The sequence below is a fragment of the Petromyzon marinus genome, chromosome 30 (genome assembly GCF_048934315.1).
Source record: "Petromyzon marinus isolate PM22_M1 ecotype Great Lakes invasive population chromosome 30, UKy_Petmar_22M1.pri1.0, whole genome shotgun sequence".
Classification (NCBI taxonomy): domain Eukaryota; kingdom Metazoa; phylum Chordata; class Hyperoartia; order Petromyzontiformes; family Petromyzontidae; genus Petromyzon; species Petromyzon marinus.
In genome coordinates, this window is record NC_133696.1 from 13,245,475 (window position 1) to 13,483,036 (window position 237,562).

At 51.5% G+C, this 237,562-nt stretch overlaps 6 protein-coding genes and 1 long non-coding RNA gene across 27 annotated transcripts; 3 read left to right on the forward strand and 4 right to left on the reverse strand.

Annotated features, from left to right (window-relative positions):
- The first annotated feature begins 7,731 nt into the window (after positions 1 to 7,731).
- LOC116947631 (uncharacterized) lies at positions 7,732 to 91,916 on the forward strand. Its single transcript, XM_032963601.2, has 4 exons — positions 7,732 to 8,798; positions 87,843 to 88,020; positions 88,878 to 89,011; positions 89,821 to 91,916. The coding sequence occupies exons 1-4, from the start codon at positions 8,765 to 8,767 to the stop codon at positions 90,168 to 90,170; spliced, it is 696 nt and encodes a 231-aa protein (XP_032819492.1). The 5' UTR covers positions 7,732 to 8,764; the 3' UTR covers positions 90,171 to 91,916.
- A 184-nt stretch (positions 91,917 to 92,100) lies between these two features.
- Positions 92,101 to 107,096, forward strand: THG1L (tRNA-histidine guanylyltransferase 1 like). Of its 3 annotated transcripts, none has more exons than XM_032963605.2 (6): positions 92,101 to 92,384; positions 97,565 to 97,741; positions 99,024 to 99,193; positions 99,628 to 99,716; positions 99,889 to 99,996; positions 106,482 to 107,096. In XM_032963605.2, the coding sequence occupies exons 1-6, from the start codon at positions 92,152 to 92,154 to the stop codon at positions 106,989 to 106,991; spliced, it is 1,287 nt and encodes a 428-aa protein (XP_032819496.1). In that variant the 5' UTR covers positions 92,101 to 92,151; the 3' UTR covers positions 106,992 to 107,096. The 3 variants fall into 3 exon arrangements, with proteins under 3 accessions (XP_032819496.1, XP_032819497.1, XP_075926894.1); XM_032963606.2 differs by having other exon boundaries at positions 106,485 to 107,096; XM_076070779.1 differs by lacking the exon at positions 92,101 to 92,384 and adding an exon at positions 92,741 to 92,760.
- Positions 107,097 to 107,650: 554 nt separating this feature from the next.
- On the reverse strand, positions 107,651 to 141,551 carry LOC116947632 (cytochrome P450 4B1-like). Of its 7 annotated transcripts, XM_032963604.2 has the most exons (14): positions 141,336 to 141,550; positions 139,360 to 139,469; positions 138,510 to 138,675; positions 134,428 to 134,572; positions 133,640 to 133,684; positions 132,168 to 132,295; positions 129,453 to 129,577; positions 128,392 to 128,543; positions 127,674 to 127,780; positions 127,082 to 127,272; positions 126,730 to 126,863; positions 111,081 to 111,145; positions 110,654 to 110,736; positions 107,651 to 108,830 (listed from the first exon to the last, which is right to left on the reverse strand). In XM_032963604.2, exons 3-14 carry the CDS (start codon positions 138,666 to 138,668, stop codon positions 108,656 to 108,658), a joined length of 1,509 nt encoding a protein of 502 aa, XP_032819495.1. In that variant the 5' UTR covers positions 138,669 to 138,675; positions 139,360 to 139,469; positions 141,336 to 141,550; the 3' UTR covers positions 107,651 to 108,655. The 7 variants fall into 7 exon arrangements, with proteins under 7 accessions (XP_032819495.1, XP_075926890.1, XP_075926889.1 ...); XM_076070775.1 differs by lacking the exon at positions 139,360 to 139,469 and having other exon boundaries at positions 141,336 to 141,551; XM_076070774.1 differs by lacking the exons at positions 139,360 to 139,469; positions 141,336 to 141,550 and adding an exon at positions 139,982 to 140,736.
- A 10,716-nt stretch (positions 141,552 to 152,267) lies between these two features.
- On the reverse strand, positions 152,268 to 172,134 carry LOC116947635 (cytochrome P450 4B1-like). 7 transcript variants are annotated; one of them, XM_076070770.1, is made up of 13 exons: positions 171,820 to 172,130; positions 171,054 to 171,150; positions 170,204 to 170,369; positions 164,693 to 164,837; positions 163,832 to 163,876; positions 162,388 to 162,515; positions 160,709 to 160,833; positions 159,278 to 159,429; positions 157,925 to 158,031; positions 157,323 to 157,513; positions 156,974 to 157,107; positions 155,952 to 156,016; positions 152,268 to 155,604 (listed from the first exon to the last, which is right to left on the reverse strand). In XM_076070770.1, the coding sequence occupies exons 3-13, from the start codon at positions 170,360 to 170,362 to the stop codon at positions 155,401 to 155,403; spliced, it is 1,455 nt and encodes a 484-aa protein (XP_075926885.1). In that variant the 5' UTR covers positions 170,363 to 170,369; positions 171,054 to 171,150; positions 171,820 to 172,130; the 3' UTR covers positions 152,268 to 155,400. The 7 variants fall into 7 exon arrangements, with proteins under 7 accessions (XP_075926885.1, XP_075926884.1, XP_075926886.1 ...); XM_076070769.1 differs by having other exon boundaries at positions 171,054 to 171,163; XM_076070771.1 differs by lacking the exon at positions 171,054 to 171,150 and having other exon boundaries at positions 171,820 to 172,134.
- An 18,798-nt stretch (positions 172,135 to 190,932) lies between these two features.
- LOC116947636 (uncharacterized) lies at positions 190,933 to 206,083 on the reverse strand. The gene is made up of 3 exons (XR_004403703.2): positions 205,797 to 206,083; positions 193,932 to 194,021; positions 190,933 to 193,263 (listed from the first exon to the last, which is right to left on the reverse strand). It is a non-coding gene; the product is annotated as an uncharacterized LOC116947636 (long non-coding RNA).
- A 2,456-nt stretch (positions 206,084 to 208,539) lies between these two features.
- On the forward strand, positions 208,540 to 221,642 carry LOC116947637 (peroxisomal membrane protein PEX14-like). 7 transcript variants are annotated; one of them, XM_032963615.2, is made up of 10 exons: positions 208,540 to 208,664; positions 209,456 to 209,497; positions 210,299 to 210,383; positions 212,348 to 212,467; positions 212,648 to 212,724; positions 213,081 to 213,171; positions 217,223 to 217,320; positions 219,247 to 219,314; positions 219,784 to 220,016; positions 220,285 to 220,784. In XM_032963615.2, exons 1-10 carry the CDS (start codon positions 208,623 to 208,625, stop codon positions 220,338 to 220,340), a joined length of 912 nt encoding a protein of 303 aa, XP_032819506.1. In that variant the 5' UTR covers positions 208,540 to 208,622; the 3' UTR covers positions 220,341 to 220,784. The 7 variants fall into 7 exon arrangements, with proteins under 7 accessions (XP_032819506.1, XP_075926895.1, XP_032819507.1 ...); XM_032963612.2 differs by lacking the exon at positions 220,285 to 220,784 and adding an exon at positions 220,802 to 221,642 and having other exon boundaries at positions 208,542 to 208,664; XM_032963614.2 differs by lacking the exon at positions 220,285 to 220,784 and adding an exon at positions 220,802 to 221,642 and having other exon boundaries at positions 208,583 to 208,640.
- A 3,181-nt stretch (positions 221,643 to 224,823) lies between these two features.
- LOC116947638 (peroxisomal membrane protein PEX14-like) lies at positions 224,824 to 236,340 on the reverse strand. The gene is made up of 7 exons (XM_032963618.2): positions 236,233 to 236,340; positions 234,136 to 234,255; positions 233,879 to 233,955; positions 233,432 to 233,522; positions 231,396 to 231,493; positions 225,596 to 225,663; positions 224,824 to 225,126 (listed from the first exon to the last, which is right to left on the reverse strand). Exons 4-7 carry the CDS (start codon positions 233,454 to 233,456, stop codon positions 224,940 to 224,942), a joined length of 378 nt encoding a protein of 125 aa, XP_032819509.1. The 5' UTR covers positions 233,457 to 233,522; positions 233,879 to 233,955; positions 234,136 to 234,255; positions 236,233 to 236,340; the 3' UTR covers positions 224,824 to 224,939.
- Positions 236,341 to 237,562: the final 1,222 nt, after the last annotated feature.

Consider the following 237,562-nt stretch of genomic DNA (forward strand, 5'->3'; position numbering starts at 1 on the left):
TACACACCACTGCAACATTGTCAAAATCAATTAAGTGTCCTTGTTGACAAGCATGTTCTGCCACTGCCGACAGTTGTGTTTGAGATAATTTAATATTCCTCTGATGTTCTTTTAGTCTTACGCTGATGTTACGTCCCGTCTGCCCAATGTAGCAGCTGCCACATGAACAATTAATCCGATATACACCTTCTGTTGATAGTTTAGGTAATGCGTCTTTAGTGCAAGATACTAGTTTTTGAATTTTGTGTACTGTACCAAATCTTACTGTAATGTTTTGCTTTTGCAAAACGCGGGCTAATTTGTCAGTTACTCCTGAGATATATGGAATTTTTATTGTTTTAACAATCTGGTCGCTTTCAGTAGTATTGCTTTGCGATCGTGATTTGGCATTCAGTGCTCTGTTAATTTGAGCATTATTGTAGCCATTCTGTCGTAGTGCGTCTTTAACGTGTTTAATCTCTCTCACTAGACTCTCACCATCTGACACTGTTTTCGCCCGATGTACGAGCGTCTTGATAAGAGAGGATTTTTGAGCTGGATGATGATGTGATTCTGCATTCAGATAGGCATCAGTGTGCGTTTGCTTTCTGTAAACGCTGTGTGTTATTTTACCGTTTAGGCCATGTCCAAGCAAAATATCTAGGAATGGGAGTGTGTTATTCACCTCCATTTCCATGGTGAACTGGATGGCCGGGTTTTGTGCATTGAGATGATTTAGAAAATCATTAAGTGTATCTTTACCATGTGGCCAGACAACCAAAGTGTCATCCACATACCTAAACCAAAAGGATGGTTTTAATGTGCTCGAGGCAAGTGCTCTTATTTCAAAGTTTTCCATGTACAAATTTGCTATAGCAGGGGATAAAGGAGAACCCATTGCTGCTCCTTCCTTTTGTTTAAAGAAATCCCCTCTCCATAAGAAGTAAGTGTTATTTAAACAATGGCCAGCAAGTTTCGGAATATCTTTTTGTAAACCGGTATTCTTTACTAGTGTATCAAGTAATTTAAGCGATTCGTCCACTGGAACCTTAGTGAATAGAGAAATCACATCAAAACTTACCAGAATATCATCAGGAGTAAGTTTAATATCTTTAATCACATTCACAAGATGTTCTGAATTTTTTATGAATGAAGATGTCTTACCGATGTAGGGCTGTATTTGTTTGGTTATATATTTTGCTAATTGATATGTGGCAGAGCCAATTGTACTGACTATGGGTCGTAATGGGATGCCGATTTTATGAATCTTTGGTAGCCCATAGAGTCTAGGTGGTTTTGAGGCCCTTGGCTTAATTAGGTATTGCTCATTTTTAGGGATTAATGAATTTGCAATTATTGCAGTGGTCTTACGTTCTAAAGTGTTAGTTGGATCTCGTTTAATTTTAATGTAGGTACTTTCCTCTAGTAAATTTCTAATTTTATTATCATAATCGGCTCGTGACATTACTACAGTAGTGCGGCCTTTATCAGCTGCTAGGATTTGGATATCCTTATTTACACGCAGCTCTCTTAAGGCTTTTGCCTCGTTAGAGCTAATATTTACTTTTGGAACTTTGCTATTCTCAATTATTTTAGCAACCTCATGTCTAGTCATCTCTGCCTCATTATGTGGAAGGAGTCTAAAATACCAAACGCAGTTAAAATAACACATCACATAAAGTCTTCTAAAGCTAACCAAATACTACACAAAGCTAGCGAATTATTATTAATAGAGAGAATACAGCACAATAGGAGTGAATTATCTTACATTTCGGAATCGCTAAAGCAGTTACACTTAGATATAAGTAATAGTGTATCTATGCATTACTGGAATATAATCGATAACATAACACAACAATCGGCTGATAATGTGTTTAAACTAACAAAAACTAACCAAATTAATAAATTTTCTAGACTACATAATAAACAAATCCCTACTGAAAACCAAAAATGTAAAAACAAAACTGTACTGAACTTGACCAACACTGTATTAACCAGTGACATGGTCTCTATCCTTTCTAAAGGCCTTAACTTTGCCATTACCCCAAGCACAATTCCAGTGGATGAGATAATTGCTGAGGTAGAATCAGCAGTTAGACTCCTTCCACATAATGAGGCAGAGATGACTAGACATGAGGTTGCTAAAATAATTGAGAATAGCAAAGTTCCAAAAGTAAATATTAGCTCTAACGAGGCAAAAGCCTTAAGAGAGCTGCGTGTAAATAAGGATATCCAAATCCTAGCAGCTGATAAAGGCCGCACTACTGTAGTAATGTCACGAGCCGATTATGATAATAAAATTAGAAATTTACTAGAGGAAAGTACCTACATTAAAATTAAACGAGATCCAACTAACACTTTAGAACGTAAGACCACTGCAATAATTGCAAATTCATTAATCCCTAAAAATGAGCAATACCTAATTAAGCCAAGGGCCTCAAAACCACCTAGACTCTATGGGCTACCAAAGATTCATAAAATCGGCATCCCATTACGACCCATAGTCAGTACAATTGGCTCTGCCACATATCAATTAGCAAAATATATAACCAAACAAATACAGCCCTACATCGGTAAGACATCTTCATTCATAAAAAAAAAATTCAGAACATCTTGTGAATGTGATTAAAGATATTAAACTTACTCCTGATGATATTCTGGTAAGTTTTGATGTGATTTCTCTATTCACTAAGGTTCCAGTGGACGAATCGCTTAAATTACTTGATACACTAGTAAAGAATACCGGTTTACAAAAAGATATTCCGAAACTTGCTGGCCATTGTTTAAATAACACTTACTTCTTATGGAGAGGGGATTTCTTTAAACAAAAGGAAGGAGCAGCAATGGGTTCTCCTTTATCCCCTGCTATAGCAAATTTGTACATGGAAAACTTTGAAATAAGAGCACTTGCCTCGAGCACATTAAAACCATCCTTTTGGTTTAGGTATGTGGATGACACTTTGGTTGTCTGGCCACATGGTAAAGATACACTTAATGATTTTCTAAATCATCTCAATGCACAAAACCCGGCCATCCAGTTCACCATGGAAATGGAGGTGAATAACACACTCCCATTCCTAGATATTTTGCTTGGACATGGCCTAAACGGTAAAATAACACACAGCGTTTACAGAAAGCAAACGCACACTGATGCCTATCTGAATGCAGAATCACATCATCATCCAGCTCAAAAATCCTCTCTTATCAAGACGCTCGTACATCGGGCGAAAACAGTGTCAGATGGTGAGAGTCTAGTGAGAGAGATTAAACACGTTAAAGACGCACTACGACAGAATGGCTACAATAATGCTCAAATTAACAGAGCACTGAATGCCAAATCACGATCGCAAAGCAATACTACTGAAAGCGACCAGATTGTTAAAACAATAAAAATTCCATATATCTCAGGAGTAACTGACAAATTAGCCCGCGTTTTGCAAAAGCAAAACATTACAGTAAGATTTGGTACAGTACACAAAATTCAAAAACTAGTATCTTGCACTAAAGACGCATTACCTAAACTATCAACAGAAGGTGTATATCGGATTAATTGTTCATGTGGCAGCTGCTACATTGGGCAGACGGGACGTAACATCAGCGTAAGACTAAAAGAACATCAGAGGAATATTAAATTATCTCAAACACAACTGTCGGCAGTGGCAGAACATGCTTGTCAACAAGGACACTTAATTGATTTTGACAATGTTGCAGTGGTGTGTAAAACTAATTATTACTGGCAAAGACTAATTAGAGAATCCATTGAAATTGAGAGGAACAAGAATAACTTTAATCGCTCTGACAGCTACCGGCTTAGTGCGGCCTGGAAGCGTATTATTAAATAATACACATTACATTTTGATTTAAAGAATTACTAATCTACAACTCATTACTAATCATAACCAATGACTGATTACTAATCGATTATATAATTACATTACCCCCCCCCTCCGCCTCTAATCACTGCACCTGATGAGTTAAGTGATGACGTCACCCTGCTGCTCTATATAAAACCGGGAGCAAGCGAGGGCTTTACCATTCTGGCGAATTGCCCGATGATGCTGGAAGTATTTACCAGCGAAACGTCGTACTCAAACTGTAAATGTGGATTAACTCTTCAACACACCGGTGGGCTGAAGTAGTGAATTATTTGTCTTTTGTCAACGTGACACTTTTTTGGTGATTGGCCGTGTCGGGTGGTGGAGGGTTACGACACATTTATAAATAAACGCGATCTAACCCAAAAAACCTTTATTATGAATAATATTGGTCGCGAAAGCCTACGTGTTAAACAGACTCATCCCCCCCAGAGATGAGCCCCACCACTGTGGTGTCATCAGCAAACTTCACAATGGTGTTGCTATGGTGGATGGGGGCACAGTCATGTGTGTAGAGGGAGTAGAGCAGGGGGCTCAGTACACAGCCCTGGGGGGAGCCAGTACTGAGGCTCAGGGCTGTGAATGTATGACGGCCCACTCTGACCCTCTGTCTGCGGCCCGAGAGGAAGCTATGTATCCACATGCAGGTGGAATGTGGAAGCCCCAGGTCGCCCAGTTTTACCACCAATTTGTGTGGGAGGATGGTGTTAAACGCAGAACTGTAATCCACGAAGAGCATCTGCACATAGCTCCCCTGCTGCTCCAGGTGTGACAGTGCAGCATGCAGTGCTGTGGCCACGGCGTCCTCCGTGGATCGGTTCGCTCTGTAGGCAAACTGGTGGGGGTCAAGGCTTCGGGGCAATGTTGCAATGATGTGACTCCGGACCAGTTTTTCAAAGCACTTCATCACCACTGGCGTCAGTGCTACTGGCCGGTAGTCGTTGAGGCTGGAAATTTGGGGTTTTTTCGGCAGGCGGAGTATCCAGAGACAGGTTGAATATCTTTGTGAAGACTCCAGCCAGCTCGTCAGCACAGTCCCTCAGCACACGTCCCGGGACGCCATCAGGTCCCGCAGCCTTCCTCGGGTTGACGGCCCGCAGCGTGCGCCTCACCTGATGCTCCTCTACTGTGAGGTTCGGTGATGCTGTCCCTGGTGGTGTCACCTCAAAGCGGGCAAAGAAGAGGTTCGACTCCTCTGCCAGAGCGGTGTCACCATCTGCAGCTCCGAGGCTGGCCCTGTAGTTGGTGAGGTGCTGAACTCCCTGCCACACCTGCCTGCTGTCGTTACTGTCCAGGCGTTCCTCAATCCTCCTCCTGTAGTCTGCTTTGGCCTCACGGATGCCTCTCTTCAGGTTAGCTCGGGCTGTACTGTAGAGAGGCTTTATCTCGGGAATTGAAGGCGATGTTCCTCTCCTTCAGCAGCTGCTGGACCTCCCAGGTCATCCAGGGCTTCTGGTTGGGGTAGACCTGAATGCGTTTGTCCACAGTGACAGTGTATATGCAGTTTTTAATGTAGCACAATACACTATCTGTGAACACCTCCAGGTCCTGATGTTCGAAGACGCCCCAGTTGGTTCTATCAAAGCAGTCCTGCAGCTGCTGGGTGGCACCCTCAGGCCAGGTGGCGACAGTTTTTGTGATGGTAGGAGCCGTTTTCTTGATGGGGGCGTATGCAGGGATCAAAAGCAGGGACAAATGGTCAGACTGGCCCAGGTGTGGTAGTGGTCTAGCCCTGGAGCCTAGTTTGATGTTGGTGTAGACCTTGTCCAGAGTCTTAGTTCCCCTAGTAGCACACTTAACATGCTGGTGGAATTTAGGGAGTGCTGCCTTTAAGTCTGCATGGTTGAAATCCCCTGCTATAATCTACACAGCGTCAGGATACTTGCTCTGCTGAATGCTAATGCTGCCATGTAAAAATCCAATAGCTGAGTTAGCATTAGCATCCGGTGGGATGTAAACAGCAGTTATCATGACCACAGTAAACTCTCTTGGTAGGTAAATGGGCCTGCATTTAACAGTCACATACAAATCTGGTAAGCAGTGGCTGTCTACAGTCACTGTGTTAGTACACCAGCTGTTATTCACGTACACACAGAGCCCCCCTCCTCTGCTCTTACCGGAGTCTACTGTTCTGTCATGGCGCTGTGCTGTATAGCCTGCTAGCTCAATAGCAGAGTCCGGGATGGATGAATGAAGCCAGGTTTCTGTGAAAAGCAGAATGCAGCTGTCCTTCACTACATTGTTCGCTGTAGTCTGTAGCCTCAGTTCATCCATTTTGTTCGCGAGGTGTCTGGCATTCGTGAGAAATAGGCTGGGTAGCGGTGGTTTGAGTGGCTGCCTCTGTAGCCTGGCTAGCGCACCGGCCCTGCAGCCTCGCTTCTGCCTTCTCTCTCTACGCCGCCTTCGCCTCATCCCCGCTGGGATGATAATCCACGGAGAGCCGGGGCTCCTCGCTAACTCCACCGGAATCTTGTGAAGACGGAGAAACTCGCTTGTAACACTCCTTTCGTAACATAGTCCGATCTTAAGGAGATCGTGCCGGCTAAAGGTGTTACTCGCCCGACAAAATGTACACAAAACAAGACAATGCGTACATAAACAACCATACAAGGCACCGACCGGGTAGACACTGAGCTGCTGAAACTGTGTGCGCCGCCATCTCTCACTGCTCTTGACCACTGGTCTCCATCCCTTCTGACAACGTGTCCTGCACAAGTCCACCTACGATATGTCCACAGTTTGGATTAGGCCTAGGCAAGGTAAAAGGTAAAAACAACAAGCCTACCATTACCCTACCTTTTACATTACCACAATACAATCACTCTACCCTTACCTTTCAGCAAGGTAAGGTAAAAGGTCAAAAGCAACAAGCCTACCTTTACCCTACCTTTTACCCTTACCCCATACAAATTACCCGATTACAGGGTAATTACTGGGGTACTACACATGAAAAAGGTTTATAACAGGTAATTGCTAGGAAGAGCGCTTTATTCATATAGAATACTCTCGATTCCACTTTTAAATGGAGGCCATGGACTGCACCACGGAGCTTTTCACAAGCAGTAAGCAAGGTATTTACCAGGTTTTTTTTCCTTTTACCTTTACCCTACCCTTTATCTTACCCCTTGGCATGTCGACTAGTTTACCCTTTTACCCGGTAAAAAACGGTAAATTACCTTACCTTGCCGAGGCTTAGTTTGGATTATGTCTTTGACCTCCGTATTGGCTCAAATCTACGTGTTCCTCAATAAACTAATTCATATTAAAAGTAAATTCATAAAACGTTTCTGGCACATTGCGTTTTGGGAATATTCCTGTAAGGAAAAGGCACTGTCCACTTAGCAATACATGGGGCAACGGAGTGGCGAGATGTTGGCTACCTCGCCTGGTATGCAGGAGGTCTTGGGTTCGATCCCAACCCTGACGCGTGTATATCGCACCTCCGATTAACACGGTTCGCTACGTACAGTGTGAAAGAAGTTCAACATCTATACTTAGAGTTTGCATGTTCTCCCCGTGGTCACATGGATTTTTCTCCAGGTTCCCAAGTTTTTTCCATCCACATTTAAAAACATGTGTTTAGAGTATTTGGCCGCTATAAATAAAACATCGAAATGAGTTTTGGCATGGTACATAAAATACAAAAAGTTAGATTTGGTACTAAAGATTAATTACCGAAGCTATCAATAAGAGGTGTGTACCGGATTAATTGCTCCTGTGGCCAGGGCTATGTTGGTCAGACGGGACGAATGATTAACATAAGACGAAAATAACAAAAAAGAAAATATTAAATACCTACAAACACAACTGTTGTCAGTTGCAGAACATGCGTGCCAACAAGAACATTCAATTGATTTTGAGAATGACGTTTTGTGTAAAACTATTACTGGTCAAGTCTAATTCGAGAATCTATTAAAATTGAGAGAATTACAAATAAATTTAACCATTCTGATAGCTACAGGCTCAGAGCCGCTTGGAAGCGTAGTATTAAGTATTGCACTTTAATTGCATGCCTTTTCAAGTTATCATTTGATAATTAACTGTGACTAACCCAACCGATAATTATCGTTTAGGTACTGCATAGTCTCAGGCTAGCACAGTCTGTTGTAATTTTCATAATCACAATCCCTACGTGTTAAATTGGCTGCTATAAATTTCCACGTGATAAGCCAACTTCGTTGAGCTATCGTTCTGAGAAGTGCGTATGTTTGAACTTCTTTCGCACAGTACGTAGCCAACTGTGCTAATCGGAGGTGCTCATCTAAGTAGAATATGGAGTACATTTTTATGAAACGTATGTAACAAAAGTTGAATTTCGTGTGGGTTTTTTTAGTGATAGGAGGAAATCGGAGAACCAGCAGGAAACCCATGCAGAACAGGGGGAGAGAACTTACACACTCCACACAGAAAGGCACCCGAGTCGAACATCTAACCCAGGCCCTTCTCGCTGTGAGGCATGAGCGTTAGCCACCGTCGCCCGTGACTCTCAAAAGGCGACTCGCGTGTAAACCATACCGAGTGACACTGACACGGTACGAGTGTGCGCTACGTGGGCTCTCTCGCTCGAGTCGGCGCGGGTTCCGCTCGGGTCGGCGCGGGTTCCAGCCGGGCCGCCCTTGCTCAGAGTGGCGGTCCGAGCGGCGAGATCCCGCAGCCTCCTCCCCTCCGCGCCGCGTCCTTCAAGGCGCGTTTCTTCTGCTTCCCACGGCACGGTGACCCCTCCTGTCACCCACTCGCGCTGCTCCCCAGCCAGCCGGCCTCTACTCCCCGGCGCCTGCCTGCTCTGCCCACCCGGCCCCAGAAGGCGACTGTGGCTCTCAACGCAGCTCGAAGACTCAAGGCTACAGAGCAGCGCGTATCATCATCATCATCGCACGCGTCTTGAGTATTTTTTTGTTAATTTCTCTAACATGTACGTGCCCACGTTCGTGTTCTTGCCACTGGGTGAGTGCGACTCTGCTCGGCGTCAGTGTTGTTATTGTTGATGGAGCCGATGGCTCCGGGTCTGTGCCCTCACCTTGGTAGGATTCACTCACTGCTCCGCTGCCCGTGTTGAGGACTCGGTCTCTAGCAAACACCGACTGTTTCGTCTCCCGCTCCCACTCACACACCTACTTATTCTTACACTCACTCAACACACTGCAGGTCACAACAACACACCCACTCACACACACCTACTTACTCTTACACTCACTCACCACACTACAGGTCACAACAACACACCCACTCACACTCACTTACTTACTCTTACACTCACTCACCACACTGCAGGTCACAACAACACACCGACTCACACACACCTACTTACTCTTACATTCATTCACTCACTCACCACACCGCAGATCACAACAACACACTCACCCACGCACACCTACTTACACTCACCCACACACACCTGCTTACTCTAGCACCCACTCACCACACCGCAGGCCATAGCGCTTCTCTTTCTGCTTCTTTCCTCCACTGTGGAATTCCCTTCCACCATCGAATTCTTTCTCAAGCTGTCATGATAATAATAACAACAATTATTTTCACCTTGCTCAATTAAAGAAACGCGTTTCACTCGTATCTATTTCAACTTTTATAATAGTTACGTCTGTGGTTGGCCACTTGATGTGTTTTAGACCGTTGGGCTTGTGATCTCTGTGTTTAACAAATGTTCAAATGGCATCGAGAGCGCTGTCAACTCGACACATTTAATAACACCGTGGCTTTACAACGAGCGTACAGAACGGACGACGTTTTGGGCATTGGCCCTTCTTCACAGCACGTAGGCGTGCGCCTGCATGACGTTTCCAAATGAGACCACACGGAACGCGTGGCGCTGTGCCGTTGGCTGTGCTTGGTGCACCACTGCAAGCGCAGCAGCAGCACCACGTATTTTATTTTAGCGAGGGCTGTTCTAAAAAATGTTGTTTAACGGGTAACCCTGGGGTGGGCGCCGCGGTGGCAAGTTGTGAACTGCCTCGCCTGGTGCACTGGAGGATCATGGGTTCGATACCGACCCCGACGAAGCCTGTATATTTGGAGTTTGCGTGTCTCTCTCCCCGTGATCGCGTGCATTTTTCTGCGGGTCCTCCGGTTTTTCCCTCCACATTTAGAATCGTGTCTTTTAGAGTATTTGGCTACGATACATTTCCACACGATGATAAGCCACTTCATTGGGATATCATTTGTGATAGCCAGGTCGCTTCTGAAAAATAGCTATATAGCTCAGTGGGCCTTACCTGGTAAAATAACAAAAATAGTTTAGTTTAAAATAACAGGAGGCAATTATTGTTAAATTCAGTAAACGAAAAACATTTTTCAAGAGCCGCAATGAATGTGAATACGAGACGGTGGTCCTTTATAAACAACGTAACGAAGCGGTCCTTAAAGAGCCGCACGTGGATCCAGAGCCTTGCGGTAATCGAATGTAAACAACGGCCACCGGTTTGCCGCACGTAGAGCATCATGATTTATAGACTGTATAATGATTTACAGACTGCATCATAATTTATAGACTGTATAATGATTTACAGACTGCATCATGATGTATAGACTGTATAATGATTTACAGACTGTATCATGATTTATAGACTGTATAATGAGTTATAGACTGTATGATTTATAGACTAAATCATGATTTATAGACTGTATCATGATTTATCGGCTGTATAATGAGTTATAGACTATATATGTCGGGCAGTGAAATTAGCATTTCACCTCTTTTAACTGAGAAACGAAAGCAGCTGCCACAGCGGTTAGCGCTGGGTAGCGGCGAGCGCGCTCCACTGAAGCAGCTCAGAAGACGCCGGTTCGACTCCCATCTCCCGGCGCGGCAGTTGGAACGAGGGGGGCAATTTTATGAAATGTTCACCTTCAGCGCCTCTGTCCACCCAGTGGCAGTACAATAATAATTGGTACTCCACAGTCGATCGGCAGGTCGCGTGTGGTGGGGTGAAGTGTGGGTACCGCCCACCTCTTCCAAGACGTCAGGCCAACGTGGAAGAGTAGTCTGAATACCATCGAGAGGTGCCCTTCCGCCAGCAGTGTTGAGAGCAAGCTCTTTCTGGGTTGCGCCTTTTACCTGTCTGTACGTTCTCGCGTACCTGTCAATCAGTGCATTCGAATCTAAAATTACACTGGAAATGAACGCCGCTTCCTGACTTTCGAAACCGGATTGTGTAAAACGGTTACCGGTTTTTCTGATTGTCGGTTAACAACCTTAATTTTAAACCATTCTGAGGGTAGGGAATGTCCGCTGGGACGCTGATTATTTTTAAACACAGTTGCTGAGCACAGGACCAGAGACCCAAAACGCCAGGCGGCCAGAAACGAACAGCACTCTCAGGTTTCGAATAGATAACAGTCAACACTTAGCTTGGGGAAAAGAGACGACGGGAGGGAATTCCCAAGTGGACGAGAGCGAGGCGAGAAGCAGAAAGAGAAGGAAGGTGACCGGCGGTGTGGTGAGTGGGTGGGCGCCAGTGTCATTGTGTGTGTTTGTAAATAGGTCGACTCAGCCTCAAATGAGTACCTGGTAAGGTGTGTAAACATCGGCACTAGGGAGACAAATACGTCCAGGCATGATACTGGCCACCCACCCCCTCGTGTGCCGTGCCGGCCTTCATAGGTGCTCGCTAACAGCACTTGCCTCAAAAGGCTGTTTAGGCTATGCGGGGGATCTTTGTGGTTTTTTGTGACTGAGTAATGGGTGACTGAGCGAGTGGTTGACTGAGTGTTGTTGTGAGCTGCAGTGTGTGCGGTGGTGGTGGTGGTGGTTGAACACAGCGTGGAGTCTGGTGAACCGTCGAGTCGTCAACATGGGTGGAGGAAGCCTCGCGAGTGAACCTCACGGGAACGGTAGCCGTGGGAACATCGATTGGTATTAATTTGTTCCTCGGTACATCGTCTGTGCTCTCTACTGTGCTGTTCCACTGTGGAAGCTCCACAACTCATTCGCCTTGTGCCTCGTGCCGGTGCGGCAGTCGGATATTGATCGCAATGGATGGGGTGGTAGTGTTGTTGTTGTGATTGTCTCAGATCGAATCTTGTGTCCACGGTGTCTGTGGAAGGACGCACCGCCCGGTGACTTTGTAACTGGATCCGAGTCGTCGTGATCTGGCCAGGTCCAGGCACCGCTGCCTCACGGTGCGACAGACCCGGGGGAGTTGAAGCAGGTTAAGAGCTCTGGGGGAGGTGAAGCAGATTGAGAGCCCTGGGGGAGATGAAGCAGATTGAGAGCCCTGGGGGAGGTGAGGCAGATTGAGATCCCTGGGGGAGGTGAGGCAGTTTGAGAGCCCTGGGGGAGGTGAAGCAGATTGAGAGCCCTAGGGGAGGTGAAGCAGGTTGAGAGCCCTGGCGGAGGTGAGGGAATTTGAGAATCCTGGGGGAGGTGAGGCAGTTTGAGAGCCCTGGGGGAGGTGTAGCAGGTTGACAGCCCTGGGGGAGGTGAAGCAGGTTGAGAGCCCTGGGGGAGATGAAGCAGGTTGAGAGCCCTGGGGGAGGTGAGGCAGATTGAGATCCCTGGGGGAGGTGAGGCAGTTTGAGAGCCCTGGGGGAGGTGAGGCAATTTGAGAGCCCTGGGGGAGGTGAAACACGTTGAGAGCCCTGGGGGAGGTGAGGGAGTTTGAGAGTCCTGGGGGAGGTGAGGCAGTTTGAGAGCCCTCGGGGAGGTGAAGCAGGTTGAGAGCCCTGGGGGAGGTGAAGCAGGTTGAGACCCTGGGGGATGTGAGGCAGGTTCAGAGTCCTGGGGGAGGTGAAGCAGGTTGAGATCCCTGGGGGAGGTGAAGCAGGTTGAGATCCCTGGGGGAGGTGAAGCGGATTGAGATCCCTGGGGGAGGTGAAGCAGGTTGAGAGCCCTGGGGGAGGTGAAGCAGGTTGAGAACCCTGGGGGAGGTGAAGCAGATTGAGAGCCTTGCGAGAGGTGAAGCAGTTTGAGAGCCCTGCGGAGCTAGAGCAGTTTGGGAGCCTTGGGGGAGGTGAGGCAGATTGAGAGCCCTGGGGAGGTGAGGCAGTTTGAGAGCCTTGGGGGAGGTGAGGCAGATTGAGAGCCCTGGGGAGGTGAAGCAGATTGAGAGCCTTGGGGGAGGTGAGGCAGATTGAGAGCCCTGGGGAGGTGAGGCAGTTTGAGAGCCTTGGGGGAGGTGAGGCAGTTTGAGAACCCTGTGGGAGGTGAAGCAGATTGAGAGCCCTGGGGAGGTGAAGCAGATTGAGAGCCTTGGGGGAGGTGAGGCAGTTTGAGAACCCTGTGGGAGGTGAAGCAGATTGAGAGCCCTGGGGGAGGTGAAGTAGATTGAAATCCCTGGAGGAGGTGAGGCAGTTTGAGAGCCCTGTGGGAGGTGAAGCAGATTGAGAGCCCTGGGGGAGGTGAAGCAGATTGAGAGCCCTGGGGGAGGTGAAGCAGATTGAGACCCCTGGGGGAGGTGAAGCAGGTTGAGAGGCGTGGGGGAGGTGACGCAGTTTCAGGGCCCTGGGGGAGGTAAGGCAGTTTGAGAGCCCTGGGGAAGGTGAATCAGATTGAGAGCCCTGGGGGAGGTGAAGTATATTGAGATCCCTAGGGGAGGTGAATCAGATTGAGAGCCCTGGAGGAGGTGAAGTAGATTGAAATCCCTGGAGGAGGTGAGGCAGTTTGAGAGCCCTGTGGGAGGTGAAGCAGATTGAGAGCCCTGGGGGAGGTGAAGCAGATTGAGAGCCCTGGGGGAGGTGAAGCAGATTGAGACCCCTGGGGGAGGTGAAGCAGGTTGAGAGGCATGGGGGAGGTGAGGCAGTATCAGGGCCCTGGGGGAGGTAAGGCAGTTTGAGAGCCCTGGGGAAGGTGAATCAGATTGAGAGCCCTGGGGGAGGTGAAGTAGATTGAGATCCCTGGGGGAGGTGAGGCAGTTTGAGAGCCCTGGGGGAGGTGAGGCAGTTTGAGAGCCCTGGGGGAGGTGAAGCACGTTGAGAGCCCTGGGGGAGGTGAGGGAGTTTGAGAGTCCTGGGGGAGATGAGGCAGTTTGAGAGCCCTGGGGGAGGTGAAGCAGGTTGGGAGCCCTGGGGGAGGTGAAGCAGGTTGAAAGCCCTGGGGGAGGTGAGGCAGGTTGAGATCGCTGGGGGAGGTGAAGCAGTTTGAGAGCCCTGGGAGAAGTGAAGCAGGTTGAGGGCCCTGGGGGAGGTGAAGCGGAATGAGATCTCTGGGGGAGGTGAAGCAGGTTGAGAGCCCTGGGGGAGGTGAAGCAGGTTGAGAGCCCTGGGGGAGGTGAAGCAGGTTGAGAACCCTGGGGGAGGTGAAGCAGATTGAGAGCCTTGGGGGAGGTGAAGCAGTTTGAGAGCCCTGCGGAGGTGAGGCAGTTTGGGAGCCTTGGGGGAGGTGAGGCAGATTGAGAGCCCTGGGGAGGTGAGGCAGTTTGAGAGCCTTGGGGGAGGTGAGGCAGATTGAGAGCCCTGGGGAGGTGAAGCATATTGAGAGCCTCGGGGGAGGTGAGGCAGTTTGAGAACCCTGTGGGAGGTGAAGCAGATTGAGAGCCCTAGGGGAGGTGAAGTATATTGAGATCCTTGGGGAAGGTGAGGCAGTTTGAGAGCCCTGTGGGAGGTGAAGCAGATTGAGAGCCCTGGGAGAGGTGAAGTATATTGAGATCCCTGGGGGAGGTGAAGCAGATTGAGAGCCCTGGGGGAGGTGAAGCAGTTTGAGAGCCCTGGGGGAGGTGAGGCAATTTGAGAGCCCTGGGGGAGGTGAAACACGTTGAGAGCCCTGGGGGAGGTGAGGGAGTTTGAGAGTCCTGGGGGAGGTGAGGCAGTTTGAGAGCCCTGGGGGAGATGAAGCAGATTGAGAGCCCTGGGGGAGGTGAGGCAGATTGAGATCCCTGGGGGAGGTGAGGCAGTTTGACAGCCCTGGGGGAGGTGAAGGAGATTGAGAGCCCTAGGGGAGGTGAAGCAGGTTGAGAGTCCTGGGAGAGTTGAGGGAATTTGAGAGTCCTGGGGGAGGTGAAGCAGTTTGAGAGCCCTGGGGGAGGTGAAGCAGGTTGAGAGCCCTGGGGGAGGTGAAGCAGGTTGAGAGCCCTGGGGGAGATGCAGCAGGTTGAGAGCCCTGGGGGAGGTGAGGCAGATTGAGATCCCTGGGGGAGGTGAGGCAGTTTGAGAGCCCTGGGGGAGGTGAGGCAATTTGAGAGCCCTGGGGGAGGTGAAGCACGTTGAGAGCCGTGGGGGAGGTGAGGGAGTTTAAGAGTCCTGGGGGAGGTGAGGCAGTTTAAGAGCCCTGGGGGAGGTGAAGCACGTTGAGAGCCGTGGGGGAGGTGAGGGAGTTTAAGAGTCCTGGGGGAGGTGAGGCAGTTTAAGAGCCCTGGGGGAGGTGAAGCAGATTGAGACCCCTGGGGGAGGTGAAGCAGGTTGAGACCCTGGGGGAGGTGAGGCAGGTTCAGAGTCCTGGGGGAGGTGAAGCAGGTTGAGAGCCCTGGGGGAGGTGAAGCAGGTTGAGATCCCTGGGGGAGGTGAAGCGGATTGAGATCCCTGGGGGAGGTGAAGCAGGTTGAGAGCCCTGGGGGAGGTGAAGCAGGTTGAGAACCCTGGGGGAGGTGAAGCAGGTTGAGAACCCTGGGGGAGGTGAAGCAGATTGAGAGCCTTGGGGGAGGTGAAGCAGTTTGAGAGCCCTGCGGAGCTGAGGCAGTTTGGGAGCCTTGGGGGAGGTGAGGCAGATTGAGAGCCCTGGGGAGGTGAGGCAGTTTGAGAGCCTTGGGGGAGGTGAGGCAGATTGAGAGCCCTGGGGAGGTGAAGCAGATTGAGAGCCTTGGGGGAGGTGAGGCAGTTTGAGAACCCTGTGGGAGGTGAAGCAGATTGAGAGCCCTAGGGGAGGTGAAGTATATTGAGATCCCTGGGGGAGGTGAGGCAGTTTGAGAGCCCTGTGGGAGGTGAAGCAGATTGAGAGCCCTGGGGGAGGTGAAGTATATTGAGATCCCTAGGGGAGGTGAAGCATATTGAGAGCCCTGTGGGAGGTGAAGCAGATTGAGAGCCCTGGGGGAGGTGATGCAGATTGAGAGCCCTGGGGGAGGTGAAGCAGATTGAGACCCCTGGGGGAGGTGAAGCAGGTTGAGAGGCGTGGGGGAGGTGAGGCAGTTTCAGGGCCCTGGGGTAGGTAAGGCAGTTTGAGAGACCTGGGGAAGGTGAATCAGATTGAGAGCCCTGGGGGAGGTGAAGTATATTGAGATCCCTAGGGGAGGTGAAGCAGATTGAGAGCCCTGGGGGAGGTGAAGTAGATTGAAATCCCTGGGGGAGATGCAGCAGGTTGAGAGCCCTGGGGGAGGTCAGGCAGATTGAGATCCCTGGGGGAGTTGAGGCAGTTTGAGAGCCCTGGGGGAGGTGAGGCAATTTGAGAGCCCTGGGGGAGGTGAAACACGTTGAGAGCCCTGGGGGAGGTGAGGGAGTTTAAGAGTCCTGGGGGAGGTGAGGCAGTTTAAGAGCCCTGGGGGAGGTGAAGCAGATTGAGAGCCCTGGGGGAGGTGAAGCAGGTTGAGACCCTGGGGGAGGTGAGGCAGGTTCAGAGTCCTGGGGGAGGTGAAGCAGGTTGAGATCCCTGGGGGAGGTGAAGCAGGTTGAGATCCCTGGGGGAGGTTAAGCGGATTGAGATCACTGGGGGAGGTGAAGCAGGTTGAGAGCCCTGGGGGAGGTGAAGCAGGTTGAGAACCCTGGGGGAGGTGAAGCAGATTGAGAGCATTGGGGGAGGTGAAGCAGTTTGAGAGCCCTGCGGAGCTGAGGCAGTTTGGGAGCCTTGCGGGAGGTGAGGCAGATTGAGAGCCCTGGGGAGGTGAGGCAGTTTGAGAGCCTTGGGGGAGGTGAGGCAGATTGAGAGCCCTGGGGAGGTGAAGCAGATTGAGAGCCTTGGGGGAGGTGAGGCAGTTTGAGAACCCTGTGGGAGGTGAAGCAGATTGAGAGCCCTAGGGGAGGTGAAGTATATTGAGATCCCTGGGGGAGGTGAGGCAGTTTGAGAGCCCTGTGGGAGGTGAAGCAGATTGAGAGCCCTGGGGGAGGTGAAGTATATTGAGATCCCTAGGGGAGGTGAAGCATATTGAGAGCCCTGTGGGAGGTGAAGCAGATTGAGAGCCCTGGGGGAGGTGAAGCAGATTGAGAGCCCTGGGGGAGGTGAAGCAGATTGAGATCCCTGGGGGAGGTGAAGCAGGTTGAGAGGCGTGGTGGAGGTGAGGCAGTTTCAGGGCGCTGGGGTAGGTAAGGCAGTTTGAGAGACCTGGGGAAGGTGAATCAGATTGAGAGCCCTGGGGGAGGTGAAGTATATTGAGATCCCTAGGGGAGGTGAAGCAGATTGAGAGCCCTGGGGGAGGTGAAGTAGATTGAAATCCCTGGAGGAGGTGAGGCAGTTTGAGAGCCCTGTGGGAGGTGAAGCAGATTGAGAGCCCTGGGGGAGGTGAAGCAGATTGAGAGCCCTGGGGGAGGTGAAGCAGATTGAGACCCCTGGGGGAGGTGAAGCAGGTTGAGAGCCCTGGGGGAGATGCAGCAGGTTGAGAGCCCTGGGGGAGGTCAGGCAGATTGAGATCCCTGGGGGAGTTGAGGCAGTTTGAGAGCCCTGGGGGAGGTGAGGCAATTTGAGAGCCCTGGGGGAGGTGAAACACGTTGAGAGCCCTGGGGGAGGTGAGGGAGTTTAAGAGTCCTGGGGGAGTTGAGGCAGTTTAAGAGCCCTGGGGGACGTGAAGCAGATTGAGAGCCCTGGGGGAGGTGAAGCAGGTTGAGACCCTGGGGGAGGTGAGGCAGTTTCAGAGTCCTGGGGGAGGTGAAGCAGGTTGAGATCCCTGGGGGAGGTGAAGCAGGTTGAGATCCCTGGGGGAGGTGAAGCGGATTGAGATCCCTGGGGGAGGTGAAGCAGGTTGAGAGCCCTGGGGGAGGTGAAGCAGGTTGAGAACCCTGGGGGAGGTGAAGCAGATTGAGAGCCTTGGGGGAGGTGAAGCAGTTTGAGAACCCTGTGGGAGGTGAAGCAGATTGAGAGCCCTAGGGGAGGTGAAGTATATTGAGATCCCTGGGGGAGGTGAGGCAGTTTGAGAGCCCTGTGGGAGGTGAAGCAGATTGAGAGCCCTGGGGGAGGTGAAGTATATTGAGATCCCTAGGGGAGGTGAAGCATATTGAGAGCCCTGTGGGAGGTGAAGCAGATTGAGAGCCCTGGGGGAGGTGAAGCAGATTGAGAGCCCTGGGGGAGGTGAAGCAGATTGAGATCCCTGGGGGAGGTGAAGCAGGTTGAGAGGCGTGGTGGAGGTGAGGCAGTTTCAGGGCGCTGGGGTAGGTAAGGCAGTTTGAGAGACCTGGGGAAGGTGAATCAGATTGAGAGCCCTGGGGGAGGTGAAGTATATTGAGATCCCTAGGGGAGGTGAAGCAGATTGAGAGCCCTGGGGGAGGTGAAGTAGATTGAAATCCCTGGAGGAGGTGAGGCAGTTTGAGAGCCCTGTGGGAGGTGAAGCAGATTGAGAGCCCTGGGGGAGGTGAAGCAGATTGAGAGCCCTGGGGGAGGTGAAGCAGATTGAGACCCCTGGGGGAGGTGAAGCAGGTTGAGAGCCCTGGGGGAGATGCAGCAGGTTGAGAGCCCTGGGGGAGGTCAGGCAGATTGAGATCCCTGGGGGAGTTGAGGCAGTTTGAGAGCCCTGGGGGAGGTGAGGCAATTTGAGAGCCCTGGGGGAGGTGAAACACGTTGAGAGCCCTGGGGGAGGTGAGGGAGTTTAAGAGTCCTGGGGGAGTTGAGGCAGTTTAAGAGCCCTGGGGGACGTGAAGCAGATTGAGAGCCCTGGGGGAGGTGAAGCAGGTTGAGACCCTGGGGGAGGTGAGGCAGTTTCAGAGTCCTGGGGGAGGTGAAGCAGGTTGAGATCCCTGGGGGAGGTGAAGCAGGTTGAGATCCCTGGGGGAGGTGAAGCGGATTGAGATCCCTGGGGGAGGTGAAGCAGGTTGAGAGCCCTGGGGGAGGTGAAGCAGGTTGAGAACCCTGGGGGAGGTGAAGCAGATTGAGAGCCTTGGGGGAGGTGAAGCAGTTTGAGAGCCCTGCGGAGCTGAGGCAGTTTGGGAGCCTTGCGGGAGGTGAGGCAGATTGAGAGCCCTGGGGAGGTGAGGCAGTTTGAGAGCCTTGGGGGAGGTGAGGCAGATTGAGAGCCCTGGGGAGGTGAAGCAGATTGAGAACCTTGGGGGAGGTGAGGCAGTTTGAGAACCCTGTGGAAGGTGAAGCAGATTGAGAGCCCTAGGGGAGGTGAAGTATATTGAGATCCCTGGGGGAGGTGAGGCAGTTTGAGAGCCCTGTGGGAGGTGAAGCAGATTGAGAGCCCTGGGGGAGGTGAAGTATATTGAGATCCCTAGGGGAGGTGAAGCATATTGAGAGCCCTGTGGGAGGTGAAGCAGATTGAGAGCCCTGGGGGAGGTGAAGCAGATTGAGAGCCCTGGGGGAGGTGAAGCAGATAGAGACCCATGGGGGAGGTGAAGCAGGTTGAGAGGCGTGGGGGAGGTGAGGCAGTTTCAGGGCCCTGGGGTAGGTAAGGCAGTTTGAGAGCCCTGGGGAAGGTGACTCAGATTGAGAGCCCTGGGGGAGGTGAAGTATATTGAGATCCCTAGGGGAGGTGAAGCAGATTGAGAGCCCTGGGGGACGTGAAGCAGATTGAGAGCCCTGGGGGAGGTGAAGCAGGTTGAGACCCTGGGGGAGGTGAGGCAGGTTCAGAGTCCTGGGGGAGGTGAAGCAGGTTGAGATCCCTGGGGGAGGTGAAGCAGGTTGAGATCCCTCGGGGAGGTGAAGCGGATTGAGATCCCTGGGGGAGGTGAAGCAGGTTGAGAGCCCTGGGGGAGGTGAAGCAGGTTGAGAACCCTGGGGGAGGTGAAGCAGATTGAGAGCCTTGGGGGAGGTGAAGCAGTTTGAGAGCCCTGCGGAGCTGAGGCAGTTTGGGAGCCTTGGGGGAGGTGAGGCAGATTGAGAGCCCTGGGGAGGTGAGGCAGTTTGAGAGCCTTGGGGGAGGTGAGGCAGATTGAGAGCCCTGGGGAGGTGAAGCAGATTGAGAGCCTTGGGGGAGGTGAGGCAGTTTGAGAACCCTGTGGGAGGTGAAGCAGATTGAGAGCCCTAGGGGAGGTGAAGTATATTGAGATCCCTGGGGGAGGTGAGGCAGTTTGAGAGCCCTGTGGGAGGTGAAGCAGATTGAGAGCCCTGGGGGAGGTGAAGTATATTGAGATCCCTAGGGGAGGTGAAGCATATTGAGAGCCCTGTGGGAGGTGAAGCAGATTGAGAGCCCTGGGGGAGGTGAAGCAGATTGAGAGCCCTGGGGGAGGTGAAGCAGATTGAGACCCCTGGGGGAGGTGAAGCAGGTTGAGAGGCGTGGGGGAGGTGAGGCAGTTTCAGGGCCCTGGGGGAGGTCAGGCAGATTGAGATCCCTGGGGGAGTTGAGGCAGTTTGAGAGCGCTGGGGGAGGTGAGGCAATTTGAGAGCCCTGGGGGAGGTGAAACACGTTGAGACCCCTGGGGGAGGTGAGGGAGTTTAAGAGTCCTGGGGGAGGTGAGGCAGTTTAAGAGCCCTGGGGGACGTGAAGCAGATTGAGAGCCCTGGGGGAGGTGAAGCAGGTTGAGACCCTGTGGGAGGTGAGGCAGGTTCAGAGTCCTGGGGGAGGTGAAGCAGGTTGAGATCCCTGGGGGAGGTGAAGCAGGTTGAGATCCCTGGGGGAGGTGAAGCGGATTGAGATCCCTGGGGGAGGTGAAGCAGGTTGAGAGCCCTGGGGCAGGTGAAGCAGGTTGAGAACCCTGGGGGAGGTGAAGCAGATTGAGAGCCTTGGGGGAGGTGAAGCAGTTTGAGAGCCCTGCGGAGCTGAGGCAGTTTGGGAGCCTTGGGGGAGGTGAGGCAGATTGAGAGCCCTGGGGAGGTGAGGCAGTTGAGAGCCTTGGGGGAGGTGAGGCAGATTGAGAGCCCTGGGGAGGTGAAGCAGATTGAGAGCCTTGGGGGAGGTGAGGCAGTTTGAGAACCCTGTGGAAGGTGAAGCAGATTGAGAGCCCTAGGGGAGGTGAAGTTTATTGAGATCCCTGGGGGAGGTGAGGCAGTTTGAGAGCCCTGTGGGAGGTGAAGCAGATTGAGAGCCCTGGGGGAGGTGAAGTATATTGAGATCCCTAGGGGAGGTGAAGCATATTGAGAGCCCTGTGGGAGGTGAAGCAGATTGAGAGCCCTGTGGGAGGTGAAGCAGATTGAGAGCCCTGGGGGAGGTGAAGCAGATAGAGACCCCTGGGGGAGGTGAAGCAGGTTGAGAGGCGTGGGGGAGGTGAGGCAGTTTCAGGGCCCTGGGGTAGGTAAGGCAGTTTGAGAGCCCTGGGGAAGGTGAATCAGATTGAGAGCCCTGGGGGAGGTGAAGTATATTGAGATCCCTAGGGGAGGTGAAGCAGATTGAGAGCCCTGGGGGACGTGAAGCAGATTGAGAGCCCTGGGGGAGGTGAAGCAGGTTGAGACCCTGGGGGAGGTGAGGCAGGTTCAGAGTCCTGGGGGAGGTGAAGCAGGTTGAGATCCCTGGGGGAGGTGAAGCAGGTTGAGATCCCTGGGGGAGGTGAAGCGGATTGAGATCCCTGGGGGAGGTGAAGCAGGTTGAGAGCCCTGGGGGAGGTGAAGCAGGTTGAGAACCCTGGGGGAGGTGAAGCAGATTGAGAGCCTTGGGGGAGGTGAAGCAGTTTGAGAGCCCTGCGGAGCTGAGGCAGTTTGGGAGCCTTGGGGGAGGTGAGGCAGATTGAGAGCGCTGGGGAGGTGAGGCAGTTTGAGAGCCTTGGGGGAGGTGAGGCAGATTGAGAGCCCTGGGGAGGTGAAGCAGATTGAGAGCCTTGGGGGAGGTGAGGCAGTTTGAGAACCCTGTGGGAGGTGAAGCAGGTTGAGAACCCTGGGGGAGGTGAAGCAGATTGAGAGCCTTGGGGGAGGTGAAGCAGTTTGAGAGCCCTGCGGAGCTGAGGCAGTTTGGGAGCCTTGGGGGAGGTGAGGCAGATTGAGAGCCCTGGGGAGGTGAGGCAGTTGAGAGCCTTGGGGGAGGTGAGGCAGATTGAGAGCCCTGGGGAGGTGAAGCAGATTGAGAGCCTTGGGGGAGGTGAGGCAGTTTGAGAACCCTGTGGAAGGTGAAGCAGATTGAGAGCCCTAGGGGAGGTGAAGTTTATTGAGATCCCTGGGGGAGGTGAGGCAGTTTGAGAGCCCTGTGGGAGGTGAAGCAGATTGAGAGCCCTGGGGGAGGTGAAGTATATTGAGATCCCTAGGGGAGGTGAAGCATATTGAGAGCCCTGTGGGAGGTGAAGCAGATTGAGAGCCCTGTGGGAGGTGAAGCAGATTGAGAGCCCTGGGGGAGGTGAAGCAGATAGAGACCCCTGGGGGAGGTGAAGCAGGTTGAGAGGCGTGGGGGAGGTGAGGCAGTTTCAGGGCCCTGGGGTAGGTAAGGCAGTTTGAGAGCCCTGGGGAAGGTGAATCAGATTGAGAGCCCTGGGGGAGGTGAAGTATATTGAGATCCCTAGGGGAGGTGAAGCAGATTGAGAGCCCTGGGGGACGTGAAGCAGATTGAGAGCCCTGGGGGAGGTGAAGCAGGTTGAGACCCTGGGGGAGGTGAGGCAGGTTCAGAGTCCTGGGGGAGGTGAAGCAGGTTGAGATCCCTGGGGGAGGTGAAGCAGGTTGAGATCCCTGGGGGAGGTGAAGCGGATTGAGATCCCTGGGGGAGGTGAAGCAGGTTGAGAGCCCTGGGGGAGGTGAAGCAGGTTGAGAACCCTGGGGGAGGTGAAGCAGATTGAGAGCCTTGGGGGAGGTGAAGCAGTTTGAGAGCCCTGCGGAGCTGAGGCAGTTTGGGAGCCTTGGGGGAGGTGAGGCAGATTGAGAGCGCTGGGGAGGTGAGGCAGTTTGAGAGCCTTGGGGGAGGTGAGGAAGATTGAGAGCCCTGGGGAGGTCAAGCAGATTGAGAGCCTTGGGGGAGGTGAGGCAGTTTGACAACCCTGTGGGAGGTGAAGCAGATTGAGAGCCCTAGGGGAGGTGAAGTATATTGAGATCCCTGGGGGAGGTGAGGCAGTTTGAGAGCCCTGTGGGAGGTGAAGCAGATTGAGAGCCCTGGGGGAGGTGAAGTATATTGAGATCCCTAGGGGAGGTGAAGCATATTGAGAGCCCTGTGGGAGGTGAAGCAGATTGAGAGCCCTGGGGGAGGTGAAGCAGATTGAGAGCCCTGGGGGAGGTGAAGCAGATTGAGACCCCTGGGGGAGGTGAAGCAGGTTGAGAGGCGTGGGGGAGGTGAGGCAGTTTCAGGGCCCTGGGGTAGGTAAGGCAGTTTGAGAGCCCTGGGGAAGGTGAATCAGATTGAGAGCCCTGGGGGAGGTGAAGTATATTGAGATCCCTAGGGGAGGTGAAGCAGATTGAGAGCCCTGGGGGAGGTGAAGTAGATTGAAATCCCTGGAGGAGGTGAGGCAGTTTGAGAGCCCTGTGGGAGGTGAAGCAGATTGAGAGCCCTGGGGGAGGTGAAGCAGATTGAGAGCCCTGGGGGAGGTGAAGCAGATTGAGACCCCTGTGGGAGGTGAAGCAGGTTGAGAGGCGTGGGGGAGGTGAGGCAATTTCAGGGCCCTGGGGGAGGTAAGGCAGTTTGAGAGCCCTGGGGAAGGTGAATCAGATTGAGAGCCCTGGGGGAGGTGAGGCAGTTTGAGAGCCCTGTGGGAGGTGAGGCAGTTTGAGAGCCCTGGGGGAGGTGAAGCACGTTGAGAGCCCTGGGGGAGGTGAGGGAGTTTGAGAGTCCTGGGGGAGGTGAGGCAGTTTGAGAGCCCTGGGGGAGGTGAAGCAGGTTGAGAGCCCTGGGGGAGGTGAAGCAGGTTGAGAGCCCTGGGGGAGGTGAGGCAGGTTGAGATCCCTGGGGGAGGTGAAGCACTTTGAGAGCCCTGGGAGAAGTGAAGCAGGTTGAGGGCCCTGGGGGAGGTGAAGCGGAATGAGATCCCTGGGGGAGGTGAAGCAGGTTGAGAGCCCTGGGGGAGGTGAAGCAGGTTGAGAGCCCTGGGGGAGGTGAAGCAGGTTGAGAACCCTGGGGGAGGTGAAGCAGATTGAGAGCCTTGGGGGAGGTGAAGCAATTTGAGAGCCCTGCGGAGGTGAGGCAGTTTGGGAGCCTTGGGGGAGGTGAGGCAGATTGAGAGCCCTGGGGAGGTGAGGCAGTTTGAGAGCCTTGGGGGAGTTGAGGCAGATTGAGAGCCCTGGGGAGGTGAAGCAGATTGAGAGCCTCGGGGGAGGTGAGGCAGTTTGAGAACCCTGTGGGAGGTGAAGCAGATTGAGAGCCCTAGGGGAGGTGAAGTATATTGAGATCCTTGGGGAAGGTGAGGCAGTTTGAGAGCCCTGTGGGAGGTGAAGCAGATTGAGAGCCCTGGGGGAGGTGAAGTATATTGAGATCCCTGGGGGAGGTGAAGCAGATTGAGAGCCCTGTGGGAGGTGAAGCAGTTTGAGAGCCCTGGGGGAGGTGAGGCAATTTGAGTGCCCTGGGGGAGGTGAAACACGTTGAGAGCCCTGGGGGAGGTGAGGGAGTTTGAGAGTCCTGGGGGAGGTGAGGCAGTTTGAGAGCCCTGGGGGAGATGAAGCAGATTGAGAGCCCTGGGGGAGGTGAGGCAGATTGAGATCCCTGGGGGAGGTGAGGCAGTTTGAGAGCCCTGGGGGAGGTGAAGCAGATTGAGAGCCCTAGGGGAGGTGAAGCAGGTTGAGAGCCCTGGGGGAGGTGAGGGAATTTGAGAGTCCTGGGGGAGGTGAGGCAGTTTGAGAGCCCTGGGGGAGGTGAAGCAGGTTGAGAGCCCTGGGGGAGGTGAAGCAGGTTGAGAGCCCTGGGGGAGATGCAGCAGGTTGAGAGCCCTGGGGGAGGTGAGGCAGATTGAGAGTCCTGGGTGAGGTGAGGCAGTTTAAGAGCCCTGGGGGAGGTGAAGCAGGTTGAGAGCCCTGGGGGAGGTGAAGCAGGTTGAGACCCTGGGGAAGATGAGGCAGGTTCAGAGTCCTGGGGGAGGTGAAGCAGGTTGAGATCCCTGGGGGAGGTGAAGCAGGTTGAGATCCCTGGGGGAGGTGAAGCGGATTGAGATCCCTGGGAGAGGTGAAGCAGGTTGAGAGCCCTGGGGGAGGTGAAGCAGGTTGAGAACCCTGGGGGAGGTGAAGCAGATTGAGAGCCTTGGGGGAGGTGAAGCAGTTTGAGAGCCCTGCGGAGCTGAGGCAGTTTGGGAGCCTTGGGGGAGGTGAGGCAGATTGAGAGCCCTGGGGAGGTGAGGCAGTTTGAGAGCCTTGGGGGAGGTGAGGCAGATTGAGAGCCCTGGGGAGGTGAAGCAGATTGAGAGCCTTGGGGGAGGTGAGGCAGTTTGAGAACCCTGTGGGAGGTGAAGCAGATTGAGATCCCTAGGGGAGGTGAAGTATATTGAGATCCCTGGGGGAGGTGAGGCAGTTTGAGAGCCCTGTGGGAGGTGAAGCAGATTGAGAGCCCTGGGGGAGGTGAAGCAGATTGAGAGCCCTGGGGGAGGTGAAGCAGATTGAGACCCCTGGGGGAGGTGAAGCAGGTTGAGAGCCCTGGGGGAGATGCAGCAGGTTGAGAGCCCTGGGGGAGGTCAGGCAGATTGAGATCCCTGGGGGAGTTGAGGCAGTTTGAGAGCGCTGGGGGAGGTGAGGCAAATTGAGAGCCCTGGGGGAGGTGAAACACGTTGAGAGACCTGGGGGAGGTGAGGGAGTTTAAGAGTCCTGGGGGAGGTGAGGCAGTTTAAGAGCCCTGGGGGACGTGAAGCAGATTGAGAGCCCTGGGGGAGGTGAAGCAGGTTGAGACCCTGGGGGAGGTGAGGCAGGTTCAGAGTCCTGGGGGAGGTGAAGCAGGTTGAGATCCCTGGGGGAGGTGAAGCAGGTTGAGATCCCTGGGGGAGGTGAAGCGGATTGAGATCCCTGGGGGAGGTGAAGCAGGTTGAGAGCCCTGGGGGAGGTGAAGCAGGTTGAGAACCCTGGGGGAGGTGAAGCAGATTGAGTGCCTTGGGGGAGGTGAAGCAGTTTGAGAGCCCTGCGGAGCTGAGGCAGTTTGGGAGCCTTGGGGGAGGTGAGGCAGATTGAGAGCCCTGGAGAGGTGAGGCAGTTTGAGAGCCTTGGTGGAGGTGAGGCAGATTGAGAGCCCTGGGGAGGTGAAGCAGATTGAGAGCCTTGGGGGAGGTGAGGCAGTTTGAGAACCCTGTGGAAGGTGAAGCAGATTGAGAGCCCTAGGGGAGGTGAAGTTTATTGAGATCCCTGGGGGAGGTGAGGCAGTTTGAGAGCCCTGTGGGAGGTGAAGCAGATTGAGAGCCCTGAGGGAGGTGAAGTATATTGAGATCCCTAGGGGAGGTGAAGCATATTGAGAGCCCTGTGGGAGGTGAAGCAGATTGAGAGCCCTGGGGGAGGTGAAGCAGATTGAGAGCCCTGGGGGAGGTGAAGCAGATAGAGACCCCTGGGGGAGGTGAAGCAGGTTGAGAGGCGTGGGGGAGGTGAGGCAGTTTCAGGGCCCTGGGGTAGATAAGGCAGTTTGAGAGCCCTGGGGAAGGTGAATCAGATTGAGAGCCCTGGGGGAGGTGAAGTATATTGAGATCCCTAGGGGAGGTGAAGCAGATTGAGAGCCCTGGGGGACGTGAAGCAGATTGAGAGCCCTGGGGGAGGTGAAGCAGGTTGAGACCCTGGGGGAGGTGAGGCAGGTTCAGAGTCCTGGGGGAGGTGAAGCAGGTTGAGATCCCTGGGGGAGGTGAAGCAGGTTGAGATCCCTGGGGGAGGTGAAGCGGATTGAGATCCCTGGGGGAGGTGAAGCAGGTTGAGAGCCCTGGGGGAGGTGAAGCAGGTTGAGAACCCTGGGGGAGGTGAAGCAGATTGAGTGCCTTGGGGGAGGTGAAGCAGTTTGAGAGCCCTGCGGAGCTGAGGCAGTTTGGGAGCCTTGGGGGAGGTGAGGCAGATTGAGAGCGCTGGGGAGGTGAGGCAGTTTGAGAGCCTTGGGGGAGGTGAGGCAGATTGAGAGCCCTGGGGAGGTGAAGCAGATTGAGAGCCTTGGGTGAGGTGAGGCAGTTTGAGAACCCTGTGGGAGGTGAAGCAGATTGAGAGCCCTAGGGGAGGTGAAGTATATTGAGATCCCTGGGGGAGGTGAGGCAGTTTGAGAGCCCTGTGGGAGGTGAAGCAGATTGAGAGCCCTGGGGGAGGTGAAGTATATTGAGATCCCTAGGTGAGGTGAAGCATATTGAGAGCCCTGTGGGAGGTGAAGCAGATTGAGAGCCCTGGGGGAGGTGAAGCAGATTGAGAGCCCTGGGGGAGGTGAAGCAGAATGAGACCCCTGGGGGAGGTGAAGCAGGTTGAGAGGCGTGGGGGAGGTGAGGCAGTTTCAGGGCCCTGGGGTAGGTAAGGCAGTTTGAGAGCCCTGGGGAAGGTGAATCAGATTGAGAGCCCTGGGGGAGGTGAAGTATATTGAGATCCCTAGGGGAGGTGAAGCAGATTGAGAGCCCTGGGGGAGGTGAAGTAGATTGAAATCCCTGGAGGAGGTGAGGCAGTTTGAGAGCCCTGTGGGAGGTGAAGCAGATTGAGAGCCCTGGGGGAGGTGAAGCAGATTGAGAGCCCTGGGGGAGGTGAAGCAGATTGAGACCCCTGTGGGAGGTGAAGCAGGTTGAGAGGCGTGGGGGAGGTGAGGCAGTTTCAGGGCCCTGGGGGAGGTAAGGCAGTTTGAGAGCCCTGGGGAAGGTGAATCAGATTGAGAGCCCTGGGGGAGGTGAGGCAGTTTGAGAGCCCTGTGGGAGGTGAGGCAGTTTGAGAGCCCTGGGGGAGGTGAAGCACGTTGAGAGCCCTGGGGGAGGTGAGGGAGTTTGAGAGTCCTGGGGGAGGTGAGGCAGTTTGAGAGCCCTGGGGGAGGTGAATCAGGTTGAGAGCCCTGGGGGAGGTGAAGCAGGTTGAGAGCCCTGGGGGAGGTGAGGCAGGTTGAGATCCCTGGGGGAGGTGAAGCAGTTTGAGAGCCCTGGGAGAAGTGAAGCAGGTTGAGGGCCCTGGGGGAGGTGAAGCGGAATGAGATCCCTGGGGGAGGTGAAGCAGGTTGAGAGCCCTGGGGGATGTGAAGCAGGTTGAGAGCCCTGGGGGAGGTGAAGCAGGTTGAGAACCCTGGGGGAGGTGAAGCAGATTGAGAGCCTTGGGGGAGGTGAAGCAATTTGAGAGCCCTGCGGAGGTGAGGCAGTTTGGGAGCCTTGGGGGAGGTGAGGCAGATTGAGAGCCCTGGGGAGGTGAAGCAGATTGAGAGCCTCGGGGGAGGTGAGGCAATTTGAGAACCCTGTGGGAGGTGAAGCAGATTGAGAGCCCTAGGGGAGGTGAAGTATATTGAGATCCTTGGGGAAGGTGAGGCAGTTTGAGAGCCCTGTGGGAGGTGAAGCAGATTGAGAGCCCTGGGGGAGGTGAAGTATATTGAGATCCCTGGGGGAGGTGAAGCAGATTGAGAGCCCTGGGGGAGGTGAAGCAGTTTGAGAGCCCTGGGGGAGGTGAGGCAATTTGAGAGCCCTGGGGGAGGTGAAACACGTTGAGAGCCCTGGGGGAGTTGAGGGAGTTTGAGAGTCCTGGGGGAGTTGAGGCAGTTTGAGAGCCCTGGGGGAGATGAAGCAGATTGAGAGCCCTGGGGGAGGTGAGGCAGATTGAGATCCCTGGGGGAGGTGAGGCAGTTTGAGAGCCCTGGGGGAGGTGAAGCAGATTGAGAGCTCTAGGGGAGGTGAAGCAGGTTGAGAGCCCTGGGGGAGGTGAGGAAATTTTAGAGTCCTGGGGGAGGTGAGGCAGTTTGAGAGCCCTGGGGGACGTGAAGCAGGTTGAGAGCCCTGGGGGAGGTGAAGCAGGTTGAGAGCCCTGGGGGAGATGCAGCAGGTTGAGAGCCCTGGGGGAGGTGAGGCAGATTGAGAGTCCTGGGTGAGGTGAGGCAGTTTAAGAGCCCTGGGGGAGGTGAAGCAGGTTGAGATCCCTGGGGGAGGTGAAGCGGATTGAGATCCCTGGGGGAGGTGAAGCAGGTTGAGAGCCCTGGGGGAGGTGAAGCAGGTTGAGAACCCTGGGGGAGGTGAAGCAGATTGAGTGCCTTGGGGGAGGTGAAGCAGTTTGAGAGCCCTGCGGAGCTGAGGCAGTTTGGGAGCCTTGGGGGAGGTGAGGCAGATTGAGAGCGCTGGGGAGGTGAGGCAGTTTGAGAGCCTTGGGGGAGGTGAGGCAGATTGAGAGCCCTGGGGAGGTGAAGCAGATTGAGAGCCTTGGGTGAGGTGAGGCAGTTTGAGAACCCTGTGGGAGGTGAAGCAGATTGAGAGCCCTAGGGGAGGTGAAGTATATTGAGATCCCTGGGGGAGGTGAGGCAGTTTGAGAGCCCTGTGGGAGGTGAAGCAGATTGAGAGCCCTGGGGGAGGTGAAGTATATTGAGATCCCTAGGTGAGGTGAAGCATATTGAGAGCCCTGTGGGAGGTGAAGCAGATTGAGAGCCCTGGGGGAGGTGAAGCAGATTGAGAGCCCTGGGGGAGGTGAAGCAGAATGAGACCCCTGGGGGAGGTGAAGCAGGTTGAGAGGCGTGGGGGAGGTGAGGCAGTTTCAGGGCCCTGGGGTAGGTAAGGCAGTTTGAGAGCCCTGGGGAAGGTGAATCAGATTGAGAGCCCTGGGGGAGGTGAAGTATATTGAGATCCCTAGGGGAGGTGAAGCAGATTGAGAGCCCTGGGGGAGGTGAAGTAGATTGAAATCCCTGGAGGAGGTGAGGCAGTTTGAGAGCCCTGTGGGAGGTGAAGCAGATTGAGAGCCCTGGGGGAGGTGAAGCAGATTGAGAGCCCTGGGGGAGGTGAAGCAGATTGAGACCCCTGTGGGAGGTGAAGCAGGTTGAGAGGCGTGGGGGAGGTGAGGCAGTTTCAGGGCCCTGGGGGAGGTAAGGCAGTTTGAGAGCCCTGGGGAAGGTGAATCAGATTGAGAGCCCTGGGGGAGGTGAGGCAGTTTGAGAGCCCTGTGGGAGGTGAGGCAGTTTGAGAGCCCTGGGGGAGGTGAAGCACGTTGAGAGCCCTGGGGGAGGTGAGGGAGTTTGAGAGTCCTGGGGGAGGTGAGGCAGTTTGAGAGCCCTGGGGGAGGTGAATCAGGTTGAGAGCCCTGGGGGAGGTGAAGCAGGTTGAGAGCCCTGGGGGAGGTGAGGCAGGTTGAGATCCCTGGGGGAGGTGAAGCAGTTTGAGAGCCCTGGGAGAAGTGAAGCAGGTTGAGGGCCCTGGGGGAGGTGAAGCGGAATGAGATCCCTGGGGGAGGTGAAGCAGGTTGAGAGCCCTGGGGGAGGTGAAGCAGGTTGAGAGCCCTGGGGGAGGTGAAGCAGGTTGAGAACCCTGGGGGAGGTGAAGCAGATTGAGAGCCTTGGGGGAGGTGAAGCAATTTGAGAGCCCTGCGGAGGTGAGGCAGTTTGGGAGCCTTGGGGGAGGTGAGGCAGATTGAGAGCCCTGGGGAGGTGAAGCAGATTGAGAGCCTCGGGGGAGGTGAGGCAATTTGAGAACCCTGTGGGAGGTGAAGCAGATTGAGAGCCCTAGGGGAGGTGAAGTATATTGAGATCCTTGGGGAAGGTGAGGCAGTTTGAGAGCCCTGTGGGAGGTGAAGCAGATTGAGAGCCCTGGGGGAGGTGAAGTATATTGAGATCCCTGGGGGAGGTGAAGCAGATTGAGAGCCCTGGGGGAGGTGAAGCAGTTTGAGAGCCCTGGGGGAGGTGAGGCAATTTGAGAGCCCTGGGGGAGGTGAAACACGTTGAGAGCCCTGGGGGAGGTGAGGGAGTTTGAGAGTCCTGGGGGAGTTGAGGCAGTTTGAGAGCCCTGGGGGAGATGAAGCAGATTGAGAGCCCTGGGGGAGGTGAGGCAGATTGAGATCCCTGGGGGAGGTGAGGCAGTTTGAGAGCCCTGGGGGAGGTGAAGCAGATTGAGAGCTCTAGGGGAGGTGAAGCAGGTTGAGAGCCCTGGGGGAGGTGAGGGAATTTTAGAGTCCTGGGGGAGGTGAGGCAGTTTGAGAGCCCTGGGGGACGTGAAGCAGGTTGAGAGCCCTGGGGGAGGTGAAGCAGGTTGAGAGCCCTGGGGGAGATGCAGCAGGTTGAGAGCCCTGGGGGAGGTGAGGCAGATTGAGAGTCCTGGGTGAGGTGAGGCAGTTTAAGAGCCCTGGGGGAGGTGAAGCAGGTTGAGAGCCCTGGGGGAGGTGAAGCAGGTTGAGACCCTGGGGAAGCTGAGGCAGGTTCAGAGTCCTGGGGGAGGTGAAGCAGGTTGAGATCCCTGGGGGAGGTGAAGCAGGTTGAGATCCCTGGGGGAGGTGAAGCGGATTGAGATCCCTGGGAGAGGTGAAGCAGGTTGAGAGCCCTGGGGGAGGTGAAGCAGGTTGAGAACCCTGGGGGAGGTGAAGCAGATTGAGAGCCTTGGGGGAGGTGAAGCAGTTTGAGAGCCCTGCGGAGCTGAGGCAGTTTGGGAGCCTTGGGGGAGGTGAGGCAGATTGAGAGCCCTGGGGAGGTGAGGCAGTTTGAGAGCCTTGGGGGAGGTGAGGCAGATTGAGAGCCCTGGGGAGGTGAAGCAGATTGAGAGCCTTGGGGGAGGTGAGGCAGTTTGAGAACCCTGTGGGAGGTGAAGCAGATTGAGAGCCCTAGGGGAGGTGAAGTATATTGAGATCCCTGGGGGAGGTGAGGCAGTTTGAGAGCCCTGTGGGAGGTGAAGCAGATTGAGAGCCCTGGGGGAGCTGAAGTATATTGAGATCCCTAGGGGAGGTGAAGCAGATTGAGAGCCCTGGGGGAGGTGAAGTAGATTGAAATCCCTGGAGGAGGTGAGGAAATTTGAGAGCCCTGTGGGAGGTGAAGCAGATTGAGAGCCCTGGAGGAGGTGAATCAGATTGAGAGCCCTGGGGGAGGTGAAGCAGATTGAGACCCCTGGGGGAGGTGAAGCAGGTTGAGAGGTGTGGGGGAGGTGAGGCAGTTTCAGGGCCCTGGGGGAGGTAAGGCAGTTTGAGAGCCCTGGGAAAGGTGAATCAGATTGAGAGCCCTGGGGGAGGTGAAGTAGATTGAGATCCCTGGGGGAGGTGAGGCAGTTTGAGAGCCCTGGGGGAGGTGAGGCAGTTTGAGAGCCCTGGGGGAGGTGAAGCACGTTGAGAGCCCTGGGGGAGGTGAGGGAGTTTGAGAGCCCTGGGGGAGGTGAAGTAGATTGAGATCCCTAGGGGAGGTGAGGCAGTTTGAGAGCCCTGGGGGAGGTGAGGCAGTTTGAGAGCCCTGGGGGAGGTGAAGCACGTTGAGAGCCGTGGGTGAGGTGAGGGAGTTTGAGAGTCCTGGGGGAGGTGAGGCAGTTTGAGAGCCCTGGGGGAGGTGAAGCAGTTTGAGAGCCCTGGGGGAGGTGAAGCAGGTTGAGAGCCCTGGGGGAGGTGAGGCAGGTTGAGATCCCTGGGGGAGGTGAAGCAGTTTGAGAGCCCTGGGAGAAGTGAAGCAGGTTGAGGGCCCTGGGGGAGGTGAAGCGGAATGAGATCCCTGGGGGAGGTGAAGCAGGTTGTGAGCCCTGGGGGAGGTGAAGCAGGTTGAGAGCCCTGGGGGAGGTGAAGCAGGTTGAGAACCCTGGGGGAGGTGAAGCAGATTGAGAGCCTTGGGGGGGTGAAGCAGTTTGAGAGCCCTGCGGATGTGAGGCAGTTTGGGAGCCTTGGGGGAGGTGAGGCAGATTGAGAGCCCTGGGGAGGTGAGGCAGTTTGAGAGCCTTGGGGGAGGTGAGGCAGATTGAGAGCCCTGGGGAGGTGAAGCAGATTGAGAGCCTCGGGGGAGGTGAGGCAGTTTAAGAACCCTGTGGGAGGTGAAGCAGATTGAGAGCCCTTGGGGAGGTGAAGTATGTTGAGATCCCTGGGGGAGGTGAAGCAGATTGAGAGACCTGGGGGAGGTGAAGCAATTTGAGAGCCCTGGGGGAGGTGAAACACGTTGAGAGCCCTGGGGGAGGTGAGGGAGTTTGAGAGTCCTGGGGGAGGTGAGGCAGTTTGAGAGCCCTGGGGGAGATGAAGCAGATTTAGAGCCCTGGGGGAGGTGAGGCAGATTGAGAACCCTGGGGGAGGTGAGGCAGTTTGAGAGCCCTGGGGGAGGTGAAGCAGATTGAGAGCCCTAGGGGAGGTTAAGCAGGTTGAGAGCCCTGGGGGAGGTGAGGGAATTTGAGAGTCCTGGGGGAGGTGAGGCAGTTTGAGAGCCCTCGGGGAGGTGAAGCAGGTTGAGAGCCCTGGGGGAGGTGAAGCAGGTTGAGAACCCTGGGGGAGGTGAAGCAGATTGAGAGCCTTGGGGGGGTGAAGCAGTTTGAGAGCCCTGCGGATGTGAGGCAGTTTGGGAGCCTTGGGGGAGGTGAGGCAGATTGAGAGCCCTGGGGAGGTGAGGCAGTTTGAGAGCCTTGGGGGAGGTGAGGCAGATTGAGAGCCCTGGGGAGGTGAAGCAGATTGAGAGCCTCGGGGGAGGTGAGGCAGTTTAAGAACCCTGTGGGAGGTGAAGCAGATTGAGAGCCCTTGGGGAGGTGAAGTATGTTGAGATCCCTGGGGGAGGTGAAGCAGATTGAGAGACCTGGGGGAGGTGAAGCAATTTGAGAGCCCTGGGGGAGGTGAAACACGTTGAGAGCCCTGGGGGAGGTGAGGGAGTTTGAGAGTCCTGGGGGAGGTGAGGCAGTTTGAGAGCCCTGGGGGAGATGAAGCAGATTGAGAGCCCTGGGGGAGGTGAGGCAGATTGAGAACCCTGGGGGAGGTGAGGCAGTTTGAGAGCCCTGGGGGAGGTGAAGCAGATTGAGAGCCCTAGGGGAGGTTAAGCAGGTTGAGAGCCCTGGGGGAGGTGAGGGAATTTGAGAGTCCTGGGGGAGGTGAGGCAGTTTGAGAGCCCTCGGGGAGGTGAAGCAGGTTGAGAGCCCTGGGGGAAGTGAAGCAGGTTGAGAGCCCTGGGGGAGATGCAGCAGGTTGAGAGCCCTGGGGGAGGTGAGGCAGATTGAGATCCCTGGGGGAGGTGAGGCAGTTTGAGAGCCCTGGGGGAGGTGAGGCAATTTGAGAGCCGTGGGGGAGGTGAAACACGTTGAGAGCCCTGGGGGAGGTGAGGGAGTTTAAGAGTCCTGGGGGAGGTGAGGCAGTTTAAGAAGCCTTGGGGAGGTGATGCAGGTTGAGAGCCCTGGGGGAGGTGAAGCAGGTTGAGACCCTGGGGTAGGTGAGGCAGGTTCAGAGTCCTGGGGGAGGTGAAGCAGGTTGAGATCCCTGGGGGAGGTGAAGCAGGTTGAGATCCCTGGGGGAGGTTAAGCGGATTAGGATCCCTGGGGGAGGTGAAGCAGGTTGAGAGCCCTGGAGGAGGTGAAGCAGGTTGAGAACCCTGGGGGAGGTGAAGCAGATTGAGAGCCTTGGGGGAGCTGAAGCAGTTTGAGAGCCCTGCGGAGCTGAGGCAGTTTGGGAGCCTTGGGGGAGGTGAGGCAGATTGAGAGCCCTGGGGAGGTGAGGCAGTTTGAGAGCCTTGGGGCAGGTGAGGCAGATTGAGAGCCCTCGGGAGGTGAAGCAGATTGAGAGCCTTGGGGGAGGTGAGGCAGTTTGAGAACCCTGTGGGAGGTGAAGTAGATTGAAATCCCTGGAGGAGGTGAGGCAATTTGAGAGCCCTGTGGGAGGTGAAGCAGATTGAGAGCCCTGGGGGAGGTGAAGCAGATTGAGAGCCCTGGGGGAGGTGAAGCAGATTGAGACCCCTGGGGGAGGTGAAGCAGATTGAGAGGCGTGGGGGAGGTGAGGCAGTTTCAGGGCCCTGGGGGAGGTAAGGCAGTTTGAGAGCCCTGCGGAAGGTGAATCAGATTGAGAGCCCTGCGGGAGGTGAAGTAGATTGAGATCCCTGTGGGAGGTGAGGCAGTTTGAGAGCCCTGGGGGAGGTGAGGCAGTTTGAGAGCCCTGGGGGAGGTGAAGCACGTTGAGAGCCCTGGGGGAGGTGAGGGAGTTTGAGAGCCCTGGGGGAGGTGAAACACGTTGAGAGCCCTGGGGGAGGTGAGGGAGTTTGAGAGTCCTGGGTGAGGTGAGGCAGTTTTAGAGCCCTGGGGGAGGTGAGGCAGTTTGAGAGCCCTGGGGGAGGTGAAGCACGTTGAGAGCCCTGGGGGAGGTGAGGCAATTTGAGAGCCCTGGGGGAGGTGAAACACGTTGAGAGCCCTGGGGGAGGTGAGGGAGTTTGAGAGTCCTGGGGGAGGTGAGGCAGTTTGAGAGCCCTGGGGGAGATGAAGCAGATTGAGAGGCGTGGGGGAGGTGAGGCAGTTTCAGGGCCCTGGGGGAGGTGAGGCAGTTTGAGAGCCCTGGGGAAGGTGAATCAGATTGAGAGCCCTGGGGGAGGTGAGGCAGTTTGAGAGCCCTGGGGGAGGTGAGGCAGTTTGAGAGCCCTGGGGGAGGTGAAGCACGTTGAGAGCCCTGGGGGAGGTGAAGGAGTTTGAGAGTCCTGGGGGAGGTGAGGCAGTTTGGGAGCCTTGGGGGAGGTGAGGCAGATTGAGAGCCCTGGGGAGGTGAGGCAGTTTGAGAGCCTTGGGGGAGGTGAGGCAGATAGAGAGCCCTGGGGAGGTGAAGCAGATTGAGAGCCTTGGGGGAGGTGAGGCAGTTTTAGAACCCTGTGGGATGTGAAGTAGATTGAAATCCCTGGAGGAGGTGAGGCAATTTGAGAGCCCTGTTGGAGGTGAAGCAGATTGAGAGCCCTGGGGGAGGTGAAGCAGATTGAGAGCCCTGGGGGAGGTGAAGCAGATTGAGACCCCTGGGGGAGGTGAAGCAGATTGAGAGGCGTGGGGGAGGTGAGGCAGTTTCAGGGCCCTGGGGGAGGTAAGGCAGTTTGAGAGCCCTGCGGAAGGTGAATCAGATTGAGAGCCCTGGGGGAGGTGAAGTAGATTGAGATCCCTGGGGGAGGTGAGGCAGTTTGAGAGCCCTGGGGGAGGTGAGGCAGTTTGAGAGCCCTGGGGGAGGTGAAGCACGTTGAGAGCCCTGGGGGAGGTGAGGGAGTTTGAGAGTCCTGGGTGAGGTGAGGCAGTTTGACAGCCCTGGGGGAGGTGAGGCAGTTTGAGAGCCCTGGGGGAGGTGAAGCACGTTGAGAGCCCTGGGGGAGGTGAGGCAATTTGAGAGCCCTGGGGGAGGTGAAACACGTTGAGAGCCCTGGGGGAGGTGAGGCAGTTTGAGAGCCCTGGGGGAGGTCAGGCAGTTTGAGAGCCCTGGGGGAGGTGAAGCACGTTGAGAGCCCTGGGGGAGGTGAGGGAGTTTGAGAGTCCTGGGGGAGGTGAGGCAGTTTGAGAGCCCTGGGGGAGGTGAAGCAAGTTGAGAGCCCTGGGGGAGGTGAAGCAGATTGAGAGCCTTGGGGGAGGTGAAGCAATTTGAGAGCCCTGCGGAGGTGAGGCAGTTTGGGAGCCTTGGGGGAGGTGAGGCAGATTGAGAGCCCTGGGGAGGTGAAGCAGATTGAGAGCCTCGGGGGAGGTGAGGCAATTTGAGAACCCTGTGGGAGGTGAAGCAGATTGAGAGCCCTAGGGGAGGTGAAGTATATTGAGATCCTTGGGGAAGGTGAGGCAGTTTGAGAGCCCTGTGGGAGGTGAAGCAGATTGAGAGCCCTGGGGGAGGTGAAGTATATTGAGATCCCTGGGGGAGGTGAAGCAGATTGAGAGCCCTGGGGGAGGTGAAGCAGTTTGAGAGCCCTGGGGGAGGTGAGGCAATTTGAGAGCCCTGGGGGAGGTGAAACACGTTGAGAGCCCTGGGGGAGTTGAGGGAGTTTGAGAGTCCTGGGGGAGTTGAGGCAGTTTGAGAGCCCTGGGGGAGATGAAGCAGATTGAGAGCCCTGGGGGAGGTGAGGCAGATTGAGATCCCTGGGGGAGGTGAGGCAGTTTGAGAGCCCTGGGGGAGGTGAAGCAGATTGAGAGCTCTAGGGGAGGTGAAGCAGGTTGAGAGCCCTGGGGGAGGTGAGGAAATTTTAGAGTCCTGGGGGAGGTGAGGCAGTTTGAGAGCCCTGGGGGACGTGAAGCAGGTTGAGAGCCCTGGGGGAGGTGAAGCAGGTTGAGAGCCCTGGGGGAGATGCAGCAGGTTGAGAGCCCTGGGGGAGGTGAGGCAGATTGAGAGTCCTGGGTGAGGTGAGGCAGTTTAAGAGCCCTGGGGGAGGTGAAGCAGGTTGAGATCCCTGGGGGAGGTGAAGCGGATTGAGATCCCTGGGGGAGGTGAAGCAGGTTGAGAGCCCTGGGGGAGGTGAAGCAGGTTGAGAACCCTGGGGGAGGTGAAGCAGATTGAGTGCCTTGGGGGAGGTGAAGCAGTTTGAGAGCCCTGCGGAGCTGAGGCAGTTTGGGAGCCTTGGGGGAGGTGAGGCAGATTGAGAGCGCTGGGGAGGTGAGGCAGTTTGAGAGCCTTGGGGGAGGTGAGGCAGATTGAGAGCCCTGGGGAGGTGAAGCAGATTGAGAGCCTTGGGTGAGGTGAGGCAGTTTGAGAACCCTGTGGGAGGTGAAGCAGATTGAGAGCCCTAGGGGAGGTGAAGTATATTGAGATCCCTGGGGGAGGTGAGGCAGTTTGAGAGCCCTGTGGGAGGTGAAGCAGATTGAGAGCCCTGGGGGAGGTGAAGTATATTGAGATCCCTAGGTGAGGTGAAGCATATTGAGAGCCCTGTGGGAGGTGAAGCAGATTGAGAGCCCTGGGGGAGGTGAAGCAGATTGAGAGCCCTGGGGGAGGTGAAGCAGAATGAGACCCCTGGGGGAGGTGAAGCAGGTTGAGAGGCGTGGGGGAGGTGAGGCAGTTTCAGGGCCCTGGGGTAGGTAAGGCAGTTTGAGAGCCCTGGGGAAGGTGAATCAGATTGAGAGCCCTGGGGGAGGTGAAGTATATTGAGATCCCTAGGGGAGGTGAAGCAGATTGAGAGCCCTGGGGGAGGTGAAGTAGATTGAAATCCCTGGAGGAGGTGAGGCAGTTTGAGAGCCCTGTGGGAGGTGAAGCAGATTGAGAGCCCTGGGGGAGGTGAAGCAGATTGAGAGCCCTGGGGGAGGTGAAGCAGATTGAGACCCCTGTGGGAGGTGAAGCAGGTTGAGAGGCGTGGGGGAGGTGAGGCAGTTTCAGGGCCCTGGGGGAGGTAAGGCAGTTTGAGAGCCCTGGGGAAGGTGAATCAGATTGAGAGCCCTGGGGGAGGTGAGGCAGTTTGAGAGCCCTGTGGGAGGTGAGGCAGTTTGAGAGCCCTGGGGGAGGTGAAGCACGTTGAGAGCCCTGGGGGAGGTGAGGGAGTTTGAGAGTCCTGGGGGAGGTGAGGCAGTTTGAGAGCCCTGGGGGAGGTGAATCAGGTTGAGAGCCCTGGGGGAGGTGAAGCAGGTTGAGAGCCCTGGGGGAGGTGAGGCAGGTTGAGATCCCTGGGGGAGGTGAAGCAGTTTGAGAGCCCTGGGAGAAGTGAAGCAGGTTGAGGGCCCTGGGGGAGGTGAAGCGGAATGAGATCCCTGGGGGAGGTGAAGCAGGTTGAGAGCCCTGGGGGAGGTGAAGCAGGTTGAGAGCCCTGGGGGAGGTGAAGCAGGTTGAGAACCCTGGGGGAGGTGAAGCAGATTGAGAGCCTTGGGGGAGGTGAAGCAATTTGAGAGCCCTGCGGAGGTGAGGCAGTTTGGGAGCCTTGGGGGAGGTGAGGCAGATTGAGAGCCCTGGGGAGGTGAAGCAGATTGAGAGCCTCGGGGGAGGTGAGGCAATTTGAGAACCCTGTGGGAGGTGAAGCAGATTGAGAGCCCTAGGGGAGGTGAAGTATATTGAGATCCTTGGGGAAGGTGAGGCAGTTTGAGAGCCCTGTGGGAGGTGAAGCAGATTGAGAGCCCTGGGGGAGGTGAAGTATATTGAGATCCCTGGGGGAGGTGAAGCAGATTGAGAGCCCTGGGGGAGGTGAAGCAGTTTGAGAGCCCTGGGGGAGGTGAGGCAATTTGAGAGCCCTGGGGGAGGTGAAACACGTTGAGAGCCCTGGGGGAGGTGAGGGAGTTTGAGAGTCCTGGGGGAGTTGAGGCAGTTTGAGAGCCCTGGGGGAGATGAAGCAGATTGAGAGCCCTGGGGGAGGTGAGGCAGATTGAGATCCCTGGGGGAGGTGAGGCAGTTTGAGAGCCCTGGGGGAGGTGAAGCAGATTGAGAGCTCTAGGGGAGGTGAAGCAGGTTGAGAGCCCTGGGGGAGGTGAGGGAATTTTAGAGTCCTGGGGGAGGTGAGGCAGTTTGAGAGCCCTGGGGGACGTGAAGCAGGTTGAGAGCCCTGGGGGAGGTGAAGCAGGTTGAGAGCCCTGGGGGAGATGCAGCAGGTTGAGAGCCCTGGGGGAGGTGAGGCAGATTGAGAGTCCTGGGTGAGGTGAGGCAGTTTAAGAGCCCTGGGGGAGGTGAAGCAGGTTGAGAGCCCTGGGGGAGGTGAAGCAGGTTGAGACCCTGGGGAAGCTGAGGCAGGTTCAGAGTCCTGGGGGAGGTGAAGCAGGTTGAGATCCCTGGGGGAGGTGAAGCAGGTTGAGATCCCTGGGGGAGGTGAAGCGGATTGAGATCCCTGGGAGAGGTGAAGCAGGTTGAGAGCCCTGGGGGAGGTGAAGCAGTTTGAGAGCCCTGCGGAGCTGAGGCAGTTTGGGAGCCTTGGGGGAGGTGAGGCAGATTGAGAGCCCTGGGGAGGTGAGGCAGTTTGAGAGCCTTGGGGGAGGTGAGGCAGATTGAGAGCCCTGGGGAGGTGAAGCAGATTGAGAGCCTTGGGGGAGGTGAGGCAGTTTGAGAACCCTGTGGGAGGTGAAGCAGATTGAGAGCCCTAGGGGAGGTGAAGTATATTGAGATCCCTGGGGGAGGTGAGGCAGTTTGAGAGCCCTGTGGGAGGTGAAGCAGATTGAGAGCCCTGGGGGAGCTGAAGTATATTGAGATCCCTAGGGGAGGTGAAGCAGATTGAGAGCCCTGGGGGAGGTGAAGTAGATTGAAATCCCTGGAGGAGGTGAGGAAATTTGAGAGCCCTGTGGGAGGTGAAGCAGATTGAGAGCCCTGGAGGAGGTGAATCAGATTGAGAGCCCTGGGGGAGGTGAAGCAGATTGAGACCCCTGGGGGAGGTGAAGCAGGTTGAGAGGCGTGGGGGAGGTGAGGCAGTTTCAGGGCCCTGGGGGAGGTAAGGCAGTTTGAGAGCCCTGGGAAAGGTGAATCAGATTGAGAGCCCTGGGGGAGGTGAAGTAGATTGAGATCCCTGGGGGAGGTGAGGCAGTTTGAGAGCCCTGGGGGAGGTGAGGCAGTTTGAGAGCCCTGGGGGAGGTGAAGCACGTTGAGAGCCCTGGGGGAGGTGAGGGAGTTTGAGAGCCCTGGGGGAGGTGAAGTAGATTGAGATCCCTAGGGGAGGTGAGGCAGTTTGAGAGCCCTGGGGGAGGTGAGGCAGTTTGAGAGCCCTGGGGGAGGTGAAGCACGTTGAGAGCCGTGGGTGAGGTGAGGGAGTTTGAGAGTCCTGGGGGAGGTGAGGCAGTTTGAGAGCCCTGGGGGAGGTGAAGCAGTTTGAGAGCCCTGGGGGAGGTGAAGCAGGTTGAGAGCCCTGGGGGAGGTGAGGCAGGTTGAGATCCCTGGGGGAGGTGAAGCAGTTTGAGAGCCCTGGGAGAAGTGAAGCAGGTTGAGGGCCCTGGGGGAGGTGAAGCGGAATGAGATCCCTGGGGGAGGTGAAGCAGGTTGTGAGCCCTGGGGGAGGTGAAGCAGGTTGAGAGCCCTGGGGGAGGTGAAGCAGGTTGAGAACCCTGGGGGAGGTGAAGCAGATTGAGAGCCTTGGGGGGGTGAAGCAGTTTGAGAGCCCTGCGGATGTGAGGCAGTTTGGGAGCCTTGGGGGAGGTGAGGCAGATTGAGAGCCCTGGGGAGGTGAGGCAGTTTGAGAGCCTTGGGGGAGGTGAGGCAGATTGAGAGCCCTGGGGAGGTGAAGCAGATTGAGAGCCTCGGGGGAGGTGAGGCAGTTTAAGAACCCTGTGGGAGGTGAAGCAGATTGAGAGCCCTTGGGGAGGTGAAGTATGTTGAGATCCCTGGGGGAGGTGAAGCAGATTGAGAGACCTGGGGGAGGTGAAGCAATTTGAGAGCCCTGGGGGAGGTGAAACACGTTGAGAGCCCTGGGGGAGGTGAGGGAGTTTGAGAGTCCTGGGGGAGGTGAGGCAGTTTGAGAGCCCTGGGGGAGATGAAGCAGATTTAGAGCCCTGGGGGAGGTGAGGCAGATTGAGAACCCTGGGGGAGGTGAGGCAGTTTGAGAGCCCTGGGGGAGGTGAAGCAGATTGAGAGCCCTAGGGGAGGTTAAGCAGGTTGAGAGCCCTGGGGGAGGTGAGGGAATTTGAGAGTCCTGGGGGAGGTGAGGCAGTTTTAGAGCCCTCGGGGAGGTGAAGCAGGTTGAGAGCCCTGGGGGAGGTGAAGCAGGTTGAGAACCCTGGGGGAGGTGAAGCAGATTTAGAGCCTTGGGGGGGTGAAGCAGTTTGAGAGCCCTGCGGATGTGAGGCAGTTTGGGAGCCTTGGGGGAGGTGAGGCAGATTGAGAGCCCTGGGGAGGTGAGGCAGTTTGAGAGCCTTGGGGGAGGTGAGGCAGATTGAGAGCCCTGGGGAGGTGAAGCAGATTGAGAGCCTCGGGGGAGGTGAGGCAGTTTAAGAACCCTGTGGGAGGTGAAGCAGATTGAGAGCCCTTGGGGAGGTGAAGTATGTTGAGATCCCTGGGGGAGGTGAAGCAGATTGAGAGACCTGGGGGAGGTGAAGCAATTTGAGAGCCCTGGGGGAGGTGAAACACGTTGAGAGCCCTGGGGGAGGTGAGGGAGTTTGAGAGTCCTGGGGGAGGTGAGGCAGTTTGAGAGCCCTGGGGGAGATGAAGCAGATTGAGAGCCCTGGGGGAGGTGAGGCAGATTGAGAACCCTGGGGGAGGTGAGGCAGTTTGAGAGCCCTGGGGGAGGTGAAGCAGATTGAGAGCCCTAGGGGAGGTTAAGCAGGTTGAGAGCCCTGGGGGAGGTGAGGGAATTTGAGAGTCCTGGGGGAGGTGAGGCAGTTTGAGAGCCCTCGGGGAGGTGAAGCAGGTTGAGAGCCCTGGGGGAAGTGAAGCAGGTTGAGAGCCCTGGGGGAGATGCAGCAGGTTGAGAGCCCTGGGGGAGGTGAGGCAGATTGAGATCCCTGGGGGAGGTGAGGCAGTTTGAGAGCCCTGGGGGAGGTGAGGCAATTTGAGAGCCGTGGGGGAGGTGAAACACGTTGAGAGCCCTGGGGGAGGTGAGGGAGTTTAAGAGTCCTGGGGGAGGTGAGGCAGTTTAAGAAGCCTTGGGGAGGTGATGCAGGTTGAGAGCCCTGGGGGAGGTGAAGCAGGTTGAGACCCTGGGGTAGGTGAGGCAGGTTCAGAGTCCTGGGGGAGGTGAAGCAGGTTGAGATCCCTGGGGGAGGTGAAGCAGGTTGAGATCCCTGGGGGAGGTTAAGCGGATTAGGATCCCTGGGGGAGGTGAAGCAGGTTGAGAGCCCTGGAGGAGGTGAAGCAGGTTGAGAACCCTGGGGGAGGTGAAGCAGATTGAGAGCCTTGGGGGAGCTGAAGCAGTTTGAGAGCCCTGCGGAGCTGAGGCAGTTTGGGAGCCTTGGGGGAGGTGAGGCAGATTGAGAGCCCTGGGGAGGTGAGGCAGTTTGAGAGCCTTGGGGCAGGTGAGGCAGATTGAGAGCCCTCGGGAGGTGAAGCAGATTGAGAGCCTTGGGGGAGGTGAGGCAGTTTGAGAACCCTGTGGGAGGTGAAGTAGATTGAAATCCCTGGAGGAGGTGAGGCAATTTGAGAGCCCTGTGGGAGGTGAAGCAGATTGAGAGCCCTGGGGGAGGTGAAGCAGATTGAGAGCCCTGGGGGAGGTGAAGCAGATTGAGACCCCTGGGGGAGGTGAAGCAGATTGAGAGGCGTGGGGGAGGTGAGGCAGTTTCAGGGCCCTGGGGGAGGTAAGGCAGTTTGAGAGCCCTGCGGAAGGTGAATCAGATTGAGAGCCCTGCGGGAGGTGAAGTAGATTGAGATCCCTGTGGGAGGTGAGGCAGTTTGAGAGCCCTGGGGGAGGTGAGGCAGTTTGAGAGCCCTGGGGGAGGTGAAGCACGTTGAGAGCCCTGGGGGAGGTGAGGGAGTTTGAGAGCCCTGGGGGAGGTGAAACACGTTGAGAGCCCTGGGGGAGGTGAGGGAGTTTGAGAGTCCTGGGTGAGGTGAGGCAGTTTTAGAGCCCTGGGGGAGGTGAGGCAGTTTGAGAGCCCTGGGGGAGGTGAAGCACGTTGAGAGCCCTGGGGGAGGTGAGGCAATTTGAGAGCCCTGGGGGAGGTGAAACACGTTGAGAGCCCTGGGGGAGGTGAGGGAGTTTGAGAGTCCTGGGGGAGGTGAGGCAGTTTGAGAGCCCTGGGGGAGATGAAGCAGATTGAGAGGCGTGGGGGAGGTGAGGCAGTTTCAGGGCCCTGGGGGAGGTGAGGCAGTTTGAGAGCCCTGGGGAAGGTGAATCAGATTGAGAGCCCTGGGGGAGGTGAGGCAGTTTGAGAGCCCTGGGGGAGGTGAGGCAGTTTGAGAGCCCTGGGGGAGGTGAAGCACGTTGAGAGCCCTGGGGGAGGTGAAGGAGTTTGAGAGTCCTGGGGGAGGTGAGGCAGTTTGGGAGCCTTGGGGGAGGTGAGGCAGATTGAGAGCCCTGGGGAGGTGAGGCAGTTTGAGAGCCTTGGGGGAGGTGAGGCAGATAGAGAGCCCTGGGGAGGTGAAGCAGATTGAGAGCCTTGGGGGAGGTGAGGCAGTTTTAGAACCCTGTGGGATGTGAAGTAGATTGAAATCCCTGGAGGAGGTGAGGCAATTTGAGAGCCCTGTTGGAGGTGAAGCAGATTGAGAGCCCTGGGGGAGGTGAAGCAGATTGAGAGCCCTGGGGGAGGTGAAGCAGATTGAGACCCCTGGGGGAGGTGAAGCAGATTGAGAGGCGTGGGGGAGGTGAGGCAGTTTCAGGGCCCTGGGGGAGGTAAGGCAGTTTGAGAGCCCTGCGGAAGGTGAATCAGATTGAGAGCCCTGGGGGAGGTGAAGTAGATTGAGATCCCTGGGGGAGGTGAGGCAGTTTGAGAGCCCTGGGGGAGGTGAGGCAGTTTGAGAGCCCTGGGGGAGGTGAAGCACGTTGAGAGCCCTGGGGGAGGTGAGGGAGTTTGAGAGTCCTGGGTGAGGTGAGGCAGTTTGACAGCCCTGGGGGAGGTGAGGCAGTTTGAGAGCCCTGGGGGAGGTGAAGCACGTTGAGAGCCCTGGGGGAGGTGAGGCAATTTGAGAGCCCTGGGGGAGGTGAAACACGTTGAGAGCCCTGGGGGAGGTGAGGCAGTTTGAGAGCCCTGGGGGAGGTCAGGCAGTTTGAGAGCCCTGGGGGAGGTGAAGCACGTTGAGAGCCCTGGGGGAGGTGAGGGAGTTTGAGAGTCCTGGGGGAGGTGAGGCAGTTTGAGAGCCCTGGGGGAGGTGAAGCAAGTTGAGAGCCCTGGGGGAGGTGAAGCAGGTTGAGAGCCCTGGGGGAGGTGAGGCAGGTTGAGATCCCTGGGGGAGGTGAAGCAGTTTGAGAGCCCTGGAAGAAATGAAGCAGGTTGAGGGCCCTGGGGGAGGTGAAGCGGAATGAGATCCCTGGGGGAGGTGAAGCAGGTTGAGAGCCCTGGGGGAGGTGAAGCAGGTTGAGAGCCCTGGGGGAGGTGAAGCAGGTTGAGAACCCTGGGGGAGGTGAAGCAGATTGAGAGCCTTGGGGGAGGTGAAGCAGTTTGAGAGCCCTGGGGAGGTGAGGCAGTTTGGGAGCCTTGGGGGAGGTGAGGCAGATTGATAGCCCTGGGGAGGTGAGGCAGTTTGAGAGCCTTGGGGGAGTTGAGGCAGATTGAGAGCCCTGGGGGAGGTGAAGTAAATTGAGATCCCTGGGGGAGGTGAAGCAGATTGAGAGCCCTAGGGGAGGTGAAGCAGTTTGAGATCCCTGGGGGCGGTGAGGCAATTTGAGAGCCCTGGGGGAGGTGAAACACGTTGAGAGCCCTGAGGGAGGTGACGGAGTTTGAGAGTCCTTGGGGAGGTGAGGCAGTTTGAGAGCCCTGGGGGAGATGAAGCAGATTGAGAGCCCTGGGGGAGGTGAGGCAGATTAAGATCCCTGGGGGAGGTGAGGCACTTTGAGAGCCCTGGGGGAGGTGAAGCAGATTGAGAGCCATAGGGGAGGTGAAGCAGGTTGAGAGCCCTGGGGGAGGTGAGGGAGTTTAAGAGTCCTGGGGGAGGTGAGGCAGTTTAAGAGCCCTGGGGGAGGTGAAGCAGGTTGAGTGCCCTGGCGGAGGTGAAGCAGGTTGAGACCCTGGGGAAGGTGAGGCAGGTTCAGAGTCCTGGGGGAGGTGAAGCAGGTTGAGATCCCTGGGGGAGGTGAAGCAGGTTGAGATCCCTGGGGGAGGTGAAGCGGATTGAGATCCCTGGGGGAGGTGAAGCAGGTTGAGAGCCCTGGGGGAGATGCAGCAGGTTGAGAGCCCTGGGGGAGGTGAGGCAGATTGAGATCCCTGGGGGAGGTGAGGCAGTTTGAGAGCCCTGGGGGAGGTGAGGCAATTTGAGAGCCCTGGGGGAGGTGAAACACGTTGAGAGCCCTGGGGGAGGTGAGGGAGTTTAAGAGTCCTGGGGGAGGTGAGGCAGTTTAAGAGCCCTGGGGGAGGTGAAGCAGGTTGAGTGCCCTGGCGGAGGTGAAGCAGGTTGAGACCCTGGGGAAGGTGAGGCAGGTTCAGAGTCCTGGGGGAGGTGAAGCAGGTTGAGATCCCTGGGGGAGGTGAAGCAGGTTGAGATCCCTGGGGGAGGTGAAGCGGATTGAGATCCCTGGGGGAGGTGAAGCAGGTTGAGAGCCCAGGGGGAGGTGAAGCAGGTTGAGAACCCTGGGGGAGTTGAAGCAGATTGAGAGCCTTGGGGGAGGTGAAGCAGTTTGAGAGCCCTGCGGAGCTGAGGCAGTTTGGGAGCCTTGGGGGAGGTGAGGCAGATTGAGAGCCCTGGGGAGGTGAAGCAGATTGAGAGGCGTGGGGGAGGTGAGGCAGTTTCAGGGCCCTGGGGGAGGTAAGGCAGTTTGAGAGCCCTGTGGAAGGTGATTCAGATTGAGAGCCCTGGGGGAGGTGAAGTAGATTGAGATCCCTGGGGGAGGTGAGGCAGTTTGAGAGCCCTGGGGGAGGTGAGGCAGTTTGAGAGCCCTGGGGGAGGTGAAGCACGTTGAGAGCCCTGGGGGAGGTGAGGGAGTTTGAGAGCCCTGGGGGAGGTGAAACACGTTGGGAGCCCTGGGGGAGGTGAGGGAGTTTGAGAGTCCTGGGTGAGGTGAGGCAGTTTGAGAGCCTTGGGGGAGGTGAGGCAGTTTGAGAGCCCTGGGGGAGGTGAAGCACGTTGAGAGCCCCGGGGGAGGTGAGGCAATTTGAGAGCCCTGGGGGAGGTGAAACACGTTGAGAGCCCTGGGGGAGGTGAGGCAGTTTGAGAGCCCTGGGGGAGGTGAGGCAGTTTGAGAGCCCTGGGGGAGGTGAAGCACGTTGAGAGCCCTGGGGGAGGTGAGGGAGTTTGAGAGTCCTGGGGGAGGTGAGGCAGTTTGAGAGCCCTGGGGGAGGTGAAGCAAGTTGAGAGCCCTGGGGGAGGTGAAGCAGGTTGAGAGCCCTGGGGGAGGTGAGGCAGGTTGAGATCCCTGGGGGAGGTGAAGCAGTTTGAGAGCCCTGGGAGAAGTGAAGCAGGTTGAGGGCCCTGGGGGAGGTGAAGCGGAATGAGATCCCTGGGGGAGGTGAAGCAGGTTGAGAGCCCTGGGGGAGGGGAAGCAGGTTGAGAGCCCTTGGGGAGGTGAAGCAGGTTGAGAACCCTGGGGGAGGTGAAGCAGATTGAGAGCCTTGGGGGAGGTGAAGCAGTTTGAGACTCCTGCGGAGGTGAAGCAGATTGAGAGCCTCGGGGGAGGTGAGGCAATTTGAGAACCCTGTGGGAGTTGAAGCAGATTGAGAGCCCTAGGGGAAGTGAAGTATATTGAGATCCTTGGGGAAGGTGAGGCAGTTTGAGAGCCCTGAGGGCGGTGAGGCAATTTGAGAGCCCTGGGGGAGGTGAAACACGTTGAGAGCCCTGAGGGAGGTGATGGAGTTTGAGAGTCCTGGGGGAGGTGAGGCAGTTTGAGTGCCCTGGGGGAGATGAAGCAGATTGAGAGCCCTGGGGGAGGTGAGGCAGATTAAGATCCCTGGGGGAGGTGAGGCACTTTGAGAGCCCTGGGAGAGGTGAAGCAGATTGAGAGCCCTAGGGGAGGTGAAGCAGGTTGAGAGCCCTGGGGGAGGTGAGGGAATTTGAGCGTCCTGGGGGAGGTGAGGCAGTTTGAGAGCCCTGGGGGAGGTGAAGCAGGTTGAGAGCCCTGGGGGAGGTGAAGCAGGTTGAGAGCCCTGGGGGAGATGCAGCAGGTTGAGAGCCCTGGGGGAGGTGAGGCAGATTGAGATCCCTGGGGGAGGTGAGGCAGTTTGAGAGCCCTGGGGGAGGTGAGGCAATTTGAGAGCCCTGGGGGAGGTGAAACACGTTGAGAGCCCTGGGGGAGGTGAGGGAGTTTAAGAGTCCTGGGGGAGGTGAGGCAGTTTAAGAGCCCTGGGGGAGGTGAAGCAGGTTGAGAGCCCTGGGGGAGGTGAAGCAGGTTGAGACCCTGGGGAAGGTGAGGCAGGTTCAGAGTCCTGGGGGAGGTGAAGCAGGTTGAGATGCCTGGGGGAGGTGAAGCAGGTTGAGATCCCTGGGGGAGGTGAAGCGGATTGAGATCCCTGGGGGAGGTGAAGCAGGTTGAGAGCCCTGGGGGAGGTGAAGCAGGTTGAGAACCCTGGGGGAGGTGAAGCAGATTGAGAGCCTTGGGGGAGGTGAAGCAGTTTGAGAGCCTTGCGGAGCTGAGGCAGTTTGGGAGCCTTGGGGGAGGTGAGGCAGATTGAGAGTCCTGGGGAGGTGAGGCAGTTTGAGAGCCTTGGGGGAGGTGAGTCAGATTGAGAGCCCTGGGGAGGTGAAGCAGATTGAGAGCCTTGGGGGAGGTGAGGCAGTTTGAGAACCCTGTGGGAGGTGAAGCAGATTGAGAGCCCTAGGGGAGGTGAAGTATATTGAGATCCCTGGGGGAGGTGAGGCAGTTTGAGAGCCCTGTGGGAGGTGAAGCAGATTGAGAGCCCTGGGGGAGGTGAAGTATATTGAGATCCCTAGGGGAGGTGAAGCAGATTGAGAGCCCTGGGGGAGGTGAAGTAGATTGAAATCCCTGGAGGAGGTGAGGCAATTTGAGAGCCCTGTGGGAGGTGAAGCAGATTGAGAGCCCTGGGGGAGGTGAAGCAGATTGAGAGCCCTGGGGGAGGTGAAGCAGATTGAGACCCCTGGGGGAGGTGAAGCAGGTTGAGAGGCGTGGGGGAGGTGAGGCAGTTTCAGGGCCCTGGGGGAGCTAAGTCAGTTTGAGAGCCCTGGGGAAGGTGAATCAGATTGAGAGCCCTGAGGGAGGTGAAGTAGATTGAGATCCCTGGGGGAGGTGAGGCAGTTTGAGAGCCCTGGGGGAGGTGAGGCAGTTTGAGAGCCCTGGGGGAGGTGAAGCACGTTGAGAGCCCTGGGGGAGGTGAGGGAGTTTGAGAGCCCTGGGGGAGGTGAAGTAGATTGAGATCCCTAGGGGAGGTGAGGCAGTTTGAGAGCCCTGGGGGAGGTGAAGCAGGTTGAGAGCCCTGGGGGAGATGCAGCAGGTTGAGAGCCCTGGGGGAGGTGAGGCAGATTGAGATCCCTGGGGGAGGTGAGGCAGTTTGAGAGCCCTGGGGGAGGTGAGGCAATTTGAGAGCCCTTGGGGAGGTGAAACACGTTGAGAGCCCTGGGGGAGGTGAGGGAGTTTAAGAGTCCTGGGGGAGGTGGGGCAGTTTAAGAGCCCTGGGGGAGGTGAAGCAGGTTGAGAGCCCTGGGGGAGGTGAAGCAGGTTGAGACCCTGGGGAAGGTGAGGCAGTTTCAGAGTCCTGGGGGAGGTGAAGCAGGTTGAGATCCCTGGGGGAGGTGAAGCAGGTTGAGATCCCTGGGGGAGGTGAAGCGGATTGAGATCCCTGGGGGAGGTGAAGCAGGTTGAGAGCCCTAGGGGAGGTGAAGCAGGTTGAGAACCCTGGGGGAGGTGAAGCAGATTGAGAGCCTTGGGGGAGGTGAAGCAGTTTGAGAGCCCTGCGGAGCTGAGGCAGTTTGGGAGCCTTGGGGGATGTGAGGCAGATTGAGAGCCCTGGGGAGGTGAGGCAGTTTGAGAGCCTTGGGGGAGGTGAGTCAGATTGAGAGCCCTGGGGAGGTGAAGCAGATTGAGCGCCTTGGGGGAGGTGAGGCAGTTTGAGAACCCTGTGGGAGGTGAAGCAGATTGAGAACCCTAGGGGAGGTGAAGTATATTGAGATCCCTGGGGGAGGTGAGGCAGTTTGAGAGCCCTGTGGGAGGTGAAGCAGATTGAGAGCCCTGGGGGAGGTGAAGTATATTGAGATCCCTAGGGGAGGTGAAGCAGATTGAGAGCCATGGGGGAGGTGAAGCAGATTGAGAGCCCTGGGGGAGGTGAAGCAGATTGAGACCCCTGGGGGAGGTGAAGCAGGTTGAGAGGCGTGGGGGAGGTGAGGCAGTTTCAGGGCCCTGGGGGAGGTAAGGCAGTTTGAGAGCCCTGGGGAAGGTGAATCAGATTGAGAGCCCTGAGGGAGGTGAAGTAGATTGAGATCCCTGGGGGAGGTGAGGCAGTTTGAGAGCCCTGGGTGAGGTGAGGCAGTTTGAGAGCCCTGGGGGAGGTGAAGCACGTTGAGAGCCCTGGGGGAGGTGAGGGAATTTGAGAGCCCTGGGGGAGGTGAAGTAGATTGAGATCCCTAGGGGAGGTGAGGCAGTTTGAGAGCCCTGGGGGAGGTGAGGCAGTTTGAGAGCCATGGGGGAGGTGAAGCACGTTGAGAGCCCTGGGGGAGGTGAGGGAGTTTGAGAGTCCTGGGGGAGGTGAGGCAGTTTGAGAGCGCTGGGGGAGGTGAAGCAGGTTGAGAGCCCTGGGGGAGGTGAAGCAGGTTGAGAGCCCTGTGGGAGGTGAGGCAGGTTGAGATCCCTGGGGGAGGTGAAGCAGTTTGAGAGCCCTGGGAGAAGTGAAGCAGGTTGAGGGCCCTGGGGGAGGTGAAGCGGAATGAGATCCCTGGGGGAGGTGAAGCAGGTTGAAAGCCATGGGGGAGGTGAAGCAGGTTAAGGGCCCTGTGGGAGGTGAAGCAGGTTGAGACCCCTGGGGGAGGTGAAGCAGATTGAGAGCCTTGGGGGAGGTGAAGCAGTTTGAGAGCCCTGCAGAGGTGAGGCAGTTTGGGAGCCTTGGGGGAGGTGAAGCAGATTGAGAGCCTCGGGGGAGGTGAGGCAGTTTGAGAACCCTGTGGGAGGTGAAGCAGATTGAGAGCCCTTGGGGAGGTGAAGTCTATTGAGATCCCTGGGGAAGGTGAGGCAGTTTGAGAGCCCTGTGGGAGGTGAAGCAGATTGAGAGCCCTGGGGGAGGTGAAGTATATTGAGATCCCTGGGGGAGGTGAAGCAGATTGAGAGCCCTGGGGGAGGTGAAGCAGTTTGAGAGCCCTGGGGGAGGTAAGGCAATTTGAGAGCCCTGGGGGAGGTGAAACACGTTGAGAGCCCTGGGGGAGGTGAGGGAGTTTGAGAGTCCTGGGGGAGGTGAAGCAGATTGAGAGCCCTGGGGGAGGTGAAGCAGGTTGAGAGGCGTGGGGGAGGTGAGGCAGTTTCAGGGCCCTGGGGGAGGTAAGGCACTTTGAGAGCCCTGGGGAAGGTGAATCAGATTGAGAGCCCTGGGGGAGGTGAAGTAGATTGAGATCCCTGGGGGAGGTGAGGCAGTTTGAGAGCCCTGGGGGAGTTGAGGCAGTTTGAGAGCCCTGGGGGAGGTGAAGCACGTTGAAAGCCCTGGGGGAGGTGAGGGAGTTTGAGAGCCCTGGGGGAGGTGAAGTAGATTGAGATCCCTAGGGGAGATGAGGCAGGTTGAGAGCCCTGGGGGAGGTGACGCAGTTTGAGAGCCCTGGGGGAGGTGAAGCACGTAGAGAGCCCTGGGGGAGGTGAGGGAGTTTGAGAGTCCTGGGGGAGGTGAGGCAGTTTGAGAGCCCTGGGGGAGGTGAAGCAGGTTGAGAGCCCTGGGGGAGGTGAAGCAGGTTGAGAGCCCTGGGGGAGGTGAGGCAGGTTGAGATCCCTGGGGGAGGTGAAGCAGTTTGAGAGCCCTGGGAGAAGTCAAGCAGGTTGAGGGCCCTGGGGGAGGTGAAGCGGAATGAGATCCCTGGGGGAGGTGAAGCAGGTTAAAAGCCCTGGGGGAGGTGATGCAGGTTGAGGGCCCTGTGGGAGGTGAAGCAGGTTGAGACCCCTGGGGGAGGTGAAGCAGATTGAGAGCCTTGGGGGAGGTGAAGCAGTTTGAGAGCCCTGCAGAGGTGAGGCAGTTTGGGAGCCTTGGGGGAGGTGAAGCAGATTGAGAGCCTCGGGGGAGGTGAGGCAGTTTGAGAACCCTGTGGGAGGTGAAGCAGATTGAGAGCCCTTGGGGAGGTGAAGTCTATTGAGATCCCTGGGGAAGGTGAGGCAGTTTGAGAGCCCTGTGGGAGGTGAAGCAGATTGAGAGCCCTGGGGGAGGTGAAGTATATTGAGATCCCTGGGGGAGGTGAAGCAGATTGAGAGCCCTGGGGGAGGTGAAGCAGTTTGAGAGCCCTGGGGGAGGTAAGGCAATTTGAGAGCCCTGGGGGAGGTGAAACACGTTGAGAGCCCTGGGGGAGGTGAGGGAGTTTGAGAGTCCTGGGGGATGTGAGGCAGTTTGAGAGCCCTGGGGGAGATGAAGCAGATTGAGAGCCCTGGGGGAGGTGAGGCAGATTGAGATCCCTGGGGGAGGTGAGGAAGTTTGAGAGCCCTGGGGGAGGTGAAGCAGATTGAGAGCCCTAGGGGAGGTGAAGCAGGTTGAGAGCCCTGGGGGAGGTGAGGGAATGTGAGAGTCCTGGGGGAGGTGAGGCAGTTTGAGAGCCCTGGGGGAGGTGAAGCAGGTTGAGAGCCCTGGCGGAGGTGAAGCAGGTTGAGAGCCCTGGGGGAGATGCAGCAGGTTGAGAGCCCTGGGGGAGGTGAGGCAGATTGAGATCCCTGGGGGAGGTGAGGCAGTTTGAGAGCCCTGGGGGAGGTGAGGCAATTTGAGAGCCCTGGGGGAGGTGAAACACGTTGAGAGCCCTGGGGGAGGTGAAGCGGAATGAGATCCCTGGGGGAGGTGAAACAGGTTAAAAGCCCTGGGGGAGGTGATGCAGGTTGAGGGCCCTGTGGGAGGTGAAGCAGGTTGAGACCCCTGGGGGAGGTGAAGCAGATTGAGAGCCTTGGGGGAGGTGAAGCAGTTTGAGAGCCCTGCAGAGGTGAGGCAGTTTGGGAGCCTTGGGGGAGGTGAAGCAGATTGAGAGCCTCGGGGGAGGTGAGGCAGTTTGAGAACCCTGTGGGAGGTGAAGCAGATTGAGAGCCCTTGGGGAGGTGAAGTCTATTGAGATCCCTGGGGAAGGTGAGGCAGTTTGAGAGCCCTGTGGGAGGTGAAGCAGATTGAGAGCCCTGGGGGAGGTGAAGTATATTGAGATCCCTGGGGGAGGTGAAGCAGATTGAGAGCCCTGGGGGAGGTGAAGCAGTTTGAGAGCCCTGGGGGAGGTAAGGCAATTTGAGAGCCCTGGGGGAGGTGAAACACGTTGAGAGCCCTGGGGGAGGTGAGGGAGTTTGAGAGTCCTGGGGGATGTGAGGCAGTTTGAGAGCCCTGGGGGAGATGAAGCAGATTGAGAGCCCTCGGGGAGGTGAGGCAGATTGAGATCCCTGGTGGAGGTGAGGAAGTTTGAGAGCCCTGGGGGAGGTGAAGCAGATTGAGAGCCCTAGGGGAGGTGAAGCAGGTTGAGAGCCCTGGGGGAGGTGAGGGAATGTGAGAGTCCTGGGGGAGGTGAGGCAGTTTGAGAGCCCTGGGGGAGGTGAAGCAGGTTGAGAGCCCTGGCGGAGGTGAAGCAGGTTGAGAGCCCTGGGGGAGATGCAGCAGGTTGAGAGCCCTGGGGGAGGTGAGGCAGATTGAGATCCCTGGGGGAGGTGAGGCAGTTTGAGAGCCCTGGGGGAGGTGAGGCAATTTGAGAGCCCTGGGGGAGGTGAAACACGTTGACAGCCCTGGGGGAGGTGAGGGAGTTTAAGAGTCCTGCGGCAGGTGAGGCAGTTTAAGAGCCCTGTGGGAGGTGAGGCAGGTTGAGATCCCTGGGGGAGGTGAAGCAGTTTGAGAGCCCTGTGAGAAGTGAAGCAGGTTGAGGGCCCAAGGGGGAGGTGAAGCGGAATGAGATCCCTGTGGGAGGTGAAGCAGATTGAGAGCCCTTGGGGAGGTGAAGTCTATTGAGATCCCTGGGGAAGGTGAGGCAGTTTGAGAGCCCTGTGGGAGGTGAAGCAGATTGAGAGCCCTGGGGGAGGTGAAGTATATTGAGATCCCTGGGGGAGGTGAAGCAGATTGAGAGCCCTGGGGGAGGTGAAGCAGTTTGAGAGCCCTGGGGGAGGTAAGGCAATTTGAGAGCCCTGGGGGAGGTGAAACACGTTGAGAGCCCTGGGGGAGGTGAGGGAGTTTGAGAGTCCTGGGAGATGTGAGGCAGTTTGAGAGCCCTGGGGGAGATGAAGCAGATTGAGAGCCCTGGTGGAGGTGAGGCAGATTGAGATCCCTGGGGGAGGTGAGGAAGTTTGAGAGCCCTGGGGGAGGTGAAGCAGATTGAGAGCCCTAGGGGAGGTGAAGCAGGTTGAGAGCCCTGGGGGAGGTGAGGGAATGTGAGAGTCCTGGGGGAGGTGAGGCAGTTTGAGAGCCCTGGGGGAGGTGAAGCAGGTTGAGAGCCCTGGCGGAGGTGAAGCAGGTTGAGAGCCCTGGGGGAGATGCAGCAGGTTGAGAGCCCTGGGGGAGGTGAGGCAGATTGAGATCCCTGGGGGAGGTGAGGCAGTTTGAGAGCCCTGGGGGAGGTGAGGCAATTTGAGAGCCCTGGGGGAGGTGAAACACGTTGAGAGCCCTGGGGGAGGTGAAGCGGAATGAGATCCCTGGGGGAGGTGAAGCAGGTTAAAAGCCCTGGGGGAGGTGATGCAGGTTGAGGGCCCTGTGGGAGGTGAAGCAGGTTGAGACCCCTGGGGGAGGTGAAGCAGATTGAGAGCCTTGGGGGAGGTGAAGCAGTTTGAGAGCCCTGCAGAGGTGAGGCAGTTTGGGAGCCTTGGGGGAGGTGAAGCAGATTGAGAGCCTCGGGGGAGGTGAGGCAGTTTGAGAACCCTGTGGGAGGTGAAGCAGATTGAGAGCCCTTGGGGAGGTGAAGTCTATTGAGATCCCTGGGGAAGGTGAGGCAGTTTGAGAGCCCTGTGGGAGGTGAAGCAGATTGAGAGCCCTGGGGGAGGTGAAGTATATTGAGATCCCTGGGGGAGGTGAAGCAGATTGAGAGCCCTGGGGGAGGTGAAGCAGTTTGAGAGCCCTGGGGGAGGTAAGGCAATTTGAGAGCCCTGGGGGAGGTGAAACACGTTGAGAGCCCTGGGGGAGGTGAGGGAGTTTGAGAGTCCTGGGGGATGTGAGGCAGTTTGAGAGCCCTGGGGGAGATGAAGCAGATTGAGAGCCCTGGGGGAGGTGAGGCAGATTGAGATCCCTGGGGGAGGTGAGGAAGTTTGAGAGCCCTGGGGGAGGTGAAGCAGATTGAGAGCCCTAGGGGAGGTGAAGCAGGTTGAGAGCCCTGGGGGAGGTGAGGGAATGTGAGAGTCCTGGGGGAGGTGAGGCAGTTTGAGAGCCCTGGGGGAGGTGAAGCAGGTTGAGAGCCCTGGCGGAGGTGAAGCAGGTTGAGAGCCCTGGGGGAGATGCAGCAGGTTGAGAGCCCTGGGGGAGGTGAGGCAGATTGAGATCCCTGGGGGAGGTGAGGCAGTTTGAGAGCCCTGGGGGAGGTGAGGCAATTTGAGAGCCCTGGGGGAGGTGAAACACGTTGAGAGCCCTGGGGGAGGTGAAGCGGAATGAGATCCCTGGGGGAGGTGAAGCAGGTTAAAAGCCCTGGGGGAGGTGATGCAGGTTGAGGGCCCTGTGGGAGGTGAAGCAGGTTGAGACCCCTGGGGGAGGTGAAGCAGATTGAGAGCCTTGGGGGAGGTGAAGCAGTTTGAGAGCCCTGCAGAGGTGAGGCAGTTTGGGAGCCTTGGGGGAGGTGAAGCAGATTGAGAGCCTCGGGGGAGGTGAGGCAGTTTGAGAACCCTGTGGGAGGTGAAGCAGATTGAGAGCCCTTGGGGAGGTGAAGTCTATTGAGATCCCTGGGGAAGGTGAGGCAGTTTGAGAGCCCTGTGGGAGGTGAAACAGATTGAGAGCCCTGGGGGAGGTGAAGTATATTGAGATCCCTGGGGGAGGTGAAGCAGATTGAGAGCCCTGGGGGAGTTGAAGCAGTTTGAGAGCCCTGGGGGAGGTAAGGCAATTTGAGAGCCCTGGGGGAGGTGAAACACGTTGAGAGCCCTGGGGGAGGTGAGGGAGTTTGAGAGTCCTGGGGGATGTGAGGCAGTTTGAGAGCCCTGGGGGAGATGAAGCAGATTGACAGCCCTGGGGGAGGTGAGGCAGATTGAGATCCCTGGGGGAGGTGAGGAAGTTTGAGAGCCCTGGGGGAGGTGAAGCAGATTGAGAGCCCTAGGGGAGGTGAAGCAGGTTGAGAGCCCTGGGGGAGGTGAGGGAATGTGAGAGTCCTGGGGGAGGTGAAGCAGGTTGAGAGCCCTGGCGGAGGTGAAGCAGGTTGAGAGCCCTGGGGGAGATGCAGCAGGTTGAGAGCCCTGGGGGAGGTGAGGCAGATTGAGATCCCTGGGGGAGGTGAGGCAGTTTGAGAGCCTTGGGGGAGGTGAGGCAATTTGAGAGCCCTGGGGGAGGTGAAACACGTTGACAGCCCTGGGGGAGGTGAGGGAGTTTAAGAGTCCTGCGGCAGGTGAGGCAGTTTAAGAGCCCTGTGGGAGGTGAGGCAGGTTGAGATCCCTGGGGGAGGTGAAGCAGTTTGAGAGCCCTGTGAGAAGTGAAGCAGGTTGAGGGCCCAAGGGGGAGGTGAAGCGGAATGAGATCCCTGGGGGAGGTGAAGCAGGTTGAGAGCCCTGGGGGAGGTGACGCAGGTTGAGAGCCCTGGGGGAGGTGAAGCAGGTTGAGAACCCTGGGGGAGGTGAAGCAGATTGAGAGCCTTGGGGGAGGTGAAGCAGTTTGAGAGCCCTGCGGAGGTGAAGCAGTTTGGGAGCCTTGGGGGAGGTGAGGCAGATTGAGAGCCCTGGGGAGGTGAGGCAGTTTGAGAGCCTTGGGGGAGTTTAGGCAGTTTGAGAGCCCTGGGGAGGTGAAGCAGATTGAGAGCCTCGGGGGAGGTGAGGCAGTTTGAGAACCCTGTGGGAGGTGAAGCAGATTGAGAGCCCTTGGGGAGGTGAAGTCTATTGAGATCCCTGGGGAAGGTGAGGCAGTTTGAGAGCCCTGTGGGAGGTGAAACAGATTGAGAGCCCTGGGGGAGGTGAAGTATATTGAGATCCCTGGGGGAGGTGAAGCAGATTGAGAGCCCTGGGGGAGGTGAAGCAGTTTGAGAGCCCTGGGGGAGGTAAGGCAATTTGAGAGCCCTGGGGGAGGTGAAACACGTTGAGAGCCCTGGGGGAGGTGAGGGAGTTTGAGAGTCCTGGGGGATGTGAGGCAGTTTGAGAGCCCTGGGGGAGATGAAGCAGATTGAGAGCCCTGGGGGAGGTGAGGCAGATTGAGATCCCTGGGGGAGGTGAGGAAGTTTGAGAGCCCTGGGGGAGGTGAAGCAGATTGAGAGCCCTAGGGGAGGTGAAGCAGGTTGAGAGCCCTGGGGGAGGTGAGGGAATGTGAGAGTCCTGGGGGAGGTGAGGCAGTTTGAGAGCCCTGGGGGAGGTGAAGCAGGTTGAGAGCCCTGGCGGAGGTGAAGCAGGTTGAGAGCCCTGGGGGAGATGCAGCAGGTTGAGAGCCCTGGGGGAGGTGAGGCAGATTGAGATCCCTGGGGGAGGTGAGGCAGTTTGAGAGCCCTGGGGGAGGTGAGGCAATTTGAGAGCCCTGGGGGAGGTGAAACACGTTGACAGCCCTGGGGGAGGTGAGGGAGTTTAAGAGTCCTGCGGCAGGTGAGGCAGTTTAAGAGCCCTGTGGGAGGTGAGGCAGGTTGAGATCCCTGGGGGAGGTGAAGCAGTTTGAGAGCCCTGTGAGAAGTGAAGCAGGTTGAGGGCCCAAGGGGGAGGTGAAGCGGAATGAGATCCCTGGGGGAGGTGAAGCAGGTTGAGAGCCCTGGGGGAGGTGACGCAGGTTGAGAGCCCTGGGGGAGGTGAAGCAGGTTGAGAACCCTGGGGGAGGTGAAGCAGATTGAGAGCCTTGGGGGAGGTGAAGCAGTTTGAGAGCCCTGCGGAGGTGAAGCAGTTTGGGAGCCTTGGGGGAGGTGAGGCAGATTGAGAGCCCTGGGGAGGTGAGGCAGTTTGAGAGCCTTGGGGGAGTTTAGGCAGTTTGAGAGCCCTGGGGAGGTGAAGCAGATTGAGAGCCTCGGGGGAGGTGAGGCAGTTTGAGAACCCTGTGGGAGGTGAAGCAGATTGAGAGCCCTTGGGGAGGTGAAGTCTATTGAGATCCCTGGGGAAGGTGAGGCAGTTTGAGAGCCCTGTGGGAGGTGAAGCAGATTGAGAGCCCTGGGGGAGGTGAAGTATATTGAGATCCCTGGGGGAGGTGAAGCAGATTGAGAGCCCTGGGGGAGGTGAAGCAGTTTGAGAGCCCTGGGGGAGGTAAGGCAATTTGAGAGCCCTGGGGGAGGTGAAACACGTTGAGAGCCCTGGGGGAGGTGAGGGAGTTTGAGAGTCCTGGGGGAGGTGAGGCAGTTTGAGAGCCCTGGGGGAGATGAAGCAGATTGAGAGCCCTGGGGGAGGTGAGGCAGATTGAGATCCCTGGGGGAGGTGAGGCAGTTTGAGAGCCCTGGGGGAGGTGAAGCAGATTGAGAGCCCTATGGGAGGTGAAGCAGGTTGAGAGCCCAGGGGGAGGTGAGGGAATTTGAGAGTCCTGGGGGAGGTGAGGCAGTTTGAGAGCCCTGGGGGAGGTGAAGCAGGTTGAGAGCCCTGGGGGAGGTGAAGCAGGTTGAGAGCCCTGGGGGAGATGCAGCAGGTTGAGAGCCCTGGGGAGGTGAGGCAGATTGAGATCCCTGGGGGAGGTGAGGCAGTTTGAGAGCCCTGGGGGAGGTGAGGCAATTTGAGAGCCCTGGGGGAGGTGAAACACGTTGAGAGCCTTGGGGGAGGTGAGGGAGTTTAAGAGTCCTGGGGGAGGTGAGGCAGTTTAAGAGCCCTGGGGGAGGTGAGGCAGTTTGAGAGCCCTGAGGGAGGTGAAGCAGGTTGAGAGCCCTGGGGGAGGTGAAGCAGGTTGAGAGCCCTGGGGGAGGTGAGGCAGGTTGAGAGCCCTGTGGGAGGTGAGGCAGGTTGAGATCCCTGGGGGAGGTGAAGCAGTTTGAGAGCCCTGGGAGAAGTGAAGCAGGTTGAGGGCCCAAGGGGGAGGTTAAGCGGAATGAGATCCCTGGGGGAGGTGAAGCAGGTTGAGAGCCCTGGGGGAGGTGACGCAGATTGAGAGCCCTGGGGGAGGTGAAGCAGGTTGAGAACCCTGGGGGAGGTGAAGCAGATTGAGAGCCTTGGGGGAGGTGAAGCAGTTTGAGATCCCTGCGGAGGTGAAGCAGTTTGGGAGCCTTGGGGGAGTTGAGGCAGATTGAGAGCCCTGGGGATGTGAAGCAGATTGAGAGCCTCGGGGGAGGTGAGGCAGTTTGAGAACCCTGTGGGAGGTGAAGCAGATTGAGAGCCCTTGGGGAGGTGAAGCAGTTTGAGAGCCCTGGGGGAGGTAAGGCAATTTGAGAGCCCTGGGGGAGGTGAAACACGTTGAGAGCCCTGGGGGAGGTGAGGGAGTTTGAGAGTCCTGGGGGAGGTGAGGCAGTTTGAGAGCCCTGGGGGAGATGAAGCAGATTGAGAGCCCTGGGGGAGGTGAGGCAGATTGAGATCCCTGGGGGAGGTGAGGCAGTTTGAGAGCCCTTTGGGAGGTGAAGCAGATTGAGAGCCCTAGGGGAGGTGAAGCAGGTTGAGAGCCCTGGGGGAGGTGAGGGAATTTGAAAGTCCTGGGGGAGGTGAGGCAGTTTGAGAGCCCTGGGGGAGGTGAAGCAGGTTGAGAGCCCTGGGGGAGGTGAAGCAGGTTGAGAGCCCTGGGGGAGATGCAGCAGGTTGAGAGCCCTGGGGGAGGTGAGGCAGATTGAGATCCCTGGGGGAGGTGAGGCAGTTTGAGAGCCCTGGGGGAGGTGAGGCAATTTGAGAGCCCTGGGGGAGGTGAAACACGTTGAGAGCCCTGGGGGAGGTGAGGGAGTTTAAGAGTCCTGGGGGAGGTGAGGCAGTTTAAGAGCCCTGGGGGAGGTGAGGCAGTTTGAGAGCCCTGGGGGAGGTGAAGCAGGTTGAGAGCCCTGGGGGAGGTGAAGCAGGTTGAGAGCCCTGGGGGAGGTGAGGCAGGTTGAGATCCCTGGGGGAGGTGAAGCAGTTTGAGAGCCCTGGGAGAAGTGAAGCAGGTTGAGGGCCCTGGGGGAGGTGAAGCGGAATGAGATCCCTGGGGGAGGTGAAGCAGGTTGAGAGCCCTGGGGGAGGTGACGCAGGTTGAGAGCCCTGGGGGAGGTGAAGCAGGTTGAGAACCCTGGGGGAGGTGAAGCAGATTGAGAGCCTTGGGGGAGGTGAAGCAGTTTGAGAGCCCTGCGGAGGTGAAGCAGTTTGGGAGCCTTGGGGGAGGTGAGGCAGATTGAGAGCCCTGGGGAGGCGAGGCAGTTTGAGAGCCTTGGGGGAGTTGAGGCAGATTGAGAGCCCTGGGGAGGTGAAGCAGATTGAGAGCCTCGGGGGAGGTGAGGCAGTTTGAGAACCCTGTGGGAGGTGAAGCAGATTGAGAGCCCTTGGGGAGGTGAAGTCTATTGAGATCCCTGGGGAAGGTGAGGCAGTTTGAGAGCCCTGTGGGAGGTGAAGCAGATTGAGAGCCCTGGGGGAGGTGAAGTATATTGAGATCCCTGGGGGAGGTGAAGCAGATTGAGAGCCCTGGGGGAGGTGAAGCAGTTTGAGAGCCCTGGGGGAGGTAAGGCAATTTGAGAGCCCTGGGGGAGGTGAAACACGTTGAGAGCCCTGGGGGAGGTGAGGGAGTTTGAGAGTCCTGGGGGATGTGAGGCAGTTTGAGAGCCCTGGGGGAGATGAAGCAGATTGACAGCCCTGGGGGAGGTGAGGCAGATTGAGATCCCTGGGGGAGGTGAGGAAGTTTGAGAGCCCTGGGGGAGGTGAAGCAGATTGAGAGCCCTAGGGGAGGTGAAGCAGGTTGAGAGCCCTGGGGGAGGTGAGGGAATGTGAGAGTCCTGGGGGAGGTGAGGCAGTTTGAGAGCCCTGGGGGAGGTGAAGCAGGTTGAGAGCCCTGGCGGAGGTGAAGCAGGTTGAGAGCCCTGGGGGAGATGCAGCAGGTTGAGAGCCCTGGGGGAGGTGAGGCAGATTGAGATCCCTGGGGGAGGTGAGGCAGTTTGAGAGCCTTGGGGGAGGTGAGGCAATTTGAGAGCCCTGGGGGAGGTGAAACACGTTGACAGCCCTGGGGGAGGTGAGGGAGTTTAAGAGTCCTGCGGCAGGTGAGGCAGTTTAAGAGCCCTGTGGGAGGTGAGGCAGGTTGAGATCCCTGGGGGAGGTGAAGCAGTTTGAGAGCCCTGTGAGAAGTGAAGCAGGTTGAGGGCCCAAGGGGGAGGTGAAGCGGAATGAGATCCCTGGGGGAGGTGAAGCAGGTTGAGAGCCCTGGGGGAGGTGACGCAGGTTGAGAGCCCTGGGGGAGGTGAAGCAGGTTGAGAACCCTGGGGGAGGTGAAGCAGATTGAGAGCCTTGGGGGAGGTGAAGCAGTTTGAGAGCCCTGCGGAGGTGAAGCAGTTTGGGAGCCTTGGGGGAGGTGAGGCAGATTGAGAGCCCTGGGGAGGTGAGGCAGTTTGAGAGCCTTGGGGGAGTTTAGGCAGTTTGAGAGCCCTGGGGAGGTGAAGCAGATTGAGAGCCTCGGGGGAGGTGAGGCAGTTTGAGAACCCTGTGGGAGGTGAAGCAGATTGAGAGCCCTTGGGGAGGTGAAGTCTATTGAGATCCCTGGGGAAGGTGAGGCAGTTTGAGAGCCCTGTGGGAGGTGAAACAGATTGAGAGCCCTGGGGGAGGTGAAGTATATTGAGATCCCTGGGGGAGGTGAAGCAGATTGAGAGCCCTGGGGGAGGTGAAGCAGTTTGAGAGCCCTGGGGGAGGTAAGGCAATTTGAGAGCCCTGGGGGAGGTGAAACACGTTGAGAGCCCTGGGGGAGGTGAGGGAGTTTGAGAGTCCTGGGGGATGTGAGGCAGTTTGAGAGCCCTGGGGGAGATGAAGCAGATTGAGAGCCCTGGGGGAGGTGAGGCAGATTGAGATCCCTGGGGGAGGTGAGGAAGTTTGAGAGCCCTGGGGGAGGTGAAGCAGATTGAGAGCCCTAGGGGAGGTGAAGCAGGTTGAGAGCCCTGGGGGAGGTGAGGGAATGTGAGAGTCCTGGGGGAGGTGAGGCAGTTTGAGAGCCCTGGGGGAGGTGAAGCAGGTTGAGAGCCCTGGCGGAGGTGAAGCAGGTTGAGAGCCCTGGGGGAGATGCAGCAGGTTGAGAGCCCTGGGGGAGGTGAGGCAGATTGAGATCCCTGGGGGAGGTGAGGCAGTTTGAGAGCCCTGGGGGAGGTGAGGCAATTTGAGAGCCCTGGGGGAGGTGAAACACGTTGACAGCCCTGGGGGAGGTGAGGGAGTTTAAGAGTCCTGCGGCAGGTGAGGCAGTTTAAGAGCCCTGTGGGAGGTGAGGCAGGTTGAGATCCCTGGGGGAGGTGAAGCAGTTTGAGAGCCCTGTGAGAAGTGAAGCAGGTTGAGGGCCCAAGGGGGAGGTGAAGCGGAATGAGATCCCTGGGGGAGGTGAAGCAGGTTGAGAGCCCTGGGGGAGGTGACGCAGGTTGAGAGCCCTGGGGGAGGTGAAGCAGGTTGAGAACCCTGGGGGAGGTGAAGCAGATTGAGAGCCTTGGGGGAGGTGAAGCAGTTTGAGAGCCCTGCGGAGGTGAAGCAGTTTGGGAGCCTTGGGGGAGGTGAGGCAGATTGAGAGCCCTGGGGAGGTGAGGCAGTTTGAGAGCCTTGGGGGAGTTTAGGCAGTTTGAGAGCCCTGGGGAGGTGAAGCAGATTGAGAGCCTCGGGGGAGGTGAGGCAGTTTGAGAACCCTGTGGGAGGTGAAGCAGATTGAGAGCCCTTGGGGAGGTGAAGTCTATTGAGATCCCTGGGGAAGGTGAGGCAGTTTGAGAGCCCTGTGGGAGGTGAAGCAGATTGAGAGCCCTGGGGGAGGTGAAGTATATTGAGATCCCTGGGGGAGGTGAAGCAGATTGAGAGCCCTGGGGGAGGTGAAGCAGTTTGAGAGCCCTGGGGGAGGTAAGGCAATTTGAGAGCCCTGGGGGAGGTGAAACACGTTGAGAGCCCTGGGGGAGGTGAGGGAGTTTGAGAGTCCTGGGGGAGGTGAGGCAGTTTGAGAGCCCTGGGGGAGATGAAGCAGATTGAGAGCCCTGGGGGAGGTGAGGCAGATTGAGATCCCTGGGGGAGGTGAGGCAGTTTGAGAGCCCTGGGGGAGGTGAAGCAGATTGAGAGCCCTATGGGAGGTGAAGCAGGTTGAGAGCCCAGGGGGAGGTGAGGGAATTTGAGAGTCCTGGGGGAGGTGAGGCAGTTTGAGAGCCCTGGGGGAGGTGAAGCAGGTTGAGAGCCCTGGGGGAGGTGAAGCAGGTTGAGAGCCCTGGGGGAGATGCAGCAGGTTGAGAGCCCTGGGGAGGTGAGGCAGATTGAGATCCCTGGGGGAGGTGAGGCAGTTTGAGAGCCCTGGGGGAGGTGAGGCAATTTGAGAGCCCTGGGGGAGGTGAAACACGTTGAGAGCCTTGGGGGAGGTGAGGGAGTTTAAGAGTCCTGGGGGAGGTGAGTCAGTTTAAGAGCCCTGGGGGAGGTGAGGCAGTTTGAGAGCCCTGAGGGAGGTGAAGCAGGTTGAGAGCCCTGGGGGAGGTGAAGCAGGTTGAGAGCCCTGGGGGAGGTGAGGCAGGTTGAGAGCCCTGTGGGAGGTGAGGCAGGTTGAGATCCCTGGGGGAGGTGAAGCAGTTTGAGAGCCCTGGGAGAAGTGAAGCAGGTTGAGGGCCCAAGGGGGAGGTTAAGCGGAATGAGATCCCTGGGGGAGGTGAAGCAGGTTGAGAGCCCTGGGGGAGGTGACGCAGATTGAGAGCCCTGGGGGAGGTGAAGCAGGTTGAGAACCCTGGGGGAGGTGAAGCAGATTGAGAGCCTTGGGGGAGGTGAAGCAGTTTGAGATCCCTGCGGAGGTGAAGCAGTTTGGGAGCCTTGGGGGAGTTGAGGCAGATTGAGAGCCCTGGGGATGTGAAGCAGATTGAGAGCCTCGGGGGAGGTGAGGCAGTTTGAGAACCCTGTGGGAGGTGAAGCAGATTGAGAGCCCTTGGGGAGGTGAAGCAGTTTGAGAGCCCTGGGGGAGGTAAGGCAATTTGAGAGCCCTGGGGGAGGTGAAACACGTTGAGAGCCCTGGGGGAGGTGAGGGAGTTTGAGAGTCCTGGGGGAGGTGAGGCAGTTTGAGAGCCCTGGGGGAGATGAAGCAGATTGAGAGCCCTGGGGGAGGTGAGGCAGATTGAGATCCCTGGGGGAGGTGAGGCAGTTTGAGAGCCCTTTGGGAGGTGAAGCAGATTGAGAGCCCTAGGGGAGGTGAAGCAGGTTGAGAGCCCTGGGGGAGGTGAGGGAATTTGAAAGTCCTGGGGGAGGTGAGGCAGTTTGAGAGCCCTGGGGGAGGTGAAGCAGGTTGAGAGCCCTGGGGGAGGTGAAGCAGGTTGAGAGCCCTGGGGGAGATGCAGCAGGTTGAGAGCCCTGGGGGAGGTGAGGCAGATTGAGATCCCTGGGGGAGGTGAGGCAGTTTGAGAGCCCTGGGGGAGGTGAGGCAATTTGAGAGCCCTGGGGGAGGTGAAACACGTTGAGAGCCCTGGGGGAGGTGAGGGAGTTTAAGAGTCCTGGGGGAGGTGAGGCAGTTTAAGAGCCCTGGGGGAGGTGAGGCAGTTTGAGAGCCCTGGGGGAGGTGAAGCAGGTTGAGAGCCCTGGGGGAGGTGAAGCAGGTTGAGAGCCCTGGGGGAGGTGAGGCAGGTTGAGATCCCTGGGGGAGGTGAAGCAGTTTGAGAGCCCTGGGAGAAGTGAAGCAGGTTGAGGGCCCTGGGGGAGGTGAAGCGGAATGAGATCCCTGGGGGAGGTGAAGCAGGTTGAGAGCCCTGGGGGAGGTGACGCAGGTTGAGAGCCCTGGGGGAGGTGAAGCAGGTTGAGAACCCTGGGGGAGGTGAAGCAGATTGAGAGCCTTGGGGGAGGTGAAGCAGTTTGAGAGCCCTGCGGAGGTGAAGCAGTTTGGGAGCCTTGGGGGAGGTGAGGCAGATTGAGAGCCCTGGGGAGGCGAGGCAGTTTGAGAGCCTTGGGGGAGTTGAGGCAGATTGAGAGCCCTGGGGAGGTGAAGCAGATTGAGAGCCTCGGGGGAGGTGAGGCAGTTTGAGAACCCTGTGGGAGGTGAAGCAGATTGAGAGCCCTTGGGGAGGTGAAGTCTATTGAGATCCCTGGGGAAGGTGAGGCAGTTTGAGAGCCCTGTGGGAGGTGAAGCAGATTGAGAGCCCTGGGGGAGGTGAAGTATATTGAGATCCCTGGGGGAAGTGAAGCAGATTGAGAGCCCTGGGGGAGGTGAAGCAGTTTGAGAGCCCTGGGGGAGGTAAGGTAATTTGAGAGCCCTGGGGGAGGTGAAACACGTTGAGAGCCCTGGGGGAGGTGAGGGAGTTTGAGAGTCCTGGGGGATGTGAGGCAGTTTGAGAGCCCTGGGGGAGATGAAGCAGATTGAGAGCCCTGGGGGAGGTGAGGCAGATTGAGATCCCTGGGGGAGGTGAGGCAGTTTGAGAGCCCTGGGGGAGGTGAAGCAGATTGAGAGCCCTAGGGGAGGTGAAGCAGGTTGAGAGCCCTGGGGGAGGTGAGGGAATTTGAGAGTCCTGGGGGAGGTGAGGCAGTTTGAGAGCCCTGGGGGAGGTGAAGCAGGTTGAGAGCCCTGGAGGAGGTGAAGCAGGTTGAGAGCCCTGGGGGAGATGCAGCAGTTTGAGAGCCCTGGGGGAGGTGAGGCAGATTGAGATCCCTGGGGGAGGTGAGGCAGTTTGAGAGCCCTGGGGGAGGTGAGGCAATTTGAGAGCCCTGGGGGAGGTGAAACACGTTGAGAGCCCTGGGGGAGGTGAGGGAGTTTAAGAGTCCTGGGGGAGGTGAGGCAGTTTAAGAGGCCTGGGGGAGGTGAGGCAGTTTGAGAGCCCTGGGGGAGGTAAAGCAGGTTGAGAGCCCTGGGGGAGGTGAAGCAGGTTGAGAGCCCTGGGGGAGGTGAGGCAGGTTGAGATCCCTGGGGGAGGTGAAGCAGTTTGAGAGCCCTGGGAGAAGTGAAGCAGGTTGAGGGCCCTGGGGGAGGTGAAGCGGAATGAGATCCCTGGGGGAGGTGAAGCAGGTTGAGAGCCCTGGGGGAGGTGACGCAGGTTGAGAGCCCTGGGGGAGGTGAAGCAGGTTGAGAACCCTGGGGGAGGTGAAGCAGATTTGAGAGCCTTGGGGGAGGTGAAGCAGTTTGATAGCCCTGCGGAGGTGAAGCAGTTTGGGAGCCTTGGGGGAGGTGAGGCAGATTGAGAGCCCTGGGGAGGTGAGGCAGATTGAGAGCCTCGGGGGAGGTGAGGCAATTTGAGAACCCTGTGGGAGGTGAAGCAGATTGAGAGCCCTGGGGGAGGTGAGGCAGATTGAGATCCCTGGGGGAGGTGAGGCAGTTTGAGAGCCCTGGGGGAGGTGAAGCAGATTGAGAGCCCTGGGGGAGGTGAAGTATATTGAGATCCCTGGGGTAGGTGAAGCAGATTGAGAACCCTGGGGGAGGTGAAGCAGTTTGAGAGCCCTGGGGGAGGTGAAGCAATTTGAGAGCCCTGGGGGAGGTGAAACACGTTGAGAGCCCTGGGGGAGGTGAGGGAGTTTGAGAATCCTGGGGGAGGTGAGGCAGTTTGAGAGCCCTGGGGGAGATGAAGCAGATTGAGAGCCCTGGGGGAGGTGAGGCAGATTGAGATCCCTGTGGGAGGTGTTGCAGTTTGAGAGCCCTGGGGGAGGTGAAGCAGATTGAGAGCCCTAGGGGAGGTGAAGCAGGTTGAGAGCCCTGGGGGAGGTGAGGGAATTTGAGAGTCCTGGGGGAGGTGAGGCAGTTTGAGAGCCCTGGGGGAGGTGAAGCAGGTTGAGAGCCCTGGGGGAGGTGAAGCAGGTTGAGAGCCCTGGGGGAGATGCAGCAGGTTGAGAGCCCTGGGGGAGGTGAAGCAGATTGAGATCCCTGGGGGAGGTGAGGCAGTTTGAGAGCCCTGGGGGAGGTGAGGCAATTTGAGAGCCCTGGGGGAGGTGAAACACGTTGAGAGCCCTGGGGGAGGTGAGGGAGTTTAAGAGTCCTGGGGGAGGTGAGGCAGTTTAAGAGCCCTGGGGGAGGTGAAGCAGGTTGAGAGCCCTGGGGGAGGTGAAGCAGGTTGAGACCCTGGGGAAGGTGAGGCAGGTTCAGTGTCCTGGGGGAGGTGAAGCAGGTTGAGATCCCTGGGGGAGGTGAAGCAGATTGACAGCCTTGGGGGAGGTGAAGCAGTGTGAGAGCCCTGCGGAGGTGAGGCAGTTTGGGAGCCTTGGGGGAGGTGAGGCAGATTGAGAGCCCTGCGGAGGTGTTGCAGTTTGGGAGCCTTGGGGGAGGTGAGGCAGATTGAGAGCCCTGGGGAGGTGAGGCAGTTTGAGAGCCTTTTGGGAGGTGAGGCAGATTGAGAGCCCTGGGGAGGTGAAGCAGATTGAGAGCCTCGGGGGAGGTGAGGCAGTTTGAGAACCCTGTGGGAGGTGAAGCAGATTGAGAGCCCTTGGGGAGGTGAAGTATATTGAGATCCCTCGGGAAGGTGAGGCAGTTTGAGAGCCCTGTGGGAGGTGAAGCAGATTGAGAGCCCTGGGGGAGGTGAAGTATATTGAGATCCCTGGGGGAGGTGAAGCAGATTGAGAGCCCTGGGGGAGGTGAAGCAGTTTGAGAGACCTGGGGGAGGTAAGGCAATTGAGAGCCCTGGGGGAGGTGAAGCAGGTTGAGATCCCTGGGGGAGGTGAAGCAGATTGACAGCCTTGGGGGAGGTGAAGCAGTGTGAGAGCCCTGCGGAGGTGAGGCAGTTTGGGAGCCTTGGGGGAGGTGAGGCAGATTGAGAGCCCTGCGGAGGTGTTGCAGTTTGGGAGCCTTGGGGGAGGTGAGGCAGATTGAGAGCCCTGGGGAGGTGAGGCAGTTTGAGAGCCTTTTGGGAGGTGAGGCAGATTGAGAGCCCTGGGGAGGTGAAGCAGATTGAGAGCCTCGGGGGAGGTGAGGCAGTTTGAGAACCCTGTGGGAGGTGAAGCAGATTGAGAGCCCTTGGGGAGGTGAAGTATATTGAGATCCCTCGGGAAGGTGAGGCAGTTTGAGAGCCCTGTGGGAGGTGAAGCAGATTGAGAGCCCTGGGGGAGGTGAAGTATATTGAGATCCCTGGGGGAGGTGAAGCAGATTGAGAGCCCTGGGGGAGGTGAAGCAGTTTGAGAGACCTGGGGGAGGTAAGGCAATTGAGAGCCCTGGGGGAGGTGAAACACGTTGAGAGCCCTGGGGGAGGTGAGGGAGTTTGAGAGTCCTGGGGGAGGTGAGGCAGTTTGAGAGCCCTGGGGGAGATGAAGCAGATTGAGAGCCCTGGGGGAGGTGAGGCAGATTGAGATCCCTGGGGGAGGTGAGGCAGTTTGAGAGCCCTGGGTGAGGTGAAGCAGATTGAGAGCCCTAGGGGAGGTGAAGCAGGTTGAGAGCCCTGGGGGAGGTGAGGGAATTTGAGAGTCCTGGGGGAGGTGAGGCAGTTTGAGAGCCCTGGGGAGGCGAAGCAGGTTGAGAGCCCTGGGGAAGGTGAAGCAGGTTGAGAGCCCTGGGGGAGGTGAGGCAGATTGAGATCCCTGGGGGAGGTGAGGCAGTTTGAGAGCCCTGGGGGAGGTGAGGCAATTTGAGAGCCCTGGGGGAGGTGAAACACGTTGAGAGCCCTGGGGGAGGTGAGGGAGTTTAAGAGTCCTGGGGGAGGTGAGGCAGTTTAAGAGCCCTGGGGGAGGTGAGGCAGTTTGAGAGCCCTGGGGGAGGTGAAGCAGGTTGAGAGCCCTGGGGGAGGTGAAGCAGGTTGAGAGCCCTGGGGGAGGTGAGGCAGGTTGAGATCCCTGGGGGAGGTGAAGCAGTTTGAGAGCCCTGGGAGAAGTGAAGCAGGTTGAGGGCCCTGGGGGAGGTGAAGCGGAATGAGATCCCTGGGGGAGGTGAAGCAGGTTGAGAGCCCTGGGGGAGGTGAAGCAGATTGAGAGCCTTGGGGGAGGTGAAGCAGTTTGAGAGCCATGCGGAGGTGAAGCAGTTTGGGAGCCTTGGGGGAGGTGAGGCAGATTGAGAGCCCTGGGGAGGTGAGGCAGTTTGAGAGCCTTGGGGGAGTTGAGGCAGATTGAGAGCCCTGGGGAGGTGAAGCAGATTGAGAGCCTCGGGGGAGGTGAGGCAATTTGAGAACCCTGTGGGAGGTGAAGCACATTGAGAGCCCTAGGGGAGGTGAAGTATATTGAGATCCTTGGGGAAGGTGAGGCAGTTTGAGAGCCCTGTGGGAGGTGAAGCAGATTGAGAGCCCTGGGGGAGGTGAAGTATATTGAGATCCCTGGGGGAGGTGAAGCAGATTGAGAGCCCTGGGGGAGGTGAAGCAGTTTGAGAGCCCTGGGGGAGGTGAAGCAATTTGAGAGCCCTGGGGGAGGTGAAACACGTTGAGAGCCCTGGGGGAGGTGAGGGAGTTTAAGAGTCCTGGGGGAGGTGAGGCAGTTTAAGAGCCCTGGGGGAGGTGAAGCAGGTTGAGAGCCCTGGGGGAGGTGAAGCAGGTTGAGACCCTGGGGAAGGTGAGGCAGGTTCAGAGTCCTGGGGGAGGTGAAGCAGGTTGAGATCCCTGGGGGAGGTGAAGCAGATTGACAGCCTTGGGGGAGGTGAAGCAGTTTGAGAGCCCTGCGGAGGTGAGGCAGTTTGGGAGCCTTGGGGGAGGTGAGGCAGATTGAGAGCCCTGCGGAGGTGTTGCAGTTTGGGAGCCTTGGGGGAGGTGAGGCAGATTGAGAGCCCTGGGGAGGTGAGGCAGTTTGAGAGCCTTTTGGGAGGTGAGGCAGATTGAGAGCCCTGGGGAGGTGAAGCAGATTGAGAGCCTCGGGGGAGGTGAGGCAGTTTGAGAACCCTGTGGGAGGTGAAGCAGATTGAGAGCCCTTGGGGAGGTGAAGTATATTGAGATCCCTCGGGAAGGTGAGGCAGTTTGAGAGCCCTGTGGGAGGTGAAGCAGATTGAGAGCCCTGGGGGAGGTGAAGTATATTGAGATCCCTGGGGGAGGTGAAGCAGATTGAGAGCCCTGGGGGAGGTGAAGCAGTTTGAGAGACCTGGGGGAGGTAAGGCAATTGAGAGCCCTGGGGGAGGTGAAACACGTTGAGAGCCCTGGGGGAGGTGAGGGAGTTTGAGAGTCCTGGGGGAGGTGAGGCAGTTTGAGAGCCCTGGGGGAGATGAAGCAGATTGAGAGCCCTGGGGGAGGTGAGGCAGATTGAGATCCCTGGGGGAGGTGAGGCAGTTTGAGAGCCCTGGGTGAGGTGAAGCAGATTGAGAGCCCTAGGGGAGGTGAAGCAGGTTGAGAGCCCTGGGGGAGGTGAGGGAATTTGAGAGTCCTGGGGGAGGTGAGGCAGTTTGAGAGCCCTGGGGAGGCGAAGCAGGTTGAGAGCCCTGGGGAAGGTGAAGCAGGTTGAGAGCCCTGGGGGAGGTGAGGCAGATTGAGATCCCTGGGGGAGGTGAGGCAGTTTGAGAGCCCTGGGGGAGGTGAGGCAATTTGAGAGCCCTGGGGGAGGTGAAACACGTTGAGAGCCCTGGGGGAGGTGAGGGAGTTTAAGAGTCCTGGGGGAGGTGAGGCAGTTTAAGAGCCCTGGGGGAGGTGAGGCAGTTTGAGAGCCCTGGGGGAGGTGAAGCAGGTTGAGAGCCCTGGGGGAGGTGAAGCAGGTTGAGAGCCCTGGGGGAGGTGAGGCAGGTTGAGATCCCTGGGGGAGGTGAAGCAGTTTGAGAGCCCTGGGAGAAGTGAAGCAGGTTGAGGGCCCTGGGGGAGGTGAAGCGGAATGAGATCCCTGGGGGAGGTGAAGCAGGTTGAGAGCCCTGGGGGAGGTGAAGCAGATTGAGAGCCTTGGGGGAGGTGAAGCAGTTTGAGAGCCATGCGGAGGTGAAGCAGTTTGGGAGCCTTGGGGGAGGTGAGGCAGATTGAGAGCCCTGGGGAGGTGAGGCAGTTTGAGAGCCTTGGGGGAGTTGAGGCAGATTGAGAGCCCTGGGGAGGTGAAGCAGATTGAGAGCCTCGGGGGAGGTGAGGCAATTTGAGAACCCTGTGGGAGGTGAAGCACATTGAGAGCCCTAGGGGAGGTGAAGTATATTGAGATCCTTGGGGAAGGTGAGGCAGTTTGAGAGCCCTGTGGGAGGTGAAGCAGATTGAGAGCCCTGGGGGAGGTGAAGTATATTGAGATCCCTGGGGGAGGTGAAGCAGATTGAGAGCCCTGGGGGAGGTGAAGCAGTTTGAGAGCCCTGGGGGAGGTGAAGCAATTTGAGAGCCCTGGGGGAGGTGAAACACGTTGAGAGCCCTGGGGGAGGTGAGGGAGTTTGAGAGTCCTGGGGGAGGTGAGGCAGTTTGAGAGCCCTGGGGGAGATGAAGCAGATTGAGAGCCCTGGGGGAGGTGAGGCAGATTGAGATCCCTGGGGGAGGTGAGGCAGTTTGAGAGCCCTGGGGGAGGTGAAGTAGATTGAGAGCCCTAGGGGAGGTGAAGCAGGTTGAGAGCCCTGGGGGAGGTGAGGGAATTTGAGAGTCCTGGGGGAGGTGAGGCAGTTTGAGAGCCCTGGGGGAGGTGAAGCAAGTTGAGAGCCCCGGGGGAGGTGAAGCAGGTTGAGAGCCCTGGGGGAGATGCAGCAGGTTGAGAGCCCTGGGGGAGGTGAGGCAGATTGAGATCCCTGGGGGAGGTGAGGCAGTTTGAGAGCCCTGGGGGAGGTGAGGCAATTTGAGAGCCCTGGGGGAGGTGAAACACGTTGAGAGCCCTGGGGGAGGTGAGGGAGTTTAAGAGTCCTGGGGGAGGTGAGGCAGTTTAAGAGCCCTGGGGGAGGTGAAGCAGGTTGAGAGCCCTGGGGGAGGTGAAGCAGGTTGAGACCCTGGGGAAGGTGAGGCAGGTTCAGAGTCCTGGGGGAGGTGAAGCAGGTTGAGATCCCTGGGGGAGGTGAAGCAGGTTGAGATCCCTGGGGGAGGTGAAGCGGATTGAGATCCCTGGGGGAGGTGACGCAGGTTGAGAGCCCTGGGGGAGGTGAAGCAGGTTGAGAACCCTGGGGGAGGTGAAGCAGATTGAGAGCCTTGGGGGAGGTGAAGCAGTTTGAGAGCCCTGCGGAGCTGAGGCAGTTTGGGAGCCTTGGGTGAGGTGAGGCAGATTGAGAGCCCTGGGGAGGTGAGGCAGTTTGAGAGCCTTGGGGTAGTGAGGCAGATTGAGAGCCCTGGGGAGGTGAAGCAGATTGAGAGCCTTGGGGGAGGTGAGGCAGTTTGAGAACCCTGTGGGAGGTGAAGCAGATTGAGAGCCCTTGGGGAGGTGAAGTATATTGAGATCCCTGGGGGAGGTGAGGCAGTTTGAGAGCCCTGTGGGAGGTGAAGCAGATTGAGAGCCCTGGGGGAGGTGAAGTATATTGAGATCCCTAGGGGAGGTGAAGCAGATTGAGAGCACAGGGGGAGGTGAATTAGATTGAAATCCCTGGAGGAGGTGAGGCAATTTGAGAGCCCTGTGGGAGGTGAAGCAGATTGAGAGCCCTGGGGGAGGTGAAGCAGATTGAGAGCCCTGGGGGAGGTGAAGCAGATTGAGACCCCTGGGGGAGGTGAAGCAGGTTGAGAGGCGTGGGGGAGGTGAGGCAGTTTCAGGGCCCTGGGGGAGGTAAGGCAGTTTGAGAGCCCTGGGGGAGGTGAGGCAGTTTTAGAGCCCTGGGGGAGGTGAAGCAAGTTGAGAGCCCTGGGGGAGGTGAGGGAGTTTGAGAGCCCTGGGGGAGGTGAAGTAGATTGAGATCCCTAGGGGAGGTGAGGCAGTTTGAGAGCCCTGCGGGAGGTGAGGCAGTTTGAGAGCCGTGGGGGAGGTGAAGCACGTTGAGAGCCCTGGGGGAGGTGAGGGAGTTTGAGAGTCCTGGGTGAGGTGAGGCAGTTTGAGAGCCCTGGGGGAGGTGAAGCAGGTTGAGATCCCTGGGGGAGGTGAAGCAGTTTGAGAGCCCTGGAAGAAGTGAAGCAGGTTGAGGGCCCTGGGGGAGGTGAAGCGGAATGAGATCCCTGGGGGAGGTGAAGCAGGTTGAGAGCCCTGGGGGAGGTGAAGCAGGTTGAGGGCCCTGGAGGAGGTGAACCAGGTTGAGAACCCTGGGGGAGGTGAAGCAGATTGAGAGCCTTGGGGGAGGTGACGCAGTTTGAGAGCCCTGCGGAGGTGAGGCATTTTTTGGAGCCTTGGGGGAGGTGAGGCAGATTGAGAGCCCTGGGGAGGTGAGGCAGTTTGAGAGCCTTGGGGGATTTGAGGCAGATTGAGAGCCCTGGGGAGGTGAAGCAGATTGAGAGCCTCGGGGGAGGTGAGGCAGTTTGAGAACCCTGTGGGAGGTGAAGCAGATTGAGAGCCCTTGGGGAGGTGAAGTATATTGAGATCCCTGGGGAAGGTGAGACAGTTTGAGAGCCCTGTGGGAGGTGAAGCAGATTGAGAGCCCTGGGGGAGGTGAAGTATATTGAGATCCATGGGGGAGGTGAAGCAGATTGAGAGCCCTGGGGGAGGTGAAGCAGTTTGAGAGCCCTGGGGGAGGTAAGGCAATTTGAGAGCCCTGGGGGAGGTGAAACACGTTGAGAGCCCTGGGGGAGGTGAGGGAGTTTGAGAGTCCTGGGGGAGGTGAGGCAGTTTGAGAGCCCTGGGGGAGATGAAGCAGATTGAGAGCCCTGGGGGAGGTGAGGCAGATTGAGATCCCTGGGGGAGGTGAGGCAGTTTGAGAGCCCTGGGGGAGGTGAAGCAGATTGAGAGCCCTAGGGGAGGTGAAGCAGGTTGAGAGCCCTGGGGGAGGTGAGGGAATTTGAGAGTCCTAGGGGAGGTGAGGCAGGTTGAGAGCCCTGGGGGAGGTGAAGCAGGTTGAGAGCCCTGGGGGAGGTGAAGCAGGTTGAGAGCCCTGGGGGAGATGCAGCAGGTTGAGAGCCCTGGAGGAGGTGAGGCAGATTGAGATCCCTGGGGGAGGTGAGGCAGTTTGAGAGCCCTGGGGGAGGTGAGGCAATTTGAGAGCCCTGGGGGAGGTGAAACACGTTGAGAGCCGTGGGGGAGGTGAGGGAGTTTAAGAGTCCTGTGGGAGGTGAGGCAGTTTAAGAGCCCTGAGGGAGGTGAAGCAGGTTGAGAGCCCTGGGGGACGTGAAGCAGGTTGAGACCCTGGGGCAGGTGAGGCAGGTTCAGAGTCCTGGGGGAGGTGAAGCAGGTTGAGATCCCTGGGGGAGGTGAAGCAGGTTGAGATCCCTGGGGCAGGTTAAGCGGATTGAGATCCCTGGGGGAGGTGAAGCAGGTTGAGAGCCCTGGGGGAGGTGAAGCAGGTTGAGAACCCTGGAGGAGGTGAAGCAGATTGAGAGCCTTGGGGGAGGTGAAGCACTTTGAGAGCCCTTGCGGAGCTGAGGCAGTTTGGGAGCCGTGGGGGAGGTGAGGCAGATTGAGAGCCCTAGGCGAGGTGAAGCAGGTTGAGAGCCCTGGGGGAGGTGAAGCACGTTGAGAGCCCTTGGGGAGATGAGGCAGTTTGAGAACCCTGGGGGAGATGAAGCAGATTGAGAGCCCTCGGGGAGGTGAAGTAGATTGAGATCCCTGGGAGAGGTGAAGCAGTTTGAGAGCCCTGGGGGAGGTGATGCAGTTTTAGAGCTCTGGGGGAGGTGAAGCAGGTTGAGAGTCGTGGGGGAGGTGAGGCAGTTTGAGAGCCCTGGGGGAGGTGAAGCAGATTGAGACCCTGGGGGAGGCGAGGCAGATTGAGAGCCCTGGGGGAGGTGAGGCAGTTTGAGAGCCCTGGGGGAGGTGAAGCAGTTTGAGAGCATTGGGGGAGGTGAGGCAAATTGAGGGCCCTGGGGGAGGTGAAGTATATTGAGATTCCTGGGGGAGGTGAAGCAGATTGAGATCCCTGGGGGAGGTGAAGCAGATTGTGATAACTGGGGGAGGTGAGGCAGTTTGAGAGCCCTGGTGGAGGTGAAGCAGATTGAGAGCTCTGGGGGAGGTGAAGCAGGTTGAGAGCCCTTGGGGAGGTACAGCAGATTGAGAGCCCTGGGGGAGGTACAGCAGATTGAGAGCCCTGGGGGAAGTGAAGCAGATTGAGAGCCCTGGGGGAGGTGAAGCAGTTTGAGAGTCCTGGGGGAGGTGAAGCAGATTCAGAGCCCTGGGGGAGGTGAAGCAGGTTGAGAGCCCTGGGGGAGGTGAGGCAGTTTTAGAGCCCTTGCGGAGGTGAAGCAGATTGAGATCCCTGGGGGAGGTGAGGCAGTTTGAGAGCCATTGGGGAGGTGAAGCAGGTTGAGAGCCCTTGGGGAGGTGAGGCAGTTTGAGAGCCCTGGAGGAGGTGAAGCAGTTTGAGAGCCCTGGGGGAGGTGAAGCAGATTGAGAGCCCTGGGGGAGGTACAGCAGATTGAGAGCCCTGGGGGAGGTACAGCAGATTGAGAGCCCTGGGGGAAGTGAAGCAGATTGAGAGCCCTGGGGGAGGTGAAGCAGTTTGAGAGTCCTGGGGGAGGTGAAGCAGATTGAGAGTCCTGGGGGAGGTGAAGCAGATTGAGAGCCCTGGGGAGGTGAAGCAGTTTGAGAGCCTTCAGGTGGTGAGGTAATTTGAGAGCCCTGGGGGAGTTGAAGCAGATTCAGAGCCCTGGGGGAGGTGAAGCAGGTTGAGAGCCCTAGGGGAGGTGAGGCAGTTTTAGAGCCCTGGCGGAGATGAAGCAGATTGAGATCCCTGCGGGAGGTGAGGCAGTTTGAGAGCCATGGGGGAGGTGAAGCAGGTTGAGAGCCCTGGGGGAGGTGAAGCAGATTGATAGCCCTGGGGCAGGTGAAGCAGTTTGAGAGCCCTGGGGGAGGTGATGCAGTTTGAGAGCCCTGGGGAGATGAAGCAGGTTGAGAGCCCTGGGGGAGGTGAGGCAGTTTCAGGGCCTTGATGGAGGTGAAGCAGTTTTAGAGCTCTGGGGGAGGTGAAGCAGGTTGAGAGTCGTGGGGGAGGTGAGTCAGTTTGAGAGCCCTGGGTGAGGTGAAGCAGATTGAGAGCCCTGGGGGAGGCGAGGCACATTGAGAGCCCTGGGGGAGGTGAGGCAGTTTGAGAGACCTGGGGGAGGTGATGCAGTTTGAAAGGCCTGGGGGAGGTGAGGCAGATTGACAGCCCTGGGTGAGGTAAAGCAGATTGAGAGCCCTAGGGTAGGTGAAGAAGGTTGAGAGCCCTGGGGGAGGTGAAGCAGATTGAGATCCCTGGGGGAGGTGAGGCAGTTTGAGAGCCCTGGGGGAGGTGAGGCAGTTTGAGAGCCCTGGGGGAGGTGAGGCAGGTTGAGAGCCCTGGGGGAGGTGAAGCAGATTGAGATCCCTGGGGGAGTTGAGGCAGTTTGAGAGCCCTGGGGGAGGTGAAGCAGATTGACAGCCCTGGGTGAGGTAAAGCAGATTGAGAGCCCTAGGGTAGGTGAAGAAGGTTGAGAGCCCTGGGGGAGGTGAAGAAGATTGAGATCCCTGGGGGAGGTGAGGCAGTTTGAGAGCCCTGGGGGAGGTGAGGCAGTTTGAGAGCCCTGGGGGAGGTGAGGCAGGTTGAGAGCCCTGGGGGAGGTGAGGCAATTTGAGAGCCTTGGGGGAGGTGAGTAAGGTTGATATCCCTGGGGGAGGTGAGGCAGGTTGAGAGCTCTGGGGGAGGTGAGGCAGGTTGAGATCCCTGGGGGGGTGAAGCAGGTTCAGAGCCCTGGGGGAGGTGAGGCAGTTTGAGATCCCCGGGGGAGGTGAAGTAGATTGACATCCCTGGGGGAGGTGAAGCAGTTTGAGAGCCCTGGGGAGGTGAGGCAGGTTGAGATACCCGGGGGAGGTGAAGTAGATTGAGAGCTCTGGGGGCGGTGAAGCAGATTGAGAGCCCTGGGGGAGGTGAGGCAGTTTGAGAGCCCTGGGGGAGGTGAGGCAGTTTGAGAGCCCTGGGGGAGGTGAGGCAGGTTGAGAGCCCTGGGGGAGGTGAAGCAGATTGAGATCCCTGGGGGAGTTGAGGCAGTTTGAGAGCCCTGGGGGAGGTGAAGCAGATTGACAGCCCTGGGTGAGGTAAAGCAGATTGAGAGCCCTAGGGTAGGTGAAGAAGGTTGAGAGCCCTGGGGGAGGTGAAGAAGATTGAGATCCCTGGGGGAGGTGAGGCAGTTTGAGAGCCCTGGGGGAGGTGAGGCAGTTTGAGAGCCCTGGGGGAGGTGAGGCAGGTTGAGAGCCCTGGGGGAGGTGAAGCAATTTGAGAGCCTTGGGGGAGGTGAGTAAGGTTGATATCCCTGGGGGAGATGAGGCAGGTTGAGAGCTCTGGGGGAGGTGAGGCAGGTTGAGATCCCTGGGGGGGTGAAGCAGGTTCAGAGCCCTGGGGGAGGTGAGGCAGTTTGAGATCCCCGGGGGAGGTGAAGTAGATTGACATCCCTGGGGGAGGTGAAGCAGTTTGAGAGCCCTGGGGAGGTGAGGCAGGTTGAGATACCCGGGGGAGGTGAAGTAGATTGAGAGCTCTGGGGGCGGTGAAGCAGATTGAGAGCCCTGGGGGAGGTGAAGCAGTTTTAGAGCCCTGGGGGAGTTGAAGCAGTTTGAGAGACCTGGGGGAGGTGAGGCAGTTTCAGAGCCCTGGGGGAGTTGAGGCTGTTTGAGAGACCTGGGGGAGGTGAGGCAGTTTGAAATCCCTGGGGGAGGTGAGGCAGTTTGAGAGCTCTGGTGGAGGTGAAGCAGATTGAGAGCCCTACGAGAGTTGAGGCAGTTTGAGAGCCCTGGGGGAGTTGAAGCAGTTTGAGAGCCCTGGGGGATGTGAAGCAGATTGAGATCCCTGGGGGAGGTGAGGCAGAATTGAGAGCCCTGGGGGAGTTGATGCAGATTAAGTGCACTGGGGGAGGTGAAGCAGGTTGAGAGCCTTGGGGAAGTTGAGGCAGGTTAAGAGCCCTGGGGGAGGTGAGGCAGGTTGAGCGCCCTGGGGGAGATGAGGCAGGTTGAGAGCCCTGGGGGAGGTGAAGCAGATTTGACAGCCCTGGGGGAGGTAAAGCAGATGGAGAACCCTAGGGTAGGTGAAGAAGGTTGAGAGCCCTGGGTGAGGTGAAGCAGATTGAGATCCCTGGGGGAGGTGAGGCAGGTTGAGATCCCTGGGGGGGATGAAGCAGGTAGAGAGCCCTGGGGGAGGTGAGGCAAATTAAGAGCCCTGGGAGAGGTGAGGCAGTTTGAGAGCCCTGGGGGAGTTGAGGCAGTTTGAGAGACCTGGGGGAGGTGAGGCAGTTGGAGAGCCCTGGGGGAGGTGAAGCAGATTGAGATCCCTTTGGGAGGTGAGGCAGTTTGAAAGCCCTGGCCGAGGTGAAGCAGATTGAGAGCCCTGGGGGAGGTAAAGCAGATTGAGAGCCCTAGGGTAGGTGAAGAAGGTTGAGAGACCTGGGGGAGGTGAAGCAGATTGAGATCCCTGGGGGAGGTGAGGTAGTTTGAGAGCCCTGGGGGAGGTGAGGCAGTTTGAGAGCCTTGGGGGAGGTGAGTCAGGTTGATATCCCTGGGGGAGCTGAGGCAGGTTGAGAGCCCTGGGGGAGGTGAGGCAGTTTGAGATCCCCGGGGGAGATGAAGTAGATTGACATCCCTGGGGGAGGTGAAGCAGTTTGAGAGCCCTGGGGAGTTGAGGCAGTTTGAGAAACCTGGGGGAGGTGAGTCAGTTTTAGAGCCCTGGGGGAGTTGAGACTGTTTGAGAGACCTGGGGGAGGTGAGGCAGTTTGAAATCCCTGGGGGAGGTGAGGTAGTTTGAGAGCTCTGGTGGAGGTGAAGCAGATTGAGAGCCCTGGGGGAGGTGAAGCAGATTGACAGCCCTGGGGGAGGTAAAGCAGATTGAGAGCCCTAGGGTAGGTGAAGAAGGTTGAGAGCCCTGGGGGAGGTGAAGCAGATTGAGATCCCTGGGGGAGGTGAGGTAGTTTGAGAGCCCTGGGGGAGGTGAGGCAGTTTGAGAGCCTTGGGGGAGGTGAGTCAGGTTGATATCCCTGGGGGAGCTGAGGCAGGTTGAGAGCTCTGGGGGAGGTGAGGCAGGTTGAGATCCCTGGGGGGGTGAAGCAGGTTGAGAGCCCTGGGGGAGGTGAGGCAGTTTGAGATCCCCGGGGGAGGTGAAGTAGATTGACATCCCTGGGGGATGTGAAGCAGTTTGAGAGCCCTGGGGAGGTGAGGCAGGTTGAGATCCCCGGGGGAGGTGAAGTAGATTGAGAGCTCTGGGGGCGGTGAAGCAGATTGAGAGCCCTGGGGGAGGTGAGGCAGTTTTAGAGCCCTGGGGGAGTTGAGGCAGTTTGAGAGACCTGGGGGAGGTGAGGCAGTTTGAGAGCTCTGGTGGAGCTGAAGCAGATTGAGAGCCCTGCGAAAGGTGAGGCAGTTTGAGAGCCCTGGGGGAGTTGAAGCAGTTTGAGAGCCCTGGGGGATGTGAAGCAGATTGAGATCCCTGGAGGAGGTGAGGCAGTTTGAGAGCCCTGGGGGAGGTGATGCAGATTAAGTGCACTGGGGGAGGTGAGGCAGGTTGAGAGCCTTGGGGAAGGTGAGGCAGGTTAAGAGCCCTTGGGGAGGTGAGGCAGGTTGAGAGCCCTGGGGAAGATGAGGCAGGTTGAGAGCCCTGGGGGAGGTGAAGCAGAGTGACAGCCCTGGGGGAGGTAAAGCAGATTGAGAACCCTAGGGTAGGTGAAGAAGGTTGAGAGCCCTGGGGGAGGTGAAGCAGATTGGATCCCTAGAGGAGGTGAGGCAGTTTGAGACCCCTTGGGGAGGTGAGGCAGTTTGACAGACCTGGGGGAGGTGAGGCAGTTTGAGAGCCCTGGGGGAGGTGAGGCAGGTTGAGAGCCCTGGGGGAGGTGAGGCAATTTGAGAGCCCTGGGGGAGGTGAGTCAGGTTGATATCCCTGGGGGAGGTGAGGCAGGTTGAGAGCCCTGGGGGAGGTGAGGCAGTTTGAGATCCCCGGGGGAGATGAAGTAGATTGACATCCCTGGGGGAGGTGAAGCAGTTTGAGAGCCCTGGGGAGGTGAGGCAGGTTGAGATCCCCGGGGGAGGTGAAGTAGATTGAGAGCTCTGGGGGCGGTGAAGGAGATTGAGAGCCCTGGGGGAGGTGAGGCAGTTTTAGAGCCCTGGGGGAGTTGAGGCTGTTGAGAGACCTGGGGGAGGTGAAGCAGATTGAGAGCTCTGGGTGCGGTGAAGCAGATTGAGAGCCTTGGGGGAGGTGAGGAAAATTGAGAGCCCTGGGAGTGGTGAGGCAGTTTGAGAGCCCTGGGGGAGTTGCGGCAGTTTGAGAGACCTGGGGTAGGTGAGGCAGTTTGAGAGCCCTGGGGGATGTGAAGCAGATTGAGATCCCTGGGGGAGTTGAGGCAGTTTGAAAGCCCTGGCCGAGGTGAAGCAGGTTGAGGCCCTTGCAGAAGATGAGTCAGTTTGAGAGCCCTGGGGAGGTGAAGCAGATTGAGAGCCCTGGTGGAGGTGAAGTAGATAGAGATCCCCGTGGGAGGTGATGCAGTTTGAGAGCCCTGGGGGAGTTGAAGCAGATTGAAATCCCTGGTGGAGGTGAGTCAGGTTGAGAGCCCTGGGGGAGTTGAAGCAGTTTGAGAGCCCTGGGGGATGTGAAGCAGATTGAGATCCCTGGGGGAGGTGAGGCAGTTTGAGAGCCCTGGGGGAGGTGATGCAGATTAAGTGCACTGGGGGAGGTGAGGCAGGTTGAGAGCCTTGGGGAAGGTGAGGCAGGTTAAGAGCCCTGGGGGAGGTGAGGCAGGTTGAGAGCCCTGGGGAAGATGAGGCAGGTTGAGAGCCCTAGGGGAGGTGAAGCAGATTGACAGCCCTGGGGGAGGTAAAGCAGATTGAGAACCCTAGGGTAGGTGAAGAAGGTTGAGAGCCCTGGGGGAGGTGAGGCAGTTTGAGAGCCCTGGGGAAGGTGAGGCAGTTTGAGAGCCCTGGAGGAGGTGAGGCAGGTTGAGAGCCCTGGGGGAGGTGAGGCAATTTGAGAGCCCTGGGGGAGGTGAGGCAGGTTGAGAGCCCTGGGGGAGGTGAGGCAGATTGAGATCCCTGGGGGAGTTGAGGCAGTTTGAGAGCCCTGGGGGAGGTGAAGCAGATTGACAGCCCTGGGTGAGGTAAAGCAGATTGAGAGCCCTAGGGTAGGTGAAGAAGGTTGAGAGCCCTGGGGGAGGTGAAGAAGATTGAGATCCCTGGGGGAGGTGAGGCAGTTTGAGAGCCCTGGGGGAGGTGAGGCAGTTTGAGAGCCCTGGGGGAGGTGAGGCAGGTTGAGAGCCCTGGGGGAGGTGAGGCAATTTGAGAGCCTTGGGGGAGGTGAGTAAGGTTGATATCCCTGGGGGAGGTGAGGCAGGTTGAGAGCTCTGGGGGAGGTGAGGCAGGTTGAGATCCCTGGGGGGGTGAAGCAGGTTCAGAGCCCTGGGGGAGGTGAGGCAGTTTGAGATCCCCGGGGGAGGTGAAGTAGATTGACATCCCTGGGGGAGGTGAAGCAGTTTGAGAGCCCTGGGGAGGTGAGGCAGGTTGAGATACCCGGGGGAGGTGAAGTAGATTGAGAGCTCTGGGGGCGGTGAAGCAGATTGAGAGCCCTGGGGGAGGTGAGGCAGTTTGAGAGCCCTGGGGGAGGTGAGGCAGTTTGAGAGCCCTGGGGGAGGTGAGGCAGGTTGAGAGCCCTGGGGGAGGTGAAGCAGATTGAGATCCCTGGGGGAGTTGAGGCAGTTTGAGAGCCCTGGGGGAGGTGAAGCAGATTGACAGCCCTGGGTGAGGTAAAGCAGATTGAGAGCCCTAGGGTAGGTGAAGAAGGTTGAGAGCCCTGGGGGAGGTGAAGAAGATTGAGATCCCTGGGGGAGGTGAGGCAGTTTGAGAGCCCTGGGGGAGGTGAGGCAGTTTGAGAGCCCTGGGGGAGGTGAGGCAGGTTGAGAGCCCTGGGGGAGGTGAGGCAATTTGAGAGCCTTGGGGGAGGTGAGTAAGGTTGATATCCCTGGGGGAGGTGAGGCAGGTTGAGAGCTCTGGGGGAGGTGAGGCAGGTTGAGATCCCTGGGGGGGTGAAGCAGGTTCAGAGCCCTGGGGGAGGTGAGGCAGTTTGAGATCCCCGGGGGAGGTGAAGTAGATTGACATCCCTGGGGGAGGTGAAGCAGTTTGAGAGCCCTGGGGAGGTGAGGCAGGTTGAGATACCCGGGGGAGGTGAAGTAGATTGAGAGCTCTGGGGGCGGTGAAGCAGATTGAGAGCCCTGGGGGAGGTGAAGCAGTTTTAGAGCCCTGGGGGAGTTGAAGCAGTTTGAGAGACCTGGGGGAGGTGAGGCAGTTTCAGAGCCCTGGGGGAGTTGAGGCTGTTTGAGAGACCTGGGGGAGGTGAGGCAGTTTGAAATCCCTGGGGGAGGTGAGGCAGTTTGAGAGCTCTGGTGGAGGTGAAGCAGATTGAGAGCCCTACGAGAGTTGAGGCAGTTTGAGAGCCCTGGGGGAGTTGAAGCAGTTTGAGAGCCCTGGGGGATGTGAAGCAGATTGAGATCCCTGGGGGAGGTGAGGCAGAATTGAGAGCCCTGGGGGAGTTGATGCAGATTAAGTGCACTGGGGGAGGTGAAGCAGGTTGAGAGCCTTGGGGAAGTTGAGGCAGGTTAAGAGCCCTGGGGGAGGTGAGGCAGGTTGAGCGCCCTGGGGGAGATGAGGCAGGTTGAGAGCCCTGGGGGAGGTGAAGCAGATTTGACAGCCCTGGGGGAGGTAAAGCAGATGGAGAACCCTAGGGTAGGTGAAGAAGGTTGAGAGCCCTGGGTGAGGTGAAGCAGATTGAGATCCCTGGGGGAGGTGAGGCAGGTTGAGATCCCTGGGGGGGATGAAGCAGGTAGAGAGCCCTGGGGGAGGTGAGGCAAATTAAGAGCCCTGGGAGAGGTGAGGCAGTTTGAGAGCCCTGGGGGAGTTGAGGCAGTTTGAGAGACCTGGGGGAGGTGAGGCAGTTGGAGAGCCCTGGGGGAGGTGAAGCAGATTGAGATCCCTTTGGGAGGTGAGGCAGTTTGAAAGCCCTGGCCGAGGTGAAGCAGATTGAGAGCCCTGGGGGAGGTAAAGCAGATTGAGAGCCCTAGGGTAGGTGAAGAAGGTTGAGAGACCTGGGGGAGGTGAAGCAGATTGAGATCCCTGGGGGAGGTGAGGTAGTTTGAGAGCCCTGGGGGAGGTGAGGCAGTTTGAGAGCCTTGGGGGAGGTGAGTCAGGTTGATATCCCTGGGGGAGCTGAGGCAGGTTGAGAGCCCTGGGGGAGGTGAGGCAGTTTGAGATCCCCGGGGGAGATGAAGTAGATTGACATCCCTGGGGGAGGTGAAGCAGTTTGAGAGCCCTGGGGAGTTGAGGCAGTTTGAGAAACCTGGGGGAGGTGAGTCAGTTTTAGAGCCCTGGGGGAGTTGAGACTGTTTGAGAGACCTGGGGGAGGTGAGGCAGTTTGAAATCCCTGGGGGAGGTGAGGTAGTTTGAGAGCTCTGGTGGAGGTGAAGCAGATTGAGAGCCCTGGGGGAGGTGAAGCAGATTGACAGCCCTGGGGGAGGTAAAGCAGATTGAGAGCCCTAGGGTAGGTGAAGAAGGTTGAGAGCCCTGGGGGAGGTGAAGCAGATTGAGATCCCTGGGGGAGGTGAGGTAGTTTGAGAGCCCTGGGGGAGGTGAGGCAGTTTGAGAGCCTTGGGGGAGGTGAGTCAGGTTGATATCCCTGGGGGAGCTGAGGCAGGTTGAGAGCTCTGGGGGAGGTGAGGCAGGTTGAGATCCCTGGGGGGGTGAAGCAGGTTGAGAGCCCTGGGGGAGGTGAGGCAGTTTGAGATCCCCGGGGGAGGTGAAGTAGATTGACATCCCTGGGGGATGTGAAGCAGTTTGAGAGCCCTGGGGAGGTGAGGCAGGTTGAGATCCCCGGGGGAGGTGAAGTAGATTGAGAGCTCTGGGGGCGGTGAAGCAGATTGAGAGCCCTGGGGGAGGTGAGGCAGTTTTAGAGCCCTGGGGGAGTTGAGGCAGTTTGAGAGACCTGGGGGAGGTGAGGCAGTTTGAGAGCTCTGGTGGAGCTGAAGCAGATTGAGAGCCCTGCGAAAGGTGAGGCAGTTTGAGAGCCCTGGGGGAGTTGAAGCAGTTTGAGAGCCCTGGGGGATGTGAAGCAGATTGAGATCCCTGGAGGAGGTGAGGCAGTTTGAGAGCCCTGGGGGAGGTGATGCAGATTAAGTGCACTGGGGGAGGTGAGGCAGGTTGAGAGCCTTGGGGAAGGTGAGGCAGGTTAAGAGCCCTTGGGGAGGTGAGGCAGGTTGAGAGCCCTGGGGAAGATGAGGCAGGTTGAGAGCCCTGGGGGAGGTGAAGCAGAGTGACAGCCCTGGGGGAGGTAAAGCAGATTGAGAACCCTAGGGTAGGTGAAGAAGGTTGAGAGCCCTGGGGGAGGTGAAGCAGATTGGATCCCTAGAGGAGGTGAGGCAGTTTGAGACCCCTTGGGGAGGTGAGGCAGTTTGACAGACCTGGGGGAGGTGAGGCAGTTTGAGAGCCCTGGGGGAGGTGAGGCAGGTTGAGAGCCCTGGGGGAGGTGAGGCAATTTGAGAGCCCTGGGGGAGGTGAGTCAGGTTGATATCCCTGGGGGAGGTGAGGCAGGTTGAGAGCCCTGGGGGAGGTGAGGCAGTTTGAGATCCCCGGGGGAGATGAAGTAGATTGACATCCCTGGGGGAGGTGAAGCAGTTTGAGAGCCCTGGGGAGGTGAGGCAGGTTGAGATCCCCGGGGGAGGTGAAGTAGATTGAGAGCTCTGGGGGCGGTGAAGGAGATTGAGAGCCCTGGGGGAGGTGAGGCAGTTTTAGAGCCCTGGGGGAGTTGAGGCTGTTGAGAGACCTGGGGGAGGTGAAGCAGATTGAGAGCTCTGGGTGCGGTGAAGCAGATTGAGAGCCTTGGGGGAGGTGAGGAAAATTGAGAGCCCTGGGAGTGGTGAGGCAGTTTGAGAGCCCTGGGGGAGTTGCGGCAGTTTGAGAGACCTGGGGTAGGTGAGGCAGTTTGAGAGCCCTGGGGGATGTGAAGCAGATTGAGATCCCTGGGGGAGTTGAGGCAGTTTGAAAGCCCTGGCCGAGGTGAAGCAGGTTGAGGCCCTTGCAGAAGATGAGTCAGTTTGAGAGCCCTGGGGAGGTGAAGCAGATTGAGAGCCCTGGTGGAGGTGAAGTAGATAGAGATCCCCGTGGGAGGTGATGCAGTTTGAGAGCCCTGGGGGAGTTGAAGCAGATTGAAATCCCTGGTGGAGGTGAGTCAGGTTGAGAGCCCTGGGGGAGTTGAAGCAGTTTGAGAGCCCTGGGGGATGTGAAGCAGATTGAGATCCCTGGGGGAGGTGAGGCAGTTTGAGAGCCCTGGGGGAGGTGATGCAGATTAAGTGCACTGGGGGAGGTGAGGCAGGTTGAGAGCCTTGGGGAAGGTGAGGCAGGTTAAGAGCCCTGGGGGAGGTGAGGCAGGTTGAGAGCCCTGGGGAAGATGAGGCAGGTTGAGAGCCCTAGGGGAGGTGAAGCAGATTGACAGCCCTGGGGGAGGTAAAGCAGATTGAGAACCCTAGGGTAGGTGAAGAAGGTTGAGAGCCCTGGGGGAGGTGAGGCAGTTTGAGAGCCCTGGGGAAGGTGAGGCAGTTTGAGAGCCCTGGAGGAGGTGAGGCAGGTTGAGAGCCCTGGGGGAGGTGAGGCAATTTGAGAGCCCTGGGGGAGGTGAGGCAGGTTGAGAGCCCTGGGGGAGGTGAGGCAATTTGAGAGCCCTGGGGGAGGTGAGTCAGGTTGAGATCCCTGGGGGGGTGCAGCAGGTTGAGAGCCCTGGGGAGGTGAGGCAGGTTGAGATCCCCGGGGGAGGTGAAGTAGATTGAGAGCTCTGGGGGCGGTGAAGCAGATTGAGAGCCCTGGGGGAGGTGAGGCAGTTTTAGAGCCCTGGGGGAGTTGAGGCTGTTTGAGAGACCTGGGGGAGGTGAAGCAGATTGAGAGCTCTGGGTGCAGTGAAGCAGATTGAGAGCCTTGGGGGAGGTGAGGCAAATTGAGAGCCCTGGGAGAGGTGAGGCAGTTTGAGAGCCCTGGGGGAGTTGAGGCAGTTTGAGAGACCTGGGGTAGGTGAGGCTGTTTGAGAGCCCTGGGGGATGTGAAGCAGATTGAGATCCCTGGGGGAGTTGAGGCAGTTTGAAAGCCCTGGCCAAGGTGAAGCAGGTTGAGGCCCTTGCGGAAGATGAGTCAGTTTGAGAGCCCTGGGGAGGTGAAGCAGATTGAGAGCCCTGGTGGAGGTGAAGTAGATTGAGATCTACGGGGGAGGTGAGGCAGTTTGAGAGCCCTGGGGGAGTTGAAGCAGATTGAAATCCCTGGGGGAGGTGAGTCAGGTTGAGAGCCCTGGGGGAGTTGAAGCAGATTGAGATCCCTGGGGGAGGTGAGGCAGTTTGAGAGCCCTGGGGGAGGTGATGCAGATTAAGTGCACTGGGGGAGGTGAGGCAGGTTGAGAGCCTTGGGGAAGGTGAGGCAGGTTAAGAGCCCTCGGGGAGGTGAGGCAGGTTGAGAGCCCTGGGGAAGATGAGGCAGGTTGAGAGCCCTGGGGGAGGTGAAGCAGATTGACAGCCCTGGGGGAGGTAAAGCAGATTGAGAACCCTAGGGTAGGTGAAGAAGGTTGAGAGCCCTGGGGGAGTTGAGGCAGATTGAGAGCCCTGGGGAAGGTGAGGCAGTTTGAGAGCCCTGGGGGAGGTGAGGCAGTTTTAGAGACCTGGGGGAGGTGAGGCAGTTTGAGAGCCCTGGGGGAGGTGAGGCAGTTTGAGAGACCTGGGGGAGGTGAGGCAGTTTGAGAGCCCTGGGGGAGGTGAGGCAGGTTGAGAGCCCTGGGGGAGGTGAGGCAATTTGAGAACCCTGCGGGAGGTGAGTCAGGTTGATATCCTTGGGGGAGGTGAGGCAGGTTGAGAGCCCTGGGGGAGGTGAGGCAGGTTGAGATCCCTGGGGGGGTGCAGCAGGTTGAGAGCCCTGGGGGAGGTGAGGCAGTTTGAGATCCCCGGGGGAGGTGAAGTAGATTGACATCCCTGGGGGAGGTGAAGCAGTTTGAGAGCCCTGGGGAGGTGAGGCAGGTTGAGATCCCTGGGGGGGTGCAGCAGTTTGAGAGCCCTGGGGAGGTGAGGCAGGTTGAGATCCCCGGGGGAGGTGAAGTAGATTGAGAGCTCTGGGGGCGGTGAAGCAGATTGAGAGCCCTGGGGGAGGTGAAACAGTTTTAGAGCCCTGGGGGAGTTGAGGCTGTTTGAGAGACCTGGGGGAGGTGAAGCAGATTGAGAGCTCTGGGTGTGGTGAAGCATATTGAGAGCCCTGGGGGAGTTGAGGCAGTTTGAGAGACCTGGGGTAGGTGAGGCAGTTTGAGAGCCCTGGGGGATGTAAAGCAGATTGAGATCCCTGGGGGAGTTCAGGCAGTTTGGAAGCCCTGGCCGAGGTGAAGCAGGTTGAGGCCCTTGCGGAAGATGAGTCAGTTTGAGAGCCCTGGGGAGGTGAAGCAGATTGAGAGCCCTGGTGGAGGTGAAGTAGATTGAGATCCCCGGGGGAGGTGAGGCAGTTTGAGAGCCCTGGGGGAGGTGAAGCAGATTGAAATCCCTGGGGGAGGTGAAGCAGGTTAAGAGCCCTGGGGGAGGTGAGGCAGGTTGAGAGCCCTGGGGGAGATGAGGCAGGTTGAGAGCCCTGGGGGAGGTGAAGCAGGTTAAGAGCCCTGGGGGAGGTGAGGCAGGTTGAGAGTCCTGGGGGAGGTGAAGCAGATTGAGAGCCCTGGGGGAGGTGAGGCAGGTTGAGAGCCCTGGGGGAGGTGATGCAGGTTGAGAGCCTTGGGGGAGGTGAGGCAGGTTAAGAGTCCTGGGGGAGGTTAGGCAGTTTGAGAGTCCTGGGGAAGGTGAGGCAGATTGAGAGCCCTGGGGGAGGTGAGGCAGGTTGAGAGCCCTAGGGGAGGTGAGGCAGGTTGAGAGCCCTGCTAGAGGTGAGGCAGGTTGAGAGCCCTGGGGGAGATGAAGCAGGTTGAAATCCCTGGGGGAGGTGAGGCAGGTTGACAGCCCTGGGGGCGGTGAGGCAGTTTGAGAGCCCTTGGGGAGCCTGAAACTAGGACACATTTATACATAAATATACACAACAGCCACCACGTGTCACTTAGTGGCGGTGACATCATAATGGCGCTTGTACCAGGCGAGGTGCACTTTGAGATACGCACACTGTTTGCCACCAGCAAGAAGACCGAAGCAAGACTTGTGCTGGACACTGGAAAGTGGAAAACGCAAGAGAGGACTCCTGATAATCTGGAGCCAGATTACACAAAAGGACAGAACGTCTGTCAGAGTTACTTGGGAAGAGCGGCCTCTGTTGGCACAGAGACCCATTAACTCACACAGAGACATGTATCCACACAGAGACACATAGACGCGCACAAAGACAGATTCACACAGAGACATATAGACTCACACCGACAGACACAGACTCACTTAGGGACTTACAGAGACCCAAAAATTCACATATAGGTCTATATGAGAGTCTGTGTGTCTCTTTGCATGTATATGTCTCCCGCTGATGGAACAGGATTGTGTGCGTGGAGGTGCTGGGTGTCAGTGACGGATAAGGCCACGGACTTGGGGCCATGGTGCCGTGGTTCAGAACCATTTGGTTGGTTGTGAAAATGTGCTTTTACATTCAACCCTACCTCGGATCATCGCTCATCCTATCCCAGTGTGGTGGAACATTCCTGTCACCCAGAGGCTTGAGGGTAGGGAGGTAGATCATGCCAAGAGACAGAAAATGATTGAGAGGTGCGGGAATCCACAGATAGGCGGGAAGGCAGCCGGAACCGGCGCCAACAATTTCCCAAGCTCTATGCCCCTCTATATCGGGGTGTTTGGCCAACTCCACACGTAAGCTGCTTGTTGTGTGGTCCCTTCAGCAGCGTCAGATCGAGACTGCAGTGGTTTTTACACGGAGGCGGGTGAGTGGCACCTGGGCTTCGACTGCCCATGGCCCCAGCACTGCTGTGGAGACTGCCACGCTCGCTACTGCTGCACCACGGCACTGGAGGAACTGCACGAGGATGAGCAGAGTTGGTGCAACTTCTTTGTGATCAGGTCAGGAACGCCACACACCTCCATGCTCAGGGATTAACGGCGCAAAAAACGATCAGATATATTGCGAGTACATTCTGTAAACATGTGCACAGGAAACGTATTTATTATTAAGCTTATTTACCCACAAAGGTATCACTTGAGTCCCAAGACTCTGTTTCAAGTGATAATAATTGAAAAGGTTTTACTCTTTCCAGCAATGATACAGGTGTTGAGATGTTCACACACTAAATAGACACCCATTGTAATGCATTACGTATGCATTAACCACACATGATTGTGGCAAAACATGCAAACACACGTTCCTTGATAATAATGTATGCATTGTGTTTGAAACGGATTGGCCTACACCAAAGACAGTTTCTTTTATGGCCTCGTCTCACCAGTGTTAGTCCACAGTACGCCAAAAGGTAAATAACAATAAGGCAATGCAAATATATTTGCATTATTATGTCGGGTTGAGCAGTTATCTATGTGACCATTTTTTACCGACAAAAAATGATCACATAGATAGTTCTGCCACGTGTTCTCAGTCAGGGTCAATGTTTCCCTGTGTAATCCCGATTAAGTAATATCCAGGTAATTCAACATTGAACCTGGAGGAAAATACATGTTCTCCGCTTGTTTCAAAAACAATGTGACTAGTATTGGCCAAGCATGCTGAACACAGTTATAAAGTTACCTAAAAATCACTCAATTGGGATTGCACAGAGCAGCAACATCACCCCCTCCTGCGAAAACCTGGCAGGACCCTCATTAAAAATATATATTCTTGAGATTCGGTGATTTCCTGAGTCAACAAGGACGATGTGTACACCATTTTGCATGTGAATTGGCACGGTGTGCTGCCACCGCCCCAGCCCCAGCATTATCGCGGGCATCACGCTGGGGCTTTTCCTGCTGATGCTCATCCTCACCCTCATCTGCTGCTGCACCTGCTCGGGCTGCGTACTCAGCCAGATGCGCCTCCGCCGCCGCTCATCCTCCTGCTCCAGTGGGTAACACCACACTGGGCACAAGCATAAAGATCCCCCGATGGCCTTTAACAGACTGTTGGAGCGAGTGCTGTGAGCAACCACCGATGAAAGCTGGCTTGGCACGCGAGGAGATGAGTGACCAACACCATGCCCGGCTGCCTTTGTGTCTCAAGTAGTAATGTTCACACATCGCACCAGGCTGTGTCGAACTAGGAGAGCCCCAAGACCGTTTTAGGTAATCGTCACTGGTGTTTGCGGTGAGCGGGAATCGAACTCGGGTTCCCGGGTTCGTAGCACAGTGTGCTAACCGCTGCACTACCGCTCCCAATTGCTGTCAGCTTAATCATGCATGACCACACAGAAGCAGTGCATTTTTATTTTGTATTCTCATGAAAATTCAGTAAAATTATGAGCGGCTCTTGTTATTAAACGGTCCTGTAAAGATAATCTAATCATTAATAGTCGGTTGGTAGTTATCGGCCATGGAATGATCTGACCAAATTTGTGTCGTTAATACCATACACCACCCAATAACCAAACAGATTAATTATTATGTGTAAAAGCATCTAAAGCATCACTTATTAATGTTTAAGCTCACCTGTAAGATTAAACAATTTTGACAACTAAAATATAGCAATAAGATATGGCGTTTCATTTGAAACTGCACCATACATCCTCAGGAAGAGATCCGGGAAGTCAGAATCACCTCCTGACCTGGCTTCAAAATGACAAGGCCTAACCCCAAACATCAATAATGGATTGTAACACGAGATGCGAAATCGCGCGTGTTAAGTGTCGATATGATTATACTTTGTTGGTTTTTCAGGTCACTGCGATGCATCATTGTATGGTTCCCATGCCGGGTCCTTCAGCAGCCTCACCAGAACGCAAGCCCAGAGCCAGCCGTCCAGCCAGCACGCGGGCAGGCAGTTGCATGGAGGCTACACAGTGGTCCCGGCCAACTCTCAGCTTGTCTCACCCGCAGAGCTCACGCCCAGCCCGCAATCTGAAACCCCCCCGCTCGTCTCTACCACGTTCGTAGGGGGCTTCTCCGGTGGACTGGTTCCGGAGGGTGCCACCGTGGTACATGCCGTGCGTGCGGTCACCGAGTATCAGTTCATCGTGGGGCCGCCGCCACCGTACGACGAGTCTGGTCGGCAGGGCACGCAGATTTAGCAATGCTGCGGTGGCGAAGTGGTAACACTCGCACCTCTATAGCAAGAAGGGTCTGGGGTTGATACCCAACTCGGGCGCCTTTCCGTGTGGATTTAACACGTAGGGCTTTCGTGACAAATATTTTCTGTAATAAAGTTTTTTGGGTTACATCGCGTAAATATAAATATCGTAAACCCACCTCCACCCGGCACAGACAATTAGTAAAGGTTGTCACGTGAACTTCAGCACACCGGTGTGTTGGAGAGTAAACCCACATTTACAAATTGAACTAACGTTTCGTTGGTGATTACAACCTTACTCAATGGCTGTGTTGATGTAAAGCCTTCATTATGAATGTGTGGAGTTTATGTTCTCCCCTGTGTTCTGCATGGGTTTTCTCTGAACACTCACTTCTTTAGAACTGATTTTTGTGTTTAGTTTGATGTCCATCCCCCGCACCTCCGATTAGCACGGATGGCTACATACGGTGCGAAAGAAGTTCAACATACATACAATGTAACTGGTATTGATTGGACAAAACATCTCAATGCTGAAAAATTATCATCAAATTGCTTGATTTGGGTTACACACAGCAGCAACATCGCCGCGGACTGCAAACACTTTGCAGAACCCTCCTGAAAAAGCTGAGGCTCAGTGAAGGCTTTCCAGGGTAAACGAGTGGATTAACAATAACACACGAGTATAAAGATTGCTAAATTACCACAAATACTTTACACTCTCGGCATGCATTGCTGACGGCAATTCCACCGTAATGATTGGCGTGGATGAAGATTTGGAGAGCAAGGAGTTGTTTATTTACAGAGTAAGAGGACAAATTGACAAGAATTCATCACCTGCAACAAACGAAAATGCAACCGAGTGCGTGATTTCCAAAGGCGACCGAGAATGTATCTACCAAAGCATTACCGGTGACACCTTTAGCTTCCAGGTGTCCCGTGTCATCATCATCATCATGTGCATGCCCCTCAGGGAGTAGCAGTCCCCACGAGGCGCCACCAAGCAACCCTATCCTGCTCTAGCCGCCACGCTGAATACAAGCCAAGGCCGTGGTGTCGAGGATTTAGCTTGTTTGGCTACGTCTGGTGGTGGGGTGGAGGGTCTTACGACATACATTTTGCCACATTACGTGGCCTATTTTCAAACATCAATTGCAAAAGCTGGCAGTTTATGTATATTAATTTACCACCTAAAGAAAACATAAACGATATAAACATAGTATTTGTAGGTGACCTTCAACACGCGTGTGCAATAGTAAAACGAGTGCACAGCTTCCAGCACAGCTGTGGAGCTGAGCCGGGAGCAGCGCTGCGCGTGCCCCGGCACCAGAGCCAAGAGTCCACGTGGCCCACGCGTGGATTGGGCCTTCGTGTTTCCCACCACAAGGGCCGTGCATAGGAGGGTGTGGGACCCGGGGCAAATCCCACTGTGGGCCCCCCGACGCCTTCAAACTAAACCGGGAGTATTACATCACGCCACGTGACGTGAAAGCCCCCCCCCCCCCAAAGCGCCCTTCCCCTCCGCACCAAAAGCGCGGGGCCCGGGGCGGCCGCACCGATTCGTCGTGTACCCTAGGGACGGCTCTGCCCCGCCACTCATGCTGCACAGCTATGACTGGAGTTGCGATATGATTTGAGGCTGTATACAAAAGCGCATGAATGTACAATATAAACGTGTACAACAATTCTTGTACGTGTATCTGTCCTGCAAACTGCGAATGGCTCATTAAATCAGTTATGGTTCCTTTGATTGCTCGACTGTTGCTTGGATAACTGTGTTAATTCTAGAGCTAATACATGTACAGTGAATATAAAAAACACGTGTTTGGACAGGGGGAACCTCACTCACGAGCCCCGCCCCCTTACTCACGAGTCCCGCCCCCTCACCCACGCGCCCCGCCCCCTCACCCCTACCAAGGAGCCCTCGCCCCCTCCCATAGTCCCGCCCACTCCCACAAGAGCTCCGCTCCTGCCGCCGCCTCCACATGCGCGCCCCACGCCTCTTGCTGCCCACGCTTTGCCGCCGCCTCGCTGCGTCTCGCCCCGCGCCGCCGCCGCCGCTGCCTCCCAGCGCGCCTGCGCGCCGCGAGCTTCACGCGGCGCCGCACCCCGCCATGGCGCTGAGCCGCTTCGCGTACACGCGCGGCTTCGAGCGCGAGGACGCGTGCCTGCCCGACACGTGGGTGGTGGTGCGGCTCGACGGGAGATCCTTCCGCAAGTAGGGCGCACTGTACCCCCTCCACACGCACACTCAGGGCTCAACAACCACCACGGCACCGCAAAGACAAAGAGCCCTCGTGTAGCTTTAACAGACTGTTGGGACAAGTGCTCTGCGAGCGAGTAGCACCTTTGAAGGCGGGGGGGGGGGCACGGCACACGAAGGGGTGAGTGGCCGAGTCAACCTAGGAGAGGCCCGTGACAGGTTCCGATAATAGTCGCTGGGGTTGGCCGTGAGCGGGAATCGAACTCCCACATCAACACAACAACACCCCCATTCGCCACGAAGTAGCGGGACATCACCACGGCGGTTGTGCCAGGCGAGGTCGTACGTCTTGAGAGTACGTCAAGTGCCGAAAGCTCGCTGCTGGCAGAAGGTCCCGGGACACACCCTGTCACCCACCCACTCATTCACACCCACTCATTCACACCCACTCATTCACACCCACTCATTCACACCCACTCATTCACACCCACTCATTCACACCCACTCATTCACACCCACTCATTCACACCCACTCATTCACACCCACTCATTCACACCCACTCATTCACACCCACTCATTCACACCCACTCATTCACACCCACTCATTCACACCCACTCATTCACACCCACTCATTCACACCCACTCATTCACACCCACTCATTCACACCCACTCATTCACACCCACTCATTCACACCCACTCATTCACACCCACTCATTCACACCCACTCATTCACACCCACTCATTCACACCCACTCATTCACACCCACTCATTCACACCCACTCATTCACACCCACTCATTCACACCCACTCATTCACACCCACTCATTCACACCCACTCATTCACACCCACTCATTCACACCCACTCATTCACACCCACTCATTCACACCCACTCATTCACACCCACTCATTCACACCCACTCATTCACACCCACTCATTCACACCCACTCATTCACACCCACTCATTCACACCCACTCATTCACACCCACTCATTCACACCCACTCATTCACACCCACTCATTCACACCCACTCATTCACACCCACTCATTCACTTCCACTCTTAACCAGCCTCACTCAACCACCCATCCATCAACCCATTCGCTCACCTATTCAACCACCCACTCGCTCAGCCACTCGCTCACCCATCCACCTACCCACTCACCACACTGCGGGTGCTACTGTAGGCCTTTTCTGTTTTTCCCATCCCGTCGTCACTCATCCCAAGCTCAATGCAGTCCTTGCTCGGGTTCAAAAACGCATTCAGCCTTACCGATTGCCACTTTGGGAGTGCTGTTTGTTGCCGGCCCCTTTGACGTGCTGGGCCTGTGCTCAGCAACTGTGTTAAACAACCAACACGCGCTGCTCTCAAGAGCCTCCACCGCGTGCCGAGTTGTCGCAGCAACCCAGCGGGCGATGTTGCTGCTGCTGCTGTGATCCCAATTAGTCCTTGGGCCAGACCACAAATCGGTACCACCCAAGTTGGAAAAACTTAAATGGTGCCATTTTATTTGTTACACCAACAGAAGTTAAATAATACATGATAACCTTTCCACCTGATGATGATTGCTTGTGTTGCAGTCGACACGTCGTGAAAATTCTTTGTTTTATATTTTTATTATTTTATTGTTTCCCTTCTACGTGACTTTACTGAAAGAACCAAGAATATATATCTGTTCAGTAAACATATCTAAAGTGCTAACTTTACCCTCAATATATTGTTAATGTACCTGTTAAGATTAGTTAAGGCCAGGTACTACAGGCAAAAATGATTTTTGTTCAGTTTGTCAATTTTGATATTTTGCTTCTATAAATTGTAAACTTAATAACATGCACACAATTATTAAATTCATTAAAACGAACTGTTTTGTAAATAGTTTTTACGATTTTTTATGATCTTCGCCAAATCAAGCCTTAAATTAGCGTTTTTTTAGCATCTTTCATCGCAATTACTACAGCAGTGTATACTGACTGGTGGTACTTGCTATGATTACAGTAGTGCATACTGTGCTGGTACCTGCTATGATTCCAGCAGTGCATACTGACTGTGGTGGTACCTGCTATCATTACAGTCGTACATCCTGACTATAGCAGTATATATTGACTCTATAGCACAAAGTACTCACCTGATAGTGACGTGGTGAGGCCTAGTCCCGTGCAGAGCCCCCAGCCTCGCCTAGATTGCCCAGCCGGCAGGCTGGGGGCTGGGCTGCTATCCCAGCCACCCTCCCCACCATCCCCCCACCTGCGCTACAATAATACTATCTAAGCGCTATTATATTAGTATTTACTGACCCTAAAGTAGTAAGTGGACACTTTGGGGTGGGGTGAGGGGAGAAGAGGACATGACATTTTGATGAATTTACCTCAGCGTTGTGTATTTTTTTTGCATTTTGAACGCGTTGCTAGGGGCAACCATGGGGCAGCTTTAGCGGCGCGAGGAAATACATAATGAAAAATAGCACTCAGTTGTTAATTTTTCTACTTTAAAGTTGACGGATGGGAAAACGGAATAGCGCTGGCTCACCACGGGGCTTATGGCGTGGTACCTGGCTACTTTAAAAAATATAAACCCCATGGTTTGCGGGCCAAATCCTTCGCAAGTTGTGTCCACACAGACAGACAGACAGACGGACGGACAGACAGACAAAAAATGCCATTTATCGGTAAGATTACATGTGTCATTGACTAGGTATATGTGAATGTCAATGTTTATAATATTCAAGAAGTTCCTTACCTCACGATGGTATTCCTTATTATCCTGTATTTTCATTGTGATTTGAACCAATAAAGACCAGTTTGTGACCTAACTGGCTTTGGTCTAGGTAGTTTTTCAGTAATAATGCCCATTTCATCGTTCCATACGCCTGTGCTAAGGTATGGGTATAAAAGTCATGGTAACTACAGTTAAGCTGCCACTCCGCAAAGGTTATAATATCAGAATATGTCCCACACACAGGGAGGATTACAAAAATCATTACTAGGCTTTGCCACCTCAGGTTGTACCAATAAGTGATTGTTTTGGTCTGAGCCCATGGACTAAATTGAGTGATTTGCAGGTTACAGGTGTCTCCCATACCTGCTGTCAACCCCTTATCAGTGCTGCCTGCCTTATTGCAGTGTTGTTCCCCAATACGGAGGCACACACTCTGGACTGGGAGGCAACACTGTTATTTAACAACTTTCCTAGCAGGTAACACTGAACGTAACTTGGGTTCTATAGTAGGTGATGTGGCTAACTATGTGAATAGCAAATTAACTCTAGACGAAGACCCGGAGACGATGAGACACGGGAGCCAGGCTTGATTCCACAGACGAGCCCAGAACACTCTCGGGTCTGCCCCTTTATGCTCCCGAGTGTGGCCTCGCTCCGCCTTCGGCCATGCCCCCTTCAAGACCTTTCCCGAATTATCTCGACCGAGCATCACGTGCCCCACTCAGGCTACCACGCCCTTCCTTGCCCTCTCTCACACCATCACCAGGACCTTGCCCCCTAGGGCTGGCTGACATGCCATACTTTGGTGCTCGAGAGAGGCTCCAGACGCACAATTGCACTCCTGTAACAGTAGCTGGCGCGAAGACCCTAGTGACACCATTTACGTCACTACATTATTTCAGACCAATTCAGACCTGATTGGTCACCCCGTGCCCCTTATAAATCTGAACGTTCATCCTACCAAGTCCCATTACAAGGGAGTAATACAAATAAACACATTTTTGTGCCCGTATTAAAATAGCAGTACGCCGTATGGACCTGAAAACTCAATTAGCTTGTACAATAATACGTGTAAACCGTATGGGTTGACAGGTATGGGTGACCTTCGATTAGCGAAAGTGGGATGCGTTCTTCAAAAAAACACGGGTGCAACAAAAACGGTCTGTTCTCGTGTAACGCGGTAGGGGCGTTCCTGAAGAACACCGCGTTATGGAAAAATCACGTCATAATATATAATGTAGGGCAAAGCACAGTCCGCAATAACACGATGCGTATGCAGGCCGAACAAGGAATGAGGCATGTGGGTAGCGTCTAGAAACATCCAGCAGCATCGCACCTTGTGTGATGATGCTATGCTTAGGCAGCTGTACAACCGCTTATTCCTACTCACGCGCCGTAGTTCTCTTCATTCAATCGCGTTACAGGGACTCCTCTACTTTTGAACGAGTTAGGTTCCAGAGGTCTGTTTCGTAAGTCGATTTGTTCGTAAATCCAACTTTACTCCTGTCAATTCCAAAAATGTTGTACGGCATGTACACTAAACACGGGGAATGGCTTTAAAAGTTGTATAATCTCCTGTAGATGTAGATAGCACTTGTTCTTCATGTTCTGCAGATGTAGATGTCACTACCGCCATCTATTGTGCGGTGGTTGAACTTTCGACTCTCGGTCCGAACAGGCAACTGGACATACGGACAGGTTTGTTCGTATCTCTGAAAGTTTGTAAGTCGAATGTTTGTAAGTAGAGGAGTCACCGTATATCCAATTCGCGTTATATCCAATTAGCGTTATGAAAACACACTTCATATGAGAACAGACTATCGTAAATTCGAATAGCTTTTTCCATTAATTTAATACGAAAAATTATGGATGCGTTTCCCGCAGTCATTCCAACTCAACTCCTAACCTAAAAATTTCCACCAATATCACTTTTCCCAAAACAAAAATAACGTAAATATTCAAACGATTTAATAATAACTTAAAACTAAAATAATTAACGTTTTCAATGAACTGATCAAAAGATACCGTAACGCTGTCACGAATGGATGAAGCAGCCTCCTGTGCGTTTCATGTTTGGTGATGTCACGACGCGTGCCATAGTGAAATTTCATTAACACGGAAATAAGATTTTATTAATCAAACAGTGTCCGTAATTTGTCAATTGCGTTCACGCAAAATTTCGTGAACTGCAAATCGTTGGTAAATCGAGGTGTAGCTGTTATTTCTCAGCATTGGGATATTTGGACAAAACCAGTTACTTTTTTTTAGATATCGGAAGAAACCCAAGAATTCAGACGAGCAACCCATGCAGAACAAACAAAGAAGGGCGTGGGTTCGATTCTTAAACTCGGGTGCGTTTCTGCATGGCTTTTGTTCTCCCGATGTTTAACTGTGGGAGAACCCGGAAGAGAGAGACACACACGGAACGGCGATGCTGACATGGCTTGTGTCGGCGGTGTCTGCTCCACGATGCAGGTTCGCTGAGGACCACGGGTTCGTGAAGCCCAACGACGCCCGTGGGCTGCGCCTCATGGCGCACTGCGCGGCGCACGTGGTCACGGAGCTGGACGACCTCATCCTGGCCTACGGGCAGAGTGACGAGTTCAGCTTCGTGTTCCACCGCAAAACCAACTGGTTCAAGCGAAGGGCCAGGTAACCACCACCATCACCGTCGTCACTCTTGCCTCACAGTCAGGGCCATCCATAGGGGGATGCGGGGCCTGGGAAAATCACACTGTGCGCCCTTCCCCCGACGCCTTCAAAATAAACCAGAAGTATTACATCTAACACTGTGACGTCGAAGCACGCCCCCCCCCCCAAAACGCGGGGCCCGGGGCAGCCACCCTGATTTGCCGTACCTTAAGGATGGCTCTGCTCACAGCAGAAAGGCCTCGGTTTGATTCCTGAATCGGCCGCCTTCCTGTGTGCAGTTTGTATGTTCTTTCTCCCTCTGGTTAAGTGGCAGTACAGTAAATCTCCGTTTAAAACGCGTGGCGTTCACACTACACATTTTAGCTTGAACGCGATTTTTCTTTTATTGGAACGTTTTCCACTTAACGCGTACCGTGCCTGCTATAACACGAGTCTAGAGCGTGACGGACAACTTTTCTGAACAGCGTGGGTATTGGCAGCATTGTTCGGTGATTCTGGGAGCTGGTCCTGTAGTACTGATGTGTGCTGTGATACATGGCACACCTTCCTGTTCCTCAGTCTTTGTTCTGGCATCTTTGTGTGTGAAGTGTCATCTCACTCCCTTATCTTTTCACTCGCCATATCTTTCACACACTTAATATTTAAACGACTATTACACATAGCATATGTATAGCAAATATACATAAACACAGCACATTAAAAATAAACATGTGAAACAGTGGGCTGTCAAATAAAAACAATAAAATTATGGGCTGGAACAGCACCCCTACCTTTGCCATTATTCCTTATGGGAAAATAACTCCTGCTTAAAGCAAATTCGTTTTACATGCTAATTTTCAGGAATGCAACCCCCACGCTTAACATGGACTTTGAAGTCTAAATAGTGTTGAGTCTTTCCTGGGTAAACAAGAATTGTAATAACAATATAAATAACGTAACGGAAATATCATGGGACCTTTTTTTGTCAATGTCAAAGTATTAAAAATAAGAATAGGTTTTTACCCTTTCTGGCAATAAAACAGGAGGTGTTAAGATGCCCAAACACCAAATAGATACCTTTTGTAGGCCAATCAGTTTCAAAGACAATGCATTTTTATCAGAGCATGTTTTATTTGCATGTTCACCACAAGTATGTGTGGTTAATGCAGACTTGATTTATTGCAAAATATATCTATTTGGTGTTTGAACGTCATAGCACCTGTTTTATTGCCAGAAAGGGTAAAACATATTATTTTTCATAACTTAACGGAAATACGTGTCTCTCTGTGTCGTCCCGCGGCAGTAAGTTCATGACGCAGGTGGCTTCGCTCTTCTCCTCGGCGTTCGTCTTCTACTGGGACAAGTTCTTCGCGCCGGAGCGGCTCCTCTACCCCCCAGCCTTCGACGGCCGCGTTGTGCTCTACCCCACAGAGCGGCATCTGCGGGACTATCTGAGCTGGCGCCAGGCCGACTGTGAGCACAAACTCCTCCATGGGAATCTGCCTCCTGATATAACCTTTGCTCTTGAATTACACCTCAAGAGTAATTCTAGTAGTTCAATTGACAACTTGAGACTGGATATCCTTGTTAAATGTTGTATCATAGGAAATAAGCTTAAAGGGTTGTGTAAAGGGAGGGAGGGTACGATTGCATCCTCCTTATGGAAACGTGTTTAAGATCATTTGGCTGCTATAAATGTGAACATGATAAGCCACTTTGCTGAGCTATCATTTATGGCTAGGTTGCTTCTGAAACAGAGCTATATAACTCAGCGGGCCTTACCTGGTGAAATTAAAACGTTTATATTTTAGTTTATAGTTTTATGTGCGGCTCCAAGTAGAACCACGGAGGGATTCTCAAGTCGGTGATTCTCAATCTCCACCCCCCCTCCTCCTTCAATGGGGCAGGCCACATTAACAACCTCTACAACACCGTGTTCTGGGCGCTGGTGCAGAACGGGGGCCTCACCACTACCCAAGCCCAGGAACGGCTCAAGGTGAAGTCTGGGGCTGTCACCCACGTGTGTGCAATTGACAAATATCTCCACGTCTTGCCTCTGCACGTGCTGGCAGCGTGAATGCGTCGGTGAAACTCCTTTTCGCACTCCCCTTACTCTCACGTTTCTCATGGTCATAATCACCTCATGCGGTTGTTTGGTGCATTCACAGCTGACGGTGGCGGCGGACAAGAATGAAATCTTGTTTTCAGAGTTCGGTATCAACTACAACAAGGAGCCGTTGCAGTTCCGCAAGGGAACTACCATCATCTGGGAGAAGGTGCTCGCACGCAGGCCAATCCCATACGCGCGCCGAGAACATGCAGAACGCTGGCCGCTTATCGAGTTACTCAATGTTTTCGCGGCTATCACAGGGCGTTAGCATGGTTGGCGACGTACAGTGCGAAAGAAGTTGAACATACATACTAATATCGGAAGAAAGACCGTGCCAGACAGCCGCAGAAGCGGATCTGAAAGCGCGCGATGCACTGACCGTCTTTGTTCGATGGTTCGCCAAAAACCACTGCAAGGATGACCAGAGTTTGTGTGATGGTTTATGCTCTTTGATGAGATCAGCAAGTTGTTTATACAGAGTGTGAACCTCACCCAGGTTATTTCCAGTCAAAATCTACACTTTTTTATATATAAACTAGCGGGAAGTACCCAGCGTTGCCCGGGCGAAAAAGACAACCACACATACATCGACTTACAGACATGGGCCCACACAAACACATCGACCCACACACACACATGCATTGACTCGCACACACACGCATACATACTCACACACACATCGACCTACACGCACACACATATGGACTTGCACAGGCACACATTGACTAACACACACATGGACTTACACACACATGGACCCACGCACACACATCAACTTACACACATCGACTCACACACGCACATAGAGCCACACACATATCCACTTACACGCAGACATCGACGTACACACACAGCGACTCACACACACACACACATAGACTGACACACACACATGGACTTACACACAGACAAACATCGACTTACACACACACAAACACATCGACTTGCACACACACACATCTACTTATACACACACGATGAACGTACACACACAAACATCGACTCACACACACACATCAACTCACACACGCACACACATACAGCGACTCACACACACATCGAGCTACACACACATCGACCCACATACACACAGCGACTGACACACACACATGGACTTACACACACACACTCATATATCGACTTGCACACATCGAATTTCAAAAACACACACACACATCGACTCACACATGGATGTACACGCACACATAATTTTTTTTTTATTTTCACTTACACACATGGACTCGCACACACACATGGACCTACACACACACAAAGAAATGTACTTAAACACTCACATGGAGCCAAGCACACACATCGACTGACACACACACGTCGACTGACACACACACATATCGACTCATGCACACACACAGACTTACACACACACATCGACTTATACACACGCATGAACGTACACACACAAACATCGACTCACACACACACACATCAACTCACACATGGGCATCGACTCCCACACACATCGACGCAGACACGCACATCGACGCAGACACGCACACATGGACTTAGACACACACTCACACACACACATTATTATTGTAAAAATGACTAACTTAACTGTTAAATATTTGTTGTCTACACACACACACCACGCACACACATTGACTAATACACACACATCGACTGACAACACACAAATACATCAACCCACACGCACACATATCGTATCGACTTGCACACACATACACAGCGACTCACACACATCCACTTACACACACAGATATGGACTTACACACAGCGACTCATACACACATCCATCTACACACACAAACATCGACTTACACACACACATGGACTTACACACACACGGACTCACACATACACATGGACTTACGCACGCATATATATCGACTTACACACACATCGACTCACACACACATACATAAACACACACACATAGATAAACACACACGCATAGATAAACACACACACACATAGATAAACACACACACACATAGATAAACACACACACATAGATAAACACACACAACAACAACAACCGCCATTCGCCACTAAGTGGCGGTGACGTCACCACGACGCTTGTGCCAGGCTATGTGCACCGTGAGGCCACGTGAAGTGTCGAACGCCCGCTGGCAGGAGGTCACTGGGCAGACCCAGGTGCCACGGGTCGACTGACTGAGATGACTGGCTGATGCACCACCTGTGCCCCCTACTGTGCCAACCTGCTGTGCTGTAGCCACCCGGCGCTCCGCTCGTTGTTGTGAGCGTCGCTCCTCCGCCCTCCGTTGTTGTTGGAGGGCGACTGCCTCCAACTGCCCAGTAGCATCCTTCACGAGCCTCCTCCACAGAGGCCGATCTTGACACCGCTGGTACCAGTCATCGGCAAGTCCACTCAGCTCCACGTCCTCCTGTACCACATCACTCCATCTCTTCTCTAGCCCGTGCCGCGCCCGCTTAGCCCCCTCAATCCGGCCAAACAAAAGCTGTTTCGGCATGCGGTGGCTGGGCATGCGGGCTACATGACCCAGCCATCGCAGCCTTGCCTGCCGGAGGAGCTCACCGATGGGACCCTGCCCAGATCTTTCAAGGATTTGTGAGCTCCTCACACAATCCAGTCTGGTTAAACCCAGGATGGATCGTAGGCAGGCCAGCCTAAATGTTTCTAACCGGCGAAGATGTTCCATTAGGGGGGTCCACGTTTCGCAAGCGTAGAGAAGGGAGGGAATGACCGTTGCCGAGAAGACCTGAAGCTTAGTGCGGAGCGACAGACCAGGTAGCTTCCACACAGCGTTACGCAACCGATGAAAAGATATTGCCGCTCGACTGATTCGGAGTGAGACCTCTGCTGTTAAACTGGAGCCAGTCATAAGCACATTGCCCAGGTATGGGAAACTCTCCACTCTCTCCACAACTGCCCCATCACCGATTGGGAGTTGTGGGGGTGGAGTGTCCGATGGTACAAAATACCCAGGCAGGTGCTTAGTTTTGGTGGGGCTGATGGTAAGGCCCCACCTCTTAGTGGCACGCTCCAGTCTCAGCAGCAGCATCTCCAACTCCTCCTCTGACTGAGCAGCTATTACCAAATCATCAGCATACATAACGTGGTTGAGCAATAGGGAGCCATCCCTTGACCGCACCCGGGCATCGATTAGCCTCCCATTATATCTGTACCATATGGAGATTCCCCCGGTACAGCTATTGAAGGCTTCACGAACTACGTGGTCAAAATAGATGTTAAATAATGTGGGAGCCAGAGGACATCCCTGTCGCACCCCAAGGTGTACAGGGAATGGCTCTGACTCCCGGCCACGTAGTTTTACCCGGGCCCGCTCACCATCATGAAGGTCCTTAATGATCGTGAGCAGAGGGTCAGGTACTCCAAAAGCACGAAGAACGACCCAGAGCCCAGGCCTACTGATGGTATCATAGGCCTTGACCAGGTCAATAAAGCAGAGATGTAGGTCTTGTTGGAATTCCCTACACCTCTGCTGTAGCAGACGGACAGAAAATATGGCATCTGTGCAGGACCGCCCTTTCCTGAAACCGCATTGGGGCTCCGCAAGCCTCTCCTCAGCGTGCCTGGCAAGGCGATGCTGAATAATCCTTGCCAGGACCTTTCCCGGCACACTTAGGAGTGAGATGCCCCTGTAGTTGTTACAGTCTGTGCGGTCCCCCTTCTTAAAAAGGGGGACCACCAGGGCATCCTTCCAATCCTGCGGAACCCGTCCAGTGGTCCAGACTGTTGTTATGATGTCATATAGGGCAGTCTGTGCACAAACGCCACCCTCCCTCAGCATTTCGCTTGGGAGATCATCTCTGCCCGCTGCCTTTCCTGGTCTCAGACTCCGGATCACCTTCAATACTTCCTCAGCAGATGGCACCTCAGCCAGCCACTCACAGGGGGTGACTTCTTCCAATATTTGAGGCACCGCAGCCTCAGCAGGGTCATCCTCACTTTGTGCCACGATGTTTTCCTGGCTGAGGGATTTTCCCTCCCCCAGGACCTCACAGAAATGCTCAGCAAATCTGCGAACCTGTTCCTGGGGGTCGGAGATTGGATCACCGTTTTTTCCCCTAATGATGGTAATAGGTGTGGCGCTGCAGGTTACTTTTTTGATGGAGTTAAATAGAGATTTGTGATCACGGGCCACTGAGGCAGACTCCATCTCCTCAGCAACCCGCGACCACCACCCATCCTTGCAGCGCCTCACGGCTCTCCGAACCTCCGAGCGAAGGCTGCGGTAAGCCTCCTCATTCTCTGACGTGGGATTCTGTAGCCGATGACAGTGGGCCTGTCGCTTTTTCTCAACCATCCTGAACACCTCCTCTGTCAGTCAGGGTCTCTGGGGAGGTCTCGACCGCGTACCCAAAGCAGCCATTGCAGCTGCATGAGTCACAGTCCTAAACCTCGCCCATTTACCCTCGACATCAGGAGGAGTCGGGGACGATGCCAATCCCAGCCGCAAGCGATGATGAAATTCTCGCTTGCAACTTTCATCAGATAACTGAGACCAGGCCACTTTATGTTGGAATGGGGTCCTGGGTGTACACCCACCACTGGAGTGGAAGAATGGCAGGCGCATCTTACAGATGACTAGTCGATGGTCAGAGGGCAGATCAGCTCCACGGTAGGTCCTGGTGTCAAGGACATGGGCTCGCATTCGCTGGTCCGTCACTATGTAGTCCAGCAGATGTTCTTGCTTGGACCCGGCATGCATCCATGATGTTGTGTGGATGCGCCGATGCCGGAACAGCGTGTTGGTAATTACAAGCCCATGGGCTGCACAAAAATCTAGCAGCCTCCTACCGTTGTTATTGAGCTGATCTGGCCCATGCCCTCCAATCACTCCAGACCAGGTGCCAGTATCATGACCAACTCGGGCATTGAAGTCATCCAACATGATGACTCTATCCCGAGGGGCCACTTTAGCCAGCACCTGTGACAGGAGGTCATAGAAGGCATCTGACTCATCGGCTTTGCCTGCATCCCTCCACGGATGTTCATCTTCGGTGGGGGCATAAGTAACCACGACCACCATTCCTCGCCTCCGGTTGATGGGAAGGCGAGCCCAAAGTAGCCTGGGGCTTACAGCTTCCCACACCTCACCGCCACGCTCCCACGCCCACTTCATTCTTTTGTTCAAAAGAAGACCCACACCCTGTTGTTTGGCAGTCTGCTGCCCCGAGTAGAGAACTGTCCACCCCTCATGGTGGCAGGAGCCAGAGCCGGTCCACCGGACCTCCTGAATGCCGCATAGATCCAGGCGGTACCGGTCCAGCTCCCGACAGAGGAGTGGCAGCCTCTCCTCTGCAGTGAGCGTTCGAACATTCCACGTGGCCACCCATAGTGGCTTTTCGTTGTTTCTGGAGGAGCCCCGAGGGTGGAGATTCAATCTCCTGGCTCCGCCAATTGGGGTTTGGCCAGGAGACGTCATAGACGCCTGGCCCCCCGGGGCCTCCGGCACAAGCTTATTAGTTACATATTTCAGTTTAATTCGTGGTTTCGTGGTAATTAATTGAAGGTGGAGGGGTTACCAGCCCCTCGCACCCGTCCAGAGCCCCCGTTTAGCCCCTGTGGTGGACACATATGCCATGAGGGGAGGAGCCAATCAAAATTGGATCTCCCCCCACAGCACTGTCCACGACAGAGTTGCCCGTCCGGCACCGCGAAGAGGTAGAGGGTTGTTTTGCCGGACTCACACACATGGACTCACACACATCGACTTGCACACGCACATATCGACGTACACACACACATGGACTGACACACGTACAGCGAGTCACACACACACATGGACTATAACACACACTTGGACTTACACTGACACAAGTGTAAATTAAATGTAAACAAAGTTAAAATAGTTCTTGACAAAGTCCTGCTCGCAACAGGAAAGTTTGTGGGGAAAAATACACAATGGCTGTACTTTGTTGTCTTAAGGAAATGAAATAGAACAGTTGGTATGCAGGGGACAAAAGCCTGTTACATAGTGTTAAAAAAATTAGCACGAGCGAAAGTGTACAAACTCATAATAGTTTGTGACGTAAAGTCCTGCTCACAAGAGGAAAGTTTGCATGACAAAAGACAATGGTTGTACTTTGTTGTCTTAAGGAAATGAAATGTAACAGTTAGTACCCAGGGGAAAAAGTGTGTTAGATAGTGTATATTACCGAAGGAACCAAAGAGTATCGTGTATATTTACTGCCATAAAACATTGGTTAATGTCTACGATGTATTATGAAAGAGCAGTAATATTAATGAGAGAAATAAGATAGACATATGTTTGAAAGGAGCTGTAATTCCGTGTGTTACCTTGCGCAGTGTCCACACGAAAGATAAATGCCCCCTCACCCCCCACCGAACGCGTATGACTTGGTAGGGGCCCTCCCTCCCACCGAACGCGCGTGAGTTGGTATGGTCGAGCACGTGCTATGTAATAAATAAGTAACGGAAAACAGCACTGAATCGCTAATTAAACTACTTTAAAGGTGACGGACACGAAATCGGAATAGCGCTGGCTCAGCACAGGGCTTATGGCGTGCTACGTGGCTACTTTTAAAAAATGTATACCCCACAATTTGTGAGACAAATCCTTCGCAAGTTTCGGTCACACACACGGACAGACAAAACAATGACATAGGTAAGATGAGCTGACCAAAATGTCCTCTTCTCAGCAGGTGGTCTCCGGACACCAACTAAAGGAGACTGAAGCCGCTTCCCATGGGGAAGCCGACCCAGGGAAAGGAGGTGTCATTGAGAAGGAATGCAGTGGCAGTCGAGACCTTGTGGACAGGTCTGCGGATGAGCCCACGGCAGAGGGCAGTCCTGAACAGCGGCGGGAGCGCCCTTTGGGAAGCGGTGATCGTGTCGGCGAGGTGGAGGAGTCCGTGTCTGCGAAGCGACCGAGCGATGGTGAGCCAGCGGCGAGTTACGGCGTGGACGTTGAACCAAATGCTGCATCCGATTCTGCGAGCCGGTGTGCGACTCCGGAAACCCCAACAGAGGGAAGGCGTGCCTCGCGGAAGGCCAAGGGAACGGACAAAAGGCAGGAACAGCAGCGCAAGGTGGTGATGCTACACGAAGACATCATTGGGGATTCTTTCTGGGAAAAGCACCCAGATATCCTCGCAGACTTTTCAATAAAAAATAGTAAAAGCCTCACGCTTACAAAAGTAACCAACTGAGGAAAAGTTCGACCGTAAAGATCAACAACAATACATTATGGAACAGCTTCATTATTCGGTCAGGAAAATTTATTATTTTTATTAAAAAAAAGTTTGTCGGCTTTATTCTTATCTTTGGACATTGTGGCTCTGCTCTTCACGCAGCACGACTGCTGATGCAAAAGATTTCCACTGTTTTATTTCACAAACTGTATCTTGACAGCTCATACACCAACAACCCAGCAGGCCAATCGAGGAGCATGGTTCACTTTGTTCTATTATCCACAGGTTTCCCATCTCCAGCAGGAATAGATACCCATATGGACGGCAGAGTGCCAGCGCAGTGGTTACACTCGTGCCTCACAGCAATAAGTTCCTGGGTTCAATTCTTGGCTCGCGTGCCTTGCTGTGTGAAGTTTGTTCTCCCCCTATTCAGTATGGGTTTCCTCCAGGTTATCTAGTTTCCTCCCAAAGCTAAAAATAAACATACCATGCAACTGGGTTTGACCAAACATCCCAATGCTGAAAAAATACCTCAATTGGGATTACACGCAGCAGAAAACATCGCTCACTACTGCGAAAAACCTGGCATGACCCTCCTGAAAAGTCTTGACTCAGGCCTTCCTGCGTATACGAGTGCACGGTTCATGGCTATGTTGTTCAGTGACCAGGACACAGGGTTTCAAAGCCAAACCGCGGTTTATTATGACATTTCTTTAAGGCGGCTGGCAAAGGAAAACATGTTTTAGTGTACCACCATTGATAAGAACTCCCAGTGAGAAAAATAGGCCCCTCAGGAGAACAGTCCCCTCTTAGAAGACAACAATCTGAGCACTCACGCGACACAAGCATCACGCGACACAAGCATCGCGCGACACAAGCATCGCGCCGCAGTCACGCACCACGTGTTGTTTTGCCCCAGCCCTGAGCATGCCGGTTGCTCTGGATCGACAGTCTCATTATGTTCACCACGCATCTCCTCAGCTCCGATTGCCTCTTGCTGCCTGACCCAGGTCCCCTGACTTTGAAGTATTCGCCAACCTTCAACACCAAATGCTAGAAGCTACTTGGCACAATACTTGTCTATTCGTCTTCTGTTCCAGTCAATTACACTTATATATTTATAGCAGATGGCCCCATCTCTTAAGTCAAAGCTGTTATAAAATAAGAGTTGACCCAAGTATCGGGATGTTTTCCCACTGCTCCTTGGAACAGCAGCAGCACCACCTGCATTGATTTGACCGCAGCGACCTCTGCACTGCAGAGGCAAACCTCCATGTATGTGGGATTTCCCCCAGACAAAGCTGATGAGCACCTGTTATTTGTATTCTTCATATATGGCCGGAGGTGTTAACGGTGGCAAGTTGGCACAGTCCTGCCTCATAGCAAGGGGTTCCTCTGGGTTCGATTACCAACTTGAGCACATTTATGTGTGGAGTAATTTTTTTTATTAACAAACGTGTTTGTATCTTCATTGCACTAACTAGTACAAGTTTCAGCACTTAATGGTTTTTATTTTAAACATTTTGTTTACCTTTGCATCTTACCGTTTAGCGAAAGTTTTCCTGATAAATCAGACTTGTCTTGGTGGTTTTTGATCGCCACGTTTAGCAAAACGAATATAAATTGCGCATGCCTTTCCTTGTCTAGGTATCAAAATATTATTTTGGGCCAGATTTGAGAGGCTAGACTCTTTCAAAACGGAAATGAAAGCCAGTGTTTGAGCGTAGAACTATGCGAGGGACAGGCTGAGGCAGGGGCCAGGCCGGCGGGGAGGCCGAATGGATGCGAAATCGTGACAGGATCATCGCCACGGTGACGCGCAGCTCGTTGAGGGCAAAGTTCTGGCCAATGCAGTTTCTGCAGAGAAAGAAGTCGGGAGCAATGAGCACTCAATATACAGTGGAACATAAACAATGCGGCCTTTAGTGCAATTGTGAACGATAAGGTATGTACCGACAGTCAAAGGCCATTACACTGACAAACGTGTGTTGAATACAGCTCTCTTAAAGCGGTGCATTGCTTAGTTGCTTGTGCTGTAAATGGCATGACAGAAAACAGGTGTGTTATGATTTAAACAATCAGAATAGCAAATAAACCAACAGCGCAATACTTGGGAAGTGACAAGTCTTGACTAACATTTGGCACTTTCCAACCCTTCCCAGCTCAGGTTGACTTAATGCACGAGCTCTCCGTCTGTGTGTAGCATTGGGTCATGATAATCTAAGTGAAATATTTGTTTCAAGTTGTTTAGCTTGTCGGGACTCGGCATATAGAAACTACAGATTTAATTTCCCCTCGCATGTCTTAACCATGCTGCGATAATTCCACAAATTTGGTTGACCATTGATCCTGCGCTCACTGATTCTCACTTATTGTTCGGTCACCGATAATCACTGTCATGTCATGAACGTTAGACTTTGATGCCCATGTCAAGCACTCATTCTGGCAGATTGACTCTTCCCTCTCAGCTGTATTGTGTTCATCCACTCCATTGTAGGACAACTCTTCTCTTCCCGCTTCTTTCCTTGCACTGCTCTACTTTGGAACTCCCTCCAATCAATTTTTTTCCAAGTCGCTGTCATCACCTCCCCTTTGCTTCGGCTGATTTGCACCAACGGGATCAAACTCACTTTTGCCATGGTTCCTGTAACCTTGCTCCCAGAATCAAGTTGTTTATTTGGATTTCATACAATCAAGTTGTTTCATACAGATCGCCCAGGGGTGCAACTATGGGGGTATGCAGCGTTATGCGACGCATTGGGGCCGAGTCAGCCACAAGGGGGGCCCGAATCAACAGATAAACAAGTAAAAACATGTTAAGCAAAATGAAAAATATATAATTAAAAATTACCTGCGGTCTTGACCATTGACCCAAGCCTGATTAATGCATCTGGCTATCATATCGATAGAGCAGCATCAATTTTCACGATCCACCCCCTTTGAGGAAATCATAGACCGACGGGGCCGGCATGAATGCAAGACGCACAATAACTTAATTGTGAGTTACCTTCAAATATATTTTTTTATAAATACTGTCACTGTGAGACTGTCTTTCTCTAAACCCAATACACGGTGCAACTAAAATTAGATAGTTATAGCCTACATATTGGACACGGGGTAAAAAAAATCCGTAGCTATTCCAGTAAAAGTGAGTCGGGAGACAGGAGGGGGGCCCCACAGTGGTATCTTGCCATAGCCACCCCGTTGAAATAGGTGTTTGCTCTCCCTGGTGGTGCGGCAGTGGTGACACTCGTGCCTCACAGCAAGAGGACCTGGTTTCGATTCCTGACGTGGGTGCTCCTCTCTGAGGAGTTTGTTCTCTCCTTGTTCTGCGTGGGTGTCCTTCGGGTTCTCAAATCCCCCTCCCAAATAGCAAAAAAAAATACAATGTAATAGGTATTGGTCAAACGCCCAATACTAAAAATTGCCTGCAAATTACTTTCAGATTACACAGCAACATTGCCTCATCATGCGGAAAACCTAGCAGGACTGTCCATAAAAAGTGTCTTGAGACTCAGGAATTCCTGGATAAACGAGCGGAATAATCTGGAAGCCAAGCATAAATATTCCTTGTTGTGGGCCGGTTTTTATAGGAGGCATTTAGGCCCGTGCCCAGCATCTGTAATAGAGATGCATGTTCGTGTAAACCTATGAAGCCCGCGTGTCTACGCGTGACTAACCGTGGTCCAGCAGAGAATGGAATAAAGGCGTACGGATGTCTGTGTGCGGAATTCTCCGGAGAAAACCGCAGCGGATCAAAAACCTACAGAAGCATCCACGCACATGACACACTTGCATGTGAGCACAAACACAACTCATCTCCTGATAGGTAAGTTCGGTGTGATATAAGTGAGTACTGCTGCTGAGCCCCACCTTTCGGGTGTCAACATTGTGCGAAGATAAGCGTGTTGACTTGACGGCCTCGAATTACGAATTTTACCAAACATGAGGGTTTTCCAATATAAGAAAAGAGACTTAAAATATTTCAAAACTGTCGGCATGATCTTAGAACAACCTGAATCGTGATTGGAAACTACATATGGTATTTCAATAGGCACATACAGATGTTTGTATATAATTAACACAGCGGGGCACTGCCATACATACCTCAGGATCCTTCCAGAATTCCTCATTTCTATGAATGCAGAAGATGCTGACGCCGACCCGCATCCCTGCGTCGTACACACACACACATCACCTCGCTGTGCATCGCCACGACGAGACACGGCATCGCTCATCGCAAGACATCGGCTGAGACTGCGTGTGCAGAGCGTTGTAGGGAGATGAGCGGTGGCGCAGCGGTTAGCGCGCTGTGTTACGGAACTGGCGAACCGGGACCGAATCCCGCTCACGGCCAGCACCAGTAACGATTATTTGAACCGGTCCTGGGGCTCCCCTAGGTCGACTCAGCATTAAATGAGTACCTTGTGCGCTTTGTCAACATCGCCACTGGAGAGATAAAGGCGACCAGGCGTGGTGCTGGCGAGCCACCCCCTGCTGTGCCGTGCCGGCTTTCATTAGGTGCTCGCTAACAGCACTTGCTTCTATAGTCGGTGAAGGCTACATGGGGATTCTTTGTCTAGGGAGATGGCAGTGCAACGATAAGGTGATAATCTTATATAGAACTATATGGCTGCTTAATCCAAGGCACTTTACAAGATGATAGTGGTTCAAATAAAGAGTGGGGTTATTAAAAGTGGTGGTTTAGTTATGGTGACAGGACAGCTGAGAGTGGTTAAGGAAGGGTAGTGATAGGGGTTGTCGTAGGGGTTGGCCTGGTCGTAGCTGGGGGGCAGGGAGTAGCAGTCGGATGGGCTAGGGAGGGTTCTCGGGGAAGTACGAAAGCAGGTTAGAGTGAAGATCATTGCTGTGTGCTGCAGTGGGAGGTTTTTTTTCACAGTGAAGATGAGTCAGAAAGGAAAAGGAACAAGAGAGCGAGACTGGGGACTGGGCGAGGGGGCACAGAGAGGGACAGACAGGGACCGTAGAAGACGGGATGGGACAGACATAAGCAAGGTGCGAAAGAAGTTCAACGTACACAAGATAATGTGGGGCCAAGACCATGGAGGGATTTAAACACTAGACCAAGGATTGGCAACAAAAATAACAAGAGCCATTTATTTTTCCAATTCGGTAAAACTCAATTTGAAAAGGAGCGATGCAATGTGAATACGAGACGGCGGTCGTTAATAAAATCACATCACGTGGTTTATTAAATCACGTCACTTGGTTTATTACGCCGACCGCATGCATGACCGCGTGCTCCAGTCAGCTCCGGAGCTGACCCCTGTACTCGACCTCAGCCACAAAATACATCAACCGAAAATAATAACTGAATGAACAAATCCTTCTGTTGGAGTGGAGTCTGGGAGTACAGATGCTCACAGCGGCGCAATGTCACTGCAGGTCGGAGATCTATGTGTAGTGTTCGATTTCACTCGGACAACTTTTGTCTTTCTTCGAACACCGCTTTATTTACAACTCTCAACATTTTACAGTATCCATGTCGCCACGGCTCGCTCGCCGTGCTTCACTCGACTCGCTCGCCACCTTGGTCTCTCCACTCCCCACGATTACTTCGCTTACTCCGCCACTAACTTCTTCGTCTCCGCTCTTCGCTATCACCGTCACTATGCTCTCTCCACCGCTAACTACTTCGTCTCTATATTCTTAGTTTTTTCGGTAAAGTCACGTTGAAGAGAAACAACAAAATAACAAAATATATATAAAACAATAAAAATTCTCACGACGTTTCGACCATAACTCAAACGGTCATCATCAGATGACCGTTTGAGTTATGGTCGAAACGTCGTGAGAATTTTTATTGTTTTATATATATTTTGTTATTTTGTTGTTTCTCTTCAACGTGACTTTACCGAAAAAACTAAGAATATGAATTACTGCAGTCACGAAAGCTTTAAATCAAAATTTACTTCGTCTCTGTTCACCGCTATCACCGTCACTATGCTCTCTCCACCGCTAACTGATTCGTCTCTGTTCACCGCTATCACCGTCACTACGCTCTCTCCACTGCTAACTGATTCGTCTCTGTTCAGCTCCGCTATCGCTACGCTCTCTTCACTGCTAGCTGCTCTCTTCTTCAGCTCCGCTATCGCTATGCTCTCTTCACTGCTAGCTGCTTTTCTTCCTCAGCTCCGCTATTGCTACGCTCTCTTCACTGCTAGCAGCTATCTTCTTCAGCTCCGCTATCGCTATGCTCTCTTCACTGCTAGCTGCTCTCTTCTTCAGCTCCGCTATCGCTATGCTCTCTTCACTGCTAGTTGCTTCTCTTCAGCTCCGCTATCACTATGCTCTCTTCACTGCTAGCTGCTTCTCTTCTTCAGCTCCGCTATCGCTACGCTCTCTTCACTGCTAGCTGCTTCTCCAGCTCCGCTATCGCTACGCTGTTTTCAAGCTCCGTCTCCAACTCCGTCTCCCAAACTCTCCACTTCAATTTCCCGCTGTTGACTTCAACTTCAATTCCCCCGCTGTTCACTCCAAGCTCCCCAACTTCAACAACCTCCGTCTCCAAGCTCTCCCAACTCCAACTCTCCCGCTCCAATTGCCGACCCCCCAATTTATCCCCGCTCTCATTACTCCACAATTATTTAACCTGCGTCCCAACGGCACTCCGCGTGACCATACACCTGTTCCTCGCCAGACTTCAAGACGCCCCTCCAGCCTTGGCAACAGCACCAACCAATCACAGCCGTCCTTGGCTCACAGCTTAATTGCCCTAACATAACCTGCACTCTATTTGCCTTCGCTACAGGTTGACCCAACATAACCCGTACTGTCTGTGTTATGTAATCACGCTGTTTCCACTACGCACCTTCCTACTCCACTACATATGTATCAATTCACGAAATGTCCAAAGGTACGTATGCAATGCAGTGGAAACGCAGTTTCAAGTATATTTTGTTGAACCAGGTGCGAAGGCAATAGACAAGGATAGAGACTGATATGCAAGGGTGACCTGGGTCATCACAATACTAAGTACAGCTCCGTGGCAAATATCAATCAGAGCTGAAACAACCCAACATATCTAAACAACACCTAATTGCATAATAAATAAGGCAAGGATATATATGCCAATAGAACACATGGAACACAGCATGTACAAAATACGTGTGTTCCGCTTGTTTACCCAGGAAAGCCGTACAGAATTAATTTTTTTCACGAGGGTCGTACCAATATTTTCGCTGCGGTGTGTACCGTAATCCCAACTAAGTGATTTGAAGGTACATTTTCAGCATTACCTACGATAATCACCCAGAAATGTCTGTCCATCCCGCGCGTGACGTCACTCCACACAAGGCCCACCCCCGTGTGACGTCACTGCACATGAGGCCCATCCGCCGCTCATTAATATTCATGAGTGGGTGGATTTTTACGCGAACGCAGAGGAAGGTCGAGCTAAATTAAATAATTTATTACACAAACAAAGTCGCTTAAAATATGACGTTTGTTTACAGAAAGTTTACGATAAAAAAATTTATCTACCCAGCACAGTGCTACATCCGTACGTGACGTCACTGCAAAAGAGCCCCCCCCCCCCTTCAATAAAATATTCATGCCCGCGTGGAAATTTACACTAACACACAAGAAGGTCGCGCACTCCACATGCCGCACCCCATCCCCCCCTCATTAATAATCATGAGCGGATGACGTCACTCCACATTCCGCACCCCTCCACAATAATCATGAGGGGGTGACGTCACTCCACATGCTGCACTCCTCCCCAATAACCATTAGCGGGTGACGTCACTCCACATGAGGCAACCCCCCCCCCTCAATAATGATGAGCTGAACAATTTTTCTATTGAATATTTCAGATGTCATGCAATATACACTAGTCCTTGGACAGGCAAAAAAAGCTAGTTGGGGATATTTGGCCAAGACCAGCTACATTGTGTGCGTTTTATTAGCTACTAGCGGGAAGTACCTGGCGTTGCCCTAACGAAAAAGACAGACATACACATCGACTTACACACACTTGCAGACATTGACCCACACACACAAACACATCGACTTACACACACACATATGGACTCACAGACATGGACTTTAGATACACACACTTAGAGTTACACACACATACCGACGTATACACATACAGCGACTCACACACATCGACTTACACACATACATATAGATTCACACGCACATCGACCTACACACACATACGGACTTACACACACACATATCGATGAAGACACACACATGGACTTACACACACACATGGACCCACACACATCGACTTACACACACAAACATCGACTCACACACACACATACATAGACTGACATACACAACAACCGCCATTCGCCACTAAGTGGCGGTGACATCACCACGACGCTTGTGCCAGGCTATATGCACCTTGAGGCCACGTGAAGTGTCGAATGCCCGCTGGCAGGAGGTCACGGGGCAGACCCAGGTGCCACGGGTCGACTGACTGAAATGACTGGCTGATGCACCACCTGTGCCCCCTACTGTGCCAACTTGCTGTGCTTTAGCCACCCGGCGCTCCGCTCATTGTTGTGAGCATTGCTCTTCCGCCCTCCGTTGTTGTTGGAAGGCGACTGCCTCCAACTGCCCAGTAGCGTCCTTCACGAGCCTCCTCCACAGAGGCCGATCTTGACACCGCTGGTACCAGTCATCGGCAAGTCCACTCAGCTCCACGTCCTCCTGTACCACATCACTCCATCTCTTCTCGAGCCCATGCCATGCCCGTTTAGCCCCCTCGATCCGGCCGAACAAAAGCTGTTTGAGCATGCGGTGGTTGGGAATGCAGGCTACATGACCCAACCAGCGCAGCCTTGCCTGCCGGAGGAGCTCACCGATGGGACTGTCCACATCTTTCAAGGATTTGTGAGCTCCTCACACAATCCAGCCTGGTTAAACCCAGGATGGATCGTAGGCAGGCCAGCCTAAATCTTTCTAACCGGTGAAGATGTTCCATTAGGGGGTCCATGTTTTGCAAGCGTAGAGAAAGGAGGGAATGACCGTGGCCGACCAGGTAGCTTCCACACATCCTTACGCAACTGCTGAAAAGATAATGCCGCTCGACTGATTCTGAGTGAGACCTCTGCTTTTAAACCGGAGGCCGGTCATAAGCACACTGCCCAGATATGGGAAACTCTTTACATTCTCCACAATTGCCCGATCACCAATTAGGAGATGTGGGGGTGGAGTGTCCGATGGTACAAAATACCCTAGCAGGTGCTTAGTTTTGGTGGCTGATGGTAAGGCCCTACCTCTTAGTGGAAAGCTCCAGGTTTAGCAGCAGCGCCTCCAACTCCTCCTCTGAGTGAGCAGCAATTACCAGTTCATTGACATACTTAACATTGTTGAGCAATAGGGAAACATCCATTGACCGCACCCGGGCATCGATCAGCCTCACATTATATCTGTACCAGATGGAAATTCCTCTGGTACAGCTATTGAAGGCCTCACGAAGTACGTGGTCAAACTAGATGTTAAATAATGTGGGAGCCAGAGGATATCCCTGTCGCACCCCAAGGTGTACAGTGAATGGCTCCAACTTAGTTGGCTCCAACTCACATAGTTTACCCAGTGAATGGCTCCAACTCACATAGTTTTACCCAGGCCCGCTCACCATCATGAAAGTCCTTAATGATCGTGAGCAGAGAGTCAGGGACTCCAAAAGCACGAAGAACAACCCAGAGCCCAGGCCTACTGATGGTATCATAGGCCTTGACCAGGTCAATAAAGCAAAGATGTAGGTCTTGTTGGCATTCCCTACACCTCTGCTGTAGCAGACAGACAGAAAATATGACATCCGTGCAGGACCGCCCTTTCCTGAAACCACATTGAGGCTCTGCAAGCCTCTCCTCAGCGTACCTAGCAAGGCGATGTTGAATAATCCTTGTCAGGACATTTCCCGGCACACTGAGTGAGATGCCCCTGTAGTTGTTACAGTCTGTGCGGTCCCCCTTCTTAAAGAGCGGGACCACCAGGGCAACCTTCCAGTCCTGCGGAACCTGTCCAGTGGTCCAGACTGTTGTTATGATGTCATGTAGGGCAGTCTGTGCATGAACGCCACCCTCCCTCAGCATTTCGCTTGGGAGATCATCTCTATCCAGTGCCGTTCCTGGTCTCAGACTCTGGATCGCCTCTAGTACTTCCTCAACAGATGGCACCTCAGCCAGCCACTCACAGGGGGTGACTTCTTTAAATATTTGGGGCACCGCAGCCTCCGCAGGGTCATCCCCACTTTGTCCCACGATGTTTGCCATGTCGAGGGATTTCCCCTTCCCCAGGACTTCACAGACATGCTCAGCAAATCTGCAAACCTGTTCCTGGGGGTCGGAGATTGGATCACCATTTTTTTCCCTAATGATGGCAATAGGTGTGGCACTGCAGGTTACTTTTATGATGTAGTTAAGTAGGGATTTGTGATCGCGGGCCATTGAGGCAGACTCCATCTTCAGAGCAATCCGCGACACCACCCATCCTTGCAGCGCCTCACAGCTCTCCGAACCTCTGAGCGAAGGCTGCAGTAAGCCTCCTCATTCTCTGACATGGGATGCTGTAGACGATTAGAGTGGGCTTGTCGCTTTTTCTCAACTATCCTGAACACTTCCTCTGTCAGCCAGGGTCTCTGGGGAGGTCTGGACCGTGTACCCAAAGCAGCCATTGCAGCTGCATGATTCACAGTCCTAAACCTTGCCCATTTACCCTCGACATCTGGAGCAGTGGGGGACGATGCCAACCCCAGCTGCAAGCGATGATTAAATTCTCGCTTGCAACTTTCATCAACTTGCTGAGACCAGGCCACCTTAAGTTGGAATGTGTTCCTGGGTGTACACCCACCACCGGAGTAGAAGAATGGCAGGCGCATCTTACAGAAGATTAATCGATGGTCAGAGGGCAGATCAGCTCCATGGTAGGTCCTGGTGTCAAGGACATGGGCTTGCATCTGCTGGTCCATCACTATGTAGTCCAGCAGATGTTCTTGCTTGGACCTGGCATGCATCCATGATGTTGTGTGGATGCGCCGATGCCGGAACAACGTGTTGGTAATTACAAGCCCATGGGCTGCACATAAATATAGCAGCCTCCTACCGTTGTTATGAGTTGATCTGGCCCTCCAATCACTCCAGACCAGGTGCCAGCATCATGACCAACTCGGGCATTGAAGTCATCCAACAAGATGACTCTATCCCGAGGGGCCACTTTAGCCAGCACCTGTGACAGGAGGTCATAGAAGGCATCGGACTCATCGGCTTTGCCTGCATCCCTCCACGGATGTTCGTCTTCGGTGAGTGCATAAATAACCACGACCACCACTCCTCGCCTCCGGTTGATAGGAAGGCGAGCCCAAAGTAGCTTGGGGCTTACAGCTTCCCACACCTCACCGCCACGCTCCCACGCCCCCTTCATTCTTTTGTTCAAAAGAAGATCCACACCCTGTTGTTTGGCAGTCTGCTGCCCTGAGTAGAGGACTGTCCACCCCTCATGGTGGCAGGAGCCAGAACCGGTCCACCGGACCTCCTGAATGCCACAGAGATCCAGGCGGTACCGGTCCAGCTCTCGACAGAGGAGTGGCAGCCTCTCCTCCGCAGTGAGCATTCGAACATTCCACGTGGCCACACGAAGTGGTTTTTTGTTGTTTCTGGAGGAGCCCCAAGGGTAAAGATTCAATCTCCTGGCTCCGCCAAATGGGGTTTGGCCAGGAGATGTCATAGACGCCTGTCCCCCCGGAGTCTCCGGCACAAGCTTATTAATTAGATATTTTATACGTGGTTTTGTGGTAATTCATTGAAGGTGGATGGGCTACCAGCCCCTTGCACCCGTCCAGAGCCCCCATTTAGCCACTGTGGTGGTTACAAACGCCATGAGGGGTCAATCTAAATTGGCCCTCCCCCCACGGTACTGTCCATGACAGCGTTGCCCATGGACAGTGCCCTACACACACACACATATGCACTCACACACACAGACATCGACTTTAGATACACACACATGAAGTTACACACACACATGGACTCACACACACACATAGACTTACACACACACATCGACTCACACACACATGGACTAACACACACAAAACAAAGATCCCCATATAGCCTTAACAGACTGTAGGGGCAAGTGCTGTTAGCGAGCACCTATGAAGGCCGGAACGGTACACGAGGGGGTGGGTGGCCAGCACCACGCCCGACCGCCTTTGTCTCCCTAGTGGCAATGTTTACACACCGCACCAGGTACTCATTTGAGGCTCATTTGAGGCTGAGTCGACCTAGGGGAGGCCCGGGACCGGTTCAGATAATCGTTCAGATAATCGTCACTGGTGTTGCCCGTGAGCGGGAATCAAACCCGGGTCGCCAGGTCCATAGCGCAGCGCGCTAACCGCTACACTACCGCTCCCCATAATAGACACACAGACACACACATAGACTTGCACACACACCGACATGGACGTACACACACAGCGACTCACACACACACATCGACTTACACACACACGTACATCGACTCACACACATATCGACTCACACACACACATCGACTCACACACAATAACATCGACTTAAACACACACACATCGACGCAGACACGCACATCGACTCACACACACATGTACTAAGACAAACACATTATTTTAAAATTTACTAACTTAATTTTTAAATATTAGTTTTCCACACTCACACACCACGCACACACTGACTAACACACACACACATCGACTTACACACGCACATAGAGCCACACACACATCCACTTACACGCAGACATATCGACGTACACACACAGCGACTCACACACACACATAGACTGACACACACACATGGACTTACACACACACAAACATCGATGTACACACACACAAAAACATCGAGTTATACACACACACACGATGAACGTACACACACACACACATCAACTCACACACGCACACACACAGCGACTCACACACACATTGAGCTACACACACACATCGACCCACACATACATCGACTTACAAACACAACAACACAACAACCGCCATTTGCTACTAAGTGGCGGTGACGTCACCACGATACAGCAACTCACACACACACATGGACTTACACACACACATACATCGACTCACACACATCGAATTTCAAAAACACACACATACATCGACTCACACATGGATGTACACGAACACACATTTTTTTTATATTTTCACACACATCGACTCGCACACACACATGGACCTACACACACACGAATAAATGGACTTACACACTCACATAGACCCCAGCACACACATCGACTTATACACACACCCATGCATGGACTTACACACGCACACATCGACTCACACACATAAATATCGACTAATACACACATCGACTTACGCACACATATGGACCCACACACACAAATCGACTTATACACAGACATATCGACTCACACACACAGACACATTGACTTACACACACACATTGACGCAGACACGCACATGGACTCACACACACACATGGACTTAGACACACACGTTATTAATTCAAAATTTAGTAACATAATTGTTAAATATTAGTTGTGTACACACACCACGCACATACATTGACTAACACACACATCGACTGACACACAGACATATCAACTCACGCACACACACATCGACTCGCATATACATCGACTTATACACACACACACGCAGACGTACGCACACACACACATCGTGGCAGACACGCACATCGACTCACACGCACACAAGGACATAGACACACACATTAATATTGTAATATTTAGCAGCTAAATTTTTTAATATTAGTTGTCTACACACAAAAAATATTATTTTAATATTTCCAAACTTATTTTGTAAATATTAGTTTTCTACGTACGTAAGTTTAGCGAAAGAAGCAAAAAAAGAACACTTACTTAACATTTTCATTGGTGAGACCTAGTCCCGCGCAGAGCCACCGGCCTCGCCTAGATTGCCCAGCCGGCCGAGGTGGCACCTTGGCAGGCTGGGGGCTGGACCGCTACTCCCCCCACAATCCCCCTGCCCGCTCTACAGTAATATCTATGGCCTATAGAAGTAGCATCTACCGACTCTATAGTAGTAACTGCATGCATCGGGGCGGGGGGGGGGACATCACACTGTGAAGAATTTACCTCAGCGTTTTGTGTATTTTTTTAGCATGTTTAATGCTAAAGAAAATTTCTCCCTCACCCCGACCGAACGCGTGTGACTTGGTAGGGGCCTTCCCCCCCCCCCACCGAACGCGTGTGAGTTGGTATGGTCAATTGCGTGCTATTTAATAAATAATTAAACAGGAACAGCACTAAATCACTAATTTAACTACTTCAATTTGACGGATGGGAAAAGGGAATAACGCTAGCTCACCGCGAGGCTTACGGTGTGGTACCTGGCTATTTTTTTTAAACGTAAACACTACCGTTTGAGAGCCAAATCCTTTGCAAATGTGCGAACACACGCACACAGACAGACAGACAAAAAATATACATACACAGATACTAAGCTATTGTGAAAGCCCGGTGGGACGTTTGTCCATTTCTTCACAAAAATTTTTTATAAGAAACTTGCAGAAGTCAAAAAGTTACAGAAAGTGGGGGGTAAATAATTGATATAAAAGGTTTCCGAAAAGTTGTCGACCCCCCCTGCTTAAAAAATATTTTTACCCCCGCGTAGGTAAACATACGTACACACCCTACATACAACAGAATAAGTAGTGTTTCATATTCTTTGGGTCTTTCGGTAAAGTCACGTAGATAGGGTCAAAGAAAATAACAAAATAACAAAAAACTAAGACGTTTCGATTGCATGACAAGCGGTCGTCATCAGGAAAAGGGGGGTTAGCTTCTAAAGACAACGGCTTATAAAGGTTTGAAATGGGCATAGCCCAAATGTCAGCAGCGAATGCCAATGCAAGTGATGGGCAGCGACCGCGGCAGTGGTGGGCTTTTCACCAATCAAAGGACTGCCAGGCAAAAATGCAAGATCGCCGAGCATCCTCCACGGCGAGGGCACCAGGTGGCTATGTTAATGTGAGAGATTAGCATGTTAATGGGAGATCGCCGAGCATCCTCCCTGGCGAGCGTGCCAAGGTGGCTATGATAATGTAAGAGATTAGCATGTTATGGAAGATCGTGAAGCAGCAGCCTCGAGGATGGCGTGCGAGGTAGCTGTGTTAGTGAGAAATTTAATCTGTTAATGTAAAAAATCAGAGAGCCGAAAATAACAACTAACATCGGAAGGTGGTAGGATGGGAACATCACAACCAGTTATGACTTAAACTGGTTAATGTCCTTCCAAATTTTGATTTAAAGCTTTCGTGACTGCAGTAATTCATATTCTTAGCTCTTTCGGTAAAGTCACGTTGAAGGGAAACAATAAAATAATAAAATATATATAAACAATAAAAAATTCTCACGACGTTTCGACCATAACACAAACGGTCGTCATCAGGTGTGTCGGTTTGCATTAGTTTATTTATTTTTAAATGGTGTGTTCATTTATAAATAACGTCAGCGCCACGCACAGCGATTTGGCAGTTTATTTTGAAGGACTAGTCCATCTATGTTCTGAAAAGAGGAGGGGGGTGTCGAAAAATTAATGTATGCTGTCTGAAAGCCACTGTAAGCGTGAACAATCAATTAAGACCTGAAATGGTTTATCAAATCTTTCCAATGATTGCTAAGCCATAATCCATCTTCTCGGTTGAAATTGTCTCTGTGCTTGTTTATGTGGATAGCCTCATGAACGAATCTCTCATGGTAGCCAGATGGCTTACAAAGAACCTCTGTCTTGGAAAAGTCAATGTCATGTGAGCCTACTGAATTATAACAATGATCTGCCATGGCCAAGGTGTTGGTCCTACCGTGTTTAAGGTCTGCTTTGTGTTCACGAATGCGGTCCGAGACATGGCGTTTGGTTTCTCCAATGTAACTACTACCACAGAGGCAACTTAGTTTGTAGACACCAGGGTACTGTATGTCCGGAATCACATTTTTACAGATGGAACCAGATCACGGATTTTATGCAATGTGTTGAAACGGACCTGGATCTTGAGTTTATTCAAGATTTTGGAGATCTTTTTTTTTGTGATCCCCGCAATGTAGGGTAAAGTGATGGGTTTTTTTTAAAGGCTCCTCAAGAGGGTCCTTCTTCATGGTTTGAGTGATAGCTTTGCGGATTGTATAGTCAGAGTAACCATTAGCCTTAAGAGCTTGGTGTACGTGCTTGAGTTCACTGCCTATGTGCTGACATTTTCATGGAGAAATTTGAGACTGACGCCATCCAGACTGCCACTCTGCGCCCAACCTTATGGAAGAGGTACGTGGATGACACTTTTGTCATCTGGCCACATGGCCGGCCTGCTCTAGACCAATTCTTCGACCACATCACTTCCATACACCCAGCCATCAGATTTACCATGGAAGTCGAAAAAGATGGCAAGCTACCTTTTTTGGATGTCCTGATTAAAAAGAGAGCTGATGGTTCAATGAGCCACTCTGTCTACAGGAAAGCTACCCATACGGATGCTTATCTGAAACCGGATTCCCACCACCATCCATCACAGAAGAATTATCTCATCAAGACTCTGTATCATAGAGCCCAATGCATATCCGACCAGGAACACATAGGCAGTGAACTCAAGCACGTACACCAAGCTCTTAAGGCTAATGGTTACTCCGACTATACAATCCGCAAAGCTATCACTCAAACCATGAAGAAGGACCCTCTTGAGGAGCCTTTAAAAACCATCACTTTACCCTACATTGCGGGGATCACAAAAAAGATCTCCAAATTCTTGACTAAACACAAGATCCAGGTCCGTTTTAATACATTACATAAAATCCGTGATCTGGTTCCATCTGTAAAAGATGTGATTCCGGACATACAGTACCCTGGTGTCTACAAACTAAGTTGCCTCTGTGGTAGTAGTTACATTGGAGAAACCAAACGCCATGTCTCGGACCGCATTCGTGAACACAAAGCAGACCTTAAACACGGTAGGACCAACACCTCGGCCGTGGCAGATCATTGTTATAATTCAGTAGGCTCACATGACATTGACTTTTCCAAGACAGAGGTTCTTTGTAAGCCATCTGGCTACCATGAGAGATTCGTTCATGAGGCTATCCACATATACAAGCACAGAGACAATTTCAACCGAGAAGATGGATTCTGGCTTAGCAATCATTGGAATTATTTGATAAACCATTTCAGGTCTTAATTGATTGTTCATGCTTATAGTGGCCTTCAGACAACATACATTAATTTTTCGACTCCCCCCTCCTCATTTCAGAACATAGATGGACTAGTCCTTGAAAATAAACTGCCAAATTGCTGCGCGTGGCGCTGACGTTATTTATAAATAAATAAGCACACCGTTTAAAAATAAATAAATTAATGCGAAACCGACACACCTGATGATGACCGTTTGTGTTATGGTCAAAACGTCGTGAGAATTTTTTTTATTGTTTTATATATATTTTATTATTTCATTGTTTCCCTTCAACGTGACTTTACCGAAAGAGCTAAGAATATGAAATGTCCTTCCAATTATTGCTCAGTTTGTAACCTTCTCGGTTGAAATTGTGTCTGTGTCTATATATATGGATGGCTTCAAGCATTGTGGTTAATGCAGACATGATTCCTTGTAAAAGGTTTCAGTTTGGTGTTTGAACATCTTAACACCTGTTTTGTTGCCAGATCAAAGGGGAAAAACCTATTATTATATTTTGGTACTGGCAAAGGAGGTCCCATGATGTAGATGCTCACTCATTTTTTCTGCATTAACCACAATGCTTGAAGCCACCAGCTTTCACTACAGCAGTGCATACCGACTGTGGTGGTTCCTACTATCACTCCAGTAGTGCATACCGACTGTGGTGGTACTTGCTACAATTACAGCAGTGCAAACTGAATGTGGTGGTACCTGCTGTAAGTACAGCATTGCATTCTGACTGTGGTGGTTCCTGCTATCACTGCATCAGTGCATACCGACTTTGGTGGTACTTGGCTTCACTACAGCAGTGCATACCGACTGTGGTGTGACCTGCTATCACCACAGCAGTGCATAACAACTGTGGTGTTACCTGCTATCACTACAGCAGTGCATACCGACTGTGGTGGTATCTATCACTACAGCAGTGCATACCGACTGTGGTGGAACCTGCTTTCACTACAGCAGTGCATACCGACTGTGGTGGTGAATGATTTCACTACAGCAGTGCATACAGACTGTGGTGGTACCTGCTATGACTACAGCAGCGCATTAGCTACTTTGGTGGGTCCTTGTTTTCACTACAGCAGTGCATACTGACTGTGGTGTGGCCTGCTTTAACTACAGCATTGCATACCAAATGTGGTGGTTCCTGCTATCACTCCAGCAGTGCATACCGACTTTGGTGGTACCTGCTTTCACTACAGTCGTGCATACCGACTTTAGTGGTGCCTGCTATCACTACAGCAGTGCATACTGACTGTGGTGTGGCCTGCTTGAACTACAGCATTGCATACCAATTGTGGTGGTTCCTGCTATCACTACAGCAGTGCATACCGACTTTGGTGGTACCTGATTTCACTACAGTAGTGCATACCGACTTTGGTGGTGCCTGCTATCACTACAGCAGTGCATACCGACTGTGGTGGTACCTGCTTTCACTACAGCAGTGCATACTGACTGTGGTGGTACCTGCTATGATTACAGCAGTGCATACTGACTGTGGTGGTACCTGCTATGATTACAGTAGTGCATACTCTGGTGGCACCTGCTTTCACAACAGCAGTGCATACTGACTGTGGTGGTATCTGCTATGATAACAGCAGTGCATACTGACTGTGGAGGTTCCTGTTATGATTATAGCAGAGCAGTGCATACTGACTGTGGTGGTACCTGCAATCATTACAGCAGTACATACTGACTGTGGTGGTACCTGATATCAATACAGTAGTACATGCTGAATCTATAGCAGTATATATCGACTCTATAGCACAAACTACTAACCTGACAGAGTGCTATGGTGAGGCCTAGTCCCGTGCAGAGTCCCCGGCCTCGCCAAGATTGCCTAGCTGGCCGAGGCGGCACCTTGGCAGGCTGGGGGCTGGGCTGCTACCCCCCCCCCCCACCCCCCCCCCCCCACCATCCCCCCACTCGTGCTACAATAATACTACCTAAGCGCTATAATATTAGTATCAACCAACCCTAGAGTAGTAAGTGCACACATTGGGGTGGAGGGGAGAAGAGGACGTGACACTTTGATGAATTTACCTCAGCGTTGTGTGTATTTTTTTTGCATTTTGAACGCGAATGTGAAATCCCCCCCACCTTCACCGATGACGCGTGTGCGTTGCTAGGGGCAACCCCCGGTCAGCTTTAGCGCTGCGCGAGGAAATAATTAAGTAATAAAATAGCAGCAAATTGTTTATTTAACTACTTTAAAGTTGACGTATGGTAAAACGGACTAGAGCTGGTTCACCACGGGGCTTACGGCGTGGTACCTGGCTACTTTTTTAATAAGTAAACCTCACGGTTTGCGAGCCATATTCTTCGCAAGTGTGCGTCCACAGACAGACGAACAGATGGACAGACGGCCAGACAGATGGACGGACAGACAGACAAAAAATTACTTTCATAGGTAAGATGGGAGGAAACCGGAGAACCTACGGTAGAATCCTGTGCAGAACAGGGGGCGAACGTACAAAATCTCCAAACAGAAAGGCACCCGAGTCAGGAATCAGACCCAGGCACCGCCGCCCTGCAACCCACGAAGGCGTGCAACCTACCAGCTGGGAGAACGTGTCCGTGTGGCAGTTTGAGCGGCTGCGTGAGTTTGCGGCTGATGCCCGGCACCGGCGGGTAGAGACGCAGAGACTCCTTGATGACCATGGTGGTGTAGGGCAGGTTCGAGATGTCATCCCTGTGCGGACGCACGAGAAGCGACAGACACACCAAAAAAAATGTTGCTGGAAAACAGCGGTCCACAAGGTATGCAGGCTGACGAACAAAGAATGCACATTGTATTTAACGCTCAAGGTTTTCTTATGCATCTTCCCCTTCGCCCTCCCCATCCTCCCCCTCCCCATCCTTCTCGTCCTACCCATTTCCACCCCTCCCCCCCCCCTTGCTCTGCCTCACCACTCTGGCTGCGAGCGCCCGGCCAGCACGCGGGCCGCCTCGTTGCGGCACATCTCCTGGTGGTGCGGGTTGCTCGCGAGTGCATGCAGGACCCAGGAGAGGCCGCTCGCCGTCGTATCGTGGCCTTCAAACATGAAGGTGTCGACCTCCGCGCGAATCTCTTCATTCGATAGGCTCTGCCCGTCCGCGTCCTGGTAAGGGTGGAGACAAAGGTACGGCAGCACAAACATCGGTACAGATGATGTCATCTTCAACAAATTGGGGCAAATTCATCTTGTCGTCACACGTCATTGCCTATTGATCCCTGTGCACAGTTTACTTTCACCTGCCATGAACACCTGGTGGACATGTTTAAAGATTCCTGCGCTAAACTCTATAAGGAACGAAAAAAAACACACATCACAATGCTAAATGACCTTCAAATTACTCAAATAACAATACACATCGCAACATTGGCCCTCTGCTGGCAGGGAAAACGAGTCTTGAGACTCGCTGGGTGAGCATGTAGCAAAGGAATGAAACAAAACATGGGCAGAATGAGGGCAAATTTACGGGCAGGGTGTGTCTTGTGCGATCCCTATGTTGTACTCACACGGGCACTCAGCAAAATGTCGAGGAAATCCAGGTTCCGTTTCTGCTGCATCTTGTGCTGCTGAGCCTCCAACTTCAGCATCTCTCTTCTCCGTCTGATCACGTCCTCTGAATATGCGTGGCACATGGCACGTGTGACACAACACACACTTGTGACACAACAAAGACAAACATCCCCCGTATAGCCTTAGACTGTTGTGGCAAGTGTTGTTCGTGAACACCCATGAAGACCGGCACTGGGGCACACGAGCGGTGGGTAGCCAGCACCAAACCCGACCTTTGTCGCCCGAGTGGGATTATTTACACAATGCACCAGGTTCTAATTTGTAGCTGAGTTGACCTAGGGGATGCCCAGGACCAGTTTAGATAATACCAGTTTAGATAATTGTTACTGGTGTTGGCCGTGAGCGGGAAAATCAAACTCGAGTCGTTGGGTTCGTTGCTCAGTGCGCTAACTGCTACACTACCGCTCCCCATGTGACACAACACACACACACACGGACTGTACACGCGATGCAGGCTGTAGGTCAGTTTAGTTCTCCTTAGACGTTCCAGAAATCGTTCTCGGAGTCGCTTCGAACGTTCTGAATGGAAATGATCACGGCAATCATGCGATTGATAACACCCCAAAACACACCCCACGTGTGTCCTGTGCTTGTCATGACGTGATATTTTCGATGTGTACGTGTGTACCCACGAGGGGATGTTGGCGCGTTTACCTGTGTGCTTATGTGCATGTGCTTTGGCTTTTTGAAAGCGCCGTCCAGCTGGGGTGAGGTAATACACCCACTTGTTATGCAACGCAAAATTTCGGAAGCGACGGTGAACCAAATCCGTCAATTCATACACAGCTCGCACATACGAATTGCCCCTGCAACGACAGACGACAGGATGTCGTGAGAAGAGGAATGCTCATTAAACGCGGTCTGCATTAAGTAGCCACTGCATTAAAGAACAGACATTAATGCATGCCTTACGTCACTCATCGGATTCTCACCGACTCAGCGTTAATCAGTGTTTTACTTTCAGCTAGGGATGGGGACTACAATCTCGGACAGTGGTTTTTAATCTTTACTGCAGCCTTGGTTCTCAATCATTAAAACATGTATTATGTTAATACACACATAGGTTTGATGAAACAAACTAGTTGTACACACGTGCCCGTGCTTAATTTTTGTTTCGATGATATGCCGGAGGAAACCCATGCAAAACAGGGTATTTACCTTGCAAAGTAAAGTAATTGTAATTTTTCATTTGCTATATAGCCAGATAATACAATAAATCGCTAACCTTAAACACCCAGTCGTTTATAAAAGTTAAAGGCAGATTAGTACTATAGTAATAGAGCAAGTGCAGAATCACCGAACCAAAATGGATAGCTTGAAAGCATTTAGCGCAGGGCCCTTGAAAGTGTGGGCCCGTAGCGTATGTAGCTACTTTTGCTACTGGGATAATCCGGCACTAATGCTGACTGGCGACAGGACACGCATCACCCAGGGGGTGTTGCTGGGTGATTGGCTCAGCTGCTGCTGTGCACAGCGACACGAGAAGCCAGGCAGGGGGGAGGAAGGCAATCAAGCTGAGGAAGTGTTGTCGTTCTTTTTCCCATCACTGTCTACCGCTGCTCCTGGTGGTGGTGATAATGATGATGCTCAGGAGCAGGATGGCGATGCTGTCGTGAGCCTGTGAGTTATTGATAAAAATGTGCACAACGAACCGTCTTCAGGAGGCCAAATTTACATACAGTGACGTTGAATTTGTACTGCCGTGCGAGACTCACGTTTCTATTTGGCAATTGCCCTCATAGCTGAACGCACACTTGAGGATGCTGTCAAGCATGAGCAGAGAAATGTCACCAAAAACCTCTAAAGTCGGTTGCTTCTCTGTTAGCCTCTCCCATTTATCCTGCAAACGAGACGAATCTTTTAATCGTATGCATGGTGAGTGCGTGCAGCACATATCGAGTGTTTTTACTCAACATCGATTGAATTTGAGAAAATAAAATAGAATATTATATCATTGCCTCACTGCAGTTTATTCGAGAACTGCTCTTTCACATTTCTACTGGACCATTATTGCTGATATTTCTGCTCTAACACTGGTAGTGAGACAAGGCCATAGAGGACGCCGTCTCTAGTGTAGGCCAATCCGTTTCAAAGACATGAATACATTAATTATCAAAGCACGTGTGTTTGCATGTTTTACCACAAGCATGTGTGGTTAATAGAAACTGGACTCCTTGCAAAAGGTGTCTATTTGGTGTCTGAACACATTGAAGGGATGGGTAAAACCTTTTAATTTACATTATTCAGCAGCCTCAGCTGGTACTTGGGCTTCAGCTGTTGGAAATGTAAAATACCCTAAACTTTATATAACACAATCTACTCATCCAGGAGCAAAACTTCGTAATTTCGATTGTTTTCAACAACATAATCCTACCTGTTGCCTCTCATCCTTGTGCGCACTACAAAGGTGTGTCCACCTCTAACGCACCCCTCTTGTTCCACACAGTCACGTTAAACATGTCAATGCAACATCCAGAATGCTCACCTGCGTAGTGACATAGAATGAGTCACTGTAGCGCGTGCCGCTGGGAGATTGATAGACAATGGAATTAGGGGTAGCAGCCTGTTCTACCAGTTGGACCTGTGGGCAAGGCACGGAGCCCTCTGGGGGATCCAGAGGGGTGCGGGGCCGAGGGCGGAGCCTGGCCATGCTGGGCAGGATAAAAGGCGAGCTCCGACTCATAGTCGGGGCGGCTGCGATCTGGAATGGAACTTGTCGTGCCGTTGTCATCGTGATCTTTGCCCTCTTCAAACTGTGGGTCTGGCAGCATGTTGGCTGTCCCGACCCGGGTATAGAGTTATCCCCTAAGGCTGTGAAGGCCAGAATAAAAGAGAGAGAGTATCTCCTACAAGCATCTGTGAATTAGTACACTACATTTGGTGTCAGGAGTGTTAACGAATTTAGGAATTTTCTTTTTTTTGTTCTTTCCTTTTGAATCCTTGAGGGGGTATAGGCTATGGCGAAGTTCGTGAAGAGGAACGCTCTCATCGGCATGTGATGAGGGTTCTCAGGCAGCCCCGGCAGTCGAAACCCCGGCGGGGGGTCCCGGAGTGGCGGTCCCGGTGGGGCAGCGGGTCAAGGATGACAATCCCACACTGCAGCCGGCGGGAGAAGGGCTGTGGGCACTCAGAGCGTGCATCGTGCAGCTGCTCTCCATGGTGACCGCGCTGATAGCACAGCTGGGTAAGGAAGAGCCGGTGGAGGGGGCTGCGAATCGGGGGCAGTGAACGGGCGATTCCACCGTCACTGCCGAAGGGCGGGTATCGAGTCCCACCGAAAGTAACCTGCAGCTGACAGCTCGTCTGGATCCCCAGAGGGGTATGGGGCTGTGGGTGGAGCATGGCCATGCTGGGCAGGATAAAAGGAAAGCTCCGACTCACAGTTGGGGCAGCTGTGACCTGGAATAGAACTTGTCGTTGTCATGATCTTCACCCTCTTCAAGCTGTGAGTCTGGTAGCATGTTGGCTGTCCCGACCCGGGTATGCAGTTATCCCCTCAGGCTGTGAAGCCCAGAATAAAAGAGAGTACCTCCTACTAGTGTCTGTGAATTAGTACACTACACCTGCTTGGCAGGTTTCCTTGCCCTATCCCATTTTTGGACCCTAATTCCAAGCATATCCCGTTTGAGTACCAATGATATGAAACGGTTTGCTCAGCTGGGGAGACTGGGTGTGACAGCCCACTTTTTGACAGCCACTGATGCGCCTGAGTGGGCTGCTGCACAGGACCTCATTAATCTGGACAATATCTGAGCTGGCAAAGGAATTGGTTATCAGAGCTCGTGGCATGGTTTGTGGCTTTTGACAAGACGAGATCACTCTACACCGTCTACTAGGACCTCCTCTGCCTTTGCTTGCTGTACCATGGTCCACCCGAAACCGCATCCACACAAACCGTAGCAGATGCGGATACCTGATGCAAAAATGGAAAAGTAAAAACTCTCCAGTAGTCTGCGACTGTGGTCATCAAGAACAGACCGTACAAAGTGTAACGCCGCAATGCTCGATCCACAAATATAAAGGAGACATCATGGCGATACACTCCGCTGCTCTTGATGCGATTATCTAGTTTGACCATCTTAATGTAAAATTGTAGTTGTTGCTTCTGCATCTACATAAGCAATACAAAAGAAGATACGTTCTACCAGATGTGGGCCCCCACAATTTCAGACCATGGCCCCTTGTAACAATTCATAGTTGTGTTTTTGGGTTAGGACACTATGTAATTATCTGACCCAGTTTGTGCCGTGTCACCTGTACAATTACTATTCCTTAAACTGACTGGTAAGTCGGAGAACAATAATCACAGGCAAATTTAGCAGTTGTAGTTGACGTTTCATTTGAAACGGCGCCAAGCATGAGGACCGGGGATGGGTTAGTGGAGACATTGTTAACTTCATTATGAAAACTGGCAAGTTAACTTTACTCACCAGCATTGATGCAGTGCTTTGACCAATGATGGCAATGTATGGTTTGAGGATTTCATAGTGAAACCCAGGAGTCAGAAGTCGCCGGTTTCTAAACCACTTGGGTCCAGATAACACAAGCAAGCCATTTCCTGAAAAAGAAACATTGCACATCGCCTTGAGTAATTCTTAAAGAAATATCCTCCCTACATGAAGCCGTTGAGCAGACCAATGTCATCTACATAGCTCAGAGCAATAGGACAGCAGTCGCAGCACTGATTTCCAGTGATGGCCTGGAGATGATCATCAGGCATAATAAATCCATGACTGGCTGAAGGTTTCAAAAAGCCATTGCCATATCTCACTAAATCAATCCATGTGGCATCTTCACATAAGCGCTTCATCTATTTGGATGATGTACTTTGGACGAGTTGCATTCCTTCGATGCCACTCCCATCATTATTCCTGTCAGCCATCATCCTTCTGGCCGTGACGTTTCCTGCACAAGCCCAGATACTTTCTTAGCAAGCGTATTGTCTAATATGTGCGCTCTTTGTGTCAATACAATTCCATGCATGCATCTCTCCACGCGTCTTTGCAAACTTATCAGTTTTTGTTTGATTTATTTGTTAAATACCATGTTTCTAATCCGTATGCCATAGCAAAATACAAATTGATTGAGAGCGGTGGAAATTGAGATGGAGGTTTTTTTTAAACCCTACTACACAGAAAAGCCACTCTTCACTGCCCATAATGGGAACACATTGTATTGACTACGAAGGGTTGACATGAGGGAGTCGACCTTGAATCAGAATCTCCAAATGTAGATCAAGCACTCTCACCGAAGCACCACAACATAACAGCCCGGCAGACTGGACAGTATCAGTCACGCAACTTCCGAAGCTATCTCACGGTTCACAAATTTAAACCTGGACATATAAGTTACACGTACCTGCCATACACTAGAAGAATAAGAACAAAACACCCGGTGTAGCTCAACAAAAAGTCCATCCATTTGGATGTTAGCATTAGTGCTGCTACATGTGTTTACACAGGAAAGCCTCAATGAGCATCAATACTTTATTTCACGAGGGTCCTGCCAGGTTATTTTCTTTTACAGTAGGATGCGATGTTGCTATCGGCATTCCCAATTGAATAATTTGCAGGTAAAATATTCAGCACAGGGATGTTTGGCTAATGCCAGTTATGTTGCGTGTTTTTTTTTTAGAACCTGGAGGAAACTCATGCAGAACAGGGGGAGAACATGCAAACTCCACACAGAAAGGAACCTGGGTCGGGAATCGAACTCGGAAACCTCATTGCGGTGAGGCACAAGCGTTACTTTGTGTCAACCTGCCGCCCTGCTACGTGGCCATCCAGTCGATCCGGGTGCATGACGAGACGAGCGACTCGCTTTGCTGTGCGGGTCGTGGTACCCCCCAGGGTATGAAACAGCAATCTCAGGTTTGTGCACATTTTGCAAATTCTCCACTTACCAATCCATGGGATAAGGAATTCATATGCAACATCGTCTTTTGGTTCTGCAATTGACACCATGGGTAATATGAACAAATCAGAGTATGTTGCTTTACAAGTTGAACAATTAATAAGAAAAAACGAGTAACTCTTTGTTAAATTAAATCTTTTGAAAAGTAATAACGAGTGGTTTCAGGTAAATGCATTTCAATGTTAAGACCAATGCGGCGTCTCAAATTGTGTCTTGCCTGGGCCACGTGTTCCTCCCTCGAGCTCGTGGCTGTGTAATTCCAAGTATTACGTAAAACATGCACGAGTAGTGGGGTACTCGCAGCACTAGAATGTTCTGTAGTTTTTTTATGTGTAATACATGCAAACTGAATGTTACATACTACTATATCAGTATGGAACATTCCGGCTATTATTTAATTCATTTTTTACTTTCTACGTGACTTTACCGAAAGAACCAAAGAGTGTATCATGTATATTAAATGCACTGGAATACACTCTGTAGTATATAGTTATTAAATGCATCAGAACTGTGAATGTCATCCACTGGCTCATGTCTGTAAACGTTGCTCGTTTGAGAAAGAAATCACTATGACTCTGAGAGTGCGTTGAACGCGATACGGTTCATGTCTGCCCATATCAGCATATTTTTCAAATCACTATCATGAATAGTACACATGTGGTACATGACTCGAACTGTGCACCTACTTTGTTCTCGTGCGTACTTTTATATCTGCTGCAAGCTTATCAGAGATGCGCGTTTGGTCTCAATTGCCTTTTGGTGCAGTGTAGCAATTACCGCTGGTTGTGAGCACTGCTCGGGCGTAGTCCGGATGCGTCATGGACAGGTAGCCTACTGTTGGTCCGAACCACAGCGGTGTGGCGAATGAATACTCCTTGGAGAACTTAAGCTCATTCTGCAGCGCCCTTTCATCGTTGGGGAACTACAAACATTTCCCGAACATAAACACCCGTCAGCGTATATAGTACAGTGTCAATCATGAACACGTCTCGCCGCGCTGGAACATACGACATGAAGCATGCTAGACATTTAATGCCTGAACAAAGCACAAAACGCACCATCAGAACAGCTTCAAGTACATTTATAAATACGCAACATACTGTTATCAAGAGCGCCCAAGGTTGCAGACTTGATTTCTTGCAAAAGGTATCTATTTGGTGTTTGAACATCTTAACACCTCCTGCTTTATTGCCAGAAAGGGTAAAACCTATTCTTATTTTTCATACTTTGTCATTGGCAAAAATGTCCCATGATATAGCTCATCGTGTAAGAAACTTGGGGTTAATGTATAAATTAAGCATTGAGCAAATTTTTGTTACTTTCTGAGTTACTATTAACTGCAACAATGAGTGGTTGGTACACACAAAAGCTGAGCAGATAATAACATGCATCTGTTATGTGTCTGGTATGGTTGTGGTTACAATATGCCTGTTATGATTGTGGTAATAATGGGTCTGTTATGGTTGTGGTTTTAATGTGGTTGAGGTTGTCGTCATTCTGGTTGTGGTCATATTGTGGCTACAGTTGTGGTCGTTAAATAGTTGTGAAGCTGTTGCTAATATTTATACAAGTGGTGTTAATGATATTAACATTATTGTGATGCCATGTTGTCATTGATGTTGTTGATACGTCATTATTGTTGATGTTAATTTAATATTTAAAAAATCTAATTAGTTTAATACGGCATCGTTCATGCACATTGTATCTTACAACCGCTGGGGATCAACAGATGAGCTGAAGGCTGGCAGGCGATGAGCCAGCACCAATTATTGCTCGGCAGTTCTTTATGTACAGAGACTCTACTTACGAACGCTCGACTTACAAACTTTCAGGGATACGAACAATCGTGTACGTACGTTCAGTTGCCTGTTCGGACCAAGAGTCGCGTAATAGATGGCGGTGGTGGAATCTACGTCTGCAGAACGTGAATGTAGATGCCACTGAATAACCAGTGACATCTACATCTACAGATTATATATTTTTAAAGCCATTCTCCGTGTTTGGAATACAGTAAAACCTTGGATTGCGAGTAACTTGGTCTGAGTGTTTTGCAGGACGAGCAAAATGTTTAAATAAATATTAATTTGATAAACGAGCGAGGTCTTGCAATACTAGTACGTATACACTTTGTCTGCCGAGCGTCACGTTATCACAACTGATATACGAGTGCTTTGGATTACAAACCCGTTTCCGGAGCGAATTATGCTCACAATCCAAGGTGTTACTTTAATATATTCCTCCACTTTACTGTAATGCATTCTGCTGGCAAGCCAGGGTATAGCAACTTCGATGCACATGGGCAAGGGAGTTTTATAGCATTCGTCATTTGTCTGATCTACCCAACCCTCGCCTCCTCAGTTCTGGATCGCAGGTGTGCGGGACCACCGCCAGGCTGTTGTTGTTAATATGTAAATCGGTTTGTGTCGTGCATACGACGTCACTACTGTGTGGGGACTGTACGAGCGTAGGGACATATGACGTCACTACGGTGTTGGCTCGGGATGGGTGCTGTAGGCGGGTGTCATGGGGGTCGTGTCAGGCCGTGACACTGTGTGAACCCAACAGGACTCGTGACCCGATAAAGGGGGGTTAGGGGGAGCTTTGGGGTCACGGGGTTGGGAAGAGGGGCGTGGCCTGGGGCGGAGCCGGCCACGCCGCAGCAGTTGTAAATGGGTGTGAACAGGGAGCTGGGATGTTCAACCCCGGGAAGAAGACGCCATCAACGATCTTGGGAGTCTCCGACCTTCGTCTGTGACCAGGAAGCCCGTCACCTGCCCGGGTCACGCTGTGTAGTATTCCCCGAGTGTTAGTGAGATTAGGAACGGTGGTCACCACCCTGTGTATAATGTTCCAGTTGGTTATCTCCATATATAAAAGGCAAAGTTGTGAATGTGTGTCTGTTCAAAATGTATAGCGTACTTCCCGACATGCAACAAACTGGAAATGTGCCAAGTGGGTACTTTCCAGATTCTACACCATGCAAAAATTAGAAAAAATACACTTTTTTTAGGGGGGAGCTCAATAATGAAAATATTTTTTTGCACGGCAAGTGAGCTGACGTTAAATCTGTCACGTGACCCTCGCATGTGGAAGGGTAACGCATTGTAGTGTAACACATTGTGGTGTAACACATTGTGGTGTAACACATTGTGGTGTAACACATTGTGGTGTAACACATTGTAGTGTAACACATTGTAGTGTAACACATTGTAGTGTAACACATTGTAGTGTAACACATTGTAGTGTAACACATTGTAGTGTAACACATTGTAGTGTAACACATTGTAGTGTAACACATTGTAGTGTAACACATTGTAGTGTAACACATTGTAGTGTAACACATTGTAGTGTAACACATTGTAGTGTAACACATTGTAGTGTAACACATTGTAGTGTAACACATTGTAGTGTAACACATTGTAGTGTAACACATTGTAGTGTAACACATTGTAGTGTAACACATTGTAGTGTAACACATTGTAGTGTAACACATTGTAGTGTAACACATTGTAGTGTAACACATTGTAGTGTAACACATTGTAGTGTAGTGGTTAGCGTGCCACGCTACGAACCCGGCCACCCGAGTTCGATTCCCGCTCCCGGCCACCACCGGTGACGATTATTTTAACCGGTCCTGGGCCTCCCCTAGGTCGACTCAGCCTCAAACGAGTAACTGCTGTGGTGTCAACATCGCCACTGGGGAGACAAAGGCGGCCGGGCGTGCTGCTGTTGCCTCCAAGTTGAGTGTCTGCCTCACAAAATATCCACTACATTCGTGTTGATCTGCTACTTTATTTTTAATTGTGTTGCTATGTCAAAATATTGTTTCTGTTGATGTTGAGATTGCAGGTAGGCGAACGAGTGTCATTGGGAAACGAATGGCAAGGAAGCCAGATCGCTTGCAACTCACTGAAGCTATATCCCGCGCAAATGCACGGGCAATGCTAGTCTGCTGTTATAGAAATACGTCGTTACACAAAGTAGATGCTTTCCTGGAGCTCCGTTTATTTAAACTTCGTATAATGAATAACTAATGACATTAGTACTATGATGGTGCGCTCCCTGCCTTCATAACTTACTATTTCATACGATAAATACTTCATAAGTTAGCTTTCATATTGTAAAGACCATTTCTATTTAAAATAATAATATATTTTATACTGTATAGTTTTATAATTAAAACTGACGTAAATAAAATAAACATCGCTATGCGCAACCTTCAAGAATCAATATCATATTAAAATTGTGTTATTTATATAGCAGTGTAGATGTACATATAAATAAATAATAAATGCCCATGTTTTCTGTGTTATTTTGTTGTAGCGTTCTGATTAAAGCAATGGTTATAAATCCCAAGTTCGTTATACCGAAGCTTCGTTCATCGAATATACGCATATCGAGGTGTTGCTGTATATTACTGCGCTCAGCCGAATATTGTACGGACAGCAGCAGCAGCATAGCCCGAAGTCGAGCAGTCGCTTATTAAGCTTCGTAAGCTCAGGAAGCGTCACCGAGTCTCAAGGCTCTGGTTCAGGAGGGTCCTGACAAGTTTACACAGTCGGGAGTTGCTGCTGCTGCGTGTGTAATCCTGATCGAGCGATTTGCACGTACATTTTTCACCATTGAAATGTTTGGCATATATATCAGTTACAACCCCGAGGAACCACATGCAGAAGAGCGGGAGAACATTGCAAACTTCACAGAGAAAAGCACCCGAGTCAGGAATCGAGACCCAGGCACCCTTTGATTGTAAGGCACGAGTCTCACCACACCGTGTCACGCCCGATACACATTGGTAAAGGGAACGTGGCGAAACGAGTTTCCTTCCCTCGCGTGGCGGGCGGGACGCGCCAACTCACGCAGTGCACGTTCCCGTAGAGCCAGTGGCGGCCGGGTCCCGGGAACGCAGAGAGCGCCCTCGCGTGTGCGCGCGCCTCGCGAAGCGAGCGCCACGCGCGCAGGGCGCAGAAGCAGCAGAAGAGCGCTGCGGCGCCCAGCAGCAGAGTCCACGCGTCCATGTCCCGTCTGCACGCGTACACAGGCCGCACGGTCCCGTGTACACACCGCCCCCTGCACCGCGCTTTAAACAACTCCCCTACACTTAAACAGCGCTCCCTGCACTGCACGGCGCTCCCTGCACTGCCCTTGAACAGCGCCTCCTGCACTGCACTTTAAACAGCGTTCCTTGCACACTACGCTTTAAACAGCGCCCCTGCAACTGCACAATAAACAGCGCCCCTACACTGCACCTTAAACAGCTCCCCCTGCACTGCAAATTAAATAGTTATCCCTGCACTACATATAAAACAGCCCCCCCCCTACACTGCGATTTAAACAGCTCCTCCTGCACTGCGAATTAAATAGTTCTCCCTGCACTTCGTATTTAAACAGCTCCCCCTGCACTGCGCGTTAAACAGCTCACAACCACAGCAAAACACCAACAGGCCGATGCACACGTCTCCGTCGTGAATGGACAATTAAAGACAAGCCACGGGAGTGCGATTGTGGCAATGCAACTCAAACTATGGACCATAAAGTAAACCAATGTAGCCTGTGCTCCTTCAGTGGAGATGGATGAGCAAAGCTACACGAACTCTCTCCTGGAGTCCTTTTGCCGTGACGAGCAAACCCGACATTCGCATCCAACTCCTAAACTTACTGCCGCCTTCTACAAGCATGGGATGGCGGTGAGCATGCGAGCTCGCTCACCCGCTGCCTCTCGGCCTTGGTCTCTTCCTCCGCGTCTCAGCCACTGCGGTGCCCGCTCCGCTCCCTCTGAACCCGGACTCTGCACCTAAGCACGTCACTGCGACGGCGCACTAGCACCGGGCCATTTATGTCACGCCACCACCCCGTGCCCCTAAAGACCTCTGCACCTCACACCGGGCGCGCGATCATCATGAACACTCACTTGGCGCACACTCTGTATATAAACACTCACTCAGTGGTCAGTACAGATGAGTGAAGGGTTAACGGTGGTGATGCTCCTACGACACTGCTCGGAAAACTACATGTAGCACAGGTAGGTTGCCCCAGCTGTCCGTTGATGTGAATTGGGAGGTCAAGGATCTGCAGAGCCCAGGGTGGGCGCGCCCACGCAAGGGCTCTCCATGCAGCACAGGCGCTGACACCCTCGTGCAGCAGCAACAGCAGCAGATAAGCTGGCTGGCTCGTCGAGCGTCATTACCAACTAGCACACTACACTAGACTGTCCTCGGGGCACTTGTGAACTTCACACAGAGCCACGACGCAGCTCAGTGGCAGCGCGTTCACCGCTCGTGTGGCGTGAATGCCGCAGGCCACCCTGATTAATCCTTCGAGGTATACTCACCCTAAACGCATGCTGAGTCTGCCTTAACGGTGAGCGTTAAAGATGCCCCCAACGTTAATCGAAATTATTAGGACATTGCGTGTTCACGTCACGGTCTAAATTAGAAAAAAAACCCAATCTCAAATGGGATTATACAGCACTAACATGGCCACCCTACTGGTAGACTCTACCCGTCAGTGAAATACAGCGCTGCCAGTACCATGTTGTTCTAAGTCATCGTTATTTACGTTACACGTGACTTTGCCCTAATCTAAAGGCAAAAGTTACTCATTTATAGAGAGTCAAAGGTGGTTGACAGATTAAAAGGGTTTGTAAAAAAGGTCTGTGATAGATCAATAGTGGGATCGGAAAACAAGTTCCACAGAACATTCAAAGCTTGCGCTGCCACGTTCAATATTACATGAGCACACATCACCATCATCTCCTTCCCACATTAGACGAGGACAATTTACTCATAAATGTTGTTGCATAAGCTTTTGGAGGAATTTTTTCAAGTAAAGCTGGCAAGTTACGGCTTCCAAAGGATTTTGGAGGCTGAAACCGATTATATTTGCCACCTTCGATATTTGATGTTTTACTGAAATTGCCTGAAATTGACCGAAACTGTGGATGATAATAAGCAAACGTGGTACGCAAGGCTAAATTATTGATGCACTTCACACATATTTCATTACATATTATACAACTTTGCAACGTTTTTCCGCACCGTGAAAAGAAGAGTGCATGTATAATGTTCAGCGAAAAGATAGCTTTAGAAGCACACATTATGGTGCAATTAAACGAATTATCACCGCAAGTACATTTCTTTGGAATTAGCGCAAGCAATTTGCAGAGTGCAACACCTGGAGGCAGGCTCAATCGAGCGTGGCGTAGCTCCCCGTGGCTCTGCGTGGCGTGGCTCGGGAAGCCGAGTGGAGCCCTATGCTAATGCGCTGCCGTGGCGTCATGTCACGACTCTCCCTGCAGCGTCCCGAGGAGTGCAGAAGCGGGATCTCTTTTTTGTGCGCAGCCGGAGACGCGGCAGGGCCATTTTTTTCCATTTTTTGAGCAAGCAAAGAGCGCCGCTCAAACAAACAAGAAGTCTAAAACGGCCTCTAGTCCATATCTGTTCCTCCACACCACAAATAGGAGGGCATATTCACCCTCTTCTGGGAGTGCATCACCATCGTCATTGCGTCCGCACTGGGTCGATATTAACGACCTCGTCGGAGGTGAATGGTCACATCATTATTATCACGAGTCAACGACTTCACACAAACGTGAACACCCACGACGCATCTCACAGTGTTGCGTGTGCTGCCCCCACCGCCCCCCGCATTCCCGTCTCCCTGCACCCCGCCATCCCCTCTTCTACCTGGACACAACCGCCACCCGCTGAGTGCCCTCAGCTGTAGCGCTCTTCTTCTTCTTTCTCCTCCTCCTCGTCCTCCTGGCCTCTGCTTCAGTTTCTGTCCCGCCTTCACGTTGACACTCTCTGCACGCTCTGCGCGGCTTGCTTGCCAACGGAGCCTTGTCCGCTCTTGCCGTGCACCGCTCTCCCTCGCCCCCTGTGATGTCAGCCAGGGCTCTCACTGCATCATTAAATGTGGTGCCAGTCAAAGGTTTCCACTGTTTATGCAACTCGGGCTGTAAAAGCTCCGCCCGTGACTGAGTATTATGTAGTTATCGCTGTGCTGTGCACATCTCCTGTTAAAATGTACTTTTACCCCCCCTCCTAAATCTTATCTTACCTAGGATTTTATATAGCACTTTGATATATGCACTTTTACCAAAGCGCTTTCATCAAAGCACTTTACAATAATTATATATTGTACATTAGTATTAGCTGATGGGGAAAAGGAATGGGGTTTAAGTGTTGGGGAAGGTAAGAGATGGCAAGGAATGGTGATGATAGGGGAAGGGAGGGAGGCCAGGTTAGGAGAGGGAAGAGGGGAGGATGGTTAAGGTTTTTAGGATGAGGACAGGAAGTAGTAGAGGGATACACTGTTAAAAAAAGATGAGTCTTAAGGGAGGAACGAAAAATGGCGAGTGAAGTTGCCCTGTTTGACGTGGAGTGAGAGTTTATTCCAATGGGGTGGCGCCAGGAGGGAAAAGGAACGGAGACACGACTGAGCACAGGGAGGGGGGAGGTGCTTAGTGAGGGACAATAGAGATCGGTCGCTCCAAATACAAGCCAATGTGCAACTTTTCAAAGATAAACCCGCAGGTCTCTGATTGTCGGGAAGAGGCCTCCACAGGGATTGGTCGGGAGGCAGGGCTTTTGAAGTGATTGGGGGACAAGAGATTGAATGAGAAATGGCGGGAAACAAAGTGGAACCCAAAGCCGATGGTTGGGATCCGTTCGGGGGAAAGGACAGCGATTGGCTAAGAGAAACGCAGCGAGGGAAAATTCCAGAAAGGGGACTGGAATGGTATAAAAGAGCAGAGCACAAGGGGAGGGGACGTTCGAGGGAAAGTACAGCTACAAGATTAAGCACCAAGCCCGGACCTAGATTGTGGCGTTAATAAAAGTGGCTGCTAGTACTTCATCGTCTGCGTCTTTACACAAGCATTTGAAACCGTATCTTAATGTGGATCCTTGCCTATGATATCTGGCAGTTCACCAGCTGGGTTCAAGCAAGAATGACTCCGCTGATGAGACGCTAAATGTCCAAACCGGTCCAGAGTTTTTCTGGTGTTGAACCAATGCTACATGCACTCACAGAAGGCCGTGTAGCTGATGGGATGAGTAAAACTTACTTTAGCTTATTTTGTGAAGTGACAGGTATGGAAAAGAGATGAATTGCCCTCGACATCCTTGGGCCATTTCCCAGCGCTCCTCAGGGGAAATAAATTATTGCTGGTAGGGGTAGAGTACCTGTCATGGTGGCCGGTGGCATGGCCCCTACTGGATTAGTCGGCGGCGTCCATTATGAATGCGTTGCTGCATGGTTATGTATTGGATAAGGGGACCCTGAAATGTCTCCTTACGGACCAGTGCTGCAATTTTTCTTCAAAATTGTTGCAAGAGGTATGTGATTTGTTGGGTATTAAGAAAATTCGAACCTTTCCCTACCATCCTCAGACTGACGGGATGGTAGAGCGTTTACATAGGACACTTACGTCAATGTTATGCCAATAAATCAACAAGGCACAGTCCGATTGGGACCTACACCTTCCGGGAGTTCTTGTGGCCTATAGGATGGGCCCTCACGCCCCTACCGGATGCTCCCCGTTTTTTTTTCATGCACGGGAGAGAATGCGAACCCCCATGGAAGCCCAGTTAAATATTGAGCCAAGGAAAAAGAGAGTTGCTGTGCCGGGACTGATGAGCCTCACCCTAATGCGGTTGATGGAAGCACGGGAGGCCATCCCAGGGAAATTCGGCCAAACGGCAGGCTGAAAATGAAAAAGTGGCTGGGCTCAAGGAATCAGGGAAATCGTGGAAACCTGGGGAGAGGGCATGGCTACATTGCCCCCAGGTGCCTGTGGGCACATCTCCTAAATTACATAGGCCATGGCAGGGCCCATTGGAGGTAATTGAGGTTAGGAGCCCCACAGTGTGTACGAATACAAGTTGGTCGCAGGCATTGGTATGTACACCCGTCACGACTGAAACCATATTTTCCACCTTATGAGGTAATTTCATCTTATGGCTGGGTGTGTGATGTGTCCGAGGGGACAGACGTATGTTTAGGGAGGTTGCGCCTCTGCGAGACTCTGTTCCTCCATCCGCAGGATCCCAGGGCTAGACGCCAATGGAACCGCCGGAGGTGCCTCCCATAGGCGGACCGGGGTGGATGGTACAACTGCCACCAGCTTCTTCCTCTACTCAATCTTTGTCCCGGGGGGGACTGCGCCTGTTGGGCCAGCTGCGAGTAACCCCCGGGGTTCCTGGGGAACCCATGCCGGGCCCATACGAGGGGCCGCCGACAAGGACCGATTCCGAGATGGTTCACTTCAGATGACCGCCCCTACTCGTCGTTGGGTTGCTGTTATTTTGGGGGCTGGATTGTGTTGCGTGGATATTGCGGTGTTCATCGTCCTGCTACGCGGCGTATGGAGGTCAGCCGGGATGGCTCCATTGAATGAGTCACTGTAGCGCATGCCGCTAGGAGATTGGTAGACAATGGAATTAGGGGTGTCAGCCCGTTCTACCAGTTGGACCTGTGGGCAAGGCACGGAGCCCTCTGGGGGATCCAGAGGGGTGCGGCGCCGAAGCCGGAGCCTGGCCACGCTGGGCAGGATATAAGGCGAGCTCCGACTCACAGTCGGGCTGCTGCGATCTGGAATGGAACTCGTCGTGCCATTGTCGTCGTGATCTTCGCCCTCTTCAAGCATGTTGGCTGTCCTGACCCGGTATGTAGTTATCCCCTAAGGCTGTGAAGGCCGGAATAAAAGACAAAGATTACCTCCTACTAGTGTTTGTGAATTAGTACACTAGATATGTATATGTTATGTTTTTAAGAGAAGTTTTTAAATATATTTCCCCCCCGGGCGTATGTTATAAAGTGGCGCTAAATAAAAAAAGCATTCAAACACAAATGTTTGCACAGTAAAGCCATTGTATTTTTTCATTTGCTATGCAGACAGATAATATGACAAATCGCTAACCTTAAACACCTAGTCGTTCATAAAAGTTGAAGGCAGTATAGTAGTATAGTAATAGAGCAAGTGCGGAATCACTGAACTGGAATTGATAGTTTGAAAGCATTTAGCGCGGGACCCTTGAAAGTGCGGGGCCCATAGCATATGCTACTTTTGCTACTCGAATTATCCGGCACTGCACTCGCTCACCCATCAATCCACCCATTTGCTCACCCATCCAACCACCCACCCACTCACCCATCCAACCACCCACCCGCTCACCCATTCAACCACCTACCCGCTAACTCATCCATCACCACTTGATCATCCATCCAACCACCCACTCGCTCACCCATCCACCTACCCACTCACCACACTGCGAGTTATACTGTATTCTCTGTTTTTCCCATCCCGTCGTCACTCATCTCAAGCTCATTATGCAGTCCTTGTTTGAGTTCAAGAAACGCATTCACCCTTACCGATTGCAACTTTGGGAGTGCTGTTTGTTGACAGCCCGCTTGACGTTCTGGGCCTGTGCTCAGCAACTGTGTAAACAATAAACGCGCGCCGCGTCGTCTCTCCTGAGCTGCAGTCAGTGGCTCGCGTGCTGCTCTCAAGAGCCTCCACTGCGTGTCGAGTTTTCGCAGCAGCCAGCGGGCGATGTTGCTGCTGCTGTGAGCCCAATTGAGTGATTTGCAGGTTACAGGTGTCCCATACCCGTCAAACCCTTATCAGTGCTGCCTACCTTATTACAGACCAATTCAGACCTGATTGGTCACCCCGTGCCCCTTATAAATCTCAACGTCCATCCTACAAAGCTCGATCACAAGGGAGAAACAAAAATAGACATTTTTGTGCCCGTATTAAAATGGCAGTGCGCCGTATGGGCCTGAAAACTCAATTAGCCTGTACAAGAATACGGGTAAACCGTATGGGTTGACAGGTATGGGTGACCCTCGATTTGCAAAAGTGGAATGCGTTCTTCAAAAAAACACGGGTGCAACAAAAACGGTTTGTTATCGTGTAACGCGGAAGGGGCGTTCCTGAAAAACACCGCATTTTGGAAAAATAATATATAATGTAGGGTAAAGCACAGTCTGCAATAACATGATGCGTATGCAGGCCGAACAAAGACTGAGGTGCGTGGGTAGCATCTAGAAGTATCCAGCAGCATCGCACCTTGTGTGATGATGCTATGCTGAGGCAGCTGTTCAACCACTTATTCCTCCTCGCGCGTCGTAGTCCTGTTCACTCAATCGCATTACAGGGACTCTTCTACTTACGAACGAGTTAGGTTCCAGAGGTCTGTTCGTAAGTCGATTTGTTCGTAAATCCAACTTTACTCCAAAAATGTTGTACGGCATGTACACTAAACATGGGGAATGGCTGTAAAAGTTGTATAATCTCCTGTAGATGTAGATATCACTTTATATTTATGTTCTGCAGATGCAGATGTCACTACCACCATCTATTGCGCAGTGGTTGAACTTTCGACTCTGGTCCGAACAGGCAACTGGACATACGGACAGGTTTGTTCGTATCTCTGGAAGTTTGTACGTCGAATGATCGTAAGTAGAGAAGTCACTATATATCCAGTTAACGTTATAAAAAAACGTGTTCCCTAATGCATCAATTGCGTTATATCCAATTAGCGTTATGAAAACACACGTCATATGAGAACAGACTATCGTAAATCGGAATGGCTTTTCCCATTATCTAAATACAAAAAATTCTGGATGTTTTTCCCGCAGTCATTCCAACTCAACTCCTAACCTAAAAATTTCCACCGATATCACTTTTCCCAAAACAAAAAGTAACATAAATGTAGTGGAGTAACGCGCGCGGGTTTGCAAATGGTGTGCACGCATGTGTGAGTTGCGGACAGTGAAGTCACGTCAGGGCACACAGGTGCGGAGAAAGACAGCAACCAGAGAAGGTGACCATTAAGATGCATAACGGTGATTGGCTGGCTGCAAATGCAGACACGGTGTAGGCGTCTCGGAGTCTGGAGATTGAGGCGAGGCAGAAGCCACGGGCGTGAGGCGACGGGAGGTCGCCAGCTTAATTATTGATGAGTTAATGAGTGAGGGGATATAAAGCGATGTGCAGAGACACGCGGGAGGGCTGTGAGTTGGGTTGGTTGGAGTGAAGAAAAGTCCGGGGCCTCGCTCTCCACACCTTGTCCTCTCCTCCAGCGGGGACGCTTGGTCCCCTGCTGGAGGCAAGGGCGAGGATGGAGGAGCGAGGGTAGAAAATCTAGCCATAGAGAAGCTAGCAGAGTATATAGTGGAAGGCTAGCAGTGGCAAAGCTAGCAGAAGATATAGTGAGAGGCTAGCAGTGGAGAAGCTAGCAGAGTGTACGATAACAGGCTAGCAGCGGAGAGGCTAGCAGAGGGAGAGAGAAAGCGAAGCGTGGCAGGCGAGCAGCGCAGGCGGGAGAGTTGTGACGGAGTTAAGTGGTGTTGAACGCAAGTTCTGTTTAAAAAGGTGACACAGGAGAAAAAGAAAGGTGTCCGCTTGAAATAAAAAGACTACATAAATATTAAAATATGTGTTAACTTTAAACTAATATAATTAACGTTTTCAGGGAACTGATCAAAATATACCGTGACGCTGTCATGAATGGATGAGGCAGCCTCCTGGGTGCTTCTTGTGGTGATCTCACGGCACGTGCTGTAGTGAAATTTCGTTCACGCGGAAATTTAATTTTATGAATCAAAAAATGTAATTTGTCAATTGCGTTCACGCAATTTCGTGAACCGTAAATCGTTGGTAAATCGAGGTGTAGCTGTAATTTTTCAGCATTGGGATATTTGGACAACACCAGTTACAGTTTTTTTAGATATTGAAAGAAACGCAAGAATTCGGAGGAGCAACCCATGCAGAACAAAGAAAGAAGTGCCTGGGTTCGATTCCCAAACTCGGGTGCCTTTCTGCGTGGATTTTGTTATCTCGATGTTTAACTGTGGGAGGAAACCGGAGAGCCTGGAAGAGAGACACGCACGGAACGACGACACTGACGCGGCTTGTGTCGGTGGGTTCGTGAAGCCCAACGACGCCCGCGGGCCGCGCCTCATGGCGCACTGTGCGGCGCACGTGGTCATGGAGCTGGATGGCCTCGACCTGGCCTACGGACAGAGCGACGAGTTCAGCTTCGTGTTCCACCGCAAAACCAACTGGTTCAAGCGCAGGGCCAAGGAACCACCACCACTACCGTCACTCTTACCTCACAGTCAGGGCCATCCATAGGGGGGTGCGGAGCCTGGGAAAATCACACTGTGCGCCCCTCCCCTCCTTCGACACCTTCAAAATAAACCGAAAGTATTACATCTAACACTGACATCAAAGCACGCCCCCCCCAAAAAAAAAAACGCGGCGCCCGGGTCAGCTGCCCCAATTCGCCGTCCCTTAAGGATGGCTCTGCTCACAGCAGAAAGGCCTGGGTTTGATGTCTTGAATCGGCCGCCTTCTGTGTGCAGTTTATATGTTCTCTCTCCCGTGTTCTGCATGGGTTTCTGGGTTCTCTGGTTAAGTGGCAGTACAGTAAATCTCCGTTTAAAACGCGTGGTGTTCACACTACATGTTTTAGCTTGAACGCGATTTTTCTTTTATTGGAACATTTTCCACTTAACGCGTACCGTGCCTGCTATAATACGATTCTAGAGTGTGACGGACTACTTTTCTGAGCGGCGTAGGTATTGGCAGCGTTGTTTGGTGATGCTGGGAGCTAGTCCTGTAGCACTGATGTGCGCTGTGATACACGGGGCACCTTCCTGTTCCTCAGTCTTTGTTCCGGCATCTTTATATGCGAAGCATCATCTCACTCGCCCTATCTTTCACACACTTGATATCTAAATTACTGTTACATATAGCATATGTATAGCAAATATATAAGCACACCACATTAAAAATAAACATGTAAAACAGCGGTCTGTCAAATAAAAACAATAATGCAATTATGGGCTGGAATGGCACCCCTACCTTTACCATTATGCCTTATGGGGAAATAACTCCTGCTTAAAGCGAATTCGTTTTACATGCCAATTTTCAGGAATGCAACCCCCGTGCTTACCAAGGATTTTGTAGTCTAAAAAAGTGTTGAGGCTTACCTGGGTAAACAAGCATTGTAATAACAATATCAATAACTTTCGTTTTAAAGCTTTCGTGCCTGCAGGGATTCATATTCTTGGTTCTTTCGGTAAAGTCACGTAGAAGGGAAAACATTTTATTTTTATTATTTTATTATTTCCCTTCGACATGACTTTACCGAAAGAACCAATAATATAATGTAAAGAACGTAACGGAAATATCATGGGACCTTTTTTGCCAGTATCAATGTATGAAAAATAAGAATACTTTTACCCTTTCTGGCAATAAAACAGGTGTTAAGATGCCCAAACACAAAATAGATACCTTTTGTAGGCCAATCAGTTTCAAAGACAATGCATTTTTATCAGAGCATGTTTTGTTTGCATGAAAATGGGAGGGTAAGAGGCGTTCGCACTCCTCTTACCCTCCCGTTTTCCACGGCCATAATCTCCTGATGCGGTTGTTTGGTGCATTCACAGCTCACGGTGGCAGCGGACAAGAATGAAATCTTGTTTTCAGAGTTCGGTATCAACTACAACAAGGAGCCGTTGCAGTTCCGCAAGGGAACTACCATCATCTGGGAGAAGGTGCTCGCACACAGGCCAATCCCACACGCGCGCCGAGAACATGCCGAACGCACGCCGCATATCGAGTTACTCAATGTTTTTGCAGCTATCACAGGGCGCTAGCATGGTTGGCTATGTACAGCGCTAAAGAAGTTGAACATACATACTAATAACAGAAGAGTGTTCCAGATAGCCGCAGAGGCGGATCTGAAAGCGCCCGAAGCACTGACCATCTTTGTTCGATGGTTTGCCAAAAGCCACTGCAAGGATGACCAGAATTTGCGTGATGGTTTATGCTCTTTGACGAAATCAGCAAGTTGTTTTGTACAGACTGAACCTCACCCAGGCTATTTCCAGTCAAAATGTCCACGTTTTAAAAAAATAAAAATGAGCTGACCAAAATGTCCTCTCAGCAGGTGGTCTCCAGACACCAACTAAAGGAGGCTGAAGCAGCTTCTACGGGGAATCCAACCCAGGGAAAGGAGGAGGTGTCATTGAGGAGGAATGGAGTGGCAGTCGAGATCTTGTGGACAGGTCTGCGGATGAGCTGTGGTGCCACGGCAGCAAATCTGCTCCGCCGAGGCCGGGCCCGCCGCTGTGATGCCGCAGCAGCAAAGCCGTTCTGCCGGCCCAGTGGCCGCGACACCGCCACCTCCGAGCGACGGGGCCGACGCTGCTCGTCCCTCACCACTCCCCACTTGAACACACGCATACACCCCACATAGAGCCCCGAGGGGAGGTCACCTGGCCGGCAGGTTTTCACCCAGAAGCCCCCTCATGGGACCAAGCTTCATGGTTTCCTGCGACCAGGGAATTGGGCGACCTACCCCGAGGCTAACGTGCACTGCGGCGCCATGACCTGGATTGTAATCACGTGGTCACGACGGGGGCTGCTGAGCCACCGCGGATAGAAAACATCCACACTCGACACGGGTCAGCAGGCAGGTAGAGGGAGGGGCAGAGTAACGAGCGGCGGGGAAGACATGGGACCCTCCTCTCCGTGTCGGACGTGTGCGCTTTTCCAAAGAGAAAAAAGCGGACGTCGGAGAGAGCACTAATCCGATTAACAAAAGAGCGGGAAATCCGAGGCTCCTGATTGGACGAGAGGCCAGGAGATTGGCGGCGCATTGCCTTTGATGTAAGGACAATAAAAGGGGTGGACGAGGTAGTGAGGATAAGTCGTGTTCTTCAAGGGGTCAAGATCGGAGGAGTGATCGCGCCAACCACTGGATCGTCCGTGAGACGAGTCCCAGCACAGCCAGGCCCCGTTCCCCACGAAGACTACGTGCAGCATCGCCTTCCCACGGCTTCCTGCACATCGGAGTAGAACCGCGAATACGTAAGAGAGAGGTGAGTTTGGGCTTCATAACTAGGGGACAGTAAGTGGAGCGAGAGGCAAGACAGACTGAGTCCCAGACCACCGGGGGGTAGGCTATACCTGCCCTGCTGGCCCACACTGACATGCATAGTTTAGTTTGTTTATTCGCCAGGAATAAATAGTCAGTAGAGGATAAACCGTGTCGTGTTGTCTCTGTGAGTGCGGAGAGGAGGGTGGGGTGTCGTGAGTCAGATCGCCGGGGTGCACTGCTTTATACCCGACTGATCGCTGGCGTGCCAGCACCCGACTGCTCGGTGGAGTGCCCTGTGTTTGCGCACCAGCGGGTATTCTACCCGTTTGGGTACGCTCGCCGCTACGTGTGACTCGTAGCTAACGTGTGTGCGAGGTAAACGAACATCGTGTACGCAAGATAAACTGTGTAGCTCGTGGTTAGCAAAGGCGAGAAGGGCACGGGCGGCGCTCACGCAAGGTTGTTTACACAGCCTTTAAATCGGCTCTGGGGTACCTCCTCCAATCGGCTGCGCGCGCACGGGTGACGCCCCTGCCCTCTGACCCCCGACCCCGAGTCCCGCGCGTACGATTGGTGCACGGCGTCGGGCAGTGAGGTGAGGGTAGGAGAGACGGGGTGCAGTAACCCTCCCCCGAGTACGGGAGAGGAGAGCCTCGGATCACAAGGGAGCGGGGAGTCGGAGGTCAGCCTCCCCGACAGAGCCCACGCCAGAGGGCAGCCCTGAACAGCGGCGGGAGCGCCCTGTGGGAAGTGGTGATCGTGTCAGCGAGGTGGAGGAATCCGTGAGCGTTGAACCAAATGCTCATCCGATTCTGCGAGCCGGTGTGCGGCTCCGGACACCCCGATAGAGGGAAGGCGTGCCTCGTGGAAGGCTAAGGGAATGGACAAAAGGCAGGAACAGCAGCGCAAGGTGGTGATGCTACACGAAGACATCCATCATTGGGGATTCTTTCTGGGAAAGGCACCCAGATATCCTCGCAGAATTTTCAATAAAAATAGTAAAAGCTTCACGCTTACAAAAGTGACCAACTGATGAAAAGTTAGATCGTAAAGATCAACAATACATTATAAAACAGCTTCATGATTTGGTCAGGAAAATTTATTATTTTTTAATTAAATAAAAAAAACGTTGATATTGTCGGCTTTATTCTTATCTTTGGACATTGTGGCTCTGCTCTTCACGCAGCAGGACTGCTGATGCAAAATATTTCCAGTTTCATTTCACAAAATGTATCTTGACAGCTCATACACCAACAACCCAGCAGGCTAATCGAAGAGCAGGGTTTGCTTTATTCTATTATCCACAGGTTTCCCGTCTCCAGCAGGAATAGGTACCCATATGGACGGCAGAGTGCCAGCGCAATGGTTACACTCGTGCCTCACAGCAAAAAGGTCCGAGGTTCAATTCTTGGCTCGGTTCCTTGCTGTGTGAAGTTTTTAGTTATCCCTCTATTCAGTATGGGTTCCCCCCAGGTTCTCAGGTTTCCTCCCAAAGCTAAAAATAAACATACAATGCAACTGGGTTTGACCAAACATCCCAATGCTGAAAAATGACCTCAATTGGGATTACACGCAGCAGAAAACATCGTTCACTGCTGCAAAAAACCTGGCATGACCCTCCTGAAAAAGTCTTGACTCAGGCCTTCCTGCGTATACGAGTGTAAAATAAGATGCATGGTTCGTGGCTGATGTTGTTCAGTGGACCAGGACACAGGGTTTTAAGCCCAAACCGCACTTTATTATGACATTTATTTGAGGCGGCTGGTAAAGCAAAACATGTTTTACAGTGTACCACCATTGACAAGAACAACCCCCATTGAGAAAAATAGGCCCCTCAGGAGAACACAGCCCCCACTTAGAACACAACAATCCGAGCACTCACGCGACACAAGCATCACGCTACACAAGCATCGCGCCGCAGTCACGCACTACGTGTCATTTTGCCCCAGCCCTGAGCATGCCGGTTGCTCTGGATCGGCACAGTCTCATCCTGTTCACCACGCATCTCCTCAGCTCGACTGCCTCTTGCTGCCTGACCCAGTCCCCGTGGCTGTTAAGTATTCCCCAACCTTCAGCACCAAATCCTAGAAGCTACTTGGCACAATACTTGTCTATTCGTCTTCTGTTCCAGTCAATTACACTTCTATATTTATAGCAGATGGCCCCATCTCTTAAGTCAAAGCTGTTGTAAAATAAGAGTTGACCCAAGTATCGGGATGTTTTCCCACTGCTCCTTGGAACAGCAGCAGCACCACCTGCATTGATTTGACCGCAGCGACCTCTGCACTGCAGAGGCAAACGTTCATGTGTGTGTGTTAACGGTGGAAAGTTGGCGCAGTCGTGCCTCATAGCAAGGGGGTCCTCTGGGTTCAATTACCAACTTGGGCACATTTATGTATGGAGTAATTTTTTTTATTAACAAACGTGTTTGTATCTACATTGCACTAAGTAGTACAAGTTTCAGCACTTAGTGGTTTTTATTTAGATTTTCAATTTTTTTGTACTTTTTGCATATTACCGTTTATCTAAAGTTTCCCTGATAAATCAGACTTGTCTTGGTGGTTTTTGATCGGCACGTTTATCAAAAACTAATATAAATTGCGCATGCCTTACCTTGTCTAGGTATCAAAATGTTATTTTGGGACAGATTTGAGAGGCTAGAGTCTTTCAAAACGGAAATGAAAGCCAGTGTTTGAACGTAAAACTATGCGAGGGATAGGCTGAGGCAGGGGCCAGGCCGGCGGGGAGGCCGAATGGATGCGAAATCGTGACAGGATCATCGCCACGGTGACGCGCAGCTCGTTGAGGGCAAAGTTCTGGTCAATGCAGTTTCTGCAGACAAAGGAGTCGGGAGCAATGAGCACTCAATATACAGTGGAACATAAACAATGCGGCCTTTAGTGCAATTGTGAACGATAAGGTATGTACCGACAGTCAAAGGCCATTACACTGACAAACGTGTGTTGAGTACAACCATCTCAAAGTGGTACATTGCTTAGTTGCCTGTGCTGTAAACGGCATGTCAAAAAACAGATGTCTTATGATTTAAAAAAAAATCAGAATAGCAAATAAACCAACAGCGCAATACTTGTGAAGTAACAAGTCTTGTGACTAACATTTGGAACTTTTCAACCCTTCCCAGCTCAGGTTGACTTAATGCAGGAGCTCTCTCCGTCTGTGTAGCATTGGGTCATGATAATCGAATTTAAGTGAAATATTTGTTTCAAGATGTTTAGCTTGTCGGGACTCGGCATATAGAAACAACAGATTTAATTTCCCCTCACATGTCTTAACCATGCTGCGATAATTACACAAATTTGGTTGACCGATGATCCTGTGCTCACTGATTCTCATTTATTGTTCGGTCACCGATAATCACTGTCATGTCATGAACGTCAGACCTTGATGCCTCTGCCCATGTTAAGCACTCATTCTGGCTGATTGACTCTTCCCTCTCAGCTGTATTGTGTTCATCCACTCCATTGTAGGACAACTCTTCTCTTCCTGCTTCTTTCCTTGCACTGCTCTACTTTGGAACTCCCTCCCATCATCTATTTTTTTTCCAAGTCGCTGTCATCACCTACCCTTTGCTTCGGCTGATTTGCACCAACGGGATCAAACTCACTTTTGCCATGGTTCCTGTAACCTTGCTCCCAGAATCAAGTTGTTTATTTGTGTTGTTTCATACAATCAAGTTGTTTCATACAGATCGCCCAGGGGCGCAACTATGGGGGGTATGCAGCGTTATGCGACGCATTGGGGCCCAGTCAGCCACAAGGGGGGCCCGAATCAACAGATAAACAAGTACAAACATTTTTATTTAAAGCTTTCGTGACTGCAGGGATTCATATTCTTGGTTCTTTCGGTAAAGTAATAAAATAATAGAAACAATAAAATAATAAAAATATAAAACAATAAATCGTAAAAAAAAACCGCCACTTTTATCAAATTTCCTTGCTGTGGTTTTCACACCTGATTGTGATTGCTTGTGTTGCAGTCGAAACGTCGTGAGAATTTTATTGTTTTATATTTTTATTATTTTATTGTTTCCCTTCTACGTGACTTTACCGAAGGAAACAAAAATAAGTACAAACATGTTAAGTAAAATAAAAAAGATAATAAAATATTACCTGCGGTCTACCATGGACCCAAGCCCGATTAACGCATCTGGCTATCATATCGATAGAGCAGCATCAATTTTCACGATCCACCCCCTTTGAGGAAATCATAGACCGACGGGGCCAGCATGAAAGCAAGACGCACAATAACTTAATTGTGAGTATTGTTATCTTTAAAAAAATTTTTGTCAATACTATCACTGTGAGATTGTCTTTCTCTAAACCCAATACACGGTATAACTAAAATTATATAGTTATAGCCTACATATTGTATACGGGGTTAAAAAAAATCCATAGCTATTCCAGTAAAAGTGAGTCGGGAGACAGGAGGGGGGCCCCACGGTGGTATCTTGCCATAGCCACCCCGTTGAAATAGGTGTTTGCTCTCCCTGGTGGTGCGGCAGTGGTGGCAACTCGTGCCTCACAGCAAGAGGGCCTGGTTTCGATTCCTGACGTGGGTGCTCCTCTCTGAGGAGTTTGTTCTCCCCTTGTTCTGCGTGGGTTTCCTTCGGGTTCTCAAATCCCCCTCCCAAATAGCAAAAATAACATACAATGTAATAGGTATTGGTCAAACGTCCCAAGACTAAAAACTGCCTGCAAATTACTTTCTTCAGATTACACAGCAACATTGCCTCATCATGCAGAAAACCTGGCAGGACTGTCCAGAAAAAGTGTCTCGAGTCTTAGGAATTCCTGGGTAAACGAGCGGAATAATAATCTGGGAGCCTAGGCTAAATATTCCTTGTTGTGGGCCGCTTTGCATAAGAGGCATTTAGGCCCGTGCCCAGCATCTGTAATAGAGATGCATGTTCGTGTAAACCTGTGAAGCCCGCGTGTCTACGCGTGAATAACCGTGGTCCAGCAGAGAATGGAATAAAGGCGTACGGATGTCTGTGTGCGGAATTCTCCTGAGAAAACCGCAGCGGATCAAAAACCTACAGAAGCATCCACGCACATGACACACTTGCATGTGAGCACAAACACAACTCATCTCCTGATAGGTAAGTTCGGTGTGATATAAGTGAGTACTGCTGCTGAGCCCCACCTTTCGGGTGTCAACATTGTGTGAAGATAAGCGTGTTGACTTTACGGCCTCGAATTATGAATTGCACCAAACATGAGGGTTTTCCAATATAAGAAAAGAGACTTAAAATATTTTAAAACTGTCGGCATGATCTTAGAACAACCTGAATTGTGATTGGAAACTACATATGGTATGTCCATAGGCACATACAGATGTTTGTATATAATTGACAACACAGAGGGGCACTGCCATACATACCTCAGGATCCTTCCAGAATTCCTCATTTCTATGGATGCAGAAGATGCTGACGCAAACCCGCATTCCTGCGTCGCACACACACACCGATCACCTCGCTGTGCATCGCCACGACGAGACACGGCATCGCTCATCGCAAGACATTGGCTGCAGGGGAAGACTGCGCTTAGACAGCAGTTTTACCGACAACGCGACTGTGCGTGTGCAGAGGTTTGTAGGGAGATGGGGAGCGGTGGCGCAGTGGTTAGCGCGCTGTGCTACGGACCTGGCGAACCAGGGACCGAATCCCGCTCACGGTCAGCACCAGTGACGATTATTTGACTCAGCATTAAATGAGTACATTGTGCGGTTGTCAACATCGCCACTGGAGAGATAAAGGCGATCAGGCGTGGTGCTGGCGAGCCACCCTCTGGTGTGCCTTGCCGGCTTTCATTAGGTGCTCGCTAACAGCACTTGCTCCTATAGTCGGTGAAGGCTACATGGGGAATCTTTGTCTAGGGAGATGGCAGTGCAACGATAAGATGATATCTCATAAAGAATTATATGGCTGCTTAATCCAAGGCACTTTACAAGATGACAGTGGTTCAAATAAAGAGTGGGGTTCTTAAAAGTGGTGGTGTAGTTATGGTGACAGGACAGCTGAGAGTGGTTAAGGAAGGGTAGTGTTAGTGATATGGGTAGTCGTAGGTGTTGGCCTGGTCGTAGCTGGGAGGCAGGGAGTAGCAGTCGGATGGGCTAGGGAGAGTTTTAAGGGAAGAACGGAAGCAGGTTAGAGTGAAGATGATACATTTTCAGCATTGGTGATATTTGGCTAATACCAGCTACATTGTGTGGGTTTTATTAGCTATGGGGGAAAACCGGAGAACTTACGGTAGAATCCTGTGAAGAACAGGGGGCGAACGTACAAAAACTCCAAATAAAAAGGCACCCGAGTCAGGAATCGGACCCAGGCACCCTCTTACTGTGAGGCACGAGTGTTAACTTCTGCGCCACCGCCCTGCCACCCACGAAGGCGCACGACCTACCGGCTGGGAGAACATGTCCGTGTGGCAGCTTGAGCGGCTGCGTGAGCTTGCGGATGATGCTCGGCACCGGTGGGTAGAGACGGAGAGACTCCTTGATGACCATGGTGGTGTAGGGCAGGTTCGAGATGTCGTCCCTGTGCGGACGCGCGAGAATCAACAGACACACCAAAAAAAACGCTGTTGGAAACAGTGGTCCACAAGGTATGCAGGCTGACGAGCAAAGCATGCACATTGCATTTAATGCGCAAGGTTTTCGAAAGCCTCTTCCCCCATCCTCCTCCTCTCCCTCCTCTTCCCCATCCCCTTTCTTCTCCTCCTCCCCATTTCCACCCCCCCTGCTCCGCCTCACCACTCTGGCTGCGAGCGCCCGGCCAGCACGCGGGCCGCCTCATCGCGGCACACCTCCTGGTGGTGCGGGTTGCTCGCAAGTGCATGCAGGACCCAGGAGAGGCCGCTCGCCGTCGTGTCGTGGCCTGCAAACATGATGGTGTCGACCTCCGTGCGAATCTCTTCGTCTGATAGGCTCTGCCCGTCCGCGTCCTGGTAAGGGTGGGGACAAAGGCACAGCAGCACAAACATCGGTACAGATGACGTCGTCTTCAACAAATTGGGGCACACTCACCTTGTCGTCACACTTCATTGCCTATTGATCCCTGTGCACAGTTTACTTTCACCCGCCATGAACACCTGGTGGACACGTTTAAAGATTCCTGCGCTAAACTCTATAAGGAACGAAAACAAACACACATCACAATGCTAAAATGACCTTCAAATTACTCAAATCGGAATACATATCGCAACATTGGCCCCCTACTGCAGGTGAAAATTTGGCTGGACCTTCTTGAGACTCGCTGGGTGAGCATGTATCAAAGGAATAAAACAGAACATGGGCAGAATGAGGGCAAATGCATGGGCAGGGTGTGTCTTGTGCGATCTCTATGTTGTGCTTACACGGGAACTCAGCAAAATGTCGAGGAAATCCAGGTTCCGTTTCTGCTGCGTCTTGTCCTGCTGAGCTTCCAACTTCAGCGTCTCTCTCCTCCGTCTGATCACGTCCTCTGAATATGCGTGGCACGTGACACGTGTGACACAACACACACTTGTGACACAACAAAGACAAAAATCCCCCGTATAGCCTTAGACTGTTGGGGCAAGTGTTGTTCGTGAACACCCATGAAGACCGGCACTGGGGCACACGAGCGGAGGGTAGCCAGCACCACGCCCAGGCTGCCTTTGTCTCCCTAGTGGCATTATTTACACAATGCACCAGGTTCTAATTTTAGGCGGAGTTGACCTAGGGGATGCCCAGGACAGGTTCAGATAATTGTAACTGGTGTTCGCCGTGAGCGGGAAATCAAACTCGAGTGGCCGGGTTCGTAGCGCAGCGCGCTAACTGCTACTCTACTGCTCCCCATGTGACACAACACACACACAAGTCCTGTACACGCGATGCAGGCTGTAGGTAAGTTTAGAGGTATCACGGCTACCTTTTATATTCTTAGTTCTTTCGGTAAAGTCACGTTGAAGGGAAACAATAAAATATATATAAAACAATAAAAATTCTCACGACGTTTCGACCATAACACAAACGGTCGTCATCAGGTGTGTCGGTTTGCATAAATTTATTTATTTTTAAACGGTGTATTTTTTTATTTATAAAAAACGTTAGCACCACGCGCAGCGATTTGGCAGTTTATTTAGAAGGACTAGTCCATCTATGTTCTGAAAAGAGGAGGGGGGAGACGAAAAATTTAATGTATGCTGTCTGAAAGCCACTGTAAGCGTGAACAATCAATTAAGACCTGAAATTGTTTATCAAATCTTTCCAATGATTGCTAAGCCAGAATCCATCTTCTCGGTTGAAATTGTCTCTGTGCTTGTATATGTGGATAGCCTCATGAACGAATCTCTCATGGTAGCCAGATGGCTTACAAATTTATGCAAACCGACACACCTGATGACGACCGTTTGTGTTATGGTCGAAACGTCGTGATAATTTTTATTGTTTTATGTATATTTTATTATTTTATTGTTTCCCTTCAACGTGACTTTACCGAAAGAACTAAGAATATGAATTACTGCAGTCACGAAAGCTTTAAATCAAAAAGCTACCTTTTAGTTATCCTTAGATGTTCCAGAAATTGTTCTCGGAGTCACTTCAAACGTGCTGAATGGAAATGACCATGGCAATCATGCGATTGATATCACCCTGAAACACACGCCCCACGTGTGTCCTGTGCTTGTCATGACGTGATATTTTCGATGTGTACGTGTGTACCCACGAGGGGATGTTGGCGCGTTTACCTGTGTGCTTATGTGCATGTCCTTTGGCTTTTTGAAAACGCCGTCCAGCTGGGGTGAGGTAATACACCCACTTGTTATGCAACGCAAAATTTCGGAAGCGACGGTGAACCAAATCCGTCAATTCGTACACAGCTCGCACGTACGAATTGCCCCTGCAACGACAGACGACAGCATTTCGTGAGAACAGGAATGATCATTAAACGCGGTCTGCATTATGTAGCCACTGCATTAAAGAGCAGAAACAGACATGAATGCATGCCTTATGCCACTCATGGATTCTCACCGATTCAGCATTAAACAGTGTTCAACTTTCAGCTGGGGATGGGGACTACAATCTAGAACAGTGTTTTTTAATCTTTACTGCAGCCTTCGTTCTCAATCGTTAAAACATGTATTATGTTAATACACCCATAGGTTTTATGAAACATACTAGTTGTACTTGTACACAGTGCCCGTGCTTAATTTCTGTTTCGATGATATGCCGGAGGAAACCAATGCAAAACAGGGGAAGAACTTACAAACTCCACACAGAAAGGTGCTCCAGTCAGGAATACAACCCAGGTAACCTTCTTACTGTGAGGCCCGAGATTTACCACCACCCTGCTGCCCAGAATTCTGCTGCAACAAATTCCTTTACCATGCACCTCCAACTCCAAAGAGTCGGCGCTTGGTCCGTAGAACAGGGTGGGCTACTCGAGAAGCGTGAGGCTTGTGTCGGGCCGTGAAGGGGATTGGGGCTGTTTGGAGACAAACACGATAATCCGATGGGGCTGGGGAATGCGAAATAGGGACGATGCTGACCAGTGCCGGATTAAGCTAGTGCGGGGCCTGTAGCATATGTTAGAAAGGGGCCCTAAAATAAAAAAAAACCCCTAAATATTAAAACACATACATTTTTACCTTGCATAGTAAGGTATATGCTATACAGCCCGATAATACGATAAAATCGCTAACCTTAAACACCCAGTCGTTTATAAAAGTTGAAGGCGGTATAGGACTATAGTAATAGAGTAATAGCAGAATCACTGAACCGGAATTGAAAGCATTTAGCGCAGGGCCCTTGAAAGTGCCGGGCCCGTAGCGTATGTAGCTACTTTTGCTACTGGGATAATCCGGTACTAATGCTGACTGGCGGCAGGACACGCATCACCCAGGGGGTGTTGCTGGGTGATTGGCTCAGCTGCTGCTGTGCACAGCGACACGAGAAGCCAGGCAGGGGGGAGGAAGGCAATCAAGCTGTGGACGTGTTGTCGTTCTTCTTCCTATTGCTGCTTCTACCGCTGCTACTGGTGGTGGTGATAATGATGATGCTCAGGAGCAGGATGGCGATGCTGTCGTGAGTCCGAGTTATTGGTAAAATATGCACAACAAACCGTCGTCCAAATTTACATTCAGAGTGACGTCGTATTTGTACTACCGTGCAAGACTCACGCTTCTGTTTGGCAATTGCCTTCATAGCTGAACGCACACTTGAGGATGCTGTGAAGCATGAGCAGAGAAATGTCACCGAAAACCTCTAAAGTCGGTTGCTTCTCTGTAAGTCTCTCCCATTTATCCTGAAAACGAGAATAATGTTTTAATCGTATGCACGGTGAGTGTATGCCGGACATATCGAGCGGTTTTACTCAACATCGATTGAATTTGAGTAAATACAATGAGCTTAACAGCACAATGTTCTCCTGAAAGTAGAAATTCAGCGTGGTTAGAATATTATATCATTACCTCACTGCAGTTTATTCGAGAACTGCTCTTTCACATTTCTACTGGACCATTATTGCCAATATTTCTGCTCTAACACTGGTGGTGAGACAATGCCATAAAGGAGGCCTTCTCTAGTACAGGCCAATCCGTTTCAAAGACATGAATACATTAATTACCAAAGCACGTTTGTTTGCATGTTTTACCACGAGCGTGTGTGGTTAATAGAAACTTGACTCCTTGCAATAGGTGTCTATTTGGTGTTTGAACACTTTTAATTTACATTATTAATCAGCCACAGCTGGTGCTTGGGCTTCAGCTGTTGGAAATGTAAAATACCCGAAACTTTGTATAACACGATCTACTCATCCAGGAGCAAAACTTCGTAACTTCGATTGTTTTCAACAACAATCCTTAAACCGACCTGTTGCCTCTCATCCTTGTGCACACTACAAAGGTGTGTCCGCCTCGAACGCACCCCTCTTGTTCCACACAGTCACGTTAAACATGTCAACGCAACATCCAGCACGCTCACCTGCTTGGCAGGTTCTCTTGCCCTATCCCCTTTTTAGACCCTACATCCAAGAATATCCCGTTTGAGTACCAATGATACGAAACGGTTTGCTCAGCTGGGGAGACTGGGTGTGACAGCCCACTTTTGACAGCCACTGATGCGCCTGAGTGGGCTGCTGCACGGACTTCGTTAATCTGGACAATGTCTGAGCTGGCAAAGGAGAGCTCGTGTCATGGTTTGCGGCTGATGACAAGACGCGATCACTTTCCACCGTCTACTGGGACCTCCTCTGCCTTTGCTAGCTATACCATGGTCCACCCGAAACCGCATCCGCACAAACCATAGATGTGGATACCCGATGCAAAAATGTAAAATTAAAAACTCTCCAGTAGTCTGCGACTGTGGTCATCTAGAACAGACCGTACAAAGTGTAGTGACGCAATGCCCGATCCACAAATATGAAGGAGACATCACGGTGATACACTCCGCTGCTCCTGACGCGATTATCAAGTTTGGCCATCTTAATGGAAAATTGTAGTTGTTGCTTCTGCATCTACATCAGCCGTACGAAGAAGATGAGTTCTACCAGATGTGGGCCCCCACAATTTCAGACCATGGCCTCTTGAGGAATCACTTCTTGCCAACTCTCGCTTGTAACAATTCATAGTTGTTTTTGGGTTAGGACACTACGTAATTATCTGACCCAGTTTGTGCCGTATCACCTGTACAATTACTATTCCTTAAACTGACTGGTAAGTCGGAGAACAATAATCACAGGCAAATTTAGCAGTTGTAGTTGACGTTTCATTTGAAACGGCGCCAAGCATGAGGACCGGGGATGGGTTAGTGGAGACATTGTTAACTTCATTATGAAAACTGGCAAGTTAACTTTACTCACCAGCATTGATGCAGTGCTTTGACCAATGATGGCAATGTATGGTTTGAGGATTTCATAGTGAAACCCAGGAGTCAGAAGTCGCCGGTTTCTAAACCACTTGGGTCCAGATAACACAAGCAAGCCATTTCCTGAAAGAGAAACATTGCACATCGCCTTGAGTAATTCTTAAAGAAATATCCTCCCTACATGAAGCCGTTGAGCAGACCAATGTCATCTACATAGCACAAAGCAATTGAACAGCAGTCGCAGCACTGATTTCCAGTGATGGCCTGGAGATGATCATCAGGCATAATAAATCCATTACTGGCTGAAAGTTTCAAAAAGCCATTGCCATATCTCACTAAATCAATCCATGTGGCATCTTCACATCAGCGCTCCATCTATTTGGATGATGTACTTTGGACGAGTTGCATTCCTTCGATGCCACTCCCATCATTATTCCTGTCAGCCATCATCCTTCTGGCCGTGACGTTTCCTGCACAAGCCCAGATACTTTCTTAGCACGCGTATTCTCTAATATGTGCGCTCTTTGTGTCAATACAATTCCACGCATGCATCTCTCCACGCGTCTTTGAAAACGTATCGGTTTTTTGTCTTTGTTAAATAAAATGTTTCTGATCCGTATACCATAGCAAAATACAAATTGATTGAGATGGTGGAGATTGATCTTTTTAAAGCCTACTACACAGGAAAGCCACTCTTCACAGCCCATAATGGGAACACATTTTATTGAATTTGAATCAGAATCTAAACTTGCAAACCTCGAAATGTAGATCAGGAACTCTAACCAAAGCACCACAACAAAACAGCCCCTCAGACTGGACAGTATTAGTCACGCAACTTCCGAAGCTATCCCACGGCTCACAGGTTTAAACCTGGACATATAATTTACACGTACCTGCCATACACTAGAAGAATAAGAACAAAACACCCGGTGTAGCTCAACAAAAAGTCCATCCATTTAGATGTTAGCATTAGTGCTGCTACATGTGTTTACACAGGAAAGCCTCAATGAGCATCAAGACTCTATTTCACAAGGGTCTTGCCAGGTTATTTATTTTTGCAGTAGGATGCGATGTTGCTATCGGCAAACCCAATTGAATAATTTGCAGGTACAATTTTTAGCACTGGGATGTTTGGCTAATGCAAGTTACGTTGGGTGTTTTTTTTTTTAATATAACCTGGAGGAAACTCATGCAGAACAGGGGGAGAACATGCAAATTACACACAGAACGGAACCTGGGTCGGGAATCGAACCCGGGACCTCATTGCGGTGAGGCACAAGCGTTACTTTGTGTCAACCTGGCGCCCTGCTACATGGCCATCCAGTCGATCCGGTGCGTAACGAGATGAGAGACTTGCTTTGCTGTGCGGGCCGTGGTACCCCTCAGGGTATGAAACAGCAATATCACGTTCGTGCACATTTTGCAAATTCTCCACTTACCAATCCATGGGATAAGGAATTCATATGCAACATCGTCTTTTGGTTCTGCAATTGACACCATGGGTAATATGAACAAAGCAGAGTATTTTGTTTTAAAAGTTGAACAATTAATAACTGTAACTCTTTGTTAAATTAAATCTTTAGAAAGTAATAACGAGTGGTTTCAGGTAAATGCATTTCAATGTTAACACCAATACGGCGTCTCAAGTTATCTTGCCTGGGCCACGTGTTCCTCCCTCGGGCTCCTGGCTGTGTAATCCCAAGAATTACATAAAACATAGACGAGTAGTGTGGTATGCGCAGCACTAGAATATGTTCCGTAGTATATAATGTGTAATACATGGAAACGGAATGTTAAATACTGTATCATGTATATTAAATGCACTGGAATACAATCTGTAGTATATGGTTATTAAATTCATCAGAATTAATTACATAGTAGATCAGTGGTAGAGCGAGCAATCAACATCACCCCTCTAGCTGGGGTCGCTAAAATTAGAGTACCACTTTGTGGGGAAATCAACAGTGGGTTATGCTACGTCTAGACTAGCCCCCGTCATAGGATTGTGAATGTCATCCACTGGCTCATGTCTGTACACTTTGCTCGTTTGAGAAGGAAATTACTTTGACTCTGAATGTGCGTTGAACGCAATACGATTCATGTCTGCCCATATCAGCATATTTTTCAAATCACTAACATCGTGAACAGTACACAGGGGGGGCCCCAGTCTGGCTTGACGTGTGGTACATGACTCGAACTGTGCACCTACTTTGTTCTCTTGCGTACTTTTAGATCTGCTGCAAGCTTATCAGAGATGCGCGTTTGGTCTCAATTGCCTTTTGGTGCAGTGTAGCAATTACCGCTGGTTGTGAGCACTGCTCGGGCGTAGTCTGGATGCGTCATGGACAGGTAGCTTACTGTCGGTCCAAACCACAGCGGTGTGGCGAATGAATACTCCTTGGAGAACTTAAGCTCATTCTGCAGCGCCCTTTCATCGTCGGGGAACTACAAACATTTCCCGAACATAAACACTCGTCAGCGTATATAGTACAGTGTCAATCATGAACACGTCTCGCCGCGCTGGAACATACGACATGAAGCACGCTAGACATTTCATGCCTGAACAAAGCACAAAACGCACCATCAGAACAGCTTCAAGTACAGTTATAAATACGCAACATACTGTTATCAAGAGCGCCCAAGGTTGCAGACTTGATTTCTTGCAAAAGGTATCTATTTGGTGTTTGAACATCTTAACACCTCCTGGTTTATTGCCAGAAAGGGTAAAACCTATTCTTATTTTTCATACTTTGACATTGACAAAAATGTCCCATGAGATAGCTCATTGTATGTAAGAAACTTGGGGTTAATGTATAAATTAACCATTGAGCTAATTTTTGTTACTTTCTGAGTTACTATTAACTGCAACAATGAGTGGTTGGTACACACAATGCTGAGGATCTGTTATAATGTGTCTGTTACGGTTGTGGTTACAATGTGCCTGTTATGATTGTGGTAATAATGGGTCTGTTATGGTTGTGGTTATAATGTGGCTGAGGTTGTCGTCATCCAGGTTGTGGTCATATTGTGGCTACAGTTGTGGTTGTAAAATAGTTGTGAAGCTGTTGCTCATATTTATACAAGTGGTGTTAATGATATTAACATTATTGTGATGCCATGTTGTCATTGATGTTGTTGATGTCATTATTGATGTTCATTTAATAAATATATAATTAGTTTAATACAGCGTCGTTCATGCAAATTGTATCTTACAACCGCTGGGGATCAATTGATAAGCTGAAGACTGGCAGGCGATGAGCCGGCACCATCAATTGCTCAGCTGTTCATCTTCTTTGGTTCTTTCGGTAAAGTCATGTAGAATGAGAATAAAATAATAAATTGATAAAATAAAATAACACAATAATATAAATTTATTATTTTATTCTCATTCTACGTGACTTTACTGAAAGGACCAAAGAAGATGAATCATTGCAGTCACGAAAGCTTTAAATAGAAATTTGCTCAGCTGTTCGTTATGTACAGGGACTCTACTTACGAACACTCGACTTACGAACTTTCAGGGATACGAACAATCGTGTACGTACGTTCAGTTGCCTGTTCGGACCAAGAGTCGCGTAATAGATGGCGGTGGTGGAATCTACGTCTGCAGAACGTGAATGTAGATGCCACTGAATAATCAGTGGCATCTACAGGAGATTATGTAACTTTTAAAGCCATTCTCCATGTTTGGAATGGACAGAAGTAAAGTTGGATTTACGAACAAATCGACTGACGAACAGACATCTGGAACCTAACTCGTTCGTAAGTAGAGGAGTCCATGTATTCAGCATCTGGAGAATGCCCCCACATGCAAGGAAGCAACAACCTGTCCCATACAGAAGGGACATCATATATTCCTCCACTTTACTGTAATGCATTCTGCTGGCAAGCTAGGGTATAGCAATTTCGATGCACATGGGCAACGGAGTTTCAGAGCATTCGTCATGTCTGATCAACCCAACCCTCGCCTCTGCAGTTCTGGATCGCAGGCGTGCGGGACCACCGCCAGGCTGTTGTTGTTGATATGTAAATCGGTGTTGGTGTTGATCTGCTACTTTATTGTTTACGGTGTTGCTATGTCAATATATTGTTGCTGTTGATGGTGCGATTGCAGGTAGGCGAACGAGTGTCATTGGGAAACGAATGGCAAGGAAGCCAGATCGCTTGCAACTCACTGAAGTTATATCCCGCGCAAATGCACGGGCAATGCTAGTCTGCTGTTATAGAAATACGTCGTTACACAAAGTAGATGCTTTCCTGGAGCTCCGTATATTGAAGCTTCGTATAATTAATCACTTATGACATTAGTACTATGATGATGTGCTACCTGCCTTCATAACTTACTATTTCATAAGATAAAGCCTTCATAAGTTACCTTTCATATTGTAAATACAATTTCTATTAAAAATAATAATACATTTTATACTGTATAGTTTTATAATTGAAACTGACGTAAATTAAATAAACATCGCGATGCGCAACCTTCAAGAATCAATATCATATTAAAATTGTGTTATTTATATAGCAGTGTAGATGGACATATTTATTATTTATTTCTCTGTACATATGTTGAGGAGTTCCCGACGATGACTCGGAGACGACTTGAAGGTAAGGGCTTTCGCCAAAGGTTTATTAAGTATATAACAATAACACAAAGGGTGTGACAACTTGCAAGGGGTTAGGGGTCCTACACTAAGTCCTGGTCCAGCCCGGCTAGCTCCGGTCTCACTCCCTCGAGTCGGATGGGGGAACTTGCCAACCCCACCGACCGGGAAGAGCAGCACCTCCTACGGCTACCACCGGCTTCACTCCTGACTCTTCGTCGATCCCTCTCTACCCCTGGTTCCCTCTCCACTCTTCTCACTCTACCCGTTCCCACAGTGACCCTGCTTGCGTCACGGGGTCCCCCTTAAATACTAGAGAAGACATGACATCATCGAGCCGCCCAGCGCGCATGACGCCACGTTCCGTGACGTCATCGCACTAGACGGCACACATGACGTCACGTCCCCATTTTACTCCTCTACATTACCCCCCCCTGTGAAAAAAAATTCAGCCGACTCGGCTGTAAGAACATAAAAGTAGAGTGCCGGAACCCAAACAACCACATTTACAACAACTGACAACCCCATGGAAGTGGCTACGAAGACGGACCGCGCCCAGAACCAAACACAACACCAGGGCAGCCCGACAACAATAAAGTCAAATTTACGAAGCCCACATCACTCGGTAACGACAATTTGGCAGCCCAAACGTAATACAACAACCGACACTTGGGCAGCCCCGACAACACATAAACCGACAATTTGGCGATGAGGGCTGGAGGCCGACGGCAGCGGTCCATCTGGTCTTCACAGAGCGCCTGCCCCAGCGCACACGCGCTGCAGGACCGCCTCCCCATGCGGCATCAACCGCCAGGCCAGGCACCGCGCCAGCTAGTGACAGGCCCCAGGAGAGCTGCAGCAGCCCAGCACTCCTCCCTCCAGACCGGGGCAGGCCACTCGTGGCAGCACCAGGAGTGAGCTGCGGAGGGCGAGTGGAGGCTCCCCTCCCCTCCCGCCTTCGCAGCCAAAACCCCAGGTGCACGCTGGCCCGAGCGGCGGCTCCTGCTGCCCACCCCGCGGCGAGACGCGCAGCTGTGGCATCGGCACGGCAATGCGCAGCACTGTGAGGTGCAGAGCCGCGGCAGCGTCGGCGGCCCACCCCCCAGGCGCGGCGAGAAGAGGGGCCGCGGCGTAGCCGGCGGCCCACCCCGCGACCGCGGCGACATGTGGAGCCGCGGCGGCGGGCGCGGCCAAACCCGCTGGCACAGCGAGGTGCGGAGCTGCGGCGTGACCCTCGGCCCACTCCGGAGCCGCGGTGACGCCGGCGGAAACCCATGCCGCGCGGCGAGGTACGGAGCCCCGGCCGTACCTGGGGCCTCCCCGGCGGGCGCAGCGTGGTGCGGAGCTGTGGCATCGCCGACAGCAGACCCCGCGTGCGCGGCGGCACCCACGGTGGAGAGCGGCGTCGCGGCGCCCATGGCGCCGACATGCGGCGTCGCATCAACAATGGCGGCCGCTTGTGGCGTCGCAGCCAAAATGGTGGCCGCCTGCGGTGCCCCAACCAACATGGCCGCCGCCAGCGGCGTTGCAGCCAAAATGGCGGCCGCCTCCCGCGGCGCCCCCGTCGGGAACACGGCGCCAATCTTTAAATTAGCGGGAAGCGGGTTGGCGGGAATCCACCGCTCCCAGCCAAAATGCGTGCCGAGTGCGCGCACCTTTGCCTCCACCTCCTCGATCTGGGCGCAGAGCTGTGCCATCGGCCGCGCGAGCAGCTCCAGCTGCCCCGCGAATGCGCTCCCCGCGCCCGGCGGCGGCACGCTGGCACTCCTGGACGCCTTCACCACATTGACTTGGGCGCAGAGCTGCTCCATCGCCAGTGTGAGTGGCTCCAGTAGCTCCGCGAATGCGCTCCCCGCCCCCGGCGGTGGCGCGCTGGCACCCCCGGACGCCTTCTCCATGTTGATTCGGGCGCCGAGCTTCGCCATCGCCTGCGTCAGCAGCTCCAGCTGCCCCACGAATGCGCTCCCCGCGCCCGGCGGCGGAGCGCTGGCACCCCCGGACACCTTCTCCTCCCGCTCCGTCCCCTTGCTCTTCTCAGGGGCCGTCACCGGGGCCCCGGACTCCGGGGTCACTGCCGAAGCCTCCTCCATGCCGTCCTCATCCTCCGATCGTCCCGTCGGTGGGTTCTTGCGCGCCGCTCCCGATGTTGACATAGTGGCGGCAGCGCAGACACTCTGACACCAGTTGTTGAGGAGTTCCCGACGACGACTCGGAGACGACTTGAAGGTAAGGGCTTTCGCCAAAGGTTTATTAAGTATATTACAATAACACAAAGGGTGTGACAACTTCCCAGGGGTTAGGGGTCCTACACTAAGTCCTGGTCCAGCCCGGCTAGCTCCGGTCTCTCTCCCTCGAGTCGGATGGGGGAACTATCCAACCCCACCGACCGGGAAGAGCAGCACCTCCTACGGCTACCACCGGCTTCACTCCTGACTCTCGTCGATCCCTCTCTACCCCTGGTTCCCTCTCCACCCTTCTCACTCTACCCGTTCCCACAGTGACCCCGCTGTCATCACGGGTCCCCCTTAAATACTAGACATGACGTCATCGAGCCGCCCAGCGTGCATGACGCCACGTTCCGTGACGTCATCGCACTAGACGGCACACATGACGTCACGTCCCCATTTTACTCCTCTACACATGTTTGCTTTGTTACTTTATTTTGTTGTGGCGTTCTGATTAAAGCAATGGTTATAAATCCAAAGTTCGTTATACCGAAGCTTCGTTTATCGAATATACGCATATCGAGGTGTTGCTGTATATTACTGCGCTCAGCCGAATATTGTACGGACAGCAGCAGCAGCATAGCCCGAAGTCGAGCAGTCGCTTATTAAGCTTCGTAAGCTCAGGAAGCGTCACCGAGTCTCAAGGCTCTGGTTCAGGAGGGTCCTGACAAGTTTACACAGTCGGGAGTTGCTGCTGCTGCGTGTGTAATCCTGATCGAGCGATTTGCACGTACATTTTTCACCATTGAAATGTTTGGCATATATATCAGTTACAACCCCGAGGAACCACATGCAGAAGAGCGGGAGAACATTGCAAACTTCACAGAGAAAAGCACCCGGGTCAGGAATCGAGACCCAGGCACCCTTTGATTGTAAGGCACGAGTCTCACCACACCGTGTCACGCCCGATACACATTGGTAAAGGGAACGTGGCGAAACGAGTTTCCTTCCCTCGCGTGGCGGGCGGGACGCGCCAACTCACGCAGTGCACGTTCCCGTAGAGCCAGTGGCGGCCGGGTCCCGGGAACGCAGAGAGCGCCCTCGCGTGTGCGCGCGCCTCGCGAAGCGAGCGCCACGCGCGCAGGGCGCAGAAGCAGCAGAAGAGCGCTGCGGCGCCCAGCAGCAGAGTCCACGCGTCCATGTCCCGTCTGCACGCGTACACAGGCCGCACGGTCCCGTGTACACACCGCCCCCTGCACCGCGCTTTAAACAACTCCCCTACACTTAAACAGCGCTCCCTGCACTGCACGGCGCTCCCTGCACTGCCCTTGAACAGCGCCTCCTGCACTGCACTTTAAACAGCGTTCCTTGCACACTACGCTTTAAACAGCGCCCCTGCAACTGCACAATAAACAGCGCCCCTACACTGCACCTTAAACAGCTCCCCCTGCACTGCAAATTAAATAGTTATCCCTGCACTACATATAAAACAGCCCCCCCCCTACACTGCGATTTAAACAGCTCCTCCTGCACTGCGAATTAAATAGTTCTCCCTGCACTTCGTATTTAAACAGCTCCCCCTGCACTGCGCGTTAAACAGCTCACAACCACAGCAAAACACCAACAGGCCGATGCACACGTCTCCGTCGTGAATGGACAATTAAAGACAAGCCACGGGAGTGCGATTGTGGCAATGCAACTCAAACTATGGACCATAAAGTAAACCAATGTAGCCTGTGCTCCTTCAGTGGAGATGGATGAGCAAAGCTACACGAACTCTCTCCTGGAGTCCTTTTGCCGTGACGAGCAAACCCGACATTCGCATCCAACTCCTAAACTTACTGCCGCCTTCTACAAGCATGGGATGGCGGTGAGCATGCGAGCTCGCTCACCCGCTGCCTCTCGGCCTTGGTCTCTTCCTCCGCGTCTCAGCCACTGCGGTGCCCGCTCCGCTCCCTCTGAACCCGGACTCTGCACCTAAGCACGTCACTGCGACGGCGCACTAGCACCGGGCCATTTATGTCACGCCACCACCCCGTGCCCCTAAAGACCTCTGCACCTCACACCGGGCGCGCGATCATCATGAACACTCACTTGGCGCACACTCTGTATATAAACACTCACTCAGTGGTCAGTACAGATGAGTGAAGGGTTAACGGTGGTGATGCTCCTACGACACTGCTCGGAAAACTACATGTAGCACAGGTAGGTTGCCCCAGCTGTCCGTTGATGTGAATTGGGAGGTCAAGGATCTGCAGAGCCCAGGGTGGGCGCGCCCACGCACGGGCTCTCCATGCAGCACAGGCGCTGGAACCCTCGTGCAGTAGCAACAGCAGCAGATACTGTAAGCTGGCTGGCTCGTCGAGGGTCATTACCAACTAGCACACCACACATGACTGTCCTCGAGGCACTCGTGAACTTCATACACAGTGGCAGCACGTTCGCCGCTCGTTGTAGAGGTCCGTGTGGCGTGAATGCATGGGGGCCGACGCCCTCTGGTGTCACGGCCGCGGAGCAACTCCACCAATGCCGCCATCCACATGCACGCACGCACACCCCCACTAAACACGCACACGCACCCACGTAGGGTATATTCTACAAGCAGCGCCTAGCTTATCCATATTCAATCCCTGGGTGTACCCCCACTCTACTTCTCACCTCGCAGATGCACTCACGGTTGCATCACGGACGCTGTGGGAGTCGGAGGGACGACCCGAGAGGTCTTTGCCTAGGGTCGAGTCGTAGCGGCACTAGCTAGCGTCTCTCGGACGCTGCCAGCGCCTGGGAGTCGGCCCGGGCGGCTGAATGGCTGGAGGAGAATCCCTAACGTTTTTTCGCTCCTTCCTTTTATGCCCTCGAAATCCGACAATCCAAGGTCACGTGGTGTTACCCTGCGCGGCCAATCGGGTGCCTACCTTTCGATTTAAATCTGATGCCCCGCCTCTACCTAGAGCATTGCTTTCCGTTACGCCCTGACCCATTGTCTACGCACCCTTCCTCCCCACCCCGGCCACAACCGGTTTATTTGAGGTGGCCGTCCTGTGGAATACACATTCGCGGCGTGGCTAGGAATTCCCCTCCCACCTCCTCGTCTGCGCTGCCCGCGAAGTGTTTTTTCCATCTTTAATATTAACAAGAAATTTGCCGATAAATTTTTTTTAGAGAAATAATGAATGAAAACACACAAGCGCATAGCAAACTGCAAAACACGTAAGCCATAGAGCCTGAGCCAAAAAAAACCAAGGGCGAGGAGAGAGAAGCAACACTGAATGCCAGCGTGTGAACCTGGCCTCGGCACGCTAGAGATAAGAGCGGACAGAAACTCATTATGGCAACCACCTGCGCTCGCGGGAGGGCTGGAAATCCGTGGATAACACTTCCCCACCGCAGCTCAATGGAATGACGAAAATTAATGAGGACTGGAGAAAGGCCTTCGGATGGCGGCGTCAGCGGAGCAGCGGCAACAGCGGTGCGAATAGCGAGAGTGGGGGGCAGAGATGGGGGCAGAGAGTGTGGGGCAGAGACTGAGAGAGACAGCGAGAGAGTGGGGGGCAGCAGCAGACCTTGGCAAACAAATTAAGTTGGGGAGATTACAAGCCATGGTCACATAGAACATTGATACTAACACTTCACCTTAAAATAACGATGTCCTTGCCTGTTATCCGACCCCACAGACACGAAAATTAATAAACTGAGGAAGGGCCGTTGAATTGAAATTAAAATTAATGAGACACAGACAGAGCGCAGCACACAGCAAACTGTAGGGTTGACTAAACGCAGAGCCCAGGGTCGCCGAGAGTTCGCGTTAGCCACAGACATAGTTAAGTCAAAAAGCTCAACCATTTATCCTGCATTGCTTTTAAAGTAACGTTAAAGTTCGAAATTGAACAACAGGAGTAGGCTAAAATTATCGATACTCGCGCTCGCTCCAATTGGAGACCAGGCTGCGAGCTACATCAATGAACCATTGCCCATTTATGAATTCAATACTGAATGTTTAGTAGTTTTTAGTAGTTTCTGCACAACCTGACCGAAGCGTATGACAATCAGAATTTTTCCACAGGACATAAGCAAATAATAATGCAGTGTTAATTCAAAGGTTAGTGATGGAAAAACACGTAAGCCAGAGCAGCCCTGAAGAAAGGGCGGGAGAGGCACCTGCGGGTGCCCGTGTGAAGCTGATCTCGGCACGCCAAAGATACGAGCAACAGACGGAGAGAAAGAGAGACGCTTTTGTCTCCCCGCAGCGTGAGAGAGCGGAGGAATAATCACAGGCTATCTGTGTTCAAGGGAGAGCTAAATCTAATTAAGCAACGCACACACCAGGCAGAGAGGAGTGGATGTGGGGAGAGATGCCTTGAATGCAGCGTGTGTCAGCAGGACCCCAGGCAACAAGTTTAAGTTAAATAAATCACAGTACATAATGAATACATAACATTAATGTTAAAGCTAAATAATACTTGAGCGATGTTAAACCGGGGGCCAGGGAAAAAGAGTCTCTCGGCCGTCTTTGTCCTCCTGCAGCACATGATAAGAATATGCATACGCTCAAGAGAGCACCTTCCCTTGAAATAAAATCGAACACCATGATGGAAAACTAACACAATAGACCATACAGAATCATCACTGTAAGACAATGATGGAATAAACTGATGGAATAAAATGTTAACTATAAAAACCTTAACCATTTCTTTGTGCGTCGGTGAAGGTCGCACCGGAGGGAATATCGCCCCTCCCTCCAGGTTGTGCAAAACAGACAGAGACGCCTGTGAGACGATTTGTAACACCTGTTGTTATGGTTTGTGGAAAGAGGAGGGCAACAGAGCTGTGCCGTAAATGACGCACACAAGGACACACATACGAACGGACGCACATACGGACACACACTCTAGACCACGATACACAGCTAAATCAAAAGAAGCACCGCCTTGTGGGGAGGAGCCAAGAGGAGGGATTTTGGCATAAAAGAGGACACTACAACATTGAAACCTCAGCTCATCAGCCAGGAGCTCACCAGCAAGCGGCCAAGACCCGCCTGCCAGCTCAGAGCTCAGCTCATCGGGGGAGCTCGCAGGGGGAGCTCAGCTCACCAGCAAGCGGGCAAGACCCGCTTGCCAGCTCAACTCAGCTCATCAAGGGAGCTCATCAGCTTGCCAGCTCAACTCATCCCTGCAGGAGATCGGCCGCCGCCGACGCAGAGGAGGTCCCTGCCGGCCGCCAGAATGGCGAGACTCGCTGTTTAGCGATGGGGCTACACAGTGCGAGTCGGCACCATCAAAAGTAGCATCGCAATGAACGTGTATCACCAGTGCCCGATAGCGCAACCGGTGGTCAACACTCAGCGATACGACCGTGCCAGCGACCAGCAGACGAGCGCCATCTACCGATCATACAACCGTGCCCGCTAAGAGCGGAACGTGGGCAAGCCGCCAAGCCGACGGCACCACCGCGCACGCTACAAGCGAGCTGTGTGCACCATCTACCGACGGGCCATCACAACTACAACAGTGTGTCGGCTCGCCAACCTACGTCAGCCGAACCGAATCAACCACGGTGACAGAAGAATCGACTGATACGTATGACGCGCACTGCCCCCCACCACACGACAAACCAGGCGTCTGTTTAACGCAAAGAATCAACTCCGAACACTGACTATTCAACACAATTTATATCCCTCACCATACACGAGTCAGTAATCAAAAGCCAATCCCAAAACGTGAACCATCTGTGGCCGTGGAAGCATCGCTACAGATCGGGTGATAACAGTCCGTCGTTTATAAGTATATTCATAATTTTCCTCCTTAATATTTTGTTTTGGGCTGTACTTCTAATCGCATAAATTACCAACCGATCCATCAATACGAATTAATCCTTGACCCCTTCGCCACGGAGCTACGCTCACGTGGGGGAAATAGCGTATCCAACCGGCTTCCTTATCAGGCAAACTGGTCCATAATTAATTAAACGTTGGCCCAAGATAAGGATATCAGGGGAGAGAGCGCTCCCCACCGCACACCCTCACTCTAAGCCATTTCAGTAATCATATAATCTGTCCGATGGATCTGTTGATATATTTGTGCCTTTGGGAATAATAACTGTTTTGATCGCCTTTTCGTATGAATATCGTCATATAATCTTTAAGTACCTTTCGTTACTGATCGCCGCACGTACTCGCGTACTCTACAGAATACTCTACCGTTCCGTGACCCAATGTGCTAACAATGTGATAAGAGTTGCATATGATCAATAATGAGTGCGGTACTGCGTGAACAATTCAAGTATAATCATTTATTATAAAGTTAAGGTTTTTATTTAGATTAGCATATGCATGTTTTAACGACTCTCTCTCACCAACCGAGCTAGCGTTACGTGGCGGAATTAACCACAGGTGCTGTTGTCAAAGTGAAACAACCCAGTCATTGATGAGACTGTGTTGATACTGTGTTGTAATTCCAAGCCGAGAGTTGTATCTTTTAGAGTTAAGGTATAATTAAAAATAAATTAAATTTCGATTTAAAGCTTTCGTGACTGCAATGATTCGTCTTCTTTGGTTCTTTCGGTAAAGTCACATAGAATGAGAATAAAATAATAAATTGATAAAATAAAATAACACAATAATATTCTCACGACGTTTCGGCCACAACACAAGCGGCCTTCATCAGGTGAAGGGGGCGAGACTGTCTGGTAGGACAGCGCTGGAGTGAGAGAGCCACGTTCAGATCACGGCTTTTAAGCTGTGTGAGAGGAACAAAGAGCCTTGACGAAGGAATTAGCATAAAATTTAGCATTGAAATGGCTGAATGATTAGCTTGTGACTGGTCACAGAAATAGCTATGTTAAAAGTTAAAGCATACACATCCGCAGAGGCACCCATTGTTGAAAGGAATTAGCATAGAATTTAGCATTGAAATAGCTAAGTTAAGGCATACACATCCGCAGAGGCACCCCTTGACAATGGGATTAGCATAGAATTTAGCATTGAAATGGCTGAGTGATTCGCTTGTAACTGCTACAGAAATAGTTACGTTGAAGTCAGAGCATACACATTCACCGAGGCACTTAGTACAAATCAAACAGGAGAATTTAGCATTGAAATAACTAGGCGAATTTAGCATTGAAATAACTGGGTGATTTGCTAGTGACTGGTCACAGAAATGACTACACATCTGAGCTATTCACAGTACTATATAGTGAACCAATAAAAACTAAAATATAAATTACCTTCATGTTATCAATAAACTCTATATTCTCCAATCAGCTAAGCTACCAACCATAAGTCGTTATATATCACAATGCTATATGGCGAAAAAATGGGTGGATTCTTACCCTCAAATTTCCGTACCACGGATAGCTACGGGCCCCGTTCAGACGGACGAGTTCGTCCATGGTCGGAACAGAGGGTAAGAATCCACCCATTTTTTCGCCATATAGCATTGTGATATATAACGACTTATGGTTGGTAGCTTAGCTGATTGGAGAATATAGAGTTTATTGATAACATGAAGGTAATTTATATTTTAGTTTTTATTGGTTCACTATATAGTACTGTGAATAGCTCAGATGTGTAGTCATTTCTGTGACCAGTCACTAGCAAATCACCCAAAACCCACATATACAACAGAGGTGCCCGTCCCCGTTCCGGGTTGACTGGAGCACCTCACCTGGGCCGCTCCCACCAGGTAGCACCGCGGAGTCCACGGGACTCGCCCGGCCCTCATTGTCGGTTTTGTGGGCGGTGGCTCAGCTGCTCAAGGCTCCGGCGGTGGTCTCCGTCTCCATTCCAGAGGCCCTTCCTGCCCTCCGGTGTCCGCTGGCTGAGGAACAAACTCAGGGGCAGAGGGGTTTAGGGGCCGCTGCGCCTGTCGCCTCCTTGTCGGTCCGGGGCCCGCTGGGAACTGGGGCCCAACAAGGCCCATATACGGTGCGAAGCATTCAGGTAGGCCTGGCTACGTGCCCCTCACAGGGTCACCATCAGGTGCTCTATGGGCTGGCTCGCTTCCTCCGGTTGCGGCGGGGGAATGCCGAACAATGGATCTGCTGGGAGGCGAGACTCACGACCAAACATCATTAGGAACAGGGTCTGTCCCGTTGATGTGTGTACTGTGGTGGCGTAGGCGAACAGGGCATAGGGGAGGTGTTCGTCCCAATCCTGTTGATTGGCATCCACCATACGTTTGAGCTTCCTGGCTAAGGTCTGGTTCATATGCTCCACCATACAATTCGCCTGGGGGTGGTATACCGTAGTTCGGTCCTTCTGGATTCCGAACTCCCGGCACAGCGCCTGAAATAGCTCTGCCTCGAACTCACTACCCTGGTCAGTAATGACTCGATCAGGGATTCCATGTTTAAGCACGTAATGCTCCACAAATGCCCGGGCGACCACAAGGGCCGTTTTATCGACGATGGCCACTGCCACTGGATAGCGCATGAAATACTCCACCGCCACGAGAATATACCGGTTGCCTCGGTGGGATCGTGGGAATGGCCCCTGGAGGTCAATCCCAACTAGCTGGTTCATCGGGCTGACGCAGAACAGCCTCAGGGGCACCTGATACCGCGCCGGTTTCTGCCCGCACTGTTGACAAGCGCGGCAGCCCTGTGTGGGGGCGAACGTCCCCCGCCACCACCGAATTGTCGGGGCCATTACTCTCCGACTCCCCCATAACACTCGCCCCACTACTCCCCGGCGGCTCTGTGGGGTCCGGGCTACCAACCCCCAATTCTTCGCGCCCTTGCGCTCCCGACTTTGCGGCTGCCCGTGTCGGCATGTTTCAAATGGTGCAGTGGTCTGCTTTTACGCTTGCGGCGCGCATTGCTGTTCAGAGGCGGCGTGCAGCGGTGAGCGCGCTCGCCAGTAAAAAACCCCGTCCCGCCCGTAAACAAACGGGCGCGGCGCGTGTCTCCCTCCCACCCATGCTCCACGTGCTCCGGTAATAACAAACATGCCTCTACCCTCTGCCCAGCCCCGTACATCAATCGCACGCGAGGGGATTGGGGCCGAGGGATGGGCGGGCGGGACGTTTGCCGTGCGCGCGCCACTATTGTAAGCGATATCACAGGTACGCGAGCGCTGGACACCACCGAAAATCGCCACGTATGCCCGCACGCGCCGCACAGTACTGTACACAATCGCACAGGTGCGCGATCGCAACGCAGTCACACCGGTATGCGAGCGCTACGCGCTATTGTAAACAATCGTGCGGGTATGTAAACACCACATACTTTGTCTCGTGGTGAACAGCCGCGCATACACATAGACACCCAGCACACTCTACCCTCTGCTTCACGTTCCCAAAAGACCACACAACACAGTTTTATCCCCCACTAGCAAATTTTATTCACCTGAGCAACCCGTTTAAACTACGCGTAGGTGTGTGCATCAGTGGCTGCCAGCCTACTCTCCCGGGGATTCTAGGCTGAACCCACTCTGCCTATCGCTCCGCTCTCTACTCCCAATTAACTCACTCCGGACTCACTTCTTTCACACACGCTTACTTCCCCTCCGCTGCGCTGAATGTTGTAGAAGGAGGAGATGGTAGGTCGGCCTCGTCGAGAGTGGAGCCTGGCTGCGTTGGAGTTCGTCACACGGACGTCCTGAATGGCTGACTCTGTTGTTCCGTAGACCACGAAGATTTTGAAGAAGACTGTCGCTTGCTACCATAAGCCTCCGTATTTTATACACCCTAAAGGCATTCCGTTGCTCTGGCGCCTGCCCACCCGTGCTCCTTCATATTCAGATCTGTAATATTACTTATGACAAAGGCATACCGTGGTTCCCACGCTCCGTACCGCCCTGTCCATTCAGAGGCTGAGTTATTTTCGTCCTTTTTCACATGCTGATCCGTGACCTTTTCTAGAACAAAAGACATTCAGATGCTTCCGCCCCGTACCGCCCTGTCTATGCAGAGGCCTGAATGCTCCTATCCTGTTGTTATTTGGACCCGGGAGCTCACCCATAATCAAGGGCATTCAGTTCCTAATTCCATCTATAACAACAGGCATTCAGTTCCTAATTCCATCTATAACCACAGGCATCTCGCGGTTCCCACGCCCCGTGCCGTGTGTGTGCGGTTTTGCTCGCGGTGGCGCAACGGCCTCTGCCGTGACCACGTAACTTTAATGTCAGGTCACGGTGCCGCGGTGCGTGTCAGCCTCTGGGGTAGATTGCCCAATTTCCCGACCCGGGAAACCATGAAGCTTGCTCCCATTAGGGGCTTCTGGATAAAAAACCCGTCGGCCAGGTGACCTTTGACCTTCCCTCCCGGCCCTACGTGGGGTGTGTGTGTGTATACATGTGGGGGGGGGGGGGGCGAGGGGCACGCCACGTCGGTGTCGTCACTCCCCGGTGGCGGTGTCATGGTGGTGAATACGGCCCCCGACGGAGCTGCTTTGCCGTGGTGGTACCACACAGCCCCCCGAGGTGCCAGTCCCCGTCCCGGGTTGACTGGAGCACCTCGCCTGGGTTGCCCCTACGAGGTAGTGCCGCGGGGTCCGTGGAACTCGTCCGGCTCTCGTGGCTGGCCTCGGCGGTGGCGGTTCCGTTTCCTGGGGTTTCGGCGGCGGTCTTCTCCTCCACTCCAGTGGTTCTCTCCTGTCCTGGGTACCTGCGGGCTGGGAGACAAACTCGGGGGCGGTAGGGTTCAAGGGCCGTTGTCCCCGTCTCTCCTGGCTCTGGTCGGGACCCTCTGGGGCCCGGGGCCCTGTGGGGCCCATATACGGCGCGAGGCCCCCGGATATGGGGGGTGTGGGGACCTGCTGTATATGCCCCCCTTTCCAACTTAATATTAACAAGTAATTTTTCAATACATATAGATACATATTTCTATTGTTTCTTTTAATTTTAATAATGAATAAAAACACCAAACCAGGCCTCAGCATGGCATGTGGAGGTCATATTTACCTTGACCCACTAACACAATTTTGACGTTCAGAGCCCTCCCAGGGTCAGAGGGAGCAGATAGAGAGCAGAGCGCAGCGGATTGCAAGGGGCTGACGTAAACACAAAGCAAGGGTCACTGGGAGGTTGCGTCAGCCTAGATCTAGTTAAGTCAAAAAAGCTAATTGGTTCTGCATTACTATTGAAGTAACTTAAAGTCGGAATTTAATGACAGGGTAGGCTAAAGTTATTGATCTTCACACCCACTTCAATTGAACCCTGCCACAAGCTACATCAATGTAACCATCACCCGTCTATTAATTTAATATGAAATGTATTTACATATTTTAATAATTTCTATACAACTTGACCCGAAGCCTAACAATCAGGTTTTCCTAAGTCAACATGAATGCTCTAATCCACCCATATGCAAATAATAAGCCGGGTTAAAGTAAGAGTAGAGAGGAAAAGAAATGCAAGCGCACAGCAAAACTGCAACGTAAGCAAAGGGCGATGTTAAACCCAGGGTCGGAGAGAAAGGGAGATCCCGGCCGTCTTTGTATCCCCGCAGCGCGGGGTAGGAGTGTGTATACGCTCGGGGAAACACGAGTCAAACACCACAACGGGAAGCTGACCCAGACATTAGATTAATACAGAATCATAACTGTGGAAGTCTGATGAAATGAAATGTTAACTTACAACTTTTTAACCATTTCTTTGTGCGTCGGTGAAAGTCGGAGGGAATATCGCCCCTCCCTCCAGGTTGTGCACCCAGACAGAGAGGCGCCTTCGAGACAATTTATAATATTTGATTGTTTTACTTGTGGTTTTATGGTAGGAGTATGACAACGGAATATACCGTGGGTGATGCACAAGGACACACACTGACACACGTACGGACACACACGGATACAGATACATACGGACAAATCCTGACACAGCAAAAATCGAAAGAAACCCCGCCTTGTGGGCAGGATTCGAGTGAAGGGATTTTTGGGCATAAAAGAGTATCCTGAGCATTGAAACCTCAGTTCGACTGGGGGGGGGGGGTCTGCTCACCTGAGTTCGACCGGGGGGTCGACTCTCGGGAGACAGTTCGACTCGGAGGAGCAACTCGGAACAGTTCGACCGGGGGGGGGGGTCGGCTCACCAGAGTTCGACCGGGGGGTCGACTCTCGGGAGACAGTTCGACTCGGAGGAGCAACTCGGAACAGTTCGACTGGGGGGGGGTCGGCTCACCAGAGTTCGACCGGAGGGTCGACTCTCGGGAGACAGTTCGACTCGGAGGAGCAACTCGGAACAGTTCGACTGGGGGGGGGGGTCGGCTCACCTGAGTTCGACCGGAGGGTCGACTCTCGGGAGACAGTTCGACTCGGAGGAGCAACTCGGAACAGTTCGACAGGAGGGGGTCGGCTCACCAGAGTTCGACCGGAGGGGGTCGGCTCACCAGAGTTCGACCGGGGGGGGGTCGACTCTCGGGAGACAGTTCGACTCGGAGGAGCAACTCGGAAGAGTTCGACCAGGGGGGTCGGAACTCGGGGAGTTCGACTCGGAGGAGGTCGGAACACGGGGAGTTCGACCAGTGGGTCGGCTCAGGAGCAGTTCCAATCGGGAACGAGAGCAACAGGTCGCCAGCCGGCGCGCTGCAGAGCAGGGGGCGGTGAGCAGAAGCCAAAGTGGCCCCGTCGCTACCCATTGACGTTGGCAAGACTCGCAGGGTAGTGAGGCGTCACCTAGTGTGATTTCCAAGAGCTGAAAGACAGAGTATTGCTGAAAGATTATTCTACATTGAGTCCAGCTGCAGAGCGACCGACGCACCAAGCAAGAGCTTCTGCAAACCAGAGCAAGAGCACGTGCGACTTGAGTCATCCAGCAGTGGAGAAAAACCTGCTTTCAGCAAACCAGCAACGAGCACGTTCGAGTTCTCCACCCAGAGAGAGGGGAGCGTGCCGATGCAGCTCATCCAACAGCGGAGAGAAACTGCTGTCAGCGAACCAGCACGAGCGTGATCGCGCAGCTCATCCAGCAGTGGAGAGAGGTGTCCACTGAGCAGCACTGAGAGCGATCAAGCAACTTTCCCCCGTTGACAGAGGCTGGCTGCTGCGTGGAGGAGGGCGGCGATACGTATGATGCACTCACCGCTCTAAAGGGAGCGAGGCTACTTCTCCTACAAGCGATGCCAACTTCAGCGTATGGCAACGCAAATAATTAATTCCAAACACTGACTATTCAAAACAATTCATATCACTCAAACATACACAGGTCCTTAACCAGAAGCGAACACTCAAGTCCGTGAACCATCTGGCTGTGGAAGCATCGATCGTGTGATAACAGTCCGTCATTTATAAGTACATTCATAATTTCCCTCTTTAATATTCTGTTTAGGACTGTACTTCTAATCGCATAAGTTACCAACCGATCCATCAATACGAATTAACCCTTGGCACCTTCGCCACGGAGCTACGCTCCCGGGGAGGAATCGTGCTAAACCGATTTTCTGATCATACAATCTTATTCACGAATGAATTAATTAATCTCCCGTGAGATAACACGTTCCGCCGCATACCCTCACACTAAGCCATTTCGGTAATCTTTTAAGACGTCTGTCCGGTGGATCTGTTGTTACATTTATGCCTTTGGAACTAATAACTGTTTGATTGTCTTTTTATATGAATAAAGTTGCATGTTAATCAATCGCCTGTGATAATGTGCTGACCATTTCAAGCATAATGATCGTTCATATTATAATGTATAAGCTTTTGTTTAGCATAGCATTTGCATGTCCTGACTCTCTCTCTCACTAACAGCAATCGCTTTATGCGGGGTGCATGTTTTATCAAAGTGAAATCGTACAGTCGTTGATGATACTGTCTTGATACCGTGTGGATACCGTGTTGAAGTTCCGAGATTGAGAGTTCACATACATATTATAGTTAAGGTTTAATTAGAAAATAAATTGATTAATACAGAAGTGGTCGTGTGATTCTTTCCTGAAATTTTTGCATAAGATCTGTATCCTGCGACGAGATAGGAACTCGGGAACCTAAACTATAAACACACCAATCCACACTCATTAAACTAAAGCGAACGATATGAACATGGGACCTGAAATATGAACACTCGGGGAGTGTTAAAGCGAGAATCATTGTATTATGCTGATCAATAATACGAAGTTAGACAACGAGGCCGAATTGACACTAGCGTAACTGCACACGATTGATTGCGTTATCCTGATTCATAACCCCACCTCGTCAACGAGGCGGGTCCTGATTATCAGAAAGGCTATCATTAACACAATCACACCCACTCGTATAAATGAATACGATTACCTCTCTAATTAGCATAGTTACACGCATAAGTACACGAATTAGCATAATTTCGGATTAATTATGCGAATTTCATTTTATTTTAATTATTTTTCATAAATTTTCACACACCCACATATACAACAAACCCCGGGGTTTCGGGGTCCTCAAGTGGCGGGGTTCTCCCTCGCTGGGGCCGGCCTCCATGGTTTCAGTCGCCGGACATTGACTACCATCTCCCGGCCCCCCTCTCCCCCCTGAATCAGTACGGTCCAGGGGGAGATCTGTCGCCCCACGGTCCAAGGTCCCCACCTGTCCGGCCCCGACGCGAGGGGTGTGCAGCCACACCTTAGAGCCTGCCGAGTAGAAGGGGGGCTCCATTCGGGGTCGGGTGCCCCGCTCTTGCCGCTGGTGCGCGGCCTCGCCTTTCGGGTAGGCCCGGACCCTAGCTTCTCGTAGGGTCTTCAAGTGCTCCACGGGGCGGCTCCCTTCCTCCCGTTGTGGCGGAGGGACACCAAACAGTAGATCTGCGGGCAGGCGAGACTCGCGACAAAACATCATTAGGAACGGGGTCTGTCCAGTAGATGTGTGTACTGTGGTGGCGTAGGCGAACAGAGCATAGGGGAGGTGTTCGTCCCAGTCCCGTTGATTCGCGTCCGCCATGCGTTTAAGCTTCCCGGCTAGAGTCTGGTTCATCCTCTCTACCATCCCATTTGCCTGGGGGTGATACGCCGTAGTTCGGTCCTTCTGGATCCCGAACTCCCGGCACAGCGCCTGGAATAGCTCTGCCTCGAACTCACTACCCTGGTCAGTAATGACTCGTTCGGGGATCCCCTCCTTAAGTACGTAGTGTTCCACGAACGCTCGGGCCACTATGAGGGCTGTCTTATCGGGGATGGCCACCGCTACGGGATAGCGTGTGAAGTACTCCACCGCGACGAGAATATATCGGTTGCCCCGGTGGGATTGCGGGAATGGTCCCAGCAGGTCGATCCCAACCAGCTGGTTCGTCCAGCTGACGCAGAATGGTCTCAGGGCTACCTGGTATCGCGCTGGTTTTGGCCCGCATTGCTGACACGCGCGGCAGCCCTGTACCCAGGCGGCCACGTCTTGTGCCAACTTGGGCCAGAGATACTGGCGACGCAGGGTTTCCCGAGTGCGCCATTCCCCATCATGGCCCCCGAGCGGGTGGTCGTGTACCAGCCTTAGCAGCTAGGGTCGCGCCTGGGCGGGAACGCAGATGCATCCCGGCTGGCTGGCTTCGGTTAGTTCCCGTACTACCCCGTTCTGCATGCACAACCGGGCATACAAACCACTCCAGGGTCCCGGTAGGGCATCCTTCTTCTCCCGTAGGGCCGTTTCCACCGCTGCCAGATCTGGATCCCGCAGCTGGGTCCATCTCAGCTGCTCGTCGTCCAGGCCCGGAAAGGCGCAGCCGACGTCCTCCTGGATCTGATCGGGTGGGGTTGGGCGACCCGTCGGGCCCCGGGGTGTGGGCTCCGTGCTCGTCGAGTGGTCCCCCGGGTCCCTGGTTCCCCCTGCCGGGGTCTCTGTTGCGCATACGGCACTGTCTCTCACCGGGGGGGGGGGGGGGGGTTAGTCTCGGTGCGCTCCTGGGGGCCCACCACCTGCCGGCAACGGCCCCCCGTGAAGCACGGGCAGACTTCCTCCACCCTTGTCTCGGCGCACACCGTGGGCCGCCTCGACAAGGCGTCCGCGTTTGCGTGCGTACACCCAGCTCGGTACTCAATTTGCAGGTTGTACTCCTGCAGCTGCGCCAGCCATCGGGCCATCTGCCCCCGCGGTTCCTTGAATGTAAGGAGGAACTGTAGGGCATAATGGTCGGTGCACACCCGGCATTTCCTGCCGTACAAATACGGTCAGAACTGTTTACATGCGAAGACCACGGCATACAGTTCTTGACGGGTCACGCAATAATTCAGCTCGGCCCCACTCAGGGTCCAACTGGCGTATGCGATGACCCGCTCCTTCCCACCCTGCACCTGTGACAGCACCACGCCCAGCCCACTGCTGCAGGCAACGGTGGAAAAGTCAGGGAAAGCCAGGGTGGGGGTATGGGTGAGGTGGTCCTTGAAGGTGGTGAAGGCCGTCTGGCAGGCCTCCGTCCACTGATAGGGGTTCTTAGGGGAAATGAGTTGGGTGAGGGGGCATGCAATCTTGCTGAATCCCTTCACAAATCGACGATAATAAGTGGCTAGCCCCAAAAATGACCTGACCTCCGTCAGGTTCCTCGGCCGTGACCATTCCACTACGGCGCAAACCATTCTGGGGCGGTGCGCACAACCGCCTCGCTGATGCGGTGTCCGAGGTACCCAACCTCGCGCTGCGCAGTATGACACTTACGCGTCTTGAGCTTGAGATGAGCTGCTCGCAGTCGTTGGAACACCTCCCGTAACCTGGACAAGTGCTCAGACAGGGACCTACTGAACACTATCACGTCATCCAGGTAAATTAGGCACTGTTCCCTTTGCAAGCCCCGCATCATCAACTCCATCAACCACTGGAACGTCGCAGGCGCGTTAGTGAGTCCGAACGGGAGTACTCGGAACTCGAACAGTCCCATCGGGGTGGTAAAAGCGGTCTTTGGTCGATCCTCCTCCTCCATTTCCATCTGCCAGTACCCCGACGCTAGATCGAGGGTGGAAAAATACCACGAGGCTGTCAAAGGTGTCATCGATGTGGGGGATGGGGAAGGCATTGCCGAGGGTAACCGCATTCAGCTTTCGATAATCGACACAGAACCGGGTCGACCCATCCTTTTTCGTCACCAGTACAACCGGGGCAGACCAGGGACTTGCTGAGGGCTGGATTATGTTATCGCGGAGCATATCCGTGACCGCCTCTTTCATCTGGGCCCGTTCAGGTGAGCCCACTCGGTATGCAGGGAGTTTAATGGGTCGAGCTGCACCTATGTCAATTTAGTGCTTAACGCGGTCCGTCCGGCCCACATCCGAATCGTGCTAACTAAACACGTCGGCGTACTACCGCAGTAACCCTCGCAGCTGATCAGCCTCCCTCTTGGGTAAATCTGCCCAGGGTACATGTAGCGCGTCAAGCAGGGGGACGACTTCTGTCCTGGGGGTTGGTCCGACCCGCCATTCCAGGTCCTGGTTGTCCTCGGGGCGGCTGGGGTCTTCGGCCCAGAGGGCAAACACCGAGTTGCTAGAGTGGCATGCATGCACAGGGTATACTGTGGCTACCGTGGTGCGTCGCCGCAGTGTTGCCAGAGTGCTGTGGGGGTTAAACACTCATATAAACAGTCGGTCCCCGTACCATGCCGCCAACTCTAAGTGAGGGGTCAACATTACCTCACCCAATGGCTGGTGGGAGGGGTCGGTGGCGGGCGTTGCTACCGGTACCAGCATCTCCGCGAGGGGCCCGATGGTGACAGCTGATGCCAGGACAGCGGCCACGGGTTTGAAGCGGGGTCAATCTGGCCCTTGTCCCAGGAACGGAATCCGCTCCCCACTGCCTTCCTCGTTGGCGCATCGCTGGTGGGGCTGTACATTGAGCCCTAACTTTTCCAGGAGGTCGAAACCTGCAATACACTCATGGCACAACACACTCGACACGTATAATTCTTGGTCACATACCTAGTGTCCGAGATGGACCTCCAGGGTGACCCTCCCCAGCAGGCCCATCCCAGCTCCACTCGCAGTGTGCAGCACGCGGTCCGGGGCCTCTAGGCGGCCCACATCAACCTTGACCACGTTGAGGTGTGCTGCACTCACGAGCGAGGCTACCGCCCCCATGTTCAACAGAATTCGGGTACGCCGCCCGTTCGCCTGCCCTTCCACCAGCGACGTGGCCCCCGTGATTCCCGCCACTAGCTCCCGCAGCTAGTCGCCTGCAGGTGCCACATTCTTGGGTGTTGTTGTCGGCATCTGCGTGGAGGTCACTCGTTCACCATTATTATTGTCTATTTGTGTTGGGACTGTGTCGATTGCATCCCTAGTTGGTCCACTCTCTAGGGGGCATTGGCGTTTAACCCTGGCGTGTCTAGCGCGGGCGATCTGGGGACAGTTTCTCATGAGATGCCCTCGACGGTCGCATAGATAACACGCCTGGGGAAGGGTGGCGGCTCCATAGGAGGCCCCCTGCCCACTCCCTCTTCCACGCCCAATACGCATCTGCCCGAGCTCTGCCTCTAACTGAGACACCCGTCTGGTTAGCCCCCCTACTTTGGAGCATAGTCCTCCCTCCTCAGACTGGATTGTCTCCACTGTAGACTCCAGCTTGGTCATATGTCCGCGTCCTTGAGTCACCTCCCCGCCTACCCGGGTCACCTTCTCGCGTGCTTGGGTCACCTGCTCGTTAACTTGGGTCACCCGGCCTGCTATATCTCCTATGCCCGTCTGTATCTCAGCTACCCACCCCTGTCTTGCGGGGTCCCGGAGGCTGCCTTGCCACCCCCCTTACCATGCTGGTGAGCTCCTCCTCCTCTTCCTCCTCTGCAAGAAGGCTCGTGATGGCGCGCTCTCGTCCCAGCCCTCGGATCTGCGTGCTCACTAGCGAGTCTCTCGCATGCACGTGCGTGCTCAACCAGGGCATTAAATGGGAGGCGTGCGCAGCTTGCATCTGGCTGCCACCACGAGGTGCCAGCCAGTTATCGTTGGATCTTCTCGGCGACGAGGTCCTCAATGATTTCCGCAGTGTACCCCGGGATTGCGCTCTGCATTAGCGAGTGCACGTCCTCGGCATAGTTGCGGAGGTCCTCGCCGGGCTGGCGGCGGCACGCATCTAATGCCGCCTTCGTTTCCTCCTCATTGCGCACGCCGAAGCATTGGTAAAGTCAGCGCATTAGTTCCTTCCACTGTTTGCGCGCTTGCAGGTAGCACTTCTACAAAGTCGGCTGCCCGCCCATCCAAACGCGTGCGCGTCCGTACAGCCATTAATCTTTTGCGTATGTGAGATTGTGGGCAGACGACTTCCATGAAGGAATTCCTTGCCCGGTGAATACATGCCTTACCTTTGCTTGGGGTGGGGCGCCTCTCTCCCTTGGAGGTGTGGGGGGTCATCCCATTTCTGACACCAATATGTGGGGGCCGACGCCCACCTCCTCGCTCCCCATGAGCGGATGGGGCATGACGTCCACCCCCTCCACTCCCCCCTCCTCCTAGTTGGCCACCTCTCGCCGGGGGAAATGTGTAATTATCCGAAATGATGCTAATTTATGTAAATATGCATGTAATTTATGCTAATTAGGGAGGTATAATTGTATAAAGTTATGCAATTGTATGTAATTATGCTAATGTATGTTATTATGAGAATTAGGCTCTGCCTCGTTGTCTAGGGTTGTATTATCAATCGGGATAATACAAGGAATTGTATGAAGTTATGCAAGTGTGATGTAAGTATGCTGATTAAGCTCGGCTTCGTTGTCTAGGGTTGTCTTATCAATCAGGATAATACAGTGATTATGTTTTAGTGTGTTTATGTCAGGCCTCAAGATTCAGATCTCACCGCAGGATACAGTTCTTATAATTAAGATTATTATGCATGAACTTAAGAAGGCACCACTCAGACTCTTCTGTGTTAAACAACTTTAATCTCTAAACAAAAACATAACACTCTAATATGCAAACTCTTATGCTAGGAATGTCAACACAGTACTCCTGGAGATGTCCTCCTCATTGATCCGTACCTTTAAGCAATCTGTTAAGTCTCCCCCTCAAGCCTGGTTCCTGTCCCCCTCCTCAAGCCACCTTTTCATTTTGAAGGAGGGAGGGGTTCCTTTTGCCCAGTTGCATTCTTCCCCCCCCTCTTCCCTCGTGGCTGGGTGTTACATTCTCTTGTCTCTCACAAAGATGGGTGCCGTCACTGCCTTTGTGATTTATTGCTACCACGTGCTTCTGGAAGACAAAGGCGGTTGGGAGGCTCTCTCTATGGAATACATTTGATCTTGGTCATGTGTGATTGACCTATTTCGCCTTGCATCTCTTCTGGATGGCCCTCGGTCTAATACTTCCCAAGTATTATTTGGTCTATCTAGATTTGAAGCGTTTGTGACTGCAGGAATCCATACTCTTCGGTTATTTTAGAAAAGTCACGTAGATAGAAAGATACAATAAGAAACAATATGTGAGGTGAATGAGAGTAAAATAAGGTAAGTAATAATACAATGCCACCAATGTGGACTGCAGTCTGTAATGTTGATTTGTTCTTGTTTCGAACCTTTACCGAAGCAAAAAAAAACGGCAGTTGTAACGTCCGTTTGCGCTGTTCTGTCTGCGTTTTATGCCCCCCCCTCGCACCAGGGTTTTACTACATTTCATGGCTTATCTCCTGCTGCCTTCTTGTATGGCTTGTGAGGGCAGCGGGGTGAGGGGTGAGTGTGTTTTGTTACACCTTTTTGTGCCCCATGCTACACCCCGATTGATTAAAAATCTATTGGCAGAATTATTCTTAAAATATCAATTTTGGAAAAAAAGGCCTATATATACAACACAGGGCTATATTAATATGCACACCTACCCCCCACATCACGGTCTAAATTAGAAAAAAAAACCCAATCTCAAATGGGATTACACAGCACTAACATGGCCACCCTACTGGCAGACTCTACCTGTTCGTGAAACACAGTGCTGCCTGTACCACGTTGTTCTAAGTCATCGTTATTTACGTTCCACTTGACTTTGCCCTAAACTAAATGCAAACAATACTCATTAATAAAGAGTCAAAGGTGGCTGATAGACTTTCGAGGGAAAATAAAAAAGGTCTCTGTGATAGATCAATAGTGGGATTGGAAAACAAGTTCCAAAGAACATTCAAAGCTTGAGCTGCCACGTTCAATATTCCATGAGCACACATCACCATCATCTCCTTCCCGCATTAGACGAGGACAATTTACTCATAAATGTTGCTGCATAAGCTTTTGGAGGAATTTTTAAGAAAGTTGGCAAGTTACGGCTTCCAAAGGATTTTGGAGGCTGAAACCGATGATAATTTTTGCCACCTTCGATGTTTGATGTTTTACTGAAATTGCCTGAAATTGACTGAAACTGTGGATGACAATATGCAAACGTAGTATGCAAAGCAAAATTACTGATGCACTTCGCACATTTCATTACATATTATACAACTACGTGTTCAACTTTGCAACGTTTGATTTGAAACGTTCGTGACTGCAGGAATCCATATTCTTTGATTCTTTCTGCCGTAGCTGACCATTGTTATAACGACTGTGGGCTCGCATGATATTGTTTTTTCTGAGACCAAGGTACTCTGCAAACCTTCGGGCAACTATCAAAGGTTTGTTCATGAAGCCATCCAGATATATAAACATAGACATAACTTCAATCGAGAAGATGGATACAAATTGAACAATCATTGGAAGGATGTTATTAACCAGGTAAAACCCTAACTGCTTTATGATTGTTGTCTATCATATCTGCCGGGTACTAGTCTATTTTTCCGAGTTAACTTCCCCCCCACATCCTCAGCTCTCTCGGCCTCCCACTTCCAGCCCCGCCCACTCCCCCCCCCCCCCCAGCCTCACGCCCCCTCTCCTAGCGTCCACGCAGCGCTCCCCTTCCCCTACCCCCCTCTCTCTCCCCCCTTGCTCCTCCTCCCTTTGTTACCTATATAACCTCTTGCCACGGCAGCTTTCTCTCCCACTTCAGCAAAAAAAAATATTGCTGTGGTTTTCCCACCTGATGATGATTGCTTGTGTTGCAATCGAAACGTCGTGATCTATTTTCTTTTCTTGCAGTCACGAAAGCTTCAAACCTACACGAAGAACTATCCAGAGCCCAGGTCGACTCATGGTATCATAGGACTTGACCAGGTCAATAAAGCAGAGATATAGGTCTTGTTGGAATTCGCTACACCTCTGCTGTAGCAGACGGACAGAAAATGTCATCTGTGCAGGACCGCCCTTTCCTGAAACCGCACTGGGGCTCCGCAAGCCTCTCCTCAGCATGCCTAGCAAGGCGATGTTGAATCATCCTTGCCAGCACTTTTCCCGGCACACTGGAGTGAGATGCCCCTGTAGTTATTATAGTCTGTGCGGTCCCCCTTCTTAAAAAGGTGGATAACCAGGGCATCCTTCCAGTCCTGCGTAACCCGTCCATGTGGTCCAGACTGTTGTTATGATGTCATGTAGGGCAGTCTGTGCACAAATGCCACCCTCCCTCAGCATTTCGCTTGAGAGATCATCTATGCCCGGTGCCTTTCCTGGTCTCAGACTCTGGATCACTTCTAGAACTTCCTCAACAGATGGCACCTCAGCTAGCCACTCACAGGGGGTGACTTATTCCAATATTTGAGGCACCGCAGCCTCGGCAGGATCATTCCCACTTTGTCCCACATTGTTATCCAGGCTGTAGGATGTCCCCTCCCCCAGGACCTCACAGAAATGCTCAGCAAATCTGCAAACCTGTTCCTGGGGGTTGGAGATTGCATCACCATTCTTTCCCCTAATGATGGTAATAGGTGTGGCACTGCAGATTACTTTTTTGATGGAATTAAAGAGCAATTTGAGATCGCGGGCCATTGAGGCAGACTCCATCTCCTCAGCAACCCGTGACCACCACCCATCCTTGCAGTGCCTCACGGCTCTCTGAACCTCCGAGCGAAGGCTGCGGTAAGCCTCCTCATTCTCTTACGTGGGATGCTGTAGCGGATGAGAGTGGGCCTGTCGCTTTTTCTCAGCCAGCTTGAACACCTCCTCTGTTAGCCAGGGTCTCTGGGGAGGTCTGGACCGTGTACCCAAAGCAGCAATTGCAGCTGCATGCGCCACAGTCCTAAACCTCGCCCATTTCCCCTCGACATCAGGAGGAGTGCGGGACGATGCCAACCCCAGCCACAAGCGATGATTAAATTCTCGCTTGCAACTTGCATCAGCTAGCTGAGACCATGCCACCAAGGGTTTCAATGGGGTCCTGGGTGTACATACTCTTTGTATTTTTTGGCAAAGTCACGTAGGTAAAATAAAATAAATGAAAACAACTAAATTAAATCACGACGTTTCGGAGGCAACACAAGCTTCTGTCTTCAGGTGGAACAGTCACAGCAAAATAGCTGTATCAAATCTCCTGGGTGTACACCCACCACTGGAGTGGAAGGATGGCAGGCGCATCTTACAGATGACAAGTCGATGGTCAGTGGGCACATCAGCTCCACGGTAAGTCCTGGTGTGAAGGACATGGGCCCGCATCCGCGGTTCTGTCACTATGTAGTCCAGCAGATGGTCTTGCTTGGACCTAGCATGCATCCTTGATGTTGTGTGGATGTGTCGATGCCAGAACAGCGTGTTGGTAATTACAAGCCCATGGGCTGCACAAAAATCTAGCAGCCTCCTGCCGTTGATATTTAGCTGATCTGGCCCATGCCTTTCAATCACTCCAGACCAGGTGCCAGCATCATGACCAACTCGGGCATTGAAGTCACCCAACAAGATGACTCTATCCCGAGGGGCCACTTTAGCTAGCACCTGTGACAAGAGGTCATAGAAGGCATCTGACTCATCGGCCGTGCCTGCATCCCTCCACGGATGTTCGTCTTCAGTGAGGACATAAGTAACTACGACCACCACTCCTCGCCTTTGGTTGATGGGAAGGCGAGCCTAAAGAAGCCTGGGGCTTACAGCTTCCCACACCTCACCGCCACGCTCCCACGCCCCCTTCATTCTTTTGTTCAGAAGAAGAGCCACTCCCTGTTGTTTGGCAGTCTCCTGCCTCGAGAAGACGACTGTCCATCCCTCATGGTGGCAGGAGCCAGAGCCAGTCGACCGGACCTCCTGAATACCACAGAGATCCAGGCGGTACCGGTCTAGCTCCCGACAGAGGAGTGGCAGCCTCTCCTCCGCAGTGAGCGTTCGAACATTCCACGTGGCCACACGTAGTGGATTTTTGTTGTTTCTGGAGGAGTCCCAAGGGTAATGATTCAGTCTCTTGGCTCCTGTGCGAACACACACATACACAGACAGATAGACAGATGGACGGACAGAAAGACAGACTGACAAAAAATGTCTTTTATAGGTAAGATAATTAGCATACTAGTTCTGAAAATGGACCACAAACGTTGGAATAGTGGTGCTTTAAAAAGAAAAGCCAAAAAAAAGGAGGCGAGAGAGGCAGTTTTGTTTCAAAGTGTTCCACTCATTGCCAACTTCTTAAAAAAACCCCTCTGAGAGTAATAATGATATTAATGACAGCAGCACTATTGTCAGCTGTAAGGAAGGAACTAGCACTAGTTCAGTTTCCAGTAATGTTGTCACTCCCCCAGAGCCACCTTTGAAGGCGAACCCTCAACAGCTAATGGTACACAAGAACCATCATTTCCACCTCTGGAGCAGTTGGGCAGTTCACAAGAATAAAATCTACAACCAAGCCATTCCTGGTGCTATGAGGTCACTGACCCTGCATTATGGCAAAGCACTTCCAGTGACATTATTAAGTTAGTGCTTTTTGAAAGAGGAGCAATACCTTTCCACAACCGCAGTGAAAAATACCCAGTTTCAGTCCAAGATAGAGCACTTGGTGGAAAGACTAGAAGCTTCAACAATTAACTTCTGAACTGTATATTGCCAAATGGGCAGGTTTCTAGACAGTGGCTACTGTACTCACCCTCAAAAGGTTGTGTGTACTGTTTTGCATGCAAACTATTCTCCAGCAAGGTCGGTGGCTTTAGTCAGGGGTGTAGTGACTGGAAGCACTCTGAAAGAATAGGGGAACACAAAAAGAGTGCAGAACACAGATCATGCATGTGTAGTGGCGTTTATTCACGCGGACAACTTCATCGTTTTCTCCTATGTCACTTCATGCGTTGCCTCCTACACGGAGGCTCCTCACGTTCAACACCACGTACTTCCGTCGCGAACTCTCCCTCTCTTGCTCCGCTAGCCTGCTACTCCGAGCTCTGCTGCCTGTCACGGACGCTCACTCTCTATGGCTCCGCTAGCCTGGTTTCTGCTGGCCTCTTATTGTATACTCTGCTAGCTTCTCACCCCGCTAGCCTCTCTCTCAGTAGAGTGTGAGCTAGATGGATAACACACCACACGTACAAGCAGAGAAGGCTGGGAACCCGTAGATAACACTCCCCCACCGCAGCTACACAGAGTGACGAAAATTAATGAGGACTGGAGAGGGGCCAGGATAGTGGGGTGAATAAACCAAGGGCAATGGAGAGAAGGAGAGACCCTTTTGTCTTCCTGCAACACAGACAGAGAGGCGCCCTTGAGACGATTTGTAACATCTGTTGTTTTTTTGAAAGAGGAGGCAACAGAACCATGCCGTAAATGACGCACACAAGGACACACATACGGACGGACGCACATACGGACACACACTCCAGACCACGACACACAGCTAAATCAAAAGCTCCACCTTGTGGGGAGGAGCCAAGTGGAGGGATTTTGGCATAAAATAGGACACTACAGCATTAAAAACTCAGAGAGTGCGCGCCAGAGTGTGCGGGGCACGCCACTTCGCGCCAAAGCGCGCCACTGCGCGCCAGAGAGCGCGCCACTGCGCACCACAGCGTGCGTCACTTCGCGCCACTGTGCGTCACTGCGCGCCACTGCGCGCCAGCGCGCGCCACCAGGGCCACAGCGCGCCACTTCGCGCCACTGCGCGCCACTTCGTGCCACTTTGCGCCAGAGTGCGCCACTTTGCGCCAGAGTGCGCACTCCACTTCGCGCCACTGCGCGCCACCAGCGTCACAGTGCGCCACCAGTGCCACTTCGCGACTCAACTCATCAGCAAGCGGACAAGACCAGCTTACCAGCTCAACTCATCCCTGCAGAAGATCGACCACCGCGCACGCTACGAGCGAGCAGTGTGCGCCATCTACCGACGGGCCATCGCAACTACAACAACGTGTCAACTGGTCAACCTACGTCAACCAGTGTGGGCCGAACCGAATCAACCACGGTGACAGAAGAATCGACTGATATGTATGACGTGCACTGCCCCCCCACCACACGACAAACCAGGCGTCTGTTTGACGCAAAGAATCAACTCCGAACACTGACTATTCAACACGATTTATATCCCTCAAACATACACGGGTTCTTAACCAAAAAGCCGATACTCAAGTCCACAAACCATCAGTGGCCGTGAAGGCATCGCGGCAGACCGAGTGAACACTCTGTCGTTTATAAGTATATTCGTAATTTTCCTTCTTAATTCTTTTGTTTTTTGACTGTACTTCTAATCGCATAAAATACCAACCGATCTATCAATACAAATTAATCCTTGACACCTTCGCCACGGAGCTATGCTCACGTGGGGGAATAGTGTATCCAACCGGCTTCCTTATCAGGCGATCTGGTCCACAATTAATTAAACGTTGGCCCAAGATAGGGGTATCAGGGAAGACAGCGCACCCCACTCCACACCCTCACTCTAAGCCATTTCGGTAATCATATAATCTGTCCGTTGGATCTGTTGATATATTTGTGCCTTTGGGAATAATAACTGTTTTGATCGCCTTTTCGTATGAATATCGTCATGTAATCTTTAAGTACCTTTCGTTACTGATCGACGCACATACTCGCGTACTCTACAGAATACTCAACTGTTCCATGACCCAATGTGCTAACAACGTGATAAGGGTTGCTCATGGATCTATGAATGAACGCGGTACTGTGTGCAAATTCCAGTATAATCTTTCATAATAGAGTATCAAGGTGTTTTTTTTGTTTAGATGTTTTAACGACTCTCTCACCAACTGCTCGCGTTACGTGGGCAATGAATCAATGTGCTGTTGTCAGTGAAAAATCGCAGTCATGATGATACTGTGTTGATACTGTTGGAATTCCGAGCCAAGAGTTGCATCTTTTACAGTTAAAGTTAGTTAGAAATAAAATCGGTTAACACAGAAGTGTTGTGTGTTTCTTTCCTGAATTATGCATAAGAACTGATTCTGCGTTGAGATATGAACTTGGTGACCTTACATAAACACACTAATCCATACTCAATAAATGTCAAAACTGCATAACGGCATACGAGAATAATTGTATTATCCCGATTGATAACCAACCCTCGTCAACGAGGCGGGTCCTGATTATCATAAAGGCTGTCATTAACATAACCACACCCACTCACATACATTAATACGATTATCTCTCGAATTAGCATAATTTATACGCATAATTTATACGCATAATTACACAAATTAAACATAATTTCGGATAAATTATGCAAATTTCAATTTTCATTCAATTTTTATTTTCATCAAATTTTCACATAACCCACATATACAACAGTGTGTCTAGTGAGTGTGTGTGTAGTGTGTGTGTGTGCAGTGAGTGTGTGTGTGCTTAGGTCATGTCCAAGCAAAATATCTAGAAACGGGAGTGTGTTGTTCACCTCCATTTCCATGGTGAACTGGATGGCTGGGTTTTGTGCATTGAGATGATTTAGAAAATCATTAAGTGTATCTTTACCATGTGGCCAGACAACCAAAGTGTCATCCACATATCTAAACCAAAAAGATGGTTTAATGTGCTCGAGGAAAGTGCTCTTATTTCAAAGTTTTCCATGTACAGATTTGCTATAACAGGAGATAAAGGAGAGCCCATTGCTGCTCCTTCCTTTTGTTTAAAGAAATCCCTTCTTCATAAGAAGTTAGTGTTATTTAAACAATGGTCAGCAAGTTTCGGAATATCTTTTGGTAAACCTGTATTCGTTACTAGTGTATCAAGTAATTTAAGCGATTCGTTCACTGGAACCTTAGTGATTAGAGAAATCACATCAAAACTTACCAGAATATAATTATGGTTAAGTTTAATATCTTTAATCACATTCACAATATGTTCTGAATTTCTTATGAATGAAGATGTCCTACCGATGTACTCACCACTGTGATCTCTACATTGGGTCAAACTTAACATATCTTAATGTTCGACGGCTTGTGCACCAGATCTTATTTATTCACGATGTACTTACAAAAAAATCCGCAGACTACCTGCTGGATCTCCTCTCCGTTAAAAAAGAACAAATTTGACCTCAGGTCTTCGATCATTTACCAGCTTCACATTCCCTATTGCCGTACAAGAACTGGAGGAAGGGCCTTTGCTATTGATGCCCCCAGGATCTGGAATGCTATTGCCAATAAACTGCAACTTGAATCGCTACAAATGAGATCTCTCAAAACTGCTCTAGAGGAGTTGTACACCCCTAGCTGCCACTGTTATTCATTGGCGTAAAATAAAATAAAATGTTTTGCTCCGGATGACGATGCAAAGTATTATCTTATTTTAATTTAGTGTGCTGATCTTAAAGGTGCATTGCAAAATTTAATACTCCGACTGATGCTTCTGTTGTTGTGGGTTTCTAGGGTTTGGTGTTACATGTTATTTATGTAATTTATTGTAAAAATTCGGCCACAGTCCCTATAATCACCGTTACATTGCAATTATGGCTTTATTTTTTGGTCATTTCGAAAACGTTTTTTGGTTTGGACACCCTAACCCTAAGCCTCAATCTAAGTTTTTCTTGTGGTTGTTGTTGTTTGACTTGCATCCCACTGGGATTTTTGCACACAGCTTTGGTGTACGGTGCTTTTTCAGGAATATTTTGCTGTTTTTTTCATGGATTTTCTGTTTGCACAGTCACATAGTCACTTTAAGATGTTTTCTTGTTCGTGTTTTTGTTTTTTGTGGTTGCACCCGATTCAAGAGCCGAATGGCTCACAGGGCTATACCAAATAAATAAACTAAATAAAAATAAATAAAACACTGATATCCCCTAGTCTATTCTCTTCTTGCCTATCAAACTCACACTGATGATTCCGCTAGGCTCCTCTCCGCTAGTCTGTTACTACACCCACACCTCCAACCTCGCCCGTGCCCTGAGCGGGGGTTCAGCCAACACCACTGGGTAGGACGAGGTGTGGAGGGCGAAGTCCTGGACTTCTCTTGCATTCACTTCTTCACTTCTTCATCTCCAACCAACTCAATCCCGTTGCTTCAAATATCCCCTTACATCTTCCTCCTCATTAAGAGTCCTCAGGTGACCCTCGTTAAGTCGGAGTCCTCCCGGTGTCTCCTACACGTGCTCCCCATCTTATCACTTCTATCTCTCGCTTTCTTGACGCCTACTCCGTGTTTGCATTTGCAACCAGCCAATCACTGCCTCTTTCCCTATTTTGTTCAGCGCAGTGATCCTCCGTGAGATGTAGTGAGACAGCCTCGCGCTGGGAGTGTGTTTGTGTGTAAGTAGGTTGGGTGTGCAATTGAGTGTGCACGAGGGCCTGTGTGCGCGTCATCGGCCATTCATCTCAGTCAGACGACCCGTGGCACCTGGGTCTGCCCCGTGACCTCCTGCCGGCGGGCGTTCGGCACTTCACATGGCCTCAACATGCACATAGCCTGGCACAAGCGCCGTGGTGACATCACCGCCACTTAGTGGCGAATGGCGGTTGTTGTTGTGTGCACGTTCCCCCGTGTGTGTGTGTTTGTGGGGATTGGTGGCACAGTGGTTAGCACGCTTTGCACCCAGCGACCCGAGTTCGATTCCTACTCACGGTCGACACCGGTCACCATTATCTGATCTGGTCCTGGGCCTCTCCTAGGTCGACTCAGCCTCAAATGAGTATCTGGTGTGGTGTGTAAAACGTTACTAGGGAGACAAAGGCAGCCGGGCGTGGTGCTGGTTACCGATCCCCTCGTGTGCTGTCCCAACCTGGCTAACAGCACGTGCTTCGACTGTGTTAAGGCTATATGGGGATCTTTGTCTTTGTGTGTACGCGCGCGGGCGTCCACGTGTGTGCAGTTGTAGGGACTCATTACACCCCTTCCGGATTATTTGATATTTATTGTTAATTTATTTAGTTTTATTTACTACGCAATATGTATTACATGCAAACTGTTGTATATGTGGGTGTTATGAAAATTGGATGAAAATAATGAAAATTAAATGAAATTTGATATTTGCGTAATGTATCCGAAATTATGTTAATTTGTGTAATTATGCATATAAATTATGCTGATTCGAGAGATAATCGTATTAATTATACGAGTGGGTGTGGTTATGTCAATGACAGCCTTTATGATAATCAGGCCCCGCCTCGTTGACGAGGTGGTGTTATCAATCGGGATAATCCAATTAATCGTATGCAGTTATGCTAGTGTCAAGAGTCAACTCGGCTTCATGGTTTAGCTTCGTATTATCGATCAGGATAATACAATGATTCTCGCTTTAGCATTTACCGAGTATGGATTAGAGTTTATGTTAGGTCCCCAAGTTCATATCATTCTCGCTTTAACATTTACTGAGTATGGATTAGTGTGTTTATGTTAGGTCCCCAAGTTCAGGTCTCAATTAGAGTATTTAATGTGAGGTCCCCAAGTTCATATATCAGTTCGAGTGTTTGTGTAAGGTCACCAAGTTCATATCTCATCGCAGAACCAGATCTTATGCATACATTTCAGGAAAGAATCACACGACCACTTCTGCATTAATCAATTTATTCTAATTAAACCTTAACTCTAAAAGATATAATTCTCGGCTTGGAATTACGAAACAGTATCTCATCAATGACTGCGTGGTTTCACTTTGACACCAGCACCTTTGGTTAATTCCGCCGCGTAATGCAAGCTGTTGGTGAGAGAAAGAGTTGTTAAAACATGCATATGTTAATCTAAATAAAAACCTTAACCTTATAATAAATGATTATACTTGAATTGTTCACGCAGTACCGCACTTATTCATAGATCCATAAGCAACCCTTATCACGTTGTTAGCACATTAGGTCACGGAACAGTTGAGTATTCTGTAGAGTACGCGAGTACGTGCGCGATCAGTAACGAGAAGTACTTAAAGATTATATGACGATATTAATACGAAAAAGGCGATCAAAAACAGTTATTATTCCCAAAGGCACAAATATCTCAACAGATCCATCGGGTAGATTATATGATTACCGCAATGGCTGAGGCTGTGCAGTGGGGTGTGCTCTCTCCCCTGATATCCTTATCTTGGACTAACGTTTAATTAATTGTGGACCAGATCGCCTGATAAGGCAGCCGGTTGGATATGCTATTCCCCCCCACGTGAGCGTAGCTCCGTGGTGAAGGTGTCAAGGATTTATTCGTATTGATGGATCGGTTGGTACTTATGGGATTAGAAGTACAGCCCAAAACAAAATATGAAGGAGGAAATATTACGAATATACTTATAAACGACGGAGTGTTCACTCGATCTGCTGTGATGCCTTCACAGCCACTGATGGCCTATGGACTTGAGTATTGGCTTCTGGTTAAGGACCCGTGTAGGTTTGAGTGATATGAATTGTTTTGAATAGTCAGTGTTTGGAGTTGAGTCTTTAGGTCAAGCGAATGCCTGATTTGTCGTGAAATGGAGCAGTGTGCGTCATACGGATCAGTTGATTAGGCTCGGCCCACACTGGTTGACGTAGGCTGACCAGCTGACACGTCGTTGTAGTTGCGATGGCGTACACAGCATGCTCGTAGCGTGCGCGGGAGGGGAGTCAGCTTGGCCCGGTTGCGATAATCGGCGCTGGCGATGCACGTTCGTAGTCTTGTCGCTAAACAGCGACCCTCGCCACCCCGGCGGGTGGCAGAGACCTCCGCGTCGGCAGGGGCCGACCCACGCAGGGGCGAGTTGAGCTGTCAAGCGGGTCTTGCCCACCTGCAGATGAGATGGGGAGCCGCTCCGGGGAGTTGAGCCCCGATGATGATGAGTCGAGCCGACCAGTGGTCGCAGCTCGCTCCTGAGCCGACCCGCAGGTCGAACTGTAGATGAGCTGAGCTCTGCTGATGCTGATGAGATGGCGAGCTCAGCTGATGGGCTCAGCTGAGCTGAGCTCAGCCGAGCCGAACCGGACTCCGATGAGCTGGCCGAACTGAACTTTCAATGCGGCAGCGTCCTCTTTTATGCCAAAATCCTTCCTCTTGACTCCTCCCCACAAGGTAGGGCTTCTTTTGGATTTATCGGTGTCTCGTGGTCTGGGGCGTGTGTCCGTCTGTGTGTCCTTGTGTATGTGTATCCTTGTGTGCGTCATTTACGGCCTTGTTCTATTGATTTCTCTTTCCATAGACCGTCAAAAACAGCAGGTGTTACGAATCGTCTCAAGGCGTCTTTGTCTGTGTGGCACAACTTTGAGGGAGGCGGGATTCTCCCCTGTGTGGCCGACTCTCACTGCTTCCCAGACCCAGGCCCCCTCTTTCATACCATCAAAACAACAGGCGTTTCAAATGATCTCACAGGCGTCTTTGTCTGTGTTGCACGACCTGGAGGGAGGGGCGACGTTCCCTCATACGACCTTTACCGACGCACGGAGAAATGGTTAAGTTTTTCTTAAGTTAACATTTTCATCACAGACTTACAGTTATGATTCTGCACGTGACTCGAGGTCTGCTGTGTTTGCTGTGTCAGTCTTCCATCGTGGCTCTTGACTTTAGCTCCATGGAAAGTGCTCCCTTAAGCGTATGTATACTCTCATCATGTACGGCAGGGAGACAAAGGCGGCCGGGAGACCCTCTTTTTCCTTGGCCCTTGGTTTAACCCCGCTCAAGTATCTGCAAGGCCATGCCAGCAGGACATAGCTCATGGCCTTTAAATGAAACTCCCTGTCCCACTCTCTCACTGTCTGTCTCAGTCTCTGCCCCATTTTCGTGCAACTGCTAGCTTTAGCACAGACAGCCTGTGGTAACTCTCTCAGTCTTCCCTTCAGGGCTGCTCTTTGAGCTGTTTTTCGTTCTACACACGCCGTGCATCTCAAGGCTCCTCATTAATTTCCGTCTGGCTGTGGTGGGGAAGTGTTATCTCTGTTTTCGGCCTTGTGAACACAGGTGCTGAAATAATTGCTTGGCGTCTGTCCTCTCTCTCACGCTACAATCTAGACAAAGGCGCCTCTGCTCCTCTTCCATTTCCCTTGGGTTAACACTGTGCTATTATTCGCCTATGCTAAGGTTAGGGAATTCGTTTTGACTTTAGTAAAAATTCTGTGTTTGTCATACACTTCGGTCAGGTTGTACAGGAACTTATTAAAGATGAATTAACATTCAGTATTGGATTAGCAAATGGGCAATAATTCATTGCTCTAGCTCGTACCCTTGTCTCCAATTGGAGCGAGCACGAGGATCGATAGTTTAGCCTACTCCTGTTGTCGAATTTTGAACTTTAACGCTAGAAGATGCAGAATAAATGGTTGAGTTTTTTTTGACCCACCTATATCTAGGCTAACGTGAACTCTCCGCGACCCAAGGCACCGCTTGCTCTCAGCTGTGTTTTTTTTTAACAGCCCATGCTGGTTGGAAGGTTGTCCTTGGGGCCTAGGATTTATTCAATTTATTTATTTAATTATAAGGTGGAGTGTTAGTGTCAATGTTGTCTGCCTCATTATTTAATTTCAAAACAACAGCCCTCTCATGGCCTCCACGTGCAGTTTGTTTAGGTTAGCCCTACCTTGCACACAGATAGCCTGTGATAATTGCCTTGCAATTTCCCCAACCCAATTATTGCCGAAATCTGCTGCTGAGTTCGTTAGCACGCTCTTATCTCCGCTTTCACCCGCTACGGGAAGACAAGGCGTCTTATTGGATTACGTGTTGTTTTTCAGTTACTATGCTCTTGTTTTTATTCATTAATTATTTCGAGAAAAAAGGTATATATGTATAAGAAAATTTCTTGTTAATATTAATTTTGGAAAAAGGCACATATCCAACAAAACGACGCAGTTTTTTTACGTATTTCTAAGTTTAACGATGCTTTCCTTTTTTGTTGAACCGTAACACATTTCATAGCACTCACCGTATGTGCATTTAAATACAGTGCGTTGCAACTTACGAACTGTCCCATTTACGAACGGGTCTCAGGAATGGAACACGTTCGTAAGTCAAGGAATGCCTCTAATGAATTATTATTCAAGGCAGCTTGGCCTTGGGGTGAAGTGGCTAGAGAGCTTCGTGGACACGAGTGTCTGTGGGTTTCCGTGCAGGACTGAGTTTCCGTGCGAGTCTGGATCCCCGTGCGAGTCTGTTGGCCACCGCATGAGTCTGTGGGTCTTGGAGTCTTCGGGTGTCTGAGGCTATAGACCACTGTGAGTCTGTGGGTGTTCATGTGAGTCGGGTCTCGGCTGGAGACAGGGCAGGGGCTGCAAAGAATCACTGGGTTATGAACCGAGCACCTTCTGAATTGAACATCGCTACACTTACACACGGACTCTGTGACGCAATTCTAACCTTGTTTGGAATGGAGACAGAATTGCCAGAAATAAATTGAGAATGAGTTAAAAATTCATCAATAATTGATCAACTTTAAGTAAATAATGATTTGGTGAATGATTGATGAAGTGAATGAACAGATTAAATCATCATGAATGGATTACTTAATGAAGGAATTAATCGATTAATGGTGAATGAACACACACTATACATACATTATATGCATCAGCAGCACATGCACATATATAAATACTAGCTTATTTGCCCGTCCTAGGATGGAAGCTGTAATAGTAAAGATGCAAATTAACGTTTTATTGTGATTGTTCATTTTATTAGGAAATGTCGCACGTAAATACAATTTTGTTAACTAATTAAATGAAATTAAGGACTTTGGAAGATTTCTCGGCATACAATATCTTATCACTGTTCAAAAGGTTTCCCTGCAGTTGGCTATTCTTGATGAACACTTTGATCAACTGAGGATATTTAGATCTAGACAGAGCCACATACAACTGGCCATGGGAAAATACAGATTCATTGAGATAAATACCCAAATTTTGAAAAGTCTGACCCTGCGACTTGTTGCTCGTCATCACATACGCAGGAATGATCGGAATTTATCGTCGTTTCAGTATGAAAGGAAGAGTGACATCACTTGGAGTTAGGTCGATTCTTGGGATGAAGACGATTTCGCCCCGGTTGCAAAGGCGATCAATCTCTGTGGCTGTATAATTTGAAAAAAACCGTAACTTCACTTTGGCACTGTTTTCAAATTACCTGAAGCTGTTAACTGACAAATTTATCTTCTGGACGCTTGATAGCGAAGAGTGAAGAAAGTAGCGTGCTGATGCTGTCTGAAGTAACTTAGCAAATAACGGAGACCAAAGAGAAGCATTAGAGTTTCGAATAGATTTATCAGAGTATAATTTTATCTTGTCTAAATGTAATGGCAGGGAATATTTAAAATAATTTCATAAAACACTTCACTGCATTTCACTGTAGCACTGTATTAATGGCAATGAATGTTGCACAAAAGGAAGTCATAAAACACCTCACAGCATTTGACCGCAGTACTGCATTAATGACTGGTTGTTGCATGCAACTGCAGGGGTGTTTCGCGAAGAGAACACACAGTCACATCATGGTGGCTACAACCACGTCCGTTATAGCCCTGCCCCTCAGTGGGGTATGGGTATAAAGGGCGGGGAGCCAGAGAGCTCGGGGCAGTGTGTTGGAGCCAAGAATGAAGAACCAGTGAAGAAGGAAGGCCGGCTAGATAGACCCTGGGACTCCCTGACCGCTGCCCTTGAGGGCCAGCAGGGTAAGCCAGTAGTGCGGCCCCAGAGCCTCAGAGCCAGAGCCCTTTTAAGGGTCGGTCTGGTTGGTGGGGTGCCGTGACCTGTGCCATGACCAGGGCCAGTTCAGATAGCCTCCTCTAGCGCCTGTAGCGGAGGAACTGGGAGCACAGGAATTAGGCTAGATAGCCTAGAGGGTGTCCCAGCATGTATTCGCGTGAAGGGGCCGTTACCCCTTCCAGTGTAACCCTTGCCAAGCTTGAATAAACAGTGCTGCCTCTACTCCACCGTCTCCGTGTCCCGTGAACCCACTACACAACTATGTCATAAAACACCTGACGTAATGTCACAGTAGCACTGTATTTAACGGACGTTCAATGACTTGCAATTCAATGCTCTGATACTTATCTTCCACATTCGCTCGCTGGGGTTGAAAACAATTAGAATTTGTGGGGGCTGACGTCTGCCCCACCGCCCTCGCTGGGTAGGTGGGGCACTGCGTTCGCCCCCTCCACTCCCTCCTCTACCGCCTTGCTCAGCTTGTGCCGGGCCCCCGCCGATCGGGTGATCAGCCTTCCCGCGCTTGCGCCCTCTCGGAGAGACATGGCTGACTTACTGGCTTACCACTGTAAAGGGTTAGTCCTCACTCACTTGCACCCACCACCCCTAATGTTCACACGGCGGCGAGCATGCGTGTGCTCCCGCTGGCGATTATATTCTTATACGCGCACGCCCCACAGTCAACGCTACAGCAGCTGCGCGAACGCGCGCGTACCTGCAGGCGATTATATCAATGAGCGCTCGTGCTGCGACTCTGCCCTCACTCTCGCCGCGCGTCTGCCCACGCAGCCGCTTCACGCATAAATCACTCACACCACACCGAGGCTCTGTGCTAACGTTTATTCAAGGCGCAAACCCTGCACTGCCCGGAGGAAAAATTCTGTGAGCAGAGCCTAGCCTACCGCTATCCAAGTCCCCAAACACTCACACGCCCTATCACGTACCTCGCAACTGTACTCACGGCGTCACACAGACACTGTGAGAGTCGGAAGGAGAATGACGAAAAAACCTTGCTTATCACTGTAGCAGCACTCGCTGGCATCACACGGATGCTGCGAGTGGCTCGAGGAGGCAGGACGGTGCTCCCGCTGGCGACCAAGCTGTTGAAGAGGAGAACTGACCTGAACCGTTTTGGGCTCCGCTTTTTATGCCCCTTGATTAAAAAAAAACATCCGGGGGTTACGTTATCCTGCGTAGCCAATCGTGCGCCTACCTGTGATTTTCAAACGTTTTTCTGCCCTTCCATAGAGCGTTACGTTACATTATTTCAGCCCATTGTCTCTGCGCCCATACTCATTAATCCCTGACTCAGCCAGTTTAATCTGGGGGGGGGGGGGGCGTCCATCTGGCGAATACACACCCGATAATAAAGTATTAAAGCTTTCGTGACTGCATAAAATTACTCATTGTTTTTTTCGGTAAAGTCACGTATGTAGAAATACAATAAAATTATATTAAAACAAAAACAATCACGACGTTTTGATCACAACGCAAGCGATCTTCATCAGGTGTCAAGAACAAATCACGGAGGTAAATACAACAACAAAAAAAGATGAGAGACGAGAATTCAACAAACCTGAAAAAAACATGTGAAGCACATCCAGTCAGGCCAACGACACAGACACTTCCTGGCGGACCACGAATTTCAGAAGTGTTAAATTTCGTGTTCAACCTTTGTATTGCACATACCAGCATAGATAGAATGAAAAATACGAGGTACACGGTCGGTAGAAATACATATACAAGTCCACTAAGAGGTAAGGAGGGAGGAAAGACGGACAGGGAGGCAGAGAGAGAGGGGGGGTGCCGGAGGGATGAACAGAAGCTTAAATAGGAAATACGGTTGGAGGGGGGGAGGGGCCAGAGCGAGAGCGGCAGCTCAAACGCACATCTTACACATACAAAACGGCAGCTCAAAAAAGGACCACCTCTTGTAAATACAAAACGGCAGCTCAAAAAATGACCACCTCTTGTAAATACAAAACGGCAGCTCAAGATGTGCCCTTTGATTGAAACGTCGTGATTGTTTTTTGTTTTAATATAATTTTATTGTATTTCTACATATGACTTTACCGAAAAAACAATGAGGAATACACACCCGGTTAGTGTGTACTTGGTCGGTGACGCTAGGATCTCCCCGACCTCATCGACTGCTCGCTTAATATTTCACCCCAGCCCTTTCCCCGATGTCTTGCGTGACTCATTGCGGCTGGCCCGGTGAAGCTTTGTGTGCCCATACAATTCTAAGCCAATTTAGGGGTGCTGCATTCTGATTTGTCCTGGGAGGGTCGGCCAATCTCCTGGCACCGGGAAACCGTGGGAATTCTCACCTAGGGGCCCTTCGGATGAAAACCCATTGTGCCACGTGATCCTCCCGCCGGGATACTACTTGTGTGTGCTGCGTGGGTGCGTGTGCTCGGGGGGGCGGTAAGGGGGAATCGTGGCACTTGCAGAGTTGCTCCGCGGTTGTGGCACCACAAATTCGATACAATGTCTGCAAAGTAGCAGAGAAATGTTTATTGTAGTATAATTTGGAAGTGTAAAGTAGACTTACCTTTTTTTGGACGTGCCGAAGAAATAAAGGCACCAAATGTACTGTGATGTGGCATGGAATAATTTATTGCCTTCACTTGCTATAAAGATACGAAAAATCGAAAGCGAATCTGCGTAAAAAACATTTTCATAGCCGCTCGACCTTCTGCCTTAGTCCAAAAGTGCAGGCACACATGAATAATAATGAGGGGGGCGCATGTGGAGTGACGTCACGCGTGGGAGAGACACAGCCTTTTTTTGGCTCGTTACATTAGTTGCTGTGTTGATTTCTTTATTAGCTTTAGTTTCCATAAAGAAAGGTCAAAATGAAAGCTAATTTGCGTAAACAAATTTTCGTTTCCGCTCCACCTTCATGCGGAGTGACGTCACCCGTTCATGATTATTAATGATGGGGGGGGGGGTCCATGTGGAGGACCCCACCTGTTTATGAATGAGGGGGCTGGTCGACTTGGAGTGACGTCACGCGCGTTACACACAGACATTCTTGGCTCATGATATTAGGTAATGCACTCAGAATGATATGAATCCAAATCCAGAGTCAATTGGGTTTTGACTCTTTGCTAGGATGCGACCAATCCTAATCCGTGACTTGGAAATACACGTATATGGACGTCTGTGAAAAAGAGCTTCGCAGCTCATCGGATTCCTCCAGGATAAATAAACATTCTGACTCCGATCTCCCTGAGCGCGAGGAACTCGGCCGTCGATTGGTGGCCCTGAGTGCGAGCGACTTGGCCGTTGATTGGTCGCCCTGAGAGCGAGCGACTCGGCCGTCGATTGGTCGCCCTGAGCGCGAGCGACTCGGCCGTCGATTGGTCGCCCTGAGCGCGATCGACTCGGCCGTCGATTGGTCGCCCTGAGAGCGAGCGACTCTGCGGTCGATTGGTCGCCCTGAGCGCGAGCTATCCGGCCGTCGATTGGTCCGCCCTGAGCGCGAACTACTCGGCCGTCGATTGGTCGCCCTGAGCGCGAGTTACTCGGCCGTCGATTGGTCGCCCTGAGCGCGAGTTACTCGGCCGTCGATTGGTCGCCCTGAGAGCGAGCGACTCTGCGGTCGATTGGTCGCCCTGAGCGCGAGCTACCCGGCCGTCGATTGGTTGCCCTGAGCGCGAGCTACTCGGCCGTCGATTGGACGCCCTGAGCGCGAGTTACTCGGCCGTCGATTGGTTGCCCTGAGCGCGAGCTACTCGGCCGTCGATTGGACGCCCTGCTCTGCCATGGCGGACACGGAGCGGGTTGGTTTCGTTGTCGCGACTGAGGCGAGTGGCCGCTGGCGTGGGGACGGATTCCCTCTCGGCGACTTCGCGCTTTCGCACGGACGCTGCTTGGCGCAGCCGTGTGGGCGCGCGTTTGGGTGAAGGTTTTGGGGCTCCCTCGCGCGGCCTTCAACGCCGAGTAGTCTGTGATGAGGGAGCGCGCGAACCCCGGTGCAACTACAACGGCTGTGTAACGGCTTAGGGAGTCGTCGTCGTACAGTGCTGCAGGGTGTCTGTAGCACAGCAGCAGCACCTCGCGCTGTCACCTTGCGCTATCGTGGGCGGATATTCTATGATCGACTTCGGGCCCGGCCCTGTCGCCCTTTCATATGCTGCACTTACCAGCGTGTTGAACTATGGTCGAACCCATCCCCATGGCATGGTGGTGGGGAAGCGGCGACTGGCCAGGGTTTGTCAGTAGCCATGCTCTGTCCACTGCTGCAACAGGGCCGCCGCCGTCATCTTCGTGCTCCCTCAAACAAGCGCAGTAGTAACAACAGCAGCACCGCAATGATGATGACGCACTGGCCTTATTGAACCAATAATGTGCGGATTAAAGCAGTTTGTTTTTTGTTTTGGTCGCACTACTTGCTCTCACCGAACGTGCTTGCCATGCATGGCGCAAGGGTCAACGTGGAACTTTGCGTATTGGCAAGTACTGTACAGTACTTCGTGCTATTCCCACGACTTGTAAATACATTATCTTTGGACGCTAATATGTAGGATTGAAGCAGCAGTATTTTTGTTGGTCCCGTTACGTTTTATCTGACCGTGCAGTTTCTGTCTCATTTCAGGAGGTGGATGCTGTAATAGGCAATGCGTCAAGAGAACATTTAGTAAGTGGAGTTGAATGTTGAGATCAATGTTCTGTCATTTCCTCGAAGGGTGCACAACGCAACATTTGATGGCCTGCCAAATACCTGCATAGGTTCCGGCTGGTTCCAAATCCGAAAAGTAAAATCTTACCAGGTGTAACTATAGTGAGAAGTGAGATGTGAATGACAGATAGAGAGATAAGAGATGCCATGGATGCAGTGAGATATGAGCTGTAGATTCAATGGCGATGTAGGGCTGGGTATCATCAGTAGAGAACAATGGTTGCAATTGAACCGGGTCCAAGTCGGGCATAACAGACGAACCTCTGGCAATACTTGATTTGTTACTCGTATTGTTGTGGATCGGTGGATTGTGAGAATTGACCTCAAATGTTACCAGCATTTACTTTGGCTCTCCACTCTCATTACGTTATACTGTTGTGAACACTGAGGACACCACATGGCTTACCAATAGTTTCGATTTAAAGCTTTCGTGACTGCAAGGATTCATCTTCTTTGGTTCTTTCGGTAAAGTCACGTAAAATGAGAATAAAATAATAAATTGATTATTGTGTTATTTTATTTTATCAATTTATTATTTTATTCTCATTCTACGTGACTTTACCGAAAGAACCAAAGAAGATTACCAATAGTTCTGAAACATGCGGACAGTAACATAGTTCATTTATTTGGTATAGCCCTGTGAGCCATTCGGCTCTTGAATCGGGTGCAACCGCAACAAACAAAAAAACCAGGTTCTCACTATTAGACCTTACTCCAAAATATTGCGCGTAAAGGGGATGTTTGTGGTTCTGTGGACAGGTTGATACAGCCTTCAAATTCCTGAAAAATCCACGAGTGGCTGGAAGTCCTCCAAATATACAGAGGGCGTTCCTACGCAAGAAAGGTGAGTGTCACGGGAGGCTCGGGTCCGAGAACCCAGGGCCCATGTGGGGTCCTCCAGACCCTTGCTCTCCATGTGTACAACATTTGTGAAACCAGGACGTCTTAGGGTATGTACCATGAGTGGGGTTGCGATGGTGAGATCCGCCTTCCGAGATTAGGCGTCGAGACAGGTGGGGTTTGAGTTCACTTTTAATAGAGCTCACCCCTCCTCCAGGATATTATAGATAGGGCAGAGTGCCAGCACAACCCGAACATCCTGCTCCACCTAACACACCGACGCAATTACACTCGCACATATACAATTACAAACTCGTGCTCAGCCAGTTTGGTACAAAGGTTATCGGACACTAGCCGACGTATCAACAGTGTAAAATATGAGTAGCACCACGCTGGTTACCTCGATTGTAGATTTATCCATGCAAATACCAGTAGCCTGATGTTAGCGTTACCTACATTTTTGGGTCAAATTGACTTGGTCTGAGACTAGGGAAGCCCCTAGATAACTAGCTGTGACTTCTGTACACCAGCTAGAAGTCCTGCTTACACATTGCTCAGCCAAAATTAGTTATAGGCACATTCAGTTCCACACCATTCTGTGCAGCCATCACCATGTGCCTACAGTTACCGCTCCTGTGTTCATTTGTCAGTGAAAAACCCACGGTTCATAACAAGCACTCTCAGTACCCTTAAGTACAGCTCATGCCCGCCTATAACCACAACGCTATGCTGCACAAAACTGCGGCTCCGAAGCCGCATTCGGCTCTTTTAAGTACTGTTTTGTGACGTTATTTATTAAGGACCAGAAAAAATGGCTCTTGTCATTTAGGGTGCCGACCCCTGGTGTAGTTCCATAGTTCCATAGTTCATTTATTTGGTATAGCCCTGTGAGCCATTCGGCTCTTGAATTGGGTGTTTGGTTCGCTGCGCGTGGTGCTGACGTTTTTTATAAATACACCGTTTAAAAATAAATAAATTAATGTGAACCGACACACCTGATGACGACCGTTTGTGTTATGGTCGAAACGTCGTGAGAATTTTAATTGTTTTATATATATTTTATTATTTTATTGTTTCCCTTCAACGTGACTTTACCGAAAGAGCTAAGAATATTGGGGATGTCACTGTGCAATTTTCCTACGTCGTGGACAGCACTGGGTGGGTTGCTGTGTGAGGCCGGTTCTAGTACAGCACGGCATGCGATGCACCGTCATCGCGTACACCCTGTAGGCGGGTGCAGTACCAGCCCTAGTGGGGCTTGGTGAGCGCTGGGATAGCGCGGGCACCACACATAGCGTGTAGTGCGGGCTCCCACAAGGGGGAGTGTGAGAGTGTCGGCCCAGGGGCAGGGTTGCCCCGGACCATGGCACTCTTGTTGACCCCGTAGACACGTGATCTGGAGTGTCCACAGAGAAGGCCCCAGGTGGGGGGGGCTAGTGGATTATCACGTGTCCAGGGAGAGCTCTCGAGGGGGATTGAGAGGAAGCTAGAACGCTCAAGAAGGCAGGCGGGGCCGAGGGTGGAGCTGCCCTGACCGGGAGGATATAAGGTGGGTCCCTGAGAGGAACCGGGGTCGCTGCATTCTACAAGCTGTGAGCTCTACGTCCTACAAGCAGGAAGCTCTACAGGCATCAGCACGTGGCCGGGACCCAAGTGAGGGTCAAACCCTTCGTAGCTGTAACTCCTCCATATAGGGTAGTTAGCTGGGTGGTCACCACCATGGGCTGTATCTGGTAAAGGGGCAGTTACCCCTTTGTGTTAACGTGTTTATATTATAATCAATGTGTTGCCTCTAAAGAGAAACGCCTGCGACTCAGTTGGACTCAATACATCTGCGAAAAACCTGCATGTTAATGACCAGTAATTAGCAAAATTCTACGTAGGATATTGGATCTCACTGTAAAAATCTTAAACATTCACACGATGTACATCTCACTTCTTTTGTATTTTTGTTTTTTTTGTGTCTAGGTCTGACAGACGTGGAGATAGAGGATGTGTTTCTGCGGGCTGGGGTGCATAGAGGAACCAGCCTCGCTCATGCGCAACATTTGGCCCAGTCTCCTGCAGGACCACCAGCATCACGGCACTGTGAGCGGAACCTTCTGTCACGACCATTCCACTTGGCCTGCACCCACAGGGCTCTCTCAGAGTCCTTGTGTTGTCAACTCTACTTTGATTCTGTCTCTGGAACTCAAAAACGTATGAGAGCCTTGAGAGTAGCTATCTACTTGTTGAATCTCATGTGCTTACAATTACTTTGCTCACCAGCTTGGCGCTGGAGGGACGTAGGCGCTCTGTCAGCTGTCATTGCAGCTATCGGCTTCGGCATCAACCGGCTGTACAAGGCATGCATAGAGCACGAGCACTTGCACTCATGTGAGGCTGTCGAGATTAGAGGCAGGTATCCTACGTAATACACAACACATTTGTGGCGAATGTTATACGAAGCATACAGAGCAGGTATATTTACTATGTGTGAAGTTATCCATTGTTCAAGTGACATCTTTGCAGTGAAAGTGTTATTTACAAAAATCATCCACCCATATTTTATATTAGCGCAAGGTACAATCATCTTACGTCATCTCGAAAGATTAATTTGTTCGCATTTTGTATAGGAAAGATAAATATGAGAATTGTTTACTGTCTGCAGCAATGGGTGTCTTGCTTCTGTGCTAGTATCGACCGACCTGTGTGTGCGTAGTGGCTGGCGGCTGTTCGTGCTGCAGAAGCCCAACGTCTCACTGATGTGGAATCCACTGTCTCTGCAATGGCCGCTTCACTCACCCACGCTGGTGCGTGCATAAGCATAGCAATGCACAATTGTGCATTGCATCCAACCGTTAAAGCGCTTGTAATTCACATTTCCCTACAGTAGTTGACATAACCATCATCAGCTATGTTACTCTACTGCTGGATGAAGGCCTCCACAAACCGTCGCCATGCCTTATAGCCCTGCGATGCGAGTCTGTCTAGCTCCTGTACTCAAGCTGATCTCATGGCTTCATCTCCTCCCGGCTGTGTTCTTTTCGTGGCCATTCTGACTTTCGGCCATCGTCCTTTACAGCAACATGTTCTCCCTGAGCCCTCTAACATTTTTTACAGGTCAATGTGATGTGTTAGGGTTACGACGCTTGTTTACCCAGGAAAGCCTCACTGAGGCCTAGTACAGGTATCCCTCGATTTATGAGAGGGAGCCGTTAATCAAAAACACATGTAAAATTAAATTGAATTAATTGGAATGGATTTTCCCATAAATTTAGGGATGTGTTTCATTCCAATTGTATTCCTTAACCTAAAAATATAACATAAAAATGGTATTAAAGGACATAAATATTTAATTGATTAAATAATTAATTTAACACTAAATAATTAACTTTTATTGTGGAAATTCGATTTCGTTAATCGAAAAGTGTCCATAATTTAACAGCAAATTTCGTAAACAAAAGTTGGGAAATCGAGGGATACCTCCAGTACTCTTTTTTTAGTAGGGTCCTGCCAAGTTTTTTGTAATAGAGGGTGACGTTGTTGCTATATGTTATCCCAGTCAAGTAATTTGCAGGCCTCGCTTAAGTATTGGATTGTTCAGTATAGGATTGTTTAACACCAATTACATCGCATGTGTAAGGACAGTACGGTGTGATGTAGGGACAGTACGGCTCCCCGTGGCCGTAACGGGAACAGACAGGGTCATGTTTGGGACCTAAGTGGTTGCTATGATGATTGATGGGACAAGCGTTGACAGGGTCACATGAGGGGAAGCATGGGACCTAACGGTAGTAAATTGTAATAAGGGCAGAGACAGACAGGGCCAGGTGCGGTAAGAGAGGGTTCGGGAATAGGGGCGTAGCCATGTTGTGAGGGGGATAAGAGCTGGCGTGAACCGGAACGTTGGGCTGCTGTTGTAGGGGAATTGTCACCTTGGAGGGGGTCGTCTTTTCTCATCCTGGAGTGGACACCTTGTAGTGTTGGAAGACTAGCGTTATGTTGTCTCAGAATTGAGTTATCAAAGTTACCCAAGTGTATATAGTCACTCGTAATGTTATCAATGAGTTGGTGGACTTTATTCATAATATATACATATATAACTGAACAAGATGGTGTCTCTGAGAGCTACATTTCACATGTATTTTTTATAACTAAACTTTTTTTTAGGACTAAACTTTGCAGTCACATCTAGACTCATACCAGTTAATGATATCATTGCCCATGTCGACGTGGCACTCAAGGGCCTGGGTCACATCGCTGCAGACGTAGAAAGATCTGAAATCGCTGCAACCCTCAAAAACGCTATGATGCCAGCTAGCAACATCAGCAAAGATGAGCGCTTTGAATTATCTCAATTAAAAAAGAGGGATGACATTGTCATTCTCTCAGCCGACAAGGGCAATGCCACTGTCATCATGGACAAAATAGAATATAACAACAAAATTCAGGAACTGCTCAACGATGGCAGCTACACCAAAATAAGAAGAGACCCCACCAACAGCCTCGTTACTAAAACCAACAAAATCATTTCTGATTCAACAGCATTAATTGATCAAACCAAACAGTTCTCGTTGAAACCTTCTGCGGCCAGGCCACCAAGATTATATGGCCTTCCAAAGATACATAAAGAAGATACACCCCTTCGTCCCATCATCTCTACTATCAACTCCCCCACCTACAAACTGGCTTGTTTTCTGTCTGAAATCCTGCGGCCTTTTACTGGAAAAACCACCTCTGTGGTACTAAACTCTACTCACCTGGTTTCGACAATCAAGGGTATTTTCCTGTCCCCAGACGACCTGCTTGTCAGTTTTGATGTGGTTTCCCTATTCACCAAAGTTCCTGTACCTGACACCATCGCAATCATTGAAGACTTGGTTCATGAAGGACTGCATACTGATGTACCCCCCTGGTGAGACACTGCTTAACCAACACATACTTCACCTGGAATGGAACTTTGTACAAACAAACTGAGGGCACCCCAATGGGCTCCCCCCTATCGCCGGTTGTAGCCAACGTTTTCATGGAAAAATTTGAGACTGACGCCATCCAGACTGCCACTCTACGCCCGACCTTATGGAAGAGGTACGTGGATGACACTTTTGTCATCTGGCCACATGGCCGGCCTGCTCTAGACCAATTCCTCGACCACATCAATTCCATACACCCAGCCATCAGATTTACCATGGAAGTCGAAAAAGATGGCAAGCTACCCTTTTTGGATTTCCTAATTAAAAGGAGACCTGATGGTTCAATGATCCACTGTCTACAGGAAAGCTACTCATACAGATGCTTACTTAAAATCGGATTCCCACCACCATCCATCCCAGAAGAATTTCCTCATCAAGACTCTATACCATAGAGCCCAATGCATTTCCGACCAGGAACACATTGCTCGTGAACTCAAGCACGTACACCAAGCTCTCAAGGATAATGGTTACTCCGACTACACAATCCGCAAAGCCATCACTCCAACCATGAAGAAGGATCCTCTTGAGCCATTCAAAACCATCACCTTACCCTACATTGCGAGGGTCACAAAAAAGATCTCCAAAATCCTGAATAAACACAAGATCCTGGTCCGATTCAACACAGTACATAAAATCCATGATCTGGTTCCGCCTGTAAAAGATGTGGTTCCAGACATACAGTACCCGGGCGTCTACAAACTAAGTTGCCTCTGTGGTAGCAGCTATATTGGAGAAACCAAACGACATATCTCGGACCACATCCGTGAACATAAAGTAGACTTGAAACACGGTAGGACGAACACCTCAGCCGTGGCAGATCACTGTTATAATTCACTGGGCTCACATGACATTGACTTCTCCAAGACGGAGGTTCTCTGCAAGCCATCCGGCTACCATGAGGGATTCGTTCATGAGGCTATCCACATATACAAACACAGAGACAATTTCAACCGAGAAGATGGATTCCGGCTTAGTAACCATTGGAAAGACGTTATAAACCATTTCGGTTCTTGATTGATTGTATTTTACGGTGACTTTCAGACTGCAGTCCATTCGCTGGCACTGCCTCTTAGTACCTTTCACACAACGGTCAATAGTATAGTTTATAGCATTTTGTATAATAATAAATAGTATAACAGTGTAATGTTTAACATAATTCATAAGGCAATATATAGTGCCGTAATTCTATAGTGAATATACAGCAGTGTGGTATACAGTAGGGTTAGTAGAATAATACATAGTGTAATACTACAAGTCTAATATTTTATAGGCTAAAGTATAGGGTAGTGTATGGTAACGCATTGTATAATTCATGGGTGGGGTTTGTCTATGGATACGATATTATACAATGTAGTTTAGATTGGAAGATATAATAGTGTAATGTATAGTAGTCTAGTTTATAGCATAGTTATAACGCAACAACTCAGGTGTCTTTCTCTGTGCCGTTTGTTCTCCCTCTATTCTGCTTGGGTTTGCTCTGAGGTCTTTGATTTGTATGTATGCATGTTGAACTTCTTTCACTCCGTTCATAGCCAACCGTGCGAATCGGATTTCCTCCCATTTGTTATTAATTGACTGAAAACATTTTAGAATAAAACTCAAATGCAGGAGCCTGAAAAGAGTCCTATGACTTGCTGGCTTTATTATTAATATCATTAATAATTATAATTGGTATTGGCCAAACATGGCAATGATGAAAAATCACGTGCAAATCACTTAATTGGGTTTACACAGAGCAACTTTGTTCCCGACATGCGAGCACTTGGCAGGACCCTCCTGAAAAAGAGTATTGAGATCCAATGAGGGTTTCCAGGGTAAACAAGCGTAAATGAAAATAAATGCAATAACACTATACATGTGGCTTAAGATGTTTGTATAATGTGTTTAGTGACACAACTACAGACAAGTGTCGCAGGGACCCACGAGCTTTTGTCACGTCAACAAAAACAGTTGGAGCGGCTGACAGATGACACCGCTGTATCCAAGGTAAAACGTGCGAACACTCATCGTATGAAAGAAGGTGGTGAAGTGGTAGCACTCGTCCCCTCACAGCAAGTATGCGCCTGGGTTTGATTCGCTACTCAGGTACATTTCTGCGTGGTGTTTGTATGTTCTCCCTCTGTTCTGCATGGATTCCTCCATTTTCTGTGATGTCCTCTCATAATGTAATTGGTAGTGGTCAGAACGTGGCAGTGCTGAAAAAATACCTGCAAACTACTCAATTGGGATTATACACGGCAGCATCATGCCTCCTACTGTGAAAACTTGGCAGAATCCTCCTGAAAAAGAGTCTTAAGACTGAACCTTTCTTGAGTAAAGTGTAATAATCGACTTATCTATTCCCTACAACCTTCGGCTGCTAGACCACCCAGATTTTATGGCCTTCCAAAAATCCACAAAGTAGGTACCCCGCTCCGTCCTATCGTCTCCACCATTAACTCATCCACCTACAAATTGGCCCGATGTCAGCAGTTACATTGGGGAAACGAAACGACATGTCTCGGACCGCGTTCATGAACACAGGGCAGATCTGAAACACGGTAGGACCAATACCTCTGCCGTTGCTGATCATAGTTTTAACGCTGTGGGCTCACAAAATAGATTTTTCCAAGACGGAGGTACTCTGCAAACCTACTGGCTACCTTCAGAGATATGTTCATGAAGCCATCCAGATATATAAACACAGACACAACTTCAACTGAGAAGATGGTTACAAACTGAGCAATCATTGGAAGGACGTTATTAACCAGGTAAAGTCTTAACTGACTGTGATGTTTCCATCGTACCTGCCTATGTCAGCTGTTATTTCCGACTCTCTGTCTCTCTATGCCTCTCTCTTAGATCTCTCATGCTCACGTGTCCTTTGCATTCCACTCCCATGCCTTTGGATTACAGTCATGCTCACATGTCCTTTGGATTGCACTCTCATGAACACATGTCCTTTGGATTGTGCTCTCATGCCTTTGGATTACACCACTCTTTGTTCTTACATTAACATGCTAATCTCTCACATTAACATAGCCACTTCCATGCCCTCGTTGAGGAGGCTGCTCTCCGTTCTTACAGTTACATGCACATTCTTGGATTGCACCACCCTTCGTTCTTACATTAACATGCTAATCTCTCACATTAATATAGCCACTTCTGTGCCCTCGTCGAGGAGGCAGCAGCTGTTATTTCCGACTCTCTTTGTCTCTCTCTCTCTCTCTATGCCTCTTAGATCTCTCATGCTCACATGTCCTTTGCATTGCACTCATGCCGTTGGATTGCACTCTCATGCTCACATGTCCTTTGGATTGCGCTCTCATGCCTTTGGACTGCACCACTCTTTGTTCTTACATTAACATGCTAATCTCTCACATTAACATAGCCACTTCCGTGCCCTCGTTGAGGAGGCCACTCTCCGTTCTGAGTTACATGCTAATTTCTCACATTAACATCACTAGCACCGCCCACTTCTTTATGACCCTTGGGCTACACCCATTTCAAACCTTTTAAAACAGTCTGCCTCAGCAGCTCATGCTTTCCCACCTGATGATGGACGTTTGTGTTGCACCCAAAACGTGATTTATTTTATTTTATATCTACATGACTTTACTGAAAGAACCAAAGAGTATGGATTCCTGCAGTCACGAAAGCTTCAAATCAAGAAAGTATAAATAAAAATACTCAGCAATGAGATATACATGGAACCGCCTGATGTTTCCGTTTGCCAGAAGCCTTCCAGCAAAATTTACCCAGACACGCATATTTTACACTTCCAACATTAATGACTAGATTCCTACATCTGTCACCACCCTCAACCACTGTATGGGCTAGGTGTGATCTGTACCTGCCTTAATAGGTGCTAACTTGTCTAAACATTTTATGGGGCTAAACTGGGGATTGTTGTCTTTTCATGTGTGTGTGCAGGCCAGTGGTCCATTGCTTGCAGATCTTCGAACAGAAATAGCTTCTATTAAAGGTCTCATGCTGGGGAGGTATGTTGCCAAACCTCCCGAATGTTAAGAGCAACCCAAAAGTGGCTGTTTCTTGATGCAGTCCTAGCCGCACACGCGAGCATCTGCAGGAGTGTGTCGATGGCTGCCGGAATGAAAACGAGGGCTTCGTTCACGCACGCCAAGTCTGGCTTTCAAGGCGGCCCTCGCTCCGTGTTGATGATTAATTTACTGTTAATCCGCTTGATCAGCCAGGAGAGCGTCATTGAGACTCTCTTTCAGGAGGGTTCGGCCAAGTTTTTGCATTAATAGTCCATGTTGCGATGCGGAATCCCAATTGAGTAATTTGCAGGTTTTGCATTGGGATGTTTAACCAATCCCAGTTACATTGTTTTTTTTTATCTCTGGTAGGAAACCCATGCAGAACAGAGGGAGAAAATACGGACTTCACATAGACAGGCGCCCACATTGTTGAGGTGTTTACACATTGCTGTTTTCGTGTCTCACTCAGAAAGCAGTTCCCGTGTCCCCCGAATTCAGCAGCCATTCTGCCGAGCTGGCAGCTGGCATTGAAGCCATCTACTTCGACTGGAACAACAATTTCTTCAACAATGACATCTCAGGACGTCAACGCTGCAACAAATAAAGAGCAACAACTGCAGCCAAGGGAAAACACCGACACTCTTACTGGAAGCAGTGAAAATGTCAGCAGCAGCGATATTTCACCCATAAGTCATGAATCAGGTAAACAAGCATTATTTAGCTTTTGCACTGTTACTGTCTCACAAGGCTATCACGACGGCACTGTTTCACAGTCTGCAGCACTGTCACAGTAGGGCCACATGTTGCGACGTGTAATCCCAATTGAGTGATTTGCAGGTGATTTGTATAATTTGGTAAACTTGGATCATGACGTCGGCACAGTGGCCTACTCTTTGTAAATGGTGACAGGGGATCTTTAACGTCTGCTATGAAGCAAATGGCGAATATTTTATGGTTGATATATCTGCAGTGGTAACCAGGGCAGCCTTCTGGATTCAAACCATGAACCACTGCAACAAGAGGTGAACGTGCTACCCCTGGGCCACGTCACCGCCCAGCAGCTTTATAAAAAGGCAAACACTTAGTTTTTTTTCAACGGTTTTACTTAACTTGACTCTTGTGTCGTGGTCAAATCTTGTAATCAAAATTTAGTCTACTTCCCGTTGTCCAATCAATTCCAAATTTTGCACACACTCAGATCCGGTGATCATGCATGTATCAAAATCGGCATCAATTAATCAATTAATTCGCTACTTTAAAGCAATTTACATTTTGTATGGACGCCTTATTATTTACATATATATTTGTATAGGTCAAAAACGCCGCGGTCCCTAAACTCTCAAATAGCCTCGCCCAACAACCAGGCGCCACGTGTCTCGGGCACGCCAGTTGTGAGTAAAACCGTTGCTTAAAAAAAAAACTTTTTTTAAGGAGTTTATTTAAGGTGATGAATTTTGTTTGCTGATATGTTTTATTGTTTTAAACAGCATCACCAGGTCTTGATTCCGAAGTCCATACCCTGAAGGCAGAGGGTAAAGTTAATTCTCTCCAAAGTTTAACACAAAACGGTGAAGTGGGTGATGGCTTCATCCATCAGCATCAGGACGAGGATGAAGACGTCATCACTGAAGTTTGTGTTCTCACGAAGGTGGAAGCTCAAGGAGAAAATGAGGTGGACTGAGAAATGTAAATTTGGTATCAACTCATTTTCACTGATGCACATTTAAAATTTTCGGGCAAAATTATGTACAAACGTTTGCTACTGTATTCACGCATACATTCAGACAGGTATGTTATTTTTATTCTCTACAACGGTTAATTTAATTAACGGGGCGGTTTTCACAGCCAAAGTAATGATTCATGATATGTTTCTGTGTTTGTCCACAATGATGATTTGGCCAAATTTGTGCTTTTTAAGAGCCTCTACTATCCGACACAGCCAAGAGATGTACGCGCCAATTGTTTCACCGCACCTGTGAGTTTAATTAAAATGATCACAACCAAATTTAGCAAGAGATGTTCCCATTGAAATCGAAGTTATTTTTTATTGAATGGAAGGAACTAAACTAAAATTAGATATTATAAAATACATAGCAATTTAACGGCAACATGAAAATTTGAAGTTAAAGTTTTGAGAAAATGTAAAATGTAATCCGAAGCACAACCTCAATTGGAAGTACTGAAAGTAATTTCTCACCTTGTCATGAGTTTTATTTGAGTATGGATCACGAAGCTGAAAACTTCCCATGATAATCATTAATCACATTTGTATAATTTCACAATTACTTGTAAGATCAATTCAACAAATAAACATAAATCTAAAAATGTGCTGCTGTTTTGTGGCTGGTTTAGCCCATTTACCGTATTCAAGATGCAGAGTGAAAATAATCTTGATCCTACATGGTCCAGTGACTTCACAGTGCTAGACGACTTGGCACATACAAAACCAATACTTGATCCTTAAATCACTGTTGTCAACGTTAGCATCATCTTAATTCACAGTTCACAAGAGGGCTGATATTGGGCAGCAGAGTGACACAGTGCCTTTCAGCAAGAAGGTTCTTGGTTTGATTCCCTACTCGGCTGCCTTTCTGGCGTTTTTATTTCCCACATACTAGAGAGCCAAAGATCCCCCGTATAGTCTATAGCAGACTGTTGGGGCAAGTGCTGTTAGAGGGAACTTATAAAGGCTGGTATGGCACATGGGGTGGGTGGCCAGAACCACACGCGATCGCCTTTGTCTCTCCAGTGGCAATGTTTGCACAGTTACGCATTTGATGCCGAGTCGCACTAACCGCTGTGTCACCGCTACCCACAGAACTACACCGCTTGAGAGCTGCAAGCTATTGCCTGCTCAGCTGTGTATGGCCCGACAGTTACGGAATCTACTTCCAGCTGTCAGAGAGTTGCTGCAGCCATTAGTCCCTGACTTAGCTGATGGACACCACAGGCTGGATCAAGCAAAGTAAAAATGGCAAATGCATCATGACTAGAGCAGGAAGACATGCGGGCTCTTCCCTAGGGACCCAGTCCGCATGACACCGTTGCCCAGAGATGATGCGGGCAGCCGTGGTAGGTCCTCCATCGTGGGACGTGATGGACAAAGGTTCCGCTGAAATAGCCAGGACCTGGGCTATCCACATGCTAGGCTCACAAATTCTCATTGTGCCGCAGGCCCCTTGAGTAGCCGTCACACAAAGTGACCCGACAGCGGTAGAGCGAACGGGTTGCAATGGGAAGGTTGCGAGTTCAAATCCTGTTTGGGGGGTTGACTCGGCCTATCAACCCTCCAAGGTCAATACAATGTTGGCATTCTACGCATGCGCTGATGTGTACTTTGGCACGCGGTTCAAAGTTATTAAGATCAGTGTGCATTGTACAAAGTTAGATTTTCTTAGTTTACATTTGACCAAGGTCAAAAATAAATTGCAAGTGTTCATCGGGGGGCTTAGTTGTATTTTTGTACTTTGTTGAAATGTAAACCCAATAGTTTGTTAGTTAAAGGCATTACAAGGAAGGCGTGGACACAGACGGATAGACAAAAAACAATGTCTTTAGGTAAGATGAGCCTTTAGAAGTGGTGATTATATTTGTATTTATTAATTGGGTTTGTCTCTTCTGTTACACAGTTAATTTGCATAATTACCCCAAACGGCCCAAACACCCCAGTTTCATCCCACCATCACAACTGTGCAGACATTTTCAAGACAGTGCGCAATACAAGCCACATTGAGTCAAGATTTCTGTTTGAATGGGGCTCTTCATGTGCTGGACTCGAAATCTACAGAATATAAATGCGAAATGTGGTTGAAATGCATGAGTTAGAGGTTTTTCAGACTTCTTCAATCCTGTAGAAATCCTGTGCGGATTTAATATTTGTCCTGAGAAACCTGTGACCTTTTAAAATCTGAGTGCATTATGACTCCAGTCCAATCGTGTTGAACAGCAGACTGGATTTCTTTCATCATGGAATCTGCTTCACTGATTATTTTGGATTAAGTTGATAAATAGAGCGAGGACACAATGGCCTTGTTTTATGAGGGTAAGAGAGAATAAAACTTTAGGAATTTTGCTCGTACCCTGCCTAAGAAGAACACACCACTAATTATTCACATCACCATGGAGAATTTAAGCAACAAAAACAGACGAATCCGCCCCTCAATATATCTGTCCTTTCACCTAAAAATAAACATGTCTTGCACTTCCCATTTGCCCCACAGCCCCCAGGAAGTGGATATAATCACGCGTTGCCCTTGGGAATATAAGTAGCAAAGACATATCAGAGGAAACACCTTTTCTATTCTCGAGAGAGATCTGCAAAGGACTCGTTTTATCTGCTTGTTTGATTTTCCTCAGAAGAAGCTTCAACCTTGTCATGTTAAGACGATGACTCCCCTTGCATTTGTAGTGGGTTCCCACGGAGACGTAGTTTGAGGCAACACAGTTTATTTGAAATATCGTAACACAAGGCCCTTTACCCCCGCGACCTGGGGAGGTATGGTTTCTGGGCTGACGTGCCCTATCACTGGGACTACGGGCTCTGAGTCCTCCGGCTAAGGGTGACCTAGGGGAGGCTATGCTGACCTGACCCAGCCAAGGTGCGGGTCTCGACCACTGGCCCGCGCTCGGTCCCGGCCCTTAAAAGGACGTCGGGTCCCGGGGTCCCCAGGGTCCTAGCCTTGCTGGTCTTCAGCCTTCGTCTTCAGAGCAATGCCTCGAGCCGTCCTGAGGTCCATCTTTTATATCCACCTCGGGGGCGGAGAGTCCCCGGTACCGCCCCCTTTCTGGAACCTTCCAGGGACTCTGGAATAACCCCCCAACCCCTCATCTGGGGTCGGTGGGGGGAACTCGGCCCTTTGAACGGTCCGGCTCTATCTCAGGGTGGCACCCCCTACAGACCCATGCCCGCAACTACAGGTAAGTATACATAGGGCGGCGTGTGCTATGTGTTTCCGACGCTACACATCCACTAAAATCAATAGAGGTGAATGATTTAGTTGTCACCATAAGACTTCCCATTTAAAAAAAAATCCAATTTACAAATCCTCGACAGCAGTGGTGACCAGAGCTGTGGTATGTGGTCTGCAGAACTGTTGCAGATGCGATTATGTTCACAAAACACCATCGTGTTTTACTGCCCTTGCACACCGATTTTACTTCGTCAATGAAGAACGAGCTAATCAATTTAATGGCGTTTTAATTAGCATTGCACAGCACAGTCGTTTTAACTTTGAAAAACACTTTGGTGCACGGTCGTCCACAATGTGTTGAGGACTGACTGACAGTGGGCGCATCGAGAGGCTGCGAGCCACCGCTGTACGTAGACACTGGATTGCATTCTAATTTTGCAATAAATATTAACTCGTGATTGTACAAGGGTGACGCAATAAGTGAAGAAATGACATTCGTTTTTTTCAAATAACCTTGGAGCTCTCATGGAACCTTGGAGACAACTGCAACAGTTTATAAAGTTGCAGTTGGAGGCTTGCCCCCCTTTTCTGCTGCAGACTGTGAAACACAGTGCCGTCGTGATAGCCTTGTGAGACAGTAACAGTGCAAAAGCTAAATAATGCTTGTTTACCTGATTCATGACTTATGGGTGAAATATCGCTGCTGCTGACATTTTCACTGCTTCCAGTAAGTGTCGGTGTTTTCCCTTGGCTGCAGTTGTTGCTCTTTATTTGTTGCAGCGTTGACGTCCTGAGATGTCATTGTTGAAGAAATTGTTGTTTCAGTCGAAGTAGATGGCTTCAATGCCAGCTGCCAGCTCGGCAGAATGGCTGCTGAATTCGGGGGACACGGGAACTGCTTTCTGAGTGAGACACGAAAACAGCAATGTGTAAACACCTCAACAATGTGGGCGCCTGTCTATGTGAAGTCTGTATTTTCTCCCTCTGTTCTGCATGGGTTTCCTACCAGAGATAAAAAAAAACAATGTAACTGGGATTGGTTAAACATCCCAATGCAAAACCTGCAAATTACTCAATTGGGATTCCGCATCGCAACATGGACTATTAATGCAAAAACTTGGCCGAACCCTCCTGAAAGAGAGTCTCAATGACGCTCTCCTGGCTGATCAAGCGGATTAACAGTAAATTAATCATCAACACGGAGCGAGGGCCGCCTTGAAAGCCAGACTTGGCGTGCGTGAACGAAGCCCTCGTTTTCATTCCGGCAGCCATCGACACACTCCTGCAGATGCTCGCGTGTGCGGCTAGGACTGCATCAAGAAACAGCCACTTTTGGGTTGCTCTTAACATTCGGGAGGTTTGGCAACATACCTCCCCAGCATGAGACCTTTAATAGAAGCTATTTCTGTTCGAAGATCTGCAAGCAATGGACCACTGGCCTGCACACACACATGAAAAGACAACAATCCCCAGTTTAGCCCCATAAAATGTTTAGACAAGTTAGCACCTATTAAGGCAGGTACAGATCACACCTAGCCCATACAGTGGTTGAGGGTGGTGACAGATGTAGGAATCTAGTCATTAATATTGGAAGTGTAAAATATGCGTGTCTGGGTAAATTTTGCTGGAAGGCTTCTGGCAAACGGAAACATCAGGCGGTTCCATGTATATCTCATTGCTGAGTATTTTTATTTATACTTTCTTGATTTGAAGCTTTCGTGACTGCAGGAATCCATACTCTTTGGTTCTTTCAGTAAAGTCATGTAGATATAAAATAAAATAAATCACGTTTCGGGTGCAACACAAACGTCCATCATCAGGTGGGAAAGCATGAGCTGCTGAGGCAGACTGTTTTAAAAGGTTTGAAATGGGTGTAGCCCAAGGGTCATAAAGAAGTGGGCGGTGCTAGTGATGTTAATGTGAGAAATTAGCATGTAACTCAGAACGGAGAGTGGCCTCCTCAACGAGGGCACGGAAGTGGCTATGTTAATGTGAGAGATTAGCATGTTAATGTAAGAACAAAGAGTGGTGCAGTCCAAAGGCATGAGAGCGCAATCCAAAGGACATGTGAGCATGAGAGTGCAATCCAACGGCATGAGTGCAATGCAAAGGACATGTGAGCATGAGAGATCTAAGAGGCATAGAGAGAGAGAGAGACTTTGAGAGTCGGAAATAACAGCTGCGGCCTCCTCGACGAGGGCACAGAAGTGGCTATATTAATGTGAGAGATTAGCATGTTAATGTAAGAACGAAGAGTGGTGCAATCCAAGAATGTGCATGTAACTGTAAGAACGGAGAGCAGCCTCCTCGACGAGGGCATGGAAGTGGCTATGTTAATGTGAGAGATTAGCATGTTAATGTGTTGTATGTATAGGTGTTATGAAAATTGATGAAAATAATGAAAATTAAATGAACTTTGAGATTTGCATAATTTATCCGAAATTATGTTAATCAGTGTAATTATGCGCATAAATTATGCTGATTCGAGAGATAATCGTATTAATTTATGCGAGTGGGTGTGGTTATGATGATGCAGGTCGTTATGGATTATCAGGTCGAGCCTCGGTGACGAGGATTGTGTTATGAATTGGAATAACGCAATTAATCGTATGCAGTGACGCAGGCGTTGTGAGCGTGAATGAGAGAGAGTCGATTCGACTCTGCTCTTTAATTCCGTATTATCGATAAGGATACGATTACTCTCGATTGAAGATTACGAATTATGTGTGTTATGGATTATGTGTGGTGATAGTGTGCTTATGATAGGTCCCCAGGATTCAGATCTCATACGCAGAACAATATTATGCAGAATTTCAGGAAGAATCACACACAAACCTTCTGCTTTAATCAATTTTATTTCTAGCTAACTTTAATTTTTGGATAATATGAAAACTCAATCTCGGGATTTTGGAATTTCAACACAGCGTGAACATGATACCATCACGATTACGTTGTTTCACCTCGATAGCGGCACCTGTGGTTAATTCCCGACGCGTAACGCAATCGATCGGTTGTTGAGAGAGAGATTAAAAACATGGGAACTATTCTATCAATTGATATCTTCATATTCTTGAATGATTACACAACACGGCACTTGGTCTTTGATTCGTATCCAATCCTTAATACATTCTGATATGCGAAGTTATTATGCTTGAAATCGTCAGCACAGTACCACGTTGATGTTCGTTCATTGATTCATAACGATTATGAATTTAAAGCGTTCGACTGTAATACTTCTAATTGCCTTATCAACACCACTCGATGGCCACAATGCTTCGTTACTTGAATTGTCACACAAAACAGCATTCGGTCACTGATCATGCGCGGCCCTTAATGCGATTATTGTCACGTTGTTAACAATAGGATGACTGATTATTATGCAACGCTACTCGTTGACAGGGCACTCCAACCAGTATTATTCTTGGAGGCACAAATATGCGTTTGAATTCGTTATTTCATTCGTGGATACCGGCAAGATTATGCAGAAAGACAAATATTAACGAACGACTCAGGTATTCCTAATCAACTTCTCAACGCGACTCAATGGGTGGCGATGTTTCCTTTTGAGATCCTTATCTCGGGCCAATCTTTTAATTGATTGTGGCCAGACCCCTGACAGGGAACCGGTTGAACCCGCTCTTCAACCCCGCGAGCGGCGCTCCGTGGTGAGGAGTCAAGAATTAATCCTTGTTAATGGGTCAGTTGGTAATTTATGCGGTTAGAAGTACAGCCCCAGCACAATATTACAGAGAAAAATTATGAACACTCTTAAAAACGATGGATTATTCACTCGGTCGTTGCGATGTTTCCACAATCACGGATGGTTCAATGGCTTGAGGTTTTTAGGCTTTGTTAATGACCCGTGTGTGTGTGTGGAATGGTATGAGTGGTGAAAGAGTAGGCCAATGTTCGGAATCGATTCTTTGCGTCAAGCAGACGTCTGGTTTGTGTGTAGTGGGGGGCAGTGTATCATACGTATCAGTTGATTCTTCTTTCAGTAGTTGGTTCGGACTCGACGGACGTTGGTGAACGAGTAGATGCGTTGTTGTAGCTGAGATGACCGTCTGGTAGACGGCGTTAGAAGCACGCCCGCAGCGGCGCGCTGGTGCTCCGTCGTCGGCGGTTGTAGATTGCAGGCTCACGATTCGCTCGTGGTGGCGCTGGTGCTGGTGGCACGCTGGTGGCGCGCTGTTGGTACGCGCTGGTGCTGATGCTGGTGCTGATGGCACGCTGGTGGCGCGCGCTCCCTCTCCTTGAAGACGCGCGAACGCACCCGTGCTGGTTCGCTGACAGCAGTTTCTCTCCACTGCTGGCTGAGCTGCTGCACGCTCTTGCTTGGCGTTGCTGGCCGCGCTCTTTCTCCTTGAAGATGCGCGAAAGCGCCCGTGCTGATTCGCTGACAGCAGTTTCCTCCACTGCTGGATGAGCTACGCCGGCGCGCGCTCTTTCCGCTGCTGTAGTATCTGACGCTGCGCTCGCGAGCGACAGGTCAAGTTTTCTTCTGCTGAGTTGAGTTGAGATGAGTCTTCTTCTGTTGAGCTGAGTTGAGATGAGTCTTCTTCTGTTGAGCTGCCCCCGAGGGCTGATGAGTTTGCCCCGAGGGCTGATGAGCTGATTTCAATGCTGAAACGGCTCCTTTTTATGCCAAAAATCTCTCTCCTTCTCGGCTCCCCCTCACGAGGTGGAGCTATCTTTGATCTGATCGTATGTCGGTGGGGGGGGGGGGTTCGTGTGTCGGTGGTGGGGGGGTTCGTGTGTCAGTGTGTGTGTTTGTGTGTGTGTCATTTATGACACGGTCCTGTTCGGGTCTTTCCTCAAGCCATAAACATCAAGACAACAGACACCTCGATTCATCTTGGTGGCGTCTGGTTGTCTAATCCCTCCACCCAGAGAGAGGGGCGGGTTCCCCCCCCCCCCTTTTCCGTACGCGTTCCGACGCACAAAGGAATAGTTAAGATTTTTTTTAAGTTTAACATTTCACATCACAGTTGGTATCTTATCATACACAGTTATGATCCTGCTTGTGATTCATAGTATTTGATTTATTTCCAAGTGAAGATGCTCTTCCGAGCGTATGCATTTTATCACGTGCTGCAGGGAAAGACAAAGGTGGTCGGGAGAGACAAAGGTGGTCGGGAGCACCTCTTTATACTTTCGACTTATTTTTCTCAAATACCATTTGGTCCCATGTTCGCCAAGACTCGTGTTTGTAACTACGTCTTCCCGACACCTCTCGGTTTTACCGAGGTTCGAATTGTTATGATGGAATTATTAAAAAGAAAAATAATTATCATCCTGAGTTTAAGAGGTCCATTTCTTGATTGTTGGAATCCATATCCCTTGGTTCTATAAGGTTCTATAATGGAATGTCGTGTAAGGTTAACACGTTGTTATTATTAATATTATTTTGCAATTTTCTTTAAAACTTTCTTTGCCTGGTTGCCGTGTGTGGGGTGGGTGCGTCTCCTCATCAAACCAGGCTGGCTTTTCCAGATGGCCCCTTGTGATAAGGTGTAATTCCTGCTTCTCCGCGCTGTGAGAGAGACAAAAGGTGGTCGGGGTTGCTTGGAATATTGTTTAAACTCTTTCGCAAGTTTGCTCGTTGTCTCATTCCTTCTTGATAACCTTTGATGTGACTCGGTATTCTTGCTCCAAGCTTTGTTTTAACAGTAAAAGTATTAAAGGTGAAAATCATTTGATAGCGAATTAATCATTGGATAATAATTCACTGATGTGTCTGGTGGCCTGTTCTTAATTGGAGTGAGCGTTAGGACCGCTAACTTTAGCTTATTCTTGTTATTGCATTTTAAATTTGAACTGTTGTTTAAAAAAAAAAATAGTTTAACCCGTGGGCGTCCTCATTTCTGGCTTGCGGAGGGCTTCCCTCTGCGTGACCTCCCTTAGGGCACATCAAACTCTTGTTCATCTGGAGATCTTCGCAGATAGCTGCTAACATCCTCGCCTCGAGAGTTTTATTATTTCTTTATTTACTAATGGCCTGTTTATGACCGACATATGGTTTTTCGTGTTTCTGGCTTACGGGTTTGATTCATTAAAAAAAATATATATTGTTTGTCACGAAAGAAAGGAAAAAGAAATCTAGGTGTATGCATCCGTAAATATTCTTATGGATATTAATTGTGGAAAAAGGGCCGTATACAACAAATGTAAGAACAAAGAGTGGTGTAATCCAAAGGCATGAGAGCACAATCCAAAGGACATGTGTTCATGAGAGTGCAATCCAAAGAACATGTGAGCATGAGTGTAATTTAAAGGCATGGGAGTGGAATGCAAAGGACACGTGAGCATGAGAGATCTAAGAGAGAGGCATAGAGAGACAGAGAGTCGGAAATAACAGCTGACATAGGCAGGTACGATGGAAACATCACAGTCAGTTAAGACTTTACCTGGTTAATAACGTCCTTCCAATGATTGCTCAGTTTGTAACCATCTTCTCAGTTGAAGTTGTGTCTGTGTTTATATATCTGGATGGCTTCATGAACATATCTCTGAAGGTAGCCAGTAGGTTTGCAGAGTACCTCCGTCTTGGAAAAATCTATTTTGTGAGCCCACAGCGTTAAAACTATGATCAGCAACGGCAGAGGTATTGGTCCTACCGTGTTTCAGATCTGCCTTGTGTTCATGAACGCGGTCCGAGACATGTCGTTTCGTTTCCCCAATGTAACTGCTGACATCGGGCCAATTTGTAGGTGGATGAGTTAATGGTGGAGACGATAGGACGGAGCGGGGTACCTACTTTGTGGATTTTTGGAAGGCCATAAAATCTGGGTGGTCTAGCAGCCAAAGGTTGTAGGGAATAGATACGTCGATTATTACACTTTACTCAAGAAAGGTTCAGTCTTAAGACTCTTTTTCAGGAGGATTCTGCCAAGTTTTCACAGTAGGAGGCATGATGCTGCCGTGTATAATCCCAATTGAGTAGTTTGCAGGTAATTTTTCAGCACTGCCACGTTCTGACCACTACCAATTACATTATGAGAGGACATCACAGAAAATGGAGGAATCCATGCAGAACAGAGGGAGAACATACAAACACCACGCAGAAATGTACCTGAGTAGCAAATCAAACCCACGCGCATACTTGCTGTGAGGGGACGAGTGCTACCACTTCACCACCTTCTTTCATACGATGAGTGTTCGCACGTTTTACCTTGGATACAGCGGTGTCATCTGTCAGCCGCTCCAACTGTTTTTGTTGACGTGACAAAAGCTCGTGGGTCCCTGCGACACTTGTCTGTAGTTGTGTCACTAAACACATTATACAAACATCTTAAGCCACATGTATAGTGTTATTGCATTTATTTTCATTTACGCTTGTTTACCCTGGAAACCCTCATTGGATCTCAATACTCTTTTTCAGGAGGGTCCTGCCAAGTGCTCGCATGTCGGGAACAAAGTTGCTCTGTGTAAACCCAATTAAGTGATTTGCACGTGATTTTTCATCATTGCCATGTTTGGCCAATACCAATTATAATTATTAATGATATTAATAATAAAGCCAGCAAAGCATAGGACTCTTTTCAGGCTCCTGCATTTGGGTTTTATTCTAAAATGTTTTCAGTCAATTAATAACAAATGGGAGGAAATCCGATTCGCACGGTTGGCTATGAACGGAGTGAAAGAAGTTCAAATGCATACATACAAATCAAAGACCTCAGAGCAAACCCAAGCAGAATAGAGGGAGAACAAACGGCACAGAGAAAGACACCTGAGTTGTTGCGTTATAACTATGCTATAAACTAGACTACTATACATTACACTAGTATATCTTCCAATCTAAACTACATTGTATAATATCGTATCCATAGACAAACCCCACCCATGAATTATACAATGCGTTACCATACACTACCCTATACTTTAGCCTATAAAGTATTAGACTTGTAGTATTACACTATGTATTATTCTACTAACCCTACTGTATACCACACTGCTGTATATTCACTATAGAATTATGGCACTATATATTGCCTTATGAATTATGTTAAACATTACACTGTTATACTATGTATTATTATACAAAATGCTATAAACTATACTATTGACCGTCGTGTGAAAGGTACTAAGAGGCAGTGCCAGCGAATGGACTGCAGTCTGAAAGTCACCGTAAAATACAATCAATCAAGAACCGAAATGGTTTATAACGTCTTTCCAATGGTTACTAAACCGGAATCCATCTTCTCGGTTGAAATTGTCTCTGTGTTTGTATATGTGGATAGCCTCATGAACGAATCCCTCATGGTAGCCGGATGGCTTGCAGAGAACCTCCGTCTTGGAGAAGTCAATGTCATGTGAGCCCAGTGAATTATAACAGTGATCTGCCACGGCTGAGGTGTTCGTCCTACCGTGTTTCAAGTCTGCTTTATGTTCACGGATGCGGTCCGAGATATGTCGTTTGGTTTCTCCAATATAGCTGCTACCACAGAGGCAACTTAGTTTGTAGACGCCCGGGTACTGTATGTCTGGAACCACATCTTTTACAGGCGGAACCAGATCATGGATTTTATGTACTGTGTTGAATCGGACCAGGATCTTGTGTTTATTCAGGATTTTGGAGATCTTTTTTGTGACCCTCGCAATGTAGGGTAAGGTGATGGTTTTGAATGGCTCAAGAGGATCCTTCTTCTAAAGTTAATTATTTAGTTTTAAATTAATTATTTAATCAATTAAATATTTATGTCCTTTGATACCATTTTTATGTAATATTTTTAGGTTAAGGAATACAATTGGAATGAAACACATCCCTAAATTTATGGGAAAATCCATTCCAATTAATTCAATTTAATTTTACATGTGTTTTTGATTAACGGCTCCCTCTCATAAATCGAGGGATACCTGTACTAGGCCTCAGTGAGGCTTTCCTGGGTAAACAAGCGTCGTAACCCTAACACATCACATTGACCTGTAAAAAATGTTAGAGGGCTCGGGGAGAACATGTCAGAATGGCCACGAAAAGAACACAGCCGGGAGGAGATGAAGCCATGAGATCAGCTTGAGTACAGGAGCTAGACAGACTCGCATCGCAGGACTATAAGGCATGGCGACGGTTTGTGGAGGCCTTCATCCAGCAGTAGAGTAACATAGCTGATGATGGTTATGTCAACTACTGTAGGGAAATGTGAATTACAAGCGCTTTAACGGTTGGATGCAATGCACAATTGTGCATTGCTATGCTTATGCACGCACCAGCGTGGGTGAGTGAAGCGGCCATTGCAGAGACAGTGGATTCCACATCAGTGAGACGTTGGGCTTCTGCAGCACGAACAGCCGCCAGCCACTACGCACACACAGGTCGGTCGATACTAGCACAGAAGCAAGACACCCATTGCTGCAGACAGTAAACAATTCTCATATTTATCTTTCCTGTACAAAATGCGAACAAATTAATCTTTCGAGATGACGTAAGATGATTGTACCTTGCGCTAATATGAAATATGGGTGGATGATTTTTGTAAATAACACTTTCACTGCAAATATGTCACTTGAACAATGGATAACTTCACACATAGTAAATATACCTGCTCTGTATGCTTCGTATAACATTCGCCACAAATGTGTTGTGTATTACGTAGGATACCTGCCTCTAATCTCGACAGCCTCACATGAGTGCAAGTGCTCGTGCTCTATGCATGCCTTGTACAGCCGGTTGATGCCGAAGCCGATAGCTGCAATGACAGCTGACAGAGCGCCTACGTCCCTCCAGCGCCAAGCTGGTGAGCAAAGTATTTGTAAGCACATGAGATTCAACAAGTAGATAGCTACTCTCAAGGCTCTCATACGTTTTTGAGTTCCAGAGACAGAATCAAAGTAGAGTTGACAACACAAGGACTCTGAGAGAGCCCTGTGGGTGCAGGCCAAGTGGAATGGTCGTGACAGAAGGTTCCGCTCACAGTGCCGTGATGCTGGTGGTCCTGCAGGAGACTGGGCCAAATGTTGCGCATGAGCGAGGCTGGTTCCTCCATGCACCCCAGCCCGCAGAAACACATCCTCTATCTCCACGTCTGTCAGACCTAGACACAAAAAAAAACAAAAATACACAGAAGTGAGATGTACATCGTGTGAATGTTTAAGATTTTTACAGTGAGATCCAATATCCTACGTAGAATTTTGCTAATTACTGGTCATTAACATGCAGGTTTTCGCAGATGTAGTGAGTCCAACTGAGTCGCAGGCGTTTCTCTTTAGAGGCAACACATTGATTATAATATAAACACGTTAACACAAAGGGGTAACTGCCCCTTTACCAGATACAGCCCATGGTGGTGACCACCCAGCTAACTACCCTATATGGAGGAGTTACAGCTACGAAGGGTCTGACCCTCACTTGGGTCCCGGCCACGTGCTGATGCCTGTAGAGCTTCCTGCTTGTAGGACGTAGAGCTCACAGCTTGTAGAATGCAGCGACCCCGGCTCCTCTCAGGGACCCACCTTATATCCTCCCGGTCAGGGCCGCTCCACCCTCGGCCCCGCCTGCCTTCTTTAGCGTTCTAGCTTCCTCTCAATCCCCCTCGAGAGCTCTCCCTGGACACGTGATAATCCACTAGCCCCCCCCCACCTGGGGCCTTCTCTGTGGACACTCCAGATCACGTGTCTACGGGGTCAACAAGAGTGCCATGGTCCGGGGCAACCCTGCCCCTGGGCCGACACTCTCACACTCCCCCTTGTGGGAGCCCGCACTACACGCTATGTGTGGTGCCCGCGCTATCCCAGCGCTCACCAAGCCCCACTAGGGCTGGTACTGCACCCGCCTACAGGGTGTACGCGATGACGGTGCATCGCATGCCGTGCTGTGCTAGAACCGGCCTCACACAGCAACCCACCCAGTGCCGTCCACGACGTAGGAAAATCGCACAGTGACATCCCCAATATTCTTAGCTCTTTTGGTAAAGTCACGTTGAAGGGAAACAATAAAATAATAAAATATATATAAAACAATAAAAATTCTCACGACGTTTCGACCATAACACAAACGGTCGTCATCAGGTGTGTCGGTTCGCATTAATTAATTTATTTTTAAACGGTGTATTTATGTATTTATAAAAAACGTCAGCGCCACGCGCAGCGAACCGAACACCCGATTCAAGAGCCGAATGGCTCACAGGGCTATACCAAATAAATGAACTATGGAACTATGGAACTACACCAGGGGTCGGCACCCTAAATGACAAGAGCCATTTTTTTCTGGTCTTTAATAAATAACGTCACAAAACAGTACTTAAAAGAGCCGAATGCGGCTTCAGAGCCGCAGTTTTGTGCAGCATAGCGTTGTGGTTATAGGCGGGCATGTGAGCTGTACTTAAGGGTACTGAGAGTGCTTGTTATGAACCGTGGGTTTTTCACTGACAAATGAACACAGGAGCGGTAACTGTAGGCACATGGTGATGGCTGCACAGAATGGTGTGGAACTGAATGTGCCTATAACTAATTTTGGGTGAGCAATGTGTAAGCAGGACTTCTAGCTGGTGTACAGAAGTCACAGCTAGTTGTCTAGGGGCTTCCCTAGTCTCAGACCGAGTCAATTTGACCCAAAAATGTAGGTAACGCTAACATCAGGCTACTGGTATTTGCATGGATAAATCTACAATCATGAGGTAACCAGCGTGGTGCTACTCATATTTTACACTGTTAATACGTCGGCTAGTGTCCGATAAGCTTTGTACCAAACTGGCTGAGCACGAGTTTGTAATTGTATATGTGCGAGTGTAATTGCGTCGGTGTGTTAGGTGGAGCAGGATGTTCGGGTTGTGCTGGCACTCTGCCCTATCTATAATATCCTGGAGGAGGGGTGAGCTCTATTAAAAGTGAACTCAGACTCCACCTGTCTCGACGCCTAATCTCGGAAGGCGGATCTCACCATCGCAACCCCACTCATGGTACATACCCTAAGACGTCCTGGTTTCACAAATGTTGTACACATGGAGAGCAAGGGTCTGGAGGACCCCACATGGGCCCTGGGTTCTCGCACCCGAGCCTCCCGTGACACTCACCTTTCTTGCGTAGGAACGCCCTCTGTATATTTGGAGGACTTCCAGCCACTCGTGGATTTTTCAGGAATTTGAAGGCTGTATCAACCTGTCCACAGAACCACAAACACCCCCTTTACGCGCAATATTTTGGAGTAAGGTCTAATAGTGAGAGCCTGTTTTTTTGTTTGTTGCGGTTGCACCCGATTCAAGAGCCGAATGGCTCACAGGGCTATACCAAATAAATGAACTATGTTACTGTCCGCATGTTTCAGAACTATTGGTAATCTTCTTCTTTGGTTCTTTCGGTAAAGTCACGTAGAATGAGAATAAAATAATAAATTGATAAAATGAAATAACACAATAATCAATTTATTATTTTATTCTCATTTTACGTGACTTTACCGAAAGAACCAAAGAAGATGAATCCTTGCAGTCACGAAAGCTTTAAATCGAAACTATTGGTAAGCCATGTGGTGTCCTCAGTGTTCACAACAGTACAACGTAATGAAAGTAGAGAGCCAAAGTAAATGGTGGTAACATTTGAGGTCAATTCTCACAATCCATCGATCCACAACAATACGCGTAACAAATCAAGTATTGCCAGAGGTTCGTCTGTTATGCCCGACTTGGACCCGGTTCAATTGAAACCATTGTTCTCTTCTGATGATACCCAGCCCTACATCGCCATTGAATCTACAGCTCATATCTCACTGCATCCATGGCATCTCTTATCTCTCTATCTTTGTCATTCACATCTCACTTCTCACTATAGCTACACCTGGTAAGATTTTACTTTTCGGATTTGGAACCAGCCGGAACCTATGCAGGTATTTGGCAGGACATCACCCGGCCCTCCCCGCCCTCCCCGCCCTCCCCGCCCTTCCCCTCCCCCCCACCCCCCCCACCCCCTCTCCCCCCCCCTCTCCCCCCCCCCCCCCCCCCAAACCCCACCCGCTCCCCACACGCTACCCCCCTCCCCCCCACCCGCGCACCCCCCACCCGCTCCCCCCCACCGCGCCCCCTCCCTCTCCCCCCCCACCCTCTCCCCCCCACCCTCTCCCCCCCACCCTCTCCCCCCCACCCTCTCCCCCCCACCCTCTCCCCCCCACCCTCTCCCCCCCACCCTCTCCCCCCACCCTCTCCCCCCCCCACCCTCTCCCCCCCCACCCTCTCCCCCCCACCCTCTCCCCCCCCACCCTCTCCCCCCCCACCCTCTCCCCCCCCACCCTCTCCCCCCACCCTCTCCCCCCCCACCCTCTCCCCCCACCCTCTCCCCCCCACCCTCTCCTCCCCCCCACCCTCTCCCCCCACCCTCACCCCCCCCCACCCTCTCCCCCCCACCCTCTCCCCC

Bases quoted from the DNA above. Each gene is read 5' to 3' on its own strand.
- LOC116947631 (XM_032963601.2), top strand. From the start codon at position 8,765: ATGTACGTGCCCACGTTCGTGTTCTTGCCACTGG. The intron at 8,799-87,842 runs GTGAGTGCGACT...TGGTCCCTTCAG, and splicing joins GTTCGTGTTCTTGCCACTGG to CAGCGTCAGATCGAGACTGC. The intron at 89,012-89,820 runs GTGGGTAACACC...TTGGTTTTTCAG, and splicing joins CCGCTCATCCTCCTGCTCCA to GTCACTGCGATGCATCATTG.
- THG1L (XM_032963605.2), top strand. From the start codon at position 92,152: ATGCGCGCCCCACGCCTCTTGCTGCCCACGCTTTGCCGCCGCCTCGCT. The intron at 99,717-99,888 runs GTGAAGTCTGGG...GTGCATTCACAG, and splicing joins AAGCCCAGGAACGGCTCAAG to CTGACGGTGGCGGCGGACAA. The intron at 99,997-106,481 runs GTGCTCGCACGC...TCCTCTTCTCAG, and splicing joins CTACCATCATCTGGGAGAAG to CAGGTGGTCTCCGGACACCA.
- LOC116947632 (XM_076070774.1), bottom strand. The intron at 133,685-134,427 runs GTAATTGCTACA...TGTCAATTGCAG, and splicing joins AGCAGTGCTCACAACCAGCG to AACCAAAAGACGATGTTGCA. The intron at 126,864-127,081 runs GTGAGGCAGAGC...GCGTCCGCACAG, and splicing joins GGGCGCTCGCAGCCAGAGTG to GGATGACATCTCGAACCTGC.
- LOC116947635 (XM_076070767.1), bottom strand. From the start codon at position 171,533: ATGACCCTCGACGAGCCAGCCAGCTTACAGTATCTGCTGCTGTTGCTA. The intron at 164,838-170,203 runs GTGAGTTGGCGC...AAATGTTTGTAG, and splicing joins TCTACGGGAACGTGCACTGC to TTCCCCGACGATGAAAGGGC. The intron at 163,877-164,692 runs GTAATTGCTACA...TGTCAATTGCAG, and splicing joins AGCAGTGCTCACAACCAGCG to AACCAAAAGACGATGTTGCA.
- LOC116947637 (XM_032963612.2), top strand. From the start codon at position 208,623: ATGGCGGACACGGAGCGGGTTGGTTTCGTTGTCGCGACTGAG. The intron at 212,468-212,647 runs GTGAGCGGAACC...TTTGCTCACCAG, and splicing joins ACCACCAGCATCACGGCACT to CTTGGCGCTGGAGGGACGTA. The intron at 217,321-219,246 runs GTAAAACGTGCG...GTGTGTGTGCAG, and splicing joins ATGACACCGCTGTATCCAAG to GCCAGTGGTCCATTGCTTGC.
- LOC116947638 (XM_032963618.2), bottom strand. From the start codon at position 233,456: ATGGCCGCTTCACTCACCCACGCTG. The intron at 225,664-231,395 runs GTAAAACGTGCG...GTGTGTGTGCAG, and splicing joins ATGACACCGCTGTATCCAAG to GCCAGTGGTCCATTGCTTGC. The intron at 225,127-225,595 runs GTATGTTGCCAA...TGTCTCACTCAG, and splicing joins AAAGGTCTCATGCTGGGGAG to AAAGCAGTTCCCGTGTCCCC.